General features: G+C 42.6%; 2 long non-coding RNA genes across 5 annotated transcripts; one reads left to right on the top strand and one right to left on the bottom strand.

Moving 5' to 3' along the window:
* The first annotated feature begins 16,872 nt into the window (after positions 1-16,872).
* On the top strand, positions 16,873-55,383 carry LOC122464981. 3 transcript variants are annotated; one of them, XR_006289458.1, is made up of 5 exons: positions 16,887-16,924; positions 21,620-21,739; positions 28,063-28,239; positions 52,819-52,892; positions 55,062-55,383. It is a non-coding gene; the product is annotated as an uncharacterized LOC122464981 (long non-coding RNA). The 3 variants fall into 3 exon arrangements; XR_006289459.1 differs by lacking the exon at positions 21,620-21,739 and having other exon boundaries at positions 16,873-16,924; XR_006289460.1 differs by lacking the exons at positions 16,887-16,924; positions 21,620-21,739 and adding an exon at positions 23,946-24,009.
* A 4,154-nt stretch (positions 55,384-59,537) lies between these two features.
* On the bottom strand, positions 59,538-150,199 carry LOC122464982. Of its 2 annotated transcripts, none has more exons than XR_006289461.1 (3): positions 149,873-150,199; positions 92,831-92,879; positions 59,538-61,679 (listed from the first exon to the last, which is right to left on the bottom strand). It is a non-coding gene; the product is annotated as an uncharacterized LOC122464982 (long non-coding RNA). The 2 variants fall into 2 exon arrangements; XR_006289462.1 differs by lacking the exon at positions 59,538-61,679 and adding an exon at positions 86,538-86,575.
* Positions 150,200-254,662: the final 104,463 nt, after the last annotated feature.

Here is a 254,662-nt window from a genome sequence, read left to right as displayed (position 1 = left end):
CCCTAGTATTATCTAGGAGGTGAACTCATGGAGTAGCTCTAACATTAATTTTATGTCTAGTATATTGGTCACAGTGATTGTAATAATCAGACTTCGTACCTGACACAACAAAGATCTCCCAGTGAGGTGGGTACTAATGAATTCTCAGTCACTCCTTCCTCACAGTCAGTTTCACTTTGATTTTTCAAGAAGTTCTGTCAGTCGTATGCCTTCAAGAGGTGGCACAGCATTAGCACCATTAATGGGAAAGCAGTGTTGGGAAAAGTATCATGAGTTTTCTTCCTGAATTTGGTGACAGAAAACTCTTTGCCAGCTACTCAGGGTTGCCCTGGCAGCCTTTCTGAAGAGTCCTCACTTATTCACCTTAAGCAAGATGGAAAAATATTCAGTGGGTGACTCTGAAAGTGAAATATTACACACAAGAAATAAATAGTGGCTGACCCAGAGATGGTAACATTCAATTGATCTGCTATGTGGAAGACCTGGTTTTCAAGGTGAAAAAAAGAAAGAAACACCAAACCAAACCAAAACAGGGCTTATGCCCTTTTTCTTTCTTTCTTTCTTTCTTTCTTTCTTTCCCCCCTGCTTATTGTTTTAAGAATTCAGGTCCTATCTAGCCCCAAAGATACTCTGATAACCTTTCCCTAGCTCTCTAGTTAACACCACAAGAATGAAGAAGAGACAGCGATTTTTAGTTTGGTTAATGTAGTGAGGGGGCGTGATCTCCCTCCCTGATGGACCGGGAGAGAACTGCAACCGCCCTCTGGTGGGCAGAACCAGGATATGCATGGCCGCCCTGCCAGAAGCAGAGGGGCGGGACAGGAACCGGAAAAGGCAGGCCCTCCAGCTCAGTTGGAGCAGAGCTGCCGGAGGAGCAGGAAAGCCTCCTCCCCCACTGCAGAGAGCTAATCCCCCCTAGACTGCTGCATTGCTCTACCTGAGTGTAGGCCAGAGCCCTTACTGGAACCGATTGCTGGCCTGCCCTGATTGAGGGCCCTTGGCGGACATATAGGCTGCCTACTGCTCTGCCTGACTGCAGGCCAGAGCCATTAACAGGTTATGCTCCTGCCCTGATTGAGGGCACGGCACCTATAGACTCATTGTTACTCCCCACCCTGACTGTGGACCAGAAGCACTAACTGTGCTGCCCTGCTCTGGCTGAGAGCCAGGGCTCACAGACCCAATTGTTCCCCATCCTAGACTGCAGGCTTGGACCAATTAATCATTAACTGTCAGCTAATTCCCCCCCAACCCCCCGAAATGGAGTTGCTCTAGGAGCATTGCATAGAATCATAGAATATCAGAGTTGGAAGGGACCTCAGGAGGTCATCTAATCCAACCCCCTGCTCAAAGCAGGACCAATCCCCAATTAAGTGAGAGGGTGTGGTCTCCCTCCCTGAGGGTTGGGAGAGGACTGCGACCGCCTTACAGTTAATTTTTCTTTGTTGTTTTTTTTTTATTTTATGTATGTATTCAATGCATAATTAAAGTTTTGGATACAGGGGAGTCTTTGTTAAAGATCCAGTGCCCTCACCCCTTCTTTTAACGTGCAAAAGTTTACAATAAACATCCGAGATAGCTCCCAGAGAGCCCCCAACCAAATCAGGGAAGACTGGGCTTTGTAGTACTGATTTTTTTTTAAGGCAACAAAAATTGTAGAGAAACCTATTCAGCCCTTCTTTGTCACAACATAAAAAAATAGACACGGTCATGAGTTCAATTTAAAAAGAAAACCTTTGCAGGTCACCTTTAAGAGTGACTTTAAGGCATCTGCTTCCAAGGCCAGTGCAAATCACCAGGTATCTCTCTGAAACTGTCCTTACCAATCATCTTGAACAAGCTAAGAAAAGCTCACACATGTGCTCTCTCTGTGGGAAGGAAAATGCATAGTATTCCACTTAAGAAGGAACAATCAGCTTGACACATACAAAATGGGAAATGACGCCTAGGAAGGAGTACTGCAGAAAGAGATCCAAGGGTCATACTGGATGACAAGCTAAATATGAGTCAAGAGTGTAACACTGTAGCAAAAAAAGCAAACATCATTCTGGGATGTATTAGCAGGAGTGTTGGAAGCAAAAACGAGAAGTAATTCTTCTGGTATACTCCACACTGATTTGGCCTCAACTGGAGTATTGCGTCCAGTTCAGGAAAGATGTGGACAGATTGCAGAAAGTCCAAAGAAGAGCAACAAAAATGATTAAAAGTCTAGAAAACATGACCTATGAGGGAAGAGTGAAAAAAATTGGGTTTGTTTAGTCTGGAGAAGAGAAGACTGAGAGGGGACATAACAGTTTTCAAGTACATAAAAGGTTGTTGCAAGGAGGAGGGAGAAAAATTCTTCTCCGTAACCTCTGAGGATTGGACCAGAAGCAATGGGATTAAATCCCACAAGGGTGGTTTAGGTTGGACATTAGGGAAAGCTTCCTAACTGTCAGGGTGGTTAAGCACTAGCATAAATTGCCGAGGGAGGTTGTGGGGTGTCCATTATTGGAGATTTTCAAGAGCAGGTTAGACAAACACCTGTCAGGAATGGTCTAGCTAATACTTAATCCTGCCATGACTGCAGGTGACTGGAGTAGATGACCTCTTGAGGTCCCTTCCAGTCCTACAATTCTATGATTCTATGAAAACACCATAGTGGCAACAAAGGGAAGCATGATAATAATTATTAATGTGAAAATCTGACAATTCAGAGCTGACATCATTAGGCAGTAACACTTGCCCCAAATGCAGTACATATATAACTCTTCATACTTTACTGTGTAGTCTTGGGAATACATGAGTAATGTCTGTATTACAGTACATTTCTCTGACTTCAGTGAGTTGTGCTTGAATATTCTCATTAAGCCAAGTCTAATGCTTTTCTAGCACACCTGCTAATTGCAGAAATAACTAATAGACTAATAAATAATGTAAAAGTCTAAATGAAATTTAGTACCTTATCAAAAGGAAACCATTTAATCTAAACCGACACGTTCCTGCGAAATGTTCAGTTTTTGACTAAACTGCATTTTCCAATGGAAAACTGTTTGGTCAAAAATTTTTAATTGGCGCTAAAAATCAATGTTGACTCTGAATTTCTGAATGCTGTAGCCTCTCCCTTGAGCTGTGGCTCAAGGCTCTTCTGGGTGTTTGTTACTTGGAGTGACTTCTGTCCCCTCTTTACACGGGGTGGGTCTTGGGCTCTTTTTTCCCCTCAGTGTGCCCAAGATACCAGGGGTGCTATCCCCTAAGAAAATGAATAATGCTACTAATGGAGAAGTAGTATAAAACCCAGTACACAAGAAACAAGTACATCAACACAAATCCCAGCAAAGAAATGGCACACCCAAAATAACTATATAATAAAGGTGGTCTTTACTGGGAATAGGAAGGATGATCTGGGGAAAGAAAGGGTTAGAGTTAACTAAGTACTATATACTAAGAAATCAACCAATTCCCCATCTCCCAATATTCACATTTCTTCCCAACCCCAGCTCCCTCCCTGGCTACTTCCCAGGCAGAGGGCACACTGAGGGTGAGGCCAGAGATGAGAGTGCTGCAGCACTGTGAACATTGGCCAGTTTACACAAAAAGGGATGACCCCTTACTGTGCCTTTGCCCTAGGTGGATCAGGGTCCTCTTCTGGCTCCTACCAGGCCTGCTGGTTCCTTGGTCTGGAGTCCTGTGGAGGTCTTGGCTGGTTCCCAGTAGCTGGCACTGGGTCAGATCTCTTCCACTTGGGATGTTGATCTGTGGAGGTCTGGGATTGCCTGAGCCATTCAACTTTCCCACAGCACTCCGAAGATTCCCTTTGTGGGCAGGGAGGGGAAGGTAATCAGAAACTCCCTGAGCTGTTCTGCTTCTCTCTCAGCTCCCAGACTCAAAGCTCAAAACAGTATGAAACTAAAAACTCATCTCTTTGTCTCTGAGTCAGACTGTGCCCTCCCACTGGGGGCGGGGCTGAGCAGCTTTGCATCATCAATGGCCCAGTGCCCTGTTTGTCCAGACCACCCCATGCAGAAACCTCCCTATTGTCCTCAGCAGAAGTTTCTAGTCCATTCTGTCCCCACATGTGACTCCAAGCATGCTTGGAAATGGTCCCAGAGGGCCCAGGTAGCTATTACAGATGTAGTCCCATGGGTAGCACTCCCCAGAGGCTCAGGCTGGCACTTTAGGAGTTGGCAAACTCCAAGTGGGTGGTTACATGGTTTAACTTTAAATTGCTTTAAAATCCATGTTAATTAAACTGGTGCAAAATCCTGAGTGGACGTTGTTTGAGGTCAGCTAAAGCATTATAAACCTGGTTTCAGTTTGAGCAAGGTTTTTTTTCAACAGGATAACTAAATCATTTTAAAGTCACACCTTTGCGTCGACTGAGGAAGCTTTCCATATAGACAAGGCCTCTGTTACCTACTGTTTGTTTTTAGATAAAACCAATCTTCTTGCAAGGTCTTGACCTTTAAGGACATTGATGTGCACTTTTAACCTTAACTCCAGCTTATTGAAGCATTTTTGATTGGGGAATATCTCTGTTATGGGTTTTCAGGGATTTTCTACAATGTACCTAGCAGTACACAAAACATTTTTGTATGATGAGGCCTAGTGGCTTTTTCGGGGGCGGGGGGGGGGGGACAGGGGGTCAAGGGAAAGCAGCTTAATGCCATGCAAGTAGAATCCCAGCCCTTAGAAATGGAGAAAGACTGATTAGATCATCTCGTTTGGCTCCTTTCAAGTGAAGAAGTGTTTCCTCTATTTCCCATGTTTTAAAATTACAATTATTAACCTTTTTTTGTATTGCATTAGTGTCTACTGGCCCCTCTCATGAACCTCCTTGTGCTAGGCCCTGTATGCATACAACAAAAACACAGTCCTTGCCCCAATGAGTTTACTATCTAAGATGTGGCTTTAATTTAATTTTAGGAGTTTTTCCTTTTTGAATCGATTCCTGAAAGTACTTAGTTTTATTTATTTCTCTTCCACCTGCTTCTTTTTATTTGCATTAAGAGAAAATGGTTGTGACTGAGGGTTTGGTTCATGGGAACTTTCCCCTTTATCTGTCATAGGCCCTGATCCTGCAAGCTCATCTGCATTGTCAGGTACGTGAACCCAATGGACCTCTATTGATTTGAGAAGGGGTCCACCCATGATAAGCAGATTGAGGGCTCCGCGCCCTAAACAGGCCACAAAACTTGTCCTTTTGACCTTTTTTTTCATTTAAGTTAAACTAAGATTATATATGCATTTTTACGTGATTTTAGACTGGTGAGGCAGGCTCTCGCCTACCCTGTTTTAAAGTTCTGTGGGTATCTGTGTGGTACGCACGTGAGCATGAGTGAGTGAGAAAAAGAGAAGAAGATGTGACCGAAATAAAGAATATTCCCTGTGGGAAAAATTAGACATGTCTCTTCACATAATAAAATGATGTTGTTTCTGGGCACCAGCCCTGGGAGCATCAGCTGTCTCTCTTTAATAGGAAGTGAGCATATTCCTAAAAAGTCAGTGCATGTTTTAAACTTTCATTCCTCTTCCATAGGTCACTGAACTCTTTGTAGCCTTTCCCGCGAAACAGACAATAATAAACCAACAGGCTTTTAGAAAAAGCCACAGGCGCCTCGTGACTAACCTGCTCCACGGTTTCTGTGTCTTCCCACAGAAACACAGAGAGATCTCTGGAAATGGCCCTCCTGTAGCACTGCCGCTTCAGACACTACGGTAGAAAGCATTGTTTTCATTTATCCATAGATGTACATAATGGTTTTCAAATCATTGCCATTTATTTCAATGTTTATCCAGGCTCTGGTTGCTTTAAATGGAGTGGGGCTATTCTGAGGCATGAAGACTGAGGAAGAAACTCTCACTCCCTATTAATTGGCATCGAATGGGCTTTGTGCAGGAGGCCTATGTGGAGACTGGGAAGTGCAGGCTCCCTCCTCCTGCTGAGCAGTTTGATACTCTGGAGCCGGCACTACCATGAATGATATCCCATAGCTAAAGGGATGCTCATCAAAACACAGGAATAGCCAGCACTCTGCCTAACTGTAAAAACTCAACTGTGGTGACAGCAAAGTTACTGTGCGGACACAAACCAGTGTTACCTGTAACCATTTAATGAAATCATGCCTGTAACCAGTCAGGCAAAATCATGGTTGTAGGTGCAATGTGGACAGATCCTTAGCTATTAATTATTTGAGTTACGGTAACATTTAGAGCCCTAGCCGAGATCAGGGCCCAGTGTGCTATGTACATATCTATATAGTAAGAGGCAGTCCATTTTCCAAGCACTTAGAATCTAAATAGACAAGAGGGAAGGAGAGAGGATGAAAACATGCAAGCAGAGTCAGCCCAGTGATGGCTGGCAAATATCTTGTCAATGCCACTTAAATTTTTTTTTTCAGTTCTTATTTTTTGTTTTGGAAATGTAACGTGGGGTTGGAAGGAAGATGAGGGAGACAAGCTGGAGGGAATGAGTTAATAGATGCAAAGGAGTGGACAAAACACACGTGGTGGGTGTGAGGTGCGATTGCAAGGGCAGAAAACAGGAGCTATGGAGAGGAAAACAGTGGGAGGAAGAAGAAAGAAGGAATGAGGAGGAGCATAGGGGCCTAGAGGAGAGAGCTGGGAGCCAAGGGACTGTGAAGGAAAGTGCGGGAGGAGGTCAAAGCAAACAGCCAATCAGTGAACAGAACATAATCAACCAAGTCTATGGTGAAAAAGGTCAGTCTGACCTCACCCTTTCCAGAGCTATCCAGGGAGCAGGGGGGCCTGGGTGGGCCTCCCACCTGTGCCCTTGTGCTGTTTTTGCTCCAACTGCCTCTGCTGGGGGAATTTCTGTATTCTCCAAGGCTGTTTCTGCCCCAGTACTAATACTTCTACCTCCTGCTTGGTGCCATGTGGCTGGGGGAAGGGGGCAGCATGGTGCCTGCTGCCCCCTTCCCCATCTGGTCTGGGTCCAGCTGGGGGACAGAGGAGGGCAGGGGAGTCTTTAGTGAGCAACTGCATACACTGGTGTATTAGGTCAAGTTAATATGGGATAATCGCATGTAGAGGAAAATACAGCTGTGCTTGTGCATTAACCCTCAGGGACATGCTTGTTTACCCTTAAAGCTCTCTTGCATGAGGACTGAATACTATATTGTTCATTCTGGAATCACACAAAGTGGCTTATTTAGAATTCTGCACACTATTTTAAGCTAAGCACTATCATTTGCATAGATTACCAAATGTTTTGTCAGGTGACATTTGCAGTGAACTGTTTACCTTCACTTCATTCTATGTTGCCATTCTTCCCCCTTTCCTGAATCCTGTCAATGGGCCTGATTCATTGTTGCCCAGCTCCTTGTTCAGTCATTTACATCAGTGCAAAGTAAGTATGAAAAGTTTAGGCTCATAGATGAAGAGACCATGTGATCATCTAGTGATCACTGCACGGGCCATAGAATTTCACCAAGTGATTCCAGCATCAAGCCCATAACTTCTAACTGAACTGTTTTAGAAAGACATCCAGTCTTGATTTAATGGAAAAATAGGAGGAAAGCAGTACAAAGCGAGTATGGTTGCTTTACGCTGGTATACTTGACTAGGTGCAGAGTAATGGTGAATCAGGCCCAATAATTTCCTTGAAGATGCAGGCAGCAGAATGGGGCAGAGAACCTATCCCTAAGTATTGATTGTAACCTTTTGGAAATAACATGTCTGGCAGGCTGAAAAGGTTGTACACCACTGGCCTACGTCATGACTTTAAGATGTAGCCAGTAATGATGGGATGGCAAGAAGGGATGCTGTGCCACGTACAGCAACCCCTCAGGACATTGCAGGCAGGCCCCGGGAATCACACATGGCTGCTGTGGTACTTTTTTACAGGGTACAGCACTTGTCCCACCGTGCCATCCAATTGTGCTGGCCAATGGGAAGTGAATGGGGCTGCAGTTCTACTTTACTCCTGCCCCTCTCCACCTTCTCTAGGGAGTGCAACCATGCTTCTGGCACTGAAGTTTCCCAGGAGTATAAGAAAAAAGAGGTACAAGGGGCTGAAAGCTTCACTGTGCACTCTCAGCACCTGCACAGGACTTCAAAAAAAATCTCCCATATTTGCTTCCAAACCCAAATATATCCTAGGGGAATTTCAAGCATATGAAATGGGACTGCACGCAGAGTACTTTAAAATAAACCACAGCTTACACATGGCAGTACATTTGGTTAGCTAAATTCAGGAGTCCAGTCTGGCCTTACACTACCCTGAATGTGAATTTGTGTATTTAAATAATTGGCTTCCTCACAAGCTCAATAACTCTACTTCTGTGTTCCTGTTTAGGCCTTCGCCACTTCTGGCTGTCGTTTAGGCATGTTATAGTTTTTCTGTGCAACCTGTTGAAAATATTAAAGGACATGCAAATTGATGCTCAGCTAAGCCCACAGTAGCCTGTTCTAGCAGGGCAACGTGGCATGCCGTTTTGAAAACTTTTCCTACACAGCTTACGTTTGTTTTCAGTTTAAGATGATTCAGACTCTCCTGCAAAGGGACTCACTTCTCTTAATTAAATGGCTGATGTGTCCCTGTTTGAAGGACACCTATATCATGTTTCTGATTCATGAAAATAATCTGAGTGTCCTCCAATTTTTCTGGGATGACAGATTTTGGCTGTTCACCTTTCTGTTCATGGAGCTCTTAATGGGTTCTCTGGGATTTAAAAAATGTTATCAGATTTCTTAGTCACTGGCAGGGTACTGAGGACATTTTTCTAGAAGAACTGATTGCAAAATTAGCAGCCACTTTATTCCTGTCCGTTTCCTTCAGAAAGCTCTCTAACATAGAAGCTTTGGGTGTCGCCACTGGTGAGAAGCTCCTTTCTCTTTAGTGATAAAAACAACACCAGTCTGAGCTGCGATGTCTTGGATGACTATCAATCTCCAAAAGGAGCAGTTGATAAATACCAAAGTGAATGAATGAGAGAGAGGAGAGAGGAAAAAAAGAAAGAGAGAGAGAGAGAGAATTTAGTCAGAGGACATTTTTTCTTATAGTGTTTATTTTTAAGGGAAACTACAGTGAGTAACTATCTGAGGTAATGAAGTGAGAATTTGAATGTAAATAATAATGTATACATATGAAAAAGGCAGTGCAACTCATATAGTAATATATATGATTAATTTAGGAAGGGCAAATGTTCAAGTTCCTGCAGTCATGTCAAGTCAGCCACACTGCACTGATGGACTATTTCTTATTTATATTTTTCTTGTCAAGGGACAAATGGTATCTACTCTTTGCACAAGGGAGGAAGGGCACAAGTCTTCTCCTTCCCAACCCCCCTCATGCAGAGAGACAGAGTACAACTGCAGTTCTTGGACTTCTCTGAACACAAACACTGTCCGTAGCTTGAGCCACTGACTCACCCTGCTGTGCTGCAGGAAGGAGATTTGGTCTGCTAAACCAATCAGTGCCTCAAGATCCACACAGGGGTTTTGGGACCCCTGCAGAGGCCCAATGCCTCTAAAAAGCTCCCACAGCAGCACAGCTCCCGCCTAGGCTGTCCAAAACAGCAGTTGCTTCCCTCTCTCCCTTGAAAAAAAATGTCTGGGGAAGGTGTTCATTGTGCAGAGGGGCCATCAACAAAATCGTAGGTCAGTGTTGTTGTAGATCTCTCAGTTCCTGTGAAGGTAGAGGAAATGGTGCTATGGAGAGCGGTAACTCCTGCCTCCTGACCTTTGAGGCACTACTCGTGTGGCATATCTGTGCTGGCTGTTTCCTGGTCTAAAAACTGACATGAACTTGTAAACAAGGGGACAGACCCGATTGCAGGATTTGAAAGACTGACACCTACTAGAGCCCTGTGTTGGTGTTGGGGGTGATCTCTTGTAAGTTTTTAGCATACATACAGGTTTTTATTGTTCTTTATTAGGGCTGTCAAGTGATTAAAAGAATTAATTGCAATTAATAGTGCGATTAATCACACTGTTAATAGTAGAATACCATTTATGTAAATATTTTTGGATGTTTTCTACATTTTCAAATATATTGATTTCAATTACAATAGTGTACAGTGCTCGCTTTATATTTACTTTTTATTACAAGTATTTGCACTGTAAAAAAACAAAAGAAATAGTATTTTTCAAGTCACCTAATACAAGTACTGTAGTGCAATCTCTTTATCATGAAAGTTGAGCTTACAAATTTAGAATTATGTACAAAAAGACCTGCATTCAAAAATAAAACAATGGAAAATTTTAGAGCCTGCAAGTGCACTCAGTCCTACTTCTTGTTCAGCCAATCAGACAAACACGTTTGTCTACATTTGAAGGAGATAATGCTGCCCCCTTCATGTTTACAATGTCTCCTGAAAGTGAGAACAGGTGTTGGCATGGCACTGTTGTAGCCGGCGTCATAAGATATTTATGTGCTAACGATTCATATGTCCCTTCATGCTTCAACCACCATTCCAGAGGATGTGCATCAATGCTGATCATGGGTTCTGCTCAATAACAATCCAAAGTAGAGCAGAACGACACACATTCATTTTCATCATCTGAGACAGATGCCATCAGCAGAAGGTTGATTTTCTTTTTTGGTGGTTTGGGTTCTGTAGTTTCTCTTTTAAAACTTCTCTTTTAAGACTTTTTTAAGACTTCTGAAACCATGCTCAACACCTCATCCTGATCAGATTTTGGAAGGCACTTCAGACTCTTAAACCTTGGGTCGAATGCTGTAGCTATCTTTAGAAATCTCACATTGGTACCTTCTTTGCGTTTTGTCAAATCTGCTGTGAAAGTGTTCTTAAAATGAACAACGTGCTGGGTCATCATCCAAGATTGCTATAACATGAAATGTATGGCAGAATGCAGGCGAAACAGAGCAGGGGACATACAATTCTCCCCCTAAGGAGTTCAGTCACCAATTTAATTAATGCATTCTTCTTTTAACAAGCGTCATTAGCATGGAAGCACGTCCTCTGGAATGGTGGCCGAAGCATGAAGGGCATACGAATGTTTAGCATATCTGGCGCATAAATGCCTTGCAATGCCAGCTACAAAAGTGCCGTGCAAATGCCTGTCCTCACTTTCTGGTGACATTGTAAATAAGAAGAGGCCAGCACTAGCTCCTGTAAATGTAAACAAACTTGTTTGTCTTAGCGATTGGCTAAACAAGAAGTCAGACTGAGTGGACTTGTAGGCTCTGAAGTTTTACATTGTTTTGGTTCTGAGTGCAGTTATGTAACAAAAAAAAATCTATATTTGTAAGTTGCACTTTCATGACAAGGAGATTGCACTACGGTACTTGTCTGAGGTGAAATGAAAAATACTAGTTTTCATTTTTACAGTGAAAATATTTGTAATCAAAAATAATATATGCTTTGATTTCAGCTACAACACAGAATACAATATATATGAAAATATAGAAAAACATCCAAAATATTTAATAAATTTCAATTGGTATTCTATTGTTTAACAGTGTGATTAAAACTGAGATTAATAGCGATTAATTTTTTTGAGTTAATCGTGTGAGTTAACTGAGATTAATCAACAGCCCTATTCTTTATATCTTTTCTCTGTAATGCTTTTTATCTGAAGAATAAATGCAGTTTGCTTTGCAAAGTCTGGAGAGTAACTCTTATACACTGTTTTAGCCTCTGGAGAGAGGTTAGCCATAGGTGTTGGACCCTGGTCAGACCTGCTGGTGAAACCACTGTTAGGTGCAAAGGACTGTATGCCTAAACCCCTGGTCTGGAGGTAGAGAGACATGGGTCTCTGCCCAAGAGAAGTGAGGGGTCGGAGCTAGAAACCTTAAGAGGGTGCCCTTAAGGAAGACTGGGAGAGGGCAAAAGTACAGTTAACCCTGAAACTGTGACAATATGGTGGCAGCATGTGTGGGTTCTATGACAGTTGGGAATTGCCTCTTCTCACACACATGTGCTCATATAAATATTTATATAATCTATATTTTATTACGGAAACATGTGTGGAGATATATTTCAGACCAGAATTCTCTCATTCCTTAACTGCCTCATGAGACTCTGAAAAGTGATGGTTTCCTGTTTACTTGTTAATTTTTCCTTATAAAATTATATCCAAATGTTATGAGTAAAAGTGAAGGACCTATTCCTGCTCTTAGTTGCAGTGGTGTAACTCTGGAGTCACTTCATTGAAGTTTATGGAGTTTTCCATTTTTTATATTAGTGAAACTGAGAACAGAATTTAGTTCTTAATTTTTACTATCACTTGGACATAATTTTAACAAAGAAAATGTGAGACTTTATTCATTAACCCCCCCATCCCCAAAAAACAACAAAACCCCACTTCATCTGAATAGTAATTTGCCACTGATCTTTATTCAAGATTTTAAAATCATAATCTTTATGCTGTTGTCTTGTTCTTGATATTTTCAAATACTCTATTAAGAGCAAATAGAGCTGTTGCTTCAATGCTATCACAGCTGCATTAAAATAATAGAACAGACACTGAGCCGAGCTGAATAGTGGAGACAAACAATCAGGGCTACTTCAGTGTGGTGAAACTTGAAAGGATGTATTTATCTTGACATCCCCTGTCCTCCACCATGTTCCAGCCTGATTTTAGGAAGATCTATTTGACTTACTCAGTAAGCTCCTCCAGCCTTTGCTGAGATCGGAAAACAAAACAAAACTTAACATGTGGGCGTTTCCATTCCATTCTTTCTTGGTCCTTAGAAAGAACCAGGTCTATAATGTCTGACCTTGCTTTAATTCATGCAAAACTCGCACTGGAAATTCCAATTTTTTGCCATTGGAACAGGCACAAGTTTGACACTGGAGGAGCCTCTAGCCATTCCCAGACATTATTTATGGCCCGAGTTCAGAAGGATATGAGCCAGCTCTTTAGCTATTTGTACCATTTATCTTCCCCTTCCCCCATCCAATCTGAACTTTTTCCACTGTTCTGAGAAATAAACTTTTATAGCATTCTGCAACGCAGTCTCTTTACTCAACTCTCTAATAAGTATTTTCTTCCCAATGTGATGTGACAGTGGAACCTGTAAGGGCTTTCAAATACATTTTCAGTGACCAGGCTTGGGATCCACAGCTTTTGTTTCCTTTCTATATACACGGTGACTTGAGATTGTAAGGTATAGACAGCTGGAACCTGTGTGTTGGCACAGTCTTGTATCCCTGCCTCACATGCAGAGCTTAGCTAGCTATTCCCCCTTTGTCTTTTACAACAACCAGAAAAATGATTGGGTTTGATCAATGGTTTCCCCTAAACTAATTATTTGATTAATAAAACCTTTTTTCCCCTTTGCTTCTCATGTCTTCCGAAAGCTTTTTAGCTTCATGGAACTGAAGATCAGCCTAATTTTACCTTGTTTTGCCAAGAGTTTCAATTCTATGGCATACCTTTATCTTTAGGGATCGGGGGAAGTAGTTCAACCACTTTTATTTAATTGTAACCACTCTGGAGGCTTTGGGACTTTTACTTGGTTTGTTGGAGCCTGTTTACTCTTTTTTATTCTATGAATACCTGGTATGATGTATTTAGACAATTGGAATGGGAAGCAGGGAGTTGTACTGGGAAGTCTGAGTAACATGTCTAGCTAATGTTCCTCACCTTATTATTACAAGTCAGCTACAGTGCTTTGCTAATTTGTTTAAACCCTTTATTTGACATGAACCATACTACACTCCCTGATGAATAGGATGTCTTCCATAGCTCCAGCTGGAAATCCTCTTCTATCTTTGGCCAATACCACATCTTCAGCAACGTGACATGTCTAGTTAAGATAAGAGAGTTTGAGGAGTTGAATCTATTTTGCAGTGATACTTGGACACCAATAATCAGTTCAGGTAATGGTGGTATCTATTGTTTACAGACTACATATCTCATCCTGTGGCTGACTCTGCTTCCTGCACAGCAGTCTAACCAAATCAGTTCAAGTCATGAATCAAACTCAGGAGTCCCATCTCACAGTGCAGATCGTGACAGTTTTTCCAGGATTCCAGTCAACAGAATAATAATGGCAAATTTTCCATGTACTTTGTTAATATTATAGTGAAACCCTTTAATATGATGGGACTACCTTTTTAGGAATTAATTTAGTTGTACCAAGTCCTTCCATTCCAGAAGGTCTCTTATATTTTCTTAAACATTATCAAAGGGCCAAATACCTGGGGAAATATGAATGGAAGTGGGAAAAGTTTACTACTGTACCTGAGCGAAAAATGGTATAGGCTGACAGTAATTAATGCAGGGTGCAGTGGTGGAATGCACCAAAGACACAATAGAAAACTATATATTTGATCAAACTTGAAAGCCAGGAGCATAGTGGAAAAACAATGGAATCCCTCCCAATCTGGGTATCAAGATAATTGAGGTTGGGACATGAAATTAGAATTAGCTTTTCAAGTGAAAGCTAACTACGGTCAGATGGCTTTTGGGTCTGAGTTTCCATTATCCCAAAAGAGACCCCCTTGACTTCATTTACAATTCTATTAGTATTCATTATATATATTGCTCTGTATTTTGTTTGTTTTGATTTTTTCCCAAAAAGTGTCTATACAAGCTCTAGGCTCTTTATAAACATGGAAATTAAACAAAATGAACAGATAGTGCAGAAACTTGCTCATACTCCTCAAAGCCAACCCAATTTCTTAAATTACAATTGTTTTCATTTAATCAACCCACCATTAATAACAGCCTCCCTTCTCAGACTATTCTATATCCCTCATCCCACTCTTTGCAAAAGGCCCATGAAAATAGATGAGGTTTTCATTATATCCTGTAAGTCAGCAAATCCAGGCTCAATTGGAACAACAGAAGTGTGTTCCAGAGAAGAGGATGCCTCATGGAAAACAACGTGCTACCAGCCCTGTGCATGTAAAGCCAGTTTACAGTCAGTATGAATACATCCACTGATCGCAACTGTTGTGACAGCACAAGGGGAGAGAAACAGCTTCTTGGGTAGGCAGCTCCTGAGCCATTTAGGATTCTGTAAGTCAAAACGAACATCTTAAATTACACCCAGAAATTAATGAGAAGCCAGTGCCTTTTATTGCTCAAGAAGCAAGAAAATTCCCAGTATGCTGGTTAGAGGATCTAAAATGATGATCAAAATTTAAATATATGGTGACAAAGTGTGTTTATTTCTTTAGAAAGCTTCCCATACACAAGAAAAAAATCTGTAGGCAAAGGAGGGAAAGGACTGGCTTGTGTAAATACAGTAAGCACCCTGCACTTGCTAGTTAACTTTTACTCATCTCTTGCGTGTAGGATTCCAATTCTTCTCTCAGTTACAGTGGTGTAAATGTGGAATAACTTTGTTGAAATGTGTGTAACTGAGAACCAGAAGTTGGGCCCTGGTCTGGGAGTCCAGCATTTACCTGACTTCCCAACCAATGTGACTCATAAATTGGAGGAAGTATTTCCTGCCTGCTCTGGGGCCTGATCCAAAATCCACTGAGGTAACTGAAACGACTTCCATTTAATTTGATGGGCTCTGAATCAGACCCTGGTCAGTAGACCTGAGAAAATAGCCCCTCTGCAGATACTTTCAATCCACCCATTTGCTTGTCTACCAGCTGTTCCTTAAAAGGAAGAGTTACTTCCAATTATCATTTTTCCTGATTTATATCCACACCCCAAATCAAGGAAAAGAGAACTTACAGATAGATCATACAGCTGAATGTATAAACAGGAAAAAACAAGAAAGAAGGAAAGTGCAAAAACTGACCTGGTGTTTGCTGGTAAGTTCAGAATTTGTGGAAAGGAAGACAAAAACAGTTGTAAGATTTTGGCATTCTGTAGTTAAATCGTATTATAAAACAAAGACTGAAAAAACCCTCTTCCCTCACCCACCCCAGAACTAAAAGAAATTCATAGGGATGTTTAACCTATAAAAAAAAATCTCTTTTTATTCAAGGTATACATCATTTAGCAAAACATGAGCAATCTTTCAGCACAAATGACACCACAAACTAGCAATGAGCAACCTATATTAGAGAGTTCTAAGCAGCACCTGTGCTCACAATCAAGGATTTTCCTTTTCGGTCTCATTTTAAAATTAGCAAGCCCTGACCTATAAACAGATGTTATGGAAATAATGAGTGATTCTTTCAATGAAGTGAGAACACACTGTAGGTGGGATAAACTGCACCATCATCAAGGTTCTGAGTCATGTGGCAGTAGGCCTGTATGCAAGAGATAGTAAATCAACAACCTAAAAGTCAATCTGTATTTGGAGAGAGACACAAAAAGCTAAAGCTTGTCTGTTTAGAGCACTGAGAGTATATTTTAATTTACTAATTGTTTGAGAGCCTTCGACACTACTGGCTTTTTAACTTGACAATGGTAAAGTTATAGAGGACGTGAAATCAAATTTTTTACTAAGAAATAATCTTGAGTCCTGAGGGTAAAATAAAACTGGCAAAGGTACCATTTCTAATGCTAATGAGGAAGCTTGATCTTTGAGATGATAAGATTATGGAAAGGCATTTTTAATGATGCATTTGAAATTATTTTATTTATCACTGAAAAGTGACTGGAATGTATTAGTTACCAAAAGCAGCAGAATCAGCCCTGCAAAGTAATCACGTGACAAAAGTACAAGGAACAAATTTAAGTATCTGGAGTTTCACAGTATGTCTGTGAATACAATTCTGAATCCATAACTCATATGCACCTGCTTTTTTTGCACAATGCCTGTTCGCACCAACCAGTTTCATTTGCTCTGCCATAGGTAGAAGGCTGATGCAGTTAATTCTGCAATCCCTTCTGTAAAAGACAAACAGGTGTTATAATGTAACGGGATCTGAGGCAAATTAGGAAGGAGTTCTATCGGGACTACAGGATTGGGCAGTGCACATTCCCTAGATGCAAGCACTGCATTTTAAATTAACACAGGATTGCTTTCAACAAGTTCTCAGGCTCTTTTTTTATTGGGAGCTCAGGTGACAGGAGGGGAGCTACTTGCTGCGAAGAAAAGGTAAGCTGTGATCTGTAGGACAGAGTACTGAGGGGAGTATTCTATGAAAGGGAAAAGGAATCAGGCATTTCAGGTGCTCAGATACCATGATGAAATGGAGTGATATAAGAACACAGACAGATCTTAATATAATGAAGTAATGTATACAGCCTCTTCCCACCCTCTGCCCCCATAGAAATGAGCATTATCTGGAGTGGCCTGTTGAAACTCTTAAATGAACAGCACTTTTGCATGTATATAAATAATAATAATGAGAAGGAGGTTGTTTTTTTCTGTTGCATGTCACACAAGATGTGTGTTCTCAATAGCCCTTTGCGAATGCCCTCTGATTGGCATTATTGAGCACTGTTAACAGAGTCAGTAATAGATTGTGAATGAAGCTGAGTGAATAATTCATAACTTACTTGTTGAATTTTTACTCTTTTTCTATTTCATAAGCAGATCACAAAATGCTCTAATTAATGCATTAAAGTTATTCATTAATTTCTTATTTTCCCCCAATATGAATAGCATGCCAAGGTTTGTTGCAAATATTCAAACATCAAAATTTGCACTGTGTTGGTTGTCATAGGACATCGCTTCTGTTTCCTGAATGGATACTTTATGGAACTAATCAACACAATGCAAATGGATAAATAGACTGGAGTTATGTTTTCAAAGATATGCAGGTGCAGAACTCTGTGACCTTCCACAGACAGATGGGAGAGGTAAAAGGGCATGCTTTCCCCTGATACTCAGAGATAGATAGGCCAAGAAAGTCATATAGCCCCTGGTGCTCTCCTTTTCCAAGGCTCCAAACTTACTCTAGAACCCTCCTTTATGGGAGAAGGGGGTATTTTGGACAGTGGTCAGCAGAAGAAAACTCTGGCAGTGTGGTTCTAGCCACGGAGTGGGGAAAAGTTACAGAGGGCCTCAAACTCAGGACAGAGGAATGGAATGTCCATGTAGATGTCCCTGGCCTTCACTATTTTCATCTTCCCTTACCCTATAGATCTTGCAGGAGCCACAGGGTTGGGGCACCATGGTTGCAGAGTAGACAACTTCTCTTTTCTGTGCATTCTCTTTCTCTCTGGAAAAGATCCATAAGGAGAATCTCCCCTCTCATCAACTTTTCCTCCTCCAACGCCTCTCCTATGAGTTTTCCAGCATTAGGAGTTGATGAGTCCCTTAATTTTATCCCATCCAAGTTTCCCTCCATCCTTGGAGTTTCCATCTTTTGAACATTTGTAGGCAGTTATCATGATCCCTCCTTAGTCATCTTTCAGATATCTTTCAAATAATGTATTAACTTTTCTTCACATAAAAGGACCCCTTCATCTCTATTGTCAGTTTGGTTGCTCTTCTCTAAACTTCTCCCCAGTTAGCCAATATCTTTTTGGTAATGAGATGCCCAGAATTCCATACCATATTGTAGAGGTAGTTGCCCCAAAGCCTATCTACGACTCAAAAATCAATGCCCATTGAAGTTCGTAGAAGTCTTTCTATTGACTTCAATGGTGTTGCACCAGGCCTACAGAGGTGGACATGTTATCTCCTTGTTCTGTGACATATGATGCCTTTGTATGCAGTCAGAAATTACATTAACTGTTTTGACTGCCATCTCTCACTGATTGTCACTGCTAGGGCTCTCTCAGTATTGCTGCTTCCCTAGTTTCTCCTTTACGCTGTGTATCTTCGTTCCTCCCCAGATGGTATTAGTTTGCATTATTCCAAAATGAATCTCCTTTTATTTCACCCATGTTTCTAATCCCTTACATATTTTTGTCCTACTTGCTCTTTGTAACACCCCCTAATTGGTATCACCTGTGCATTTCATTTAACAGCTGTCTACTCCCAGATCACTACAGAATAGAGGTGGATGGAATTTGGACAAACTATTTGGACAAATAGTTTATTCACCAAAAATATCAGTGGTTTGGGTCAACAGGAGGCCTCCCTGAGAACCTCCACTTACCCTAGATGTAGGAGACCCGTATGCAATTCCTGCCCCTGCCGGATGTGGAGAAGGGGTTTGAATTTGGGTCTTCCACACTAAAGACCAGTGCCTTGACTACTGGACTATGGGGTATTCTGGGACAGGTCTCTCTCAATCTCTCCTGTTGAAGGTTTTCTCCTGTTTATAAATAATGAGTCACTGGAGCAGGGACTTGAACTTGTCTCCCACACCTTATGTGAGTGCTCTAATCGCCAGGCTATACGGTCACTCTCACTCTCATTCGCTTGTCTCAATGACTTTTCATTGTCATTATGGATGACTGTGAGTTGCTGCTACAAATTAAACTGACCAAAGAGCTGCCACCATTCACTGTGGTATCTATCAAACTGTCTGGTGTGGCTCACGAACATGAGTACCAACCTCAGGGTAAACTGTTACAAACCCAGGCACAAACCCCAAACTGGTTGTGAATTCTATACTTAGATTTCACCAACCAAGATACAAGTGTGAACTCCTCAGGCACTACATGAGCCTTAACATGGAGTCACAGACAGTCCCTTTGGGTACTCCAGTCTATCTTGCCACATAGGCAAGCTTGCCTTGGTGATAGATGGTCCCTTACACCAAGAATGACACCAATGTTCAGATAACTGCCAATCCCAAAGGACCAGTCACTTGCCCCAGGTCAATTGCACATCAGATCTCAACCCAAAGACAACACTTGCAGCCAATACTATAATAAACTAACCAAAGATTCATTAACTAAGGAAAAGAAATGAAAGTTATTTACAAGGTTAAAGCAGGTAAACATACACACACAAATGAGTCACAGTCTTAGGTTTCAAAAAGCAATAGCAGTTGCCATAACGTGCAGGCTCTATATGTCCTTTAGGGCTAACCCTGGCCAAACCCTGGGGAACTCCTGCTTATACTTAGAAATCTTCAACCTTGAGAGTTCAAGCAGCACAGAGCATCCCAATTCCTTCTGGTCAGGGATTTTTATTCCCTTCCCACAGAGTTCAACCTGATGGGCTGAGTCCTTGTGAACGTCTCCTCTTCATGGGTGTGGGGAGAGCAATCAACAGGAGTCTTTGTCCTTTCATGTTTCACAGTTGCTTATTTGGTTTCAATGGGACTTTTTTGTGTTGAAGACCTAACACTTTCTGTAGTAAGCTATTTTATATTATTTACTACTTTTTTTTTTACTGTTTGATGAGTTAAACAGTTACAGAGGCTTACAATGCGAACTTAATATAACCTTATAACATGGGGATAGGGTGACGAGATAGCAAGCGTGAAAAATTGGGACTTTTTTTTGCGGGTGTGGGTGGGTTAATATTTGCCTATATAAGACAAAGCCGCTAATATCGGGATGGTCCCAATAATATTGGGACATCTGGTCACCCTACCTGGAGTACAGGTGTTAAGTGAGATTAATAATACTCCTGAAAGTATTTCCTAAAGTCTAATCACTACACACATTTTTATAAATCTAATACCTATTTTAATAATAACACACAGGCGAGCCAGACTCGTTTCCAGCTGTGCATTTGTCAGTGTTCAGGGAGGCCTAGGGCCCTTGGCATGAGCTGGCACTTGGTCTGCCAGTGTCACAATACCCTTCTATGTTCCTCCCCAAAGGAACATTGATACATTGCTGTTTATTCTCTTTTGGCCAGTATTGAATTCACATGGAATTATGAGGCAGATCCTAGCTGGGGTGAACTGCTCCATTGACTTAAGTGGAGCTATGCCAGTTTACATCACCTGAGTACCTGGCCCTGTGATCTAAGCTAATTTAAATAACACACTGGCAAAATTAATAACGAGGAAAGTGCATAATGGCCAGTGGTTTGTCTGGTTATACTGACATGCCACAGAACCACAGATGTATCTGTCAGTCTGTCTGCCAATCGAGGATTGTCCCTTACACAGTATTGGAAAGCAATAAGAACTGTATGACTGCCCTTTCATGCAGTATTACAGAAGAACTGTGAGCAATCTATTTGGCAAGCTTGCTCCTCAGGTTATATCCAGTCACGACCCCATTACTGGGGTTGGATGGTGTGGCTTCCTGGTACCACAGAGAGTCTGGGTTTGTGGGGGCACTAAACATGACTTACCACTATTATTTATTTATTTTATTTTATTACAGGTAGAACTATTGAGTGCAGAATATCCAAAGTAGTATGTTGAAAAGGGACTCCTAGGTGCTGCTGAGTAATTTGACCTATTGTTCAATATGATAACCATGCTCAGTTTTCAGATTCATGTACACTAAAGCCATCAGTCCATAGACTTATGGCAGTTCTAATGTTCCAGTTACTGCAGTATCTAGGACCCTGTCATTTTTAAGAGGTTTATGTTGCCCTAACAGGAAACTCTGTATGACAAGAGTCGTGTGTGTGTGTTGAGAACATACTTTTGTCATTTGTGTTCAAGTAAATGTCAACATAATTGAAATCCCATAATCAATGTCCTGGCCTTTTTACAAGTCTCCCTTTTTATACATAATGCTTCCTGTTCTACCTCCTATTCCTGCCCTGGATATCGCTAACAGTTTCCTGTGACTTTTGTTTTTTCTCCATTTCTTCCTTTCAGCTCAGCCTATACTCTTAGCAGTGGTAAGCAGACCCTATTGGCAAATGTTTTCCCTTTGAGATAATGTTCTTCCTCTCATATGTTCACATACAAATGCCGTGTATCTGCTACTTGAATACTAACTGCCAGTTTTCTCATTTATTGCAACTGTGATGTAGTGACTACCACCCCAACCCCTGAATTATCGATAGTAAAATATATCTGTAAGAATAACAGGAGATACTGTGATAAACTTCTCGGACCTTTCTATATTTCTTCTGATTCTGTTTCTTTTGAAGGTAAGCAGTTGAGTAAATTAACAAAAAGTATTTTACTTAAATATAAGCAACTCTTAACTGTGACCCAAATGACAGAGGTGATAACTTCTCCATCCCTAGTCCAAACACTAGAGATTTACTTGTGCTTTTAGGGCACAGCCTTACATTTGGGTTAGGGCGAAGCTACGCTGCCTAGGGGAAGCATTCAGTGAGCTGGAATGCCTACTTGAGAGCTTTGTACATAAGGAATCAATTGTGACCTGCTACTACTCCCTTTTTTTGGATTCAGCATAATTCCTGTCCACTTCCTGTGAATGTTAAGTCACAACCTATGACTTTGTGCAGGGCCCCAACACATCCCTATCTCCCCTTGTGGCACTGTATGTCCTAGGAGAATATGGAGGAAACAATTCCTTTCTGTGCTACCCTGAGGATGGGACTGTAATAGTTTTTGTCCCTTACCAGGGCCATGAAAAGGGTGGAAAGAAAATTGGTACCTCTCATTGACCCCTACTGAGCACACTAGAAGGGGTGAAGCACAACCTGGCCCTAACTGCTTCTCTACATGTCTTCTTCCTTCATGAGATGGGAAGAAATGCATATAATAGTTATTCGAATAGGATAAATAACTTGTTACAAGTTACTCCATGAATTTTGCATCAATTTCTGTTCAGGAATGTGAATAGATCTGAAATCTAGGAGTGGGCCATTTGAGTTTCTCTCCTCTCCCACTCCTGGATCCACTCAGGTCTGACTTCTGATCACTCCACTCCACTGAAAATACACAAACTAAGCTTCAGAAACTTGTATGTGGCAAAACATTGGGCTTCTACTCTGCCTTCCTCCTCCTTTACTTCTCCATCCTTTGATACTGTTGATCACTGTTACTCCCTTGTATTCTTGTCCTCCATGGACTTTCATCTCCCTTCTGAATTCTCCTGTCTTGGCTTTTTTAGTGTGTCCTTTGATGGCCCTTTTCCACTTCTCACCTCAATTCTCTGCAAGTCTGACAGGACTCTGTCCTTTATCTCGTCTCTTCCCCCTCTACACCTTGTCCCTTTCACATCTTCAGATATCGCCTTTTTTTTTTTTTTTATTTATAACACACACACCAATTTTCTTCATGTTTCTCATGCTGAATATCTAACAGCTTGCCTTCAATGGCTCCACCACCAGCTCAAGCTAAACTGAGACATGACTCAACTGCTATAGTTCCACTTGCATTTCCTCCCATCTGTACGGCCTTTGGCAACACCACCATCCTCACTGTCATGCAGGCTCGCAGCCACTGGGTCACCTTCAACTCTACTACCCTTCCCTCTGGACATGAAGGCTGTCTCCAAAACTTGCTGCTGCTTCCTCCCTTTCATTTTGAAAACCAGCCTTTTCTCCCTGGCTTAGTCATCTCCCATCTTGCTGCCATCGCCTCCTTCTCTGGGATCTCTGACACCACACTGCTTCCTTCCACTTCATCCAAAATATAGCTGCTAAAAGCATCTCCCTTGCCTGCTTATCAGGCAGCGCCACGCCTCTTTGAATCCCTTCACTGCTTTTCCCTTGCTCACTGCATCAAGTTTAAATTTCTCATCCTCCTCTCAAAGCTGTTGCACAGCCCTGTGCCAGTCCTCATCTCACATTCAATTTCTTACCATACGGCTTTCGCTCCACATGTAACTTCAGCTCTCTCAAGTTCATACTTTTCACACTGCATGGAATGGATTTCCCATCACATGCCAGGTTCCTTCCCTCTCATTGCTCAGATCCTTTCTAAAAGACTTGTTTCTTCTATAGTGCTCACAAACATTAACCCACATCAAATGTCTTGTGTATCCCAATGTTATATTATCAGAGGAGAAAGTAAGATTAGAGAACCAAAACCAAAGAACTCTGTAACAGGGTCCTCTGCCCGCCCCTCTTCCTGGGGCCCGATGACTGCCCCAGTAAAACTCAGAGAGGCTTCCTGTTATACAGCACCCATAGCTTTATTTACACACACACTTCTCCCACCACCAGAGTTGAGCTATTTACAAGGCTTACAGGGTTAGTTCCCTCTTTGACTAGCAGTCAGCCTGGAGACTGCCTATTCTCCTGGCAGCCCCCCCTTCATACTGGCTCCTAGCCCTTATAACTGCTGGCTTGTCAGGCCCACAGGTGGAGCCAATCCCCAGGCCAGGCATCATGCCTATTATACCAGCCCCAATCTATTTGTCTTGATTGGAGCTGGCTGAGCAGGGGCTAATTAAGTGCTTTTGCAGCAGCACCCTGCTACAAACTGTATACAATTGCTTTCTGTGAGTTTCCTAGAATGTGGGTTTCCTTATCTGTGTCTATCTTTTGGATGATGATTTACCAAAGGTTGGGACTGTCTTTATACTGGTGTTCTGTACAATGCCAAGTGTCTTTTTTGCTGCTCATCAATGATTATTTATTATTTTTCAACAAGAGATATTTGAACAGTTGAAAGTTTAATCAGGGACTGCAAAGAAGCCTATGTAAAGATGCAGGAAGTACAGGGGATGGCATATATTTTGATTTGAGAACCAAGTCTTAGGGGAGGGATGGCTCAGTGGTTTGAGCATTGGCCTGCTAAACCCAGGGTTGTGAGCTCAATCCTTAAGGGGGCTGTTTTGGGATCTGGGGCAAAAATTGGGGATTGGTTCTGCTTTGAGAAGGGGGTTGGACTAGATGATCTCCTTCCAACCCCGATATTCTGTGATTCTATGAAATCTTACTTACATAATGGAATCAAGTTGGCCTGGGTGTGAGCTCAGTCACATAGATTGAAAACAAGCTGTAAAGAAAGGTGAGTGATAAACAGCAATGTGTTGTGTTGGGAAAGTATCTGGAGGTCTCTTCTTATTTATTATTTTCATTAGTGAGCTGGAAGAAGAATGGGTAAAAAACATGTTATTGGCATCCCCAGATAATACTAAACTGGGAGGTGCTGTGACTGGACAACAATGAGGCCAGAGAAATAATAAGGAACAAGGAGAGGTTAGAAATATGAGCAGGAAATAACAAAATTAGATTCAATTTGGAAAAATGCAGTCGGAATGCTCCAGGGGAAAATTAACTTAAACAGATATACAGTGTGAAGGAGAAACCTGGAAAGCAGTAATGCCAAAAGAGACCCAGGGGTTTAGAGGACAGCACATTGGATATGAATTTGCAATGTGATCTAGCTGTAAAGAAGCCAATGTGATTAGAGACTGTATAAACAGAGTTACCGCGTCTCAGAATAGGGAAGTGATGATCCTGGGATACTGACTTCAGTTCTGTGCCCTTCATTGCCAAAAAGATGTATGCAAACTGGAGAGAGTTCTGAGAGGAACAACGAAACTGAGGGATTGATTTGTGAGGAAGAATTAAGAAAGCTGAATATGTAAGGTTTTGTGAATTTGAGTGACAAAGGTGGGCAAGATAAACTTCTACAAGCATTTGAAGCATGTACAAACGAAGGAGGGTGTTGTTCCATTACTGTGGAACAGAACTAGGAGCAATAGGCTAAGATTAGGAAAGGGAAAATATAGATGAAACATTAGGAAAACCTTCCTGACAGTAAATTCTACTATATGGAAGTGTGGAATTGTCTGCTAATAGAAGTGGTGAAATCCCTATCTCTGTAGACACACACAACTAGATGGGACAAAGCATTAGCAAATGCATCTTTGGGAGAAAACTTTCAGTGGCTTGGCATCGACTGCCTGGCCTAATAGGGCTTTTCTTATTCTATTTCTGGTTATTCTGATGCCAGTTCTATGCTTAACTGATGGTATTTCTCATGCCCCAGGTCGCATGCACCTTCTCAGAGCCACATGAAGTTCCACTATTTTTGCTAAGTCCAAGTCCCAGTATCCAGCCAGGTCCACCAATATTGGGCTGATAGCTCTTCCAGTCTGTTAATGCTACTCTTGAATCAACAGTCAGGATCACTAACTAGTAATATAGTACTCTTTCCCATTCAAGAGCACAGGAAATGAGTTCAGATATTGAAGTTGTCCCTCATTTGGTAGCATGATGCTATCCCATTGGGGCAACCCATATAGTAGAAAGTCTTTCTGTTCTAAGCAGCCTTGTGTAAAGGGTATGGTCCTCAGTTCCTTGGAAGTTGGAAGAACTTTGATATAGGTCTGAAACAGAAAATATCTGAAATGTTGCAGGATTTGCTTTTTTTTCTCTCCTGAAGTTGTTGTTGTCTTCTTGCTCATAAGAGTGCTGGATTAATCTGTAACCTCCCAGAATATCCAACAGAATGTATATAGAAAGATGAGGTCAAACTGCATGCTTAGTATTGATAAAGGCACTGTGAGGACTGCTTTTCCAATGGCTGTGTAACTGGACATAAGCAGAGCACTTGAAATAGCTTCTTGGCCCAAATGAATTCTAATCGATTTTGGAACTCAGAAGAATTGCAGCAGATCTTTGATTGGGCTCATTTAAAGTAAAAGAAGAAAGTTAGGGCAACATGAAATTCTGAATATACTTTATGACTCATCATTGTAACGCCATTTAGTGGACAATGCTGTTACAACTGTATGTCATAGGATGGCTGCAGTGAATAAAGTTATAATTCTTTCATCTTCTCAACAAAAACCTTTCTTTTAATAGTTTTTACATCATCACGGGGTACATGGCAGAAACAAATGGATCCAAAAGGAAAGACAAATGAGACTTCTGTGGGTTTAGAGCACACTTGAATACTGAAAGCTTGTTAAAACTGAATTATTCAAGCTATGTTATACAATGAAGATAACCTTAATTTTGCCTCCATTTGCCACAGTAAGAGGAAATTCTACAGCTGAAAGTTCTCTGCTATGTACACTCTTCGGTAGGCCTTGCCATTCGCAGCTGCAGCTCTGGGGAGCAGAGAGAAAGGCGACCTCTCTATAGGAGATAACTTGCTGATTTAACTATATGACACACATGGGAAGAAAAAACTATTCTTCCTTCTCAAGCTTTCTGAGGCAAAAAAATGATCTGGCAGTCTCCATTGTATTAAATGGCACGATACCAAGCAGACATTGTATTACCATATCTGAATAATTCAGAGTCAGATGTGAAAAAGCAGGAAAAAGGATTTTTTTATCAGGTGGTTAAAAACAGAGGTGGGAGGACAGGGTAAAAGAAAAAATATTCATGAATATTTCCTCACGTTTTAAAACAAATTTACTTTGTTTTCCCCTCCTGTGTTTTTCTGCCAGAGTATTTGCCAAAAGCAAATTTACTGGCAGGAACGTTCACAGATGCAATAAATTGATATAAATATTGCAGTTTTAGAAATTAAATGCTGAATCTATGATTGAGAATTCAGAGTGGGAAACTAAGACTCCATGCTCCCTGACTTGAGGGAGCATGCAAACATACCATGTGACCTATCTTTCCAATGAGAGCAGGTCAAATAGTTGCAAGGTTTTCTTCACAAACAAGACTAGGAATTATTTGGCAATGATACTGGATAAACTCAAAAAAAACTAGTAATCCCATGTACACTTCACAAAGAGTTCATTAAACTTCTTTCACAAATTTGTTACCAAGTATTTACCCAACTCTAATTTAAGCACCAGTCGGATGTGGTGAATATGACAATGTGGGCCTGATGTCTATGAGGCTGTCATTAAATCAGGATGAAAGGCAAATTGGAGTTGTAGAATCAGAAGTGTTTGAGCCAGATCTCATTCAGTCTCCCAAGAGATTACTTTTGGAAGAGAGGCTTCTGGATGTGGAAGAAATAACTGCCTATTAAAGCTAACACGTGCTTATCTGACTTCTCTCCTTGTGGACATAAAGATTCCAAGAGGATTAACTGTCCAGATAACTGGAAGTTTGAGAATTCTGTATTTTAATGTAAATGCTGCATCTTGTATGGTAGATTTAAGATGATGATCAAATTAAATGGAGAAATCACTGTTCATTGTAAGTTTAGTGCTTTAAAGTATACACTGGTAGCAGAATTTTTGAAAGCAGACTAAGCTTTGCGTCCCAAAATGAGACCCAATTTGTCACACCTGCTAATGGTGACTAGTATCTTATTATGGGAATAAACACATTGAAGTAATGAAACTACATGTATGGTAGCACTTAACATGACAATGGGGTGGCAGAATCAGTTCCTTAACAAGGCTTTGGATGGACGTGTGTGTGTGTGTGTGTGTATATATATATATATATATATATATATATATATATATATATATATATACATACATACACACAGGACAAGTAAGTCTGTTCAGAAACTGGTGCAGGTGGTTCATTTGATTAATGTGTTACTTTATCACAAAATATAACCTAAACAAAAAAGTCGAGGGTACTTAACTAATTGAATATCCAATTTCATATTTCAGGCACAAAAGACTGAGTGAAGGGAAGACAGTTTGGCACTTCTCTATTTTCAATGACCTGCAGAGGCAATTCATCTGCATTACATAGTTTTGCTTGTTGTAGTGATTGGAAAGCTGCACTGATGATATGGACTAATGGCAGTAAGAGAACCAAGCCAGCTCCAAGGAGAAAAGTTAAAGGTACAGTAACACTTTTAGGTTTTCCATTACTTTAGGATTTCCATTAGTGACAACAAGACTCAAAAGATGTAGCGGTTCTTATGAGGTCAGTGAAAATAGCACAGTGATTAAAGGTGTGTGGAGTCAACAGACAAGTAAGACCAGTAGGGGAGCGTAAAATTGGATGGCGTTTATGTGTGGTCATACCTGATTTTTTCCTTCACTATGCCAGTTTCTTAATGTTGCTTGTAGGCCAAGTGGTGCTATGGGCTCCTCCATTCTGACTTAACTGGACAAAATGGCAGCATGGCAGTGCCAGTGTTCTTGCACTACTTGACCGTGTTTTCTGAACAGTGATGTGTCATACTTCACTGCATGCTCCTGTGCTGTACACAAAAGATCAACAACCTGGTTTAAAGAAACAAAGAAGAATGCTAATCCCTTTAAAAAAGGTGTGTGTGTGAGGGGGGGTGTTTCTAAAAAAAATATGTATTCTTTTATGACAAAATGTAAAATAAAGTCGATACATAAGTTGTATCTGAGAACAATTAGAATAAAAAAAATCAATATAAATTTTCCTCAGTCAGAAAAGTTCACACACCAGCCAGTTAGCATGGCAACAAAACCTCAGCCCAGGCTACCCTGTCTAAAGGCCCACACCTTTTGCTTAACCCAGAATCCATAATTATAATTTTTATTTTGATTATTGTTAGAACCCCTTCCAGTTAGTCCCCCCCTAGCTGGAAGTTGACAAATTTATGCACTTTCTATCTAAATGTTGAATGGGTGGAGCGGAGTGAATTCCAGAACCTCCTCTCCCACAGTGGTGGGAAGCAGGAAGATCAATCTCATGTGTCTCTGGTGCTTTCAACTGTCGTGGAAGGATTTGGTTTAAATATATGAACCACAGCATTAGCTTTCCCAAAATGAAAAATATGCAGTTAGAAAATGTGCGATGAAGCAACACACCAGTGTACACTGGTTTGGTGCCCAGCGTCTGATATCCTGGCCCTCATTCTTCATTGTGGTCATCAGGCTAGAAAATATAATTTCTTCCATCAGTTAAATATTGACCTTATGTCAGGGGTGGCCAACCTGAGCCTGAGAAGGAGCCAGAATTTACCAGTGTAATTGCCACAGTAATACATCAGCAGCCCTCCACTCCCAGCACCTCCTGTGCCAATCGGCAGGGCTGCCGGTGGGCCTCCCCCCCCATCCCCATCAGCTGCTTCATGATGTGCAGGAGGCTCCGGGTGGGGGGGGAGGAGCGAGGGCATGGCAGGCTCAGGGGAGGGGGCAGGAAGAGGTGGAGTGGGGTCAGGGCCTGTGGCAGAGCCAGGGGTTGAGCAGTGCGCACTCCACGGCATATTGGAAAGCTGGCACCTGTAGCTCCAGCCCCGGAGTCGGTGCCTATACAAGGAGCCACATGTGGCTCTGGAGCCACAGGTTGGCCACCCCTTCTTTAGGTGATATTTTCAGGATAAAATACTATGCCTGTGGGACTCTCATCAGTGGAAAGCAAAAATGCACATCCAAGGAGAGAGTGTGGATCTTAATGAATACATTGTAAATGCTTTCTTATTGATTTTCTTATTTATTTTTATATCTATATCCTATTGATATGCCCAATGTAGAAAAACTAGTATTTCTTCAGGCTACTTAAATTTGCACTTTTGATTTATACATTTAGAACCAGATGCTGCAAAATGCTGACCAGTCCCTTAACTCCCAATAAAATCTGTGGGAGTTAAGGGCATTCATTACCTCCCAGCAGATGCTTAACACCTCACTGGGACAGACCTTTAAAGATGTTATATATTAAAAATGCACACCCCTATCAGAAACTGGGCTTATCCAAGGTCAGGAGAGAATTATGGGAGCTGATGGAATTGCTTGACAAAATTATGAAGATCATATCAAACATGTTTCTTTCTGTCCCATTGTTTTCCATTCTGTACTTACAAAATCACTGTGAAAACATGTAATCTAAATTGGCTCTTGCATACTATATCAGTCAATGAGTCATTAACAAAATAAAAGTTATTGTTTTCAGTTTTCATTACCTTGTTTAAATATTAAATGTGCTGTAAGTATACCATATATTTTATTTTCTTGGGATTTTTATTAATATTTAGCTCTGTATTTTTCCTTTTGCCTTATCCCACCTGAATTTGAAAATGTTCTTATTCTGCATACAGTGAAAATGGGACTTGTGCTTCTAAGTCTACAATCTCGGTCTGTAGTTCCTCTCCAGTCTGACTTCTGCCCCTTGCACTCAACTGAAACCACTCTTGCCAAAGTCTCTAATAGCCTCTTCGTAGCCAAAGCTTACAACCAGTACTCCATCCTCATCCTTGTTGATCTATCAGCTGCCTTTGATGTAGTTGATTATGTTCTTCTTGAAATTTTGTCCTATCTCACTTCTCCTTTTACCTCTCTAATTGCTCCTTCAGTGTGTCCTTCAGAAGATCCACCTCATGTGCCTTCCAACTTTCTGTGGGAGTTCCCTAGGGTTTTGCCTTTTGTCCCCTTCTCTCTGCCTCCTGCACCTTATCTCTGTGTAATCTCATCCACAAATACGAATTCAGCTACCCTCTCTATGCTGACAGCTCATAGATCTACCTCTTGACTCCAGACCTGTCTCCTTCTGTCCCTACTAAAATCTTGTCCTGTCTCTCTGACATCTCCTCTTGTATGTCCAGCTGTCAGCTCAAGATCCGCATGGCAAAACAGAGCTCCTAACCTCCCTTCCATCCAAGCCTTCCCTGCTGACTCCTTTCCTGATCACTGTAGACAACAGCATCATCTTGTCTGTCACTCAGGCCATTAACTTTGCCTCAGCTACGTTTGGACTTCCCAAGGTTCTTGTGTCTGGGCTATATCTAAATCCTGCTGATTCTTTCTGAATAACATCTCTAAGATACAAGCTTTCCTATCCATCCACACAGCTAAAACTCTCGTCCATGCTCTAGCTTCTTGATTACCTCAATGTCCTTCTCTTTGGCATTGACAAATGCAATCTTGCCCTACTCATATCCATTCAGAATGCTGCTGTAAAGATCATGTTTCTAGCCTGTCACTTTGACCTTGTCAACCACCCTCTCTTTGGATCCTTCCACTGGCTTCCATGTCTCTTCTGCATCAAATAAATATGCTGCTTGTTTTCACTTTTAAGGCCCTTCACAGACAATTCCCACCCTAGCTATCTTCTTTCAGTTGCTATCAAGCAGTGGATGCTCACCTCTGATTGCCCCACAAAGCCAGCCTCCATCATCCACTTGTTAAACTTTCAAATAAGCACCTTCGTGCTTTCTCCCATGCTGCCCCTCACACCATAAACATTGGCAAGGCTACCTCATTATCCACCTTCAACTCTCCTTTGCCACAATTGCTACTTAAAAATTGACAGTGATTGGGCTGCTGGTGTGCTGATACTACTGAGTATCATGATGATCAGTGTTGTTTCATTGTTTACTTGTACTCCACCATCGTGTCTGTATCCATCTGTTGTCCTATATTTAGGTGATAAGCTCCTTGGGGCAGGGACCATCTTTTTGTTCTGTAATTGTGCACACCTAGTGCAATGGGGTCTTGATCCATAACTAGGACTTCTAGATGCTATGGTAATACGAATAATAATATTAATAAAATAAAGCCCACTCTTCATGTTTAATTACACAAGCACTTTCAAGGCTTTGTTCTAAAGAATTTAGGCAATTTTTTTGTTGAAACTAATTCCTTCAAGAGAAAGGGCATTGGATAAAGTGTTCTTAAGAAGGACTCTTTGGGTCTTGAATTCACTTTTCCTCTTCAAGTGGGAGTTTTGCCTGGGAAAGGCTAAAGATTTCTTCTTTTGACCCTTAACTGTGATCTATTGATTGAAAGATTTGGTGAATACCTTATACTAGTAGCACAATAAAAACAGAGCTAGGAAAGGGGACATATATATTAGGTTATTGTTGTTGGGTTGTTTTTCTTTCTTCTTTTTTTTTTTTTTTTTAAAGGAAAGCATTTTTCTAGTGTAGGAAAATGAATTAACTTGACACAAATGGATGACTCAAAACCTATCGGCCCATAAGATCTGATTTTATCCACAAACTTTGCTCTTTTTTTCTGAGTAATTGAGTAAAACTGCAGAAATTCATCTATATGGAAAACTGTGGGACTAGAATAATAGCAGAATAATATGAAAACTATATTATTTTAAGGGTCTTATTGCTTGAGTGTTTATGATTGTTTGTCTAATTTACTTTTTCTCTCGCTTGTTACTCTCTATAGTGCATCATATTGACTGCAGCAGTAATTTTGGTTGCTTGCAACATGGAGAGAACTGATGTACATACTAACTAAGCCTCCCTATTGGTAAACTCAGCCAAAAAGCTGTCCCTGAACCTAAACAGATGTTTCTATTGTTTAGACCAATGAGAAATTTATGGAGTGCGTATTTATCTTTCAAAGGAGAATGCTAAGAGTTCATTCAAGCTCAGAATCCAATCTTTCCTGGATTTAGACTGCATAGTTAGATTAGAGCAAAACTTGGTAATCATATGAAATAATTCTGCAGATTTCATAGAAGAGAATCTTTTCCCCATTTGGAAGGCAAGGACTTGGAAACTATACTGACTCACTGGTCACTTGCTAAAGAATCAGACTGACAAAAAATGCTTTAGACACAAGTTCAGTTGTAGACAACAGGATTGAATTTGACCTAATTATGTCATTGTCAACTGATTTATATTGCCAGACAGATTACTTTCATTTACTGATAAATCTTTTTTAAAAAGACATAAATCTGCAGCCAGTTAGGAACAAATCAGTATGTTGCACCTGTAATTAAAATATTGTATTTATTTTTTAAACTGAATTAATAGTTCTGAAAGGGTCTATTCATGTGCTGAGTACATGTAGCCTAGGCAGCATCAATGCAGCCTTCCTTATACCACCTATGTACTTCAGTCAGTAACCTGTCCAGACACAAAAGTATCTGTTAGTGTCAGTTGTCATGTGCTAAATGTCAGCCTCGATGCCATATTTATTTTCTTTGTACCTTTTCCATGCAGTCACTTATGCCAGGAATGATCTCCCAATCCTGTTTCAATAAGCCACCATAATCTCCTCAATCACATCTCTTTGAAAGTTCTCTTACGTGTCTGTGAGTAGTGAGTTCTTAATGTAAGAAAGACAATTGTGATGGTGGGTTTTGTGATATAGATACTTATCTGCGTGTTGAGGGGTTTGATGTCTGAGCCAAGCAGCATTATCTAGTGGCAAGAGTCTACAGTTGGCAGGGGAACCTTAGCCCTCCCTGCTCCACTGGGTTCCAATCCAGGGCTCTGCGACTGGCTGGTCAGATATGAAGCCTTGGGGATGGACACCACCAAGTCTGCTCCCTGAATCACTTCCTGTCACATTCTCAGCCCCCTCCAAAGTCACAACAGGGGTAGGGTAAGAATTCATGGGGCGTGGATGGGTTCTTACTGACAGTGATCCAGAAGCTCTTCTCCTTCAGTCATGACCCTCCTCTCCACGTGGGTCTTCAGTGGCTCTGCAGCAGGGTCTGATCCAGGCAGTATGGAGCTCCTGCAGCCTCTCTGCAGGAGCTACCAGTACAGGACTACTTCCTTGTGCTATCTGTCCTGACTGAGCTAGGCAATTTCCTTTTGAGCTCTGTGTCCATTGTGAACATGCCCAGCAGGTGCAGCTGAGCAGGGCCTTCTGAGTCCAGAGCTGTTTGTTAACCCTTTGTTCCCCGGTATGGGACCTGTACACTCCATCCCACAACCTCCCCCTCAGGCTAAGACCCAGGGACAGGTCTTCTTTCTGCCTCTCTTCTCTATCCATAGGATGAAATTCAATAAGGACAAATGCAAAGTACTCCACTTAGGAAGGAACAATCAGTTGCACACATACAAAATGAGAAATGACTGCCTAGGAAGGAGTACTGCAGAAAGTGATCTGGGCCTGGGGGTCATAGTGGATCACAAGCTAAATATGAGTCAACCATATAACACTTGCAAAAACAGCAAACATCATTCTTATATGTATTAGCAGGAGTGTTGTAAGCAAGACACAAGAAGTAATTCTTCTGCTGTACTCCATTCTGATTAGGCCTTAACTAGAGTATTGTGTCCAGTTCTGGGTGCCACTTTTCAGGAAAGATGTGGACAAATTGGAGAAAGTCCAGAGAAGAACAACAAAAATGATTAAAGCTCTAGAAAACATGACCTATGAGAGAAGATTGAAAAAAATAGGGTTTGTTTGACCTAGAGAAGAGAAGCGGAGGGGGGACATGATGATAGTTTTCAAGTACATAAAAGGTTGTTACAAGGAGGAGGGAGAAGAATTATTCTCCTTAACCTCTGAGGATAGGACTAGAATTAATGGGCTTAAATTGCAGCAAGGGCAGTTTAGGTTGGACATTAGGAAAAGCTTCCTAACTGTCAGAGTGGTTAAGCACTGGCATAAATTGCCTAGGGAGGTTGTGGGATCTCCATCGTCGGAGATTTTTAAGAGCCAGTTAGACAAACACCTGCCAGGGATGGTGTAGATAATACTTAGTCCTGCCATGAGTGCTGGGGACTGGACTAGGTGATGTCTCCAGGTCCCTTCCAGTCCTGTGATTCTATGATACCCAGAAAAGAAATTATCATTCTTGTGTGCCTTTCCTGGGAGGTGGAATACCTGGAAGTCATAGGGTTGTAGGGAAAGGTACCATCTCATGATCCAGGCATTAGTGTCTTTTGTGGAGTTTAGCCTTCAGAAAGCTTATGCTCAAATAAATTGGTTAGTCTCTAAGGTGCCACAAGTACTCCTTTTCTTTTTGCAAATACAGACTAACACAGCTGTTACTCTGAAATCTAGCCTCCAGAAGGGAGTGTGGTCTGTGATGAGTAGGAAGGAGTTCCCTAGGAGATAATACCAAAGTGCCTCTATGGCCTATTTCACTACCAGGGGATCCTTCTCTATTGCTGAGTAGTTCACCTCCCGAGGAAACAGATTTCTATTTATATATAGGATCGGATGTTCTTTGCCCGCAAGCTCTTTGGACAGCACAGACCCAAGTTCCACTTCTTAGGCTTCTGTTTGCAGAATGAATTGCTTTCTAAAGTTGGGTGGAGGAGAACTGGCCCCTGGGTTGGCCAGTCCTTAAAGGTTTTGAAGGCCCTGCTGCAGGCCTCTATCCACTGCACTTCCTTGGGACTGGTGCCTTTCACCAGGTTGGTAAGGGGGACAGCTATTGTGGTGAAGTTGGGCATGAACTGCCTGTAATAGCTGGCCAAGCCTAGGAAATGTTGTACCTGCTTTTGGTTGATGGTATTGGGCAATCTGTCAGCATCTGGACTTTGTCCACCAGGAGGTGCAGCCAGCCCTACCCCACAGTGCAGAAGAGATATATCACTTCTCTCTGTCCTAGGAGGCATGTGACCAGGTTTACTGTAAGTCTTGCCTTCTCAAGGATCCATCAGCTGCTGAAAGGTGGTTGCCATTCTGTGGAGGCTGAATGCCATAGTCACAAATCGGTATAGTCCAAATGGGATAAGGAAGGCCATCTTTTCCTGGGACTTGGCTGTCAGGGGGATCTGCCCCCTTGCTTTTGGGACTAGGCTGATTTCCACTGGTGGGTCGGGGGGGATCTTTGCTCCACCATTTCAGGACCTCCCCAAAATATTTCCGGTCTTGCCCTAACATCACAGCGTAGGTCAGGATGGCTAATAACCCTACCTGGCAAGTCTCAATGTGCTCCCTTACCCTCAATGGAAGTTCTGTCATGGGGTAGGGTCATACATCCCTCTCATAGGAACTGGAGGTAGAGGGGAGTGCCTGATGTGTTGGGAGACTCTACTACATTTTCTTGTGTGGTTGTTTGGCTGCATCTGGAGTTTACCAGGACTGTGATCTCTGATTCGTTGACCCCCTACTGGGATTAGCATCTTGGCCGTCTTCATCTGCAAGCACTGGAGCAGGCCATCCATGCCTGTCCGTAGCTGCAGTCCACAAAAAGGCACTCCTGCCTAAAGTGTTCTTTCTGTCCACACTCAAAACCATTCCCCCTCAGGGTCATAGTTGGTTGTTCCTCCTCTGGGGTTGTGGGAGTTCCTGGCGGCACACACCTTCCTTCTTGGGGACCTCGCACTTTCTCTGCTCCACCTTGTTGGCTGAGCTCCAGCCCTTGGGTGGGGGTGACGTGAAGAGGAGTGACTGGTTCAGCAATGCTTGGCCTCTCCTACTAGCCTGGCCTCTACTAAAGATTGGTGTCTGGAGTTTGGGTGCCCTGATCCTAGGTGTCAGAGAGACTGGGCCCTCTGCTGCCACAAAATTCTCCATCAGGGTTATGGTCTCTGCCAGTTGATGGTGCTTCACCCATTCTCTTGCTCCAGCCAGGAGAATCTGGATGAACTGCTCCAGCACAGCAACCTCTGCTACTTAAACTCCGGGCTGCTTCTCGGGGTCTAGCCAGTGGCAACACCGTTCTTTCAGGCATTGTACCACCACCAAGGGCTGGGCTCCTCATGGATACTTTTGCTTCCTGAATCATTGGCAGAGTGTCTTGGGGTTGAGGTCCATGTAGCCCAAAAAGGCTGGTTTTTACTTTAACATACTCCAGTGCCTCTATGGGATCTAGGCCCCTGTAGGCAGCTTAGGTGAGTCCCGTTAAATATGGAATGGTGAGGGTGGCCAGTGTTCCGGCAGCCAGCACACTGTGTTCGCCACCTGCTCAAAGTGTGCGAGAAGGCTTCTGGGTCAACCCCAGGACCCATTTTCTCATGCCTGATGGGCAGGCCAAGTGTGGGGGGTGGGATATGTTACCTGAGGATTCTGGTGCCAAGGCATTAGATGCCCTCTGGGGCTGCAGGAATGTCACTAAGTGCTGGATTAGCTGTTCATGTTGCTTCTGGTGCTGTGCTGCTGGCTCTCGAAGTAGCTGCTGGGCAGCTGTCTATTGCAGTAGCTGACCCTGTTGCTGAGCCACCTGCTGCTGTTGGCTCTTTACCATCAGTTTAAGCAGGTTTTCTGCATCCGTGGTGTCCCTTGGGTCAGTTTGCCGGTACGCCTGCTGTCCTCCGAATGGGACTGGGTCTCTGCCTGTGCTCTCCACCAGTTGTTGGCAGGTTTGATGGCTGAGCTCAGCAGTGCCGCTCAGCTGCAAGAGTCTGTGGCTACGCTGCCCAGCAGTGAGAATCTATGAATCTGTGAGGGAGTTCAATGTCTGAGCCCCAGCAGCGTTGCCTAGTGGCAATTGTCTACAGCTGGCGGTAGGGGAACCCAGGCCCTCCCTGCTCCATTGGATTACATCCCAGGGCCCCATGACTGGCCGGTCAGATATGCAGCCTGGAAGGCGGATGCCACCAAGCCTGCTCCCTGGGTCACTTCCTAATGTGTTCTCAGGCCTCTCCAGTGTCATGGTGGGGAAGGGGATTCCCATCGACAGTGATTTGGAGGCTCTTCTCTTTCAATCCCAGCCCCCTATTCCCAATCTCCACAGGGGCCTTCGGTGGCTCTGCAGCAGGGTCTGGTCCAGGCAGCGTGGAGCTCTTGCATCCCTCTGCAGGAGCTACCAGCACAGGACTGCTCCCTTGTCCTGTCCACCCTGACTAAGCTGGGCTGCTCCCTTTTGAGCTCTGCTCTATTTTGGGCATACCCAGCAGGTGTGGCTAGGCAGGGCCTTCTGGGCCCATACCCTTGGTTCCCCTGTGTGGGCCTATACACCCCATCATTCTATGAAAACAGCGTGACAGATAGAGTGAGCTTTTACATGATGGTAGAATGAATAGCTTCGTCAAACAGCATCCATCATAAAGAATGTCAACATCTACATCCGTAGTAATTTCATATAAGAGAAATAAAGTCACTGGAGTAGAACGATTCCATAATAAAAATGTCACCTGCTTAGCAAACAAATAGCCAAGGTTTGCTGCTATATGGGGTGAACCTTTTTGTGCTTTATCTTCTAGTGAAGGGAGAAAATTAACATGTCACAGAGTAATATTCCATTAAAATGATCTCTACATTGTATTGTAGAAAAGTATATGAGATAGAGATGATGTTTTAACCAGAAAGAACTGAATAAAGATAAATATTTAAGAGGATTGTTGGGGCAGATGGAAATGGCATTAATTTCAGTAGCCAAAGAAATGGAATTATTGCAAGATTTATAATTTAATAGACAGCACTGCCATTTTAATTCCTCCTTTCCAGAGACACTCAGTCATATCAATAATGCCTTACATTCTGACATGGTAAAAAGAGATGGATGCTAGAATTTCTATTAGGTAGAATTGGAGTCAGACTAACCTCAAATTGAACCTGAAGAGGCTCTGGCCAGAGTCCAAGGGTCATCCTAACCTCCTCAGATTAAAATGTGCCCCAAAGATAAAATCAAACAATCCTCGTCGTATGCCCTGTCTGTAATTAACCTGGGTGAGGTCTTTAGATGCCATGGGGTCCAAATATCTTTGCCAACCAAGAGCCCTCATCAGGGAGTTAGTATTCTATAGATTATTGATTCTCAGGATTTCAAGAAAGGAGTTCTCTCAGCTGAGGGTCCTTGGTCCAAAGTCCTAAATTGGGTAGTATTCCAATAGCATTCTTAGGCAAGGGTCTTCCTGAAAGTAACAGCTATTTGGATGAATGCCAGATAGAGGGCTGTGTACCAAACATGTTGGTCATTCGATTACAGACCTAAAAGTTGCAATTCTTCAACAAAAAAAAACTTCAAAAACAGATTCCAATGAGAGACTGCTGATTTGGAATTAATTTACAAACTGGATACAATTAATTTAGGCTTGAATAGAGACTGGGAGTGGATGGGTCATTACACAAAGTAAAACTATTTCCCCTTGTTTATTTCCCCCCTCCATCCCCCATTGTTCCTCAGACATTCTTGTCAACTGCTGGAAATGGCCCATCTTGATTATCACTACAAAAGGTTTTCCCCCCGCTCTCCTGCTGGTAACAGCTCATCTTAAGAGATCACTCTCCTTACAGTGTGTATGGTAACACCTATTGTTTCATGTTCTCTTTGTATATAAATCTCCCCACTGTATTTTCCACTGAATGCATCCGATGAAGTGAGCTGTAGCTCATGAAAGCTTATGCTCAAATAAATTTGTTAGTCTCTAAGGTGCCACAAGTCCTCCTTTTCTTTCTTCTGACAGTGGCCAGCACCAGATGCTTCAGAGGGAATGAACAGAACAAGGTAATTATCAAGTGATCGATTCCCTATTGTCTAGTCCCAGTCTGGCAGTCAGAGATTTAGGGACACCCAGAGCATGGGATTGTATCCATGACCATCTTGGCTAATAGCCCTTGATGGACCTATCCTCCATGAACTTATTGAATTATTTTTTGAACCCGCTTATACTTTTGACCATTACAACATCCCTTAGCAATGAGTTCCACAGGTTACCTCTGCATTCAGAGAAGTACTTCCTTATGTTTAATTTGTTTTAAACCTGCTGCCTATTAATTTTATGGGGTGACCACTGATTCTTCTGTTATGTTAAGAGGTAAATAATGCTTCCCTATTTACTTTCTCCACATCATTCATGATTTTATAGATCTCTATCATGTCTCCCCTTAGTCTTTGCTTTCCTAAAATGAAAAGATCCAGTGTTTTTAATCTCTTCTCATATGGAAGTTGTTCCATACCCCTAATCATTTTTGTTGCCTAATCTCTACTTTTTCCATTTCTAATATATCTTTTTTGAGATGAGGCAACTAGAATTATATGCAGTATTCAAGGTGTGAGTGTCCCGTGGATTTATATAGTGCCATTATGATATTTTCTGTAGTATTATCTATCCCTTGCCTAATATTCTGTTAGCTTTTTTTGACTGCCACTGCACTCTGAGCATATATTTTTTTCAGAGAACTAGTCATAATGACACCTAGATCTTTCTTGAGTAGTAACAGCTAATTTAGACCCCATCATTCTGTATGTATAGTTAGATTATGTTTTCCAATCTGCATTGCTTTGCATTTATCAACATTGAATTTCATCTGCCATTTTGTTGCTTAGTCACCCAATCTCTTTGTAATTCTTCACAGTCTGCTTTAGACTTAACTATCTTGAGTAATTTTGTATTGTCTGCAAACTTTGCTGTATACCCCTTTTTCCAGATTATATATGAATATGTTGAACAGCATAGGTCCCAGAAATCTACAGAATTCTAGTAGATTTGTGAGGCATGACTTCCCATTGCAAAAAAGCCTTGTTGATGCTTCCTTAACATATTGTGTTCATTTATGTATCTGATAATTCTGTTCTCTACTATAGTTTCAACCAATTTGCCTGATAGTGAAGTTAGGCTTACTGGCCTGTAATAGCCAAGATCGCCTCTGGAGCCTTTTTAAAAAAAAATGGCATTACATTAGCAATCCTCTAGTCATCTGGTACAGAGGGTGATTTACGTGATAAGCTACATACCAGTTAGTAGTTGTGTACTGTCATACCTGAGTTCCCTCCGAACTCTTTGGTGAATACCGTCTGGTCCTGGTAACTTATTACTGCTTAATTTATCAGTTGTGCCAAAAACCTCCTCTATTGACACTTTAATCTGGGACAGTTCCTCAGATTTGTCATCTAAATAGAATGGCTCAGGTGTGGGAATCTCCCTCACATCCTCTGCAGTGAAGACTGGTGCAAAAAATTAATTTAGCTTCTCCACACTGGCCTTGTGTTCCTTGCGTATTCTTTTAACATGTGGATCATCTAGTGACCTCACTGATTGTTTGGCAGGCTTCCTGCTTCTGATGTACTTAAAAAAAAAAAAAACATTGCTGTTAGTTTTTGTGTCTTTTGCTAGTTCCTCTTCAAATTCTTTTTTGGCCTGCTTAATTATACTTTTACACTTGACTTGCCAGAGTTTATGCTCCTTTCTGTTTTCCTGAGTAGAATTTGGCTTCCAATTTTTAAAGGATGTATTTTTGTGCCTAACCACCTCTTTCTCTCTGGTTAGCCATGGTGGCATTTTGGGGGTGTTTTTACTGTTTTTTTTAAATTTGGGATTGTACATTTAGTTTGAGCCTCCATTATGGTGTGATTAAAAATTTTCCATGTGCTTGTAGGCATTTCACTCTTGTGACTGTTCCTTTTAATTTCTGTTTAACTAGCTTCCCCATTTTTGTGTAGTTCCCCCTTTAGAAGTTAAATGCTACTGTGGTGGGCTTCTTTGGTATTCCCCCCCCCCCCCACAAGGATGTTAAATTTAATTATATTAAGGTTGCTATTACTGAGTGGTTCAGCTATATTCACCTCTTGGACCAGATCTTGTGCTCCACTTAGGACTAAATCAAGCATTGCCTCTCTCCTTGTGGGTTCCAGAACTAACTGCTCCAAGAAGCAGTCATTTTGGGGGTCTAGAAATTTTATCGCTGCATCACATCCGGAGATGACATGCACTCAGTTAATATGGCGATAGCTGAAATCCTCCATTGTTATTGAGTTTTCTGTAGCCTCTGTAATGTCCCTAAGCATTTCACAGTCACCATCACCATCCTGGTCAGATGGTCAGTAGTATGTTCCTACTGCTATACTCTTATTATTCAATAAGTTAGTCCATGAAAACACTGTGAATCTCAACAGTTTTATATCTGGCCACCCTAATGTTTAACTGTATCTATTTCAGTTTGTGTGTGTGATTCCATTGGCAGTTCTGTTGACCCTTGGACCTTATCTACACTACAAAACACACACACACCAAAAAGAAAAAAAAACATGTTCTTAACTCAAGTTCGCTAACTTGAGGTAAAATCCTAGTGAAGACAAGGGTTTGTAGTTTTCACGTGAGTTAGCATGTTGCGTTAAAGATTTATGAGCAAGCCTGGACTTTTACGTGAGCTGCTAATTTGTGGGAAAACTACAAACCCTTGTCTTCACTAAAATTTTACTTTGAGTTAGTTAATTCGAGTTTCAAACACCTCTTTTATGTAGTGAAGATCAAGGCTTGCAAAGACCTACTGTGGGAGGCTGTGGAATAGGAACCACATGGCATAAATTCTGCTGTCTCTGGGCTCACTTCCCCAAATTGTACTGTTGACGCATCTCCCATGATGCTGCTATGTGATACCAGTGCCCGCAACCCACCCAACCACAGAACCTCAGCACCTCCCTTCTCTAGTCAACTATAGACTGCAAACAAACTATGGAGAAGATGTAATTTAAATAAACACTACTCCTTCATCTCTCACCCAGTAATCTAATATGATGCAGTGGGAATGACAGAGAACTGCATTTATGATGGGAACACCCCTTTTAATTCTATAGTTTGGCACATTAATAAAAATAGTTTAAATGTCATTATTTGAAAAACCTGATATGCTAGAATTGTAACACTGTTTGACAGAGTCTTGAGCTCCGGTGAAGAACAGCCCTTTAAATCTTGTAATCCTACTGCCATTTACTTGGTGGGCTGTATTAGCTGATAGAATCATGGCCAGATGAGGGTCTCTTTATTTGACCTTAAGTTTCCTGTTACCACGTACAGCTTTAACTCATGAAGCCAACAATTCCTTTGGCTGCCCTCCATGAGCTTCTGGGCCTTATTCTGTTTTCAGTTACAATAGAGTAAATTCAGAGTAATTCTACTAAATTCAGAATATGTTCTCTCCCAACTTTCCTTTCGGGATCTTAGGCCTAATTCTGCCTTCCTATAGTTTAGGGGGATTTCTCAGTTGCCTTGGCTGGGACTGTTGCTAATGTCGAACTGTTGTGACTGCATCTTCCTTACAGTACTCTTTTCTTCCATGAAATGCCATAGCTCCTGTCCCTATCTTGCACTTTTCTCTGCTGCCTGTGGTGCTTTGCAATGACAGCAGTGGGAAACTGATGTGGCTAATTCTTACGTGTTTGCAGTTGAAGGTATGTCTACCCAGCAAACAAATCCCTGCAACAGCGAGTCTCAGAGCCTGGGTCAACTGACTCAGGCTCCAAGGGCTTGCACCATGGAGCTAAAACCAGCAGTGCAAATGTTGACATTTGGGCTGCAGCCGGGGCTCTGAGACCCTCCCCCGTTTCTGGGTTTTGGAGTTTGGCTCCAGCATGAGTCTGTATGTCTAGGCAAATATTTTTAGCCCCACAGAGTGAGACCCACAAGCCTGAGTCAGTTGACCCAGGCTCTGAGGCATGTCTACGCTGCAGTTAGACACCTGCAGCTGGCCCATGCCAACTGACTCAGGCTTGTGGGGCTGTTTAATTGTGGTATAGATGTTCTGGCTTGGGCTGCAAGCTCTGGGAGCCTCCCACCTTGCAGGACCTAGAGCCCAGGCTCAAGCCCAAACCCAAATGTCCACACTGCATTTACAACCCCTCAGCCTGAGCGCCATGAGTTTGGCATGGGCCATCCGCGGGCTTTAAATTGCAGTGTAGATATATCCTGAGACTTGCTGCTGCGGATCTGCTTTTGCTGTGTAGATTGCTGACATACCCTTAGTCTCTTGGATGGATTTGGGTACTTTTATTCTTCTTAACTGCATGCAGGGCACTTTAGAAGACAAGTTTGTTTTGGCTCCTTCCCAGTTAGAACTGGGTAAATGGCACAAAAGCATTACTGCGAATATTTGTTCAAATATTTAAGTGAATGTGCTTTCCCACCCGTTTTGTGTTTACTCTCCACAAGCGTTTGTGCAGTTGAGACTTAAAGAAGCCAATGTTTAAGGAAATGAATGTTAACTATTTTTATATTAGCATATGTGAGTATGTGTGTGCTGCTAGTGCCAGTCAGTCAAATAACAATACCACCTGACTTAATCTCAGCTAACCAAAACATCTTGACTGCCAAATATTGACTACTCACAGAAAACCCTCAGGGATCGATTCATTGTTAAACACTTGCACAAAATTTAATAATTTTTTTTGGAAAAATAGATCTGGGTAAGGGTTAGGGCTGTCAATTAATTGCAGTTAACTCACACGATTAATTTAAATTTATCACGATTAAAAAGATTACTTGTGATTAATTGCAGTTTTAATCGCACTGTTAAGCAATAGAATATCAATTGACATTTATTAAATATTTTAGATGTTTTTACATTTTCAAATATATTGATTTTAATTACAACACCGAATACAAAGCAAAACATTTTGCACCATAAAAATGATAAAACAAAAAGTATTTTTCAGTTCACCTCATACAAGTACTGTAGTGCAATCTCCTTGTCATGAAAGTGCAACTTACAAATGTAGATTTTTTTTTTTGTTAGATAACTGCACTCAGGAACAAAACAATGTAAAAATTTGGAGCCAACAAGTCCACTCAGTCCTACTTCTTGTTCAGCCAATCATTAAGACAAACAAGTTTGTTTACATTTATGGGAGATAATACTGCCCACTTCTTATTTATGTCACCTGAAAGTGAGAACAGATGTTTGCATGGCATTTTTGTAACCGGCATTGCACGGTATTTATCTGCCAAATATGCTAAACATTCATATGCCCCTTCATGCGTTGGCCACCATTCCAGAGGACATGCTTCCATGCTGATGATGCTCATTAAAAAAATGTGTTAATTAAATTTGTGACTGAACTCCTTGGGGGAGAATTGCGTGTCTCCTGTTCTGTGTTTTACCTGCATTCTGCCATATATTTCACGTTATAGCAGTCTCAGATGATGACCCAGCATGTTGTTCATTTTAACACTTTCACTGAAGATTTGACAAAAAGCAAAGAAGGTACCAATGTGAGATTTCTAAAGATAGCTACAGCACTCGACCCAAGGTTTAAGAATCTGAAGTGTCTTCCAAAATCTGATCAGGACGGGGGGTGGAGCATGCTTTCAGAAGTCTTAGAAGAGCAACACTCTAATGCGAAAACTACAGAACCCAAACCACCAAAAAAGAAAATCAATCTTCTGCTCATGGCATCTGACTCAGATGATGAAAATGAACATGTGTTGGTCTGCACTGCTTGGATCGTTATCGAGCAGAACTTGTCATCAGCATGGATGCATGTCCTCTGGAATGGTGATTGAAGCATGACATATGAATCTTAGGCGCATCTGGCATGTAAACATTGTGCAACACCGACTACAACAGTGTCATACGAACACCTGTTCTCACTTTCAGGTGACATTGTAAACAAGAAGTGGGCAGCATTATCTCCTGCAAATGAAAACAGACTTGTTTGTCTGAGTGATTGGCTGAACAAGAAGTAGAACTGAGTGGACTTGTAGGCTCTAAAGTTTTCCATTGTTTTATTTTTGAATGCAGTTATTTTTTGTACATAATTCTACATTTGTAAGTTCAACTTTCACGATAACGAGATTGCACTACAGTACTTGTATTAAGTGAATTGAAAAATACAATTTCTTTTATTTTTACAGTGCAATATTTATAATAAAAATAAATATAAAGTGAGCACTGTACACTTTGTATTCTGTGTTGTAATTGAGATCAATATATTTGAAAATGTGGAAAACATCCAAAAATATTTATATAAATAGTATTCTATTATTGTTTAACAGCACGATTAATCATGATTATTTTTTTTAACCATGCGATTAATCACGATTACTTTTTTTAATGCTTGACAGCTCTAGTAAGGATCCATCATTTTGTGGTTATTCCATGAGGAGAAAATTTGTTTAACTTTACCCCCAGTGATTGAGTTGGGATTACGTTGTTTAGAATCATAGGGTTAGAAGGGACTGCCAGGGTCATCTAGTCTAACCCCCTGCCAAGATGCAGGCTTTGTTGTGTCTAAACCATCAAAGACAGATGGCTATCCAGCCTCCTTTTGAAAACCTTGCACAATCTCCCTCAGCAGTCTGTTCTATTGTCCTACTGTTCTTACAGTTAGGAAGTTTTCCCTGAGACTTAATCTGAAGCTCATATGCTGTAGTTTGAACCATTGCCTCTTGTCCTGTCCTCTGTGGCAAGAGAGATTTTTTTCCATCTTTCTTGTGGCAGCCTTTCAATTATCTGAAGACTGCTATTGTATCCTCCCTTAATCTTTTCTTTTCCAAACTAAACACACCCAGTTCCTTCAGCCTTTGCTCCTATAGCTTGTATTCCATCCCGTTGATCATCTTTGTCACTCGCCTCTGGATGCTTTCTAGTTTCTCTACATCCTTTCTATACATTGGTGACCAAAATTGGACACAGTACTCTAGCTGAGGCCTAACCAGTACCGAGTAAAGTGGTGCTATCCCCTCCTGTGACTTGCATGCTATGCCTCTGTTAATACAACTGAAAATTGCTTTTGCTCGTTTTGCAACAGCGTTACATTGCTGACTCATGTGGAGGCTGTGATCCACCACAACTCCCAAATCCTTCTTAGCAGTCCTGCTGCCAAGCCAGTTTTCCCCCATTCTGTATTTGTGCATTTGGTTTTTCTTCCCTAAGTGTAGCACCTTGCATTTGTCTTTTTGTTGAGTTTCATTTTGTTGTCTAAAGCCCAGTTCTCCAATTTGTCAAGATCCCTCTGAATTTCAGCTCTCTCCTCCAAAGTATTGGCAACCCCCCCAGCTTTGGGGCAGCTGCAAATTTGAGCAGTATGCTCTCTATACTGACACCAGGTCATTAATAAAGATGTTAAACAAACCAGGCCCAGAGCAGACCCCTGTAGAGCCCCACTTGACACCTCCCTCCAATCCAAAGACATTCCATTAATAATTACTCTTTGTTTGCGGTTGTTTTACCAATTATGCATCCACTTAATGGTAGCTCTGTCTAACTTGCATTTCTCCAGTTTACTAATCAGAATGTCATGTGGGACTGTGTCAAAAGCCCTGCTGAAGTCCAGGTATGTCCACTGCATTCCCCCTATCCACCAAATCAGATACCCTGATAAAGAAGGAAATCAAGCTGTTTTGGCATGATTTGTTCTTGGTGAATCCATGCTGGCTGCTACTGATTACCCCTTCATCCTCTAGGTATTTGCAAATTGAATATTTTATACAATGTTTTAAACGCACACATTTCTGAAAAGTAGTGTTCTATATTTTTTACTCAGGATTATTTTACAAAAGCCTGTAGTTATGGGGACCTCTGAGTTGGTGGGAGATGAAAAGTATGTGGGGGGGGGGGGGGGGAGGCCAGGTTTGTAAGTATAATTGTGCACCCATGCCCTGTAGGAATGAGTTCACCATATGGAGGATGAGTAAAAGGAGGAAGGCGTTCTACATGCACTGTTAACAGTGTATGATAACACCCATTTTTTCATGTTCTTGTGTGTATATAAATCTCCTCACTGTATTTTCCACTGAATGCATCCGATGAAGTGAGCTGTAGCTCATGAAAGCTTATGCACAAATAAATTGGTTAGTTTCTAAGGTGCCACAAGTACTCCTGTTCTTTTTGTTAACAGTTGACAGGCTTCCAAAGAAATGATCAGTTCAAGGCAGTGCTGCTGGAATTGACCATGATAATAGAATGGAATTCTGTTCCTGAGTTACGGTAGAGGCTATTCCACTGCTCTAAAATCACCTGCCTGGCTCTAAAGGGCTGGAGATGAGGCTCAGATCAAAGTAGATAGCTGCTGTGCTATCCCCTGCGGGCTCCTGGCTTGTGGAGAGTTGAGCTCGCACATATATCCTGGATGTCAAGATGAGACCTGTTTTACTGCTGAGTTAGGTTGATGGAGCAGAGATCATGACATCTGTGGGTTGTGTCCCAGGCTAGAGATAAGGTCCATGTCCAAAGGCCCTCTTTTTGTTTTCAGAAAATGAATTTTCATCAAAATCAAAATGTTTTGCAGGAATATGTTGGTTTTGACAGCATTCTACAGTAAAATGTCTAAATCATTTTGACTTTGTTTCAGTTCCGTAAAGTTGAAAGTTTTTTTTATATACTAAATATTACACTATATGAATACAATTTAAATTATTTAATATTATCAATATTTTATTGTATTATGTTTTGACATCATTGAAAGGATGTAACGTTATAAAACCAAAATGTTCTGATGGAACCAAGTCCAAATTTTTCAGAATTTACCTTCTGCAGGAAATTTAGTCTCTTTTCCTTCCAATTCACAATGAAAACAAATTTCAGAATGTTGGCATTTCCCACAGAATGGAAACAGCTCTAGTAGTAAGCCACCTTCTAGGTCAGGGGAATGGTTGAGATCCAAATACATGTGGTGCTGACATCTACCCTTGGGGTTAATGTGTCAAAGTTAATGTCAACATTAGCAAGGTAACAAAATATTAATTTTGATAGAACAATAGTTGGTTGTTTGATATTCACTCACCCCAAAAGAGTGAGTATTGAAACCTTCACTTCAGGTTGGCCCTTGCTTTGGTTATATGCAACGAGAGGCTCAGTCTAATACTTCCAGTATGTAACTTTTAGGGATTGCTCCATCAGCTGCAAGTGTCAAAAACCCAATGATGGTTGTTATTGCTCTAATTCAGAATGAATTACTTAAGTACGGTAGCAGAGAATTACTTAGGGTACAGTAGCCACTTGATTCTCACTATAAGTGGTCCCCAAATGAATGACTTCATAGGGATCCCAAGCTTTTCTTGAAGCAGCCCTTATTTCTTATTCTGAAAGCTGAGGAAGGATATAAAAGGCCAGTGGTTTTTATCAACTAGTTTATGTATTTTTCTGAAAAATTTATTAATTGGATCAATGTTTTTTTCTTTTACAAAAATGTTTTTGTTATTTAGAGCACGTTCTCACAAACATTTCGCACATTCTGGGTAATACATAATAGTTTTCTGAAAATAATTGATCATTATTTTAAACAGGCAGAAAAACTAAACTTAATTTTGGTCTCCAATTTGGAATTAATTAATTACTTTAAACCCTGTGGGCTTTTTCACCACTGCTTGGGAATATCTTCCCACTCTCTCACAAGCAGGAAGTTTTAGAAACTAGGCTTAGAGTTCATTTTAAGGAACTGGAGAGATAAATGTGTTTTTATTGATCCCCCGGTGCTCTGAGTCATAATGTTTAAACATAGTCATTGCCAAAAAAATAAAAGAAACAAAAAAACTTTCCTTCTTCAGTGCTTTCTAGTCTTATTGCAAACCAGTCCAGGCAGGGCCCATGGAACTAGAAGTTACAGTGCCTCACACAGTGATAATGGTTGCCATGCTGGACTCTGTTCAAACACATAGGTCAAATGAACATTACAAGAGCAAGAGAAAACAAACTGTTCTAGCTGAAATAAAAACAGGGGTGAAGGAATGTTGGGGCAGGATGCTTATCAGTGTCACATTTTTAAGTCTCAGTAGTGCAGTTGTCTTTTTATCGGTTTTTATAGAAAGTACAGTACACAATGTATACATTCTTTCTTCGGCCGAAAATAGTGTCCTTCACATTTTCTTTTTTGTCCCATGAAGCATGAGATACTGTACATAATATCGTAATTTAATAATAATATGTCTCTTCCTGTTAAATTAGAGTGGGGAATAGTCTCATGAGGGAAGTGATGAAAGTCCTATCTGTTAAGACATTTAAAACTAGACAGGACAAAGCAACGAAGAACACATTGTAAGGAACAATCCTTCTCTTACACGCAGATGATCTAGGTGATTTACTGAGACCCCTTAATGTCTATCATTTTCTTTTATTAGGTTGTTTTGCGGTCTTGGGCTGACACACTAATTCACAGACGTGCTTAGCTGTTCTTTGGACTCTTACCTGTTTAGTTTTTAATGAGTAAAATGCTTCTCTGGGGGGGAGGGATAGCTCAGTGGTTTGAGCATTGGCCTGCTAAACCCAGGGTTGTGAGTTCAATCCTTGAGGGGGCCATTGTGGGATCTGGGGCAAAAATTGGGGATTGGTCTGGCTTTGAGCAAGGGGGTTGGACTAGATGACCTCCTGAGGTCCCTTCCAACCCTGATATTCTATGATTCTTTGGGAAAGTGGGTATATAGGTGAAACATTTCCAACTTAGGCTGGTTAGTTAGGCTTCTGATGTCGGTTGAAATCATTGGGAAAAGAAGTTGTTCAGCAATGCAAATCGTGTCCCCTCCGTTTAGGGGGTAAAATTTGCAGACACATCTAAGTCAATGGGACTTAGGGTGTGTCTCAACTGCAATTAGGCACCCGTGGCTAGCCTGTGCCAGCTGGCTCGGGCTAAGGGGCTGCTTTAATTGTGGTGTAGACCAGCCGTTCTCAAACTTTAGCAACCCAAGGACCCCCATTTTGATTTAAAACATTTTGTGGACCCCCAAGGCCCCTGCTCAGCACCAGGTCCCACCCCCACTCCACCTTTTTCTCCTAAGGCCCCACCCCTGCCCCTCTTTTTTCCCCACGTCTTTCCACCTCCTCCCTTAGTGTGCCTGTGCCCACTCCTCCCCCTCCCTCCCAGTGTCTCCTGCAGGCCGGGGAACAGCTGTTCCCCAGCATGCATGAGGCACTGAGAGGGAGGGGGAGGAGTTGATCAGCAGGGATGGCGGCCCTGGATGTGATTCCACCCCCACCCCCACCCCCAAGCGTGCCCCATCCTTGCTCTTCCCCAACCCCCCCAGCACCTCCTGCATGCAGCTGAACAGCTGTTCCCCAGTGTGCAGGAGGTGCTGGGAGGGAAGGGGAGGAGTTGATCGGCGGGGCCCGCTGACCCCCTGGAGTAGCCTCAAAGCCCCCGAGGGCTCCATGGACCCTAGTTTGAGAAATACTGGTGTAACTGTTTGGGCTCAGCTGGAGCCTGGGCTCTAGGACTCTGTAAAGGGGGAAGGTCCCAGAGTCCGGGCTCCAACCTGAACTCAAATGTCAACTCAGCAGTTACACTGCCCCTTAGCCTGAGCCCCGTGAGCCCGAGTCAGCTGACATGGGCCAACCGTGTGTTTTTAATTGCAGTGTAGACATACACTTTGGCATTTTTGACATTTTTACCCTGAGTGCCTAATTTTTGCCCATAGACTAGATTAAATCACAAATTCTGACTTTTCTAGGTTCATTTGTCAAGACTGTAGAAAGACAGGCTTTCAGTTTTAGAAGATTTTCTTAAAATGTTGTTTAGCCTTTCATTTATGAGTAAACAGACAATTCCTTGCCGGCGCTCAGTAAATGAAAAGATTTGGAAGTCTTGGGGAAAGCCTGCAGCTAAAGAAGCACCCAAAAGACTGAGGCACGCTGGAGAAAAAGGATGGGCTGGGAGAAAGAATAAAGACCCCTTTTGTCTTATTCCTGGAGCGAAAGATTTGTATACATGAAACTCTGCTCCTACATCACTTAGGTGTGAAGGCCGACTCTCTCTGTCAGTATCAGTGCTTGTGCTGTCTCGTTTATATTTGTAACTGAGAACATAACTGAAGGAACGGCAGGGCTCTGGAGGGAGTTGCTGGTGGTTAGTGGGGTATTTTGAAAACTGTTAAAATGAACAGTGTCGCTCCAGTGTCGCTGGAGCGGCTATGATGAGAATGCTCAATCAGGGCAAACTGCAAAGAGTAGGGCAGGCAATCCCCCAAACTGGTGGTTTATTTTAATAATTAGATTCACCAAGCCAGTAAGAAAACAGCTTCTATAATATTTTTCTTGTTATTAATAAGCTAAAATACAGTCTCCTTTAAGCAATCCAGCCTTTGTCTCCCACCCAGTCAAGTCTACATGGTGAGGGTTATTTAAAGCCTTATTCACCATATATAAAGTTCTGCCAATCCCAAGAGATGGGACACATTCCCACAAGGTCCATGAATATTTCAGATCTTACCCAAATACACACTTACAGCCAATTCTTATTCACTAATGTAAGATTTATTGAAAAAAGAAAAGTTACTGTGCTTAAAAGATCATTATACATAAGGATATGAATAAAAGTCTTAGGTCAGTTTCATAGTAGAGATGGTGAGGCTGCTAATTTGTAAAATCCTTCCAGAATCAGTTCAGTAGGCTATAGTTCAATAGGCAGTTCATGTATAGAGTTTGTTCAAATCTTTCCTGAGAATTTACCGGGATAACCCAGGGTAGATCTGGAGACCTCAGTCTTGCTACTTGAATGTCCCCTGACAAAGTTGAAGCAGATCTGAGATTAAAACAAGATCAGACCTGAAGCTTCCTGTATAGTTCTCTAACAGCAAGTGATCACAGAGGGCATTCCTTGGATGAAGACTAGGTAATATACCTTGTTGCTCTGAAGTAAATCCCTATTTCCTAGGCACACTCTGGTAACTAATTGCCTTCATTAGTATAAGACAATTAACCATTCAACAATAGGTAGTTTACTACAAACTTCAAAGAGAAATAAAGATAATTATATTATTATATCACAAGTTTCATCTAAATGTTAATATCCCCTTTTGATCTCTGAATCAATAGACTTTATAGTAATGAAACATTAAACACAGGAACTGAAGTTGTGCAGGAGGTCAGACTAGATGATCAAAATGGTCCCTTCTGACCTTAATATCTATGAGTCTATGAAGTTTAGCATCTACAAGTTAATTGTTAATCTTCTAGCAAGATATAGGTAAAGACAGACAAATACCATTAGTATTTACTTTTAATTCTCTAACAGTACAGGTTTACACTTCAAGAACTCTAGTAATTTAACATCTACAAGGAATGGCCCTGTTTACCATGTCAATACTTTTCTAATATGTCCTTAAAAGCTGATTTGGGGTCACTTAGCCTGCTGGTTGCTTAACTCTCGCTGGCTTAGTGTCACACTACCACTTTACATTCTGAAGGGTTTCCTGGTTCTGCTCGCAGGGAAGGAGCTCTCACATAAGAATCTGAAGTGGGTCCTCAGCAGTCAACGGGCAAAAGAGCCAATCTGGAGCAAGGTGGGTTGAGTTGTGCCTTTGCCTTAAGTAGCAGCTTGCTATGTCTTTCTTTGTACGTGGCGGTTAGATTTTTGGGTTCTAAGAAATGATGTTGCAACCTTTCAGGAAGAGTAGTTGTTTCTAACTCTCTCTGTGTATGCTGTGAACATAACTTATTTCTTTATTTAAAAAAAAATAACATTTTGCTGGATTTTTTTAGATTACAAATTAGCCTGGGAAGAGAAGCTGGTTAAAGTGTGCCTTTTGCTTTTTACACAACATATGCAATCTGAAAGAAGCACATGGGCACAGTGGGTCCAAATAACTGTGTTTGCCAACTATATGCAGGGCCTCACTACATATACACACTGCTACTGACGCAGGTTTCTTGTGGCTTCTGAAACATAAAAGATAGCAGGGCCACTGGGGAGCTCACTAAAATCTAAAGGGATGCTACCCAAATCCTATACATTACAAAGTAAGTTAGTGCTTTAATAAGACATGCTTTAAAATCCATATAACATCCTTAATGCCATTTTAAATGCTGCCCTATACATAACAATATAGAGGAACAACTATTGTGGCAAAGTACATCATTGACCTAAGACTCTGCATCACTAAAGCACACTGTAGCTCAGGCCATGACTCTGTATGCTACCTTTTTTTGATTTAGTCTCCTGCAATTTCTATAGAAGGCACTTATATCACATAAGATACTTATTTTTGGATTACAGAGGGATCTATGTCAGTTTTTTTCATTCATATCCGTTTCCTCGAGATATGGTGAGACTAAAGTTTGACCACGCCGTACATCCTTGCAGGGTTCCTGGACAACTTATTGTCCTCTACAGGACACAAAATCCACTGTACTGCTACCAGCATAAAATAACTGAAAAATCTCCCACTGCTCCATCCTGCTTGGGCTGCGCTTTGTGCAGAACACACTTCCTTTCACTTGCAGCTTCAGCCCCATAGCTGAGCTTCATATACCCCTGTGGTCAGTTGCCATATTGACAGTTTAGCAGAGGAGCTGCAGAACAACAGAATCAGGAATGGCCTGCAGACTCATGGGCAACGTTGTTGTTCTAAATCCTCTTATTTAAGAAGTTTTCATGAGCCGTGCTGGCTGGGCGGGTGGTATCCTGTGGTCCCAGGTTTCTTGAAATGACTGGATTACAGATGCATTGGACATTTGGAGAATATATGAAATCCGGGTTTCTCTGGCAGCTCATTTCTTGTACCTAGGGAGTTTTTAAAATGTATGTAATGCTGATGAAATTTAGGATGGTTCCCTATTGTATATTCAACTAGTGCCGTGTCAAGCCTGGTTTTAAATGTTCCATCACTTCTCTTGGCAGACAATTCCACAGCACGTAGACATTGCTGTCAGAAACATTCTGCTTCAGATTGCTTCTCCTGATAACTAGTTAAACTTTTTCCATAATTTCACTTAGGTCACCAAGCAATTGCTGGATGGTAACACCTTTAGCTCATTCCATTCTAGATCAGTTTTACTCCTGCAGTGAAAGTTTGGTGTCCTGTTAATAATCATCCCGAGCACTCTAGTCTCATTTTCTTTATTAGTAGAGATGGGCCTGAGCTGCAAACCCTGGAACCAGATCCAAATATGGATTTGAACTGTGAACTCCCTGAAATACAGGGAAATTCAGATCCATTCTGAAATACAGGGAGATTCAGATCCAGAGACTCTCCAGCCCATTATGACAATATAGGTCAGCTGTAAAATGTGGAGTTAGATCCAGGTTTGGGTTCAGAAACAACATACAGACACATACACATACACACTCACTCTCCCTCTTTCCTCCTTCCCTCCCTCAAACATTTGGGGATTTCAAATCCAGAGAGTTCATTAATCTAAGTGCAGAACCCTACAGTTTAAAAATGGTCTTCATTCAACATATTATTTTAAGACAGATTCCCAGTTTTCACCACAAGCTAATTAAAGCCAGGACTATTGGAAAAGTCAGCAACTAATAAAATATTAGATATTATAAGATTTATGTTACATTTCAGTTGACATCCCTTCTTTGCCCCCAGCCAATTCTGAAAGGGTTCCTTTTAAGTTTTTTGAAGCAATTAAAATTGCTCTTGGATTCCTCCACTAGCTCTGACTGGCCTACAAAAATTAATCTCACTCCTAGCATATTATAAACTGTCTGTCTGATCTAGTCCAGGGAACATGGATCAGAGGGTGACTACAAAGGAGAGGGATGTTCAGAAGGAAAATAAAGGAAGAGGAAGAATAATGGAAGAAAGAAAAGGCAGAAGGTGGAAGACCATGAGATGTAGCTAAGAGGAATAAATAAGAGCTTGTTACTCAGCTCTGACAAATCCTTCAGTTGAATGCTGGTGGAATTTTTTGAAAGCCTGGCATTGCTGTAGGTTTTCATGTCTGGTTTCACCAGGATGGCCAGATTATGGAGCTAATCACACAGCAATCATTAACCCTGATTTTTTATTTTTGTTTATAAATGTGGCCTTGTTTCATTGTTTCCTGCCAAACAGAGTAATGATTTTTGCAGATTTCTAACTTTTCAGTCTATAACCAGAACTATTCTGATTTTATATACTGCTGGTGACTACTGAACCATCCGCCCTATGGGATGGGAGTAGAACCTGATGTACCTGGAAAAAGCGGAGGTTAGTGCATTCCGTAGTGCTGTGAAACTTTTCCAGTACAAAGTAAACCCAGAAAACATGGGGGATTTTCATGTCCCCTTTAAGTGCAAAGAGGCATAGCATAGAACTCACACCTGAGGAGCAGAGGGCTAAAATGGCTTTGAGACACCTTTGTGCCCTCCTCATTCTAGGCCGTGCTGGGGGCTGGTGGGCCTCAGTATAATTTAAACAGCCCTGAGGCCTTAATTAGGGCAGCCTCCCCAGACTGCTGAATGAGCCAGAGCACTGGCCAGGAACCTTAGTCATGTTGCTGCACTCCATTCCACTCCTAGCCCTGCCCTTGGCTCTTCCCCTACTCTGAGGCTTGTGGGGGTCTTCTGAAGAAAGCCTTCCACATGTCTCTGTAATACCTGTGCTGCCTCCCTGGGGCAGATTCTGGATATTAGAGCCCTTTACGTTGCTCTGGTCCTTTTACCCAGCATAAAGGGGCCAGAGCAGGCTGAGGCTCTCACTCCATCCCTTTCTGTGAGGCACCTCGCTCAGCTTTGGGCTTGACAAATAATGATACTGGGTGGTGGCAGATCTGTTTTCATTCTGTAGGTTGTGATCCATAGGGTTACCAACATTCTAATTTCACAAAACCGAACACCCTTGCCGTGCCCCGAGGTCCCGCCCCTGCCCTGAGGCACCTGCCCCGCCCTCAGTTGCTTGTTCTCCCCCACCCTCACTTTCACTTGGCTGGGGCAGGGGGTTGGGGTGCGGGAGGGAATGAGGACTCTGGCTGGGGGCTGCAGCCTCCAATGGTGGGGCCAGAAATGAGGGGTTCAGGGTGCAAGAGGGGGCTCTGGGCTGGGGCAGGGAGTTGAGATGCAGGAGGGGGTGTGGGGTCTGGTTGGGGTTGTGGGGTTGGGGATGAGGGGTTTGGGGTACAGGAGGTGGCTCCAAGCTGGGGCCAAGGGGTTTGGAGTGTGGGCAGGGGCTCAGGGCATGAGGTCTGGGAGTGAGTTTGGGTGCGGAAGGGGGTTCAGGGCTGGGGTAGGGGATTGGAGTGCAGGAAGGCATGCAGGCTCCGGGAGGGAGTTAGGGTGTGGGAGAAATTTCTGACCTGGAGCAGAGGGTTGGGGTGGGGTCTGGGAGGGAGTTAGAATGCAAGAGAGGGTTCCGACCTGGGGTGGGGGTTCGGGCTCTGGTTGGGTAGCACTTACCTCAGGTGGCTCCCGGTTGGCGGTGCAATGGGGCTAGGGCAGGTTTCCTGCTTTCCCTGGCTCTGTGACGCTCCTGGAAGCGGCCAGCTTGTCCAGCCCCTAGGCGGAGGCACGGCCAGGCGGCTCTGCATGCTGTCTCTACCTGCAGGCATCGCTGTTTCCACCTGCAGGTTCCCAGCCAATGGGAGCTGCAGATCCAGCACTGGGGGCAGGGGAAGCATGCAATGCTTTCCTGATCATCCCTGCGCTTAGGGCACGGGAGGACAAACTATGGCCTGTGGGCCGGATCCGGCCCATGGAATTGCCAGCCCCAGGGCACAGCAGGGCTAAGGCAGGCTCCCGGCCTGTCCTGTCCCCACACAGCTCCCGGAAGCGGCCGGCACCATGCTCCCGCGACCCCTGTGGAAGGGGGGGGGGGGGGCAGAGGGCTCCGTGCACTGCCCTCTCCTTTGGGCTCCGCCCCCTGGAGCTCCCATTGACTGGGAACATGGAACCATGGCCAATGGGAGCTTTGGGAGTGGTGCCCGCAGGTGAGGGCAGCGTGCAGTGGAGCCGCCTCCCCCACCCCACCCCCAGGAGCCACTGCTGGACATACTGGCCACTTCCAGGAGTGGCACAGGGCTAGGGCAGGCAGGGAGCCTGCCTTCGTCCTGCTGCACGCCACTGCCATCCTGGAGCTGCTTGAGGTAAGTGGCACCGGCCTGGAGCCCACACTCCGAACCCCTTCTTCACCCCAAGCTCCTGTCCTGAGCCCCTTCCCGCATACCGCATCCCCTCCCACACCCCAAATCCCTCCCCTAGCCCTACATTCATGGCCCTGCATACAATTTCCCCACCCAGATGTGGCCCCCGGGCCAAAAAGTTGCCTCCCCCCCCCGACTTAGGGCTGTAGGGACATGCTGGCTGCTTCCAGGAGCTGTGTGGAGCCAGGGCAGGCAGGAAGCCTGCCTTAGCCCCTCTGCACTGCCAGCCAGCCTTTTAATGGCCCAGTCAGTGGTGCTGACCAGAGTTGTCAGGGTCCCTTTTCGACTGGCCATTCTGGTCAAAAACTGGATGCCTGGCAACCCGAGTGAACCCCCTAGTAACTGCAGCACTCGTCCAGCCTTCAGGCTGCTGGGGACGCTTGCTTAAAGAGAGTTGCTTGAAACTAGAGAGAACAGTTCTAGTTGTTGGTAAATCTAAGTGATTCACACTGCAACTTATCCCAAGCAGACAAGTGACTGGACAAATGGTGTGGGACAGCATGCCTATGATCTACCAAAGACAACGTGGGATCTGTGGATCCAGACTGCTCATCTTGGTGATGTGCAAACTGTTACGGTGCTTAAAGCATGCCAGGTTGCAGACCCAGGATATAACAATTCAGAGCAGCAGCTGGGTCAATGAGGGGCACGCATTTTAGTACTATGTGCAGGAAAAATATTGATAGGTTGCTTTCCCCAGCTGCCCCGCTCCTAGGGTAGAGCAGCCAGTTAGAACTGCTACAGGAAGCAGGCAGAGAGATCTCTCCCCATCTCATGAGAGACCCACACCATTCCCAAAGGTGGGGAGGAAGAAAGAGGGAGAAGAAAGAGCCCAGTTGTTCAGGACAGCTCAGCTCCCTTCTCCTCCTCCACTTCCCCTCCAGTGAGTAATGGGATAGCACCTCTCCTCCTCCCCACTACCTGGCAACGCCCAGCCTGGGAAGGGGAGAGGGATCCCACGGCAGCCACCCCAGGCCTGGAACAGGTGGGTGAAGATGTTAGGAGCTGCAGGGAAAGCAGAGGTTAAGCTGGAGGGGACCAAACAGATGGGGGGACAGAGTTGATTTGCGGACTGGGGGATGGGCGGATATGGGAGTGATGAGACCCCCTTACTTTTTCAGGGCACTTTAAGCACTGACTGTCACAGAGGTGTTCTTAATACAGTGGGCTTGGGATCCAAACCAAGCTGCACCCTGAGCAGCACGAGTGACTTAGGAAGTATGTACATACCCTGTCATTTTCACTTTCATGAAATTTCACCAAAAGAAAAATTTTCACAAATATTTACAGAATAAAAATATCAAATCTGAACTTCACCTAGCTCCGTATTCATTACTAGAATGTAAATATAAATAAGGGATGTACATTTTGAAATAGATTTAGTGATTTTACTTTCTGGAGCAGCCCCATTTGAATTTATATTGCAAATAAATTATCCAACAAAACAACCAATTCTTATTTCTACAAAATGTATTAATCCTTTATAAGAATTCACCCACTAGGTTGGACAACAATTTTCATCTGATCAGTTGTTCTTGGACAGTTGACTATTCATTAGTAGAGGTGGGTTGGGAATATGGACAATTTTTTTGTTGTTGTTGAAACTGAAATTTTGCAGAAATGTATCAGGTTCAGTGAAATGTTGTTAAGAATGGTTTCTTATGTCCACAATAGAATTTCTGGTCAAAATCAGAATGAGAGAGACCTGGTGATTAAGGTATTTACCTGAGATGTGGGAGATCTACATTCAAATCCTTGGCAGGTTTCAGAGTGGTTGCCGTGTTTGTCTATATCAGCAAAAACAACGAGGAGTCCTTGTGGCACCTTAGAGACTAACAAATTTATTTGCACATAAGCTTTCATGGGCTAAAACCCACTTCATCAGATGCATGGAGTGAAAAATACAGTAAGCAGAATATATATTATAGCACATGAAAAGATGGGAGTTGTCTTATCAAATGGGGGGTCAGTGCTAATGAGCCAATTCAATTAAGGTGGAAGTGACCTATTCTTAACAGTTGACAAGAAGGGGTGAATACTACACTGTCACTACAAAAAGTAATTTTCCATCTGCTGATACTCACACCTTCTTGTCAACTTTTGGAAATGGGCCACCTTGATTGCATTGGCCTCGTTAGCACTACAAAAGTAATATTTCCTCCCTTGGTATTCACCCCTTCTTGTCAACTGTTGAGAATATTAGAAAACTTAAGTAGCATTATTTTAAGGTAAGATCAGGTGAAGACCAAGTATCCCTTGAACCAAGAGTTGATTTGGGGCTTCAGTAAATAAAGCCTTCTAGTGTCCTGGACTAGGAGAAAAGATTTTAAAAACGGAGTTAGCTAACATGACTTGAAACACTATTTAACACCCAGTTCAACAAGCACCCAGACATAAAGAAGAGTTCTGTGTAAGCTCAGAAGCTTGTCTTTCACCAACAGAAGTTGGTACAATAAAACATTACCTCATCCACCTTGTCTACCTTGTATAAACACACACCAAGCTAGTTGGTAGCATTGTAGCTGGGGCTCCCCTAGGTTACAAAACAATTGGCTCACATGACAACCTTGTCGGCGATCCCTCAGGGTCAAGGATGATCTCTTTCACAGATTTTATTTTCCATGGGTCCTTTGGTGACTGAGGAGCCCAATTCTTGAGCCACAGGCTCATTGGCAGACGTTGCAGGTGGTGTTAGAAGACAGCGTTAGGCCATGATTGCTGCATGACAGTTGTCTTTCCTTTCTTTTGTGGTGTTTTTCTGTGACTAGGGCAAGGCAATTTTCCTCAAAAGCAGATGTTCCTTCTCTGACAAGTCTTAGCCACTTATCCTTATCCTGGGCTGCTGTCTCCCAGTATGTGGTGTCGACGCCACGTCTCTTGATGTTTATCTTGAGGGCGTCTTTAAAGCGTTTCTTTTGGCCTCCCCATTTCCTTTCTCCTTTGGTGAGTTGGGCATACAACAGTTGTTTTGGTAAGTGTATATCAGGCATGTGCACTCAGTGCCCGTCCCACCTCATCTGGTGCTGGATAACCTAATGGCCCCAGGAAACATGAAATCATTGTGTAAGCACAGGTCTTATTCTATGGCAGATGGGCCTCCTTACTGGACAAATCTCTAGAATCAGAGGGTTACAGGCTGGAAGAAAATTCTAAAATTAGATTTAGCTCAAGTTCTGTAAACACTCTTGCATGTTCTCCCTCTGAAGCACCTGGCATTGGCCACTGTCGGAAGACAGGATACTGGGCTAGATGGACCATTTGTTCTCACCAAGTATGGCTGTTCTTTTAATCTATTAGGCGCTTTTTTTCCAAACTGGAAAGGTAGGGTTTTATCGTCTGGTCCTTACATCCTGATTTTTGCAACAATTCCCTGATAGATATATAATCTAAAGAGGAACTGCCACTGGTTCACTGTCTGTGGTCTCCCTGCCCTGAGGTCAATGTCTAGCTTCCCCAGCACTATAGGAAAGTCTATCAGGAAGTTCAGGATTGAGTGAAACCATGGTGTGGAAGGTCAGTGGGGTAGAGTCAGATGGCAACATTCTGACTAATCCTTCATCACCTTCTGCAGTTGTGGGTAATAGGAGAAGGGTGCTTTCTGCTCTAGCATAATGTCCAAATTTTCATGTCTGGATTGGAAACCAATTATGATCAGATTTCCTTTAGCTGGGTGAAGTAAGACTCTACATTGTACACCTGTACATCAGGCTGACAGTAACCATACATCTTTCTGGAAGCCAGAAGGGCAGACTGAGCAGCAGACAATGTCCAAATATTGATTGCACCACCTTGTCAAATTACATAAACAATTTTATAATCAAGTCAGTAGTTGAGAAAAAGCAACAGAGTATATGATAGAATTTTAAACTGTGTATCAGCAGCCATTTGCTAAATCATGTGTGAAGGGAGGAGGGATTCTCCCACTATTTAGGACCTCCAGGCTTGGTTACTACAACACATTGTGTCTAGGAATGAGACTGCTAACCTTACAACAACTTACAACCTTGGGTTCAGAACACAGGAGCTTGTCTGCTGAACAGCACAGGCTGCTAGGAGCACATCATGCCAATGCCCTGCTCTCTATAGTTGGCTCTCTGTTGAAAACCGAGTTCAGCTGAAGTTTTTCGTACTCCTCTTCAAAGCCCTAGAATGGAGTGTCCCAAGTGACCTGAGGAATTGGCTCACTCTGTGTGGTCATGACTTTCCACATCATCTGTATTCTGTTGGAACAATAAAATGTCAACATCAGCAGTGAGGCTTGTGAGTCAGGAGGCAGAACTTTCTCATCAGCTAGTCCACATATCTGGAACTCAGCCCTGAATGTGATCAGAATACCCAGGAACCTCCGCGCTGTCATAACAAAATGCAACACACCTCTTTGACCTAGTTTACCTATAATAACCAAAACCTACACAAGTAAACAAACTAAACAATTTCCACTAACCAAGCATAAGTGTGTGTGTGAGAGTGAGAGCGAGCGAGCTTTACATTCACTCTAAGAGTGGGATTTTCAAAAGTGCTCAGTATTGTGCTAAATCTGCTCCCTTAGGAGTTAACATTGAATCCAATGGGGGAATAGTCAGGCCAGTGCTGAAGATCCCACCCTGAGTCCATAAGGTGCTGAAATACCATAGTGATTAGCATGATATTCACATTTAGCTGGGTTCCATAAGGCCAAATATTGATGAACAATGGGTGAAACATATTAGGTCTTACACTCCCATCCTCTACCAAGTTTAACTTTTTGGTGCGGGATATTTTCCAACAATTAGTGGGGAAATGATACAGCATTCTTCCCCAAGGTAAGAGTTCCTCAGTCATATAAGTGAATGACATTTCATAGAGTTCACTAAAGTGAAACTGTGTTCCATAAAACAAAAGTAGACATAATATTTTTATATGTTTAAGCCCACTGATGTATATAGTATCTTACCATAAACAATGCCGTATGTATAATTAAGGAGCCATTGAAGTTCATAATACATACCACCTCCTCCTCAACCTCCACACATTTAAATTAGTTTTAGGAAATGCATAAGCATTTATAGCCATGAACAATATGCCACAGTTCAAAGTTTGAGTAGTTTGGGGAAAGCTGGTGGGTGTTTATAGCAATAAAAACAACATTTTACAATTGACTAGAACTTTTAATTTTCAGAGAGCTCAAAACCTCATATCTATTTGTATATATAGGGATTGCTTCACCTGTCATGGAAGCACAGCCAATTCTTGGAGGGTAGGCGTGGCAGTCTGTATCCCTGTGTTCATCCCTTTCACAGCAGTATGATACATGTTGAACAAAGTATGCCTTATGAGGTATCATCTGAAAACTCATAATTTGCTGACCATTATTGTCCTAGTAAAATGTGCCTGGCAATATTGTATGTAAAGTTATAAGATTCTACTGAATGATATTACTAAGACATGTTCAAAGTCTGGGGAACAGTCATAAACCAGTTCCCCAGAGACAAAGGCTAGCTGACGCCTCAGCCAGGTATCAATGAAATGAAATCATCACCTGGTTAAGTGGCCATTCTGAGGCAGGAAAGAGGGTGTGGGTGAAAAATCTACATCTTGACAAAGAAACAGCTTGGGATTCCCATCCACACAGACTATCTCCTGAATCTCAGCTGGAGATGATTCTCAAAGGGGAGAAAACTATAAGAAGTGAGAGCAGACACCCCAAATAATCTCACTCTTTCTCTCTACCCATGGCATCGACAACACTTGAAGAACAAAGGACATAACGTTGGACTGGGGTCAGGATCCTGACTGAAACAAATTCAGCTAGTAAGACTGCTGAAAAATGTGGTGAGAGAGACCTTTGCTTTTAATTCACGGAGCTTGTTAAGTTAGGCGTTCATTGAGTTTTACCTTTATTTTCTTGTAACCAATTATGAATTTTATGCCTCATTACTTGTAGTCACTTAAAGTCTATCCTTCTGTAGTCAATAAACTTGTTTTATTGTTTTATTTAAACTACTGTGCTTGGATTGGAGTTTTTGGGAAACTCCATTTGGGATAAGAGGATTTGTGCATATCATTTTCTATTAATAAAATGACAGACTTTATGAACTTGAATGTCCAGGAGAGAGCTGTATGTACAATATGTACATTTCTGGGGAAAGTCTGGGACTGGGAACTTGTTGGTATTACTCTGCAGTGTAATTCAAGAGTGGCTGGCTATAGCACTCATACAAAATAACTGGGAGTAACTTACATGCTGAAGGCTGTGTGTGAGCAGATGAGGAGTAGTTGCAAAGCAATGCAAGAGGCATCCCAGGTTGGAGAATTGAGGGGACACAGCTGTTCATCAATCCAGATTACCCAGAAAATAATGTCACAGTGGAACCATGGCAGGTGTGTAGTCGTGCATACTAATTTTTTAGGCCAGGAAGTGAAAAATATCATATTAAAGGGATTTAAAATGGTTGAAAGTAGTCATCTCAGACTGGGTTTTCCCCAAGAGACTAGGGCTGGCAGAGCAACCCTCTCAAAAGGTGTCTGACACCACTGCTGGTACACTGGGCCTGTAGTATTTCGGAAGGAAGAGTGGCATCTACTGTACTACCACCATTTTCTATGAATGCTTACTTAGTTGTCTTCTGTCTATGTAAGATCAGGCCTGACCCATCTTAGCTTGTGAGATCTGACTAGATAATGACAGTTGGTTGTGTGGCTGTTGTATTCTGCATGTAAATTTTAAAGATGTTCTGATATGCAGTGTCCACATTATTAACTTTTTAAAAATAACTTTTAAGAGACTGAACAACTTGGTGTTATTTTCCAGAAAATACGTGTTGCAATAGCTTACTTCCAGTTGATGCAATTACCAGCCATCAGTGCAATCCAGAGTAATGTGCATAATGAGAGAAAAGACAACGTACATTTTTCTGAATGATTAAAAATATTCTATAAATGTAAAGATCAGGCACCTGGCAATATTTTCCAACCATGAGTAATAAAAAGCACAACATTAGACCAAATTCTACAGTTGTTCTTCTCATGACTTCAGTGGAGCTATGCCTGAGTATGGATAGTAGGACTGGCCTATTTATGTGACTATTCTCAGGACATCCATGTATTTACTTGCATCCAGATTTCTACTGAAAATATGGAGCACATTTTTTGGCCTTATTTAGTGACAGAGTTATATGCTTTGGACTATAAATCCAAACTTGGGTAGTTATTAGACTCTGAGGGTACAGAGCAAAAGCCCAGCATCCATAAATGAGCACTATTATTATGCCTCATACATTAATTTTTGTATGTTCTAATTTTTTATATTGTTTTTAAAGTATTAGCAAAAGCACAGGCAACAGCACTGAAGCCCAAATGTTCGAAAACTGATCCAAAGAAATTCATGCAACATCAACTGTTACTTGACTAGTAAGATGTATGGGGAAGCTCTGAAAGAACACAAACAAGTGAAATTTGCCTAATGTTTCCCACAGACTGAAAGGTTGACTTTTGATAAAATCCTTCTGCTAATTGCTTAATTTCTAAGTACCTCAAACTGAGCTAGATGCCTTTCAGAAACAAATACAGATGTAGTTCCTACCCTAAGGAACATACATTCTAAATCTGACAGGACAGAACTAGTGATAGTCAGCATTTAAAAAGTTGGAAGGAGTAAGGGGAAAGGAAGGACAAGGGTTACAATAATATCAAGCGGCTATGCAGTAAGGCATACACATCTTGATTATAATAAATGAAAAGCTTAGGAATTTCCTACTGTCTCATTGTCTGTAGCACGACTGAACAATATGGGAAAGGATAGAACTTGATATTGGTATATATTCTCATTCTGCATATTAAAATAGTAGGCAGGAGCAGAATTCATTTGGCTATCCTGTAGTAGTAGTAATGGAAGATTTATGTGGTATGCTGGAACAGATTTTATTATGTCTGTTTAATGCAAATCAAATGTTTGAAGAACGCTTTATTTCAGCATCAGCACCTCAACTGTTTATCCATCACTTTTTTACAGAACTGCAAAAATAAGTAAATGACTGCAGGTGGGAGGGAAGTAAAATGAATGTTTATAGTGTAGATGAGCAGTATAGTTTAAGGTATGTCAATAGCCCAATAGTTTTGCAATGACAGGTATAATCATCACACAGTGCTTAGGATCCTTCCTCCCCAGCTCTTCATCATGGTTTTTAGTTATACGAATTCTGGGATAGGAAATTAAAAGCAATTTTTTCATATATTCATACCAATCTTACATAAGAATGCAGTTAAACCAGATATAGAACCTGGTAAAGCAATATTTACTCGCATAAAACTGCTATTGACTGGGGCCCTTAATTACAAATTTTGGGCCAAAGTTGCTTCCATTGATGTCAATGGGAGATTTGCCATCAAAGACAATGAAGACAGGTTCAGGCCCTTGAATGAAAGGCAAAACTACTTGTTGTGACAGGGTCAGGCCAGATGGCTATAGGAGAGTGATCCTATTGGGGTCCAGGAGGTCCACTGCTAAAGGATCCCCCGCCCCCCCCAGCCTAAGAGGGGGATCCACAGGACCTGGAAGCCAAATGATTATGGGGGACAACTAATGAAATAACTGGGACAGGAGTGTGGTCAAAGAATCAAACGAAGGGAAACAGACGGGGACACCGAGCAGAGAGCCCCGGACATCGCCCACTGCTCCTCAAAGGCGTCAAGGGAGTCAGTGGATGCTGCCCAGAGGAACTCTGCCCGGATATGTGAATGGACGGAGGATTGGAAATAAGCCCCACAATCACAGGGTACTCCATCAGCCAACCTCCTCACCCTGGTTTTATAGATGGCCATTTTACCCAGGGCCAGGAGGAGGTTCACCAGGAAGTCCCGTGACTTTGTGGGGCCAAGGATAAGGAGTGCATAAATAAGGAGGTGAGGGGAAAAGTGGAACCAAAAACGTAATAAAATATTTGTGAGGAGCCGGAATAGGGGCTGCAGCCTGGCACACTCCAGATATATGTGTACCAGGGTTTCCCTCACGCTGAAAAAGGGGCAGGCGTCTGGGATGGAGATGAACCGCGCCAAGAACACGTCCGTGCTCCCGGCTCCGTGAAGAAGCCACCAACTGATATCCCCAGTGGGCCTCAAGACCAAGGTGGAATATAGGCTGGCCCACCGGGGCTCCTCACCCTCCAAAGGTGGCAGGAGGTCCCGCCATTTTGTATCAGGGCGGGACACGAGGGTGAGGGTGTGAAGGGTGTGGAGCATGAGCGTGAATAGATGTTTCCTTGGCGCAGTTTGGAAGCAGACTGGCTGCATCTTGTTCAGCCAGCTCACAGTGAAGGGCGAAATGTCTAATAGGAGCCGTAATATGGGCTGCAGCCTGGCACGCTCTAAGCAAAAGAGGCAGGTGTCCAGGATGGGGTAAACTGTGCCAAGTACACGCCCATGCTAACGGCCCTGTGAAGGAGCCGCCAACTTATATCCCTGGTGGGCCTCAGGACCAGGGTGGAGTATAGGCTGGCCCACCGGGGCTCGTCACTCTCTAGAGGTGGCAGGAGGTCCCATCAATTTGTGTCGGGGCAGGACGCGAGGGTGAGGATGTGAAGGGGGTGGAGCACGAGTGTGTATAGATGTTACCTTGGCGCAGTCTGAAAGCGGACCAGCTGCAGATCGTGCAGCCAGCTCACAGTGAAGGGGCGGGGGGGGGGGGGTTGGTCAGGTCCACGGGGCAGGGTCCTGATGAAAAGGTCCAGAGGGCCTGGGGTGCAGGGTGGGCGGGGCATGCCCTCATGCAGGACCTGGTTGAGGTAAATGCGAGCAGCAAAGCGGCCCTCACCTCCTGAAGTACGCTCCAGGGAATACGAGGCCTGGAGAGCCCCATGCACTGAGCGAGCATCAGGGGATCCAGCCAGTCTCCTTGATCGTAGTCCAGGAGGTCTCCGACTCTTGTGACTTCTGCTAGGACCAACCTCTGGCACACCGAGGGGGACTCTGCCACCTGCACACAGAGCTGGAGGTTGTCTAGCAGGGACTCCACCAGGAGATCTGCCCCCACGGTGGCCACCATGGACCTAGTCGCTGAGAACAGTTTCCAGGTCCGGAGGAGGTCCTGATAGAAGACCGGCAGCCCAGAGAGGTCTTGCGGAAGACCTCTTGGATGGAGATAAAGGAGCAGCCAGTCATATCGGAGCCCTCAGAAGCAGCGTAGGAAGGCGTGCGCCAGTATGCTCCACGCCAGACTACCTGCACCGTAAAGGAGCCTCTGCAGGGCCTGGAGGCGGAAGACATGGAGCTGAGTGTGTAGACACTTCAGGCCCTGCCCTCCCTCCTCCAGGGGTAGATGGAGAACCCCCGCAGAGACCCAGTGCAGTGCTGACCAGAAGAACTCCAGAATTGATGGCCGGAGATTGGCTAGGAAACCCGGGGCTGGGACCAGGGTGTTGAGCCGGTACCAGAGCATGGACAGGACTAGCTGATTAAGCACCAGCGCTCTCCCTCAAAGGGAGAGGCACCGGAGTAGTCATGTCCATTTCCGGAGCCGCTCTATCACCCCGCCCTCTAAATCATTCCAGTACTCTGGCGGAGATGGATGCATGGCAGAAAGGTAAACGCTGAGATAGAGCAGAGGACCCACGCTCCACTGGATGGCCTGAAGGGCAGGTGGGAGGGAGCTCGCCTTCCACCCATCCCCGACCTCCAGGCCAGAGCTCTTGACCCAGTTGACCCGGATGGAGGAGGCTGCTGAATAGATGGCCTGGCAAGCCTCCACCCATGCCAAGTTGCCCAGGTCCTGGACCACGAGGAGCACATCGTCGGCATATACCGACAGGACCAGCCGCATCTCCGGCTCCCGCAGCACCAACCCCGTCAACCTCCTGCGGAGGAGACAGAGGAAGGGCTCAATCACCAGAGCATACAGCTGGCTGGAGAGGGGGTACCCCTGCCATACTCCTTGCCCGAAGCTGACTGGTTCGGTCAGGGTCCAGTTGAGCCTGACCAGACACTATGGAGGCATACAGCACCCAGAGAAAACCCACAAACTGGGGTCCGAAGCCAAATGCTTGCAGAGTGCTCAGGAGATACCTGTGGTCCACCCTGTTGAACGCCTTCTCCTGATACAAGGACAGGAGGGCGAATGACAGACTATCCCTACACCCGAGTTCCAAGAGGTCCCGGACCAGATACAGGTTGTCAAAGATGGTGCGGCCCGGGACAGTGTAGGTCTGGTCTGGGTGGACCACGTCCACCAGCACGGACCCTAGCCACAGCGAGATGGCTTTCGCTATGACTTTGTAGTCCATGCTGAGGAGCGAGACGGGATGCCAATTTCGTAAATCGCGGAGGTCCCCCTTCTTCGGCAATAAGGGGAGCATGGCTCGCCTACATGAAAGGGGGAGGACCCCGTTCTGCAAAGACTCGGCCCAGATGGTCACTAGGTCTGGGCCAAAGATGTCCCAGAACACGCGGTAGATCTCCACGGTCAGCCCATCCATGCCCGGAGTTTTATTGGTGGGCATGCGGCGGAGGGCTTCTGAGAACTTGGCCAGAGTGAGAGGCAGCTCTAGCAGGTCTCGGTCGCCCACGCTGACCATAGGGAGTTGGCCCCAGAGCACTCTGCAAGCGTTAGGATCGGTGGGATCCAGGGAGAAAGGGCTTGCGTAGAAGGCTCTAGCCCTCCCGCACATCTCCGCTGGATCCGTGAGGGGGGTGCCGTCCTCTGCCAGAAGGCAGGTGACGTGCTTCTTGGCCCCCCTCCTTTTCTCCAGGGCGTAGAAGAAGCAGAAACTGCGATCCATCTCCCGAAGGAGACGGATGCGGGATTGAACAAAGGCGCCCCGGGCTCAATGGTCTTTGAGGGCCTGGAGTTCCTCCCTCTTCTCCCAGCATGCTCTGCAGAGGGATGGATCCTCGGGCCTGGTGGCCAGACGCCTCTCCAGCTCTATCACCACATCCCTCCGTCGGCTGATGCCCCAGGTGTAGTCACGGCAGAAGAGCCAGGTGCGCACCTTCCCCAGGTCCCACCACCGCTGCACCGAGGGAAAAGCATGCCGCTGCCCTCGCCAGGCCAGCCAGAACTCCTGGAAGGATGCCACGAAGCCCACATCCTCCAGCAAGCTGTTGTTGAAATGCCAATAGGCTGGCCCCAGCCTCTCCACACAGAGAGAGGCTGTCACAGTGGCTAAATGATGATCAGAGATCATCACCTCCGGCCGGATGCTGGAAGAGTGGGCCCGTGAAAAGTGGAAAGGTGATAAATAAATGCAGGCTAACCAGGAGTTGTGTAACCAATGGGCCTCCACCCAGACAAAGGTGAACATCGAGATGTTGTCCGGGTGGTGGTCACGCCAGATGTCCGCTAGGGAGTAATGTTAGACTATCTCCCGGAGGACGTCTGCAGCGGCCGGGCACTGCTCGGTCCCCAAGCGGTCCCGCTCCTCTAGGGTGGTGTTAAAGTCCCTGCCCAGAACCAGGCACTCGCGAGGATCCAAGGTGCCGAGGAAGGCGGATGCCTGCTGATAGAATTGCAGCCGCTCTGGGCCCAATGTCAGGGCATAGACGTTAATGAGGTTGACCACAAGCCCCTCCCTATGGACCTGGAGGTGCAGCAGACATCTTCAAGGAACTTCTGCAGCTCTTCTTGCAGCATATGGGGGGTCGGGGTCACTGGCCCCCGGCTATCCTCCGGAGGGACCTCTAACACAGCCCCGTGGCCCACCGAGATGGGCAGGCAAGGGGCAGACCCCCTAGCGTGGCACCCAATGGGCCGGCGCCATGTGGCCCGCCTCAGATTTTGGCTCAATGCGGGGTGGCGGAGGGAAGATAGCAGCCCCTAGTGGGTTGGGACAGGGAAACACAAAGGCCGCTCCCTGGCAGTCATCTGCTGGAAAAGGGAAGGAGACAGCCCCAGGGGCGGCAATAACATCGCGGGAGGTGGAGGGAATAGGGATAGAGCCAGCATCAGGGGCAGGGCCAGGGGCAGGGACAGAAGCAAGATTTTGGGTTCCAGAAGCTGAACAACTGGGCAGTGGCACCTCCCAGTCAGGCTCAGGGGTTCGGGGGATGGGAAGGGGGCTCTCAGCGATGCCGGGCGCAGGCTTTATGGTGAGTTTGGCAGCCACGGGATCAGGAGATGGACTATCTTCTGTAGGGCCTCCGCCCGCGAAGGAAGTCGATTGCTCCACACCAACGAGGGATGTCCCTGGTGGCTCGGGTCCCGGCCGCGTGGCACTGGCTGTCGCCTGAACAGGCTCGGTGGCCGTCAGCGGGGTGCCTTCTGGGGCCGGGTTGATGGAGGAGTCCAGGGGCTCCTCAGAGGTGGGAGCAGAAGCAACGGTTAGGGGGAAGGAGCATGGGAAAAGAGGGGCTGGAGTGAGGTCGCCCAGATCGAGGCCCGCTGGCATAGGGTCATCCTGCCCTGGGTGACCGGGGTCAGACCTAGGGCCTAGATCTCCTCGTATATGGAGGGGAGATTGCTTTCCACCACCCCGGGGTTCTCCCCGCTGGCACCTGACACGACGGTCGCCTCAGGGCTCATAGAGGCTTCAGATGGTACCAGGGCAGAAGGGGCTCCCTCGGGGGCCTTGGAAGGGAGGGATTCCTGTGGAGGGGAGATACTGCCTTCTGGTGCTGCCACATTTTCCCCAGCCGGCACTGGTGGATGGAATACAACTGTGGGCAAAGCGGAAGGCTCGGCATCAGTGCCCCCCTTCCTGGTCTTCAGGGGGGCCTCCGCATCGGATGGGAGAAGTGGAGCTCGAGCCTTCCGCTTGCCCCGCTTCCCTTGTACTAGGGCCCAGCCCTCCATGGCATCATCCAGGGGCTGGCTAGCAGGGGTTGTGTGCGGGGGCAGAGGCGATGGCTCAGGGACTCGGGGGGGGGGTAATGGTGGGGCTGCATGACGGAGGGAAAATTCTCCCTGGGGCGGGCCCTCTCCCATGCCCAGCGGTGTCCCTGCCGCACCCTCCTCCACAAGCCCTGCCAGATTGCAAGCAGCGGGGGTGGGCTCTCCCGCTCATCTAGGTGTAGTGGGGGAGGTGCCCCTTGGGCCCGAGCAGGAGCAGTGGTAGACTGGGAAGGAGGAGGGATGGCTTCGGGGTCCGGGCAGCTAGGGGCACTGGTGATGACAGGGTGGGTGCCCTGCCGGGGCTCGGGGGTCCCGGATGCCCCTCCTTGTCGGGCCAAGGGGCAGTCCCTCCGGATGTGCCCCATCACAGGGCAGAGGTAGCACTGGGCCTCCCCCATAGAATAATGCACCCGGTAATGGGCCCCGTGGTAGGAGACCAGGAATGACCCCTCCGAGCCTCTCCGCCACGCGCCGCTGGCGGTAGTTGAAGCTGCACCTGCCGGCGGAACGAGAGGACGTGATGGAGGGCGGGGTCTTTGCAGCCCAACGGGAGAGGGCTCACAACAGAGATGGGTTTCCCCAGGGTAGAGAGGGCGAGTAACAGGGTGGCATTGGGAAGAAAGGCAGGGACGGAGGTCAGGACTAGTCAGACTCCCAGGTCCTATAGAGGCTCTAGGGGGATGAACACTCCCTCCCCCCCCCCCCCACCGCCAGGCCCTTCTCCACCGCCTCCTCTGTGGCAGCCTCCAATGCTAAGAAGAAGACGACCTTGCCATACATTTTGGAGGCCGCCACGATGGCCATAAGCCCCACCACCCTCGCCAACACCCGCATGTAGGTCTCCACATGGGGCGAGGTGGGCACCAGGAGGCAACGGATGCCATGCTTCCTGGTCAAGATGGGGAAGGGGCCCCGGCCGCTATAAATGGTAGAGGTGGCGGTGGGTGGGAGCGATGACATAGCGGCAGGCGGGGGGGCTGCCGCCACCTGGGCGTATGCCCTGGGGGCCGGGGGAGGGGCACCCGCAGAGCTGGTGGAGGGAACAGCAGGGAGGGATGCCGCGGCCGGTGGTGGGGCCGCGGCAGTGGGGGCAGCCCCTGCCATGAAGGGCTTGGTCCTTTTAGCAGCGCCCTTCCCCTTCTTCTTACCCTGGCCCTTCCCGCCGGCTTGGGGGCTTCCCCAGCGTCGGAAGGGGCACGGGACATGGCAGCAGTGGAGGTGCCCCAGTAGGGGCAGTAGCAGGTGGTTCAGGTTCAGCTGCGGCAGCGGCAGTAGAGGCTTGGGGGGGGCAACAAGGCAGCAGGGTCTTCTGGAGGGGCCCCACCCACCTTGTCCTCCGCCATAATGAGCAGGCAGGGAGGGGGAGACACCAGAAAGAAGAGGGGAAAGGGGAAGCAGGTCGACCACTCCTCCCCGCTAGGCTACAGGCAGGGGAGGAGGGCACCAAAAGGGGTGGCTGGACAGGGGGCAATCAAGGGCTAGGGGCCGGTCACTGACACGGGTTGGAAGTCCGGCTCCTCTAGCTGCACAGGGAGAGGGCGGAATACAACAACATGGGGGGGGGTGCAGTGAAAAGGGGTCAAACTAAAATGGGGAGGGGCACAAGTGCATGGGAGGGGGCATGGATGCACTGAGCAAGGGGTTAATCAGGGAAGGCGGGAACCGCAGTGGGAGGGAGACAAGCTGGTTGGGAATGGGGCAGAGAAACCAAGGGGCTAGCTTCAGAGGCTGGGGCCGGGCAGACAAACAAAGGCTGCAGGGGGAAAAGGGCGGGGCAAGCAAACAAACTGAAACTAGTAAAGGGGGCTGGGGCAAAGGGGGCTCAAAAGGCTGCAAGGGGCAAATGGGGCAGGTAGCAAGGGCTAAAGCTGTAGGGTGGACAGTCCAAGGGGGGCACGTCTGCCCACGTGCACTTGCACAGAAGAGTCAGTGTGGGCTGGCTGCTGCTTCTGGCCCAAATGGTGGAAACAGGGCATGGCAAGCCAAGCAAGCAGCTGAGTCCAGAGGCAGGAGCTGAGGCAGATGGTAAACAGCCAGTGGGGGTAGTGGAGGGGGCAGCGGTGGCGGTGGGGGTTGGGAGGGGACAGATGGATCAGGGGGCAGGCTCCACACCACTCCCCCCTGTGTCCCCACAAACACAGTGAAGACCCCCACCACAAGAGCACAGTTCGAAAGTTACTCAGTCTGTGATGGCCCCCCCCACGGTGGTCTGCAAAGTCTTTAGGTGCTCCCCCACTGGTAGATGGTCCTCTTCTTCTCCTCCTTGGGGATGCAGCAGCTCCTCAGCAGCACACACAGCAGCAGCTCCAGGCAGCAGTCCAGTAGCCAGGCAGGAAGGACCCCTCACCGGTGGTGGTGGTGATGATGGTGATGGTGTCTACAGCAGCAACGGCTAGGACTGGGGTCCCTCACTCTCCCACTCTGGGGAGTGGGCCAGCAGTCCCCCCCCCCCAAGGGGCTGTAGTTGGAGCAGTAGCAGCACCCGATGGTGTGGGGGGGTCCAGCAGCTGGCCAGCAACCAGGTAGCAGAGAAGGGGTGGTGTCTGGCCTAGCCAGGGGAGCAGCTGGAGCAGCAACGGCAGCAGCGAGAGCCCAGGGCCTAGCAGCAGGAGCAGGAGCAGCAGCCCTCTCTCTCCTTCTCCCTCCAGGCCAGAGGGCTACAGGAGAGTGATCCTATTGGGATCCGGGAAGTGGGCGGGCGAAGCCCATCCACTGCTAAAGGATCCCCCCAGCCTAAGAGGGGGATCCACAGGACCTGGATACCAAATAAATCTGGGGGACAACTAATGAAATAACAGGGACAGGAGTGTGGTCAAAGGATCAAACAAAGGGAACCGGCTGGGGATACCAAGCAGAGAACCCCGGACAGCGCCCACTGCTCCTCAAAGGCTTCAAGGGAGTCAGTGGATGCTGCCCAGAGGAACTCTGCCCGGATACGTGAATGGACCGAGGATTGGAAATAGGCCCCACAGTCACAGGAGACTCCATCGGCCAACCTCCTCACTCTGGTTTTATAGATGGCCATTTTAGCCAGGGCCAGGAGGAGGTTGACCAGGAGATCCCGTGACTTTGTGGGGCCACGGATAGGGAGTGCATAAATAAGAAGGTGAGGGGAAAAGTGGAACCAAAAACGTAATAAAATATTTGTGAGGAGCTGGAATAGGGGCTGCAGCCTGGCACACTCCAGATATATGTGTGCCAGGGTTTCCCTCGTGCTGCAAAAGGGGCAGGTGTCTGGGATGGAGGTGAACCGCGCCAAGAACACGTCTGTGCTCCCGGCTCCGTGGAGGAGCCGCCAACGGATATCCCCGGCGGGCCTTAGGATCAAAGTGGAATATAGGCTGGCCCACCGGGGCTCCTCACCCTCCAAAGGTGGCAGGAGGTCCCGCCATTTTGTATCAGGGCGGGACACGAGGGTGAGGGTGTGAAGGGTGTGGAGCACGAGCGTGAATAGATGTTTCCTTGGCGCAGTTTGGAAGCAGACTGGCTGCATCTCATTCAGCCAGCTCACAGTGAAGGGCTGAGGGGGTCGGTTGCGTCCACGGGGCAGGGGCCCAATGAAAAGGTCTGGCGGGCCTGGGGTAGAGGGTGGGCGGGGCACGCCCTTGTGCAGGACCCGGTCGAGATAAACCCAAGCAGTGGGCAGCAAAGCGGCCTTCACTTCCTGAAGTACGCGCCGGGGAGTACGAGGTCTGGAGAGCCCCATGCGCTGAGCGAGCGTCAGGGGATCCAGCCAGTCTCCCCGGTCATAGTCCAGGAGGTCTCCGACTCTTGTGACTTCTGCCTGGACCAACCTCTGGCGCACCGAGCAGGACTCCGCCACCTGCACGCAGAGCTGGGTGTTGTGTAGCAGGGGCTCCGCGAGGAGATTCACCCCCTCTCTGGCCACCACGGACCTGGTCATTGAAAACAGTTTCCAGGTCCGGAGGAGGTCCTGGTAGAAGACTGGCAGCCCGGAGAGGTCTCTCGGAAGACCTCTCGGCTGGAGATAAAGGAGCTGCCGGTCGTATCGAGCCCTCGGAAGCGGCGCAGGAAGGCGTGCGCCAGTATGCTCCACGCCGGACTACCTGCACCATAAAGGAGCCTCTGCAGGGCCTGGAGGCGGAAGACGTGGACCTGAGTGTGCAGACATTTCAGGCCCTGCCCTCCCTCCTCCAGGGATAGATGGAGAACCCCTGCAGGGACCCAGTGCAGTCCTGACCAGAAGAACTCCAGAACCGATATCCAGAGGTTGGCCAGGAAACCCGGGGCCGGGACCAGGGTGTTGAGCCGGTACCAGAGCATGGACAGGACTAGTTGATTAAGCACCAGTGCTCTCCCTCGAAGGGAGAGGCACTGGAGTAGTCCTGTCCATTTCCGGACCTCATTTCAGTCAGTGCAGTGTGTGCAAGGAGCAGAGAGTGAGAGAATGTGCTGCTGGAGGACTGAGGAGTACAAACGCTATCTGGCATTAGGAGGAAGGTCCTGTGGTGAGGATACAGAAGGTGTTGGGAGGAGGTCATGGGGAAGTAGCCCAGGGAGTTGTAGCTGTCACACAGGTGTTACACAAAACACTATAGACAGCTGTGATCCACAGGGCCCTGGGCTGGAGCGTGGAGTAGAGGGCAGGCCCGAATTCCCTCCATTCCCCCAACTCCCTATTGGATACAGGAGGAGTTGACCTGGACTGTGGGTCCCACCAGAGGGGACGGTCCCTGGCCTGCCCCCTGACCCATTAGGTGGACCAGCAGAGACTGTGGGGATTGTTCTCCTTTCTTTTCCCCATGCTGGCCAGTGATGAGGTTAGCTGAGCGAATGGCAGGTTTGAGCCACTAGCAAAAGTGGCCAAACTCAGGGCTGCCATGAATCTCTGAGGCAAGCAAATCTGCCAGTAAGCACAGGACCCACCAAGAGGAGGAACTTTGTCACTGTGTGTATGTATTGCTTGTCATTTAGCTCCAGAACAGGTTTGTGCTCCAGTGTTTGGCGGCCAAAACCTTGGGAAAAAAATGTAGCTCAACTTGCCCAACTGGTCAGCGTGGAGCTATGTGTTCTAAGGAAACGTATTGGATTTTGACACTATTTGCGCCCTGTGATGCTGCCAATGCAAACGTGGCAGTAGCATAGGACTGACTTTTTTTTTTTAAAGGAAAAATGGGTTCAGTGTTCATTAACGTAGGTTAAAAAAATGAATGAAAAAGGGCTGCTTTTGCTTCCTTTCTTGCAGAAATTTTGCAACTGTTGAATGTTTGTTTCAGAGGCACTGGGGCTGAAGTGGACTTTTTGTCTGGGTAAGGACTGCAGGGTCAAGTCCATAGCTTTTAAATGTGTTCATATACTATATACTCCAGTGCTCATTTTATCCCTAAGAATTCCTTCTTTACAAAGTAACCTCCTGTGTCTAAGAAGTGCTGAGGTCTGCTTCTCTCATTGACATGCATAATAATGAGTGCTCAGCATTCTCACCCTCAGGAAAAAGCACAAATAATGTATGTTACATGGCCAGAATACTTTGCAGTGTGAAAAACAGAGAGGGCAATAAATGAGACAAAACTTTAGATTACGCTGCTATTGCGTCTATAAACTCCCAAAGCTCTTAATGAAAGCTGGTTGGGAAAAAATGAACATCATTGGTGACAAATTTTTGTGGAAATTTATAATTTTTAAATTATTACCTATTCTAATTTTAATATGTTATTTCAACAGACAAGCAAATTGTGACTTTGTGATGAAGCAGAGAGGCACACTGGCAGCAAGAGGGTTAAGGAGAGCCTGTGGACCCAGTAACCTGCCCTGCTACACTAGCAGCCAATGTCAGGCATGAAGAGGGGAATTAAAAGGAAGAGACTTGGACTAACTGAGGACTGACCAGGAAGGAAAGTCGAGCTTTGCTACACCCTTTATGAGGGAAGTCTTGTTCCAGCCAAGAGCCTAAGGCAGCTTGCTATCTGGACGAGCCGTTTGGTGGATGGGATGACTAGGTCCAGGAAGAAGAACAACATGGAGACAAGCCTGGAGCAGGAGGGTAGAGTCCTGCTGACCAGTCATTGGATGATCCTGATTTTTAGTTCACGGTTTTCATTTTTGTATTGGACAGGGTAGGACAGTTCAGTGAGGGGCAATGCTTCAACCGTCAGGGATCTAAGGCAGCAGAGTCCTGCCCTGATAGGCCACAACGGGGCTGTGCCTAGACAACCCGATTACAGTCTTATAAGAGTGCTCCCTGTACCTTTGGAGAGGGCATTGTTTTGCACTGCTTGCACTTTTTCCCATCATACTTGAATAATTTGCATTTTCTATAGTATATATGGAAAACTGAAAATGTTTTATAAAGACACAGACTTTCCCTGGAGCACAGATGAACAATATTTGAGTTTTGCAATTACAGCAACTTAAAGTTACTTAGTTGCTTGTTAGAGAGACCTTAGGTGTAGGGAATATTTGCAAAGAACACAAAGCACTGTCAATTTAAAGAAATATTTAGTCTCTTAAAACGTGCTCAATTTTGGATTTTGAATACCTTTCCCCACCCAAATTCCAAATATGGAGTTTTTGGCTTTATTCATTAACAAGATAACTACTAGCCACAACTCTGGTTCAGATTCCAAATATCAATGAAGTTAGAGAGTGTTGAGTTCAAGAGTTTTAATCTGGGACTCTGTCTACTAAAAGTCAGTTCATACTTATTAAAATCTATGTGAAAAGAAAAGACCAATGGCTTAATGTTTTCCTGGGATTAATAGAAGAAACTGAAAATGGTTTATAGAAAGATGTTCCCTGAAGAGTGGATTTAAGCTTAATGGAAATATGGATATTTTTTTCTGTAAAGAGGAGAAGCAACCAGAAATAAAATTGGCAAAGGTGGTTGATTTGAACTGTCTGAGTGAATGAATTCACATCAGTCCATAAATTCAGTCTCTCACACTTTACTAAGATATCAAAATTATTTTAATCATATTTGTGGTATCCAACTTAAAGGCTTCCATCTGGTTTACCAGCAAAATAGAAAATGACTGTCCTTGCCCATATTCCTCATGATTAGCAGGGTTTGAAATTACCCTACCTTTTAATTTAAGGGACACCTTAAATTACCTGACACCAGTCCCAGTGTTGTGCTGTATAGGTATCTGTTTGTTGTTACAAAATATCTTTGTAAAATAATGGCACATTTTCATCAATGATCTGGAAGCAAGTACAAAATTGCTGCTGCTAAAATTTGTAGATGACCAAGTTTGGTAGAGTGGTAAATAATGATGAAGACAGGGCAGTCATTCAGAACAAGCTATATCACTTAGTAAGCTGAGCCCATTTGAACAAAATGTAGTTTAAGTCAGCCAAATGCAGAGTTATCTATCTAAGGAAGCAATGCAGGTCATATCTACAGAATGGGGGACTGTGCCTTGGAAAGCAGTGACTCTGAAAGGATGTAGGGATCAGAGTGGACAAGCAATTGAACATGAGTTCCCAGTGTAGCTCTGTAGCAAAAAAAGGCTAATGTGATGCTTGGATGTTATGCCAGGGGCTGTACTCACCACTGGACAGTGCCACCTCCTAGCAGTTCTGAGGATTAGCTCAACCAGGTCAACACCCCTTCCTGAGCTACACTCTGCACCACAGTGTCTCTTAGGCCATCTGCAGCCCCTCTCCCACTCTAGGAGCTGCTGCCACTTCTCTGTGACTCTGCCCTCTAGCCAGGTCACTCCCCAGGTAGTAAAATCCTTCCACACAAATGGTCTCAAGCAGTCTTTTCAGGCACTGCCTGATGGTGCTACTTCTCCAGTGACCAGTGGTGGAAGCCAGGTCCACCCACTATTCCCAGTTCCAATCCAGGGACTCTATATCTGACAAATGTGGTCTGCTTTTCCTCCCACTCTGTTGCTTCTTCCATGGAGTCCTTCCTACAGCTTCCGGTCCCACCCCCTGGGTGTAGAAGCTCAAACTCTGACCTCTCAGGAAGTAACTACAGAAACCTGTGGCCTCAAATACACCTCCCTTCTCCTAGGAAGTGACTGCAGACTACTTGCCTGCAGCCCCTCTCTAGTCTCAGCTTCCAGGCTTTATAAACCCAGCCTAGCTTCTCCCCGAGCTGGACTTCATCAGCCAATTAGGTCTTTGCATGTCCTGGCTTTCCTCCAGGTGCAGCCTATAGGTTAATTGGCCTAATCTACCCCTTCAGGCCTTGTGTGGGGTGGACACCCCATCACAGATGTATAAACAGGGAGTAGTAAGTAGCACTAAGGAGGTGAAGCTACCTCTTTTACACTGCATTGGTGAGACTGATACTGGAATACTGTGAACAGTTCTGGTGTTATCATTTTAAAAAAGGATGTTGAAAAATTGGAGGGGTGCAGAGAAGAGCCACTAAAATGATTTGGCGGCTGGAGAAAATGCCTTACAGTAAGAGACTTAAAGAGCTCAGTTTGTTCAGCTTATCAAAATGAAGATAGAGATGTGACTTGATTACAGTGTATAAGTACCTTCACGGGGAGAAAATACCAGGTACCAAAGGGCTCTTATCTAGTGGACAAAGGCATAATGATTGGAACCAGATGCTAAACAAATTCATGTTAGAAATTAGGCACATATTTTCGACGGTGAGGGAGATTAACTATTGGAACAAACCACCAAGGGAAGAGGTGGATTCTCCATTTCTGTTGTCTTTAAATCAAGACTGGATGCCTTTCTGGAAATTATACCACAGCCAGACACAAATTACTAGGTTCATACATGGGTGACTGGGTGAAATGTAATGGTTTTAATGATCTTGTAGTTCCTTCTGGGCTTAAACTCTCTGAATCTATGAATTTTCGGCACTTTGGGTCATTAAGAGTGACATATGTTATCTTGCTATTCAGGCTGATCATTTGATTGCTCTCTTCCACAAGAATGGCAGGTCCTCTTTATCTTCGTGCCCATTTCTATGTGTCAGCAGCAAGTTTTTCCCCACATTCAGAAAGGCATGCGTAGCTCTAGTGCCTGCACAGCTTTATGGGCATACTGACCAACGTTTTCAAATTAATGTCAGGGAGATTTGTGGTGATGACTGGGTCAAATATGAATGAATTGTGTTGTGACCTGGGTTGCAGTTCCACTCGGGTTTGGCCCACCAAAAGTGGTTGGACCATCACTTGGGTGCCTCCCTGGCTCTGTGGCCTATACTGTTGCATATAAGTGGCTAACACACATGATTGTGGATAATGCAGTTGATTTTTTTATTTTAACATAAATGGAAGTTTTTTGTTATTTTTATGTGGCAGATAACATTGTTAAATCAGGAGTCAGGAGTGTTTTGGTTGTACATGGAGGTCCTCCTGACATCCTGGGAGACTTGGTCAGTAAGCTTACAGTATCAGTCACAAAGGTACCAACAACAGAGCATCTAGACAGAGGATCTTTCAGTGATAAATCAGCAGTTTCCAAAATATGATTCACAGTTGAATAGTGATCCACTCTGCCTTTGCATGTAGTCTGTGCACAGCTGAGCAGTTGTCTCCACCCCCTTGATTCCACTGCAGGCTGGATGCCAACAGAAGGAAGACTAGAGACCACTGTTCTATAAAAAGAGCCTTTTCCTTCTGACTTGGCACTTGTAGGCCTAACTGCAGTCAGTTGCAGGTCCAGGGACACCAGTCAGAGGGAGCTACCAAGGGCTGGGGGGAAAATATCTGGGATCCAGGCCTTGTACCCAGTCCAAGGAGGTACTTTAGGAATCCAGGCTGACAGCCATCAAGGGATGTAAGTAGCTGTGAAACTGAGGCAGGGAATGTAGTGTCGGTTGAAGGAGGGACCAAGGCCTGCATACAGCCGCACAGAGCTAGGAGAGGAAGGAAGCTTGGAAGAGTGTGACTAGGAAGAGGGATCTGGATAAGTTAAAGGGGCCATGAGTGGGTTGTGGGGTTGGAAAATGGATTTGGATGAGAGAGTGGCAGGTTGAAACAAAATTGGTTTGGTAGTGGGAGGGAGAGACGAGTCCGTCAGTGTAACAAGTCCACTCTTCCCAACTGCCTGTGTCTTGCCCCCAGTATTTCCTTCTCCACCAGGCACACAGATTAAGATTTTATGTACATTCAAGGAATTACTACAGCTGCTAGAGGGACATTATCAGCTTGAGCAACAGAGTATGATTTGGGGAGGAGGAGGTGTTACGTAACATTGCTCTGGTAAGACTTGCCTACTATGGAAAATTTTGAGAACCTCTGTGATAGACGAATGATAGCTATACTAGGTGAGAGATCGGGTTGTAGTAAAAATTTGTGGTGTGGTGGAACAGATAGATGGGATGGGTCACAGAATCCTAGAAATTAGAGCTAGAGTAGACCAAGTAGGTCATCTGTTCATCCTCCACGCCAGTTCAAGCATTTTGTTCTAATGCTTTTTATCCAGCCTAATTTTAAATGACCTGAGTGATGTCACTTGAATTGATTCTCCTGGGATAGTATTCTGCAATCAAATAGAACATACTGTGAGGGAGCTCTATTGCCTAAAAATTCCTCTCTTTAATTTCCTCCCATTACGCCTAGTTATGTCCCCTTAAACAATTCCTCTCCCTCTTTCATGCTCATATTCCTTAGTCAAGCTGTACATAGGTTGCCCTTTTAATCTTTTCTCATAAATCAGCCCTTCAGGCCACCTAATAATTTTTGTTGCTCTTTCCAGTAAGTCTACAGCTCTCTGGTACTAACACAGGAAGAGAAACGGCTCTGTGACATGTTATCTCTGCAAACGTACCTTAAAATTGCACTAGTCATTTTGATGCAAATCCTATTACAAACTCATACCTAAAGAACTCAGGCATCTCAGCTCACCACTGTCCCTATTTTCTCCCTCTTGTTGAACAGGCAAAGGGCATCATGGGACTTGAGGCAGAAGGTCCTGCAATATGGCATTGTGGGTTTCCATATTCACTGAGTCATTGATCTGCTTTTCAGATTTTCTCAGTATGGAAGTAAAAAAAAATATTTTTTAACCTTCTTATTCATAACTTCCAGCTCAACAAACTTACCCTAGGCTCTGACTGTCAGGCTGGGTTCTTTCCATTTCACACATCACTAGTAATAAGGGTTCAGTTGCCAAATAACAGATGAAAGGTGGGAAAATTAGTTTTACATTTTATCAATTCCGTATTTAATCCCTTTCCCCTTTGATATAACTTCTGACTCCATATTGCAAGACTTATTTTTGGTCTCTTGACTTGGAAGTCAATTGGGATCTTTCAACAACACTAAAATTTACTATAATAATTAAGGGAGCACATTGAACTCCATTTACTCTACTTTGGTTTAAAGCACCAATGTTGCAGATGAAGCTTTAAAATAATGTAAAGTAAAAAGAGGTCAATGTGCTCCCTTCTCCTTTTTCTTTTATAGTAAATTTTTATACGACAAGACAACACATCTCGGGGCTTCAACAACCAAAGATTCAACAGCCAAGGATTCATCAGTTATTATTAGAGTAGCTCTTGCCTTGCTCAGCCTCTCCTTTACAGCAGGCATGGCAGTTCTTTATATCAACAGGCCCTGTAGATGAGGAAAACCCTGCTGGTACTGGCCTTCTCCCCTCTTCGACACCTTCTAATCCAGCTGCACCCACATCCTGGTGTAAGGGGGAAGGGACAGTGTGCCAAGTGCAGGCTGGAGGAATACCAGGGGGAAGTAGAGCCAAGTTCCTCTACTCCTGATCCTGGAGCTTACACCAGTGACAGAAGCTTGTCTCTCTTACTAACAGAAAGTGGTCCAATAAAAAATATTACCTCACCCACCTTTCTCACCAGTGACAAAAGTAAGAGTAGGATTCTTGATGCTCTAACTTTCACTAGGGCTGGAATGCCAAGAACCAGGGGACTGCAGCTGGCTCTCTCTGGTTGCCACTCTCTGTTTGGACATAATGGAGAATCTAAGGGTATGTCTACACTATGAAATTAGATTGATATTTTAGAAGTTGATTTTTATAAATCAATTTTATACAGTCGATTGCATATGTCCACACTACGCGCATTAAGTCTGTGGAATGTGTCCTCACTACCGTGGCTAGCATCAACTTACGGAGCGGTGCACTGTGGGTAGCTATCCCACAGTTCCCGCAGTCTCCGCTGCCCCTTGGAATTCTGGGTTAACCTCCCAATGCCTGATGGGTCAAAAACATTGTTGCAGGTGGTTTTGGGTACATGTCATAAGTCACCCCTCCCTCTGTGAAAGCAATGGCAGACAATTGTTTTGTGCCTTTTTTCCGTGCGGATGCCATACTGCTTTTAGCAGACAGTGCAGTAGGACTGCTAACTGTCATCATCCATCGCTTCCGCTGCAACTCTGCTCTCCTGCTCTCATGAATCCACCTCGCAGGTCCTCTTGTTGTTCTCTATAAATATCTATTCTGTGGCATCTGTCGTCAGCCACCGCTTCCGCTGCAACTCTGCTCTCCTGCAGATGCCATACCACAGCAAGCATGGAGCCCACTCAGATCACCGTGGCAGTTATGAGCATTGTAAACACCTTGCGCATTTATCCTGCAATATATGCAGAACCAGAACCTGCAAAAGCAGGCGAGGAGGCAATGGCAGTGCGGTGACGAGAGTGATGAGGACATGGACACAGACTTCTCTCAAAGTACGGGCCCTGGCAATTTGCACATCCTGGTGGCAATGGGGCAGGCTCATGCCGTGGAATGCTGATTCTGGGCCTGGGAAACAAGCACAGACTGGTGGGGCTGCATACTGTTGCGGGTCTGGGATGATTCCCAGTGGCTGCAAAACTTTCGCATGTATAAGGGCACTTTCATGGAACTTTGTGACTTGCTTTCCCCTGCCCTGAAGCACAAGAATACCAAGATGAGAGCAGCCCTCACAGTTCACAAGTGAGTGACAGTAGTCCTCTGGAAGCTTGCAACGCCAGACAGCTACCAGTCAGTTGGGAATCAATTTGGAGTGGGCAAATCTACTGTGGGGGCTGCTGTGATCCAAGTAGCCAACGCAATCACTGAGCTGCTGCTATCAAGGGTAGTGACTCTGGGAAATGTGCAGGTCCTAGTGGATGGCTTTGCTGCAATGGGATTACCGAACTGTGATGGGGCGCTAGATGGAACGCATATCCCTATCTTGGGACCAGATCACCAAGGTAGCCAGTACGTAAAAGAGCAAGGGATACTTTTCAATGGTGCTGCAAGAACTGGTGGATCACAAGAGACGTTTCACCAACATCAACGTGGGATGGCCAGGAAAGGTACATTATGCTCGCACCTTCAGGAACTCTGGTCTGTTTGAACAGCTGTAGGAAGAGACTGACTTCCCAGACCAGAAAATAACTGTTGGGGATGTTGAAATGCCTATAGTTATCCTTGGGGACCCAGCCTACCCCTTAATGCCAGGGCTCATGAAGCCATACACAGGCACCCTGGACAAGTAGTAAGGAGCTGTTCAACTATAGGCTGAGCAAGTGCAGAATGGTGGTAGAATGTGCATTTGGACATTTAAAAGTGCGCTGGCGCAGTTTACTGACTCGGTTAGACCTCAGCGAAACCAATATTTCCATTGTTATTGCTGCTTGCTGTATGCTCCACAATATCTGTGATAGTAAGGGGGAGATGTTTATGGTGGGGTGGGAGGTTGAGGCAAATCGTCTGGCCGCTGATTATGCGCAGCTGGACACCAGGGCGATTAGAAGAGCACAGCAGGACACGCTGCACATTTGAGAAGCTTTGAAAACCAGTTTCATGACTGGCCAGGCTATGGTGTGACAGTTCTCTTTGTTTCTCCTTGATGAAAACCCGCCCCCTTGGTTCACTCTACTTTCCTGTAAGCCAACCGCCCTCCCCGCTTCGATCACCACTTGCAGAGGCAATAAAGTCGTTGTTTCAAAATCATGCATTCTTTATTAATTGATCACACAAATAGGGGGATAACTGTCAAAGTAGCCCAGGAGGGGTAGGGAAGGAGGGAAGCACCGGGTGGGGTGGTGGATGAAGGGAGCAGGGAAGAACAAGGCCACACTGCACTTCAAAACTTATTGAATGCCAGCATTCTGTTGTTTGTGCAGTCCTCTGGGGTGGAGTGGCTGGGTGCCCGGAGCCCCCCCCCCAGCCCCGTCCGCGTTCTTGGGCATCGGGGTGAGGAGGATATGGAACTTGGCGAGGAGGGCGGGTGGTTACACTGGGGCTGCAGTGGTAGTCTGTGCTCCTGCTGCCTTTCCTGCAGCTCCACCAGACGCCACAGCATATCAGTTTGATCCCCCAGTAGCCTCAGCATTGCATTCTGCCTCCTCTCATCATGCTGTTGCCACCTCTCCTTTTGCTCCTGCAACCTCTCATCTTGCTCGTCCCTCCTGTCCTCGCGTTCATTTTCTGCTTTCCTGGACTCTGCCATTGTTTGCCTCCATGCATTCTGCTGAGCTCTTTCAGTGCTGGAGGACTGCATGAGCTCAGAGAACATTTCATCGCGAGTGCATTTTTTTTCTGCCTTCTTATCTGTGCTAGCCTCTGGGACGGTGGTGATAGGGGGAGTGTTGAAACATTTGCAGCTGTGGAAGGAAAGAAAGGGAGAGTAGTATTTAAAAAGGCACATTTTAGAGAACAATGCCTAGACTCTCTTTCATGGTGAGCCAAGCTGTTAACATTACATAGCACATGTGCTTTCGGTACAAGGTCGCATTTGCCTCTTATATTGAGGGCCTGCTGGTTTGCTGTGAGAGATCACACATGCAGGGCTGGGCAACAAAATTCGGCTTGCAGGCAGCCATGGTAAGCCACAGTCTTTCAGCTTCTTCAACCTTCATAACATGTGGGAATGGTTTCAAACAACAGCACCCTCCTTTCCCATACCAAGCACCCATTTGGTTGGCCATTTAAAAGGAGGGGCTGCGGTTTTTGGGTTAACGTGCAGCACAAACCCAACTAACCCCCCCCACACACACACACCCAATTCTCTGGGATGATCATTTCACCCCTCCTCCCACTGTGTGACCAGTATCAGGGAAGATCCCTGCCAGCCAAACGCAAACAGCTCAGCGTGAACACCCCCCCACCATGTGGCTAAAAGCGGGGATGGTTTCTTTTCAGCTATAGGCAAACAGCCCAGCAGGAACGGCCACCTCTGAATGTCCCCTTAATAATGTCCCTGGAGGATTTCTGCTCCATCCCCAGACACGTTAATAGACTTTTCCAGTAGCTGTACTGGCTGCGAATGCATCCGAACTCCTCAGGGCAAATTAATCATTAAACACTCTTGCTTTTAAACCATGTATTATATTTACAAAGGTACACTTACCAGAGGTCCCTTTTCCGGCTTTGTGGTCCGGGAGCCCGCCTTGGGAGGGTTGGGAGGGTATTGGCTCCAGGGTAATAAACCGTTCCTGGCTGTTGGGGAGAACAGTTTCTCCATTTGCCTGTTGTGCACTATCCTCCTCATCATCATCTTCCTGATCCCCAAAATCCTCATCCCTGTTGCGTGAGACTCCCCCTTTGCAGGTGTCCATGGACAGGGGTGGGGTAGTGGTAGGGGCTCCCCCTAGAATTGCATGCAGCTCATCATAGAAGCGGCATGTCTGGGGCTCTGACCCGGAGCGGCCGTTTGCCTCTTTGGTTTTTTGGTAGGCTTGCCTAAGCTCCTTAATTTCTATGTGGCTCTGCTGCGGGTCCCTGTTTTAGCCTCTGTCCATCATGCCCTTGGACATTTTTTTCAATATATTGGCATTTCATTTTTTGGAACGGAGTTTTGATAGCATGGATTCCTCTCCCCATACAGCGATCAGATCCAGTACTTCCCATTCAGTCCATGCTGGAGCTCTTTTGCGATTCTGGGACTGCATGGTCACCTGTGCTGATGAGCTCGCCACGCTGGCCACACAGGAAATGAAATTCAAAAGTTCCTGGGGCTTTTCCTGTGTACCTGGCTAGTGCATCTGAGTTGAAAGTGCTGTCCAGAGCAGTCACAATGGAGCACTCTGGGATAGCTCCTGGAGGCCAATACCATCAAATTGCGTCCACACTACCCCAAATTCAACCCAGCGAGGTTGATTTCAGTACTAATCCCCTCATCGGGGAGGAGTACAGAAATCTATTTTAAGAGCCCTTTAAGTTGACAAAAGTGTCTGTCATGTGGACGGGTGCAGGGTTAAATCGATCTAATGCTGCTAAATTTGACCTAAACTCGTAGTGTAGACCAGGGCTAAGACTGCATAGGTGTCATTCAGGTTGCAGAACCCTTATTACTAGTGATGTGTGAAATGGAAAGAACCCAACCTGACAGTCAGAACCCAGGGTGAGTTTGTGGGGTTGGAAGTTATGAATAAGAAGGTTAAAAAAAATTTTTTTTACTTCCATACTGAGAAAATCTGAAAAGCAGATCAGTGACTCAGTGAATATGGAAACCCACAATGCCATATTGCAGGACCGCCTGCCTCAAGTCCCATGATGCCCTTTGCATGTTCAATGAGAGGGAGAAAATAGGGCAAATGGTGAGCTGAGATGCCTGAGTTTTTAGGTATGAGTTTGTAATAGGATTTGCGTCAAAATGACTAGTGCAATTTTAGAGTATATTTGCAGAGATAACACATCACAGAGCAATTTCTTTCCCTGTGTTAGTACCAGAGAGCTGTAGACTTACTGGGAAGAGCAACAAAAATTATTAGGTGGTCTGAAGGACTGATTTATGAGAAAAGATTAAAAGGGCAACCTATGTACAGCTTGACTAAGCAATATGAGCACTCTCTGTTTGGACACAGTGGAGAATCTAAGACTGCATAGGTGTCATTCAGCCTGCAGAGTTGTAGTTTTCTAATTTGTGTTGACTGTGAAATCAAACAAATTTGAGAATAAGCTGCTCAGAGGACAATCATATTGTTAGGAGAGGGGGGATCTCAGTGTTTCTCTTCCTTTTTAAATTCTGACAATGAAGGTTTGAGTGGCTTGTATGGATAGGAGACGGAATGCTGGGGAGATACTAGCAAACAAAGGGGGCATGTTTTTGATTTAAAGCTAAAGTAACAAATGCTAAAAATGGTAAGGAGGTGGAAATGCACAGCTGGGAGACAGATGAGTTGTAGGATGAGAGGAAGAGACATTGCTAAAATACATTTTTAAAGTTACATTTTTTCCAGTATATAAAGTTAATTTGGAGTGGAATATGAAGCATCATGTGGGCAGCTAAGTCAACAGAGTAATTTTTCTGGCATAATTTCATCATTGAGTAAAAGAGGGTTAATTAAAAAAAAATCTTACTATATATTGCATTACATATAAAGTGGGAACATTTACTAATAGATAAATTAATTGTCTGTGTATGTGATTTATATTAGAAGTGGAACGAAGACTATGAAACAAAATTTTGAAGCAATTGTCTGTTGCATAACAGCTGGTGAGTAGCCTTAGGTCCAAGTCCTTCACCAGGATCAAGTGGAAATAAAGGTCTGCCTACTCTGACCTCATTGTAGGATCGAAGATTTAGCTTCCCTGATCCTGCAGAGAAGGCTATTTGAAAGTGATAAGTGGCTGTGCAGTTTCTGCTGTGTTTGAGGTGAAAATGTAGTGAAGGTTATACGGATATGTAATAAGATACAGCAACTGTATGTAAATCACTGTCCTCTGTGTACTTAAATGTCTCTGAATTCTGTCCTTGGATATGTGAAGACATCTCTCCTAGAAGTCAATAGAAGCTGTGCATGTGAACCCATAGGCAAAATATCATTTTTAAATTATATTTTAATGTGTATCTTGTATTTATTCACTGCTGAAAGATCTGTAACTATTTTTTTAAAATTTTAACTAAAAAAACTCTGCTTTTTGCTTCGGTTTAATAACAGTAATAGTGTTATTATGTTAAATATATGCCAGTGTTACCATGACAAAGCAAATAACTTTGTAAATTGGGTACCGATCTTTTAAAAAGATATATAAAATTGTCTTGTCTTTTTATAGTAAAGCATTCTACACATTAGAAACTACATAAGTTAAACGTTCAGATTTTTCAGCATTAATACACATGTAAAATGTACTTAGAAAAATGTCTATATGTATTTTGTTGTACTCACATTGTTAGAGTGCTTATCGAAGACCTCTCAGAAAGTCTACTTATTCCTACTTTGTTTTTAAAATACTGACAGACTAAGAAATATGTAAAGTGTGATGCAAACCAACAAAAGCCAGGAAATTAAAATTCTTAAAGCTGACCCCTAGGGCCAATCTTATGTCACCGTTAGGAGAAAAATGTCATCTTGAGATGAAGTAACGACAGGGTAAAACCTTTGCTTTAAGTTATTCGTAGCCAACCTTGTTTCATGGGTAAACATGCCTTTAAAAATGACAAACAACACATCAAGGGATAGCTAAGAAAATCACCTAAGGTAACTTTCTTTGGGATTTCTTATTGCATCTAGTCTTTTTATTTTTGCCTTCTACATTACAAACTCCCCAGGACAGAGACTGTATTGATAGCTGTGTCTTGTGCATTATCAAGTCCATGTTTTGTGCTTAGTACTAGTAGTAGTAGTAATAATAATAATTAATAATGTGGTCTCACAGAAATCTATATCAAGGCCATGATTCTGTAAAGACATGCTACAGTGATTTCTTGGGAGTAAGGAGACGCACAGCAGGGTTTTCACTACCTATAAAGCTCACTAATGAGCAATCCTGCGGCCTGGTACAAAGCCCACTGAGGGAGTCCTTTGATTCTTTGGATCAGGTCCAAATCGAAATTATAACACTGCTCCTGCTCTCATAGAAGTATTTTACAAGTTTTTTCACTGATTTCAGTGGGCACAGGGTTAGGCCCTGCTTTTGGTTTGTATGAGATCAGTAATCATCAGTTGATGCCTGAGCTACTCTTTTAGTACATCTATAGTAAAATGATCTTAGAAGTTCAGATTAAGTTCAAACGGTAACTCAGTGCCCTGTACCAAAATGAAAATAATGCTTAAAATAGCAAGCCTGATTCTGCACATCATATACTTAAAGCTGACTGGATAAATAAGCTTTGAGTTCAAATGTAGTGTGTGTTACTCTCTTACTCTTTAGCCTGAGGTCCAACCTAACAATTATTAAAGAACTCAAGGATTTCATAATGAAGCTGAAAGAGAAAATAAAAGTATTACCCGAGGAAATAATATATTGTGGTCTAGCTGGCCAGGAGAAAGCATGTGCTTCTGTCTGTCTCATGAGGGAAGCAATGCAGAATGACACAAGTCTCTACCTTACTGCCCTGACACCTCCTCGTTTACCGTTGAGCTGGTTTGTTTGTTTTTTTTTTGGCACAGGTTTCCCTTGTTAAGATGCCTGAGGCCAAAAGCTCAAACTATTTGGTTAAGAAAATAATAATAGCCTGAAGGGAAAAAAAAAGCAATCCTCAGAACTGATGCTATCAGTGGCTTTGCATGTACATTAAACATTGACAAGATCATTTCAAAGAATTAGTGAGGATTTCCAGTGACAAGTAGCTGGGGTTTATTCCTTTGTTGTGATATCTCAGCTTCAGAGATGACAGTGCTCCTTCTAACCTACGTACAGGAAGTGTGGGCATCTCCAAATATAGGAGCACCCAACAACATGAGCACAAATGAAACTGATATTCATCTAGATAACTCACTGTAAGAGGAACAAAAAAATGGTTCCATCAGCAAGCATAAGCTGAACCTTTCCACAGCTAGTGAATTATTATTATAATATCATTGTTATGCTAAAAAAAAAAACCTTCAGAGGGTCTGTATAGTTGCCAGAAATGTTGGTGCAGTGCCAAGTGAGATCCTGTGGGAGAGATTTTAGGAGCTTGTGTTAGCAGAAGCTTAAAGAATTGTTACCAGTGGCTGGGATTATTATTTTCAGTTCTCAAGCGTGACTTTGTGGGAACTGGCTCTGTAGTCTAGTGAGAGATCAGAGCTTGGGACCCTAGCCTGTGCTTGGGACTTATTGTCCTAATTTTGAGATTGCATTGGAAAGGGCAGCCTTTCAGTTGCATCCCCATTAATGCATTCCAAATTTTCCAAATTTTCTACCCTAAAGATTCTGGTGTACTCTGCCGCATACAGATACAGTGCCTGCAGCTCTTGATTTGAATGTGCAGTCACACACACAAACAGTGATCCTTGTGAGTTTGAGTAATTGAACTTATGTGGTCACTCCCTACCTAGAGAGGAAAGTGCCCAGTGACAAACCCTCCCACATCCCCCGAGTTAAAAACATCTAATTCACCTCCCTAAAAAACCACGAAATGCCTCCTAGGTCCTTCAGGAGACAAGGCCTTCAATCTCCCGCAACGGCCCAAGCCCTCCTGACCTCTCAGTGAGCTACCGACCCTTCCATCTCCTCTGCAGAGATCTTCCCAGTGGCAGTCCCCAGTGACAATATCTGTGGATGTGTTTGGCTTTGTTTACAGAGAGCCCACGGACAATTTTCCTCCTATTCAAACAGGTTCCAGGAGTAACAACAGAAGTTGCCAGTTCAACTGTATCAAATCTTAAAGTTTTTGTGACTACTTACTCTATAGCCAAGAAAACTCCTATAGCTCCTCTCTACTCAACTTCTTGCATGCCTAATTCCAAAGTGACGCAGATCTTGCCGAACTGACACAAATTAATACATCTGTCACATTTTTGTGAAGCTGCAGGAGTACCCTTGACTATTTTGACAACCTTAGCATGTGCCACTTCTATGACACAGTCAAGGTGTTCCTGGTGGCTGCTTGCAGAAATATTTATATAATCTAGACAAATATTGACTCAGGAATTTAAGTATGGGGTGTGCAGGTTGTGGTTAAAAGTCCTTTTATAACATCCACTCCGGTTTTCCCCCAAAGTTTCACTCTACTGTTTATCAGGTCACATTCCTGGTGGCCCTCACCAAGACACACCTTGAAGCTAAGGACTGTGGCAGGGGAAACATTTCTGTTCAACTTACGCAAACTGATACTGGGCTCAAACCACATGTTCATCATTCACAAAATAAACTCAGTTTTATTCATAGTCTTTCTTCCAAGAAATAGTTCTATGATTTGTTTTTGAAAGATCTTTCATATGATGATGGTGGCACATTTTGGTTGCCCTCTAGGATCATCAGTATTTCTAAATCCGGAAAACTGGACATCTATCTTCACCATCTTATTTCAGAGCTCACTTACTCAGAGAAATGACAGCCTCATGGACTGAGAGAGATTGCATGGTCCAGTAGAGAGAGAGAATTGTATTCAGTTCAGGCAATCTAGGTTCTACCTCTGCCTCTTTCATTGACCTGCTTTGGAAAAGAGCATTTCACTCTGCCTCAGTTTCCCTCTCTTTAAAATGAGGAAAATCACACTTATCCTCCTGGTAAAGTGCTTTGACAACTAAGGATGAAAAATGCCAAGTATTACTTCTATAGTTCCATCTTCTAGATACATTGGTAAGACAGCAAATTGTTCATAATTGCACTGCTTCACAAAATGATTTTATTTTTTTTTGAAGTGTAATCCTCACCTGATGCTACATGCTGCTGGAAAGTTTTCCTCAGTTTCTTTTAAAGACAATTATTCCATTATTATTCCATTCATAATCTCCATCTCTGTTTGGGACACTACTAACAAAATTCCATTATAGGATCTGTAGGCCTACATATGCTGCTGACTATTAAAATGTCTTTACTCACCAGAAAATGATCTATCTTCTAGTTGACAGGTCCACAAATCTGGTCCTCTCTGCCAAAATGGAGATATAATTGCAGTAACGATATAAGAACTTGAGGTTTCTTAGATCTGAAGTAGGATATTGTATTCCCAGACCTGAAGAAGGGCTTTGTGTAAGCTTGAAAGCTTGTCTATTTCACAAAAGTTGGTCCAGTAAAAGATATTACCTAACTCACCTTGTCTTTGTATAAACCAAAACATTTATCCCTATTCTATTACAATAATTAATCCATATCTCATAGCTTGGCTAGCCCTTTAAGCCTTGCTTGTGATGGCACCCCGAACCCCACCTATCCAGACTGTCTGGGAATGAGATGTCTTGGGTCAATTATCAGACTTACCTGCGAGGGAGTCAGGTTATTTCCATAAGGGGCTGGGAGAGCTCAGTTGGGAAGAAAAGCACTAGGAATGAGGTTGTCTCCTGTGACAGGCCTTAAAGGGAGGGTGGCAGGACAGGAGGAGGCAAAATCCAGACAAACGGCCTGGAGGTACACCTAGGAATTAGGATCCAGTTGACAGAGAACCAGACTGAGGAAAAGACTCCAGGGATAAAACCCTGAGGATCAGAACCAGCTCTCCAGGGAGAAAGTCTGAAGGGTCAGCACTCTACTTGAGAGCAGGGCAGAAAGATTTTAGGTTCCTTTGGGACTACTGTTCACTCTCAGTGCCCCAGTGGGGTGTGCTGAGAGAGATGGACCACAACAGGGTGCTGCAGAGGCCAACCCTGCCAGATCACAATAAAAATAAAGTATACTTCAGCTTTTCACTGGTTGGGCTTTTCCATGAGCAGGACTTAACCCCATGCTGGTGTAGTAGCTCATAAGTCTCCTTCTGTCCCTAAAGTTACAATTCTGTTCATCTTAGATTTTTATACTGATATATCAGTCATCACCACAGTGATAGACCCAATGTAGGATCTGTAGACCTGAGTACTTCAAGAAATGCTTTTTTCCTTGTAACTAAGCAATTTTCCTATTACATGCATCAACAGTCCACATATTTCATTTGTCAGCGTCTTATTTTCTTTAAGGAAATGTTTGTTGAATAAATGAACATGCTGTCTGTTTTCTTTGGAAATTTTGCTTGCTTGCATACCTTTCCTGTATTTTGATGAGTTTTTTAATTTGGATGGTCATAGCTGTGTTTGTACAACTGGCATTTGATGCCTTTGTTTATTGCAAAAGATTGGAGGGATCTTGTTAAAAGGTGATCCCTGTGCCTTGAAGCTCTAGAGGGTAAGGAGCTTTCTGCTCCCATCTGTTGGTGATCAGGGGAAGAACAGCCACAGAGCTGTTTTATCTGAATAGCCCAGTATTCCACATAGATAGATGTTCCTGAGGGTAAATTGTTCTCTGCTCCCATCTGTTGGTGAACAGGGGAACTATGGCTATAGAGAGCTTCATTTCCATGTGCTTTGTACCCAGAATTCATCTGGTGACACTTTGGAAGTCACCATAACTGTATACAATTTCAGAATTGGGTAGTGGAATTGAACTAGAAGGGGGACAAAGAGGAGAAGGGTTTGTACCTTGTAGCAAGAAGAGGCTCCCTCTTGGCAGGGGTTTTGAATAGTACTGTTTTTTTACTCCACTTAGGATCCTATGCTGTTGGGAGTATTCTTTGGGAGAGGATGCAGATGTGGCTCCTTGATGGAATGAAATGCAGAAAGGTTTCTCATTGAAGCTATAAAGCACAGTAGCAGAACTGGGTGAACTCTGGAGGGGCCTGTCCTACTCATTCACTAAATAAGTTGAAATACTATAGGTGGATTAGGTGATGGATCCTCAGGACAGGACCAGGCAGCACTTCCCAAGGGACTGCTAGAAGGTACCTCAGGACTCTAGGACTATGTTGCTCACTGATGCCAAACAGTGGGTGGGGTTTAGTGGATGAGGAAGGGGGAAGTAATATGGTGAAGAGATATTTGCCTGTTGGATGTTGTGATGGGGCTTAATCCCCATCATCTGTAAGGCACAGGAGAGAGCCTAATTATTATGCTTCGTACCTGGAAGGTGATTAACTGATTGCCTTCTGGCCAGAGGACTAGGAGCTAGGCTGTATAAGGAGCAGAGAGCACTCAGTTGGAGGGGGAGATGCAGGAAAGAAGAGCTAGGGAGAGTTCCTGTCTCATGGGAAGAGACTGGAGGAAGACCTGTGGTCTTGGGACAGGCTATGGCCAGGAAGCAGAGCTACAGGAGGAGGGTTAATTCCTGTTGTGGGCCCCTAGAGCAGAGAGGAGCCCTGAGCCAGGGTCTATGAGTAACAGGGAATGAGGTAGAAGTCCAAGAGAAGTGAAGGACTTATTGTTTAGAATTGAGCCCAGGAGCAGCGAACGACCTTTTTGTTTAAAGATGAACCCCTGAAAGGAACTGAACTGTTATGTGACTTGGCCGGAGATCTGAACCACAGAGGACCCAGTAAGGCAGTCCAGAGAAGGGACTGACTGGGAATGGTCATCATGGTCAAGGAAGTGACCACCAGAGGGAGCACAAGAGGCAAAGTCCCCTGCAATGCTGTGTCTGGGCATGACAGGGTGCATTTGGTAAGGTAAGGTTGTGCATTTACAGATGTTCACACTGGTAGATGGCAAACAGAGTTAACAGACTCCTGCCAAAGTTACTGTGGAGGAGGGTTTATTTATCATCCGTATATCTAGATTGTTGCTGTGTTGTCACAGATTGATGCTGTTTGTTCCATTTTCCTCCAACTGAGTGTTCCTTGTTTCATAGACACTTTTAGTGCTTGCACATGGGTAAGTATTGCCTATTAATGGAGCTCAGAGAAAGTACTTGGTGATCCTAGAAATTCTGGGTAGAGTCTTGAACTGGTGGTGTTTGTTAGTTTTAAGAGGGACACCTCACTATTTGAACCCAGCTTATGTTGCTGCTGACAATACCTGGCAGAAGGGTTACACTATGTAACCTATTTATCTTTGGAAACCTTGTGCATGCCTTGGAAGAAGCATAATGCAAGCCAGATAGCTGGGAGTGAATGAGGATAAGAAAGTCAGTTCTGTCTTCGTCATGAGAGAAACTTGTAGACAGTTAACACTCATCACTGACTCATGAAGAAGTACAGTGAATGGTGTTAAAAACTGCATTTGTCACCGACAGTAGCTGAACTTACCACAGTTCTTGTGAAATTTCCCTTTCTAAGTATAAGGAAGAACTGCAAGTTTCAGGATAAAGATAAATTTGATATTGTAAACAAGTAATTCCAGTATTAGAAACCATATCTGGTGTCTGCTTCTTCATTTATGGTTTATGATATCTCACTTTCTGCTAATTGTAATTCGAGTGTATTATGAGGAAGCTTCCCTTCTGTCAAAATTAATGTTGTTCCTTCTAATTCAAGTCTATTTACTATTGCTGGTTTAAAGAATCAATTGAGTGCTGAACTTCCTTTAGGATTTGTCTGAGTTATGTTATTTTCACAGTTCCGTCTCAGATCGTGGCAAATTTTCTAAATCCTTCAAATAATAGGAAAGATTATTGTAGAAATGCAAGCAAGTAGAAGTCTTGATCCAGCAAAGCACTTTTGCTCAACTTTTAAACAAACATTTATTCCCTTTGACTTCAGTGAGACTACTCATGGTTAAAGTTAAGCATGTGCTTAAGTACTTTGAAGGATTGGGGCCTAAGTTCATAAAGACTAATTGATGTAAGGGTGTGTGTGGAATTGTTTGTCTCATGCTTTTTTAAATAATGCCATAAATGTAATGATCAGAAGCAGTTATGGCCTATGTTCTTTTCAAAAAGTTTTAGTATACAGATATTAAAAGATCTTTTTTCAAATACCCACTCCATTGTTGCTAACTGCATATCAGTAAGCTTACAAATATCTTGTTAAAAGTTGTTGACAGCTCTGGGAAGCTACATATCATAAAATGACAATGAAACAATTTATTCCAGAAGAGATCCCTAAAATTTGTCTTATAAAATCACGAATAAATAAGTTGTTGTGTGTCATACATTAGAGGGAAAACAATATTAAGTCAGTCAAAAGTCACTTAGTCATCCCAAATATGAAACCCTTAGTATTTCTTAATATTTCCATTGTCTGGATTCACAGTTAAAGCTAAAACTCTAATAAAGGGGAGCGGGCAACTACCTCAAACAAGTGGCACATCAGGAAGACATCTGTTTCCATGAAGAGGATGGACAAAGTTTAGCTAACAAGAGAAGTCAAAGCTGTTTCCCTGTGATGAGGATGATCTAGGATGGGAGTGGGATGTGGATCAGGCAGTGCTGTCAATGTGAACCAGAGATTTGGGAAATGCTAAACTGGGGAAAGTTTGTGTGGGAGAGGGAGGAAATTGTGATTGACTAGGTCTCCAGAAAACAGCATGGGGAAGTTAGTTGTCTTTCAGCAGGAAGAGAGATTGAGGTTGTGGTAGTTCTCCTGTGAAAGGGCTGAGAATAATCCTGAGAGCAAAATGTTGACAGGTGCTTTCATAAAATACAGTGGGGTGGGGGTGGGTTTGCTTAATGTGGTGGCAGGTTAGGGTTGTGCATGGATCTTGCCCAACTGGGAGTTTGAAAAAGAATTGCAAATCATCTATCATATCCATTTTATCTAGATTTCTAAAGGCAGCAGGAAAGATGGTGATAAAAGGTGCAAAAGTCACTTTGTGTAGTTTCTTTAGATAAGTGAGGACCACTAATATTTTGTAGGGATCCTTTTTTACTTGTGCAAAGGCTAAAGTCAGCTGGGTCTTTTCTTCACATTGTGTAAAAGGCATGAGTTCTCACAGCTATTTCTTACCAATGTGCAATAGACATTACAAAAATAAGAGTATTATGAGGAATGCCTTATACTGCAGGAAAAATGAAGTGCTCCAAACATAGTGTGGTCTCAAGATTCAATTAAAAGAAGTAAGGATGGCTAGAAAAGTAAATTCAAGCCATAGATGTGAAAAATCCCCTTCCACCACATCATACAATCCCATCTTTCTGTCTCGGAAAAATGACACAAAGCATGAACTAATCTGGCAATTTTCAAAGTAAAGAAGATACCACTTCTATGAATGCCACCAGTCACAGAGGAAGAAAGAGACTGAGCTGTCTGGTTATGTTTATATAAGTTTTGTGTTTCTTACCAAGTTTCCAGTTATTGTGGAACTCTCAGCACCTGCCAAATAAGTGTTCAGGGTGTCACATTCACTTTATTTCACAAATGTCAAATGCTTCAGAGCACAGAGCCTTGGATAAATCCAATGCTTTTCACTCCAATTTGCAGAAATTTAACCTTTATAGATCCAACCTGACATGAAAATATTACAGACACCAGTGAACATAAAAGGTGTTGTTTTGTTTTTTCTAATGGCAAAATAAGCTTTTTTTGTACCAAAAATGTACGTGTATTGTGCTTGGAATGTATGTGACAGCCATCATCTCTTGGGATTGGTGAACCAGTTCAGCTGTAGGAGGAGCTGGCCAAACTGCCTCCCAAAACTCAAACCAACTCTTAGATCAGTATAACAGGGTTTTTTTCCTTGTTACAGTGAAACTTAGTTTTAATGCCAGTGTGACAATAAAAGATGCTTTTCAAACTCACAGATAGTGTTCCATTTCAGGGAGGAATCTCTCACGTCCAGCGCTGTCAGCACACTTACTGCAAATCAGTGTTTATAGACTGGTCTTGTTTTTTGTGATTATTCTGTTTTTCAGTTTGAATATATATTGGGACCCTCCTATTGTCATCTTTTGATAAGCCTAGGAGCAAATACAGCTACCATATCCATGAGCCACGTAGCAAAGACTTTTATTTGATTTTTGATATTAATTCCACGTCATTCTTGACCAAAGTAAACAAGACAGGAACACCTCCAACAGCATCATTTGTCCTGCTTTGAGCAGGGGGTTGGACTAGATGACCTCCTGAGGTCCCTTCCAACCCTGATATTCTATGATTCTATGATTCATCAGGTTGAGATAAGGGGGATCTGTTGTTGTTTGTAACCATGAGTTTAGCACGCATGATGATTAACTATGTTAGGTTTAACCTCTTCATCTGAGTCCTGACAATCAAAGAATGTGGTGTCTGATTCTGCTGGATTTACAGAAGCTGAGAAATAAAAAATCAAGTCTCATTTATCATCCATCAGCTGGCATGGGTGGATGTGCATATTGAGAAGATGTCTTCCCTCTTTTACAATCTAAACAAATCTATCTAAATCTAAAACAATATAATGGGCTTCACAGAAAAATAAAACACAGACTATCAAAATGTATATCAAGAAAGCATCTGCCAAAACAAAACCAATAAAGCTCTAATGGACGCCTTGTGACAGCACTGATTCTGCAGGGAGGAAATGTGCCTGAGCTTTCTATGACAAAACAGCATAATAGATTCCCATGGATACACACTGATTTGGCCGTAGATATTGCACAAATCATTCTGAGCCTAAGGAACTTGCATCTACAACAACCAAACAAAAGAAAATATTTATTTAAAAAAACTGAGGATCTTCACTCCAGTGCTGTTGTAACCCCTTGGGGTTTAGAGAGCATGGCCCCTTTAAATCTTTTTCCTACTGGGGAGGGGGAGCAGTGAGAGAAAGGAGGGAAACTTGGGGGTGGGGCTCTGGAGCCCAGGGAGAGAAGGGCTGCAGCAGGCAGGCCCTGGACAAAGTGAAGGAGAGAGAACCTGCCTGAAGCCTGGGAAGGACAGGGCGGCCGATCGGGGACACCCCAGGACGGGAGCCAGGAGGAGCACGGAGCCAGGGAGGAATTGCCCGAGAAGGACAGGCCGGAGCTGGACCCAGTATCACTGCTGCCCAGAGCTGCATGGGGCTGTGAGTACTGGGGCTTGGGACTCTGCACTTGGAATAAGGAGGGAGGCTGCTAGTTAGTTAAGTGGGGAGGTTGTCGCTCTGTGTGGCTTTGCAGAGAGCAGCAGAAGAGGGCACCAGAGGGGTTTTTGGGGAAAGTTCACTGCCGCCGAACCCGACCGGGAGCACCCAAGACTCAGCACTGGACTGGACTTTGCTCAGGCCTCCTGAACTCTGTGTGCAGACAGATTGCTCAGTGTCTGCCCTTTCAGACTGTGCTACCGCTGGGCCCGTGGGGCCTTGGTTTGGATGCAACCCTGTTCTACTGCTCCCCCTACATTTCCCCTTGTTGTTTTTGCTCCTCTCATCCCTCTGTAAATAAATATCTCCCTTTGTTATATCCATTGTACTTTTCCTGTGCGTGTGTGTGTTCACTCTGTGGGGTTTGGAACAGGTGCCCCTGGGGTGTAAGGGATTTTTCCTGCTGCATTCCTCCGCGTGCTGTCTCTTGGCCAGAGCTGCCTGCAGAGCAGACTCCATCTTGGCCACGAGGGCGCTAAAGTTACACTTGGTGGCCCGTACGGGGACTTTGCAGTACAAACACGTGCACACACACATACCTACGCTGCGCATCCTGGGCTTTCCTTCACAGAGCAAAGAAACTCCTGAGTGACTTTCATCCTAGTTTAAAAAAAAAAACATGGAGAGGGGATTACTAGAAGACCTGTGCCAAGGGGCACGAGTCCCAGTAACCAAAGCTGTGCTGGTGGTGGGGTTCCCAGAAGAGATGGAACCAAATGAAATTGAGGAGAGCCTAGATGCAGCTGAAATACTGGGGAGAGTGAAGGTCCACACCCGTATTTACAACCGTGAAGTGAAGGGCATGGTAGCACTATGTACTCACTCCAAGGAAGCTGATCTTGATAAAGTGCCCAAAGAGGTGCAAGTAGGAGGTATCCCCTGGACAATTCTGGGGGCAAAGCAGTTCCCTACTAGTGTGCCTGTGTCACTTGAGGTGGATTCTTTAGCGCAGAAATTGCAAGCTCTGATGGCGGGTGAGAAGCGGACAAGAGAGGAATTAATTTTGGCATTAGGAGGGGCTCCAACACCCGCAGCAGCCAGCCTGGCGGGGATGGGCCAAAGGGCTGGAAACGCTCTCAAAGACGCATTGAAGCTGGGATGTGAAAGTGCTCCATACAAGCGGCTACGTTCTTTCTCGGAGGTGTCACCTGTACCCTCGGGGGAGGATGATTACGAGACCTGGTGGGATTTTACGGTGCCACTTGTCCAAGAGTGGGAATGCTCTGATGCTGAGAAGCGGAAACATGTGCTTGAAAGTCTGAGGGGACCTGCCATGCGAATTGTCCAAGCCCTGAAAGACTCCCAACCAGCTGCCCCAGTGCAAGACTATTTAACCGCTCTTGAGAGTGTCTACGATGCTACTGATAGCAGTGAAGACCTGTATTATCGTTTCTGCCATACCTATCAGGAGCCCCACGAATGATTGTCGAATTTCATCAGGAGACTGGAGGATTTGCTACAACAGGTATTGCGGAAGGAGGGCATCCCCACCAAGCGCAATGATTCTGCTAGGTTGGACCAGATCCTTTGGGGCACCTGACAAGATGGGTTGATGTTGTGGTGACTGCAGCTGAGGGAGTGGGCCCCAAACCCAGCCCCGTTCCACAAGCTCATTTGAGAGATACGTGAAGAGGAGGAGCGATTGTTGCAAGTGGATGCAGTGGTGCAGCCAAAAAAGGCAGGGAGTCACGCCACCACATGTTAGAGGCCTGCCACGATCGAATGGGGCATTTAGGAGTCAAGCGATTGGAGGCCCTAGTTAAGGCAAGATTCTATTGGCCCCGGATGGGGCATGACATCGTCCACCATGTTCGCACCTGCACCAGATGTATCCAACGAAAGACTCCGCCTAAGCAGGTGGCCCCTCTTGTCAACATCACAAGTTCTGCAGCAGTGGAGCTTGTCTTTATGGACTTTTTATCATTCGAGCCTGACCGCGGGGGTACTGCAAATATCTTGGTGGTCACTGACCATTTTACTCGTTATGCCCAGGCTTATCCCACCAAAGATCAAAAAGCTTTCACGGTTGCCAAAATCCTGTGGGAAAAGTTCTTTGTGCACTGTGGGTTGCCCGCCAGACTACACTCTGATCAGGGATGGGATTTTGAAAGTCGGTTAATAAAAGAACTTTGTAAGATCATGGGGATCAAGAAATCACACACCACCCTTTATCATCCACAAGGGGATCCGCTGCCAGAACGATTCAACTGCACACTACTGCACGTGCTGGGAACTCTGGAGCCCCAGCAGAAAAAATACTGGAGCCAGCACATGGAGCATTTGGTACATGCGTATAACTGCACTCGGCACGATGCAACTGGGTTCACACCATACATGCTAATGTTCGGTTGAGAAGCCCGGTTGCTGGTTGATCTCTGTTTTGGAGTGTCTTCAGATGGGGCACTCCCAGAAACATACTTGGGGTATGTGACTCGCCTAAGAGATCAACTGGAGGAGGCATATAGGATAGCAAAGCAAGCAGCTGGTCACCAGAATCAAAAGAATAAAACCCGATGTGATCAGCAAGTGAGGCAACAGGCGATTCAGGTTGGTGACCCAGTTTTGGCCTGAAATCTCGGACTACAGGAAAAACACAAAATTGCAGATTGTTGGGAGTCACACCCATACATTATAGAGAAAAAACTTGGGGATCTACCAGTGTATTGTATCTGTCCTGAGGGCAGTCATGGCCCCACCAGAACTCTCCACCGGAATCATCTGTTAGCTATAGGACAAATATTTTTTCCCCATAAGGATGTTTCCACAGATTCTGAGCCTCCCGGCCCCGCGAGTCGGACACAGTCCCAATGACAGAAATATACCTGTCCTCTGCAAATGCCCAGCTCCTTTGAGCGTGAGGATGAAATGGGGTTTGGCAATCATCCAGTTTGGAATGCCCCAAACCTAATGGATCCTCTAGTTGTCGCACAAAGAGATGATGATGAAGGGGAAGAACCCACACTGAGCACTTCCGAGGCCCCACTGATGCTGTGGGGACTTCCCAAGAACATGATGAGGAAGGTTTGGTGCAGGAAGAGAAAGCTGTACTGCAAACAGCCACTTTAAACCCAGATGCCCTCAAATTCGTGCCTCAAGGCCCTATCATCTTGCCTCCATGGTTGGTGGTGTCACCTCAGCCAGCGTAGACGTTACTCTAGGGAAGGGAAGGGAAGGGAAGCCCAGGTGTGTGCTGATGTATGGCTGTTTAGGGGAATCCAGTGACCTACAGATCTCTAGGGTGCCACGAGGGGTGAGTTGCCTCATGGGAAACCTATTCCACCCCTCGGGGTCCTGTGGGATGGATAATGGAAATGCTCCTGATGAATGGGGGCCCTGGGTTTCCTGTTGGGGATCCATGGTGTAGAGTTGCTCACCTTGATGGGGACATCAAGGATTATTAATTTTGGGGGCGGAGGAGAGTGTAACCCCTTGTGGTTTAGAGAGCATGGCCCCTTTAAATCTTTTTCCTAAGGGGGGAGGGGGAGCAGTGAGAGAAAGGAGGGAAACTTGGGGGTGGGGCTCTGGAGCCCAGGGAGAGAAGGGCTGCAGCAGGCAGGCCCTGGACAAAGTGAAGGAGAGAGAACCTGCCTGAAGCTTGGGAAGGACAGGGCGGCCGATCGGGGACACCCCAGGACGGGAGCCAGGAGGAGCATGGTGCCAGTGAGGAATTTCCTGAGAAGGACAGGCCGGAGCTGGACCCACTATCACTGCTGCCCAGAGCTGGAAGGGGCTGTGAGTACTGGGGCTTGGGACTCTGCACGGGGAATAAGGAGGGAGGCTGCAAGTTAAGTGGGGAGGTTGTCGCTCTGTGTGGCTTTGCAGAGGGCAGCAGAAGAGGGCACCGGAGGGGTTTTGGGGGAAAGTTCACTGCCGCCGAAGCCGACCAGGAGCACCCAAGACTCAGCACTGGACTGGACCTTTGCTCAGGCCTCCTGAACTCTGTGTGCAGACAGATTGCTCAGTGTCTGCCCTTTCAGACTGTGCTACCGCTGGGCCCGTGGGGCCTTGGTTTGGATGCAACCCTGTTCTACTGCTCCCCCTACATTTCCCCTTGTTGTTTTTGCTCCTCTCATCCCTCTGTAAATAAATATCTCCCTTTGTTATATCCATTGTACTTTTCCTGTGCGTGTGTGTGTTCACCCTGTGGGGTTTGGAACAGGTGCCCCTGGGGTGTAAGGGATTTTTCCTGCTGCATTCCTGCGCACGCCGTCTCTTGGCCGGAGCTGCCTGCAGAGCATACTCCATCTTGGCCACGAGGGCGCTAAAGTTACATTGTATTAAGCTCAACACAAAGCTGGTATATATTCTGGAAAGGGGTATGAAAAGTGGGTATGTGAGTTAGGATACAAGAGTAAGAGGCAGAGAAGTAGATTTGTGAGTTGCTGAGTAGGGCTGGCTGGAGAACAAGAATTCTGTTTTGTAAAAATGTTTGAGTTTTTGAAACTTGTTTTCATTCTGCATCAGCATGAAACAGAACATGAATTCTTATTTGGAAATTGTAGTTCTGTGTATAACCTGGCAATAGTGGGCATGCAGATTGGCTGGTGCTGTGATGACATTCTCACACTCATATTATAGCCTTCTAGAAGGGAGCAATTATGAGTGACAGGCATGCAGTAACATGAAGTTGCAGGAATCACAGGGTTAAAGGGGCCCGTGGGAGGCAAAGAGTTCCATTTGAGTATATTCACAGGGAATGATAGGGAGAACCATACTGGAGCTCCAAGCTTGGCACAAAAGAATCGGATACTTCTGCATGGATGGTTCAGCTCTTCTGCAGATCAGCGGGGATCATGGGCGGGTCCTGCAGCCTGATCCATAGGAAGCAAGCCCTGTGGGGAAATTGTCTCAGAAGGGCCACAGAGAGGTGTTATAATATCATTGTGCAGTAAAATGAATGTATTTCATTATAAAAACCTATTAAACAGATGCCGAATGATTGCACCTCTAGCAATGGTTATTATTTATATTCATATTAGTATTTTAACCCTGCTTCCAAAAAGTATATATCTTAAAAGTATCTATACCTGCTTGCTCTAAAGCACTATATTTGTTGTTTCTTGAGGGAGAGATTTATGGTCGTCAAAAACGTTATAGATCTATTAAACATCCTCCATTTGGGAGGGTATTCTGATTTAGATGGATTCATTCCAAATGTCACCTGGGAAATGTGTACCTCCCAACATGCTGAAAATTTCTGCTAATTTGTAGCAGTCATAATTCATGAGTAGTTGCTATAAGAAGGATATTGTTGCTTCACGTTCTGAGAAATTAGGGTTATAAACAGGGAATTCAAAAATATGAAACATTAACGACAGTTTCTCAAAGATCAAAAAAAAAAAGCAGACAAATAAAATAAAGGGTATCATTATGGAATTCCTCCAATGGGACAATTAGAGAAAACATTCAGCTCCTCAGACGCAATGGTAATAACTGAGAATGTAGACCTGTTAATGTAAGGTGTGTTGTTGGTTTCCTTTACACTCGTGTAAATCCAGAGCATCTCTTATTTTGATAGAATTATTATAGGGTGGCAGTGTGGTCCAGTGGCTAGGGCAAAGAACTGGGATATAAGAGACTTGTGTATGACCTTGGAGAAGTCACTTCACCCTTCCATGCTTCAGTTTTCCCATCTGTAAAATAATTGTACTGATGGATAATGTAAAATGCATTGAGGTCTTTGTATAAAAAGTGCTATGTAAGAGCCACATCTTTATAACTCCTTCAGGGTGATGTCATTTATTATGCCAGTACCATGCCAGGTTGCTTAACATGTATTCTGCACAGTAGACACACACTCTCAAGCTCATTTAGGTGAATGGCCTATGTCAGAGTGATCAAGTCTCTTCCTCTTGATAAATTTAAAAATGTGTTTAAATATGTAGAGGTTTTTTTTTACACATATTAGACCTAGGGGGGAAAAAAAACCAACCCTTTTCATCTGACATGTTTGTGAAAAGATGTTTTTGTGTGTGGACTGGGTGAAAACACTATAATTTCTCTTGGCTGGGAAACAGCCTGAGCAGAAATATTTGTAATATTTGCTTTAATCTACACTTGGCAAGAGTATGACAAAAGAAAATTAAAATTTCCTTCTTAGGCTGGGAACCCATTACGACAAGCTGCTGTACACCAGTACAGTACAGCAGCTTGTCATAATGGGTTCCCAGCCTAAGAAGGAAATTTTGCTGAACATTTACAGCAGGGCTGCACAATCACGGAACTCTTCAGTTTGCAATGCAGCTTGTGACCTGAATCCTGCAGATTTGGTTTGCAAATGTTGAAAATAAACCAATCCCAGCAGGTTCTCTTGGAAATTCCTTGGTCATTACTGCTGAAATCTGACCCTACTTATTGTACTATGTTTTGGCAGAATTAATGGACCTGGCCCAGTGTTAGTGTCTAGATCTGCTGCTGATACAGCTGCTTGCTGACTGTTTATAATAGTTATCTTGTACACTAAACTAGGGGTGGGTTAAATGAAGTGGTGTGTTGAAACACTATCATCCTCCTCTGTTCCTCCCCCAAAATATAAATGTAGGAGTCTGGAATTTCCTCATGGCTGTCTCTTTGGAAGTTCCACCTTAAAACTCTTTCAGCAAAATCCCTGGAGACAAATGCTCCGCCATTTTTTATATTCCTTAACAGCATTCTCTGCAAAGTGGGACTCTGAAATGCCTTAGAAAAAGATTTGTATAGTGCACAAAAAAAGGTTGCACTACAATATTGCTTATGTGGTGTCTTGCATATGTTGTATTATATTGCATACTACTGACCAGTCTGTTCCCTCACCATCTAAAGCAAAATCACCATGAAGGTGATGTTCTCCCTAAGGCTGTCATTCCCTCCTGAGAGAGAATACTCTGAGTTCTTAGTTTCTTCTTCACTTCTCTGGCAATGGAGGGGTTATGATCGACTCTTTGACCCTCCCAAAGTTCAAGCAGGTTTAGCCCCAGGCCCCTGGATCTCCTGAGATCTTTGTAGAACTCATATAAACTGCCAGAAGCAAGAACCATCCACAGGAAGGCTCTTTTGCCTCATTACAGTGTTGGGGCATCCATGCCCTGTATCTGACTTCACCTCCTCTTTTCAGTCTCCCAGTCTACCTTCTTGCATATACGTGAGACCAGCACCTGGGAGTAAGTAGGCAGGAATCCTGAGGCTTCCTGTCCTCTTAGGGGAGGGAGAAGAACAGGAACATGCAGAGTTGGGAAGGGGAATTAAGGTCCCTTTCTCCTATATCAAATGTATTGTTTTGTCTTTTGCACAGGTGCATTCTGTTACCTTGCAAAGTTGTCCTTTTTGCTTCAGCTTTCTCCTCTATAAAATGGGGGTAATACTTACTGTGCCTACCTCACAAGGATTAATGAGGTAATATTTGTAAAATGCTTGGAAGATTTAAAAAAAAAAAATCTGTGAACCTGTGAAACCTAAATGTTGTCTATGGGTTCAGTGGAGATAGGAGCTTGAGAGATCTCATTTGAACATCCAAATGATGTTTGGGTTTCAAGGTTCACTTGTTTCATCTTGTTTGTGCTAGGACACCAAAAAAAAAAAAAAAGGAACCAACACGTGCCTCTCGTCACCCTGACCACTTTGCATATACATTAAGGCTGCTCCCCCCCCCTTTGTTAATTTTCTTTTTAGAGTGTAAGCTCCTAGGACGAGGAATTCTTCCTTTGTGTTTGTTTGGCACTTAGAACACTGAGGGTCTTGATCCTGGCTTGGGCCTCTGGTGCTACTACAATACGAAGAATTAATATTAATGCCCTCCATTTTCAAAAGTGACTAGTGATTGTAAGGTATCAGTGTTTGATACCCAACTTGGGGCATCATAAATTATCCTGATTTTTAAAATGGTGGGTCTTTTCTAAAAATGGACTCATTTACATTGTCTCAAGTTGGGCACCCAAAAACTGAGACTTCCCAAATTACTAGTCACTCTGAAAATGTAGGTTCATAATAGTAAAGCACATTTTCCCTTTAGGACCAATTTAGCATTAGAGTGCATGAATGGACTTTTAAAACGAAAGTATTTCAGAAATATGCCTGCCAAATGCCATGCATTAGGAAAGATATGCAGACATAATGTCAAACAAATTCAGGTGTTTTTCCATGGGTTTTAAAAAACAATATTGCTTACTAGCTAGGGAATGATCAGACTGGGTTATATGTGATCCTCACAGGCCCCTTGTTTATCTCTCCTCCTCTCTCTTGGAGTGTTCTTTAGCTGGAAGTGCTCCATGCTGGTAAGACTTCCAAACTCAGGTCTCCAAGCATGTGTCTATACAGCCATTAAACTCCCATGGTTGGTTCTTGTCAGCTGACTCAGGTTCCTGGGGCTTGGGCTGTTTAACTGCTGTGTAGATGCTCAGGCTGGAGCCTAGGTCTCTGGGACCTTCTCCCCTCATGGGGTCCTGAAGCCTGGGCTCCAGCACAAGCCTGAGCTTTTACACAGCAATTTTTAGCCCCATAAGCCCGAGTCAGCTGATGCAGGTAAGCTGTGGCCATGCCGTGGGTCTTTTATTCCAGTGTAGACGTACCCCAAGAGTTTCCTCAGAAATGATATTATCAGTCAACTGGAAGCTAAGATGGTGGCACTTGGCATTTATGACAGGGTTCCACATGTGCTGGCCAAGTCCTCTTCATTATATGGTAACAAATAAGGTATCTGGACTCTAATATGGCATGACCTCCTATGTGACAGACAGTTACATAAATAGGAAGAAATGCTAATAGACACCTATGCGATGAGTCCTTGCAATAAACCAGACTGCTAAAAATGGCCACAGAATGATTTGGCTCACACCATGGCTAAACTGTAGTCAGGACAGAATGCATGCCTGACATCTGGGTTATAGAAATCCAACAGAGAGCAAGCCATTATGAAGCAGGCAATATGATATTCTGTCCTGGCTGCCCCCAACTTGATTATGACTAACAACCCCTCCTTGACATTACAGTATACTTTATAGATAAACTGGGGAAATAGCAAGTAAGACTGTTAAGCCAAAGAAAGAAAAGGAAAATAGAAATAGAGGTTGGTAGTGACATTCTTGTGATTATTATTATTTTGTTCTCCTTGTAGCATCCGGCAGTTTTCCTTTTCCAACTCAAGAGTCACCTTCCAAAGTATCTGCTTTCTACATTGCTGGTTTAAATACAGATCCTGAAATACATCAGTAAGCCCATGGAATTTCTCTTTCTGTTAAGTGCATTAGATAATTTGGGAGAGGCTTGCAAGTAATGAATGGCATGGCTTGGAAAAAAATAGTTGTCTGATTTAGAATGTAGAGTTTGTTGAGTCTTTAGTGCTAAACCAAAATGTATGTCTGTCAAAATGTCAGCGCTGATGGCTGATTGGTAGTTTTCTTAACTAAATGTTAAAGAGAGAATTAGAAAATTATGTACAGAAGTGGACTGGGCTCAGTAAATTTTCCTGTCATCTTGAATATGAATGTATTTGAAAATTCTCAGACGTGCACGAGGAAAGTAAATGTACAGAAGACTGCACTCAACAACAAATACCCTAAAAGATTGCTGCATTTTGACAGTTATAGACAGAGCTGATAGTGCTGCCTATTATTAAAGTTTCCTGACACTTGCCTTTGTAAGATCCAATTCCTAGTTGGTTATAACTTTGCAAAATTTTAACCATTTGGGTTTAAATTTTCCATACTGAATGTCTGCCTATGGCTTTTGTTTTCCCAGATAAAATGGTTAAACCGTTTCCAAGAACAAGACTTGGGAAAAATACATTGTTTTGCCCATGTTAAAAAATTCTGTCAACCTCTTCTTTGAAAACGTCTAGAGTCAAAGTGCTTTGGAGCAGGGACGTGAAATTTGGCAAGGGGAATGGCTTCTGTGTGAAGGATTTGCCCTTTACTATTCCTGAGACTGGGACAAGAAGCCTGGGAAGGTGGCAACAGAAAGAAAGAAGGGAGGAAGACTGAGATTGGATGAGGGCCCAGGGAGGGAGACCCAGACTGGGAGATAGTGAGGGAGAGACAGATTGAATGAGGAAGGAGTAACTGGGACTGGCTGGGCAAACAAATTGAGACTCAGCATTGGAAGGAGGACAGACTGGTAGTGTAGGACAATTGGAACTTGCACAGTGAGCTCTGAGAGGGAAACTAGGACTGGCTGGGTAAGGAGAGTCGGACTGAGATGAAGAGCATGGTGTGGGGAAGAGACAGGATTGGGACAGGGACAGATAGAGGGGACAGGGCAGAAGAGGTCACAATTGGGTGGGTGGGAGAGGGAAATCAGTCAGAAGAATCTGTACCTTCTAGAGTATACTCCCCTTTGGAACCTAGAATGGAACCCAGGATTCCTGAATCTCACCATTCTCTGCTGTCAGCAAGTGTCTGGGAAAGTGTCCCATCCCCTTCTAGTGCTGATGCACACAGAAGATGACAACCTAGTATAGCTGTCAGTTACTCTTTTAGATCAAGTGGCTGGGGGTCTGCATGGTAGATCTAAGGGATACACCCCTTCTGATTAGCCATGTGAGTGTCAATATCAAGCCACGTGATAGAATTTCTGTTTTTTCAGTTTGCTTTTTAAACTCATAGGAAATCTCTCTCTCACACACACTAAATCTCTCCCTCTCTCCTCCCATTCATTAGAAGAGCATTATTAGGGTTGGAAAATCAAGCACTGAAATGACGGAATTAAGACTCCCATCTATGGATGAATTAGGGTTGTTTAGTAAAGGAGACTGTTGTCTGTAGGAGTCCTGCCTCATTGTTGCAGAAATTGGAAGGTGTGTAGTGAATGAGGCAGAGGATGGCAGAAACAGACGAGGCAGTCTCACGGTTAAGGCAGTTGAATGCTGCCTGACAATTGGACTCTATCCCTGCCTGGGCCACATTGTTCCTATGGGATGTTAGTTAAGTTGCTTTCAACCATACATTTCACAGGTGATCACTCACGGCATTTCCCTCATTTTCTGGTTGCCTAGCTGGATATCCTGGTATCTGATTTACAGAATGCTGAGCACTCACAGCTGCAACTGAAGTCAATAGGAGCTGTGCTTGTGTATATACTGTGCTATATAATCCTAATACTCTTTAAAAAATCAGGCCCTGCGTTTCTCAAGTCGGGTGCCCAAAATTAGGTATAACTTTTTATCTTAATGCTCTCCAGCTGTGTGAAATGAGGATAGTACCACCCTGTCATCTCCGAGGGGTGTTATGAAGATAAAGTCATGGATGTTTGTGAAGCACCCAGACACTGTAGTGATAAGCACCACAGAAGACCAAGAAGAAATGAACAATTCTGTCTTCAGTGCAGGGTTTGAATAGTGTGCAGTAGCTAAGATCTGGGCCACCCATTGAACAAGGAGGATAACACAAAATATTGAATAGCTGCTTACTAAGTAAGCAACCACCATTCTGTGCACTGGATGAGGCCAGGACTGGGTGGGTGGAGGAGGAAGGGCTCCATGGGGGGTGGGAAGTACATGTTCAAGTGATTAAAGACTGCATCATAATACAGCTGCACAATGTAGTCTGTGACAGCGTGCTAGCTGTAGCACCTGGTCACTGAAGTTGCTGTAGCAGAGAGAAGGCTGCAGTCTGCAGGATTAATTGGAAGCAATTAACCAGTTTCTGTTGGTTTACTGAGAGGTGGGTGGTAATTGCTGGGGGCTAATGAGACAATTGGTTCAGTAACTGGGTAGCTATATATCTGGGATTCAGGGGGCACTCCAGAGGTGAGCTAGGGAGAAAAGAGAAGCAGTGCAGAAGTCTCCTACTGTTGTATAGTCTTGGTATGCTCTGTTGTGTTTAAACTGAAGATTAAATACACAGGGGGTGAAAGGGAAACTGGGTATGTTTGTGACTGAGTGCATTTTTAACTCCCTCTCCTCACTTTTCCAACTAAAGTGAGGTAAAAGTGATATACCATTAAAGATTGTCTGAAACAAAAAAGGCAGCAAGTGAGGAAAAATATATCTTAAAAAGTTGTTTGCAGGAGTTGGAATCCATGATGAGAATACCATGGATATTTGGTAACAATGGAAAAGAAAGTGACACTTTTGACAAGGGGAACAAAGCAGCTGGACTCTCCATCAAATCTTTCCTCTTTGACACAGCAAAAGCATTTATTTGTCTAGCAGTTAAATTCTGCACAAGACTTGACAGAAAAACTGTTGGCTGTCTCTCTAAACCATCTTCAAAACACTTGACATGGTAATTCAGAAATGTTTATGAAAATTACAAATATAACAAATCAAACTCAGGCAACTCTGTGCATAAGCAGATCATTATGGGTAATAATGGCTGTGAAATTCATGTCTTTTTTTTATCATTTATTGGTTTATGCTTCAGAGCATAAGCCCGTTTCTAGGTATTAGTGGTTAGAAGAGAGCTTTTCCTGAGACAGGCTATCCCATGCCTACCTATCACACTGAGTTGAGGGTATAGTGGTGGTTGCTTTTGTTCTTCTCTTTGTGCTTGCCTCTGAAACATCTGGTCTGATCCAGTATGGCAGTTCCTATGATACCACCTATTATGTGCTAGACACTTTGCAGACAGAAGAAGGAACAGCCCCTGTCCCCAAGAAATCACAAGGTGAAGATACACACACACACGCACACACATACACCCCAGTATACAGAGGTTAGGGGGAAACAGGGTGGTGTGCCATCTGTGTTTGCAGTGTATGCATTGCATGCCCCAGAACTGGCTGTGCCCATGGTGTGAGATCATGCCTCACAGAGGATGATATTTTGCATACAAGAGTAGAATTGTATTCCTGACTAAAAATGACATGGCACACCACCGGGGACCCAACATATACGTTATATGTGGATCTCATCTTTCCTTAACTTTTGGGATTTGCATATCTGAGGAGGGGAAGGTTTTTCAGACCATATGTCACTACTCTATCTATTTATTTTATTTATTTATTTTATAAAGCAAGGTTCTCTTGAATGAAGATTAGCCTTCAGATGGACATCCCTGTGGAATTTTACTTCTTTGTAAAATCTTATAGCATAATATGGGATAAAATACTGTTGTGTTCAGATAAATAATTTATCAGCTTTTGCTCCTTGGTGAACTCAGTGCTGTTGAAGAGAGAGATTTTAAATCTTTTCATGTATTTGTGTTCAGAGATCTCTTGTATTAGGTTCTGCTGCATGTGCATCATAAGATTTTCTGTTGTCTGCAAGTGTCATGTCAGAAACTGGTTGTTCAGTTACAAACTAGGCTCAGCAATAGCAGATTGTATCCTTAACTGCTTCATACCGTAGCTATTTGTGGCTACTGTGCATCTTGTATACAAATAAGAGTCAGTCATTCCTGTGTTTACCTCCATGTCTTGTGAAGTTCAGAGAATTAATAGAAATTCTGGCTTGTTACTCCACATTTCCGCAGTAATGTTTTGACTCTCAAACCTTCTGATCTCTGGTGTTGCAAACTTACTCAAACAGTGGAATTTACTTTGATAATTAAATATTGGCACATGGGTACAGAAAATGAGATTCACAATATTTAAATGCTTGTCAGTACCCTTACAAGTTTGTAAAATTCCAGGATTTTTTCTTTATAGTTTTAGAGAAAAGCTATTGATGGAAGCAACCCAAGACATAGGTTGCACAGACATGGTTAGACGTGCTCACCATTTAGGACAAACCTAACTTTTTCAAGAGACCTAAGCGGCACAGTCATAGTTTGAGTTTTAATTCCATTTGTGCTGAGAGAAGTCTCCATTAGGAGCGTAAAAGTGCCAGTATTTCATTCAATAAAATGGAAAAGTTAAACACTGTACTCCCATGTAATATTACTTATAAACTGACCACTGCTTCCCTCCAGCAAAGCACACAGTGTAAAAACAAATATAGGTACTCTGTGCTCTTAAAATACCAATATATATACCCCGCAGAGATAGGTAAGGAGTTTGAGTCTTGCTTCTGTTGCTTCTAGGCTGACATAGGCTTGGAAGAGCTCATAGGCAGCATGTTCCATACTTGAAGAAAGATAGTGGCAAAACACCTCAGATTGCGTAACTAACTTTGTGGTGATTAGGGGCCAGAGATTAAAGTCCTCCTCAGCCATAGGAGGTATAGCCTATGAATAGTTGTTTGTTATGTGGATAGCTGTTTTATCTAATCTTGCCATGGATATTATTGAGAGGGCAACAAGGAAATACTCTTGCATGCAAGGATACTTGATTTTTTGGCTTTGAAGATTATTAATTTGTTCCTTATTGACGGAGATTACTTTCAGTTTCTTTCTTACTCACAGACTCACAGCCTAAACTGATGTTCATTTCTGAACTTACATCTTCCTCTTGTACTCTTTTCTCACTCTGATGGGGACACACACGCACACAAAGGAAGTTGCTGACTTTTGCCTAACTTTAGGAAAGAATGAAGAGCTGCAGTTGGCTCATTATTGTGCTCTGAAAGCAAGATCTATGGAAGCAACTCTTTATAGTGTGTCAAGTCTGTGTCTGCTTTGGGAGAATACCTCAAGAGCAAGTTGTGAAATTCCAAGAGAGTAGTTCACATGGGAGATCAAGGTGGATGGGATGTGACATGCTAACTAGACATGTTGTTTTAAACCTGATCCCATGAGCATAGACTTGTTTGCTGCTTCGTCTCACAAAGTTCTGATTTTCAGTGCCAGTAAGGGGTTGGTTGAAGGCAGGATACATTCCTTGTAACTTTTTGATAGACAAATTAAATTGGAGGAGTATGACCAGTAATAAGTCTAACAGATAGTGTGTAAACACTAGCAGTCAGATGTGCCTTTCGGTTTGAAAAAGATATGTTTAGTTCAGCCTGCATCCTGAATTCATGGCGTTTTGCCCAGAGAGTGAAATCTAGCCCAACAATAAATCACTAGAATTTTTTCAGTTTGACTGTATTAAAGCTATAGCCTGAAAAAACAAGGACCACCAACTAAGCTGTTTCAGCACCATGTATCTCCAGTAACTATATCACTTGTATCGTTAAAACATCAACTGTTACTGATCTGAGTACATTGTTTAGCAATATAGGATTGTGCTGTGCATCACCCAACAATCTGTGCTTAATTTTCAGAAATGCCCTATCTAGTTTCCCTGGTTAATGTTTTGCCAAAGCAGTATTGGAACTATATTTAGTTGTTGTCACATGTTGCAAAGCTTCTAATCTTGGTCTGAAAATTCTAACCACCGTTTCTAGGTAACTTTTTTTTTTAAAAAAAATTAAGAGATAAGGCCTCATTGAAATTTGCTCTAAACCGAAAGATTTGAGCAGTTTAAAGGGCAACTAATTATATTGCTAAAGTTTTCCACCGTTTGAGCCCAGTGCTGCTGGACTTGACATGTTTTCTGGCATTTCTGGATCTTCAGACATGTTTTGCTTTTACTGCTTGTAACAATATTTAAAATCCTGCGTGGTTTGTTTTCTTAGTGTGGAAAATAGAACAAAATGACAGTCTTCAAAGAATTCAAGTGAATTCTTTGTGCATATTAGCATATGTCCAGTCTTTTTCCCCCCCTAAAAAAATGGTGAAAAGGTTCCTGGAAAATATCCAACTACTGACAGGCATTGCTGGAAGTAACTATTTGAGTTCAGAAAATCAGGGTTCTAGTTATAGGCATTGTAGTATTCATAGGAAGGGTAAGTAGGCTGAGTCTTAAGGATAAAAGATATGGGTGCAATTCCTCCTGGCTCAACCACAGACTTCCTGTTAATCTGTCCTGTGCCTCAGTTCCCCATCTGCAAAATGGGGGCAACATTTCCCTACTTCACAATGGTGGTGTTCTAGGTTAAGATCCATTAATGATTGTGAAGCGCTCAGATACTAGGGTGATAAGGGCCATATTAGTATCTAAGTAAATAAAATAATGAAATTGTATAGTCAAAAATGAATCCTTTTGTTCACAGACAGAGGGAGAGAATGCTGTGCATCATGGGATATGTAGCTTGGCTTCAGAGAGCTGGGCCCATCAGAGTGAATGGGGGCATGAAAGACCTGGAATGAGAACTCCCAGGAGGCACCAAGGCAGATCATAAAGACTTAGTTTTATTTTGATCAATATTAATATCTATTTCATTAAGATTTTCCTGATGGAAATGTAAATGGAAATCAATCTCGTCCCACAGAAAACTTCAATTTTGACAGTGGGAATGTGGGGATTTTTGTTCAATTTTTTTTATCAACCATCATTTTAGGAAGTAACGTGTCAAAACAGGAAGGGAAAAAAGAAGGTAAAATACATACCTGTCTTGATTTGAATATTTGTGTCACAAGATCTGAAGCACTCAGAATGAGGTGCTGACCACAGTTGTTGGAGACAGGAAATTGGACGAGGTGAACCTCAGGGTTGATCCAGTTTGGCAACTCCTATGTTCCTACACGTGACAGGGTGTACCTGGCCTTTGCAGCTCCCTATAGGAGACCCTGTGATCTTACTACACCCTACCCCAGGAAGCTGCAAGGTGGGAGGAATTCCCACATTGCAGTTTCCCAGATCCCCATGCCAAGGAAGGTGAATCCTCCAGGACTGCCTAGAGAGGCCTCAATGGGGCAGCCATCCTGGAAATTACAGAGATCTGGTCCTTGAAGAGGTGGTAACAGCCAGTTAGAGCCCAGCAGGCTCAGATAAAAGTTGCTGCAGGTCCTAGCAGGGCAGTCCCTGGCTGGGGCCAGAGGAGTGGGGAAGCATGTTCCTCTTTGGCCAAAGGAGTCGGAGGAATAGCCAGGGTTTCTCTCTGGCTGCGGTTGCATAGCTGGGTTCGTAGGGAGAGAAGGACCTGAGGACTTTGGCCCTGAGCTAAGCATGAAGATAAACAGGCTGGATGAGAAGAGGCTCAGAGAAGCAACAGCAACAAGTTTAATTGAGGGGTATATGATTGGAGTATATAGGGTCCCTGGACTGGAACCCCGAGTAGTGGGTGGGCCTGGGTTCACCCAACAGCCAAGAGTGTAAATGCCAAAAAGGAGGACAGGGCTCATTTGGAATCCCGATTCAGGGACTGAATTTAAATGGCCCAGAGCTATAGAGAGCAGAGAGACCATTTATTTGTTGGACTCTTGTCTACCGTGCAAGGGGTTCACTTTGACTGTGTGACCTGGGGGGCTGAGCCACTGAAGACCCACTAAGTGAGGTAGACAAACTGTCAGGGCTTCAGGTGCAGGAAACAGACTGCAATACCATGCACATCCATAAGGAGGCGGTCAATAAATGAGTGTCCCTTGTCACACTATGGTTAGCAGAAGCATATAGAAGAAGGGTATGCAAGCACTGGGAAATAAGCATGTGAGGGTAACCTTAAATATTGCTTAAAAGTTACCTTTGTTTTGCTGAGGCAAAGGAACCAAAAAGTTAAAATATGCAGTGTGTTAGCAAAGAATGAAGCTGAAAGAAAGTTTAAGTTGAACAAGTGGAACTTTATTAAACCCTGTGCACTGCTCTGTCCATGTGGCTGTTTTGCTTCCAGCCTAATTCCCCCATCATCCCAGGTTTCACTGGTGTCCCGTCTATAACAGTTCCTCTGGGAAATGGGGTCTCTGACTCTAGTGCCACTGATCATGATAAATCTTCCCTGTTTTACAAACATTTCAGTATAAACATTAAAACCAAAAAATTAATTCCCAGAACCCCATACCATCTTCCTTTTGCCAGGGGTTTGCTAGCACATAGCTGAGTTGGAGTCTTACCTTTACCATAGCTGGTTATGTAGTCTTTGAGATAGTTTGGTCTTTTAAATGGACAACCACAGTAGGAGTAACCTGTCTCTGTGTCCCTGTCACCTGTCTCTCAGTGTAGCAAGCTATTCTCTGTGAAGTCTCCTCCCATCCTGTGGCGTTGTGCTATGGCTGATTTCTCCATTCTGTGATAATCTTTGTGGGCCCTCTTGTCTACTGGATCCTAAGTGCCTCCTGTTCCATTGGATCTCTTATCCCTTTTATGTAGTCACCTCATATGACCTGGGCGCCACTGCTCCTCATGACTCGTTGAATCCACTCCTCCTAGTGTCTCTCTAATGTCTGGAAAACTTCAAAAACAGACTCCAACGAGAGACTGCTGAATTGGAATTAATTTGCAAACTGGATACAATTAACTTAGGCTTAAATACAGACTGGGAGTGGATGGGTCATTACACAAAGTAAAACTATTTCCCCATGTTTATTCCCCCTCCCCCACCCCCCACTGTTCCTCAGATGTTTTTCTCAACTGCTGGAAATGGCTCACCTTGATTATCACTACAAAAGGTTCCCCCCCTCCCCCCGCTCTCCTGCTGGTAATAGCTCACCTTAAGTGATCACTCTCGTTACAGTGTGTATGGTAACACCCATTGTTTCATGTTCTCTGTGTATATAAATCTCCCTACTGTATTTTCCACTGCATGCATCCTATGAAGTGAGCTGTAGCTCACAAAAGCTTATGCTCAAATAAATTTATCTAAGGTGCCATAAGTACTCCTTTTCTTTTTACTATGAGTATGGAACCCTGTCCACCTGCTCTCCTTTGCTGTTGTCTCACAGCATGTACTTCTGAGGGTGTTGTGTCTCCTTGGGCTTTCATCCTTTCTCTTGAAGATTCTGCTGCATGCCCTGTATCTAAGCACCTGTCTAATATGAGCTCACCTCTGTGGAACAGCCACTTCCATAGGTGATGGAACTAGGGGTGCTGGGGGTGCTGCTGCACCCACTGGCTTGAAGTAGTTTCCATTATATACAGGGTTTACAGTTTGGTTCAATGGCTCTTAGCACCCCCCTACATAAATTGTTCCAGCACCACTGGGTGACCATCCATCCACCAGATCTAGGTGGGCTAGGCTAGGTTTGTGTCAGCAAAATCTAGGCCTCTGGGGGCTTCAAACAAAGATCCATGGCTCATGCTATCAGCTGCTGCACTGCAGACAACTCTCAGCTCAGATGCTACCACCATGTTTTGTTCACAGAGTGATGCTGACTGCAGCTTACGGGGAACAAGTAGAAGTTGATTACACCCGGCACTACTCACTCTGTCCATGTTGCTTCCAGCCTAACTCCCTGCACTCTCTGTTCCGCTGGTGTGCCATCAATCACAGTCCTGCCAGAGAATATGGGTACTCTGACTCTAGCTCCACTGATCACAATACAGAGACAATTGAAGGCAGGGAGAAAATTACATTTTTCTGGTTGTATGGGGGAAAGGGGAAACACCTAAGAAAGCAGCTACATAGAAGGGTGGGAGTCAGTGAAAAAGCATGAAAAATGGCCGTTTCTGTTAGGAAAAGCAAGATAAAGGAAAAGCAGGAAGATCACAGAATAACATTGCAATGGTGGCAGCAACACTATTCAATTTCCTTCCAAGACCCATTGGCCTTTTCTGGAATTTGTACTAAAGCCACAGACTTATCTTAAGGGATGAGCAATGTGAGGCCCTAAGATAGACGAGTGCCTCAGCTTGCTCACTCAGGGAGTACTTCCATTGGCTTTTGGAAGTAAGGAATTTCACATCAGGTATGTAGTAATATCTCAGACAATAATGTGTCAGAGCTTTCAGAGATACAGAGGTAGTTCAGCAGCTGTTAACTGCAGCCTGTTGACTCTGCTTTGTCTAATCTTGTAAATTGACTGTTTCACTGTAAATTAACCACAGCAGTGTCAAACAGAGAATAATTTATATCCAGATCATCAGACCATCATCAGCTGTAAACTATATGGCCACAGGGAGCACAATGATGGGTATTGCAAGTTGATGGTTTTTTGTGATTTGCTAGTTCAATATTGTTTCCATGGTATGGTAACATCTGTGGTAACACCCATGCTGTGGTAATATCATTAAAGTTAATATTGTATGTTAGAAGGGTAATAAAAATGTCTTATATTAATGGTGTGTGAAAGTACCAAAAAAGTGTAATTGTCTGAAAAAATATTTGCAATGCCGGGGCTCAAGATATGATAGCTTTTTGTGAAATGTTAGTTCAGTGACTACTGTCACATCAAAATGAGGATGGAGAATTTGATTCAGATCGTCAGCTCCATTCAGAGCTCCAGAGGTGAAGGACTGGGACAAAGGTGGCTTTAAATTATCATTGCCACTCCCCCAATCTCTGGGCCGCTGAGAGCTGGGTTAGTCCCTTGCTCAAGTTAGAGCAGTTTTGGTCACACTGCATCCTGCCTCCAATGTGGGGACATATGGGTGGAGTTTGCTACAAAGGGATTATGCCAGGCAGGGAATCTTCTATACCAATTGCCTTCAGGCTCAGTCACTATGAAATGTCCCGTTTCTTCACTTGTGTCTATGAATTTTTTAAAAACCGCACATGAAGGAGAAAGATGCCCCTTCCTGCTTCTCCACGTGGGCACCAATGATACTGCCAAGAATGACCTTGAGCGGATCACTGCGGACTACGTGGCTCTGGGAAGAAGGATAAAGGAGTTGGAGGCGCAAGTGGTGTTCTCGTCCATCCTCCCCGTGGAAGGAAAAGGCCTGGGTAGGGACCATCGAATCGTGGAAGTCAACGAATGGCTACGCAGGTGGTGTCGGAGAGAAGGCTTTGGATTCTTTGACCATGGGATGGTGTTCCATGAAGGAGGAGTGCTGGGCAGAGACGGGCTCCATCTTACGAAGAGAGGGAAGAGCATCTTTGCCAGCAGGCTGGCTAACCTAGTGAGGAGGGCTTTAAACTAGGTTCACCGGGGGAAGGAGACCAAAGCTCTGAGGTAAGTGGGAAAGCAGGATACCGGGAGGAAGCACAGGCAGGAATGTCTGTGAGGGGAGGGCTCCTGCCTCATACTGGGAATGAGGGGCGATCAACAGGTTATCTCAAGTGCTTATATACAAATGCACAAAGCCTTGGAAACAAGCAGGGAGAACTGGAGGTCCTGGTGATGTCAAGGAACTATGACGTGATTGGAATAACAGAGACTTGGTGGGATAACTCACATGACTGGAGTACAGTCATGGATGGTTATAAACTGTTCAGGAAGGACAGGCAGGGCAGAAAAGGTGGGGGAGTAGCACTGTATGTAAGGGAGCAGTATGACTGCTCAGAGCTCCGGTACGAAACTGTGGAAAAACCTGAGTGTCTCTGGATTAAGTTTAGAAGTGTGTGCAACAAGAGTGATGTAGTGGTGGGAGTCTGCTATAGACCACCGGACCAGGGGGATGAGGTGGATGAGGCTTTCTTCCGGCAACTCATGGAAGCTACTAGATCTCATGCCCTGATTCTCATGGGTGACTTTAATTTTCCTGATATCTGCTGGGAGAGCAATACAGCGGTGCATAGACAATCCAGGAAGTTTTTGGAAAGCATAGGGGACAATTTCCTGGCGCAAGTGCTAGGGGAGCCAACTAGGGGGGGCGCTTTTCTTGACCTGCTTCTCACAAACCGGGTAGAATTAGTGGGGGAAGCAAAAGTGGATGGGAATCTGGGAGGCAGTGACCATGAGTTGGTTGAGTTCAGGATCCTGACGCAGGGAAGAAAGGTAAGCAGCAGGATACGGACCCTGGACTTCAGGAAAGCAGACTTCGACTCCCTCAGGGAACAGATGGCCAGGATCCCCTGGGGGACTAACATGAAGGGGAAGGGAGTCCAGGAGAGCTGGCTGTATTTCAAGGAATCCCGCTTGAGGTTACAGAGACAAACCATCCCGATGAGTCGAAAGAATAGTAAATATGGCAGGCGACCAGCTTGGCTTAATGGTGAAATCCTAGCGCATCTTAAACATAAAAAAGAAGCTTACAAGAAGTGGAAGGTTGGACATATGACCAGGGAAGAGTATAAAAATATTGCTCGGGCATGTAGGAAAGATATCAGGAGGGCCAAATCGCACCTGGAGCTGCAGCTAGCAAGAGATGTCAAGAGTAACAAGAAGGGTTTCTTCAGGTATGTTGGCAACAAGAAGAAAGCCAAGGAAAGTGTGGGCCCCTTACTGAATGAGGGAGGCAACCTAGTGACAGAGGATGTGGAAAAAGCTAATGTACTCAATGCTTTTTTTGCCTCTGTTTTCACTAACAAGGTCAGCTCCCAGACTGCTGCGCTGGGCATCACAAAATGGGGAAGAGATGGCCAGCCCTCTGTGGAGATAGAGGTGGTTAGGGACTATTTAGAAAAGCTGGACGTGCACAAGTTGCATCCGAGAGTGCTGAAGGAATTGGCGGCTGTGATTGCAGAGCCCTTGGCCATTATCTTTGAAAACTCGTGGCGAACGGGGGAAGTCCCGGATGACTGGAAAAAGGCTAATGTAGTGCCAATCTTTAAAAAAGGGAAGAAGGAGGATCCTGGGAACTACAAGCCAGTCAGCCTCACCTCAGTCCCTGGAAAAATCATGGAGCAGGTCCTCAAAGAATCAATCCTGAAGCACTTACATGAGAGGAAAGTGATCAGGAACAGTCAGCATGGATTCACCAAGGGAAGGTCATGCCTGACTAATCTAATCGCCTTTTATGATGAGATTACTGGTTCTGTGGATGAAGGGAAAGCAATGGATGTATTGTTTCTTGACTTTAGCAAAGCTTTTGACACGGTCTCCCACAGTATTCTTGCCAGCAAGTTAAGGAAGTATGGGCTGGATGAATGCACTATAAGATGGATAGAAAGCTGGCTAGATTGTCGGGCTCAACGGGTAGTGATCAATGGCTCCGTGTCTAGTTGGCAGCCGGTGTCAAGTGGAGTGCCCCAGGGGTCGGTCCTGGGGCCGGTTTTGTTCAATATCTTCATAAATGATCTGGAGGATGGTGTGGATTGCACTCTCAGCAAATTTGCGGATGATACTAAACTGGGAGGAGTGGTAGATACGCTGGAGGGGAGGGATAGGATACAGAAGGACCTAGACAAATTGGAGGATTGGGCCAAAAGAAATCTGATGAGGTTCAATAAGGATAAGTGCAGGGCCCTGCACTTAGGATGGAAGAATCCAATGCACCGCTACAGACTAGGGACCGAATGGCTAGGCAGCAGTTCTGCGGAAAAGGACCTAGGGGTGACAGTGGACGAGAAGCTGGATATGAATCAGCAGTGTGCCCTTGTTGCCAAGAAGGCCAATGGCATTTTGGGATGCATAAGTAGGGGCATAGCGAGCAGATCGAGGGACGTGATCGTTCCCCTCTATTCGACACTGGTGAGGCCTCATCTGGAGTACTGTGTCCAGTTTTGGGCCCCACACTACAAGAAGGACGTGGATAAATTGGAGAGAGTCCAGCGAAGGGCAACAAAAATGATTAGGGGTCTAGAGTACATGACTTATGAGGAGAGGCTGAGGGAGCTGGGATTGTTTAGTCTGCAGAAGAGAAGAATGAGGGGGGATTTGATAGCTGCTTTCAACTACCTGAAAGGGGGTTCCAAAGAGGATGGCTCTAGACTGTTCTCAATGGTAGCAGATGACAGAACGAGGAGTAATGGTCTCAAGTTGCAATGGGGGAGGTTTAGATTGGATATTAGGAAAAACTTTTTCACTAAGAGGGTGGTGAAACACTGGAATGCGTTACCTAGGGAGGTGGTAGAATCTCCTTCCTTAGAGGTTTTTAAGGTCAGACTTGACAAAGCCCTGGCTGGGATGATTTAACTGGGAATTGGTCCTGCTTCGAGCAGGGGGTTGGACTAGATGACCTTCTGGGGTCCCTTCCAACCCTGATATTCTATGATTCTATGTACAAAGCCCTCCATCCTTTGGAATATTTTTCCAAAATTAGACCAAATTGTGAAAAGTTCTAAATTTTCAATATTCAAATTTTATTGCAAATTTCCCAGAGCTTTAGGTGATGTTAACAAAGTGTTATAAAGCACCCAACAATATTGTTGTTTTCTGTTTGGCCTGACCCTGCAAAGGGATCTGTTTGGGTGGAACCATATGCTCCTGTAGAGTCTCCCTGCAGTGCAGTTTTAAGAGCCTGAACAAGTGAAAGTAACTGGATAAGACCCTATTAGGCAAAAGGAAACTAAACCGGCAAAAAGATCTGGCCACATGGGAGATCTGGGCCTTAACTACTTAGTTTTAGTACTTGCTGGTATCATTGAGATACAGGGGAGCACAACCCATATTTCCATCAATGGACTGTCCCTCTTCAGATCATGTTTCTCATCTCTCTTCACTTTTTCTTTATAATACAGTCAGAATAAATTCAGTTAATTCAACATCATGCCCCTACACGTTGCCCTTTACCACAGTTACACTTTGCCCCTCCCCCTTCAGATGGAAATATACCCACATTCAATAACATATGGTTGAGTTTTTCAAAGTTGACTAGGGGAATTTAGCCACACAGCTCCTATTAATTACTGGGTTGTGTGGCTAGATCCTCCAGACGGCTCTGCAGTTCTCAGCCATATACTTTTGTACATTTGCGGACACTGCTTCTCCTCCTCCTTGGCATTACAGCATTGAAGATATGCTCTCAGGATCAAATTTTCAAATATGCTTCCAAACATGCACCGCCAGTGTTTTCACATGTACCTATAGTGTGTGAGCATCCCTTTTGTACTTCAGAAAGGGATATGCATGTGTAATCACTGTGCAAACCAAATGTTTACGTGGCTCAACAGCTTTTTGTGTTTGCATTTCTATATTCAGAAGTATGTTTCGCATAAAAATGAATCAACACACAACTTTTGCAGTACAATATATGTTCCCAGCTTTTCCTCCAAGAGCTTCTCTCACAATTCACTGCAATTGCTTTTTTTCTGAATAAATCTGTTTACAAGTAGCTGCTGAGAATTTCACAAAATAGCATAGATTCCTCAAATGACATGAAAAACTATCCGAACTAGTTAATGAGGAGTGTCTCTGACTACTACAGGGTGTGATGCAATGTGAATACTTTTTAGGGTTCTAATCCATGAAGTTGTTTGTTCAGAAAAATAGTTTGCTACTGGATAGACTGATTGCTCTTTCAATACTGTAAATCAAACATACCCTGAGGCCTCAAGATGAGAAAAATAAATATTTACAAAAAGTGGCTGTATTCCTTAGACTGGTTCCTCTGAGACTTTTCATTTTCCTGTTTTTATTCTCTATAAAAACATAGAAGCAGAATGCAGTGGTACTGGTGTGACATACAGGGGCACAATCCAGACTAGTGGGGGGCTGTGTCACCTTACCTTGCAACCTTGGGTGTCTTACAATAGAATCATAGATGATTAGGGTTGGAAGAGACCTCTGGACATAATCTAGTCCAACCCCCTGCTCAAAGCAGGGCCAACACCAACTAAATCATCCTAGCCAGGGCTTTGTCAAGCCGGGCCTTAAAAACCTCTAAGGATGGAGATTCCACCACCTCCGTAGGTAACCCATTCCAGTGCTTCACCACCCTCCTAGTGAATTAGTGTTTCCTATTATCTGACCTAGACCTCCCCGCGCTGCAACTTGAGACCATTGCTCCTTGTTCTGTCATCTGCCACCACTGAGAACAGCCGTGCTCCATCCTCTTTGGAACCCCCCTTCAGGTAGTTGAAGGCTGCTATCAAATCCCCCCTCACTCTTCTCTTCTGCAGACTAAATAACCCCAGTTCCTCAGCCTCTCCTCATAAGTCATGTGCCCCAGGCCCCTAATCATTTTCATTGCCCTCCCAGCGCTTCATGCCCCCCCGCCACCTAACAGCTGTTTGGCGGCACTTAGGACTTTCCAGGAGGGAGCGGGAGAAGCAGGGAAGTGGCACACTCTGGGGAGGAGGTGGAGAAGAGGCAGGGAATGGGGTGGGAAGGGGCAGGGACTTTGGGGAAGGGGTGGGGCGGGGCGAGGGCGGTGCAGGAACGGGGGTGGGGGTCGAGCACCCACCGGGCAGAGGGGAAGTCGGTGCCTATGCCTGAGGGAGTCAAAGTCTGCTTTTCTGAAGTCCAGGGTCTGTATTCTGCTGCTCTCCTTTTTTCCTTTTGTCAGGATCCTGAATTCGACCATCTCATGGTTACTGCTGCCCAGGTTGCCACCCACTTCTACTTCTCCTACCAATTCTTCCCTGTTTGTGAGCAGCAGGTCAAGAGGAGCACGGCCCCTAGTTGGTTCCTTCAGCACTTGCACTGGGAAGTTGTCCGTAACACTGTCCAAAAACTTCCTGGATTGTCTGTGCACTGCTGTATTGCTCTCCGAGCAGATGTCAGGGTGACTGAAGTCCCCCATAAGAACCAGGGCCTGTGATCTGGAAACTTCTGTTAGTTGCCTGAAGAAAGCCTTGTTTACCTCATCTTCCTGGTCTGGTGGTCTATAGCAGACACCCAACATGACATCACCCTTGTTGCTCTTGCCTCTAAACTTTACCCAAAGACACTCAACAGGCTTTTCTCTAGTTTCATACTGGAGCTCTGAGCAATCATACTGCTCCCTTACATACAGTGCAACTCTTCCACCTTTTCTCCCCCACCTGTCCTTCCTGAACAGTTTATACCCATCCATGACAGTGCTCTAATCATGTGAGTTATCCCACCAAGTCTCTGTTATTTCAATCACATCATAGTTCCTTGACTGTGCCAGGACTTCCAGTTCTTCCTGCTTGTTTCCAAGGCTTCTTGCATTCATGTGCAGGCACCTAAGATAACTAGCCAATTGGCCCACTTTCTCAGTATGAATCAGGAGGCCTGCCCTGTTGCACCCTCCTCCTTGTGTTTCCTTCTGGTATCCCACTTCCCCACTTACCTCAGGGCTTGATCTGCATCCTCCGGTGAACCTAGCTTAAATCCCTCCTCACTAGGTTAGCAAGCCTGCCTGCGAAGATGCTCTTCCCTCTCTTCGTTAGGTGGATCCCTTCTCTTCCTAGCAATCCTTCTTCTTGGAACAACATCCCATGGTCAAAGAATCCAAAGCCCTCTCTCTGACACCACCTGCGTAACCATGTATTTACTTCCACAATTCGATGGCCTTTTCCTTCAACAGTGAGGATGGATGAGAACAGGACCTGTGCCTCAAACTCCTTTATCCTTCTTCCCAGAGCCACATAGTTTGCAGTGACCTGCTCAAGGTCATTCTTGGCAGTATCATTGGTGCCCATGTGGAGAAGTAGGAATGGGTAGCGGTCCGAGGGCTTGATCAGTCTCAGCAGACACTCTGTCACATCCTGAATTCTAGCTCCAGGCAAGCAGGACACCTTTCAAACAAACAAACACATGGTCAAACAGTCCCTGCAACTAGCATCAGTCAAACAAATGGTCACAGCAGTCAGACACTCAGATATTCACCCACCAGCTCACAACACAGCTCCCCTAATGCAACGCTCACAACACAGCCCCCCAGTGTAACACTCACCTTAGCTCCTCTCGGGCAATTCCCAGGCAAACTACCTCTGTTTGCTTCTCTTCTGTTCGCAGCTGCAGCTGTTCGCAGCAATTCCTTGCAGTCGGAGCTCCCACCTGGGCTGCTCACAAGCAGCCTTTCAAAATGTAAGCCTGAGTGTCTGTAAATGAAGCCTGCCAGCTACATCTTAGCTCTCATCAGACTTGTTTATACTGCAGGGTGTGGCCCCATCACATCCCCAGTCCAGTATCTTTCCCCAGAAATGTATGTCCTGTACTGCCCAGCCCTCTCTAGGACAGTACAGTATATTAAGTCCATTATTTCTTTAAGGGAATAATATGTCAGTTTATTATTTTAAATAGTTACCCAAACACTCCAATTTAAACACACTGGATCAGACAAAACAGTAAAACAAGTTTATTAACTACAAAGGAGTAGATTTTAAGTGTGTACAAGTAATGAGGCATAAAAGTTAGAAATGGTTACACAATAAATGAAGATAAAATGCTTACTATTGTATAAATTAACAGACTATATTCGATTCAAGCAAAGTTTCTCACCACGTGCTCCAGCAGATTACTGCCCCTAGAATCCAATGACTATTTTCCTTTGTTGTCTTAGGTGCGATGCCAGAGACAGTCAGGGACAGAGAGGAGGGGTGTCTTGGTGTCTGCCCCTTCTTTTTATCATCCTGCTTCCCACTTTTGAGAAGTATTTCCAGCTGGGAGCAACGTGACAGGCAGCCTAGTGAAGAAAGAAAACTCCATGCTGTTTGTTTGCTAAGACTTGGTCTGCACTACAAACTGATTTCAATATAACGATGTCGCCCAGGACTGTGGAAAATGCACACCCCTGAGCAATATAATTATACTGACTGAACTCCCAGTGTAGACAGTGCTATATCGACAGGAGGGCTTCTCCCATTGACATAGCTACAGCCTCTTGGGGAGGTGGATTATTTATACTAATGGGAGAAGCTCTCCTGTTGACTTACGTAAAGTCTGCAGTAAGCGCTATAGCAGCACTGCTGCAGTGCTGTAAGTGTTGACAAGCCCTCAAAAGTAGATTTTTGTCCCTGCCCCCTTCCTTGCCAAAGAATGGCCATTTAGCAGGTAATGGTCCATCAGCCGTGTGGACACCTGACTCAGGCATCAGTGTGCCCTTTGTCTCTGAGGAACTGATTTAGCCATTCCCTAGACTTATCTGGGAACCGTACTTCAGTCACGATTTCAGTTTATGTTCATAACTTTACATATAATGTTGCTATGTGCATTTTCCCATGATATTACTGATCACCAAGCTATGAGTTTTTAAATGATACCTCACAAGGCATAGTTTGTACAAACATTATTGCAATAGTTGAACACAGGTATATTCTGTCACACCTCCCCCCTTAGAAAGGTACAATAAGGTTAGCCACTGGCTGACCTGGAGGCAGTAGGTCAGGGTCCTCTTTCTTGAACAGGGCACCTGCCACTGTGCCTTCTTTTCCTTTCATATGCACAATTTCCATGTCAAATTCCTGGAGTATAAGACTCCAGAGCAGAAGCTTGGAATTTGAGCCTTTAGTTTTGATCGGTCAATACCCTGAACTTTCTATTAAAAAGATAAGGCCTTAATTGCTTGACTGCCCTTATAGCAAAACATTCTTTTTCTATGGCAGAATAATTCTGTTAAGTGGGTGTTAATTTCTTGCTAAGGAAAGCAATGATGTGTTCTTGTTGTTTTCCCCTTTTTGTATCAGCACAGCCCCTAATCCAGTATCTGATTCATCTGTATGCAGTTCAAACATTTTGTCAAAATCTGGTCTGGCTAGAACAGGCTTTTCAAACTTTTCTTTACCTTGTCAAGAGGGTTTGATATGTCTTTGCCCATGCAATTTTGTTAGGCGTAATCTTTTTACATAGATGGGCGATTGCAACTACATCACTGAACTCACACACAGACCTTATATAATAGTTTACCAGACCTGTGAAAGATTGGACCTGTTTTTTGGTTTGGGGTACAGGCCAATTTACAATTACTTCAACTTTCAAGGGATCAGGGGCTATATGACCTGCTCCTACCCAGTGTCCCAAACAAGCTGCTCCAATTTTACACTGGAAGGCTTTTATGGTTAGGTATTCCTCGTTGAGCTATAACATTACCTAGGGAGGTGGTAGAATCTCCTTCCTTAGAGGTTTTTAAGGTCAGGCTTGACAAAGCCCTGGCTGGGATGATTTAACTGGGAATTGGTCCTGCTTCGAGCAGGGGGTTGGACTAGATGACCTTCTGGGGTCCCTTCCAACCCTGATATTCTATTATCACAATTTTGAAGTGTGTTTTGTGATCAGCCCACGTGTTGCTAAACACCATTATATCATGAACATATGGCTTTGCAAAGTTCTGCAAACCATTTAACACTTGGTTGACCAACCTCTGAAAAGTGGCTCCTGCATCCATTAACCAAAATGGTAACATTTTGAACTCAGAGACCTATATCAGTGATGAAAGCAGACTTTTTTTCTGAACATCCTTACATAAAGGAATTTGCCAATAACCTATTGTTAAATTAAAAAAAGCTGAGATATTTAGCTCTCTTTAAAATGTCCAACATATCATCAGTTCTAGGCATGGGATACATATGTGTACTTTGAAAGCACTGAGTTTTCTATAATCAACACAAAACCTTGCAGTGTTCCCTTTCTTAGGGACCAAGACCACAGGTGATGCCCAAGACCTGTCAGACTCTTTAATTACTCCCAGGTCTAACATACTTTGCATTTATGTTCAAATTTGTTCCTGCACCTTGCCAGGGTTTGCTGGGAGGTGGCTGTGGGCCTTCAGTAATAATCTGATGTGTCAGCAAGTGTGTCTTCCCTGGCTTGTTAGAAAAAAACCTCTTTGTATTTTTGCAATACTGATAACACCCCTGCCCTTTCATCTAGTGTTAACACACTGCAGATATCAATGCTTTCCAGAGATGAGTCAGTTTGGCATTCACCTGTTAAATCAATGAGGTGGTGTGCCTAAGTTTTCCCCTTTACAGAAGATCACATTTACAATGGCTTCCCTACTATGATAGGTTTTAAGTCTGTTCATATGTACGAGCTGCAGGACAGCATTACCATGAGGCTTCATTTACCTCTAAAGGTCCTTCCCAAGAATTCTGCATTTTTTTTTTCACGAGGTGTAATACCAACACCAAGTTTTCTATTTCAAAAGAGCATTTACAAGTATGTACAGCATACGGCACCTTTTGTTTGGACTGACTCTTTTGAGGTTAGCTTAAACAATACCCATCATGTCTTTTAACTCTTTTCTGAACCTTTTTTTACATATTTAGTTACTGTCTCTCCCTCTGCCTTAGTGTCCCATCCCAGGAGTGTCTGAGATCTAGGAGTCCCCTCACTTTCCTTCTGGGTAGGAGATCAAATGGGGAGAACCTGGTTCATTCTTGGGGTACGTCCATGTAAGCAAAGAGCAAATAGGGCAGCAACTCATGCCAGTCTTCAACCATCTTATTTGCATACATTCTCAGCATAGATTTTAGGTTCCCATTGAATCTTTCCACCAAGCATTTGTCTCTGGAAGATATGGGGTAGCATTTATTTGTTTCACCCCACAGAACTTCCATAACTCACTGAGTAGCTGAGACATGAAATTTGACCTATGGACGGATAAATTATCTTCAGGGAAACTCACTTGGCTAAAGATAGTAAAAAGGGATCTTGCCACAGATTCTGCCTCAATGTTAGTCAGAACTACTGCTTCAGGATAGTTAGTGACAAAATCCACCACCATCAAGATATATTTCTTCCCCCTTCGGATAGGATGTGGCATAGGAGCTACAATGTCCATTGCTACCATCTGAAATGCCTCTTACGTTACAGGCAAGGGGTTTAGGGGAACTTTCTGGGGTCCTGCAGATCTCTCTCTCTCTCAACATTTACAAACCTGTAATAGTTCCTCACATCATTCTGTATTCCTGGCCAGTAGACATTTTTCTTAACCTCTCATAGGCTCTCTGTGGCCCCAAGTGACCAGCAAAAGGACAGTCATGTGCTAGCAATATTAATTCCCCAGTGCTGGGTAAGCACAACTAACTGCTCATAAGGGTGCCCAGGGCATTTTTTCCCCCCATAGGAGCCTCCCTATACAATCTCCCATCTTCTTCGAAAAACTTCTTCCCATTTTCCCTTCCTCCGGCTCCCTCTAGGACACACCCTGTTATGCTTCCTAGAGTGGGATCTGTCTTTTTTTCCTCTTCAGAATGCTGTCAGTTGATATCTGGGACAGCTTCTTCAGTCACAACGGTCCTCTCTTTCCCCCTGGCCCCAAGGACATGTTGCTTTTCTCTGCCATTGAGGACCTAGCCTCAGCCCCTCCCACACCTGGAAACACAATTTTCTTCTGCTGCAGAAGAGTTAGAGAGACTTTACTCTCAGCAATTTCTGGGACTGTACCACTCCCCTCTAGGATCCCAGCACAATATTCCCTTTTGCTACAGGTTACCACTTTAATAGCTTTAGTCATATGCAAAATATCATTCTTAGTAAACATTTCAATGGGGATACTATCCAGCACCCCTACTGTCAAGTCACCTTCTAAACTATCCCATTCCACATACACCTTGGCAAAAGCTACAGGGATATTATGTCCTCCCACTGACAGAAGTCCCACTTCTTGGTTAGGTAACACGTCAGTCTTTGGGACCACACTTCCCTTGACCAGAGAGATCTCGGTTCCAGTGTGTCTCTACTGTACATACTCCTTGTTATTTACTCCGGCAACTTTAATAAATTCTACATTGACCCCCTGAAGGTCAGCCCTCACAAAACTCATCAGCTAACCTGGAGGTATCTCTGGAGCTTCTGCATTAAGGACAGCTGCATTAATATGGGTTATAAAGGGCTTATTTCTTTGAGCTTAGGACATTGATTTCTCAGGTGCTGGGTGGAGTTACATTGGAAGCACCTTTTTGGACCCTCTTCCTGCACAGGAAGTTTGTAATGGGGATTTCCAGGAGGGGAATGATTCTTGGCGGGGGATGAGTGCCTGGGCTCCCAACTGCCCTCCTTCTGTGGGGTAAAATTGGATTGCCCCCTTTACACTGGTTTTGAATCCCTCCTTTTGTGGCCTCTACTCATTAGACATTTGGGCTTGCACAAAGGAATCAGCTAGGGTGGCCGTTGCTTTCACAAAATCTAAAGATTTATCCCATAAAATATTTCTAACCTCTTAGGAAATATTCTTGAGCAAGAGATCAAAAAGTTGGTTAAAATCCTCAGGCTCCTTCCCCTTTACATATTTTCTCATTAGGTCACACATTTTATAGGCATATTTGCTATGTCAGCACTTTTCTTGAAATTTCTAAATTTCAACCTATACACTTCAGGAGTGATTTGAAACCTTTGCAAAACGGCTTTTTAAAATTCAGAATATTTCAAAGCTTCCTCAATCTGGATTTCATTAAATACATTTAAAGCTTTACCAGAGTGTTTTGCAATCAATATGGGGACTTTCTTGTCTTCAGGAATATTATGAACCTCTTATAGCATTTCAAAAGTGGTGAGGTATTCTTCAGTGAAGTCTTTCCTTGTGAGCAGGGCACAGTTTGTCCAAGATGAGGGTTCCTTAAATGGAGGGCGAGATTGCTGACTCTGGGATCTGTCCATGTTTTGCCATCGTATGCAAATTATACTTCCTCTGCTTCTCCTTTTCTAGGGCCTCTTTCAGCTTCATGGCTCATTTCTGGGTAGCTGCTTCTCTCTTTCCTCTTTCTACTTCTCAACTTCCAGGGCTCATTGGAGAGCAGCTGTTTTTTCCCCCTTCAGCTCCATAGCTCATAGGTGGGCAGCTTCCCGATCTTTGATTCTCATCTCTGCTTGCAACTTTTGGTGTTCATGTTCTTTTTCTCTTTCTTCTTTCTCCATTCTGGGCAGTTCTAGCTTTGCATTTGTTTCTCTGGCACTCATATTTATACTTTCCTGTTTCTCAAAAAGAAAAGCAGTACTTGTGGCACCTTAGAGACTAACCAATTTATTTGAGCATGAGCTTTCGTGAGCTACAGCTCACTTCATCGGTCCGATGAAGTGAGCTGTAGCTCACGAAAGCTCATGCTCAAATAAATTGGTTAGTCTCTAAGGTGCCACAAGTACTCCTTTTCTTTTTGCGAATACAGACTAACACGGCTGTTACTCTGTTTCCTGTTTCTATTTCCCTTAGCCGAAATAAGCAAAGAGAAAACACCAAACTGTAACCTCTTTGACTGTTTCCAGCCACCACACTTAAGGCTCACTTAAAATTGCTATACCAGGGCTCAAAGCGTAAATGTCCTTCAAAAGAATGAGGATAAACCCTGTGCATAAACCCTGGCTTGCTGCTCCACTGTGACATACCAAGGCACAATCCAGACTAGTGGATGACTGTGTCATCCCTGCCCTGCAATTTTGGGTGCCTTACTATGCCTTGCTGTAGTAGCAGTATAGCCAAGGCTAGTGAGAGCCAGGGTCTGACTTGCATTCTGTTGGGCTGTTTGCGAGCGGCCTAGCTGGGAGCTACTACAGCAAGGCATTCTGAGGGACCCAAGATTGCAGGGTAGGGGTGACACAGCCCCTCAGTAGTCTGGATTGTGCCCCGGTATGTCACAGCCGGATATAAAGAAGGGAGAGTAAAAGGGACTAATAGGGCTCGTGAGTTAACAGAGGCTATAAACAAGGACATGATACTCTTTAAAAAGTGCCTTAACTCATCTGAATGCATGATTGCTTTGAACTCAACTGTCAGTCATCAAAGGTAACCAAAATTAACGTAATACAGAAGGGACAAATATGCAGCTTACCATACTTTGTAATAGTATACGTAAACAATTATCCTATTCAAGCAGAGCCAACTCCTAAAGTTCTTAATCATCTTTATTCCTTACTCATGAAAATTCTTATGGCCCTAAGGTATGTTACATTCTGTTTTCAGGTATCAGTGCTGATCACACAATTTAAAATCCAGCTGTAGACTTCTCTCCATATTTAGCATAGTTTCAGAAGGTATGGTAGGGTTTTTTTGTATTAGGAAAATTAACAAGTAAATGCATACTAGCCTGGCATCTGTTTCCTAACATGAGAGCATTTTTATCCATTATTGAATTCTCTCTCTTCTAGCTAGAGAATCCTGAATGAATATGTATCATAAAGAGAAAAAATTGAGAGGAATATTTTAACAATCTTTGAGTTCAGCAACATTGTTAGGTGTGGGAGATACTAGATACTTTGCCAGTAAATATATTTGAATACCAAAAGTAATACGTACAGAACTTGTACTTGTATAGAAGAACTTAAATCAGATAATTCCATGTGAGCTTTTAAACCTCCGACGACTTTTTTCTGTTTTGTTTCTTCCACTGTGTTGTGTTTTTTTTGTCTTTTGTTTCTTCCACTGTGTCCATTAAATTCTAAAAATTCCAATGTGAATGAGAAAAATATGTAAAGGTAGGTATTTGGGAACCCTGACAATGAAACTGAATGAATTGCCAGCATGTTGTAGATCACAGAAAAAGACACAAAAAGAGAGAAGGGAGAGGGTTAATTCACTCCAAAGAGCATTTTGTATGTGTTGCACATTCAGAGAGAGAGCGAGTGTGTGTGTGTGTGTGTGTGTGTGAGAGAGAGAGAGAGAGAAAACACAAACCATTCCCAGAGAGTAATTATTAGTGGTTCACTGTTAAATTGGAAGGGCATATCAAGTGTGATCCCACAGGGATCACTTCTAGATCTGGCTCTGTTCAATATCTTTATGAATGATTTAGACAATGTCGTAAAGAGTACACTTGCAAAGTTTGAGGGTAAGACCAAGTTGGGAGGGGTTGCAAGTGCTTTGGAGAATAGGATTAAAATTCAAAATGATCTGGGCAAACTGGAGAAATGGTCTGAAGTAAATAGGATGAAATGCAATAAGGATAAATGCAAAGTACTCCACCTAAGAAGGAACAATCAGCTGCACACATATAAATGTGAAATGACTGCCTAGGAAGGAGTACTAAGGAAAGGGATCTGGGGGTCATAGTGGATCACAAGCTAAATATGAGTCAACAATGTAATGCTGTTGCAAAAAAGAAATCATCATTCTGGGATGTATTAGCAGGAGTGTTTGTAAGCAAGACACAAGTATTTTTTCACTCTACTCCACATTGATTAGACCTCAACTGGAGTATTGTGTACAGTTCTGGGCGCCGCATTTCAGGAAAGAGGTGGAAAAATTGAAGAAAGTCCAGAGAAGAGCAACAAACATGATTAAAGGTTTAGAAAACATGATCTATGAAGGTCGATTGAAAAAGAAATGTGGGTTTGTTTAGTCTGGAAAAGAGAAGACTGAGACAGGACATGATAACAATTTTCAAGTACGTAAAAAGTTGTTACAAGGAGTAGGGAGGGAAAATTTTTCTCCTTAACCTCTGAGGATAGGACAAGAAGCAATGGGCTTAAATTGCAGCAAGGGAGGTTTAGGTTGGACATTAGGAAAAACTTTCTAATGTTTCTAATGTCAGGCTGGTTAAGCACTGGAATAAATTGCCTAGGGAGGTTGTGGAATCATTGGAGATTTTAAAGAGCAGGTCAGACAAACACCTGTCAGGGATGATCTAGATAATACTTAGTCCTGCCATGAGTGCAGGGGATTGGACTAGATCACCTCTCAGGAGCCCTTCCAGTCCTACGGTTGTATGATTTGAAGGTTTTCAAAAAAATCCTATCCAAAATCAGAATGAGAATATGCTTTCAAGTCAATTCTGCACTGTGACCGTTTCACAGGGCATGCAAGCCCAGAAAGACAATAGAAATATTAAGCCATGTTAATCTCTATCATGGTATAGGTGCCAGTGCAGAGATGAAAGGGAAGTGTCTTGTTCTCCCCTTGTACAAGGATATGGGCGCCAGCGTGGCCCCGGGCGCATGCTTGGCAGTACCCTAAAGTTTCACCCCTGCTTTGGTGGCCCCTGTGGGGCTTTGTTGTGGTGAAGAATCACAGTGTGCAATTCTGCCCTGGCCATGATCCCTCCAGCCTCTACTCTACGTATGGTCTGCCACAGATCCCGGTGCACTTTTTGATGGGAAGGTGGCAGAAATGCCTCCTGCACAGGGGATATGCTCCAGGATAGGGAACATATGATTGTCCTTTAGCCCATTTATACAGGTGTGTCTGGTATAAAGGGGCCTTAGGGCTCCATTGTGTTCTTGCTGCGCTGAGGGACTAGGCTACTGACTGACATACAGAGGGACTTGACAATCAATATCATGCATGATCTGGAGCAGTGCACAAAGAGGTGGTTGGGCTGCCTAGAGAAATGATGGATTGTGTCCGTGGCTCTGTGCCACTGGCTCAAAACCTCCAGCAGGAGGAGATGCAGAAGGTCCCTCCCACAGGCTGTAGTAGTGGCTGCATTGCAGTTACAAAGACAAATTGAATTTCTATCTGCATAGTGGGCAGAAGAATTACAGTGACCTACTTTGTGTACTTTACTTTAAAATGAAATCTGTGCATTAAAGTGTAGTTGTATTCTGTAAATTCTGTGCAAATAGCATCCTGGAGTCCCATCTTCATTGTACCTCTGTTATTTCTAGCTCAGACTTACACAGTTTAAAAGCTAAAAGTGTGTGTGTGGGAGGGTCAGTCCTGCAAACTTTTCCTTCAGTCCTGCAAACTCCCTCTGGGATCTGAAAGTCAAGCTGGCTTTCCTTTTCACTCATCATCACCAGTAATAAAGATTCTGCAGGCAATACCCTGCTCACCTGTGTAACCACACTGAGTTCAGTTAGGTAGCCCAAGTATAACTGAGACTCTCTACTAGGGTTGTATAAGTGTAACTGAAGGCATAATTTGGAGGTTAGGTAACAATTTTTGATTAATGATGCTTCAGCCAAAATACCGTCCTATTCCCCCCGTCTCTCCGTTGTCTTGGCCTTGCAGGTGTGAAAACAAACAAACAAATCTGCCACAGATGTTAAACAGATATAACTGAAGCAGAGCTGGGCAAATATGGCTAACTGTGTTCAAACATTCATGCCAGTTCCAGTCAGTAATCTGGTTCCACCACATTCATGCCCCTTATTATTTCCTATCTGCAAACATTCATGATAATAGATTCTTGTTCACCCAGATGTTTGGGGAATGGCTGGTCTTTCTGCAAATAGCCATATTCACAAAAGGCCAAGGGTATTCATCCATGAACAGGGAGATTTGCTATTCATTATTTGCAATTCATCCTTTTTAGTATTTGTTCTCTTCTTTGCAAAGTTGCAGTCATTCAAACAGGGAGGAGAAACAAACCATGTGACAGAGGGGGCCAATCAGAAACCACGAATAGCTGTGTACTAAATAGTCAAAGTGAACAGTTCATGACACTACCTAGGCTGCAATTTGTTGGCATAACTATTTAGTGAATGCTTGTGAATACTAAATACCGAATCAAGATAGGTCTGCAAACTATTCATGAATGGGGAAAAGGGCTGAATTTGTCATATAAAATATTTGGAACAAATAATTTGGCTCTGTTTTTAAATACACACTGGAAGCAAATCTGTTGAATAAGATGATGGCATTTTTAATAGTCACTTTCCAGTACCACGAACAGGAATAAAACTGGGATGTTAAAAGAGATTTAAAATAGCTCCTGATCATATATATTGCTTGGGTGATAGGTGTTCAGAGGGAACATAACTACAAAAAGGAAAAGAGAAATATATCATTGGAATTTGTATAAGCATTCAGTGGGATTGTTGAGGGCCCCTGAGTGGGGTGCTGGATGGTGAAAATAGCCTCCCTTCTGCCCTACCCCATCACAATTGCGCTCACCCTACTCTCCTAAACATAGGGACTACACAGTGCACAGGCGCTGGCTTCCCCCACTCAGCCCCAGGCTCCATCTCTTCCCGCCTCCTTTCCATGAGCGCGCCCCATCCCATCTCCCCCTCTCCCTCCCAGCTCCTCCTGTTCCATGGCATTCAGGGAGGGAGGGGGAGGAGTTGATTGGCAGGGGCCACTGGTGGGCAGAAGTGGGGGGGAAGAAGGGAAGCTTGGCTGTTGGTGGGTGCTAAGTACCTGCTAATTTTTTTTCCATGGGTGCTCCAGCACAGGCCAGCTTTGAAGGGAAGTGCATACTGCACCCCTGAAGGGATAGGGCAGTGGGCACAGCCCTTCTAATCCCTGGGGTGTTCTATGGAACACATTTTTGTGGTTCTTCGTCAGAACGTGGAGCACTGGGAAACAAAGTCCAGTATATGGTGAGCAGAAATAAACAGTGGCACTGTGGGACAGATTCTGTCCTGTGTCATGATCCATCTTGTACAGAATGGGGTGGGGGGCCCTCAGGCTGCTGACTATGATTCCTGGATTTTCAAGCTTCCTTGAGTCAGGTTAGAGCAGCTTTCTTTGATTACAGCAGTTGGATATGGTCACCAAAGAGCCATACGTAAGCTGTGAATTGGTAGAGTTGTGCCCTTTCCCACCCCCCAGCGATGCCCCTTCCTCCTCTTAAACATTATTTACCTCGGTCCCTCCTATTCTTTGCCTGTGGCACATAATAGTCTAGTCTCTTGGGGGCAGTAATGCTTTGGTCTAATTTTGGTTGTTGGGTTTAATGTGCAGGTGCTAGTTGGTGACAGTGGGCTGTGAGATTCAAAATGTCAGACTAGATGACCTGGTGGTCCCTTCTGGCCCTAAACTCTATGAATTTTGCTGGGGTGGGTGAGGGCATCTGGCACAGGAGTTGGCTGTAACAGTCGACCTTCTCCCTAGCAAGGGATTCTCAACTAGGCAGCTGTGGCCAAAATTCAAACCCTTTGCACTACCCAGGTGGGCACATAATCTGGTCCTGCATTTTTAACAATGATGAAGTTTCCATATTCATGAGATAAAGTTGCAAGCTTTGAATTTGGGATGTGAAAAATCCAATGGTAGTAATTTCATCTTTATAAGTGAGATAGACTCTCTTCTTTCAAATATCTAAGTTAGAAAGTTGTATCTCTGTGGATGACCCAAAATAATTATGCACAAAGACAAGTGTAACTTGAATCAGATGTAATTCTATGTACTTCAGATGCAATATCCTCTGGATTTCAGTTCTGCAGAAATATTTAAATCATACCGCAGGCTGTTAGTAAGAGTGAAGTGGCCTGTAATAAAAAACTTGACTATTCAGATAAGGGGCAAAATCCTGAGAGGTGCTGAGTACCAACTACTCCCACTGAAATGCGGTGGGGACTGCAGATTTTCAGGATTTGGGCCAACAGTTCAAAATAAGAAACAGGTAAGGGGATTGGGCTCAAAAGAAGTGCTTTAAGAGATTTACAGTGCTGGAAGTAAAGAAATATTGAATCAGTAGAGGATGAAACATTTATGCTTATTTTTCATTTGAAAAGGTGTTGATATGCTGTGCAAAATCCCTTGCAGTACTTCATGGTTTCATTTCAAGAGCAGTAGGAGGATCTATATTTATTAAAATTAATGAGGAAAAATCACTGTCGCATTCTGAGGAATAACTCTCTCTAGGCGGGGTGTGTGTGTGTGTTGTGTGTGTGTACGTACGTAGGGGTAAGGCCCTACTTAATTTGCGATACTGCGGAAATTGCGGATCCTGCAATATTAGGTTTCCATCACAATTCTGATGCTGAATTCAGGTGTGTATATATATGGTACATTTTAACAGTCATTCCCGCCCTGCGGTGACCAGCTTTCCCAAATTACCGCAATTAATAAAGGTCCGTTATTACTTTTCTGCAATTTTCCATCTCTTGTTCACAGCTCAGCTGCAATTATTTGACAGTCACCCTACAATTCAGGTAGGGCTTGTGTGTGTACACTCCATTGAACTTGAATATCTATACCAAATCACTCTCTTTTGGCTAGAATAAGAATGGCTAGACTGTGTGACATAGGCCCTATACTGCTGACATCTGACATAAAATCTTTAGCTCAAGCAGTAGTGCTTTTGGAGCTGGAGGGTGGGAGTTCTACCCCCATTGCCACTATGAAGTTCCAAATAGCTATGGCATGCAGCATAGAGACAATTGTGAAGTTTCCAAATAGCCATGAAGTTGCTATAAAAGGGCACAATTCTGATTGGGCTCTCTGGGTGCTACCACAGTATAAATGTTAACGAAAACAATAGAATAATGACAATGGAACATTCCTACTACTTGCACACATTCCTGTATAACAAGAGCTATTCCTGGCAGTCTAACTGTCAATACTGTGTTGGAGTTTTCAGAACCCAAGTCTCTCTATCACTAGTTTTTTGAGGGAATTAATGTGCAGTATATAATAGGGAGCACAATCTATTTATGTCTTCTAGACTACTTTCTCCTCTGGTGAAGGCTTTTCATTCTCCATTTTATGCCATTTCTTAGCTCTTCTTTGTGGTTCATTAAGTATGAATGATTATTTATTTATAAAACAGCACCCCATGGCTATGATCAGAACCCCACTGGGCCAAGCTGTCTACAAACTTATTGTAAGAGAGAGTCCCCGTCCCAAAGAGTCTACAGTCTAAATGAGACAAAGCAATTAGGTTGGGGAAAATTAAGTATTTCCATTTTTTACAATATGGGGAACTGAGGGACAGAGAGAGAAAGAGTTGCCCAAGGTCACACAAGAAATCCATGGCAGAGCTGGGAAATGAACCTTAATTTCCAGAGTCCCAGTTCAGTACCTGAACCATAACCAGAAAACCACCCTTACTCTCAAGATACTCTCTAGACACTGAAACAACAAGGAGTCCGGTGGCACCTTAAAGACTAACAGATATATTTGAGCATAAGCTTTCATGGGTAAAAACCTCAACAGTAATAAAAATATATAACTCCTATTATCTGTCCATATATGGCCTGTGGAATAAGAACTAGGGATCATTGCTATTCCCTTCACCTACTCAGGGCTGGCCTTAAGGAAAATGGTGACCTGGACAAACTTGTATTTTGGCGCTCCTGGCCCTCGCTGCCTCACCTCCCCCCCATTGCCCCTGGTCCCTGCTGCCTCCCACTGCATTGCCCCAAGCTCCCTTTCATGGCCTTGCACCCCAGGTCCCACTGCTTGCCTCTTGACCATAGCACCCCCCTGACCATGGCACCCTGGTGGTCGCCCGCCCCTAAGGCTGGCCCTGCAGCTACTCAGTTATATCTTTTTTGCCGGCTTATAAGATGTACACTGCCCTCAGACTTGATTTCAGTGTGGGGAATACTGGGATTCAAAAACTAGGATTGAGAGGTTTGTTGTTTTGTTTTTTTCCGTTTCTTAACAAACTTTTTGTGTTCTGTTAATAGCTGTTACTAGCATCATGAGATTCTAAGACCTGATCCAGGATCAGTGAGCATGGAAGAAAAGTTTAGCCATGAGTTCTTCACCTAACAATGAACACTACCCTCTTGCATCCCAGCAGCCCCGACTTCCATCACCGCCACCCACCTGAGAGAGAGTGGGGAAGAAGTTGGAAAGCAGATCCCTGCTTGCAGTAGGGAGGAGGCATGTTGGCTGTGGACTGGACTGGTAGTATTGCATCTTGGCCTTTGACCCAGCCATTCTGCCCCACTTAAACTTAGTCACAGCCACTGCACCTGGACTGACAGTGAGGAATCATAGTGAAAAATAAGTGATTAATCTTATTTTATCATTTATTTTTCCCAACTGATTTCAGCTTTTGATAACAATTACTAGGAAGCATCAACTGAGATTTCTGTTAAGAGTCCGATGTTTTATGAAACAGCTATTCTGCTCTAAGCTCACTGACCCTGAATAGATTGATTATGTGTGAACCTGTCCCACAAGTGAGGAGTGTTCTAAGATTCCATAAGCATGGTTTAGGCTAAACCATGGTTTAAAATTGGCTCGTAGCACAACAAGTCCAAAAATAGATAAAATACATTTATTCAAGCTTTAGCTGAAATTAACATGCCAAAACCAACTCTGCTGAATGAGCACAGCAATAACTGTATTTCATTTGTTACTAGTAATGTTATCCTATCTCTGGGTAATTAATTTCTGGTTTATGAAAAAATAAAAAACCCTCAAATATTAGCCTTGCATAAAAGGGCTAGTATCAACACAGTTATTCAACTGCCACGTGCTCAGAGCTAAGTATCCTGAAAAAGGCACTGTCAAGGTAAAAATTCCATTAAAAAAATTCTTTAACTTACCTGTGATACAAATAACGTAGCTTAGATCTGTTAAACTTTCCACTTTTAATTTACTTTGCTCCATTTCCAGGTAAACTTACTATTTAATTTTTGTACTTTATTCAGCTTGGATAATGAAACTTATTTACATGGAGACTTAGTGTGCAGCAAGCCAGGGTGTGAATCCACAGCACACAAGCTTCTGCACGCTAAGGCATGCACTGCATGCAACCATCATGAGGGTGCATCTACATTGCATGCTTCTTTTGGTGGTGTGTAAAGTACATATACGCGTAGCCTCCCTAACATGGGTATAAATTGCAGGGGGTGGGAATGACTTAGGTGAGTAAAGATGCTCCTGAAGTGTGTGGATATATCTGCAAGTATTTACCCTACGCAGCTCTCTACTTGCCCAAGTCTTGCCTCCCCGCCTGCAATTTTTAGCAGTGTAGTGTCCCACTGTCTCCCCGTTACTGGAGCCTTTCCCTGAGGCAGGAAAAGACTGGCTGCTCCCTGCTATTGGAACCTTCCCATCCACAAGGAAAGACTCCTGCAGTGGGGGGGGGGGGGAGGAGAGGAGCAGAAGCCTCCCTTCTGCCAGTGCCTTTCACTGACACATGTAGCTACACACCGCATTGCAGATGCAGCAGGCTTTTCACTGCGGCATGTAGCTACATGTACACTCCATGCTGCGACCACCACTGGCATGTAGTGTAGATGTAGCCTACGTGGCTGTGTGGACCCTGCAGTAAAAGGTTTCCAGATGTGCTTTGACATGCTGTAAGTAGTAGATCAAGGTGCACTACAGAACTGTTAGTGCACAGCAGCAAGGTTTACGGGGCTACTTGGTGTTCTATAGATTCACATCCCGGTTTGGTTTGCACTAAGTCTCCATATAGACAAGCCTTAAGCTTCAGGTCTGAAAAATCTAAGGTGAAATCCCAGCCCCATTAAAGTCAGTCTTAAAACTCCCATTTGATTTAAGTGGAACCAGAATTTCTCCCCTTCTTGACGGGCTTCCTTCAAATCTCAGTGAGGGGGGGACACTTTTATGCTTCCAAGGTAGTTTGAGTACTTAATTCTATTCTGTACTCTAAAAGGTCTTATACTGTTCTCATCATCATAGTAACAGAGTGCCTGAGTACCAGGCAGGTTACTGGGTAAGTGTCTTTCAGATGAGACCTGAAAATACAATGTATTATCTCTGAAAGATCATGTGACGGGGTATATAAATTCCGCACCGAAGATAAAGGACTGAAAGAGCTGCTCTGGGCAGGGCTGGGCCCACCTCTCTGGCCCTGTCAGTCATGTTGGATGTAACAAGAGTTTAAAAACAGGAAATTCCAGTCCAGACAGTTGCTGGGCAGTTGTGGGAGAGAGCAGAGAACAACTCTGCTGTTCCCAAGAGGGACTCTAGAAAGCTTTAGGGCAGCTGCCCTCAAGAAGCTCACACACTGATCCTAGAAGAAGACAACAGACTCCAGTATAGCGGCTGGGCAGGATAGCTTTGGCAAGCTCCAAGGTGATCCATTTCGTGGTCAGTACCGCTAGCCTTAACCCCTCCCAGGGTGAGGGAATATAGGACTATACTGAAAGGACTTGGGGAGTGGGAGCCAGGAGTGCCATCCCATTCAAATGCAGTCAGATTATTCAGCTTAATTTGGTATATCTGAGACACCTGTTCATGCAGATGGGGTGCCCAATGGGTTTTGCAGTGCCCAGGAAGCACCCACCAGTAACCTGAGAACTGTTCCAGGCCAGGAATGTTCTCCAGGCACTTTTCATCAGAGTGGGGATTGCCCAAATACCATTCTTAAACCCACCTGAAAATCACGAGTGAGGGAGAATCTGGTGCCAGGTTGGCAAGATATTTAAGCATGTGCCTAAATTGAAGACTACTCCTGCGCTGAAAATTAGGCATGTGCTTAGATACAATATAGGCCAGATTCATCAAGGTATTAGTATACTAATAACACTATTAAAAATGAAGTTTGGGTATATATTTAGTCTGATTTGTTTAACGTCCCTTTAGTTCTCGTGCACTAGCACAATGCGGACTGCAAGTGGAGATTAAATCCCAAAATACTTTTTGTATTGAATTTTAAGAAAGAATATTCCTATTCATATTGGGCTTTTAAAAAGATTTTATAAAATTTATTAATAAAACTTACTGTAAGCTACACTATTTGAGCATCCCCGCTGGCAAAGATTCTTCTTGGGTTCACTTTTGTTATGCGGTATTGTCATAAATATAAAGGGAAAGGTAAATCCATTTAAAATCCCTCCTGGCCAGAGGAAAAATCCTCTCACCTGTAAAGGGTTAAGAAGCTAAAGGTAACCTCGCTGGCACCTGACCAAAATGACCAATGAGGAAACAAGATACTTTCAAAAGCTGGGAGGAGGGAGAAAAACAAAGGGTCTGTGTCTGTCTGTGTGATGCTTTTGCCGGAGACAGAACAGGAATGGAGTCTTAGAACTTTTAGTAAGTAATCTAGCTAGGTATGTGTTAGATTATGATTTCTTTAAATGGTTGAGAAAATAGCTGTGCTGAATAGAATGAATATTCCTGTCTGTGTGTCTTTTTTGTAACTTAAGGTTTTGCCTAGAGGGATTCTCTATGTTTTGAATCTAATTACCCTGTAAGGTATTCACCATCCTGATTTTACAGAGATGATTCTTTTCTTTTTACTTCTGTTAAAAGTCTTCTTGTAAGGAAACTGAATGCTTTTTCATTGTTCTAAGATCCAAGGGTTTGGGTCTGTGGTCACCTATGCAAATTGGTGAGAATTTTTACCAAACCTTCCCAGGAAGTGGGGTGCAAGGGTTGGGAGCATTTTGGGGGGAAAGACGTGTCCAAACTCTGTTTTTTCAGGAACCCAGATAAAGTTTGATGGTGGCAGTGGAAATCCAAGGGCAAAGGGTAAAATTAATTTGTGCCTTGGGGAAGTTTTAACCTAAGCTGGTAAAAGTAAGCTTAGGAGGTTTTCATGCAGGTCCCCACATCTATACCCTAGAGTTCAGAGTGGGGAAGGAACCTTGACAGGTGTAGATGCTATTAAAGGGAGCAAATTCTGATGTTGGTGATGCATGTAAAAACTGCACGAAATTCAATGAAGTCAGTCTGATAGAGAGTAGAATTTGGCCCAGGTTTTTTGTGGGCCTGGAGACAAACATTTTAGCTCTGTTTTCTTGTTTTTTGTTTTTTTTTGTTTTTTGTATACTGTTCATACACTACATTCTTGGACAACATGCACACTGAAACAAAATAAGGTGTATCTTTTTTAAAATCAGCCATCACAAACTAGCACCCTAGGGATCTCATGTCTTTGCCAGTGGTATGTACCACACAACTACTATTCTCTAAATAGTATTTCTGTTAGCAATTCTGGCTGTAGACATTCCACAGACAGATATCTTGTAATCTAATTCACTTCAATTAGTCCAGACAAAAGCTCTCTCACTTTATGTAGTTAGACCCCAGTAACTCCTGCCTGTGCTCTGTCAGCACATATGGTAATTCATTTCTCATATAATGAAACTGCAATTTGTAGCTTTTTATCAACAGGTTGTCTCAGGGAACCACAAAATCCTTTCTCACTCTTTCTTAATTTTTAATGTCCTTACCACACAAGCAATTTAGCTTAATAAAAGAAGGTAAAGTGAGCGGGACTGGAAAATTATACACCTCTTCTTACCACTAATCAGATAATTATATTTTTTAGAAATCTTAGAATTTCAGAACAAACACAGAACTGTGCTTTAGGGGTCAGATTCTGTCACCCTTACTGTGTTGAATAACACCTTACTCCATGAATAATTGAATCCACTGGGACTAACGTGTAGGGGAAGATGGTACTAACAGTAAGTAAGGATATCAGTAGCTGCCTTAATGTTATGAGGGAACTGTGGGGCCTAAACAACAAGTCCTACCAGGATTGTTTAGATGTAATGTTTGTGTTATGTAGTAATTGATGGTCTCCAAGAGCCATGACTGTGAATTCATAATATGGTAGGTACTGTACAATGAAATGCGATAAATATTTTTTTCTGATCTTCTAAGCTAGAGACTTATCCCCTTAACACTACAGCTGCATAGGAAAAACTCTCTGATCTACTTTAACTGAAATATATATTTCCCTAGTCTTTTGCAGAAACACGTACAAATATTTACAAGGTATTTTTCATGCAGTTAGTTGGGTTACATGAAACAGATCTGTCTTGTGCAAGAAATTGATACCCAATACCTAACCATCTCCACTGGGCAAAGAGTCAGTGCAGAAGATATGTTAATCCTTATGTAGACTTTACATACATTCAGGGTCAACTATGTTCGCTGTGTCCTATAGAGTGATGTGATGTGCTTCAGAATCTGTCATGATGGCTCTTGTGGTGCCTCCTTTGAAGCACTGCTGAAGTCAGGAAAAAAGGATTCTGAGATGCATTTGAGAACTGAGAATGATCAATGCAGGCAAGTGAGCAGGAAACAGAGATGCCCCTTCCAAAGGGCAACCAGCACCGGAGGGTGGGTTTGGAGAGTCTGATGGTGGGCAGGCAACACAAGAAAAGTCTAGAGTGATATTAAGGTTGAGGGATTAGGTGGACACTAGGTCCTTTCTTCAGCTAGGTTGTCAGCAACTGAACCTAAATGGTGGAAAGGCCGATATGCACAGATGGCAAGCAATACTCCTCTATGTCTGAAAGTTTCCCATTATTATACCGGGACGTCTTCCAGATAGATATAATCACCATTACTATCACTCTAGATAACATGACCTAATGGACTGAGCACAGGCTGAAAGCAAACAATACTTGAATTCTAACCTGTGCCATCTACTTACTGCATCATCTGGGGCAAGTTACTTAATCTCTGTGTATCAGTTCCTCCAGGAGCGAAATAGTTACCTACCACAGAGGAGTGCTGTGAGGTATAATTACTGAGTGTTCAGACAGCATATTGAATATGCAAAATACTCCATAAAGTCCAATTGTGTAACCCTTCCTCACACCATTGGAGTAAATGGACTACTTGTGTGAATAAGTGTTCACCAAAGTAAGACCAAAAGGTACACTGTCATTATCTCCACGACCTATATCTTTTACCATGGAAATGTCTATATATTGATAACCCTTACAGTAAACTACCAATAGTCAAAGTTAAACAGAAGTGTTTTTCTGTAGAATACTAAGGTCTGCCCCTTCTAGGGTAAAATATCCTGGAAGAAATTTTAGAAGCACAATAGATAACGCTTCAACGTCTAGCCATGCTACCCCTAGAGAGGATAAATGAGTTGTGCAAATACATTCCACTGGTGACCTGGTGATAAATTCCACTTATACCAAGTTCATAAGAAAGTCAGCTTGTTTTTTTAATGTTTTAAGATTGATATTCTGATCGAGAATGTATGCAGAGGTCACACATCCAGAGTTAATTAACAAGTTGAAATGTTTTTATTTTGTGAAGACTTCCAAGATGCTCATAATTCACAAAATATGAGAACAAACATGCTGTTTAAAGGGCAAATCCATTTCAACAATATTAACCTCCTGATACTCATTTCCCTGATATTTCTGCAGGTTAGAACTGGAGCTGACTTCTGCAGGTTCGAGTGGAACATTTGATTGTAGGGACAAATTCTGTTACCTGTTACACTGGCATAAATCCAAAGTAATCCCATTAACTTTAATAGCAGAATCTAGCCCATTGTCTTGTACTGACTTTCAGCATTATGTTTGCTGGACTTCCCAGCAATTTCAGAGCTGCAATATCAACTGCAAGGTTGGGAGAACTGAGGCATTTAGAAACCACTCAAAACACTGGGCCAGATTCTGTCCTCTGACTTTGGCCCCTCTGTGTTTCCCAAGAGGTGAAAAGGAGATGAGAATCATCCTAGCACAAAGGTGTCAGAGCTGTCTCCGATGCCAGCTTCCCATGGTATCGAGGGAGTACGTTGAATGGAGGAAAGGACATGTGGGCACAGTGTCGAGCACAGGCCTCCTCTGCCCATTCTCAGTGGGTATAAAGCCCTTTAGGGTACATAGCTAGTGATCCAAATTTAATCTGCTTCCCTCCTCAGACTCTCCCAGCTGCCCCGGACAGCTGTCTGCTTGACAGAATCTGAGCCATTGTTTCTAGATTTGGAACAGAATTGAAAAATTGAGGTTTGAATTCCTTTTGGTCATTGAAAATGCAAGTTTGAGGCCACTGAATATTTTTTCAGACCTTACCTTTTTCACTGGTATTCTTATAAATAGAGTAGGAATTACTTCCAAGCAGGGATCCTTATTCTTTGCATAACTCATGCTGCTTCTAACTTAAGGGAAAACTTTTTTTTTCTCTTGGAAAAACATTTTGTGGAAGATGACAATAACTTATGAAACCCAACATTAAAAAAACCACTTCAATCCTTCCATGAAATCCTTAAACATTAGTGTGCTCTTGCATCTAAAACAATCAAATTCTTCTGCAGTGGATAAACTCTGTATTTGGTAGAGCACACTTGTCATTTCTTGCCTTTCATTAATGTCATATCAGATTTTGCACTATCAATTAAGTTTCTTCACTTAGGGCTGTGGTGCACTGAAGTTACCTTGATTATTTTGTCATAATTTTCTCTCCAAGACTCATTCAATTGTGAATAGAATTTCCTGGTCATTTTATCCAAGTGGATAAAACAGAATTTCAATACACAATTTAGTTTCGTTGGGCCTGATTCTGATCTCAGATTCTCTAGTGTTAATCAAGAATAACTGCTAGAATCTATAGAGTTATACCTGTGTAAATGAGATCAGAATCAGGTTTATCAAGCCTTCTTTTCATCATGAGAATAGATGTAAGGAGCCTGGAGGCTTTGTAAGAAGAACCTTGACTAGATAAACCATTAGCTGTGAGCAAGATATCCTACTGTGACAGAGCGAGCAGCATTCTTTCCCAAGGACTTCTTTCTAGAATCTGAAAAAATCAGTGCTTGCTCTTATCAACCCAGTTATTACATTACATACGTTAGATGACCTGTACATTCCCCATTCCAAGTAATTTTTTACTGGTCTGCAGCCAAATGAGTATGCAACTGATATATATATTTCATTTTCAGCAGAGGACAGTCACTAGCTTTTGACTTTTCAGGAGTAACAGAAATGTTTGATACTGAGCATTTGGGAAAGAGAACCTTTATACTGTTCCACAGATCTCTGCACTTGAAGGCATGTCAATTCCTGACATATGATGTTTTAATATCATGCAGATTATTTTCTTTGACACATGTCAATTAGCAGCAGTACTATCAAATTTCAATACCAAATCCTTATGTCAGAATGATACTCTCACTCTTATCGTTTTGTGCTTTAACTCATCCCAGATTTACTTCATCTGTGAGAAGGCAATTCAACTGAAATGATTAGGGCTGGATTTCAGATACCCCAACAAATGTCCTTTTAGCCTGTAATGTCATGTGGAGGTGGGGATGACCTACATTTCCACGTACCGCCTGTTTTCATCCTGCTGTTGCAATGCCAATCTGTGCATGTCTCATTGTGGAGCAGAGAGATGGTGAGGGTGCCTATTTCAGAGCTCCGAAGAGATGAAGAATAATTTTTAAAAGGGAACTATGCTCCTCTCAGACTCTGGAGGAAACACAACAGCTCTCTTAAGAGCTGATTTTTTTTCCACTTACAACTAACTTTAAATTGTTAAACTGAAAAGCAAGAACATTTTATTTTAAAGTTCCCTGTGTGAGTTAGAACAGTTATCTCAGAAAACAAAGTGCTGAGCTTTATATATACATAATTACCTACATCAGCTGTAATTGCCGCTGGGCATTAACAATAAAACTAAATTTAGTATTAGAGATATTAACACTTACACTGTCTGATGTAGGAGGAGGAGCAGGGTCTTTAACTCCAAACAATATTCTGGCACTTGCTTCTAGTTGGCCATCTGTTCTTTATTGTCTGTCCTTCTTCTGTCATCTGCTCCATAACATTATGACCCCACCTACTCAGATTCAAGAAGGCAAAAGGTCTGTCAGTCAAGGCTAGTGTATAAGCACCACTTCCTTTCTAGATATCTCTGCCCTCTGAACTGGAAATATGTAATGATATTCATAGCTCAGATGTTGGCTCTAATTCAGTCTTTTCTCCAACCTCTTCTTTTTTGTCCAGCTCCTCTTCATAAGAAGGAAGGAAGAAAAAAAAACAATTAGGAGAGACTAAGAAATATGGATGATGAAAAAGGAGGGGAGGAGCAGAGACAGCATGGAAAATTCCTTTTATGGACATCTCCAGCTTGCAACTACAAGGGGGTGTCTGATGAGACAGGAGATGAGCCTCCTTGGAGCCACAGGGAAATTCTGTCCTAGTTACCTTACCTTCCTCTCAGGCTTCTCTCAGCTGAGAGGTGCTCCGAATCAACTCCCCCCCACCCACCCTCCTGTAGGGCTGGAGGCTCAGCTCCTTCTCCCAGAATGAGATTTGGCTTCTCTGCCTGCCTGCCAGCCAGCCAGCCACCATGGCAACAATTCTTTCTCCCTCTGATTCATCACTTTGCCCTACAAGTCTCTCTGGGTGGACTGGTGCTTGTCTGTTAGTTTTGACTGATAGAGGACTACACTAAACACAAGAATCAGTGAGTAAATTGTCCTTAACGTCAGTGACCTGTAGAATATATTGTATTGCCAAAATTAAACAGGAAAGAGGAGGAAGCACTTCCCAAAGTGTGTGTCAGGCTGTACAGCATGCTGCTATCAGAGTCCTCCAGAGATGGAAGGGAAAGAGCAAGCACAAGCAGTGTTTTGTCTTCTAGTGCAGCTAGTATCAACAGTAGGAATAAGCAAAAGTAATGAGCCAGATTTTTGTAATCAAATCTGTACATTATCTAGAGTCCTCACCAGACATATTTTAGTTCATCAGTGAACAAATGAAGGAATGCTACTAAGTAAAGCCAGAATAACTGGGTTCCTTATAGTTGTCTTGAAGAATATAAGCAAAGTCTTCTGTATGCTCGGTCTAAATGATCTGTTGTGTTGCACGAGTTCTGAAGAACAGGACACCTGCACCATTGATTTGTGCAGCACTATAAATATGTTGTTTAAGTAAGAAATCAAGGGAAAATTTCTTGTCAGATTCCATCTTAATGTTGTTTCTGACAAACATTGGTATAAGACTGTAAGAAAGGATAAGCCCCACCTCTAAGTAGAGTAACATGGGAAAGGCACAGAGTGGATGATGGGCCTAGCTATAATTTTCTTCTTTCTTTTCTTCTTTTCCTTTTTCCTTTATGCACAAATAGCTTATCCTCTGTTGTGTTTGGCTGACCCATTCAGAAGACATCTGTCACCTGTATGTTGGCCAAGAAATATCCTGAGTTGCTCAAATCATTCAGCCCTAGCCTTCCAGGACATATCTTTTTTTTTTTTTTAATGAAGCTTTTTTTCAGAACTGTTTTTCTATCTTGCCAATCATGTGTGACCAACATTTTATTTTATTCCCCTCCAGTCACCAGTCCTGAAGCTATAGCAAGCCAATCTTTAAACTCTTGAACTACACTGCTGTGATGTCATGCTGAGTGTAATATTCCCTTACCAGTGTTTAAGCCATCTGCTAATGAGAAAATATGAACACTGTCAGAAACGTCTCTAACCAAATTTGAGTGACCGTGTGTCTCATTTCTCCTGTTTTTTTATTTTCTCTGCTTACTACCTTGTAACTAGGGCTGTCAAGCAATTAAAAAAATTAATCGCGATTAATCGCGCTGTTAAACAATAATAGAATGCCATTTATTTAAATATTTTTTGATATTTTCTACATTTTCAAATATATTGATTTCAATTATAACACAGAATACAAAGTGTACAGTGCTCACTTTATATTTCTTTTTTATTATAAATATTTGCATGGTAAAAACAAGAAATAGTATTTTTCAATTCACCTAATACAAGTACTGTATTGCAATCTGTGTCTAGAAAGTTTAACTTACAACTGAAGAATTATGTACAAAAAATAAATGCATTCAAAAATAAAACAAGGGAAAACTTTAGAGCCTATGAGTCCACTCAGTCCTACTTCTTGTTCAGCAAGTCACTCAGACAAACAAGTTTGTAAACAAGAAGCAGGCATCATTATCTCCTGCAAATGTAAACAATGTCACCTGAAAGTGAGAACAGGTGTTCACGTGGCACTGTTGTAGCCAGCGTCACAAGATATTTACGTGCCAGATGTGCCACAGATTCATATATCCCTTCATGCTTCACCCACCATTACAGACAATATGCATCCATGCTGATGATGGGTTTTGATCGATAACAATCCAAAGCACTGTGGACCGACGCATGTTCATTTTCATCATCTGAGTCAGATGCCACCAGCAGAAGGTTGATTTTCTTCTTTGGTGGTTCAGGTTCTGTAGTTTCTACAATGGAGTATTGCTCTTTTAAGACTTCTGAAAGCATGTGTCAAGGTTCCTTCCCCACTCTAGGGTACAGATATGGGGACCTGCATGAAAGACCCCCTAAGCTTATTCTTACCAGATTAGGTTAAAAACTTCCCCAAGGTACAAACTTTGCCTTGTTCTTGAACAGTATGCTGCCACCACCAAGCGTTTTAAACAAAGAACAAGGAAAGAGACCACTTGGAGATGCCTTCCCCTAAAATATCCCCCCCAAGCCCTACACCCCCTTTCCTGGGGAAGGCTTGATGATAATCCTCACCAATTGGTACAGGTGAACACAGACCCAAACCCTTGGATCTTAAGAACAATGAAAAATCAATCAGGTTCTTAAAAGAAGAATTTTAATTAAAGAAAAGGTAATAGAATCACCTCTGTAAAATCAGGATGGTAAATACCTTACAGGGTAATCATATTCAAAACATAGAGAATCCCTCTAGGCAAAACCTTAAGTTACAAAAAACCACAAAAACAGAAATATACATTCCCTCCAGCGCAGCTTATTTTACAAGCCATTAAACAAAAGAAAATCGAATGCATTTTCTAGCTAGATTACTTACTAACTTTACAGGAGTTGCAAGGCTTGCATTCCTGATCTGTTCCTGACAAAAGCAGCACACAGACAGACCAAACCCTTTGTCTCCCACCCCTCCAGATTTGAAAGAATCTTGTCCCCTCATTGGCCATTTTGGGTCAGGTGCCAGCGGGATTACCTTAGCTTCTTAACCCTTGTGACAAAGCTCTGTCCTTGCCTCTGTCGGTCCCGCGTTTCCTGGCGGATTTCGCTACCCTCAGAGGCTCACTGTGACCTTCCATGTAACCCTTCTCCCTTTAGAGACAAGGGTCACAGTCTACTGAGCCATTTTTATCATAAGCCAGCAAGGGAAGTGAGGAGAAGTTATCCTTCCTTGCACAGTCTCTGTTGTCTCCCAGTCTCAGTGATTAATCAGGGGCAAAGGTGGGGGGGAGCCCGGGCCCACCCTCTACTCTGGGCTCCAGCCCACGGACCCTAATAGTATCAGCTATGGTAGCTGACCTTTTAGAAACATGACATGTACAATTCCCTGGGCTACTTCCCCAACAGCAGCCCTGGTTTCCTCAAGCTCCACTTCACCCTTACCTCAGGGCCTCCTTCCTTGTGCCTGATATGGTGTGTACTACTCAGTCTCTCCAACAGCACAACTTCCTCCCACAGCTCCTGACATGCACACCCACCTGACTAACTGGGAGGCTTTTAACTAGTTTCAGCCACCCCTGCTTGGCTTCAGGTGTCCCATTCAACCTAGCATTCTCCCTGCCTTCTGGAAAGTTCTTAATTGGCCCTAGGTGTCTTAATTGACCTGGAGCAGCTGCCATTTCACTTATCCTGGTACCAGGGATTTGTTTAGCCTGGAGCTAATATCTCCCACTACTTTTCTATAGCCATCTGGCCTTGCCCCGTCACACCCTTTACAGGTGAAAGGATTTTGCCTCTGGCCAGGAGGCATTTTATAGCACTGTATACAGAAAGGTGGCTACCCTTCCCTTTATATTTATGACAGCTTGCGCCATACCTCGTCCCTCTCTGATTTTGGAAGGCACTTCAGATTTTTTAAATCTTGGGTTGAGTGTTGGAGCTATCTTTAGAAATCTCACATTGGTACCTTCTTTGTGTTTTCTCAAATCCGTGGTGAAGGTGTTCTTAAAACGAACAACGTGCTGGGTCATCATCCAAGACGGCTATAATATGAAATATATGGCAGAATGTGGGTAAAACAGAGCAGGACACACAATTCTCCCCCAAGGAGCTCAGTCACAAATTTAATTAATGCATTATTTTTTAAAGAGTGTCATCAGCATGGAAGCATGTCCTCTGGAGTGGTGGCTGAAGCATGAAGGGGCATATGAATGTTTAGCATATCTGGCACACAAATACCTTGCAATGCCAGCTACAAAATTGCCACGCGAATGCCAGTTCTCGCTTTCAAGTGACATTGTAAATAAGGAGCAGGCAGATTATCTCCTGTAAATGAAAACAAACTTGTTTGTCTTAGCAATTGGCTGAATAAGAAGTGGGACTGAGTGGACTTGTAGGCTCTAAAGTTTTATATTGTTTTGTTGTGCAGTTATATAACAAAAAAAATCTATATTTGTAAATTGCACTTTCACGATAAAGAGGGTGCACTATAGTACTTGCATGAGGTGAATTGAAAAATACTATTTCTGTTTATCATTTTTACAGTGCAGATATTTGTAATAAAAATAATATAAAGTGAGCACTGTGCACTTTGTATTCTGTGGTGTAATTGAAATCAATATATTTGAAAATGTAGAAAAATATCCAAAAATATTTAATAAATTTCAATTGCTATTCTATGGTTTAACAGTGTGACTAAAACTATGATCAATCGCGATTAATTTTTTTGAGTTAATCGCGTGAGTTAACTATGATTAATCAACAGCCCTACTAGTAACTAATAAAACTGCCCATTGTATAAGGGTGGCTTAGGTTTTTTTTCCAGATAATCCATTGGAATGGATTCTGTGCTAGCTTCAGCTCATCCACAGTCTTTGTAGCATGACAGATATTTAACATATGCTTGTGCCTCTGAATACCATCTTGCATTCTTACCATTAAATAGATGGAATAATGGATCTCTTATTGGAATTGATGGTGCTAGAGGAATATGGAAAAATGTGATGTTTATTACCTTCTACTGTCAAAGTCCTCTTTAACTTACACCTGGGTTTACAAGATTTGACTATAGGGCATGCTACTTAGGGCATGTTTATACTTACCTCCGGAGTGATCGATCCAGTGGAGATCAATATATCGCGTCTAGTGAAGACGCAATAAATCGACCGCCAAGTGATCTCCTGTCAACTCTGGTATTCCACTGGAGTGAGAAGCGTAGGGAGTGCCTGCAGTCGACCTATCGCAGTGAAGATACTGCCATAAGTAGCTCTAAGTACGTTGACTTCAGCACGCTGTTTTAGTAGCTGAAGTTGCATAACTTAGATCAACTTAGCTCGCCCCCTCCCCTGCAGTGTTTACCAGGCCTTAGCCATGTCATGCTTCAACATATGAGGAAACAGTTGCATTTCCACTTTCTGTTCATATTGGTGGATGTTCCGAAATGAGTGGACAAACCCTTTGGGGATACAGTTCTTCAACCCTAGTATTTAGACATACAGGAGTACATACGCTGGTAAATACCCTAAGAAACAGTGTATGCAGTAGTCCTCTTTACCCCTTTCCCATGAGTAACGAGGATTCACTTTTTTCTCTATAAGCATTCCTATAAATACTTTGCTTTCTCTTTATCCCTAGTAAAATATCCTCTTTCTTCTTTAACTCTTTAGTTCATCCTACGTACAGTAATTAAAATGGTGTGAAATGATCAGTCTTTGCTTTGCAAAAATGTTCACTGCAAAGATGATTTTGCAAATTTTAAAGGTGTTATTTTTCCCCATTAAATAGGTGTGGGTATGTGGGGAAGAGAGGGGATAGTAATGATGGGGGTGGGGTATGGATATGTATGTGCATTTCATTTTGGAAATTTTTCATTTATTATTGCAAATTCACCTCTGAGATAGCTGGCACCTTTGTCCCAGAATAACAACTGTTTTTCTGTCAGCCAAATTCTATGTTTCTTAATCAAGCAAAACTCACAATGAAGTCAGGATCAGAAATCATCAAAAGTTTAATTTTGTGTTTGTATCACCTGACAAAACAGTCAATAAACTGACAGCCCTCAATCTTAGTCTTAATTCTAATAAGACACTTCAGGTGAAATGCTGGCCACAGAGAAGTAATTGAGTTTTTTTTATTGCCTTTGATAGGGCCAGGGATTCTCCCTTTGTCTTGCCTTATGCAGCACCAGAGAGACGGGGTAACATCTGAAAGGTACCAAGATCACGTTAGGTAAATAGTATGATCCCCTGAGTTGTCTTTGATGCTGAGGGTTTGTGTTGAACATGTAAAAGACTCTCAAACCTTTCACAACATCAAAGGTATTTTTGCAATGGATAAAAGATATTTGAAATTCACCCATGCAAAGCAGAAGGGCTTTAAAAAGAATTAATGAGTTTAAGCAAATATGTTGTAACTTAGAAATAATATTTATAGTTGAGCATTGACATCTGAATCAATGGCCGAGGGAATGCGCAATGTGCTAATGAAGGCTGTCTGGGCTCACAAAGCTGCAGAGGGTTATAAACAGAGGATCTTTGGTTACACAGAGAAACACTTTTTCCCTGGCCATATCTTGGTAGGTCAAGTTACATAGACTTCCAAGGAGAGAGGCTGAAAGACAAAGAGGTTAGGCCTAGCCAAGTATTAGTTAGGCCAAGTATTACAGTGTTTCCATCTGAATTTCGGTAGATTCGTTTATATTCTAGATAACTTCTGTTTTGATAGGATTAGACTGTGACCTTTGTGCCCCCATGTAAACTGGAGAAAGTGTGGAAGAGCTGCACTGACTTAGCCAGAATTCATCCTCAGGGCTCCAGAGCCATGCACAAGAGCATGGCAGCAATTGGGGAAGCTTAGCAAGGCTGCAGTCTGCTGTCCCCACTGGCCCCAGTCAGCTCTACTTACCGGTGTTGAAAGGCAATGCCCTGTTCTCAGTCTTTGCACATCCATGCAGGGGTTGGTTTCAATCTGTGTGGGCCCAGATGATTTTCTCTTTAGTTTGCTCCTAACTATTAGATTTGGTGATTTAGTGGGGACAAACACAGGCAGACATGAGAAAAGGTGCCTGAACTCTGCTGCTGAGATAGGGACAAGATAACAGTGTGATCATAAGCTCCAAGGTGAGGGAAATGCAGTGTCTGTCCTCAAAGGTGAGATGAGGACACTTGTGGACAAGGCAGGGACAAGGAGGGTGCAACATTTTTCAGGGCATAAGGTACGGTCTCAGCCACTGTTTGTAAATAAGTCTTACTTGTATTAGTGCTGGAGGAGTTTTCATGTGGAAGTCTGCTTTTCATGCTGTTCAGAAATGGAAAGTGGGATGTCTGCTAAAATCATAGATCAGTCACACCTGCAGAAACTGCTGTTCAATACAGCCAAAAAAACCCCCCAAAAACTCTACATTTTTCATTTCCACTAATCAAAATCCAGAGAGATGAAAATAATACCTTATTCATGCTACAGCTAGTGTATACTGAGAACTCTAAAGTTATGTTAGTGCTTGGCTTGTTCAGACATCAGATAAGTTTCCCTCGGTGATCTCGGTGATCTTGTCTGATGGGCTGAAAAAAGCCCCAAAGCTCTAAATTCACAGAAGGGTGCACACATTTAGTATGACTGGTAATTTGAGTTTACTTTGGCTTTCCCACAGAGAACTTTAAGTGACACAGGTAAGGGCTTGTAGATGGTAGCAGGATGACACAAGCTAAAATTATTCAGCAAAGAGCCAAAGATTTGTTTAAGTCTATTATAAAAATTGCGCACTTATAGGGGGGAAAAGTCAAAAAGTACTATGGATATTGAAGCATATGCAGGAAATAAATACTTTGAAATTTGTTCTTATTTTTATGGATTTTTTTTTCTGAAAACAAAAGTTGGAATCTATTTCTGCTGTTTTAATTAGTGGTGTCGCTTGTAGTAGCAATAGACTTCTTACTGAAAACCAGTCAGGACTTAGTGAACAAACACCCTATTTAGTAAATGTAATGTGGGAGGAAACGGAGTAAGGAGTGACCCTTGGCTCTTATGGAAGTGAGCTTGCTGAAGAGGAATCCTCCCACCTCCTCCTGGTAATTTGTGAAAGTGAGACAGCATTTTAAGCTCAGTTTGATTCAGTTCCAAGCAGAGGAAAAGGACAGAAAAGTCCTGTCTTCTGCGCTGGAACTGAAGGTGACTTTTAATTGCATTTTCTCTGTCACACTTAGACAATCTCTGTTTCGTTTTGCTCCTATCGTTTTGTTAATACCATTTTTAATAACCTTTTATTATTCTTTTGAAACAGAGTAAAAGGAGAGAATGTATGCACTCAGAGTAGGGCCCTGTAGGAGATGGGAAAATATGTGGATAACTTGTATACCTTAAAGATTCAAATGAATTTGCTTTCAAATACTTAAGATGACTTTACTCCATTCCCAAACAGGCTAAGACATTAGCCTTTTTATTCATTCATGTTACCTTTGTCTCATGGCTACTGTGAACTAAAGGGTTAGAACTGGGGTGATGAATGTAACTTTGTGAAGATTTAGTATGTTAGTCACAGATATCACTGTTAACTTAAGTCAGCAAATTAGGCCCTGATTCAGAAAAGTACTTGGGCATGTGCTTATGTGCATTATTGACTTGGGTAATGGAGTGGAGAATATGCTTATGCAATTTTCAGCTGAAACCAGGGTGGGCAGGATTGAAAGCACTTTGGAGGACAGGATGAGAATTCAAAACAACCTTGACAAATTGGAGAATTGATCTGACATCAACAAGATGAAATTCAGTAAAGATAAGTGCAAAGTACTTCACGTTGGAAGGAAAATTCAAATGTACATTTATAAAATGGGCCATAACTGGCTAGGGGGTGGTAGTACTGCTGAAAAGGGTCTGGGGCTTATCATGGATCACAAATTGAATATGAGTTAACAATGTGATGCAGTTGTGAAAAAGGTTAATATCATTCTGGGGTGTATTTACAGGAGTGTTGTATGTAAGATGCAGGAGATAATTGTCCCTCTATTCAGCACTGGTGATGCCTCAGCTACAGTACTGTGTCCAGTTCTGGGCATCACTCTTTAGGAAAGATGTGGATAAATTGGAGAAAATCCAGACAGGAGGGGAGTAAGAAAAATTATAAAAGGTCTAGAAAATCTAATCTATAAGAAAAGGTTAAAAACTGGGCATGTTTAGTCTGAGAAAAGATGCCTTAGTGGGGACTTGATAATCTTCAGATATGTTAAGGGCTGTTTATAAACAGGTTGGTGATCTATTGTTATCCTACCTTCAGTGGACATGGAGAAGAAGTAATGAGCTTAATCTGAAGCAAGGTAGATTTAGGCTAGATATTAGGAAAATATTTATAACTGTAAGGGTAGGTAAGGTCTGGAATACACTTTTAAGGGAGGTTGCGGATCCGAATCCCTGGAGGCTTTTAAGAACATGCTGGACAAACACCTGCCAGGGATGCCCTAGGTTTACTTGGTCCTCTCTCAGTGCAGGGGGCTGGACTTGATGATTTCTTGAGGTCCTTTCCAGCCCTACATTTCTGTGATTCTATGATTCCTGAATCGGGATCTTATATGGTCTGGACAAACTGGAGAAATGGTCTGAAGTAAATAGAATGAAATTCAATAAGGATAAATACAAAGTACTATACTTAGGAAGGAACTATCAGTTTCACACATACAAAACAGGAAATTACTGCCTAGGAAGGAGTACTGAGGAAAAGGATCTGGGGGTCATAGAGGATCACAAGCTAAAGGTGAGTCAACAGTGTAACACTATTGCAAAAAAAAGCAAATGTCCTTCTGGGATGTGTTAGCAGGAGTGTTGTAAGCATGACACAAGAAGTAATTCTTCCACTCTGTTCTGCGCTGATTAGGCCTCAACTGGAGTATTGTGTCTAGTTCTGGGTGCTACGTTTCAGGAAAGATGGGGACAAATTGGAAAAAATTCAGAGAAAAGCAACAAGAATGATTAAAGGTCTAGAAAACATGATCTATGAGGGAAGATTGAAAAAATTGGGTTTGTTTATTTGGGAGAAGAGAAGACTGAGGGGGCCATCATAACCGTTTTCAAGTATATAAAAGGTTGTTACAAGGAGGAGGGAGGTAAATTGTTCTCCTTAATCTCTGAGATAGGCCAAGAAGCAGTAGGCTTAAATTGCAGAAAGAACAGTTGAGGTTGGACATTAGGAAAAATTTCCTGTCAGGGTGGTTAAGCACTTCAGTAAATTGCCTAGGGAGGTTGTGGAATTTCTGTCATTGGAGATTTTAAAGAGCAGGTTAGACAATCACCTGTCAGGAATGGTCTAGATAATACTTAGCAATGTCATGCATGCAGGAGACTGGACTAGATGACCCCTTGAGGTCCTTTCCAGTTCCTTGATTCAATGGTATGCAACACAGATTTGCTATCTTTCCCTTCACAATTCCCCCCCGCCCCCCACCGCCGCTGCCACACCCACACATACCAGACCTTTTATTTTGGATCCTATAGAGGTAACAACCCAAATTCTTTGGAGAATGTTGAAGGTTCTTCACATAATGGCTTATGGAACTAGTTGTAAAGTGACAGCATATGGTACCATATAGCATTCATGCCAACACCTTTACTTTCCAAAATGTCTTACTGTAGTATAGTTAGACTGATGCCCATTTTTCTCACTACGAGCCACACTCACAGTTTGACCCTGAGTAATTTTCCCAGTATTCACCCAGCTCTGTCTTTGACACACAGGCTGTTAGAGGGTTCTGTGTTCTTCCAAGTGAAGAAAATACAGAATACACTTATGCAAAAACTACTATGTCGATTATGTCAATGACTGGAGTGGATGGAGATGGCTTGAACAAATGACTCCAGTCACAGACAATTTAGTAAAGTTGCAGGAATGTATTCCGCTCAGACCTCATTGTAAAAGGGAAAATTAAAGTCCAGTAAATTCAGTGACCACATTTAGTAGTTTACATATAATCTTACTGTCTGTGGGTGAAACATAGTACCCTGGGACTATATTAAAAATTAAGCAATATGATTTTGTCTATCTGTATTAGTGTATAATGTATAGAGTTTTTGTCTGCCTGTTCAAAGGTATTTTGTCTTCTCTGATGAGGATAAAAAATGGCTTTGTGAAAGGCAGCAGATTTGCCAGATGGCCTTTCTCCAGTTGTTGCTTTCTTTGATTTTCACTAAGAAGAATAAAACAACTTCTTCCAGCCACTTATATGTATAGGAAGTTATATTCCAGCATCTGGTAAATTACTAATCATAATTTAATGCTGAATGTTCTGAGGATACATTCCTTTTCACAGCTATAACTTATGTACTGAAGTACTTTTCTTCACCTCTGAAACGATAGCACACTAAATCATATCAGTGAGGAATTAATGATATTTCCTTTAAATAACCCCAAGTTTGATTTAAACAGGTTGCAGAACTATTAATAAGTGGCACCAAAGCACAGTGTCATGCTGTAGGTGGCTACACACTAGTGTTGAGACCAGCTAGACAGAGTGCGCTAGATTCCCAGTCCCAGTTCTATTTCCTTTGTGCCACCTAAGCAAAGGAGATGTACTCTGGCTGGCACCCATTAGGGGAATTCTCAACTAGGGTAAGGCCCCATAGGATGGACTCTAGGGTAGGGCTGGGGTTGGGAAAATCTGAGAATCATAAAGCTGTAACTGGATCCCTGAGAATCTCCCCTCCTCCCCCTCACCACCCCCACCTATGGCACCAAGCCCCCTGGTACAGGAACAAATAGAATCCAGTCATGCATTTGAGCAAATGTGCATGCTTTGGAAAAGGTTCATTCTCCTTTTTTTCTTTTCTTGTGAGGTGAAATTCTGTCAGGCCTTGTCTACGCGAACACTGTAAGTTGATCTAAGTTACACTAGTTAAGTGACGTAAGTTACAAAATTTAAATCAACGCACACTGATTTAAAGCAGTGTCTACACCATGCTATATCCATGGGAGATGCTCTCCCATCAACATAGCTTCTGCCTCTCGTTGAGGTGGAGTGCTGAAGTCGACGGGAAAGCACTCTCCCATTGGCTTAGTGTGTTTTCACCAGACCTGCTAAATCGACGCTGCTGCATCAATGACAGTGGCGCTGATTTAGCATGATAGTGAAGACAAGCCCTCAGAGTGAATGCAACTGGAAATGTAGAGACAGGCTGGATTTCAATCCTTCAATCCCATGCATAGCACACAAAGAATCTTGTTTATATTTGGAGTAAATTCCAAGTTCAAATGAATAGCTTCTGATTTTAGATTACCTTCAAAAGACAGTAGCAGGTTACATATAAAAGCTCTGGCACTTGATGTGTTTCATTAATTAAAGTTGTCTATAGTAGGCAAACCAATCATTAGGAGAAATCCCCCTTTTAATCATGTGAGTCTTTGACACTTTTCTATCTTTACTTAATCAGTATATTTTTTCTTAAACTTTAAATATCTGTTTTTCCCTGCCAATAGCACTTACGTGTCCATCATATATTGCTGAGCTGGGTTTTTTAGTTTAGAAAAGCTTACAAAAGAATGCGTTATTAATTAGACTTTAGGCATTCCTTTCTTTCTACTGCTCTCTCTCACACCCACCCACACATGTGCACACACAGTGGGTGAAGGAAAAACAAGCAGTGGTACTCTTCCAACTTTTCCCACAAATTAAGCTCTTCCCTCTTGAGACACTGCTCACATGTTCATGCATTGGAATGCCCAATTTTCACACTTCTGTTTTCAGGAGCTTATAGCATACAATATGACTTTAACACAACTGGGAATTTGATAGGTGGCCTTTTCTCTTCAATAGAAGTTGTTTTCCATACTTTTTATTGACAAATCCAAAGTTTTTTTCAAAAACTAGAAGTCAAAAGAACTCCTGATAAAATGAGGGTGCTGTCAGAGATAGACACTAATCCTAATACAGCTGAATTCATTAGTCTTGACCTAATGGAATGACAATTCCAGGGGCGAAAAAAATTGCAGCGCCAATCCCACCCACTACTGACACTTTTTGATTATATTCAGTAGGATTTATACTTTTGGAAGGGCTCGGCCAAACTTTTGGGCGCTATAGAAATGAATGCTGTGAAATGTAATCAAAATGTGCATAGAAAATGCTTGGTGTATGACGTCTCCAAGAAAATCAGCTTTTTCAGAACAGCTATTAATCTACACAGGGCAGCTCCATAACAGGCATTCGTATCTGCACTCTAATGTACTATGCGAAGAAAAGAGTGATCTTGAAAAAAAGAAAGGCATCTGAGGTTACTCCTAGACTTGCACCAAAATCCACTGTGAATACATGCAAGCCTCTTGGTGGGGACCAGCAGTGGTCCCAATGAATGAAATTTAAACTTTAAAACAAAATCTCAAAGACAACTCCAATCTTACAGTTAAACAAAGGCAGCAGAAAACAGTAAACCGTAACACATTACACAAAATGAGGCATTAACATAGGCTACCTGAAACCAGGGGGAATGTACTAAGAGCAGCGTAGCTGTGCCTCCATTGTTGCTACCTATGTTACCACGGCTACACTGCTATTTATGTTTGTGCACGGTAGATGAGGGCTAGCACAGATATGTACACACGAGCAGGGGAATCACACCCCTAGCCCATAGTGCAGACGCAGCCTAACGGACTTCCTTAATTTTCCCTGAAATGCCAAGGCATTGAAGGATGTTGTACACGTTTCTACCTTAACTGGGGTATAACCTTGATCCGTTTTGTTTACTCCATAAAGTGTAGTTATTGTAATTATGTTTTGTATGTGATTTTGTTGTGTGCTAACTGGCCGCAAATCTTGGGTTCAGCCAACCTGCACTCAGAGCAAGACCCAAACAGGGGAAAAGGTGGTTTAATGATGCCATCTCGGTGGCTCCTTGATCCTAATGCTGACTACTAGCTTAACTTAGAGCAGCTTTAGAAGCTTTTCAGAACTGTCGGTTAACTGAAGAATCAGTTATTTGTCCAAGCTTCTCTTACCTGTATCTGGTTGTTTGTGGCCCTAGGAGGCTGTTCCAGCAGCTAGGAATATGTGGTATATGGATAACTGTATGAAAATTGTAAACTCTGACTTTAAGTTTCAAGGTGTTTCCTGGCACTGCTTGCAGGTGAGTGTGCTCTGTAAGGAAGCCTGTGATCTGGACCTTGCAGCAGTCAGTCTGCAGAGAGGAAACCTAAAGTCAGGTGGGGTGAGATGTACCTTGCTGTTTAGGGAGCAGCCTGCGCTCTCTCTCTCTCTCTCTCTCTCTCTCTCTCTCTCTCTCATATTTTTGGATTCTTGTGTGTATTGTTCTGAATTCTGCAAAACAAAGTAGTGTTACTTTGCAAAGTTCCAGCAAGACTATTTGGTTTTTATCTAATTTCTTTGTTTGTATGCCATGAACATAACAATACAGGAGCACAAAGGTACTTAAGCTATGCCCCCTGTCCTTGGACACACTCCCTTTGTTGTAGTGTTGCAAGAGGGGTTGGCATACAGCTAACGTTCCATGGGGAATCCCCAGAGAGGCTGTACCAGTTTTGTGGTGACGAAGTGGCACAAAGGGGCAATTGGGTAGGTGAGAATCTGTCTCACTGTATTGAAGAACCATTATACAGTATAATATACAGGAAAGTCAATAGTACTTCCAAGGAAAACTGAACTCTTATTTATTTCCCAGCAGTAGAGTGATGCATAGGTCAATGAGCCATTGCTTCTTTAGTTTCACTGTCCTTTTTTTCTGGGGCAAACAAGTAGGAAATATAGATTTCTTTTTCTATTTTAAATTACAGCAACAGAACTCTCAGATATAAATAGAAGCTTTAGAGCTATGGGACAAACCCTCACCCATCAAAGGTTTGCCTTCCTTGAGATTTTCCCATCTGTGATCTCTCTACTTTGAAATATTTCCTTCTGATGTTTTTTGCAAAGTTATGGTCCTCATCCTGCAAAAGGTGCAGTAGAATGTAGCTGCTTAGAGCCTGAGAATTCCTGGCAAACTCAGATATGTTTTTTTAATCCATGTTTTTGAAAAAAAACGTAAAATTGTTTAGACATTTTACAATGTATTACCTAATTTTATAACAACTTAGATCATTTGGGAAAGACTGTAAATTGATGACAACGCCTAAACAGGAGCTCAATAAACAGAATGGTTGTTTCTGGGTTTTCAGAGCTAAAACTGAAAAATTAGGAGTTTTATTCATGTCTGGGTAGAATCATTTAAGCTATCTTTCCCCCAGACTCTCGATTCAGTTGTATTTAGGCTCTCTTTTTTCCATTCCACACACATAGTGTATAGCAATGCCTCATAAATGCCATCTGTCCCTTTCATAGGTATACTAGAATGCTTTCTTGATGGTGGCAAATTAATCGAATTCGTTTTAGAGACACACACTTTTGTTGTGGTGTGGAGTGGGTCGATGATGCAGCAGGTTATTGCGCCAAATGTTCACCTGGATATCTAGGGAGATGACAAGGGTAATGGAATTGAAGTCTTCATCCTGGTACACATTCCTCTTCACAAAACTTGGATTGAGCTGACAGCCTCTGCTTAGAACAGGCCTGGTGCTGAAAATAGCAGAGGCTTTATTATAGTATATTGGGAGAGTCCTGTGAGAAAGTTTGTCCATTCCAGTCCTGATTCTATTAGATGGCTAACTTTTCTGAAGTCTCCAGAATGCTGGCCCAGTGCCTGACAAAATATAACCCAACCCCCTTTTTTACTTGAAGCTGAATCAGTAGTGAGGCAGCTTACCTGCAAGAAGCAAGAATTGTTCCTTAATAGTTCAAAGCGGGTCATGATTCATCTAAGAGAATAGAGATGGACGAATAACTGATTCTTCAGTTAACTGACAGTTCTGAAAAATCAGAAAACAAAAAAAATTGAAAGTCAAATTTTGTTTTAGGCATTTTTAATAAAAAGCAAAGGAAATGAAAGGTGAGATTCACAAAACATCAGTTGTGGTGGTGATGACTATTTAAATATTTTTCCTCCTCCAGTGTTTTGGTGAATGAATCTAACCTGAAAAGTGGAAATGAGGCCTTTGGTTAATATTGAAATAAACCATTTTGACATTTCTAAAATGTTTCCTTTTTTTCATTTTGCCTGAAACAGTTGTCTGAAAATAATATGAAATCATGAAATGTTTCAGGTAGGACTGTCAATTAATTGCAAGTGATTAATGCAAAACAAATAAACTAGAATGAAAAATAGGTGCAATTAATTGCAGTTTTAATCACACTGTTAAACAATATAATACTAACTTAAATTTATTTTAAATATTTTTAGATGTTTTTCATGTATTGATTTCAATTACCACATGGAATACAAAGTGTACAGTGCTTTATATTATTTTTTATTACAAATATCTGCACTGTAAAAAAAAACTTTAGAGCCTACAAGTCCACTGAGTCCTACTTCTTCTTCAGCTAATCACTAAGACAAACAAGTTTGTTTACTTTCATGGGAGATAGTGCTGCCTGCTTCTTATTTACAATGTTACGTGAAAGTGAGAACAGGTGTTCACATGGCATTGTTTTAGCTGGCATTGCAAGTTGTTTACGTGCCAGATATGCTAAATATCCGTATGCCCCTTCATGCTTTAACCACCATTCCAGAGGACTTGCTTCCACACTGAATTTAAATTTGTATTCTGTTATTGTTTAACAGTGCATTTAACACGGTCATTAATTGCAACTATTTTTTTTAATCTCGCAATTAATTGCTATTTTAAAAATTGTTTGACAGCCCTAATTTCAATGGTCCCAAATCTGCATTTTTCAGTAAAAAAGCTTTGGCTACAAATTTTCACCCAGCTCCGCTAAATATACAGACATGGTTATAGTTCATCGGTTCCTGTCTAGGTATTATATAAGGGTGTGCTACTGTTTTCTTTTTGGAAGCATATTATTTTTCCTTTCTAAAAATATATCTATAGTAATCACTTTAACTTGTGCTCATCTGTCATTTATTATACTATCCATAGGTCTATTGCATTTAAAATACCACACACTGACTTCTTTCAAGTACTTGCAACAATTTCGCATGAAATATCAACATTGCAACAATCTTGATTTAGGATGGCTTTATCTTCAAAGCCTTGTCCTCGTTTGAAGAATTGCAAGACCCTAAGGAATTCTTGCAGCACTTAAACATCTACTACTCACATCACAATTGTACAATTTGCTTTCCATTTCTGCTTGTAAATGGAAAGATTATTGAAATAATTCTTAGCGGCTTTTTTTTAAGTGATGTGTGAGGTCTGGCTAAACTCTGTTTTTCTGTTCCCTTTTATCAAGTCTTTTTTCAAACTGAGTCTAATACAGAACCGAATTCTGAGTTAAGTGGGGCAGCATGAGGGTTACTCGGGGCAGGATTTGATCCAAAATCTGCTTTTCTTTTTTTTTTAAGTGTGGGGAAGAGACCTGTCAGACAAATCACAATTTACAGAGCTGATGATGTGCTCTGTAGTAGGGACTGAGTGGGTTAGGACAATCTGAATGTATAATCCAAATTTACTCCAACTGCATATAGGGCCAGCTGTTAAATTGTTAATAATTGACATTGCTCCATAGACTTCAATACCACTATGCCGGTTTACATCAGCTGAGGATCTGGCACTGTGGGTTAACTTTCAAGTTATTTCTATGCTTACTGACCTGAAAGAAAACACAAATCACCAATAAAATATTTTTTGCATTTGATTTAGTATAGAAAATTGGGGTGGGAACTAACTAAAAATTAAAAAAAAAACCATACTTATTCTTAGGAATTCCTTTTCTCCCTCTTCCTTTTGCAACATGTTTTCATTTAAGAGCTTCCCTTTTACTTAGAAAGTCCTTGCCAAAAATTCTGTTGGTAATAATTTAGTGCGTGTTCTTTTTTTATTAAATGTTAATTGTACAAAGTTACTGCCCTTGGTCACAGAAAAGCACTCACGTACTGTAGGAAAGGAAGAGTAGAAAACAGAGGGTGAGATCCTGAAGTCAATGGAACCAAGATTTCCACCTTTCTCTTTATTCTGTCTTGGTATAGCTATTGAAGCACTGCAGCTGCAGGTAGCCATATGTCTCTGATCACCTTCTCCTGGTCAAAGGAAGGATTTTAGTCTTATTGATTTCCACTCCTATTCCTAGTGGGGTATATTTTCAGTTTAACTCTCAGGAACACTGAAATAGCAAAGACCCAAAGTGATCAATCCCAAATCTAAAGAGGCAGCAGTATTAGGAAAGATAGGAAGAATGGTGGAGGGGGAAACTGAACACTGTGATGAGGATTCTCTTTAACCAAGAATTTTAAACATACTCTTGAATAGGTTGTAGGCCTTGTCCCAAGGCAAGTTGTTCCAGACAGTATTTGGGCTGGACTTCATAATACCACTAGTGGTTCAGCCTGGTTGAAATTCTGATCCATCCTACTCAAAATTAAGTTCAAATTCCACGGTAGGGAGAAACTGAGCCAATGTCCCAAGATAAACCAGAATAACCCCCTTGAGTATTTCTGATTGAGAGACAATAATGATGGGTGCCATGGAAAACCCTGGGAAAGGTAGATTGGTCAAAGTTCTACCTCCCCAGCTCTTTATTAATCACGCTTTCTCAAACACTGGGTTCTTTTAGCAAATATTCACCCCTTTGTTGTTTAGATCAAATTAAGGTATTTTCAAATTGACCAGAAACAATCTTGATAAAGGAAAATATCTTTTCCTTTTCAATTCATTTTCACCAGTACTAAAAACGTTCTCAGGTCACTTCAATTAGAGGATTTTTGAATCTTATAACAGAGTCTTTCTGATGTTAGACTTTTCACCAAACTGAGATAGGATACCGAGAGCCGTTCAGAAAATGGAATTTCCATCCTGTCCATCTGTACAAGGGACTGAGGAATTTCTGATATTTTAAAATTTGTTTTTGTTCAAAATGTTTTTATAGAATGGAAATTCTGAAAAATTCTGATTGGGAAACATTAAGATGTTTTATTTCAATAATGTTACATATTATAATAGAAAATATTATATAACATTTTACTACTATGGAAGTTGAAATGAGAACATTGAAATGATTAGTTCAGATATTTTTCTGTCAAATATCATTGAAATAATCATGTTTCTCCAAAAGGCTTTGATTTTGATGTAACTGCATATTCTGACAGAAATTTGTTCAGCTGAAAAGTTTGCAACCAGCTCTAGTGATGCCACAGTTCCTACTGTAATTCTGTCTAATAGTACTTTGAGATGCAATTAAACAAGAAGGGGAGAGACATAATCCAGTGCCACATCAGTAGTTAATGTCTAATAAAAACATCTAAACTAGTGTACTTTAAGCAGGAATTTAATGTGGGTTATGCACTACCATGTACCAGGTGCTGTTGCCCAATATATACTAAAGATATATCGTTTAGATATGCCACTCACACTGTTACATTTAAATGTCTGGAAACAAAGAGGTTATTAAAAAAAATTATTATTTGCATTGCTCAATGATACTGGAAAGGGGTAACAGTTAAGGGAGGAGAGAGCACTCTGTGAAGCAAATGAAGGCTTGAGCATTCTTCATAATTGGTTGGCTTCGAAGTTTTTTGAGGAGTTAGCAAATGTTGTCAGCCAGTATTTCAGATCATTCCTTTTGCCCCTGTGCTTTAGTGATTATTGGGAAAAGGCTGCATATTGCAGTTCATCTCATGTAATCATCTGCTGGTACCTATGACCTTAGAAAGTGGAATGGGGACAAGGGAAGGAAGGAGGTAATTCTTGTGATTACAGTTTTATCACATGTTTATCATATGGAAATACATTTCATTTAATTCCTCTTGGCTGGGGTTTATTTAACCCATACTGTTCTGTTAACACAGGGGTTCTCAAACTGGGTGTCGGGACCGCTCAGGGTGTCGCAAGGTTCTTACATGGGAGGGTCACGAGCTGTCAGCCTCCACCCCAAACCCTGCTTTGCTTCCAGCATTTATAATGGTGTTAAATATATCAAAAAGCATTCTAACTGATGATGGGCACACTTAGTCACCAGTAAAAAAGTTTGAGAATCACTGTGTTAATGTCTAACAGAAAATCACCAGTGTGCTTATTTGTCTTTCTAGCACTGCATGCTTCAAAGGAATCTCTGTCATTGATAAAGAAAGAAGAGGTTGGGGAATGAGGGTGGATTGGGTTAAATAATTTTTATTCTCATATTTTAAATCCAAAGAATGAAATGAAATAAATATTTGCATTCAATTGACAGTTTCGGCAAAGCACACAATGACAGTGTCTATATTGTGTCATTCAGTTCTGGAGCCCAGTTCTGAGAAGTTATGGAAGTGATAACATGGCCTGCTGAACACATGGATCCTACTAAATGAATCTGGTTGAGGGCCAGATTGTTTTTCCTGCTAACATTTTCCTGTCTCTTTTCAATTAACATAAAGTACCAGCTCCCCACATACTCTGTACCTTCTTCTTACTCCCTCATGGTAACTTTTTTTCCCTGTTACACCCCCTTCTATACCCTTGGCAAGTTTATCTTGCTCATTTTGTACCCCCAATCAATGCCATGTCTGCAAACGTGTCACTATTTTACCACTCTCAGTTGTTTTCAGATCAGCTTAGAACACTCTGGGCCTTATTCTCATCTGACTCTATTGATGTATTTCTGTTGACTTTACTGGAGTCACTTCTGACTTATGTTGCTGTAAATAATATCACAATCATGCTCAGAAAGCCTGCCATATGTTCTCACTCTGCCATTTTTCTGGCTAATAAAAACTTTTGGGAAAGTTTCCCTTAAAAACTTCAGTTTTGCTTTAGATAAACAGATACGGTTGCCTGTTCTTCCCATAGAGAATACCTAGGGAATAGGGCAAATGGTGAAGTAACATTCTTTAGTTCCTTGAGGCAGTTGACAAGTTTCTAAGTGTGACCACTATGCTTAGCTTTTTCCAATGACAAGAGCCTAATTCTACTCTGTTTACTTATTCCTTAATGAATTCTAGATTTCAGTTTAGTCGTACAAACACACATCTCATAATTTTACCACGCATGCCTTTGTTAATTTCTGTGACCCTCTTGTTCTACTCCTGATGGTGGTTCTTCTGTAGGGCAAACTCTGCACTGATGATATACTGCCTTGATGGATGTATAGGGCTCAGTCACACCTGGCAGGCATGAGCCTGCCCTGGGGGCTATAAAGCCTCACTGTCCCAGCAAGGATAAGAATGCTTCTCACACTTCTCAGGTGTATGGGGGCAGTGCCTACTACTAATCTCCATAAGGGTGTAGTATGCATGACCCTCCATAGCTTTCAAGCTGTGCTGGATGGGGGGAAGGCAGGCACTACCTCCTCACCCCTTTTGGGATGCCTGCTACAGTGCTTAGTTTGTGCCAGGGTTTGCCAGGGCTGAGCCATGGCACCTCTAGATTTGGCAGTTCATAGCCCCAGCACCTCTGGGCTTGCCACATCAGTTATGAAAGAAAAAATTGCTAGAGCCCCAGCAATGATACTGGAAATGAGAGAACATTTGTTGTGCTCGGTTCAGTGCAGGGTCCATAGTTCCTATAACTGGCTAGAACTCAAGGAAGAGAGGGCGTTCATCTCCTTATCACCTCCCCTCAAGTCCAGGCAGCTGTGCAAAGAACAGTCACAATCTGGTCCTTAGTTTCTCATGGGAAGTTAATTATAAGGATCCCATTCTCTTCTTTGAAATCAATGGAGTTCTGCTATTGACTTCAGTAGGTTCAGGATTGGGCCTTTAATAAATTGTGACCAGTGACTTCAAGGATGCATCCGATGAAGTGAGCTGTAGCTCACGAAAGCTTATGCTCAAATAAATTGGTTAGTCTCTAAGGTGCCACAAGGACTCCTTTTCTTTTTGCGAATACAGACTAACACGGCTGCTATTCTGAAACTATTTTGCCACTCTCGCTTGTTTTCAGATCAGCTTAGAACACTCTGGGCCTGATTTTCATCTGACTCTATTGATGTTTCTCTGTTGACTTTACTAGAGTCACTCCTGACTTATGTTGCTGTAAATAATATCCTCTTGGCTACTCCCAGGCACCCTTCAGCACGTGTGTTCCAGCGGGCTGCTTGTCTCCTGTGTGTGTGTGTGAGTAATACCTGAACACTCCTGATAGAAAAATTGCTGGGAGGCCTGAAGAGCTGCTATGTTAGAGCAAAGGGGACAGCAACATGCCCTGCTTTTTAGGTTAACATTAAGATTAGTTCTGCAATTTCGCTGCACCTACTTAATGATAGCTTTCATACTGTGTAGTGTTTGGCTTGGACAAACTTCGGTTTGCTCTTCTCTGTGTTAAGAAGAAGACAACTGGTGAATCCTGAGTTCACCTAAAACAACATTTCTGATTTTTACTGAAAAATACTTGAAGTTGCTAAGGTCAGAAGAAGTAACTGGTACATCTGCATGGATAGCAGGTGAGGTAACATTCTCATACCCAGCCAAAGGGCTTCCGTAATATGGGTTTGATAAAGCCGTAGCAAGAAAGTATGAGTGCCGTTGAGACAAAAGCATTGCTGTAGGCATCTGCCTTTTTAAAAAGTGAAGCCATATCGTCTGCAAAGTGACTGTACAAATGGCAATGTCCAGTTCCACATCTGTTTCTCAAAGACCGTCAATGTACATTGTGCTCATTTTACAAGTAAAACGATAGCTTTTCTAACTGACAGCCTTTCAAGCTCACCCTGGGATTTGAAAGTCCATCCCATGTTCTTTCTGGCTCACACCTCACCACCAGTAATGAAGATTCTGCAACTGGAATTTAGCTAACAATTCTGTTGGTGATGTGTGAGCCAGAAAAGAATCCAGTTCCCTTTTCCCAAGCTGTGCTGGTTTTCTATTGCCAACGAGATAAAAATAATATAAACCTATGCAATGAAAGCAAGAAGATGGGGCTTTGTATACACATTGGAAACAGGGTATTTTTAGTAAGGAGGTGCCATTTATGTGGTCCATTTTCTGGCCATAACTGTATTTTAAAAAGCCTAACAGTAGCTCCTAAGCAATAATGCAAGATAACGTGACAACTGTACCAAATAATATTTAAGCTTTTGTTGCTGCTTTCTCCAAACTTGGGTCAGATCAGTTATTTATCATAGGCACACTAATGAAAATAGCACTACAGACATTTTCCCAGTTTTCCTTATTCCAGGTTTTAAGACTGTGTTTTCATAATGGCAAAGAACTGCAATATATGTAAGACATTTCCTGCTGAATTACTGGATGTTTAATTGTCGATCATTTAAAGCTACCACTTTCTTTGAGTTCACCACCAAGTGCCCACAAGCAACTAATACACATCATTCAGCAATATTCCTTTGAGATGCAAGATGGAAAACTGATGACAAATGCAGGGTTAAATATAGAAAAGGGAACCCATAGAGAGTAAATTTTTTTTTAATGTTTGCAGACAATGCACATGCTTTTTGAGATTAACCATTGGAAACTGCTCCGGCAAAGTGAATCCTGTCATGCTAAATCAAGCCTGAACAAAGTTCATTTTTACTATGTAAAAAAGTTTAGACTGGGCTCAAACAAAACCTAGAATTTTACCTTCTTCCCTCCAGGATTGCAGAGTTACAGAGCTGGCAATGAGTATACACTGTAATTTCATTAGAGCTGTGTCATGCATGGATAGGAGTCCTAGAGAGAAACTATTTCATATGTTTATTTAAACTTTTTAGAAACAATCTACAAGATGGAAGGAAAAGCATGTCAGCAGATAGATTGCAAAAATGTAGAGGACTCTGAGAAGCTGAAAAATGCAGAGATGGGCAGGAAAGAAAAGTCCTGTTTCTGGGTGGGGATTCAAACTTGCATCCCTTATATCCCACGTGAGTGCGCTAATCACTGGGCTAAAGTGGGTGGTGGCAGGGAGTGGGTTAGTAGTGCCATCTCTTCCCCTTCCTGCTCTGGTGGGTTTGTAAATGGCTGAAACTATTTGTGTCAAATTAATAAATAGTTTGGGGTTGATCAAAACAGTTGTTTGTTCAATAAACTGTTAGTCTGAAAATTTCACCCAGCTGTAGTCTAATTCTACTCCTGTTAAGATCATTAGCAAAGTCCCATTGACTTCAGTGGGACAAGTTCAGGCCTTAGGTGAAATGCATAGGCAAAGCAAGCTGGGAATTGGAATACAAACTGAATCTGCACAATAAAGGTATAGCTGGAGCTGGCAGAAAGAGAGATTGGAAGCAGCTGCAGTAAAAGTGAATTATTAGCATGAATGTTTATGTTTGTATACATGCACAAATGAAAGCATATGTTTTAGTGTACTTTTTCTGATTTTGCTAGCTGTTTTTCCTTTGTTTTCTCTATTCATGTTATTCACTGTTCAAGTTGTTTCCACTTGGACAGTCTTGCAGAATTTAAGTTTTAATATGTATGATCTCATTCAATTAGCATATGTAAATTTTTATTAAATCTTCTAGTTTAATAAACATGTAAGCAGTGTCAGGATGAACTCCACCCTGACATCTGATGGTGAGGTGTGGCAAGTTGTGGAAAAGAACTTCAGGGGCCGATCTCACCCACCCCGCCTAGAATGAGGCCATAGCTGCCCAAATGGTCACTTTGGCTGCTGTGGGATCCCCAGTGTCTGTTATTGGGGCAGGAAGAATAAATTTTTATTACCCTGATTATGGGAACTGTGCTTGGAACTGTACTTGACCTTTTGTTATGATGGAGGGACTCACCATCAACTAAGTAGCACTCGCTAGGCAAGGGTCATGGGTTCCAAAACTCTGTGAATTGAGAGAGGCTGGGGACAAGTATTAATACCTGGTGGCATGGGCCCTTTGGTGAGGGCCTTACATGCTAATTGCACTTCCCCCTCTCTCCACTGTGGAATATCAGAGCTAATTTTGATTCTGTTAGGAGTCTAGTTACAGGCTGCTGAGCTCACTTTGGGCTAATTGTGTACCAGCATTGAGGCTCCCCTACTACAAGCTGAATTCACCAAAGAGCTGAACTGACTAAGAGCTGAAATCACTGAGTGTTGTGTTAAGTAGTGGGGGAGCCTGAAGATATATTGTGGAGCAGTTTGCAGGATGGCTGGAGTGCCTTGTGGACAGGCTGGTGGAGCAGTTCATGGGATGGCGGGAGCTGCTTGTGGGATGCGGAGCGGAGTGGAGCAGTTCGTGGGACGGCGGGAGCTGCTTGTGGGCCGCAGAGCGGAGCCGAGCAAAGCAGTTTGTGGGGCGGCTGGTGGAGTGGAGTGGAATGGAGCGGAGCGGAGCGAAGGCCTGTGGAGCTGTGGGGCGGTCAGCTTCAGATCATGTAAGGTGCCCCTTACCTCTTTCCCTCCCCCCCCCATCTCCACCCAGGTTGGGTGGGAAAGGTCTGCAGATAAACTTTTGAACTTTCCCTGACCAGGGACAGAGACTTTTGGGTCATTGGACTTTTGGGACTTTGGGTGATTTGGGGTTGCTGGACTCAAGAACCAAAGGGAAAGGACATGCCCCAAATTTGCTCGGGGTGGGTTTTTGCTCATGGGTTGTGAATACTGTTGGTGGTGTTTCCCCAACATAATGCCACATTGTTTCTCTCTGTTATTAAAAGGCTTTTTGCTACACTCAGACTATGTGCTTGCGAGAGGAGGAAGTATTGCCTCTTGGAGGCGCCCAGTGGTTTGCATTGTGTTATTGGAATGGATCCCCTAGATATTGAACCCGGCCCTTGTTGCTGCCAACTCTGACGGGCAGAAGGGTTACAAACATATTAGTGAGACTATGGAAAGGGGAGGCAGCATGCTCTGGCAGCATTTCTCAGACTGGGATTTGCGGACCGGGAGTGAGGGGGAGGACTGGGATCCGTGCTGTGAGGGAGAGGGAGGAGTTGGGAAGGGGCGCACTCAGGGGAGGAGGCGGAATTGTGTCCGGGGCCACTGGCCCTGCTGATCAACTCCTCCCTCTCCTTCTGAGTGACTCCTGCATGCTGCAGAACAGCTGTTCCCCAGTGTGCAGGAGACACTGGGAGAGAGGGGGAGGTCGGGGGATGTGGGTACTTGTGGGAGGGGCGGGAAGAGGAGGGGCAGGGACGGGAAAAGGTGGGGTGGGGCCTTGGGGGAAGGGGTGGAGTGGGGGTGGGGCTAGGGCTGAGCACGGAGTTTTGGAGGTCCACGGCAAAATTTTAAATCAAAATGGGGGTCCTTGAGTTACTAAAGTTTGAGAACCGTTGCTAAGGGATAAAGTCCAGACATCTGGGTACTTTTTCACAGGCCTATTGTGTGACTTTAGGTAAATCACCTCACCTCTCTGTATCTTGGTCACCCCATCTGTAAAGCTGAGATGAAGATACCTACCTTCCTTTTTAACATGTCTTAAGAGATTTTTGAATGAAGAGTACTATGTGAGAACTAAGTAATTTATGGCAATTAAATAAAAGTCTTGTCACCAGTTTGTCCATATGTGAAAAGCTCATAGCAGGGATTCAGATAGGAAAAGTGATTTATTTTTTGTTTTTTATTAACTTTCACTACAACCTCTTATCATATGAATTAGGCTTTTAAGTATACAGGGTACAAAACAGTAAGCAAAGGGGAACATGAATGATAAGACCTACAATTTTATACTTGTTTATCAAAATTGCATTGGAAGGTGAACAATTATTAACTTATCCCATTTAATATGGAGGGAAGTACCAACCAGTAAAAAAAAAAAAAAAAAAAGGAACCTGGAAACGTCACTGTCACGTAAGAGTTGTCATCTCTCAAAATCCTATTATGACAAACTAAAATGAGCTCCTAGAGTAGTTTGACCCTGCCCCACTAATGTTCCACTTGCAGAATTGAGGGGTAGCTTGATGAAAGGTTGGAATACTAGTGATGTTTCTGGGTGGTTATAGGGATTAGAGAGCTCTCTGGCGCCTGGGAAAGCGTAGTAATCCTGTCAAATATTCTTGATAGGTAACTCTCTGGAGGAATACCACCGGAGACATATATAACCCAGAAAATGAATGAATTAACTAAATAAAATAAAATAGGATGTTTTGCTGCCCGGACAAAGAATGTTACAGTTAGACTAATGCAGTTCTTCAAGAATGATGGGAAAGCGAATGACTGTTATATTAATTGACTAACTTTGGCAATTGATCCCACTGATTATAACACATATGGAAACAAAACACAACAGTAAAGAAAGGTTCATTATAAGCAGGAATTACTTCAGGGAACTGGTCACCATTGCTTTTTTAGTGAAGACTGAAGCAAAATAGCTATTAAACACTTCAGATTTCTTGGTGTCATCAGTTATCAGCTCTCCTTCCCCACTAAGTAGAGGTCCTATATTTTCCTTCATCTTTCTTTTGCTCCCAATATATTTAAAGTATCTCTTCTTATCATGGGTGGTGCATATAAGAGGCTTGGGGAGGCTAAGTCCCCAGAAAAGGCTGGCCATGCAGAGGACAAGAAATGCTGGATGTGGGTGTGCCAGCCTTTGGAGCGCCTCCAGTGGAAGCTCCTTAGACGTGAGGGAGCCACCGGCACCCAGACTGTGGTTCCGCCCTCACTCTTCCTCTTCCCCTGTGGCCCCACCATCACTCGCCCTGAAGGCAGGAAAAAAGTGATGGGGCCATGGCTCCGTGGTCTCCCCCTGTTCTGGCACCCCTTAGCTGAGTTGCTCCATACAGCCTCTCACTGACTGATCCAGCTGTGGGACTCCTCCTTCTGATGTGCATGCTGATGCTGGAGCAACTCAGCTAAGGGCTGCCAGAATAGGGGGAACCAGGGGCCATGGCTCCATCACTCTTAAAAGTGGGAAGACTATGCCCTTCCATATTTTCCTGCCTTAAGGGAGAGCTATGGGGGTAGAGGGAGGAGAGGAGCCATTGGCGGGCAAGGGGGGTATCTTGGGGAAAGAGGCCCAGCAGGGTCAGGGCCTTGGGGTTGGGCGGGGGGGGGAGTAGGACCATGGCCTGGGAACCAGTAGCTCCCCTCACTTCTAGGGAACTTCCAGCACTCGCATAAGCCTCCCCAAATGAGAGTCATGCACTGCCTATGCTTCTTATTACCTTTTATGTCCTTGCTAAGTATACCTCATTTTGTGCCTTAGCAATTCTGATTTTCTCCCTACATCCTTCTGTTATTCTTTTGTATCCCTCCTTAGTTCATGTTTCCACTTTTTGTAGGATTCCTGTTTGATTTTTTGGTCTTTAAAGGGTTCATGATGGAGCCATATTGACCTCCTACTATTCTTCCTTTATTTCCTTCTTATCAGGGTAGTTTGCAGTTCTCCGTTTAATATTATCTCCTTGAGAAACTGCCCTCTGTCCGGGATACCTTTCCTTAGATTTTCTTCCTAGGGACCTTACCTACTGGTTCTGAGTTTGTCTGAGTTCTTTTTTTTAAGTCTACTGTCCTTATTCAGCTTCTCTCCTTACTTTCTTTCCTTAGAACCACGAAGTCATCATTTTATGATCACTTTCTCCCAAATTGCCTTTTACCTTCAGATTCACTACCAATTGGTTAGAATAGAGTCTAAAATGGCTAGCCCCTGATTACTTCCTGAAACAAAAAATTGTCCCCAATATCTTCTAAGATTGGAAATGTTTTTTGCCATAGCACTTTTCCAACAGCTGTCCAGATAGCTTAAGTCCCCCATTACTACCAGGTCTTATGTTTTGGATATTTATTTGTTGTAGAAATGCCTTGCCCACCTCCTCTTCCTGATTTAGTGGTCTCTAATTGACCCCTATCTTGACGTCACCCCTATTTTTTGCCCCTTTTATCTTTACCCGGAGCCTTTCAACTGGTCTGTCTCTGACCCTTTTCTGGACCTCAGAACTAGTATATACCTTCTGATACCTATTGAAACACTTCTTTTCTTTTTATCCTATCTGTTCTTCCTGAACAAGATATACTGGTCTATACCAATAATCCAGTCATGAGATTTATCCCACCAAGTCTCTGGGACGCTAATTAAGTCATAATTTATCTTATGTACTAATACTTCCAGTTCTTCCTGTTATTCCTCGTATTCCTTGCATTTGTATATAAATATCTAAGATTTCCCCCACTGATTTCCCTCTTCTTGCTCCTATGACCCTACTGTAATTTTGCAGGCCCCCCCCCACCCCATCTGTGCCATCATCTAGCCTTCTCTTAAGGTTACATTTTTGTACATACATGTGAGCTTTTGTCACTTGCCCCCTTTGAGCCTAGCTGAAAGCTCTCCTCACTAGATTGGTGAGGCGGTACGCAAAGATGCTCTCCCCGTTCTTGAACAGGAAAACCCTTCTCACCAGAACTCCTTCCCGGAACAGCATTCCCAGCAAGTCAAGACCAGGGCCTGAGTGGAAACCTCCAGAGTCAGGGTGTCTGTCTAGTGGGAGCCTCCACAGGTGCAGAGCTAATAATGGCGTTGGTGCCATACAATTTCTTCCTACTGCAAGTTCTTCCTTTCAAAGTATCTGCAAGTTAAGGAAAGGAAAAACAAAAGACACAACCCTACCTCCCTACCTTAGTCAGTTTGCTAACTCGCTTAATCTCCCAGCTGCCTTCATTTTACCAGCTCCTCAAAGCCTGCAGGCTCTTTAAAGTCTGAGTCCCACACACAGCTGGAATGTGTGATTCCACCACCTCTCACTCAGTTGCTTCTAGTCACTTGCCTATCCAATCAGAAACTGTACTGACTTCAAAGAGCCCTGCCTGAAAGCAGGTGCTAATTCACCTAACTGCGCAGCAAGCTAGCCCAAATAGTGAGCAACCAAGCCTAGATTACACAACACAGCAACCAGCCCAAAATCCTACCAAACTCAATGGCAAGTTCTCAGCACAGAACGTGCTCCTCTTTTTCCCGCACCCATCCCCAGAGTTAATCAATACCAATAAAACAGAGGCCCACAGATACTCACAAACTGGCTAACTCCCTTAGTCTCCCAGCAGTGCAGACGACTTCTGGAAAGTTTGTAGTAGGGATATCCCAGGGATTAGTGCTAGGTGCCTAACAAAGATAATAAATTGAGTAGAAAACAACATGAGATTCAAGTGGGAAATATGCAAACTAATACAGCTGGGAAAAATAAGTTAAATACAGATATTCGTTGATATGAAGAAACCCAGAAAACAATAATGTGCATAGACTTTAAGGCCAGAAGGGACCATTGTGATCATCTAGTCTGACCTCCTGCACATTGCGGGCCACAGATCCTCACCCACCCACTCCTGTAATGGACCCATAACCTCTGGCTGAGTTACTGAAGTCCTCAAATCATAATTTAAAGACTTCAAGTTACAGATGTTGGGATTTTGTGGTTCCCAATAATAACCAGAAGAGTCAGATGCCGGGCAGAGTCAAGGGTCTTCGATACTTTAGTCAATTCAATTCAACAAGACTTTATTCAATGTGCACAATGGGAGAGCCCCTGGTACAAAAATCAACCAGAGTCCCTCCAGCAAGGAGCCCCTCCTATTGCTATTTTATAGCACATGGCAGTTACAAAACAAGTTACATACCACAAACCTCTAGCCAATCATATTTAACCTTTCCATATATGGATTTGTTCATCACATGCTTATACTTATACTTCTCCACTCCACATGTTGAGCTCACCCCCCTCCCCTTGGCCTTTTCTAGAATGTTCCTAAGGTGGTGAGCAAACCCTTCTATCCACTGAATCACTGTAATTGCCCTACCACTTCTTTCGTAATATCTTCTAATAGGCTTAACACAACAGGAAGAATGAGATGTTTAAGCAAGGCTTGCCTGCCAAAGTTAATCGCCCAAATCCACACCAGGTAGTGGAGTCCTTTCTCAATGTTATAGCATCCATTAAATTAAACATTACATGCACCATTAGTCAGGTCCCAACATTTGAGATAAGGCTTGTCCTGACTCCAGGTTTCCCATACACAAAACCCATCCTCCCAGGATGGAACATTGGTCCCAGGGGACAGCTATATAATTATCTCCGGCCCTTATTACATACCCACACTTCTTGATGCTTAGGTGTCTGTGACATGAGAATGGGAGTGGGTGGATGGGATGAGCCTCCAATTCAGGAGCCCAACCCACAGGAATTAACACCCCTCCAAGGATGGAATAACCATCCCAACATGCCCCTGTTATCGATAGGGACCACTCCCCTGCCATCATCCAAGGTGAAGACGTTCAGTCTTTGAGAACTGCAGCTCTCACCCAACAGGGCACCTGTGACATGAGCAAGTCTCCTATCAGGGCTACAACTTTCATGCTGAACACCATGCCAGCATGATAACACAATTCTTCCACATGCCTAGACCAATGCTTGCTCGTACATTTTAGTAGTTTTTAATAGATGGCGGAGTACGACAGTGAGAACCTGACTAACTGTGTTGCTGAGTTAAGGTGATATCTAACTTGATTAGACACGAGCCCTACTCTCACCACAATAAACTGTCATCCCTGCTACTAACAAATTTTCAACCCAGTCCCTATTATTAGATTTGATAGCTTGAGTAATGGCATTTACAACTGATCGAGTGGCTCCTCCCAAAGTGATTATATCAATAAAACACTGAACGCCACACTGCAGCATTGTTAAGATGAGACCTCTAAAAGAACTCTCAAGTCTCAGAAACCACTCAAAACAATTAATAGACCACAAAAAATTCCTACATCAGTTTTAAACTTCAAATATCAAATGAAAACACTTAACAATATTGAGAATGGCTCTCCAGGAGTCCATACGGTAAACAGGGATTATTGTGCCCCATGTTGAGTCTCACCCTTGTATACTTTTACTCGTGACAGGTGCACCCAAACTGGAATTCCATTGACCTGGGCTGCTGAAGGAGTTACCAAGAGAACCATGTGAGGTCCAATCCAGGCTGGTTCAAAGGTTCATTTTCTATAGGCTTTCACCAACACCTGATCACCGGGCTGCATCTCACACGTGCCCTCTTCACTGGCCTTTGGGTCTGGTTCAGTTCGGGGGTCCTCGTGAGACACACAGATAATAATTTGCAATATTCAGCAAGCTGGTCACCCACGACATAAAATCCCCCCTCCCATGCATAGATTTCCTGGAGTTCTCATCGCCTGCCCTGTCAGCATTCAAAAGGAGATAAGGAATGTGGATTAGTAGGACTGGCTCTCATAGACATGAGAACCACTTGTAGGTTGGTGACCCAGTCTTTCCCTGTAAAATGGGTACCTTGGTCACTATCAATGAAGCATGGAAGTCCTCATCAGGGAATTATTTTGGTCATCAGTATTTTAGCTACATCAGACGCAGTGGCCTTGGCCACAGGGAAAGCTTCTACTCACTTAGTAAAGTGATCCACGATCACCAGAACATATTCTTTCCTGATGCACCTTGGGCAGGGGCCCAATGAAATCTATTTGTAACTGTGTGAAGGGCTATGTTGGTCTTGGCTGATGTTGCATTCTCACTTTCACTGTGGGAGCAGAATTACACTGAGCACGTTAGACACCTCCTCACATAATCATGCACGTTTGCAATAAGCTTAGGATCCGACATCCAGTGGATCACCCTCCATGCTCCAGCAAGTCCCAACTAGTGATACACTTGTATCATAGTTCCCGTCAGCACATATGGGATCACTAATGTGTTCCCTGGACCTCTCCAAGTGTTATCATCACACAGTTTGCCCCCATTATCCATCCATAACTGCTTCTCTGCCCTTGGTGCAGCGTGTTGGATGTCCTGTAATTCAAACAAGTTTGGGGTTTTTATGAGAGGCTGTGTTGCAGCAATCAATTGCGTCTCTTTACCTTCCACTGCTGCTTGCTTAGCTAGTTCGTCTGCCCTTCGGTTCCCCTGGCTATAAGGGTCTGTCCCTTTTGTGTGGGCCCTCACTTTTATCACTGCTACTTTGGTAGGTTTCTGCAGGGCTGCATGAAGTTTCTGCACTATCCCCCCATTTTGTATTGGGTATCCTGTACTCATCAGGAATCCCCGATTTACCCACAAGTTAATATAATCATGTACAACCCCAAACGCATATCTAGAATCAGTGTATATGTTTACAGCATGACCTTTCACAGCTTCACATGCTGCAACTAACGCCTGTAGTTCTGCTACTTGTGCAGATGCCCCAGGTAAACTGCCATGCACCACCAGATGCCCATCCTGAGTACAAATGGCCCATCCTGTGTGTCGCTTGCCGTCCACATAGAAGGAAGAACCATCCCAGTATTGGCAAGGGGCACCAGGTATTTCAGTTTCTTTTACCAATGGAAGGTCCATGGGCTCTTCCTCCAGGCAACAATGATGCGGGTGTCTCTCATCTGGGGTAGGCATGAGGGTGGCAGGGTTTAGTGATGACGCTCATTGTAGATGTACCAAAGGCATTAGCAAGCTCGTTTCCCATCGAGTCCATCTTGCCCCATAGACTGCCGAAGATTTCTTTCCTGATAAAATAGCAAGGACAGTGAGGCACAACAATATTTACATCCTGCGCACCAATAAGTGAGGCCTGACTTAGGGCCATAGAAGCTCCTTCAACTGCCTGGAGGCATGGTGGCATTGCTTGAGCAACAGCATCTAGTTTAGAAGAGTAGTGTGCTACTGGGCGCTGTTTGTCCCCATGTTTTTGCAATAACACTGCTGCCATATGTCCCTCACTGACATGCGTGTACAGTGTAAAAAGGCATTAATGGATTAGGAAGTCCCAACCCTGGGGCAGTACTTAGCCTCTGTTTCAGTGTGGTAAATACCTGTTCACATTCAAATGTCCATTCAGTTGCATCATGTGGTCCACCAGCACCCTTCAGTAGATTATTAAGGGACTGGACAATCCTTGAATAATTTGGGATTTGAGTTTGTCAGAAATTGAATAGCCCCAACACTTTCCTAACTTCCCTGACCGTAATTGGTCATGGGCATGCATTAATAGCCTCAATGCGGTCAACAGTTAAATGCTTGTACCCTTTGGATATTAGAGACCCCAGATACGATACTTCCTCCTTTGCGATCTGAGCCTTTCTAGCATTACATTTTACCCCACTGTCTGCCAAGTGCTGCAGGATCACTTCGAAGTCTTTCATGTGCGTTTGGCGATCTGGTGAGGAGATAAGAAGATCATCAACATATTGTACAGCACAAGAAGCCATGTCTGGCAGCTTTGCCAGCACATCAGCTAATGCTCTATGAAACAAAATAGGTGAGTTATGAAAATCCTGGCTTAGGCGAGTAAAGATATATTGCTTCCCTTTAATAGTAAATGCAAACCAAAATTGACTGTCAGGGTGCACAGGAACAGACCAAAAGCCATTGCTAATGTCCAAGGCTGAAAACACTATGTGATCATTAGGTACAGTAGAAGGAATAGTAGTAGGGTCAGTGACTAGGGGGGTGAGCCTGTCTGCATGCATGTTAATATGTCGAAGATAATCAGTGGTAAGCCACCACCATCCATCTGTCTTCTTAACAGGCCAGACAGGTGAATTACATTTTGACTGTATTTCTTTTACAGCTCCTCTCTTTATCAACTCTTTGACTGTACTTTCTACTGCTGTCAGGGCCTCTGGCTTAATTGGATAGGGACATGCGGGAGGGGGAGGATTTCCTGTAATCACCACTGGTGGGACATTCATCAAACCACAGTCGAGTTTATTGGCTGCCCACACTCCCTCTGGTCCTGGCAGCTCAAGAAGCACCTGTACAACGCGCACACACTCACCTGGAGAAGAATCAGAGGCACTTTAGTACTAGACTTTTGAGATGGTATTTGCAACGAAGGTGACTCACCCAAATTTAAATGACACCCCAATTTTCGTAACATATCAATTTCCATTATTGTACCTTTGGCTTGTTTTGGCGATAATAAAATCGCCCCATCCAAAAATGTTCTTCTGTCGTGATTAAAAGGGGCTTTGCCAGATATGCTTCCATACTTGCTCCTCCGAACCCTGTTAAAGTAGTAAATTTAGAAGTCAAAGGTAATCTTGGAATATCAGTGATGGATACTGAAGGTCCCGTATCTATAAGGATTTTACACGACATGCCCCCCAACCCGAGCATTTAGATACGGACGTGCAGATGAGCCATATTGGCTTGCTGCAGTGGGGGCCGAAACCCCCTAATCAGAGGATTTTTATTAATTGGTCCCAAGACATAGTCTCAAGAGGGTCTTTACCCTTGTTACTAGGGCAAATTCTTGGACCAACGCCCTGTCTGGTCACATTTCATACACCAATCAGCTCTTCCATCTCCTTTCTTATAACATTCCTTTTTGTTATGGCCCAACATTCCACAGTTTCTACAGTTATCACCTCCTACATTTGCTGCTTTAACTGTAGCAACAAAGCTATCTTCCAAACTCATGTTCTGTTTTCCTTTTCCTTTCTGTCCTCGGGTTTGCATTCTGTGCACCTTTTCTCCTGTACCCTGTTCCTGATTGTGTTTGCTAATGTTTGAAGCCCATGTTAATAATTCAGCATAACCCAGAGGCTGAAAGCCAGTTTTCAGGGCTGCCTTATACAGGCCACATACCCCGTCAAGTACCCGCTCAGCATCTTCACGAGTAACATTCTGTTGCCCCCATACTGTTGATATAACTCAAACTTGTCTTCCACATATTTTTCAAATGGCTCATTTGTATGCTGTTTTCAGTTAGCATATAATGAGTACAAATTAGTACCTGGCCCCAAAGCAACCATTACAGCCTGTTGGAAATTCCGCACTGCGGTTTCCAATCCGCTGAGGAGGCAAAAATAGCAGTTGCCCATACAGAGTTATTAAAACAACCAGCAATCCTACTCCAGGCTGTGCCAGGACATTTTGCTTTTACCATTGTGAAAACGTCAAAAGCATGTAAGCCTCCCACAACTATCCACTCCTGTACCTTTTCCCAGAAGGGTAGGTTTGGGTTATTAAGCTGCAAAGATGGCAATTCTTTTAACATGCTCCGCAAGTCAGATGGACTCATAGGAGCGTGCTCTAGGCGACTAACAGTAGCAGGGTCCCCTTCTCCTTGATTAGGATTAGGGACAGTGTGCACTGTCATCGGAGCCATGAAACTAGACTGATATCCCCATGTTCCACATGTAGGGTCCAAAGGTGCTAGGGACAAGATCTCTTTCCCTGCAAGTCTGCTTCTTTATACTTTTTTGCTTCTGGTTGCAGTTTTTCTACCTCTGCTTCTAACTCTCCCATCCTTCCTTTTAGCATATCACACTTTCTAACCAGCTGTTCATAATCAACAATTAAACACATACCAGCCATTTTGTCCTTCTCTTTGCTGTTTTTTAACCCCATACACCAACAGGCAACATAATATGGATGTTTAATCGTGTAATCATCATGTGTTGGATATCCTTGTTTCAATGCCTTGTCATACTGAGACAGGGCAGATTTTACAGCCAGGAGCCTTACATCTACACTGAGGACATCAAGTATCAGAGGGGTAGCCATGTTAGTCTGGATCTGTAAAAACGGCAAAGAGTCCTGGGGTACCTTATAGACTAAAGTATTGGAGCATAAGCTTTCGTGGGTGAATACCCACTTTGTCGGATGCACGTAGTGGAAATTTCCAGAGGCAGGTATAAATATGCAAGCAAGAATCAGGCTAGGGATAACGAGGTTAGTTCAGTCAGGGAGGATGAGGCCCTCTTCTAGCAGTTGAGGTGTGAACACCCAGGGAGGAGAAACTGCTTTTGTAGTTGGGTAGCCATTCACAGTCTTTGTTTAATCCTGAGCTAATTGTGTCAAATTTGCAAATGAACTGAAGCTCAGCAGTTTCTCTTTGAAGTCTGGTCCTGAAGTTTTTTTGCTGCAGGATGGCTACCTTTAAATTGGCTATTGTGTGTCCAGGGAGGTTGAAGTGTTCTCCTACAGGTTTTTGTTTATTGCCATTCCTAATATCTGATTTGTGTCCATTTATCCTTTTACGTAGGGACTATCCAATTTGGCCGGTGTATATAGCAGGGGGCATTGCTGGCACATGATGGCGTATATTACATTGGTGGACGTGCAGGTGAATGAACCGGTGATGGTGTGGCTGATCTGGTTAGGTCCTGTGATGGTGTCGCTGGGGTAGATATGTGGGCAGAGTTGGCATCAAGGTTTGTTGCATGGATTGGTTCCTGAGTTAGAGTTACTATGGTGTGGTGTGTAGTTGCTGGTGAGAATATGCTTCAGGTTGGCGGGTTGTCTGTAGGCAAGGACTGGCCTGCCTCCCAAGGCCTGTGAAAGTGAGGGATTATTGTCCAGGATGGGTTGTAGATCAGTGATGATGCGCTGGAAAGGTTTTACCTGAGGATTGTATGTGATGGCCAGTGGAGTTCTGTTGGTTTCTTTCTTGGGCTTGTCTTGCAGCAGGAGGCTTCTGGGTACACGTCTGGCTCTGTTGATCTGTTTCCTTATTTCCTCGTGGGAGTATCGTAGTTTTGAGAATGCTTGGTGAAGATCTTGTAGGTGTTGGTCTCTGTCTGAGGGGTTGGAGCAAATGCTGTTGTACTTCAGCACTTGGCTGTAGACAATGGATCGTGTGGTGTGTCCGGGATGGAAGCTGGAGGCATGAAGGTAGGCATAGCAGTTGATAGGTTTTCGGTATAGGGTGGTGTTAACGTGACCGTCACTTATTTGCAGCATGGTGTCTAGGAAGGGGACCTCCCATGTAGATTGGTCCAGGCTGAGGCTGATGATGAGGTGGAGGCTATTGAAATTGTGGTGGAATTCTTCCAGGGTTTCCTTCCCATGGGTCCAGATGATGAAGATGTCATCAATGTAGCATAGGTAGAGAAGGGGCATGAGTGGACGAGAGCTGAGGAATCGTTGTTCCAGGTCAGCCATAAAAATGTTGGCATATTGTGGGGCCATGCGGGTGCCCATAGCAGTGCCACTGGTCTGGAGGCATATATTGTCACCAAATTTGAAATACTTGTGTGTGAGGATAAAGTCACAGAGCTCAGCAACCAGTTGTGCTGTGGCATCATCAGGGATACTGTTCCTGACAGCTTGGGGAAGACTGAGGACATTGTCTTCCTCTGATAAATATTGTGGTTTATGCACAAAATCAGTGTTGCCCACCTGTAATGTGGGGTGGTCATCCTTCTTTATTTCAGTCATACAGCCAAAATATCTCAACAAGAAAACTAATAAACATACTGCTACAATAGTTATAAAAGCACTAATTATACACTCTTCATATTGTGGATCACTATATCCCTTCATCTTTCCATTTTTTTTCCTTTTTTTATCCTAAATATCCTCTAATCTCCAAAATTTTAAATACAATTCAGTTTACAGACTAATAACAATTTATTCAGATCAGACACCCCAGACTGAAATGCCCAATTAGCAGATTGATCCGTTTTCCAATTTATTTGATCTGCACAATTACACTTTACAATTAGGAGATCTGATCCAGCCAACACATTAACTAGAGGTACTTATGGCTATACCCTCCCCTACACTAATTGTTGGTCCTTATGGCCTGTTTGATTTTCCACTTCAACAACACTTAGTCAGAGGAACTTACAGCTTAACCAGCCCCCACACTAAGTACAATGTCTTAAGACTGTGACTTAAATGTTTCAGAACTGCAAGAAACCCCTTGAATTCCCCAATACCAAGACTTGCTTACTACAAAAGGTATGAGAGTCACCAGTCAGGTCAGAGACACACAACCATATAAAAAATGAATAAACTCACCCTCTAATTTGATTGTAGGTTGTGATCCTGAAGGATATTTCTCACCCTGCTCGCTGCACCAAGAAACTGTTGGGTTCCCAATAATAAGCAAATGAGTCAGATACCCGGCAGAATCAAGGGTCTTCGATACTTTATTCAATTCAATTCAACAAGACTTTATTCAGTGTGCACCAAGGGAAAGCCCCTGGTACAAAAATCAGCCAGAGTCCCTCCAGCAAGGAGTCCCTCCCATTGCTATTTTATAGCACATGGCAGTTGCATAACAAGTTACATACCACAAACCTCTAGCCAATCATATTTAACCTTTCCATATATGGATTTGTTTATCACATGCTTATACTTCTCCACAGCACATGTTGCGCTCACCCCCCTCCTCTTGGCCTTTTCTAGAATGTTCCTAGGGTGGTGAGCCACAGCATGCTTCTTTACACATACATACCTTCTAAATCACATTTTGTTTAAAATGAACAGAAGCATACCCTTCACAGAGAATCCACTATTTACGCTAATGCTGAAAGAGACCTTTAAGGTTAGACAGAAAATTAGCAAAATTAAGTAGGAGTTTGAGATGGGGCAGGAAAAATATTGGGCTACAAATACATCATGTCATGGAGAACAGAAGCAATGGTCACTTTTTATATTGTTGTCATGTGACTGTACCTGGAATATTCCATTCATTCCTGGGCACCATTTTACCAGAAAGATATTGACAAACTGGAGAGTTTAATTTTGCATTGGAAGGGAGGTAGACTAGACAACCTAATGGGTCCTTTCCAGTTTAAATTTCCATAATTCTGTAACTGAAAGCATTAATTTTGTTCCTGAGATTTGGGTGGATACTTGAGGACTTGGTGGGTTATGCTACAAATAGAGGCTTGATTTGTGGGATGGGTACAGTTTTGCCAAAAACTTGGAATATACCTAAGAGAATTTATTCCTGAGCTAAAGTTAAGTACAGAACTTGGCTGCGGTCAATGCTCCTAGGCTGAGGAACAGCCACAGGGACTCCGTGTGCTTCCCTCACTCTGCCCAAGTGCTGTCTCTGCAGCTCCCATTGGCTGGGGACCATGGCCAAAGGGAGCTGCGGGGGCGGCGCCTCTGGGCAAAGGCAGTGTGCAGAACTGCCTGGCCATGCCTCTGCCTAGGAGCAGCAGGTACATGTTGCTGCTTGCGGGGAGCCACCCAAGGTGAGTGCCACCCAGATCCGGCTCCCCGCACCCCCTCCTGTGCCCAAACTCCCTCCCTCTTAGTTAACCAGAATTTTTGACGTACTAGCACCCCCCATTCCCCCAACATGCCGGATAACAAAGCTTTTACTGTATCTAACTAGTCAATTATGACAAATTTATAAATATATTTCATGAGATGCTGAATTTCCTTTTGCTCATATTGCACATATAGTGTTTCAACACAGCACTAATAACCTATTTTTCACATTTAGGACCTTAATTCTGTTTTTTGTATTTAGGCTCAGACTTATGTTGAGCAGTGCCTTACTCCACAAATAGTCTTGTAGTTTTCAGTGCTACTATTCATGGGGTAAGTTGCTATTCAATGTGAATAAAAGGTGTCAGAATCTAGCTTTAAAGTTATTATTTAACTTTTAGGCCTATAGCGCACTATAATATAGCAACATAATGAGCAAACCTTATAAGGCTGACTCTAGTACCATTTGTAAACTACTTTTAACAGATTGTATGGAAAGCATTTACAATTAGATCTGCCTCTTTCACCAGAATCACCCCTCTTTTGCCTCCCAATCCCACCTGCTTCCAAAGAATCTGAAATTACCATACAGGTTTTTCTGCCAGAACAGATATTTGATTTGAGATTTTCTTTTTTGTGTCCTGCCATATCTAAACCTTGATTTTGTCTAAATCTTTTTCAGAAGTCTCTAGCATGACCCTACAGGAGAGGAAAAAAGGCTAGAATTACAGTACCCAGCTATCTTTGTTATGAAGTGGAAATATTTATTATTCATTTTCCAAAGGACTCATACTTGTTGTCATAATTTTTTATTCCCTTAATTTTCCAAATGTGCTTATTTGGAAGATACACAAGATCATCAGTTTTTATCACTGATTATTTTTCTCTTGAAGGGAGTTAGTTCTACTTAGTATCAGGAGGATGTGGGAGAAGGACTCTCAATCTTTCCCAGGAATAATTTATTTTAATGTTCAGAATTTCTCATGAGATAAACATTAAGTCAGCTAAATATATATTACACACAATAAACTACAATTGAAGATCATTATTAAGGTTAAAAAGTCAAGTACTCAAGAACAAGGCTATGCCAGGATTAAGGCTGCCTGTGCAACCTTATGATAGTCTTTAATTACATGATCACATTATAATTTTTTTGCCTCATTCAGTGCACAGGCTTGACCTACTCTGGGGATGAATCAGGTTGTGTAGTAAAGGAGATTGTTGTGTGTAGGACACCTGTCCCATTTTTGCAGAAGTTGGAAGGTGCGTGGTGAATGAAGCAGAGAACTGCTGGAAGAAAAATGGTGGTCTCATGATTAAGGCAGTTGAAGGCTGCCCTGGAGAACTGGATGCTATCCCAGCCTGTGCCACAGAGTTCCTGTGTGATGCTGGGGAAATCACTTAAACCAAACTTTTCCCAGGTAGTCACTGAGGGTAAGGTCCGTCAATACCAGATGGACTATTGTGGGACATTAAAGAGGACAAAAGACTCGGTTGTTCTGCTCCTCTTGCCACCTCCCCCCGGAAGATGAGTCTTGCAAGTGAATTCCTCTCATCTACTGAGTTTGCAGCTCAGAGCACATGGCAGGCAGGGAATAAAAACACCAAATAGAAGGAACTGATTATCTGTATGCTGCTTGGGCTCTGGAAGAGAAGATTCACTATGCATAAGCAAAAGATCCCCAGTGGTTAGCCTAGAGGTTATATAGAGATTGCTTATTATAGAAGCTTCTGTTACTTTTGAAACTCAAGATTGTAACTCAGTTGTGTATACAAGTTCATCTGCTTTAATGTTGTAAATAACTTATTTCCTTTTCCTATTTAATAAATCATTATATAATTAGGTTTTTACTTATGCTCTGGAGTCACTGCAGGCAGCTTGACACTGGCATTTCCTAATTTTTGTGTGTGTTTGACTTTGCAACTTTCAAAATGTTCTTCTAATGTGGTTTTTGTAAGTAGTTTCCTAGAATTTTAAAAAAGCCACCTGAAAAAACAGAAATTCCATCACAAGACATGATAGTGACACCAGCATGGATGAAACCTGAACATCCACTGCACAGACCTCTGCCATTTGAGCTAATGGAGTAACTGATAGCTGTAGGTGGTTGTCATCATTGACGTGCACCAGAGCTAGAGGGCAGTGGATTTCACAGATATTTGCTGACAGCAAAGAACTGTAGAGACTTGGGGATCTTGGATTCCATTCCAGGCTCTGGAGGGGAGTGTGCTTTAGTGCGCACGGACTTCAACAGATTAGTAGGAAAACGTAGTGGCATTAAAATTTTCTATGGGAAAATGTAGAGTTTTGATTCAGTATTTAGGTTTTTCTGACTAGAAAATGAAAAATTCTGCTTAGATTTGTTTTGAAAAATCCAAGGGACAACTCCATTTTTTTTTCAGTCAAAAAATGTAGAGAGGGTGATTCCTGTGAAGTTTTTCACAGGAAAAATTTTGGTTTCTCCGCTCAGCTCTACGATTGACATATATTGCTGCTACTTCTTTTTTCTTCTTTTTGACACAGATTATAACAATCTACAGTAACATAACTGTTAACAACTGAGGGGGTGGTATTTTCTTATGACCATTACAGCATAATCACAGAGAGGTTGTATTCAAACATCAAACTACTTGTGTGTGATAGTTTGTGTAGAGCTGGGCAAATAACTGAATTTTTGGTTCTCCAGCAGTTCCAAAAAGTAGCTGTAGTACTAAATAAAATTGGTTGACGTTCAACTGAATCTCAAAACTCAGAAAAATTTTGGCAAATTGAAAAAGTCAACAAAAATTTATTTCAGGTTGAATGAAATGTTGTGTTCTACCTGAAATGAACTGTCCATAGTTGTGCTTGTATTTATGTCCCTGCACAAGACATTTGACAACGTAAACAACATATTAATTTGTAGATGGGAAATAAAAACCATTTTAGATCTTATTAAAGTGCATTGATTCTTTTACATACTTCATGAACTCCTTTAATAATAAAATGCGTCAGTGGTGGAAGATATACAAAAGTTTCCAAAGTATTTTTAATCTCCTTTTCTTAATGACTCTGTTACAAATGAAAAGGTCTTCATGTAGTACAAAACTGGAATCTTTGTTTGAACCTTCTCTAATTGATACAACAGGTTTCCATAGGGGCTCAGGTTAACATGACCCAAGAAGGTTCAAGCTGTAATTTAATTTGTGCATGAATTAAATGGTTATCACTGAAAGATCATTACAATTCTAACTATAAAAAGAAACATTTTATTCTGAAGGGAGCAAGGGGAGAGAGAATATAAAATTGCAGCCTTAGCTGTGGCATTCTTACAGAGATGGCCCTGAATCAGATTTGGGCTTGTTTCCAAAATCCACTTGGGGATTGTGACTCAGAACCACAATTCCTCCCCTGCCCCCTCCTTTTTAGGGGGAGTGAGTGAATCACTTCACACTTTTACATGGAGCAGATTGCTGTGCACTTGACCAGTTACTCTGGGTAGCAGGTTGGGGGTGGTGCAGGAAAGGAGGATTCCTCCCATTTCCTGCATTTATTTTCCCCTGCCTCACCCACTTACTTGCGCTGGGGAGTGTCAGGGGAGTAGCACCTGCTGTGGCTCGTGCCAGAACCTGAGCAGCCCTTACTTGGCAAAGGAAGGAGGTAATGCTGTAGCTTTATCTTGTATGGTTGAGGGAGACTGTAACCGTTTAGCCCAGGTGCTTTATTTATCTTCACCAATGTGGCCACCACAGAGGAGTGTATCTCTGTCTTATGGTTCTGCACTGCTGTCTGTCACTTGTAGTAGTATCGAGCATCTTTTTTATACTGAACATTGATTTGCCAGGTTTAGATGGCAGCATAAAAGCAAAATATATTTCACCTGCTACTCCTTCCATTTTAATTGGATAAAAACAGATGGGGCTGAAAATTTCAAGAGCAAGCAATAAAAATGTACATTGTGTATGTATGTTAATTGATTGACTCGTACATTTACTGAATACTGTACAGCTAAACCTAGTGGATAGTCATATACAGCACCTTGTTTCATGTTCCTTACATGTGTAGCCCCCGTCCTGTCCTCTGGGCCAATATGAGGTTGTTCAAGATAGGAGTAATTGATAGCTGTAGGTGGTTGTCATCTTGTGTTTTTGTCTTGTGTTTTTTTTACACAATTTTGGGAAACTGGTCCTGAGGTTCCTCTCTGTGCTCTGCGTTGTGTGTCAGTGTGTCACCTCAGACCAGACCCACTCAGATGAACCACCAGAAACAAGGTTTTATTTTGTAAAGAAACATGGAACAAGATTACAGTACAGCAACTTCCTCTCTGCTTGCCTGCTACCAGCTTCCAGCTCAGTCAGTGCTGAGACCTCCCGCTGGGAGGGCAGAGGGGACCTCCCGGCAGGAACCAGGAAGTTCTTCCAACATGCCACAGTTTGTAGTCCACAACTTGTAGTTCCCATGGCTGCTGCTGTAGCACACTGGACTTGGGGCTACACATGGGTATATGAAACTAGTGTGGTCATGTACAGTGGCTTATATTCTGTCTGGAAAATTGTACCCCATTGCATACTTGCCTGTTCCTTTTGGGAAATGATTCTCATAGTCACAGAATTACAGTTTAGAGGAAAGTGTTGCAGTTGCGATAAACCCCATTTATCTGAGGGGCTTCGGAATAACTTTATAAATTCAAAATGTTGTAAATAATAGGCAAAGTCAGGGTTGGCAACAAAACTGAATTTGACAACCTGAAATTTCAGATGCTTAGACTTTACTTGTATTATCTGGCTGTCTCAGGCATGTAAGAATTGCTGTGGCATGTATTAACAACTCTGGAACAAATCCTCCTCATAAAAATATCATAGGCCTGTTTCTGCCTCTCCTTTGCACTGGTTTTACTCTGGTGTAACTTCATTAACTTAAATGGCATTATTCCTGATTTGCCTTAATTTAAGTCAGAATTGAATCAGGTCCCATGTGGGTTTTTTGTTTCCTACAAATTGAAAAATTAAATTTATTAATAAAGTTTGAGAGGCAAAGATCCTGAAGAACAGACTTTACCAGGCAAAAAATGAAAAGTATCCAAAGTGCAATCCTATCTATACTTTTGTAGTGTATGCTCAGGTCAACACAAATATTACAAAAGGAAAAAATCCATTTGCTATATAGGGATGGGTAAAACCCTAACTTTCTTATCTGACAGGTTTCAGAGTAACAGCCATGTTAGTCTGTATTTGCAAAAAGAAAAGGAGTACTTGTGGCACCTTAGAGACTAACCAATTTATTTGAGCATAAGCTTTCGTGAGCTGTGAGTTGTAGCTCACGAAAGCTTATGCTCAAATAAATTGGTTAGTCTCTAAGGTGCCACAAGTTCTCCTTTTCTTATCTGAATGCCTCCAGGGGGTTGGCTGAATTCTGTATATACCTGCAAGACCATATCTCTTCTGTCTGTCTGTATATCTACCCGTTTACCTATGGAGATCCCATCCCTGTAATTGCGGAGCCCTGTTGCAATTGTGATGAACTGAAGCATCTAAACTAACATTTATTTTTAAAAAGGCAGCTGGTTGCAGGACTTTCTGGGGGAGAAGACCTTGGTTCTGGTGCTCACTTCCCCCCTTGGTTCTCTGGAGTCAGATTTGGTGGCCCTAAAGCCACGCTGCAAGACTCATCTAGGATTTTCCTTGTGTCCTCTGACGAGGGTTTGACTGTGGGGCAGACATTACAAGAAAAGGAGTACTGGTGGCACCTTAGAGACTAACAAATTTATTTGAGCATGAGCTTTCGTGAGCTACAGCTCACTTCATCGGATGCATACTGTGGAAATTGCAGAAGACATTATTATATACACAGACACCATGAAACAATACCTCCTCCCACCCCACTCTCCTGCTGGTAATAGCTTATCTAAAGTGATCATCAAGATGGGCCATCTTGATCATTAGTCTCTAAGGTGCCACCAGTACTCCTTTTCTTTTTGCGAATACAGACTAACACGGCTATTACTCTGAAACCTGACATTACAAGAAGTTTATTTGAGGTTGAGAAGGTCTTTATCTGGGAATTTCTTTGGGAGTGTTTAAAACTGATCTTTGTGTATTAAATCCTCATGTGCTTGCAGACCTTATGATAGTCATAATGTATAAATGTTAATAAATAATGCATGTAATGGATATGAATATGTATATGAGCTGATTAATGACAATGGATTGGTAAACATATGTTTTCTGAAAATTTCATGGCCAGCTTACGTTGATGCCATTGAATAAAGGGAACTGGGTAGAATGGTAAGTACAGTAATACTGAATCTACTACATATCTCCAGGCTCCTAATAAAGATGTATATTCTGGCTGTTCATGGAATGGGTTGGCATGTAACATTAGTGGTGGCTGGATATTGAATTAAATCTACAAAATTCTCAATTTGTTTTCTTGATAAATGATTTACAGTTGTTTCATAAACTAATATTATTCTGAAGATAAGTAGCTACTGGCATTGCAGTTTGAATGAAGTATGCATGTCTTGTACCCTTGGAGAAGTTCAGGTCTGAATGAGTTATATAACCAAAGTGTTTCTACAGTTAGTGGATGTTAAACATTTCATATGTATAAATTTTTTATGAAAAAAAGTGAGAGAGAAACATATAACTTAAAAGTGGAAGTGCTGAGACCACATGAGAGACAACTCTCTAGTAATTCCAGCCTTCGAGGCAGAAATCTTTCATGACACACTGTTCTCATAAAATGTGCATCCCAGTTTTTGTAGCCCAAAGATGTTGGGATAATCATCTAACTTTTGGTTACTTGAACTATCTGGAGCAATGTTTTGAGGTTTGCCCATACCCATACCTATTCATTATAAAGCAACGGGATGTTTCCAACTGGAGACAATTTTATAATAGACTCTCAGTGGGTCATGTTCTGTTATTAGGTACAATGATACAACCCTACTGAAGTCAGTGGAGTGGCACCAGTCTAAGTGAGCAGAATTTGGACCACTCTGTTCTTATACGCAGAATAAACATGCTGAACCCAACTCTGTTCTCAGTAAACTTCAATGGGATTGTGCCAGTGTAAATGAGAATAAATTTTGGCCCACTGCATGATATTTATCAAATGTCACCTATTAAATATGAAGTATTTATATGAATATATATCTGTCAAGGTTCCTTCCCCACTCTGAACTCTAGGGTACAGATGTGGGGACCTGCATGAAAGACCCCCTAAGCTTATTCTTACCAGCTTAGGTTAAAAACTTCCCCAAGGTACAAACTTTGCTTTGTCTTTGAACCGTATGCTGCCACCACCAAGCGTTTTAAACAAAGAACGGGGAAAGAGACCACTTAGAGACTTCTTCCCCCAAAATATCCCCCCAAGCCCTACACAATTGGTGAGGATTGATAACAATCCTCACCAATTTGTACAGGTGAACACAGACCCAAACCCTTGGATCTTAAGAACAATGAAAAATCAATCAGGTTCTTAAAAGAAGAATTTTAATTAAAGAAAAGTTAAAAGAATCACCTCTGTAAAAGCAGAATGGTAAATACCTTACAGGGTAATCAGATTCAAAACATAGAGAATCCCTCTAGGCAAAACCTTAAGTTACAAAAAACCACAAAAACAGGAATATACATTCCCTCCAGCACAGCTTATTTTACCAGCTATTAAACAAAAGAAAATTGAATTCATTTTCTAGCTAGATTACTTACTAACTTTACAGGAGTTGTAAGGCTGCATTCCTGATCTGTTCCCGGCAAAAGCATCACACAGACAGATGAACCCTTTGTTCCCCTGCCCCTCCAGATTTGAAAGTATCTTGTCCCCTCATTGGTCATTTTGGATCAGGTGCCAGCGAGGTTATTTTAGCTTCTTAACCCTTTACAAGTGAAAGGGTTTTGCTTCTGGCCAGGAGGGATTTTATAGCACTGTATACAGAAAGGTGGTTACCCTTCCCTTTATATTTATGACAATATCCATCACTATTGAGAAAGATGTGGTCAAAAGTTAGCAAAGGATTACTCAAGATGAGTGTCACTGAAGCTGTCTATGTAGTCAGTTTAAATATAGCCCCATCTCCTTAAACAATGGAACAAATAATCCAGATGTTATAAATGCATCATGTCTTTGGCACATGAACAACCTAGATAAATTACATTGCTGAAAAGAATGAAATATTGTGCAATCATCATGGGCAGTTCCTTTCTCCCCATTCCAGCATTGGTCTGGCTAATTCACATGCCTAAAACCCAATATTTGTTTGTCAGATATGCACAGCTTTATAGTTTGTGAGCTGCTGGTAATCCAACTGTACAATGTGCTTCATTCCAGCTGTTTTACTTAGACTGGTAGGGACAGTATCTTCTTTCTTGGTGCACTGTTTGTTTTTCTCCCCTCAGTATAAAATTCTCTGTCAACTGTGCTGAAATTGATGACCCATGAACATGAACATCTATTTTTTGAAGAGAGTTCATTCTTTTACTAGGTGAGCTGTTCCCATGATCACCTTTAGTAGAGATTCAACAGAAGGATACAATAGATCCTCATGAAAGATGGCTTAGACAGCAAAATTTAGATATAACCATAATGCACACAGCAAAGAAGATCCATTATTATGAGCTCATGAAATCTAAACAAGTCATTTCAACTGTCAGATTTCTGTCACTGCTAAATTTTTGAATGATTGACAGACTTTTAAAGTGTTTCATAAGGCAATGTGTGCTAAATAATGAGTGCTTTGAGAGGCCTGTAGTAGGTATATATTTTAAATAGCAGAATTTCAAGGACCTTCTGAAGGTTTCTCCAGTTCATATCCACTAGAAATACAAAGAAAATCTATTAATTGCAATGTAACTTTCCTCAACTGAACCCCAGGTAGCTGCATCTCTCAGTTAACTGAGATTCAGTAATGCTCCTCTTCAGTTAATAAAGCTAGGCAGAAGCCTGGCAGCTCTTCAGCCATTCGGTTGGTTTGGAAACCAGTGTGAGACCATTCCACAGTTGGCTGGCACTCCTTTCTGATTTGAAACCCATAAGGTTTCAGATGTTCTCCAAGACCTTTTCAAAAATTGATTTGTATTGTAACTACGACTAGTATTATTTATATTGACAAAATGGAATAATGTCTGTAACCAAAAAAAAAAAAATCCCAAAACCATACGTGCTTCAGGAATCATTAAGTATTATTGTTTGCACTACTAATACCAAAATGAGAGTTCCACTCTTGGAGAATGGAAGAAAGGGGAACATTTACACAAATGACTTTTCTTCAGTGCTATTGGTGATCTTTTGTTTGAAGAAAGTTTTTCCACTCACGTGCCTTTTGTTTTGCATAACCCATGATTTGAAATTCTCCTCCTTTGTTCATGATCTCAACCTGTCAACATGGATGTGACTGTATTGTCAGAAAATCAGAGGCTTGTATGCAGGAGGAGGGACAGCCTTGTGGTTAAAGCACACTGGACTAGGACACAGGAAATCTGGATCCAATTCCTGGTCTGCCACAAGTTTCCTGTGTGACCATAGGGAAGTCAATTTCTTTGTGCCTCACTGAGTCATTTGTAAAATGAGGCTACTACTTCGCTATCTTATAAGAGTGTTTTTGATGAGGGTATATTCATTAATGCTGATTACGCCCTGTGATAATGAAGGCCATATAGATATTAGAAGGATAGATGAATACTTCACAAAGTGAACCAATATAAATGTGTGGTAGGCAGTATTTTGAAGTCATCCAACATGGGTTGTAAAATTGTTCCATCTGCAAGATAACAAAATATATTAAAGATCATTTGAGATATTACTTTACAGATGGTAAGTGGATGAGTTTTACAAACCATGCTGATTGGCTTTAAAAATATTTATCATTGGCTTATATTATTTTGGCAATTTTGTTTCCTACAGTAAAAGACAACCATTGTGAGGGCACCACTATTTTTCTAGTAATGAGGTCATTTGAATACCTTTCTAATAGATCCTTAGGTATTATAATTAAACATTTACTTTCTAAGCTGGGGTGGGCAAACTTTTTGGCCCAAGGGCCACATCTGCGTGGGCAAATTGTATGTAAGGTCATGAATGTAGGGCTAAGGCTGGAGCAGGGGGTTGAGGTGCGGAAGGGAGTGCGGGGTGTGGAAGAGGGTGTGGAGTGTGGGAGAGGGCTCAGGGTTGGGGTGCAGGGTGTGGTACAGGGCTCAGGGCAGGGAGTTGGGGTGCAGGAAGGGGTGTGGAGTGCGGGATGGGGTCAGGGCAGGGGGTTGGGGTGTGGGGTGCAGGAGGGGTTTGGGCTGAGGACTCCAGCACGGCGCCACTTACCTTGAGTGGCTTGGGGGTGGCAGCAGCGCGCAACGGGACTAAGGCAGGCTCCCTGCCTGCCCTGGCCCCATGCCACTCCTGGAAGTGGCCAGTATGTCCGTCAGTGGCTCCTGGGGGTGGTGTGGGGCAGGCGGCTCCCCCACGTGCTGCCTTTGCCTGTGGGTACCACCCCCAAAGCTCCCATTGGCTGTGGTTCCCCATTCCTGGCCAATGGGAGCTGCGGTGGGCGGTGCCTACAGGTGAGTGCAGCACACAGAGCCCTTTGCTCCTCCCCCCCAGGGGCCGCAGGCACCTGGTGCCAGCCACTTCTGGGAGTGGTGTGGGGCCAGGGCAGGCAGGGAGCCTGCCTGAGCCCCACTGCGCCACGGGGCTGGCAATCCCGCAGGCCGGACTGAAAGCCCTGACGGGCTGGATCTGGCCCACGGGCCATAGTTTACCCTCTCCTGTTCTAAGCCATACCTCTAGAAAGGTTCCAGAAATTGTTATGTTGTTGTTGTCATCTTTACCACTAACATTGCTATGAAAATACCAGGAAGCTCATTATAATTTGAGCGGCATTGGTATGAAAAAAAAAAGGATATTCACATGAGACACCATTGTTTTCATCTGAAAATCTGATTGCTACATCAGATGATACGACATACCAACAAATACACTTGCACTTTTCTCTCTTTTTCTTTTTACGTGAAGGGCATTAAATAGAAAATCTCTGTTAATACACATTAAAATTGATATCTTATTTGCACCCAACTTGGAAATTAAAAGTTGCAATCCCCTCAGCAATTGCAACCATATTTCAATAGCAAATCGTCAGAACTACTAGTAGATAATGAAGGGTGAAATCCTGGCCCCACTGAAGTCTATAGCAAAATCTCCATTGTCTTCATTTGGACTGACATTTCATCTGAAGTGCTTAGAGGATTGGTACTGGATTCCGAACAGATGTTGATTCTATTGGTAAGAGGCCATCTCTGAAAAACTGTGAAATCTCGAGATTTTTGTTGTCCATATTTGAGTTATGCATTGATCAAAAGTGGAAATGTCAACTGGAAGCCACATGAAACAGTGTTGTTATGCTGGAGGATATTGGTGGCTGCTAGCAAGTGAGTTTTGACCTATGGGCTGTCACAAACCTCATTGAACCTGCTAGCCACCTTTCGTTCAGGTTAAATGAGGGAGCAATTAAATGCCCTTTTGTTTAATGATAGCTGAAACAATAGAAGCCCCTGCACAAGATGCTAGACCAAATCAGAAGGCGTGAGTAAGAAATGCAAATGCAGGGACTACAGCATTGATTGGTGGATCTGTGTGTGCCTGTATGTGTGAGAGCAGAAAGCACCAGAAAGCCAGGAAAAAAACCAGGCAAGCACTGGTGGGTATGGTCCCGGGAGGAAGCCAAAAGAGAGAGCTTCTTTTTGGGCAGAGTATTAGCTGGCTTGGATTTGTGAGTAAGGAATCTGCCTCCTGCTGTTTGTTCCTACTGTGTTCAGGAAACTGGATGTTGGGTACATTGGGTTCTTTGTAAATATACAGCATTAAACCAAGAAATACCTGTCTCGTATCTTCAATTTTTCCTAATGGAAACAACAGAGCAAGGCCCTGAAAACTGGGTAAGTGCTTGTACTAAGGGGTAACAGCATTATATTATCCAAAGAGAAGACTATTTAGTAAATGTTGGGGGCCCAGTTAACACCATCATCTGCGGGTTATCAGAAGGTTCTCTGGTTGTCTGTGCTTTGTAAATTATATCTTCTGACATACCTTAGACTTAAAAAAAATATTGAATGTTAGTGTTAGCTAATGCAGTGTTGATCCCAGGGTATTAGAGAGACAAGGTGGGTGAGGTGATATCTTTTATTGGATCAACTTCTATTGGTGAGAGAGACACGCTTTTGAGCTTACACAGTGGTGTTCTTCACATCTCAAGCTCAAAAGCTTGTCTCTCTCACCAACAGAAATTGGTCCAATAAAAGGTAGTGTTCGCTAATAGCATTAGATTTACAGCCGTGGATCTTTTTGTTTATCTAAAGTGAAGTAGCAGTCCTGTTTTCATGTTCTCCATGCCCATTCAGTTTTTGGCCTCCCTGAGACAGGCAACATCATTCATTCCAATTATAATGATGGGTTTTGGCATGTGGACACCTACCCACTACAAACTGGACTGAGAACAGCAACTCATTTCACTATGACAACCAAACATCTGTCGAATGGTCACAACATATTTTCATTCATTAGTGACCTGGGGCCAGATTTGAACTGGTGATCAAGAATTAAAAACCTTCACATTCCATTACCAATCTCCCCTCCTTAGCCATTTGGACTCCAACACTCTTAACACATACTGGCAGAGTTGTGAAATACAGAGTTTAATCCACATTGATAAATAATGTTTTTGCTTGAATTATCCAGCATGAGTGAGTCACATATGGAATTATTTAAAATTAATTGAAAATCGACCTTGTGGAATATGCAAGTCAATCTGGAAATGGACCTTAATGGCTACATATGGTTTTCAATCCACGGCAGTTCCTCCATTGATGTCAATGAACATTGCCTGCACAGATCAAGGGAAGAATATGGATCAATCCTACACAGTGCTGAGCACCCCTATAAGGAATCGAATGACTTTAATAGGAGCTGAGGGCACTCAGCACCTTACAGGAGTGTTCAGCACTTTGTAGGATTAAGCTCTATGTAATGAAAAAATATATTTGTCTTAGAACTCTCATCTGACAATGGATCACTCTTCCATTTGACTTATGTGGTAGATATTTTTGCCCTGCACAGAGCATTCTTCTGACACCATACACCAGTATGCTGGAGGAAGGAGGAAAGGCATTCCCAACTCTCCCATGGGCAGACGCAGAGTAATAGTATTAGGAGTCAGCAGGCCTCCACTGCTGGTTTTTAAATTTTGTGTTATGTGTAAGTATAGATGTCAGTCCTTATCTGAAATGACTGTTGGTGCCACATCCAGGCACTCTGAGTCAGTTTGACAGTAAATTGTCTGCAACAGCCATTCAACTGAGCAGAGGAAGCTTCCAGGGCTGCAGCTTTGGTAAGGTTTTTATTTTTACCTCAGAAATGCAAGGGCTTTAAAGTGAATTGTTATATTTTAAAGCGCATCTGATCCCTCATTTAAAAAATAAGAAAAAAACATTTGGTAAACCTTCGGTTTTAGAAATGTGTGATTGTGAGTGTGCACACCAAGGACAGAGTATGTTGTGCTTCGTATATTTATGTTTTTCTTCACTCAAAGGGGCAGAAATAGTCTGTTTTTACAAGAGCTATGTTTCTGCTCTTAGCCAAACTCTAGAATCGCTTAATTGTATGTGCAAAAATAAAAGGAGTACTTGTGGCACCTTAGAGACTAACAAATTTATTTGAGCATAAGCTTTCGTGAGCTATAGCTCACTTGCTGTAGCTCACGAAAGCTTATGCTCATATAAATTTGTTAGTCTCTACGGTGCCACAAGTACTCCTTTTCTTTTTGCGGATACAGACTAACACGGCTGCTACTCTGAAACCTTAATTGTATGTGTTCATCATTTCCTATGATAACCGCATTATCCTTTTTGTGATATCATTTGTATACCATCAGAAGTATGCAAGGCACTTCGGGTGGAGAATTATTTGCTTGAGAAGATGAACTCCTTAAAAACACTGATATTGTTTTTGTGCAGATCTCCCAAGTAATAAACAGGAAGGAAATTAAAAATACAGCATACCAAAATATGATCTATCACTGATTTTTTCCTAAATAAAATGTTATTCAAAGTTCTCCATGAGTCATCATCACTTTTATAATAGACTATTAAACCCTAACAATGCACATTAAAAACATTATACAACTGCTGCAAAAATACTTACCAAAGATGCGGATCTTGGAAACTTCCTTTACGATATTGATTGGCTCCTACAGACAGTTTACTGGCTAGCTGACTCTGAGCTGCTGGCTGTGGCAGCTGCATTCTTTTTCATGTAAAGGTTTTATGCTTTTCACAGATGCCCACTTAAGTCTCTGTGGCTCCCTTCTCTTCATGATGTCCATTCTTTGAGGTTCCTTTGGGTGCTGCATACAGACGTCAAACTCTTTTCTTCAGCTTTGTCTCTTCAAAAAGAGACATTTTCTTGGTTTACTCTTGGATGACTCTGTGAAGCAGCAAGAAGGCACTTTGCTGAAAACATTCATGCACCTATTTACTGGAGGTTAAAAAATGTTCAGAGGCTTCCAGAGAGTCGAATATTTACAACAGTGTCCCATTGTATTCAAGATCTGAGGGTTTCCCCCGTAAAAGATGAGAAAACCCTCTGCATTTCACAGAAATAGCAAACTAAGAAATAGTAAAAGGAAAAGGAGGACTTGTGGCACCTTAGAGACTAACAAATTTATTTGTTAGTCTCTAAGCTACCACAAGTCCTCCTTTTCTTTTTGCGGATACAGACTAACACAGCTGCTACTCTGAAACCTAAGAAATAGTAGCAAGCTCTATTTTTTAGCACACCGATGTGGGAAAAGGCTATGCAACAGCTTCTATCTGCTCTGTGGCCGTCTGTGGATCTAGGTGATATAGGCATTCCCAGGCAGGCATATTACACTTGCATCTGACCAGCTTCTCAATAGTTCACCAAAGTGGGGAGGTTGTGTGTTCTCTTTCCGAAAGATAAGACCTAGCTGATCATCATGGTTATTGCAAGATGTTTGTGCAGGAAATATTTTCAGATATGTAGAATATTATGTTCCAAAACTGTTGGAGATGAACCATCTCAGCTAGGGCAGGATAGGTCTCAGAGCTAACTCAATCAAGAGTTGAGGACAATCAACACCTCTTAACCCCTGCATTTACAGCCTGGACCAGATGCAGGCCTGAGCATTTACAAAGACAAAAGAACACCAAGAAAAGACTCTCAATATGGGACCCTCAGGGCTGAGCTGAAGTTAGTGAAATGCCCTGATTATGAAAAGAGACAAAAAATCTGGGAATGTATAAGGAAAGAAGAAAGGGTACAAGATGATGTCCATTATGGAGGTGACAGCCTGCCAGCATGGAAGGTGGATCCCAGCGCTCTGTACTGGACAAGTACTGTACGGTCTGACCAGTGGGTGAGAAATACCTTATTAGACTGGAAAGGAACTTGTTAAGTATAAGTCCTAGATTACTTTTTATATTTTTATTTTATCTGTAACCTGGTGTTTCCAATCCTTTTACTTGCATCTCTTTTGGATCTTTTTCCTTAGCTCTGCTAAATAAACCTATATTTGATTTTACATAGACATGACCAAGTGCCTTGCACTAAAGGGTGTTGAATGAAGGGAGGCTGGTGAACTAGGGTGCACTGCTTCCACTGAGACAGAGGATCGATGTACGTCGATTGGTGTCCAGAAGACAAGGGAATGAGCACCCAACTGTAACAAGGTGAGGTATATGCTAACTGCTAGCTTGCAGAAGCAAAGAGAGGGGCTCTCAGAGCCTGGAGTGGAAGGTCTGTGGTGCTAGCAGCAGCGTTGTTGACTGACGAGACTCTCTCATGCAGTAAGCTGCTGACAGAGATTCACAACCTGACCCTGAGAGATGCTAGGCACATCGACTTAACGATTTTGGTGGGAATTGTGGCTGCTCAGCATATCTAAGAATTCGGCCTTATTAGAGAAATCAAAAATTTATGTTTCATTTTACAAATTTCTTACTGCACAACTAGAAAAACCTGAACAATTATCACTTTAATTGTGATGATTTTTTTTGTTATGATTTTTATTTCTGAAGTCTGTGCTGTTGTGCCTTTATTTTTGTCTCTAGTACATGCTACCACAAAGAGTACAGTCGAAGGCCCAGATCCTACACCAGGAAAGTCAATGGGAACTTTGCCACTGACTGCAGTGAGCATAGAATCAAGTCCTAAAAGCCCAATCCTACTGCCACTGCTTTGCCTTTGACTGCAATAGATGTAATGCAATTCCCAATGAAATTACAATGCAAACTTAGTTGAACTGCATGAAATATTTGTGAATTAATGTTTGCAGTTTCCCTATGGAGTGCTATTGTGTTAGGTTTTTCATTGCTGTTGTTTTTAGTTGCCTCTTTAGTGACATTTGGAGTTTGTGAAGAGGTCTAAGACAAAAAAATTTTTTGCTCATAAAACTAGAGGAAAAGTCTTTGTCCATTAGTTTCATTTTATAGGCAAAACTTTCACATGGATGCAGTGGACATGGGCGCAAAAGGTATTTGTATTCATGGATGGTACAAATATATTTATTTTTGTGATGCAAACAGCCATATGCACATATGAATCTGGCAGTGACACCCCTTAATATCTGATTGTCATGTATAAATGCCCATCTGAGCAAATAATCACAGGTTTTCATGTGCATATCTGTGGCACCTGTGTTTCAAAATCAGAACCTATGTAATACTGTGCAGTTCTTAAGCATCTTCCATCTCAGAAGTGCTCAACAAATACAGATTTCCCCTATGCATGGTGCAGCCGCTGTACACCACTGAAGTCCACATATAACCTATGCTGAGGGCTTAAGTGGTACACAGAGCTTTTGAGAAGGCCCTCTGGACTGTTGTAAATATCAGCCATTATCAACTAAATTTGACTATGTCCCTTTTTGACAGGTAACTACTTTTATCCCATTTTATCAGCTGGGAAAACTGAGCCATACGCTGGAATGAGAAGATGAATTTTAATTTGGTCACCAATAAGTGTGTGTTAAAGATTGGGAAAGAGTCATGGTCTCCTGACTTCCAGTTTTAACACCAGTATGAGGTCTCCTCTTTCCTGCCATATATGGTATGCAGACTACAGTACATATTGCATGCAGCATTCAGATACAGCCAAGAGAGAGATGCTGCGTACAGATCCAAGTTAGAATATATGTCATGGTTTGTCGTCTCGTGGACTGCACCTTTACATTTTGATAAGTTTGCAGGAGGAAGATGCAGTTTGGGGGGTTAGTTGTAGGGTGACCAGATGTCCTGATTTTGTAGGGACTGTCCCAATATTTGGGGCTTTGTCTTATATAGATGCCTATTACCTTCCTACCTACCTACATTCTTTGTTGCCCAGCCTCTAGTGCTTGAGATGTTCTGTGTGGGTAACCATGTGGCTACTGCAGAATCCCTACTGTGTACATTGCAGTGAGAGAGGTGAGATGAAATTCTGGCCTCATTTAAGTCAATGACCAGGATTTGACCCAGAATCTCCCAGGTACAGGGTGCTAGAATATATAAAGTTTAACTATATCCTAGCTGCCAGGCTATTGGCTATTCTGGGGTGGGTCTCTCTCAATCTTGCCTGTTGAAGCTATTCCACTTTGTATAAATAATTAAGTGTTCACTAGGCCAGAGAGAGAAAGGGAACAACTTTAGAGCCTGGTGATCAGAGCTCTTACTTAGGAGTTGGTGAACACAGAGAGGACCATGAGCGATGGAGAGAGATCCTCCTCATAATAGCCAGTCGCCAGGTCATATCACATCTGAGTGTCCAACCACTGGGATGTGAGGTATCAGATGACAACCTCCTCCTCCATTCTGTGAACGGTGCTAAGTCCTTTTGTGAGTCTAGCCCAAATAGCAAAACGTTTTGTTTTGATCTTTCCAATTTTTTTCTTTATTTATTTTCTTTTATTGATCAAAAACAATTTGCCAAAATCAGCACAGATTGGTAAAATGTTTTGATTGACACCACTCTTTTTTTGGTTTTTGGGATGGAAAAAAGTTTCAGACAAAAAATTATGCTCTGCTTAATAATGATTAAGGCTATGTTTTAGTCACAGGTATTTTTAGTAAAAGTCATGGACAGGTCACAGGCAGTAAACAAAAATTCACGGCCCGTGAACTGTCTTTTACTTTTACTATATAATCCTAAGTAAAACTTGGGCTGGGGGGCTGCGGGTGCTCGGCGGGGGGGAGAGATAAGGCAAGTGGTGCCCCAGGTGCTGGGGGTGGTGGCCCAGGACCCCCGCTGGTGCTGGGGAAAGGCGGGTGATGGTGCGTGGCCTGGGACCCCCACTGGTGCTGGGGGGGAGGGGAAGGAGGCGGCAATGGTCCATGGCCCAGGATGCCCTCTGGTGCTGGGAGGGAAGAGAGTTGGTGGGGCTGGCAGGCTCCCTACCCAGCTCCGACAGCATGTCCGTGCAGCTCCTAGTGGGAGGGGCAGCATGGGGCTCCATAAGCTGCTCCCGCCACAAGTGCCAGCTCCGCAGCTCCCATTGGCTGGGAACCACAGCCTGTGGGGGCTGCGGGCAAGAGCAGCGTGCGGAATCCCCCTGGCCACTCCACCCTGGAGCTGCAGGGACATGCCAGTTGGAGCTGGGGTGCCCTCCCGGTAGGCACCACCTTGCACCCCAACCCCCCTGCCCCAGCCCTGAGCCCCCTCCCACACTCCCAAACTGCTGATGCTGGCCGCTGAAGAGGTCACAGAAAATCACGGAATCCGTGACCTCTGTGACGGACACGCAGCCTTAATAATGATCCTTAACAAGACCTCAAGGCTAGGCACTACCTTGACAATGAGAGGGCAGATGCCTTCAGTAGAGAGCCAGCTTCTCAAACTGTTTCCCTTTCCCAGCATCACGTCTCTCTCAGCTAGCTTGAACTTGAACTAACAGCTTTTTGTGCATAGATTTATTTTTGTCAGGCCCTGACACATTTGCTTGGTGGTGCTCACTGTGCCTGTTGATGGAGATAAGTCTGTATATACGTATGGCCGGGGTGGCTGTTAGCATCTTTTTACCATTAGAGACTATATCTCATAATATCCACTAAAGATGAAGAGATGCTATTCCTCAGTGTTTTTAAGTAACAGGAGAAGTTACTCATCCTGACTGCCTGGGATCTGGCTGAAATGATTCAGTGAAGCCAGTTCAGGTACTCCACCCTCCACTCCTGCTAAGTCTGATATGTGAATCAGCAACAACTTGTGATCAATCATGCCAAAGGCTACTATAATAATATAGCCATAGCCATATCTCCTCTGTCCATAAGGAGATTGTCCATCAGTGCTGTTTGTAGATCACATCTCAGTCTAATACCTGATTGTGAGGCATCTAAAATGTTCTTGGAGATCATGCCTTGGTAGAGTTTTCCAGTCATCATCTTTTAGGGAAAGGGATGTTGGAGTTGGGGGAATCGTTGGTGAGATCATTGATATTAAGTGAAAGGTTCACATGAAATGGCTGGAGTATTGTATACTTCAGAATGACGGATGAGATAGCCTTTCTAAGGGAGGTTTTCACTTCCCTTACATGTTGCTTACATCCCTTAGAGCTTTTAATGATTCAATTTCTGTGATTGGGTCAAACAAAGAGGTAGAATGATTATCTTCTCTACTCTGGTTCTCTTCATCCCAGCACAGCTATCTCATAGTCAGGTAATTACTGCCTTACAGCTGGAGATATTAAATAATTTTATTTTAAATTTACATCTTCCTGTGTTCAGGTCTTCCTGCAGTTTATTATTGGTAAACTATATTGTTTGCAACTTAAGTGTGCTGGTAAGTTGCAGTATATATGGAAAGTTTTTTTTCTCATTAGACACATTAACATCTGTTTGTCTTTTTTTGGAAAATACATATCTTAAATAACAAAGTACTATATATCTGTTTGTGTCCAATGTCATAAACAACCATGTTTTAGAGTCCATTCTTGGTACACTGCCTGCATTTTAAATTACACTTTCCATGAGAACTCGTCTTGTCAAGACTGGTGCCAAAACTTCTTTTAAAAATAAAATAAAATAAAATAAAATTGGCATTAACTTACCCCCTTTATTTTTGACAAGGCAAATTTCCTAAAAAAGGAAAAATGCAAAGTATAGGCACTGTACCAATATTGCACACTGAAAGCATTTTTGCAATTAAGCTTTAGCTTGTGGCAAAACTCTCCAGCTGGCATTGCCATTTACTTGACATTAACACTGAAAGGAACCACCATCTCTTTGTGTTTCTAGGTGCACTTCTATGTTATCTCTGCACTTGTGTGGAGTTGCAATATTGGAGTGATACACATTTTTGGACATCTCGTGTAATATGCTGGACATTACACCATGAGAACAAGATAAACTTTCAGGCACTTTTCAATTGTAGATACTGGGGAATTAAACAGAAACAGGGAAAACGAGAAGCTGCAGAAAGCCATGAAAAATAACATGCTCTTGATTGCTTTACCATAGAACAAACTCTTGGCCTCATTCTTCTCTAACATCAGTTTTTATAAGGAACAACTCTGCTAAAGTCAGGTTAGTAACACTGGTGTAACATCAGAATCATGCTCTGTATACTTCCTTTGAGACTTACATGGTCCTACATTTTGTTGTAATAGCTAAGCCCCTCACAATCTTTAATACATTTGTCCTCACTGTGTAGTAGGGAAGAAGTAGGCACAGAGAACCTAAATGACTTGCCCAGGATCCCACAAGAAGTCTGTGGCAAAGAAGGGAATTCAACACGAGCCTCCCAAATTCAAGGCAAGTGTCCTCATCACTGGAATATCCTTCCTCTCCTGAAGCTTAAAGCCATCTTCCACACAACCCTCAGGCCATGTTAATTTTATATCATTGTACTTTTTAATCAAAATCTCATGTGGTACTAGGTCAAACACCTTACAAAAGTCTAAGAATATTACATCACTGTTATTTTTATCATCCAAAACTTGTAATCTCATAATGAAAGCAAACTAACTTGATATTTTCTTTTGATGAGATTACACGTTTGGTTGGTAAAGGTAATAGTGTTGAAATAATATAGACTTCTGTAAGGCATGGCATTTTGATTAAAAACTACAATGATATAAAATTAACTTGGCACACATTAAATGGAATAAAAGCTGCCTGCCTTTGATATCTCTCGAAGTAATTGTAAATAGTGAATCATCATCAATTGGGTGAGTTTTTAATGGGGTCCTGCAGGAATCAATTCTTGGAAGAAAGAATTGGAAGAAAATGCAACATTATCAGTGATAAAATTTGCAGGTGGCACAAGTTGGGGGAGTGGTAACTAATGAACAGCAATCTGATACAGAGCAATCTGGGTCAGCTGGTAAACTGGGAGCAAGCAAACAAGATGTGTTTTAATATAGCTTAATGTAAATGTATGCTTCTAGGAACAAAGAATGTAGGCCATACTTGAAGGTTGGGGGACTCTATCCTGGGAAACAGTGATTCTGAAAAAGATTTCAGAGTCAAGGTGGATAATCCACTGAATGTGCGTTCCCAGTACAAAGCCATGGACAGAAGGACTAATGCAGTCCTTGAATGCATAAACAAGGGAGTCCTAAGAGGGAGTAGAGAGGTTATTTTAGCTCTGTATTTGGTGCTGCTGGAACTGGAATACTGTGTCCAGTTCTGATATTCAGAATTCAAGAAGGATGTTGATAAATTGGAGAGGGATCAGAGAAGAGCCATGAGAATGATTAAAAGACTAGAAAACGTGCCTTATGGTGATAGACTTAACGAGCTCAATCTATTTAATTTAACAAAGCAAAGGTTAGGCGGTGATTTGATTAGTCTGTAAGTATCTATGAGGGGAACAAATATTTAATAATGGGCTCTTCAATTGAACAGACAAAGGTATAAAACAATCCAATGGCTGGAAACTGAAGCTAGACAAATTCACAGAGGAAATAAGGCATAATTTTTTAATAGTGAGAGTTATTAACCATTGGAACAATTTGTAATTTATCGTGGTAAATTTTTCATCACTGACCATTTTTAAATCCAGATTGGATGTTTTCTAAAATATATGCTAGAGGAATTTGGGGTGGGGGGGAAGTTCTATGGCCTGTGTTGTACTCGAGGTCCAATTAACTGATCGCTATGGTCCCTTCTAGCCTTGGACTCTGTGAATCTATTAATCTCTCCCCTCCCTAGTCCTTTTCCATTGACACTTTTGGCCAGACCAGAGATTCTGTCCCTGTATTTGGATTAGTATAATCACATTAATTTAATAATAATAATACCTAGCTCTTACAGCATTTTTCATCTGTAGATCTCAAATTGCTCTACAAAGGAATTCGGTATCATTCTACCCATTTTACAGATGGGGAATAGAACTCAGTTCACCTCAGTCCAAATCTAGTGCTGTGTCTACTAGACCACACAGCTTCTCCTTCAGCAGTTTAATGCTGTTTCAAAAGCAGGGTAAAAGAAAGTTTGTTTTTTTTTTAATTTGATTCTTCCTTCCATGTACTGTCTCCAGTGATGTACCAAGTTCCTCTCTCTTTCAGACGGTGTTATCTTTCTGGCTGATAGCAAATGCCTATTTTACAACAAGAATGTTTAATGCTTGTCAACAAAACAAATAGTTTCTGTCTGCCTTCAGCCTCTATTTGTGCTTATTGGTTTGTCAGGCTAGTCAGGGTAAACTCCATCTTTTAGAAAGTGTGACATTAGGTTAAGTGATTTTTCCTCATGTTATCAATTATAACTATAAGAAAATATAGTTGTCCTTCATATAAAGAGTATGAACTGCTCTCTCAATGAAAAAAAAGTCTTGGATCTTAGAAATGAACCTCAACTTCACAGTGTTACAGAAATATATTTATTTAGTAAGAAGCACAAAGAGTTGGAAGACAGATGACATAGGCGAGGTCCTTTTCTCTTCAGTTAGGATTAAACAAAAGAGGGTTGCTGTTCTTTAGTTCATAAAAGAATTCTGAAACATACTAATATAATTAAAGATACAGTACTGGGCCAAATTCTGTTGTCAGTTATAACAGTGCCACTCCATTAAGTTCAATTTGATTTTTACCAGAAGAGATTTTCAGTAATGTAGTGCCAAGTACAAATGGGAAATACATTTTCCCCATTTCTGAAAATTCTCTCCGCACATTTTCAATGGTGTTGTGACAAAAGCATCTGCAGCTTAAAACTTTGCATCTAAATAGCCTTAATGAGGGGAAGTGCCTTTGATAGATGGGGAGGTTTAAAATGTTATACGCCTTCAAAAAGCCAGTTCTCAGCAAGCTCAGCAGGCATCTGCTGAGAATTTAGCCTCCTAAGTGGAGTTCCTGTCCTTTTGTGACATCGCTAAGGGATAAGAAAAGCTGTACTTTCCCTTTGCCAGGCTTGACCGGCACAATGGTCATTGGTCTGTGGCATCTACCCAGGAAGAAGATACATTTAGACAGGATGAAAAGTGTGTGTATGTGTGTACACACTATCTTAGGAACAGGTTGGAGTCATCACCTGCTTACTGTGTAGTTACCATGAACCTAGTCAAAGTGTACATTTCTTCAGAATATGTTGCAATTTACTTGATTTAACAGGCCCAGCCTCCCTTAGTATGTCACCATACTGTGCATTAGAAGATGGAAATAAGCTTTCTTTAAAAAAAAAAAAAAAAAAAAAGGCCCGCAAACCAACTATTCTGTTGTAATGCTGCACCTCTGTCACTGTTAATATGGACCTGGGGCTCTGCAAGAGCACAAGTGTCCACTTGTGTGGAGCCAATTGTAGGAAAACGTTCCATAGTATGTCCTCATCTTGAGAGATCCAAACACAACAGTGAATGTAAGTGACCTGGGGAGAAAGAGAATTTTCACTTTTAAAACTATGAAAATGTGTGGGTTTTTTATCTGTATATTTAGTAAAAATGAATGATCTTTCAGTGGGGAATTAGCACTGATGAGCTTCTGTGATGCAAGAAGGGATATAGGGCAAGAGGAAAGGATGTTCTTTTGGCTCACGGGAGGAGGGAGTCTGTTCTCAGTATAAGCAGCAGCCCAGAAGGTATGAAGATAACCGGGAGGATAAAATGGTGGCAGAAGTTAGATGCATCAAAACTTTCATCTTATCTGCCCTTTACAATCAGCATGAGTTTGCATTTTGAGCAGGAAATCTTGTAAGAGCTAATGTCCTCATGAGGCTTCTGGCGCATCCAGCGAAGAGGAATTTCTTATTTAAACACTACAGAGAGGATTTGGTTTGAGTTTGGGTCTAAAATTGGCAGATGGTTCAGATATTTCTCATTTTACCTGACCTCATTCACGCATGCCTAGCCGCTGCCTATGGACGGTAAGAATCCCAGGCTGAGTCTCTGCAGTATTTTCATCTACATTTGGATGCAGACACTGGATATGCAACTACTGGTGTGTGGGTTTTGGAGGGGAGACACTGTCTGGTTACTTAAATCCTCTGTAATGTCAGGTCCATGGTACCAATAACCAAGGAAGATTGCATTTTGTAGTGACCATTTGTCATAGGTAGTATGTCTCACTGCAAGATAATTCTTCTTGAGTTTTCTGCAGATCTCATGGGATCTCCCTTGAAATATCTGTAATGTGTAATACATCTTTCATACCCTTTTCTGACGTGGTTTCATTGCTTTCTCTCTCGTGGGATCCAGTTTGTCACTTTTTAAAATGTTTTATTCGATTGTATCTGTAATATACAAACTCCCCTTAAGGGTGGTTCTGAATCTGGGGTTTGTACTAGGCCCTATAAAACACTTTCAAAAACATTACTATGCTGGTTATGTCTTTCTTCATTTACCAAGTCAGCCATTTGCTATTTGATGACATCAAGCCATTAATTTTTTTCCTGATTGAAGATTTTCCCATTGCCTTTGAAGAAGGTCCCCCATGACTCATAAACCCAGAGAGCAGCTTTTCTTAAAATGATGATTAAAAGCTCTTGCTGCTCACTGCAGCACTGGTGGCACAAGGAAGGTAATTTCGAGCTCTTGCAATTCCTATTAGCTCTATTATCATTAGCTACTTTCTCATCAACTGTGTCTCCAGTGTTCATTGTCTCCTTAGTTGAAAGCCAACCTTATTTAGCTCTGTAATTTTTCTATTTGTTAAAATGTTATAAAGTGACTGTTACTAGCTCTGTCCTAGTTCAGTCAGAGCCTGACAGATGCTATGCAGGTGCACTAGTGGGAGGAAAAAGGGCACAATTCCCCCCTCGTCCTACAGCCCCTGTGGAGATCTCCACAATTAGCCAAGTTAGGAGATTGTGCAAAGGGAGGGAGGTGAAATATTTTCAGCCAGAGAGAATAATTAGGCATATTCTAAAGCAACATACTTAAACCGCACTGGCTGGCTGTTGTCTTCTCCTTCACAGTGGTAGAATCCAGCCTCACTCCCAATTTTCAAAATCATTTGAACAGAAAGTGTGAATTTATACTAACATTAGAAGTGTAATTTTAACTGACTCTAACTTTTCTGCTTGCTTACTTTGTGCGTTTTACGGCATTTTTGACAACGATCATTTTCACTCTCCCCTGTTGCCAGTTGGAGGTCTCTTATGCGGAAATAAGGGAGACATTTTTTTTTAAAGTAAAGAAATAGTAATATTACCATTGTAAAAGTGATGGGGTTATGGCGTAGCTGTAGAACCTGAAAATACATTAATCTTACATTTTAATTGACTAGATTTCAAGTTAACAGTGCCCCTTTAAAGTTAGAAATGCATGTTTTATCTTGCTCTTCACATACACAATTCTGGTAGAGAATCTGCTATCTAAATGTATGGTCAGAAGCAAAATGATAATGTAATTACATTTTGTAAGTGTCTGTTCACATCTCCAGCATATCATTCATGCATGACTGAGCTGTGACACTGAGTCATTTATTTTAATACACTGAGACTTCATTTTTGTTTTTATCAGATAACAGCACTGATTTTTGTCGGAGAACAGCTGGAGAAAGTATTTAATCTGCAGGCACAATGAGCCTCAGATATTTTGGGACACCCCCCGGGCCAGTTTCATTGAGTTATATTGCCTGACTTGAAGATACAGGACATATATTTTAGATTTGCAAGAGCATCAAGTCCCAAGCTGTGGGCACCATTGCCAATTATTTAATAGCACGGATCAAAATATAAGCAGAAATTGACCAGCAACCTCCCTCATGTACAGCAATTTTTGTTAGCCCAGAAAAAATAAAAAGCCCCTGCCTTCCCCAAATATTGTCTTTCAAGCATCAGTCTCTCCGCAACGGTCCCATGAAAAGACGGGCTTTGCAGTATACCATGAGCATCAACAAACTTGTACATTGCCCAAGTCACTGTAAATCCTTAACACATAATAATCTCACTGTTGCTGGTGGAAGGAACTCTGAAGTCAGTGAACATTTAGGACACAGTTACAGATGCAGTTCAAAGTGTTTTGGGGAGCAGATTGTGTCCTCTGGACACAGCTTGGAAGGGCACCTCTCAGCTCCATGCAGAAGACTGCTCGTGAGTGTACCACCATTCCCCCGTGCCTCTGAGGAGGCTTCTCCATGAAGTTTGGCTTCCACATGGGAAGCAGGATAAAAGAAGAGGCAAGAGAAAAGGAGTAGTTGGGCATGGGTCATACTTATCTTCACCCTCCTATCCTCACAGCATTTACAGGTTTTCTACTCAGATAACCCTGGCCTCCTGCAGATTCTGGGGGAACCATTAAGTTTGAGGGTAGGCCCCGGGCCTTTTCTGAAGGAAGGCAAGCCCCATCACTGGAGAATCCTTGAGGAAATTTCCATGCAAATGCCGCCTCACACAGTTTACAGAACCATGGAGGGGAGATATTGTCTAGCTTTTTTTTTTTTATTTAATTTATGCGGTCCTATACAAAAAAGGTATACTCAGAGCCAAATTATGTTCTTGGTTATAGCCTATAAATCCAAAGTAACTTGCAGTTTTACACTAGGGTAATAACTTAGAATTTCGTCTTTTAAATCAGTCCAAAAGGGAAATTATCTACAAGGTCTTTTTTTCAGTCTTGACTTTTCTTCTCCTACAGGGCTTATGAAGGCTGCAGATGAGCAGAAATAGAATCAAATGTGGATTGGAAGGTTCCTCGGGGGTTTATTTGCTTTCATTTTAGGATTTATGGAAACCCATTACTCTAGTCTGTCATCCTTTAATATGGTTGGCTTTAGTGGTCTTAAATTGATGACTCAATGTTGATTGGACTCTGAGGTGGTAAAAGATCAATACACCTGGGTCTTTTTCTGTGTCAGACTATGCCCTCCATCGTTTCTTGTGATTTATTTCTCTCATAGCTGTCACCGCACTAAACCTTTTGCATTAGGTTGGTCTGTTTTATTACGTGTCTGCTTGGGCAGCTAACTGAGAACTTTGCTCAAGGAAGAGAAATAAAACAAAAGAATCTGTTCTGCACAAGGATTCAGTTGGTATTGAACTGTCTTGAGCTGTGGCCAAGTGCTTGAGAACAAATCATTTAAACAATGTTAAAAATATCCTGGAAGTTGAAACTTCAGTCTGCATGAACAGAATGTTTTACAGGGACCTATGTGCATCTTTTCTGTGACATGCCAGCAAAAATGTCATGCTGAAAGCTGGTAGTTGCTTGGTTAAAGCAGATTGGTGGGCCTTTGCCAAGAAGATTAAAAAGTTTCATCCTTCAATATGGTTGGTGCCTCTGGGCTGTCAGTATATAAAGTTAAGCACTTGTGTAAGTCTTTGCAGGATTGGGACATTAGGGCTGGTCTGTACTGGAAAAGTTTTACCAGTCCAGCTATGTCAGTTAGGATATTCGGAACCAAAATAAGCTATACCGATGTATCCACTTTTATACTGGTACAACTGCTTCCATGCTAGAGGGTTGGGTTTTTTTGCCACTTAAACTATACCGGTATGGTGAAAGCAGCAAAACTTTCGAATGTAGACAAGGTCTTAGACCGAAAGCCCTTTGGGGCAGGGACTCTCTTGCTGTATATTTGAACCTAGCCCAGTGGAGTCCTAGCCTGGTTATGGCCTACGGTGCTGCTGTACTATAAATGTTAAATAACATTTTAAGTTGCTAAAATGGGAAATTTAAGGACAAATCTAAGAACTACTTTTGTAAAAAAAAAAAAAAAAAAGTGCTAAAGACCACGCGCACTGCAAGAATAGTTATCAGGTTAAAAACTTACTTTTTTAGCAGAGTATGAAAAAAGCAACAGCCCATCACACTTCTCCCACTATAGGTGATGGGAGTCTTCTATTGGCTTCAGTGGGTGCAGAATTTGGTCCAGTGATGAATAATCTGGTAAACATTAACAGATTGCAGCTTTGTCAGCACCCTAAGATTAAAATTAGAGATGATCCAAATTGGTTTGGAAAAGTTTGAATAGCTTGAAACTTTGATGGAGGGGAAAAATTACTAGTATAAGAGACATTATAATGGCTTGTGCCAGTCATCCTAAAATTAAGTGGATAAGGCTACCCTTCCAAACTGGCTCCAGATGAGTTTCTCTTCCCTTGCCCCAGTAATTACTTTATAATACAGGTTATGCTTCTCTCCAGCTATAACAACTTGCTAAGAAAGCTTTTAAGAGCTGTTGACACCATAGGGAGAACTCTGGAAAGCATTCTATTTAGAACAGTTTTGCAGATACGGTATTACACAATTTCTGTCTCGTCCCTCTACCACCCCCTGCCCTTTTCGATTTTCTTTATTTACAAGAGATGTTTCCATGAAAACATGATCATTACTGCTTGGGTGTTCATCTTTTTCTTCTGCTTCTTCCCCATTTAAAGTAATATTTTTCTGCCTGTGACATCAGAATAATTTCAGTAGCAACTCTTAATTATGTCAGCAGCTGCAGCCATGTATCAGGCTTATCTTCATAGGCCTGGTCTGCACACGACTTTTGTATGGGAATAACTATTTCAGTTCGGAGTATGAATATTTACCAGAAAAGTTATACTGATCCAATCCCTAGTGTGGCTACAGCCATATCAGTATAAATGTTCCTTATACTAGAATATTTTATATCCCCCTTCCCGTACAGGCATAAGTGATATTTGGTAGGCCTTATATACCACTAGGAGATTATATTGTTTTAACTGCACCAGAATAGTTAGAGGTACAACATTTGTGTGTAGACAAGCCCTAATTAGAGGTTTTACAGGTTCTTCTGTTATCTGTATTTTTCTGATTCCACCTTAGCTCGCAACAGAAACTTGTTCAGGAGGCTTTGTGTCTTCTCCATGACACTTTTTTTTTCCTTCTCAGAAGGCAGCTTTTTGGAAGATGAAAATTTTCCTAGCTGGAAGAAAGACTACTAAAAAAGGGATCAAGGGATTGGCAATATGATACTGAGCCTTTATTTGAATCCAGCTCAGATCTCTAATATCCCAGGAGAGAGAGAATGCTCTGAATCTGTCCCTGCTTCACTTTTTCTTTGTGGCTGTAGCCACACTAGGGATTGCATCAGTATAACTTTTCTGGTAAATATTCATACTCCTAACTGAAATAGTTATTCCCATACAAAAGTCATGTGCAGACCAGGCCTATGAAGAGGTATTATAAGTCTCCAGGGCTGTAACTCTTACATTGGTTGCAAGCACCTAACTTCACTTTAAAGAAAAAAAAATACGTAAAACTCTGGATGTCTGCATCTGAAGACAGTAGCAAACCCCTTTTCTCTAGATTCTCATTTGTGACTTCCCCAGCTCCTGTTTTCTTTCTTTGGGCCCCATTTAGTGTTCACAATAAGCTTCTTGAGTGATTCATGTCTAGATATGCTTCCAGCTGATCTGTCTGGGACAGAATTGTTCGTATAATTTCAAGTACCTGCCTTCACTGCCTTGGGCCTGAATGTTTCGAACTAACTTGTCTCCTGTGATGTGTGCACTGGCTGATAGGAAGGGAAAGAATCATGTGAGTGAAAAATGTGACCTCTTTTGTGGTAGTGAAAGTTCACAAAATATAGCATATTGTGAGTAATCCATTCTTTCTTTGCCAGAGGTAATGGAACAGTCATGTTTGCCTACAGAGAAATTTAAATCCTTCCATAAAGAATGACCATTGTCACTGATTGAAAAAACAAAAAAAAAACCAAGAAGAAAAAAAATGTAAGATCTCTAGGACAAATGAATCCCAATCACTACTGAGGGTTACTTAATGCTTTTGTGAGTGGTTCCTTTTCTCCACTTTATTGATGAGCCTCATGCTGGGCTCGAGGTCATCACTGCTGCTGACCTTCCATTTATGCAGAAGTTTTATCCAGCAGTGCATCTGGGACTACTCCAAACCCACTTGCTAAACTCACTGCAGGTTAGAGCTGATAATTGGAATGAATTGGAGCTGGAAGTGGCTGGCACAGGCAGCTGAGCTCTTACTCTTCTGAATGGCATGATGGCCTGAAAAGATTAAGAATCATTGATTATTCTAAAACTACCTGAATAGAACATGGTCACTGAGGAAATCTTATTATCTCTGAGAATGCCAAAGATTTTAAATGGAGAGGTCTTCAAGCTTCAGAGTTTGAAACTGGATTGAAATTTTCTCAAAGTTGGTGGAGAAGGAACCTGGACCTGGAGCTTCTGTTTAATTCATTATGATCTTGCTGCAAAGTTTTGACCTGGGTCTAAACATCCACAAAGTTTGGTGGATTTGGTGTAGCCTCTTCTCTGGTACTAAAAAGAGTTACAAACAAAATCTTCTCCCATGACTAAGGCATTCCATATAAATGCTCGGCTGTTTATCAGGTTTGTGAGTGGCAACTCCACTATAGAGTACTGTAAATTTTCTTAGCCTTTGGGAATGTACCCAAATACAAATATGCAACAAAGTAGCTTGTATGCATTTCCCCTCAAATAAAAACTATCAATTTACAAAGCTCACCTAGAATGTTGCTTATCACTGGTCAGTCACTTTCCATAATAAATACTTTGAAAATACTACACTAATGTGTTGCTTATTAGTACCAGGGGGAAAAAGATGTATACTAAAGTTCTAGGATTTGCAATTAGTGTTTTACAATAAATTAGACATTTGTCTAGTGGCATCATGGAGTAAACTCATAATTACTGCTATTTTTTAATTTGCATGATTAAATTAAAATCAGTCATACTGTTCCATTTACATTGTTAAATTCAGCAAAGACTTCCTGCCATGGTGTATACTACAGTTATACGTGCAGAAGAATTCATTCTGCTAAAACTTCCAACATTGTAGCCAAAGCAAGAGAGGATCCAAGAGAGGAAGCCTGTTTGGCTTTAAAACATAAATGCTTTTTAAAATTTGTCTAGAATAAACACAGTATACTATTCTCAAAAATAAAATGGTTTTATATTTAATATTATAAGAATATATTTAAAATATCTAAAACATAAAATCCAGGTAATTCTTGTGTTAGGTGGACAAATCCATTTGAAATATTTCCTCTTCCCATTATAAACTCTTTATGTGCTGTATATAGAATGATATACACAAAAACTACATTGAAAGAATGTTAAGGTTGCAAAGTCAAGCACTCAAAAGTTAGGAAATGCCAGAATTAAGGTTGCCTGTGCAACCTTAATTCAGTCCTTTTGTGCATATGCTTTATGGTATGCTCTTGAACATGATTTTTTCCACAAGACCCATGCCTCATTCAGTGCATAGGATGGATGTTGCTCACTGAATTGGTAGCTATCCAGTACTTCTGTTTATCTTCATAATTTATTGTATGATCCCATGGCTTATTTTACTGCACACCATACAAACCCTGCCCTGGATATAGTGTGTATATAAGAGGACAGGGGAACGAGGGATTTGGTTTAAATGACTTGCCCAGCAGCATATAAACTCTCTGTAGAAGGAAAGAATATAGATCTTTGGGGCACCATTCAACTGCCTAAACCATGAGACTGTCCTTTCTATTCCTACAATTCCCTGCCTCAGTCACTGCACACCTCACACCCGCTGCAACGAATCAGACAGGGATCCTCATTCACTACACAACCCTGATTTATTCCCTGTCCTCCATCCATCCATCCAGTGCTCTGAAAAAGGCAGGGGTCCTGTGGGAAAAATACTATGTGATCATGTAATTACAGACTGTATTGATACTTCATTTTTACCCCCTGACTGCTGGCATCCTGACAATAATTCACCACTTCTGCTTAGAAAATTACAGCAATTTCATGTAGTTCTTCTGCTACTCTGGTTAACTCAGCTAGACCCTTAATCCTCCAGCCATTTCACCTCAATAATATCAAACATGGAGATGTGAGAATGCTACTGGCACGACTCCCATTGAGGAGTTGGGGGGAATGTGATACACTGCTCCCCACTCCCCCCTTTTCTAAGTCCACATAGGAAGAAACAAGAAGAGAAAGTTATGCCAGACCCTCCTATCTTCTTTCCAAATAACAGTTTCTAAAAGTTCTTGAAAAGGACAAAAGCTACAGAAATAAAGTAAAATAAGTGTGTGGGGCCAAATCTTCAGTGTGCCTCCAAAACTCACATATGTAACAGCAAGTTGCAGCCATTCGCACAAATCTGAAATGGATTTGATTTGGTGAGAGGTGTCTGTAAGGTATCAGATTGAGCCCCTTCTAAAGGGAAGGGAAAAGAGAAAAGGAAATGGATAAGAATTGCTACTTAAATCTTAAAAATTGAACTCTTCTCTTTCTCCCTCTGTACTGATTACAGAGACCCAGGCCTCCTTAGCTGGGGTGAATTGGAGATTATTTTTATTTCCTGTTTACACAGACTTGATGTCCTTACTATACACTAATGGCCACCCTGAATAGTGGCTCTAAATGTTCACAACTTACAGCACACCCCTATCACTTATAGTAAGCAAACTTCAAAACATTTAATTCTTTATTTACTAGAACATAAGACTAGCCATACTGGGTCAGACCAAAGGTCCATTTAGCCCAATATCTTGCTTTCCGACAGTGCCAGTGCCAGGTGCCACAGAGGGAATGAACAGAGCAGGTAATCATCAAGTGATCCATCCTGACCCCCATTCCCAGCTTCGGGCAAGCAGAGGCTAGGGACACCATCTCTGCCCATCCTGGCTAATAGCCATTGAAAACTAAAGCTTAATTGATTTTCATTAGTTCTTGCTGTCTTCAAATAATTATTAAAAGCAGCCACGTTTTGGTATGACTAAAAACTTGTGGCTAGCCACCTATCTAAATTCTCCTATCCTCCTTCAGTTTTAGTATAATAATCTGAAATATGACTATACACATTCTGTCATTACACCAGAACTGTATGACTCCTTTCCCATCACCTCCCCCATGCCTTATTTGACTATAGGTTTGACAGTCAACAAGAATTACATTTTGTAAACATTTGCAAAAATCCACTTCAAACCCCCTTGTCCTCCTGTCCCATACACACTTAGGTTGACTTCACATGGGCATACTGCCTAATTGACCTAAATGGGAATGCATTCACATAGAATCATTTGCAGGATCAGGTGCCTTTATGCAGAAAGTGTCAATGAAATGTTGTAGATTTCCAGTAAATGAGCTCATTCTTCCGAATGCTGACTTCCTCATTATGGCAGACCAGCAAATAGCACTGAAAAAAAAATCAAATCTGTGTTATAAAATAATAGCTGCAATAAGTATATTCCATTAGTCACTATTACACAGACACGTATGATATAGGTATAGGTAAGTGTTAATGTAAAAAAACAGTGTAACCAACTCTGTGAGCTTACCTAACAGGAAAAATAGGCTCAGATCCTAAACCGGCACAAATTGCCAGAACTCCACTGATTTCAGTGGAGCTACACCAATTTATGCTAGGTGAAGATCTGGGCTAATTGCTAAGCAGCTAAGGGAATGTGTATCACAATCTCAGTAGTAAAATGAAAGACAGCAGACTCTGAGGTAGGGTGGCAGTCGAATCTGGCAGCAGGAAAACATCAAAAGTCAGGACAGATTCTAAGGAAGCGTTGCCTAAGATTATACCAACTCCTTTTCTGAAGTACAATCCAAATAAATTGTAAATGGGTGATAAATTTTGATCACCAGATTTTTTTTTAAAAGTCTCACACTAATGTTTATATAAACACAGATGATAATTGCCTCTGCTGTCAGCTATGTAAAGACTATGTGAGTTTGTTTTTGTGCCCTTAACTGTATTTGATATGGCTGTCCAATGACACACAGAAATGATTAATGTGCTTGTAAAAGCAAGTAACGTCAGCTTTACATTCAAGAACCTGGACTTACATGCATAACTGGGGAAATACCTTTCTGCTACTTTTTCAGCAGCTACGCTTCTACCTTCCTGCTACAGAACTTGCTATAGTTTTCTTTTGTGTCAGCATGCACTTAAGTGCATTCAGATGGCACTGAAGCATATTCCTCTCAGAAAAATTTTGTCATCTTTATTCATAATTGAGTTTTCTCACCAGATTATGAAAAATGGATCGGGATTTCTCTCTTTCCAAACAAGACCCTCCGAAACTGTTCCAAAGTACCCCCAAAGACAGGGCTCAGTTACAAACTGTTTTATACACCTGTCCAAGGGAGAAAGGTGGCATAAGGGAGTTACCCTTGTACAGGCCACTTGCATCACAGTGGGGAGAACAGTCTTATGGTAACAGGTTTCAGAGTGGTAGCCGTGTTAGTCTGTATTAGCAAAAACAACAAGGAGTCTTTATGGTGTTGCTGCTCCCTATCTATGCAGATGGGGGTAGTGGGTGAAGCAGTACCTCTGCCCTTCAGTTCTACCTTGTGCACCAGCCAGCACAATGTAGGTGTTGTGCTGGGGAAATGAGAGAGGAACTCAGAACCAGATTGTGACTGAGAATCACAGTCTGGCTCCTCATACAACACAACTTGTTGACCCTTGCTCGGGGCTCATGGCAAAGCCACAATTGAAACCATACTAAGCACAGTTCTGCTCCACTTATATTAGGAGACCATTGAAATAGAGCAGTTAATTTCTGTAAGTTTCTTGAGTGGCCACTGAAGGCAGGTTTCACTGAGCACAAGATGCTCAGAAGGTTTTCTGTGCTGAGAAGTTTAGCAATATTACAAAACCTGCCTCCAAACTCTATGTACAAGCAAAAAACCCTCTTAGTTGTTAACTACTATACCAACGTCTAGCAAAAAAAAAAAAAGTTTCCGGGTGGAAGAGGGAGAAATTATCTACATGCTGCATAAGAGGGAGCTGTGGTCTGGAGCAATTTGGGTCAGGTAAGGTCAGACACCAAAATAGTACATACTTGATACCTGGAAAATCTAAGAGAATTACTACAGGAAACTGATAGCCAATGAAGGCTCTCTGAGTAGCAATAACTTGCTGTTGGCAATTATCTGTATCTTAGTGGGGCAAAAATTAAAACATTTCTCCGTGTGTGCTCATGTATGTGTGTGTGCGTGCGCACACACACACACACACACACGTAATCATATCTTCCTCTAGTGGCTGACCCAACAACTATATCATCCTGCTACTTACAACTCAAATGGTAAAGGTCCCAGGTACAATACCTGCTGATCACCTTTGTGTATGTGGCCAATGTGTGTTAAAAAAGGAAACCCCAAACGAGACTCTAACTTCTGTGGTAAGTTTGTCTAAATATGTAATGCATTGCCTTAGGGTGTTATCATGTCTCCCTCTAGTGACTGTCCCAGTTACTATAGAAGTATACTTTTTTGATGCCAGCAAATGAAGATAGTCCTTTGGCCCAAGTGGTAGAGGTCTTGTGTTTTTGGTGCTGGAAGTCCCAGGTTCAATTTGTACTGATGACCATGGTGTCCATTTGTATGTGTGCATGGTTCATAAGAATGTTGGTAGAGCTTTTCAGTTGGTGGATTTCATCTTAGACTACAAGAGGGTTGGAGAAGTTTGAGGAATGTTTTCAAATGTCTTGGCCCCTCAAAACAGATTCTGCCTTATTGGTGGTAGTGTAGGACTTTGTATTAACCGCCCACCATACTCCTGATTTTAAAATTGCTTATGTTTCCCTCTTCGCAGTCCCTGCCAGAGGGGACACGTCAGTTAATAAGGAAGTGTGTACTGAAGGCAGGGACAAAGATTGACTGGTTCATGCTGCTCTCTGGCTATTCCCAGCTGGTCCATGGTCTCTTGGAAACCATAGCAAACTGAAGCAAGGTAGAGTAGACTCAAAGCTATTCCTACCTGGGTTGAGGAAGAGAATCAGGGAACTGGAATTGATTGTTAGTTCTTCTCATTTTCTTCTCTCCTGGGATGCCAAGAGTGGCTCTGAGGAGGAAGGTAGCCATCATTTCCTCCCCTTGGCTCAAGCAGAGCCAGTCATTCTCCTGTTCTGCTCTCCCTGTAACGATGAGCTGGTTTGGATTCCTCGGTTTAAAAATCTCAGGGTGTGGCTCAAGGAGAATATTTTCAGTTCATAATCAAACATATTTTCTTCTTAATGCAATCACCCTCCAGGACATGCTGAAGGCAGGGTTGCAGCATGCAGCTCTATGGAGATGCCAGGCAGTGCTGCAGCCCACAGGGCAGCCTGGGGAGGCTGCCATAACTTGAAGTCTGAGGGCTGTGTAAGTTATGTCAAGGGACTCTCCAGGCCCTGGAGCTGCCCAGCACTGGGAGGGTACAAAGGTGGCTTGCAGCAACTTTAGCCTCACCCCTCCTTTGTCTTTGGTTGTGAGTTCTTTGGGGTGCAGCACAGAATCTCACCTCTAACTGTAGATGCCCTACACTAGTGTAAAATGTGACTTGCACCCTTATGACTACCACGATTTCAAATGGGGGTAAAGATACTATCTTTAGGCGTGGCGTGGAGAAGGGTGAACTTCATGATTCATGAACATCTGTTAACAGAAAAATCTTACTTAAATGACTGCAGTTTTGGTGAGTAATGTTTCTCAGTGGTTTTATTAAACAAAAGAATGGGACTTTCAGTGCTGTGAAAAAGATAAGGCTAGGGCACAAACTGACCTTTTCCTATCAGTTATTTTAAAGAAGAGATAGCTAATTTGAAAATGAGGGTATTATCATAGCTGCATAAAGCATTCAAAGTCTTTGAAGCCTTGCCTGGTTTTATATAGATAGCTGAAGAAGGTTTTTTAATGGGTGGGGGCCTTTTATCGTTTGCCAGTTAATGTTGCTTTTCTACATTACTTTCATGTGTTCTCGTATAGTCTCCCAGCTCAGAGGTTACTGTTAATTGTTACAAAGAGTTATTAGGCCCATATAATGTGTTGGGCTAGCACTGGTAGCTGGTATTTTAGGACGATGGAGGTTTTGAATATGACATGGACTGAATTGGTGACATAAGAATTGAATTTCTTTGCACAGAGGTCTGACAATTATTGTTTTCCTTCTGTTCTCCATTTGAGCGTGTAGACATGGCATGCATGGAAAGCCACACAATTACAGTTTGAATAATCACAGATACTTCTGTAATGGGTGCCTTGGAAATGCATGTGACAAAAATATGGCAAGAATTAGTTAAACTGACCACTTTTCTCATTTCATTCAAGAAGTGGAACACACAACATCAATTCTAAATTTCTTGCAGTCCTTCCACGATTGACATAAAGAGATAAACCAAGAAACAAAATTAGCTAAAAGCAAAGGGCCTAACTAATTGGGTACAATTCCATTAAAGATAGTGCAGTTGAACTCACTTACACCAACTCTGGAGTTAGCCTAAAAATGTAGAACATCTGGATCTTGTGCTATCAATTTGAGGATGACATAATTGACTGATGTGATCTGTGATTACAATAGGAAAGAGTTTGTTCTTATTTAAAGTAAAATGTATTGAGATCCTAACTGATGACAAATTCAGACGTGATGTGTGCAGGCCCATTGAAGCAGTGGAGTTGCACCTGTTTATACTTTGCCTATATTTTAAGTTGCACCAGTTTAACTTTATTTTGATTGAAAACCTAATTTAGTTAAATTGGTACAAAACCCTGTGTGAATGTTCTAAATTTAAATTGTAACATGGTTTACAGAATCATAGAATTATAGGATGGAGGGCTGAAAAGGACCTTGAGAGACCATCAAGTCCAGCCCCCAACATGGAGGCAGGATGAAATAAACCTAGACTGTCCCTGACAGGTGTTTTGTCCAACCTGTTTTTAAAAAAAACCCTTCAATGATGGGGATTCCACAGCCTCCCTTGGAAGGCTATTCCAGAGCTTAACTCTATCCTTATGGTTAGAAAGATTTTTCCTAATATCTAACCTAAATCTCACTTGCTGAAGATTAAATCATTACTTGTTGTCCAACCTTTGGTAGACATGGAGAACAATTAATCACCATCCTCTTTATGATAGTCCTTAACATATCTGAATACTTAGCAAGTCCCCCTCCAGCCTTCTTTTCTCAAGACTAAACATGCCCAGTTTTTTAATCTTTTCTCACAGGTCAGGTTTTCTAAACATTTTATGATTTTTGTTGCTCACCTCTGGACTCTCTCCAGTTTGTCTACCTTTTTCCTGATGTGTGGCACCCAGAATGGGACATGGTACTCCAGTTGGGCCTTCACCCAGTGTAGACTAGAGCAGAGAATTAACCTCCAGCAGATTACATACAATGCTTCCGTTAATACATCCCAAAATATTAGCCTTTTTTGCAAATGCATCACATTGTTGATTTATATTCAAGTTGTCATCCACTATAACCCCCACATCCTTTTCAGCAGTGCTATCACCTTGGAATGGCAATATACAAAAACCTTTAGGAGAACACTTCAACCTCCCTGGACACACAATAGCCGATTTAAAGTAGCCATCCTGCAGCAAAAAAAACTTCAGGACCAGATTTCAAAGAGAAACTGCTGAGCTTCAGTTCATTTGTAAATTTGACACCATCAGCTCAGGATTAAACAAAGACTGTGAATGGCTAGCCAACTACAAAAGGAGCTTCTCCTCCCTTGGTGTTCACACCTCAACTGCTAGAAGAGGGCCTCATCCTCCCTGATTGAGCTAACCTCGTTATCCCTAGCCTGATTCTTGCTTGCATATTTATATCTGCCTCTGGAAATTTCCACTATATGCATCCGACGAAGTGGGTATTCACCCACGAAAGCTTATGCTCCAATACATCTGTTAGTCTATAAGGTGCCACAGGACTCTTTGCCGCTTTTACAGATCCAGACTAACACGGCTACCCCTCTGATACTTATCACCTAGCCAGTTATTCCCAATGTTATAGTTATGTATTTAATTTTTCTCTCAAGTGTAGTACTTTGCACTCGTCTTCATGGAACTTCATTTTGTTGAATTCAGGCCAATTTTCCAATTTATCAAAGGTCATTTAGAATTCTAATCCTGTCTTCCAAAGTTATTACAGCCCCTCCCATCTTGGTGTCATCTGCAAATGTTATAAGCATACGCTCCATTATCAAAGTTGTTAATGAAAATACTGAATAGTATTGGACCCAGGACTGACCCCGATATGTCCTCCCAGTTTGATAATGAACCATTCTCTTTGAGTATGGACTTTCAACCAGTTGTACACCCACCTTATAGTAACTTCATCTAGACCAGTGGTTCTCAAACTAGGGCCGCCGCATGTTCAGGGAAAGCCCCTGGCAGGCCAGGCTAGTTTGTTTACCTGCCGTGTCCGCAGGTTCGGCCGATCGTGACTCCCACTGGCCGTGATTCACTGCTCCAGGCCAATGGGGGCTGCAGGAAGGGTGGCCAGCACATCCCTTGGCCCGTGCCACTTCCCGTAGCCCCCACTGGCCTGGAGCGGCGAACCGCGGCCAGTGGGAGCCGCAATTGGCCAAACCTGCAGACACGGCAGGTAAACAAACCGGCCCGGCCTGCCAGGGGCTTTCCCTGAACAAGCGGCGGCCCTAGTTTGAGAACCACTGATCTAGACCATATTTCCCTAGTTTCCTTATGAGAATATCATGTGGGACTGTGTCAAAAGCCTTACTAAACTCTAGATATTTATCTAGATATGATGTAGTTGGGGATTGGTCCTGCTTTGAGCAGGGGATTGGACTAGATGACCTCCTGAGGTCCCTTCCAACCCTGATATTCTATGATTCTGTGATATATAATGCGTATTGCTTCCCCTTATCCATTAGGCCAATGGGTATTGACTTAGATTAACCTGAGCTAAAATAAATCAATATTAACCAGTTTTAGATCAAATCTAGAATGGCCATACTGAGTTTTGCTGCCGTTTAACTTTATCAGTTTAAAGTCACACCTTGAGTAACATTTGGTGCAACTTTGAATATCGAAAGGGTCTAAGTCCGAATTTGTCTGTAAGCATAAACTCATTTTGGTTTAATGAAGGCCAACCATATATTTTTCAATCCCTCATCCTCTCCAGTTCTAGTAGCGGTATGGGGTTATATTGTTTTCCACGTTTCCAGACCACTCCTTATACCTCATACATCTAAAAATGAATTAGCATATTAACTGAAGATATTGTGCCAGATCCTCTGTTGTTGAAGAGAGATTCCATTGACTGCAGTAGTTATGCCCATTAACCCTAGCTAAGTATTTCACCCACAAGATTTTGTTCTTAAATTAGGTACAGATGCTGCACAAACAAAGATTTTCAGGTAAAAGAGACAATTAGAAGTATACATTTTCACTGAGAGCTCCAGATAAATGGCTGTTAGCCTGACCTCTTTTGTGGATAGTTGTAAATCTCTAGTCCTGGGGTGTGGAGACTGTGACAGATTCCCCCTGGGTGCCACCTGGAACTGGGGTATCACTGAGCTCTCTGACTGACCAGCTTGGGCTCCCTCTCAGCACTGTGCTGTGGTGACAAGCTGTAAACTGCTCCCAGTCCTACACTCCCACCAGCATTCACACAGGCAGGGACACCCAGCTGCAGTTGCATGCAGGCTGCAGCCAACCACTGCATGAACCAACTATCGAGAGGCTACAGCCTAAATAACCCCCAGCTTTCCAGCCTAAGACCCCAGAGCTGTACTGTCCTGCCCTGGTCAAAACCCCGACCCGTATGAATTTATTACCCAGTTTGCCTCTCCCTCAATGTGGAGAGGAATATGCAACAAACTTGTGTTAACCAAGATGAGATTTTTCCCAGACTCTTCACTTAAAGGCACATGGTTTAGATAAAGCAAAAAACAAGTTTATTAACTACAAAAGATAGATTTTAACTGATTATAAGTGATAGCAAACAGATCAAAGCAGATTATCTAGTAAATAAACAAAACCACAAACTAAGCCTAAAATACTAGATAGATTGGATATGAATTAGTAATTTCTCACCCTGGCTGATGATACAAGCAGTCCACCAGGTTTCCATACACAGGCTAGAAATCCCTTTAGTCTGGGACCAACACTTCCCCCAGTTCAGTCTTTGTTTCTCTGGTGTTTCCAGGAGTGTCCTTGTGTGGAGAGTGAGGCCCATAGATGATGTCACACCCCACCTTATATATTGCATATGGCAGGAACTCTTTGTTCCAAAACAGTTCCCACCCCAGTTTGTGGAAAAATACAGGTACGCAAAATGGAGTTCAGTATAATGTGGCCTGGTCACACGCCCTTGCTGACTCATAGCAGCCATTACTTACAGGCCAGCCGAAACATTTACAGGAAGGCTAAACTTTTTCACAGTCCATTGTCTTTTCTGATGAGCTATTCGCACTGTCTAGCTTCTTCATTTTTGTATCAGAGAGGCTGGCTGTGGGTGTTTTCCAGAGTAAGCACATTTGAAATAAAGATACAGTCAGTATTCATAACTTCAGATACAAAGATGATACATGCCCACAAATAGGATAATCATATCCAGCAAATCATAACTTTTCCCATGACACCTTCCATCACTCATCTTATATAAAGTGCATGATAATTATGTCATAATCATATCATAATCATACCACTGAAGAACATGGGGTGTAGTGTCACAGAGACTACTCTCCTGCCTGTGTTACCTTCTGTTAAACAAAGGCAACCTGGAAAGCCAACCACTCAGAGCAGCATCAGAGAATCTGTTTGAAGATGAAGGGTTTGCTTTTCTTGTACAAGCAGAGAAAAATGTACATCATAGCCCCAAACACAATGATAAACAAGCCACCTTAAAGCAGTTGTTCTGATGCAAGTGTTGTAGAATGCCTTTGAAACAGAAGGTCCTGCTCCAGTTGCCATCAGTGAGAATTCCATGAATATACGAGTGTATGGACAGAGCTTTTATATCTATCAGTCCCTTTTCTGGTTGAATATCATAAACGTGTTAATGCTGAGGGGAATATCTTTTACCACAGTATGGAAATCTGTAGACTGATTAAACCAAAACAGTTCTTTGGGTTTATGTGGCCCAGAATAATTAGATACAGGGGGACTTTTTTTTTATTATTGTCACCACAAGAACTATACAAACTATCAAATTCCTTTCAGCTCCATTAACTCTTAAAAGTGCTGTATCTACTTTGAACCCTGTGAATATGCACCAAAGTATCGTGTATATAGTTTGTAATCTTACTACCATATATCAAAAACTGCTTTCACAAATACTCTTAAGAGCTATTTCCCCATTCTGTGTAGGGAAGATATAATACCATGTTGTTGATGTGGAAATAATGCCAATATCAAGAAAACCCCTAATTTCTTTCCATCAAAGACCACAAAGCAGCTAAATCCTGCTAGAGAAGCAGATAGGGAAAGGGATCTATTACAGGCAAACACTGGGTAGAGATCTTTATTAAATCATGGAAGATAGTTGAGTTTTGGTTTCCAGGTGCCTGAGTTTTTCCAAAACTGTCTTCCTTAATAATGTAAGATTTTAAATGGTCCTAGATTAGTTTTGAAATTAATTCCTTGCTGAAATGAATGAGAAGTTAAATAGTAAGAAACATAAACTTCTTATAACTATTACATTATTTTAGTAGAGAATCCTATTTTATCTTGCAAGAGGATATTGTACTGCATAACTAGGGAAGCCATTCCAAAATGATTGAATCCCTGGTCAATGAGAAAAGGAGTACTTGTGGCACCTAGAGAGATGCATCCGATGAAGTGAGCTGTAGCTCACTAAAGCTTATGCTCAGATAAATTGGTTAGTCTCTAAGGTGCCACAAGTACTCCTTTTCTTTTTGCGAATACAGACTAACACGGCTGTTACTCTGAAAACTGGTCAATGAGAGCAAACCATACTGCATTTTAACCCTATAGAAGAGCCCACACAGAACCTTCCACTCTATATTATGTACCCAATGACAGAGATAATAAAACCAAAACCATCTGAACCTAACCTCTATGTAGAGGATGTGGCAGGATATGGTTGTGTCTCTGCAGAATCACTTTATCAAATTCGTAATGATCTGTGAAATGAAAAAGCCCTGCTTGCTGCATGAAAATTGAAGACAGTGCTGTGCAGCCCCTGCTGTGCTGCACTGAAAAAATAACATCCCACAACAACAAAAGGGAGGAACTGACAGATACTGAATAATAATAACAATAAATTATTAGTATGGTAGTGCCCACTATGTGCTAAGAACTTTCCAACCACTCAAGAATCAAAGTCCCCGCTCCGAGGAGCCTACAACTTAAATTGAAGTCTAGTGTTTATCATTAAAATAAACAAGCAAATAAAACCCTGTTAGTGGCATCTCCAAGATGTGCGGACAGCTAAACTGAGTGAGCAGGCACCATCTTATCACTGCAGCCCTGATCCTTCCTCCCCCCCCCCCACCTGTTTGTTACTATTGTGGTTTTGTATCAAACCATATTAAGATTAGAAAATCCTCAGGGGGAAAGGCCTCCTTTTTCGTTCTGTACTGAAAAATACCAGCACACATTTGTTTAAAGTATTAAAATGATGGTTGTTGAATGACGTAGTTCTGCAGAAGCAAAGTCTTATTGGACACACTACACTTTTCTAGTTCTTATTCTAGCTAGCATCTACAATGAAATAATTAGAACAAGCATAGGCTATGGAACATACTTACATTCATTAGAATGCTTTCAAGATCATGAAAAAACAACAAGGAGTCTTTGTAGCACTTTAGAGACTAACATTTATTTGGGCATAAGCTTTCATGGGCTAAAACCCACTTCATCAGATGGATGGAGTGGAACATACAGTAGGGAGGTATAAATACACAGCATATGAAAAGATGGAGTTGCCTTACCAAGTCGGGGGGTCAGTGCTAACTTTAACCTATTGTCGATATATCAGGTTGGTGACATCTGCTGTCTCCATTGGAGAGGTTCTATATAGTTTTCTACCAGGGAACATAATGCACAAGTCAGACTATCAAGAGACAAAGGTTTTGTATTGTAGATTACCAGGACTGTTAAATAAATTAAAAACTTTAAAGAGAACTGACAGCATGAATGAAGAAAAACATTTTTGAGCTAGTGATTCAGAATGCTGTGGCAGGTTTAGTCAGCTGGAGTCTTCTGCCTGCCTATTCTGAGAGGCCAAATGGTAGGATGTTACAATAAGCATAATAGTCAACGTGTGAAGTGACAAATACAGGAACATTACCAGGCTAGTGTCAACAGGGAAAGGAAACCATTTCAGGCTGGAGATCTTTTTCATATGGTGAAAAAAAAAAAAGGTGGTCTGTCACTGTCTGATTCAGGGCTAATTCAAAAGTTTAAGTAAGAATTTAAAAATGATTAACTTCTTTGGTAGTAATATGGTGTTCACCATTTGAGTTGGAAGGTGGAAGGAGTGGCTGACAAGCTGAGTGATTTTATTTTATTTTATTTTTTTCCAAGGAGGGGCTCTCATTTTTACTGGAATAGAACTGAACATTCAGCGGCTTTGAGACATCCAGCTTTGGATACCATAAATACTGAAGTAACAGACACATGATGGCTTGGGTCTGAAGCCAGTGGAAATTTAAAGGCTAGACATAATGTTGGCCAGTGCTGTGCTTATAAGACTATATTATCTCGCTTGACTGAGGGCACATTTGAGTTGTGTTTGGGGAAAAAATATTTAAACCTTGAAAAGTCAAAGATGGAGAATCCTGAGCAGGTGCCATTCTAGTGCTGCATACTGTATCTCCACAGTTGTTTGGCTTCTATGTTGAATAGGCTTTTAAATAGGTATGTATTGAAGTAATGGCATTTCAACAAGCTGTAGTTGCTCATATGGAGTACATGAGAAGCAAATACTTTTCTGTGACCCTACAATAGAGCAATGTCAATATTTTAGAAAACAGTTCCGTAGTTAATATCCCACTGTGCAAAACACCTAGTTTTGATTTTTCCTTGGTACATGTTTAAAAAAAAAAAAAGGGAAAATGAACCCATTTAACATGCATTACAGCGATCTTGTCTATTGGAATGTGTGATGATTTCATCCGGATGATTGGACACCAATCAAATCAGGCCACATTCTACCGAGCTCTTCCAGAGGGGCAAAGTGCTGGGAGGTGGCAGTCTAATCCTGTGGGAACGGCTCAGCTGGAAGACTGAGGCCAGTCCTGGGCATCACAGTTTAAAAATTGGAGATAGACCAGAGGAGAGCAATGATCAGAGGTTTGCAAAGCACGGTGAGGAACATTTGGAATAATTGGGCTTGTTCAGTCTGGAGGAGAGATGGCTGAGGGGCGGCACAAGAACAGCCGTCCGAGACGTGAGAGGTTGTTAAAAAGAGTAAGGGCTAGGGAGAACTGCAGCCCTTGCAGTCAAAGAGCATGGGGACTGCTCCTTCCCTACTCCTCTACGCTTCACAGCACCCCAAAGGGGACAGTGAGGAGCTGGGGCCATGACTCTGCCTCCCGCACCGGGGAGGGTAGCAATCTGCTCCCCATTAAGGACTGCAGTAGTGAGTGCACTGCCCTTGTGTGTTCAGAAGCTCCAGGAAGCATTCTGTTCCCCAGATGCCTTCCAGTGCTCCCCCTTGGGATGGTGCGGCTCCCCACGGCTCCTTGCCATGTGCTGTCCTTCCAAGGCACAATGCATCCCACAGTTCTCCTTCAATGAAAAGATCCCTATAAACTACATTTTGTTTGAATTGTAGGTTTGAATGCAACACATATGCTTTCAATTTTTATAAAAATGTATTGGCATATTTCTTGTATTTTACTTGCTCATGGCTCTCTCCAAGGCAAAGCTTTCTTTTTTCAGAAGGAAAGCTGCTCAAATCATCATTTTCTTTACCCTGCCATAGTTTTATTTTGTTCTTATATCTTGTCCGCCTGTTTCTTTATTTTCTTCTAAATTTCACTTTCTTATGCAGTAGCTCTGATCTTGCTGTATCTCATTGCCTGAACATGCAGCTGCTTTGCCTCTCTGAGCTTTTCACACTTATCACTTAGAATATACTGTTTCAGTGCTCTTTTATTGCTTGTCTTTTCTGCATAACTGATGAGCCTGGCGTTGATTCTTGGAGTTTGACTGATCATTCTCTTGGGGCAGGAGAGGATAAGTTTGCCAGTCCGTTGAGCTCAGAGCATTTGCCCCATAGAATCTGCTGCTCTCCCACAGCCATCCAGACTCTGGAGCACAGAGTCCTATGTATCTGTACACTTCTCCCTCCTCACTCTGCCCCAGGCCCTCCTTGAATTCCCTTTGCCCCTTTCTTTCTGCTGCCACTGATCCCCATCCTGGGCTGAGGAGAATTGGGGTGGAGAGTGTCCACAATACGGGGCGGGGGGAGGGGGGATGAGGGGAGAGGAAGAAAAAGGAATTAGTCGGTCATTGACAAGAGTTATCTAAATTCTTCAGAGCTTGTTGTCTCAGTTACTTCTACATACACATCCATAATCTTAATGAGAGTTTTGTGGGAACATTTAGGGGAGAACAGACTCCATTTTGCAGCAATTTACATTTTAATTAAACTATTTAAAGGAACACATTGTGGACATGCAGGACTTGTTTGTTCAAATATTTGCAGAACATTTTATATGGCAAGGTGTTACTTTTTAAGGCCTTTAGTCTGAGCCAGATCAGCTGTGTTATATTTTTTAGGTCTTTTGCAATTTATAGTCATCTTAGGGCTTGAACTAGAGTTTGTTGATGTCAGTGCTGCCATGTGTGCACTAAGGTTTTTCTTAAAATTTGCCTCGCTTGCACTATTACCGGTAGAGCTCTGCTGGTAGTAGCAATGATAGGAATTCCACTGTTCAAAGACAATTGTCTGCACAAAATGCCTGCATCAATATAACTAAATGAGTCTCCTGATTTGGTGAAACTAATGCACAAACTTGTTTCTGTACACCAGCTCTCTCTTTCTAAAAAAGGTTGCATAACAATGGTTAAAATGCCGGGGGCTCTCTGTATTGGGGCAGCTGCCCCACTCCAGTAAAACAGGGGTTAAAAGCAGCCAAGCTAGGCTGATTGGGCAAGCAGCCACAGCTGTGGCCAGCTCCAATAGGGCCCAGCTGCCCCAGTTAGGGGACTAGCGGCCAAGGTACCCAAGGTGGAGCAGAGCTGGGAAGGGCAAAGGGAGTTGGTGAGCTCCAGCCTAGTAAAACCCCAGGCTGCAGGCCTTGTTGAAGGCCTACAGAGGTACTAGGGCTGCAGAGATACAGCCTGGGAATAGGCAAAGGCAGCAGGTCCTAACCCCTTGCCAATGAGGAATGGCCATTACAGACTGTAGTCTGCCCCAGTGAATGGGGGCTAGATGATGACTGGCAGTAGCCGCTGAGGCAAAGTGGGTTTAGAGGGTTGGAGGTTCCCCTGGGAGGGGAGACCCAGAGAGTGGGGGTATTGCTGGGGCAGTACCCTGAGATAAAGGACACCGGGGTCTGGGAGGGATATGGGGCCAGAGGCAGGCGAGACACTGGCCTGCAGAGGGCACTCCATAAGCTGGAAAAAAGAGCTAATTCCCAGACGACCAGCAGGAGGCACCGCACCAGTGAGTCATCGCTTCGCTACATTCTTCTACATTAGATCCCCAATTGTTGCTTCCAATAATGGACATTTTTAAGAAAAAGTTCAGTGTAGACACAAGCTCATCAAGTTTTTCCATTGACTTAAATGGGAGTGGAACTGGGCCCTTAAATAATATCTTAGCACAAATGGAAATATGTCATTTCAAGGCAGCATGCTGATTCTCAGTTAAATTGTGCTGGCAGGAAAATTACTTTTCTTCCAAAAATTGTTTTGAAGATGGAGGTTGTACAAAGCATTAAAACAAATAACGGCTACTAGAGGCTAAGTCTGAATCGCTTCGGAGACAGCCGCTTTTGAGATGGGTCCCGACAATGACCTGCAATCTGACTATTTCCAAACTTCAGAGTTTCAGAATCAGAAACTGGAATCAAATTTTGTTTGAAATTTGGTCACAAAAGTAGATCCTAGTATCCAAATCCAAACATGTCCAGACTTGGGAGAAACCTGGATCCAGATCTCATTTTTGTAGCTTGGAACCATACCTAATAGATCAGGGAAATAGCCTGACATGAACAAAAGGTCACACAGTGCAAAACTATAGTTGCTAAACACCAGTTCAGATTTGTTAACTGCTGTTCTTGGAATGGGCTTGAGGGAAACATCAGTATTTGAATCTAGGTGTGCAATTAATCCACTGACTAGACAAAGTCCCTGAAATGCACTGCTCTGTAATTCTTCCTTGGGCAATTGTTTGGGCTCCTCTGGGCTGATTAAAGGCCTGATCCTGCATAAAACTAACTAGCAAGCACTTTGGTTACTACTATAAATAGTTCAATTGAAGTCAGCAGGGACCATTCAAGGCACAGTACTTGTTAACACAACTGGGGCCTAAGCCATTTATAACTAGGGCCCTGCCAAATTCACGGTCCATTTTGTTCAATTTCACAAGCACAGGATTTTAAAAATTCTAAAATTTCATGATTTCATCTTTTTAAACCTGAAATTTCAGTGTTGTAATTGTAGGAGTCCTGATCCTAAAAGGAGTTGTGGTTGTGGGGGCAGAGTCCCATGTTATTTTAGGGGGGGTTGCGGTACTGCTACCCTTATTTCTGCAATGCTGCTGGTGGCAGTGCTGCCTTCAGAGTTCGCCAGCTGGAGAGCGGCGGCTGCTGGCCAGAAGCCAAGCTCTGAAGGCAGAGCTGCTGCCAGCAGCAGTGCAGAAGTAAGGATGGCCTGGTATGGTATTGCCACCCTTAGTTCTGTGCTACTGCCTGCAGAGCTGGGCCCTCAGTAAGCAGCTGCCCCTCTCTGGCTGGCCAGCTGTGAAGGCAGCAGGACAGAAGTAAGGGTGGCAATACCACACCCCCTCTAAAATAACCTTATGACTCCCCTGCAACTCCCTTTTGGGTCAGGATCCCCAATTTGAGAAACTCTGGTCTCCCCCATGAAATCTGTATCGTATAGGATAAAAGCACAGAAAAGACCAGATTTCATGGGCGGGAGACCAGATTTCATGGCCATGAATTTGGTAGGGCCCTATTTATAACATATGATACTTATCAGGATGTTTTTACTATAGTGCTGGTGCGATACATAGTATATAACTGCCATCAATCACTTTCCCTCTTTATATTTGAAAATGGAAAGCAAGACAGCAGTGACAATGTTTCAGAAGTATAATACTTGTTATTTATATCTTAAAACTGAAGGACAAGAAAACAAGGCCCTGAAGAGCTTTCCATCTAAATAGATGAAATCCAGGTAAAGCAGAGGGATGGGTTGTAACATAAAAGTAGTGTGTCTGAGCAGTAATGTTTGGAACAAAATACGCTAAAAGAAATAAAATATATAGAAGTTTTGCACATAGCTTCAAGGGGGAAATTGTGGCTACTCACCCAGAAATATTAAGGAAAATATTAATTTTGATTTCAAATGGAAATCCCTAACAGTGAAAGTATAAAGAGTTTTCTTTCAGGTTAGCCCATAACAATAGCAGCTTTATCCAGCAAGCCAAAGAAATATAGCAAACTTGCAAAAATGGGAAGATTCTAAACTCATGAAAACATACTCTGGGATGGAGTCAGAGAATGGAGACAGTCTTCACTTAAACATTTTTTCCCCCAACGGCAATAAAGTAAGCAATTCATGAATCACTTAAAAGCTGGCAAAAATGAATGAGTTTAGTCCAGCAATGATGAGCTCATTCCCTGCCATACCAGCATCTGATCTTTTCAGCAGCTGCCCTCCTGGATAGGCCCAGCTCCTCTGCTGGGATATGCATGAACCACGCATGATTCCTGGTGCCCAAGCAGGCAGTGCAGGGTAGTAGGGTAACCTGTCTATATCCCAGGATGTAGTACTCTATTTAGAACAGTAAAGTGGGAGACTTGGAGGTGGGTTTAACAACCTGCATGAAACTTTGAGAGAGGTGCACCGATTGCAGAAGAGGAGAGTTTGGTGGACGAAACAGGAAGCCAGTGTGTGTGCACGTGGCTGGAATGCTAGCTGAAATTGCAGCTCCCTCTGTAAATAGGTCTCTCAAAACAGAGCCAATTCAGTCTTAAAAAACATAGAGCCATTTCATGTTATTATTCATCAAATGGTACATGAAGTAGTGGGGACAGGGTGTGTCCAAATTCCACCTTGGAATTTTGTGTAGGCCTACAAAACTGTTACTCCCCACATCCTCAGTTGTAACTAATTTTTGTCTATCACCACACCACGTTAGTGTAAATCTTAATGGATTTCAATGAATCAAATGGAATGAATTTGAATGAATCAAATGGAACCATAGAGACTCTAGGGATAGAATTTCCATTCTTGAATTAAGACTATAGCAGTAAGAATATACTATTGATCAGCTAACCAAAATGGTGATGGTGATTCTGAAATGTTCAGGGAGATTAGAGAGGCTACAAAAATAGAAACCCCAATAATAAGGGGGGATTTCAACTATCCCTATATTGACTGGGTACATCACCTCAGGATGGGATGCAGAGATGACATTTTTAGACACCATTGACAGCTTCTTGAAGCGGCTCATCCTGGAACCCACAACTGGAGAGGCAATTCTTGCTTTAAACCTAAATGGAGCATAAGATCTGGTTCAAGAGGTGAATAAGGTTGCTATTACCAAGCAGCGCAGCTATAATGTAATTAAATTTAACATCCTGGTATTGAAGAAAAACAAAGAAACCCACCACAGTTGCATTTAACTTAAAGGGGAAACTACAAAATAATGAGGAAGCTAGTTAAATGGAAATTAAGAGGAACAGTCACAAGAGTGAAATGCCTGCAAACTGCATGGAAACTTTTTCAAAACACCATAAGAGGCCCAAACTAAATGCACATACCAGATTTTAAAAAACAGTTGGAGGACACCCCCACCCCCCACAAAAAATAACAACCAACCAGTTGGAGGACCAAAAAAATGGCATAGTGGTTAAGCAGAGTAAAAGAGGCAGTTAGAGACAAAAAGACATCCTTTAAAACTTAGAAGTCCGATGCTACTGATGAAAATAGAAAGGAGCGGAGCATAAACTCTGGCAAGTCAAGTTAAAAGTATAATTATGCATGCCAAAAAAGAATTTGAAGAGCAACTAGCTAAAGACAACACTAACAGCATTTTTTTAAATTACAAGAGAAGCAGGAAGCCTGCCAAACAATCAGTGGGGCCACTGCGGGGCTAAAGGAGCACTCATGGAAGAAAAGGGCCATTGATAAGAAGCTAAATTAATTCTTGACATCAATCTTCATTGAAGAGTATGGACTTTCAGAATATCTTTGATAAGGTCCCACACCAAAAGCTCTTAAGCAAAGAAAGCAGTGATGGGAGAAGGAAGGTCCTCTCATCAGTAACTGGTCAGAAGATTGGAAACAGAGGTTAGGAATAATTAGTCAGTTTTAACAATGGAAAGTAAATAGCAGGACCCCCCAAGGATCTGTATTGTGGTGTTCAACATATTCATAAATGATCTGGAAAAGGGGGTGAACAGTGAGATGAAAGTTTACCTTGAAGAATTTTGAATTAAGTCCAAAGCTGATTGTGAAGAGTTAAAAAAAAAAAAAAGCAATCTTACAAAACTGTGATTGGGCAACAACATGGCAGATGAAATTCAGTGTTGGTAAATGCAAAGATTGCACATTCGAAAACATAATCCCAAGTATACGTACAAATTGATCTAAGCCAGCTGTTACTACTCAAGAAAGATCTTGGAACCATCATGGCTATTTCTCTGAAAACATCTGCTCAATAGGTAGAGGCAATCAAAAAAGCTAACAATTCTAGGAACTATTGGGAATGGGATAGATAATATGACAGAAAATATCCTAATGCACTATATAAATCCATAGTATGCCAACACCTTGAATACTGCATACAGTTTTGGTTGTCTCATCTCAGAAAAAAATATTAGAATTGGACAAGGTACAGAGAAGGTAAACAAAAGTGTTTAGGGGTAAGGAACAGCTTCCATGTGCAGAGAGAGATTGAAAAGACTGTCTCTGTTCAGCTCAGAAAAGAGATGAGTAAGGGGGGCGGATTTCATAAAGATCTATAAAATCATGAATGGTTTGGAGAAAATCACTAGGGAAGTGTTATTTACCCTTCACATAATAGAAGAACAAGGGATTGCCCAATGACCATTAATAGCCAGCAGGTTTAAAACAAGCAAAAGGAAATATTTCTTCACATAACGCAGTGTCAACAGGTGGAACTCACTGCCAAGGGATGTTGTGATGGCCAAAAGTGAACTAGGCTCAAAAAAGAATTAGATAAGTTCATGGAGGATAGGTCCATCAATGGCTATTAGTCAAGATGGTCAGCAATGCAACCTTCATGCTCCGTATGTCCCTAAATGTCCGACTGCAAGAAGCTGGGACTGGACGACAGTATAGATCACTTGATAATTGTACCGTTCTGTTCATTGCCTCTGAAATATCTAGCACTGGCCACTGTTGGAAGACAGGATACTGGACTAGGTAGGCCATTGGTCTGACCCTCTTTGCTGTTCTTATACACAGGGCTGGTGGGGATTTTAGAGAAGATGGAGATGTTTAAATGGGAACCCTCAACTTCACTTTATGTAGAATATTGCAGTGAAGTGGAATTGTCAGGTTAGCAACAGCTTCCCGTTACATACGTGGAAACCAATTGCTTTTATTTACTTTACTTATTCTGATTTAAATATAACAGTGCTCTAACACTTATTTGATATTACAACATAACCCCAGCAGCATTAAAATAATCAGATAGGAACTCTGCTAGCCAGCCACCTAAGAAAACCAAATTAAAAAACCCAATAACCTCCTTTCCAACCCCTTCATCATTGTTGATGAGGCCTATGCATTTGTGATAGACGTTTACAAGTGTTGTCCTAGGATATTTTTTTCAAATAAGCTTGGAATTTGAAGTTGTCAGGTCTCCAAGCACTGGAACGCAGTGTAACCAGCAGGCACAATGTTAACTCTTAGAGAGAGCTGAGTGAAATTATTTTCCAGCAAAAAAATACAGATGTAAGTTGACTGAATCATTTCACAAATTCATGTCAATTTTACTGAATTATTTTGGTTAAACAAATAAAATTTCAATTTTGTCAATTTTTTTGACTTTTTTAAATGAAATGTTTCAATTTTGGTTTGAATTTTTGTGCATTTGTGGGGGTGTTTTAAAATCTCAAAACAGATATTTTTTTTGAGTGTTTGGTTCACCAAAATTTGTTTTGGGTCAACGCAAAATTTTTTTTTTTTTTTATTTCAGAACTGGCAGCAAACCAAAAATCTATTATTCACACAGCTCTATTTATAGAATGCTTTTCAGTCCTTAAACAACAAATCATCAAAACTTCCTGGGAGGTAGGTAAGTATTATTCTTAATTTACAGATGAGGAAACATAAGGCAAAATGGTTAACTAAATGGCAGAAGATTAAGGCCATAGGAGTCAGCAGCTGAACCTGGATTAGAGAATGGGTGATTCTTGCTTTCAAACCCATGCTTTCAGTCTCTAGATCAAGTTACCTTTCATGCTATCAATCTGTCCTCCCCTTGTAGCCAGAAAGAATGGGCTAAATTCAAAGACTAGAAACAAAAATAATAAGTAGAACAATGTTTCATTAGCTTGTCCTGTACACATTGAACAAAAGGCTTACCATACATCACCATCATGGTGATGAAGGGGATTACAGTAGGCTTCACAGAAAAGTAAAGAAATGGTATGTGAAGGGAAAGTTATAATTCACAAATGTGACTTTTAGCAGAATCAGAAGAAAGATCTGACTGTTGGTTTCCTTTCTGTAAAGGCTCTTTATTAAAAAAGAGAAGAAAATCTATTTAGAGAGAAGAAATTGATTAAGCTCGCCATAGGCATGATGTGTAACTATGCATTAGAGAGTGAAAATAAGGATATGGGGAAATTGTGAAAGTTCTAATGAGGAGGTACAATTAATTAACATTTTAGTACAAATATTGATTGGAATTTTCATTAAAGACTGGAAAAGTAAAAACAAGAAAGTCTGCATTTCAGTCTCTCCACATGAAGAGTTTTGTTTGCACTCTGCATACTAATAAAGCATACATTGCATGTAAGCCTGATGTGGTATTCTTTTTTAAAATGATGTTTGCTTCATACTTCTCCAATAACAATATGCAATATGGTTAATGTGTGAAATACCATGGAAACAATACAAATGTATGAAATCAATTAAAGCATAAAAGGAAAGTACATCAAATTACATTTTGGTACATAAGCGTATTGTTATTTCTGGCCAATCAATACTTTGAAATTTCAACTACAAACGCACAAAGGATGAAAGCTGAAATGTGGAGTATTGCTTTTTGCAAAATATCTTCAGAATTATATATTACTGGAAAGCGTGCATGAAAAGGCATTTTACTGCAGCTATATATTCATATTTGAATTCTTTTGAAAATCTGATCATAAACAAATCATTTTAATGTTACAAGTTGGCATTTTATAACAGTATTTTACATTGTCATAAGCAGTAACAAATGAATATCAAAGGATAGCTCTGCAAATGTAATATATTCAGAATTGACAGTAGTTGGGAATGCTTGTCAGCTGTAGTGACTGGGGACAAAATACTTTCAATCAGTGATCAAAGGAATGTAAAGTCTAAGGGCTTACCACTGCAAATAACTTTACTCCTATGAGCAGTCCCATTAACTCTGTGCTACAAGAAAAAGAGAGAGAAGTACATGTTGCAGTCTTTTGTTGAACGGAATCTTAGAGCTTCATTCCAGTACAAACTGATTCTGAATCATATATTGGCCCCCAACCCTGCAAGTGACTCCATGCAGATAGACCCCAGTGTCTCACCGCAGTGTCATTTGCGGCATTGAGGGTTTTGTATGTGTGATAGAAGGGTCTTATCCTGCAAACATAATGACCGTAGTGATTTTACTCAGACTTTACTTGTTTCTTGAGTGGGACTCCTTGGGTGAGTAAAGATGCTCAGTCTGGATCAGGCCTTTATACTGGCATTTTCATGATAGAGGTGCAAGTTTCAGCTCTGTAGTTAAGAATGAGTTAAGTTTTTCACTTAAAGGAGGGATTCAACTATTTAAATACAGTATACCCTCCCTGAACTACATCCCTTAATCTTTGAGCACAGAATGAAATTTCTGAGAACTTACAAGTACGTTCATTAGAGTTAATTAGTTGTAAAATGGGTCCTTAAATAATATTTAGCACCTTGTGCCAGACTGTGACCTTAGTCTACATTTTTCAGTTATTAAGATCATTATCAACTTCATGTGGAGTTAAATCTCAGGCATAGGTTACATTTGGGGGTGGGGGAGAAGGAGTAATGGTAATTTTTGACACTCATAATTGAAAGTTTCTAATGTTCTACTTCAGAGAATTCCATGGAGAACTTTCCCACTGGCTTTTATCTTTTGTAAGTCTCAATGAGCAACAGGCTGCCCTCATTTAAGATGTCCTTTTCAAAATGACTGCCATCTCCTATTATTTACAACAGGAATAAGGTCATATGCTCCTGCCTCCGACTGCTCTTCACCATATTTTTCTGCACTTCCTGACAGCATAAGAGGTTGTCACAACTTGTGTCTGGGAGGTGGCCATTTTGGAAGAAGGCATCTTACATGAGGGCAGCCTAAAGCGTAAGTTCTATTAAGAACAATAGGTGATGGCAGCCATTTTGGAAGAGGAAAGTTGTTTGTTGAATTCTCTGAAGCAGAATATTCTTCAGCCTCTGCTGAAAAAGATACTTTAAGAGTAAGAGGGACGTGAAGATGCTCTCTGAATGCAGGAGAACATGGGAAGTGGAACTCAAGGGAGGTGCGGGGGAGCATGAAGGGCAGGAGGGAGAAAGAAAGAAACTGGGATGTATGCTCTGGCTGCTTTGTGCTGCTCTGATGATGCAAAGCTATTGTAGCCCAAGTTTAGATGGCTACTATGGTCTGGCTGTTCTGTACTGCTCCAGAGCAGCATAAAATATCCAAAGCCTAGTAGTGAATCTGGCCTTAAAAATTAAAATTGAAAAAAAAACTGTTTAAGGTGGATACTAAATATCTTCAGATTAGAACTATCACATCATAACATTCTTTTGGGGTTTCTTGATTAATGTTCATATATGAAATGTTAAACAAAACAACCAAGGGAATTACTAAATTGCGATGGAGTTAAGGCTGAGAGTACAGCTAATGCACCTAAACAACCTTACTACTGTTCTGTAGTGACACCTTGAGAAAAAGCAAAGAAAAAATCTAAGTGGAATAACAATCAATTTGGTGCCCAAACTCTGCATGTCTAGCCTTAATGTGTTAAGCTTAATTTAACTGAATTTCCTGGGTAGATAAAGCTTGATTTTGGTATAAACTTTGTGACGGGATCCCCAGAGGACAACCTGGAACTGTGGGACTGCTGTGCCCCTTTAACTCTCCAGCCTGGGTTGTCTCTCACAAAGCTATGCCATTGAGAAGCAGCTAACCCCTCCAGGTGCTGTGATCACTCAGCCATCAACATGTGGAGCCCCACACCCAGGTAAATTGCAGGAATGCTCTCTGAGCCACTCAAAATGATACAGAGAGGGGCACCAGTGAATCACCCCAACCCTCAGCCTTGCATGTCAGAAATATACCATCTTACACTGCTCAATAATTCCTTGGGCAGTGCAAGCTCATTAATTAGCTACTCCAATAAAGAGTAGTGGATGTGCAACAGCCCTTGTTAACCTGAGCTGAGATTCCCCAAGCACTTAAACCCAAAACCACACTGTTTTAGGTAAAATATAAAAACAGATTAACTACAGAAAGATAGATTTGAAGTGATTATAAGTAGCAGGCACAGAGATCAAACTTGGTTATCTATATTCTAACTTTAACAGACTTAGCAGAATTTGAATCAAACAAACGTTCTCACTCTAATAGATGTTACAGGCAGTTTTAAATTCTCAATAATCAAACTGAACTCCCTTCCAGCCTGGCACCAATTTCCCCAGTTCAAAGTCTGTCTTCCAGACAATCTTCCAGGTGTTGGGATGGGGGAGGAGATAGCCAAGTGATGTCTCTGTCCCTCTTTTATAATTTCTTCCATATTCTAGAAACATCCTCGCTGTGACATGGGTTAGGCCACCCCATAAGTGCCTTCTCTGAGAAGCCTCTGGAATAGTGGATTCTTCTTGATGGGCAATTAACACCTGTCTGGCCTGTGATGGCTGCTCCTTTGTTGCAACTGAAAAGCCAGCTATGAGTGTTCCCAACCTCTCAACATATTTCAGTAACACATATATCAATACTTCATAAATTCACATACAGGGGTAGTACATACAATCCACCAGGAAATTAATGTTCAGCAGATCAAGACTTTTAAAATGATACCTCACAAGGCGTGTTTTGTACAAAACACATCATAGTCATGTGACTAGTGAATATGGGGGCTGTAGAGTTCTACTCTGATGTACAGTGTGTCACAAATTTGTAATTTTATCCTAATCTACTGTTTATATATAAAATTCTCAAACTTGACTCCATTTTAACAGTTTTTTGTCTGGGAACATTAATGTAGGATCCGGAGTCTCATTGTGTATTAGAACGTGGCCTTACAAACAATTCTGCTGAGCTAAAAGATGGTAAAATCTGTTCCTTCTTTCATATATAATGCATAGGCACACATACAGCTTAGCAAGAAATACAAATGTTTTATAAAATATTTACAAAATTGCATGCATATTCTTTAGTCATGGATTTCAAATAGTCTTTCATGAACAAAACTGTTATTTTGTACAAGGGAATATCTCCTTTCAAAATCAGTGGTGCGAATATTTAAGCTGTAGTTGAGTAATCTCATCAGTTAGAAATTGTTCAGTGCTTAATAGTCCTAGAATATTTGAAGTTTGGCATTGCAAAAAGAAAAACCCGTCTAGCCAAAATGAGTTGTAACAGAAATGAGCTGTAATAATAATAATAATACTTAAGAAAAAAATGTTACCCAACAGGACAAACTATTAAGGCTGAACTGAGGTAAAAATGAAAATGATTATGTGCCCCAAAGTGTGTGTGCCTCAGTGCTCAAATAAAGTGACATGCTCTTGTTTAAATAATCTTATATTGTAGTTTGACATGATACTACAAACAAAATAGCTGAGAGAGGCTGGGAGAGGATAAACAGGGGTCACAGCAATGAAATTACACTGTTAGCAGCAAAACTAGTGCACAGCATGGTGGAGCAGAATTTTTTTTAGTAGCTGAAATAAAATCTGTTCACTCATTTTTTAGGTATCACATCAAAGGTGGGTCATGGGAGAGGGGGACAATGACCTGGGTACAAGTTCAGGGACAGCATACAGAACTGTGTGAAAAAACTGGAGACCAGAATGAGAGGACACAAACAGGGCATAGATCCTGGCATCACTGGGAGAGTGGGGAGGGCAGGACACTACGTGGTAAAGACAAGGTCAGATAAGTTGGGAAGGGCCAAGTTCTGCAAGGCCTTGAAGGTGTGGAAAAGAAGTTTGAATATGAAGAGGTAAGAAGGCTGAGGAAGATTCTGAGGGCCAGCAGGAGAGTTTTAGTAGTGTGGACTGAGCAAAAATGTCCGATCTCAGAAGTGTGAAGGAAAGATTTGGACATCTCCTAGATGGAGCAAAGATATCTCCCACATAGTGGGCTGAATAACAGGGAGTATAGTGGTGTTGTCAACAGAATGGCATGATGACAGGATGATTTCAGAGGGAAAAATAAGGAGTCTGGCTCTGACCATATTAACTTGAAATTAATGATGAAATGTCTAGGATGGGATATCAGAGAGACAGATTACAATGAGGATTTGGAAGGAAAGAGATGGACCATGTCTGGATACGTAGATTCCTGAGTCATCAACACAAGACTGGTTGTGACAGGCTGCAGAACCTGCAATTGGAGGGATCTTAGTCAGAGCACAAGCTTCTCGCTCCTCCACACTTTATATAAGGAGTGAGTAGGTTATGCTGAGTTTCTCTCATTTTGTGGCTCCAAAGCCCTCTAGGCTTGATCACTAGCACTGTGGAACAACTTCCCTTTCCTTCTCCCTTACCTGCCTCCTACAAGTGGTGAGACATAAGTACATGGGAGATAGCTTAGCAGAAAGGTGGTGGGTGGGAATTATTATTCTTTTCTGGCTTTTGCCTCCCAGTTCCCTTATATTATGCTCCTGTGGCAGTCCCTGCCTGGCACCATTTTCTGCTGCAGCCCTACCTAGCAGCTAACGAACACCTTAAACTGGCCCCCACACAGAGGAGCTCCTGCCTTCCCCCCCCCCATGGGGTCTTCAAAGAGTCCCATTCCCTCCCACAGAGTTGCTTTCTCTGATTGGCCTCTGCCACTCCTCCACCCATAAAGGTAAATGTCTGCCCTCTGTCAGGACTTTCTCAGAGTCCCTACCTCCCACCAGCTCCTCCCTGTCCTGACTGTTGTTTCCTCGGCTCCCTTGATTTCAAGGTGTTTCCTCTCAACCCCTTTACAGAGCTGCTCCACAGGCTCTGAACAGGGTTTCCTCTACCCCACTCCGAAAGAGCCGATTCTGTTCCAGACTGGTGCTTCCTTTGCTCCCACTCTCCCCAATCTTCCTGGCACCAGCTGCCCTTGGAGATTTCTTCTAGGCTCTCTCACCCCTAGTAGCATGTGCTGCCCCCAGGCAGTGGCTTCCTTCTTCATTCTGGTGCTACCCTGCCATTTATCATTGTGTGTTGCTTTCTTTCCCCAGAGAGCTTGTCCCTGCATACTCTCTCCACCTCCCCCGACACTTGTCTCTGCTGCCCTTCTCTCAAGCTCCCCACAAAGACAGTCTCAAGATAGATACATACATAAAGAAAGAATGAAGAATTGTAATTAAAAGATGGGGGAGGGGAGGCGATGAATCATTTGTAGGGGACATTGGATAGAGAATTAAACCCATGAGAGCAGATGTGATCAACTAAAGAAAGGGGTTGGATAGAGAAATGGATGAGTCAAGGGCAGGGCTCTGTGGCACCCACACCAAGAGTGGGAGAGGGAAGGAGCAAGACCCACCAAAACAGATGCTGAAGGAGTGCCCAGAGAGGTGGTAGGTGAAGCAAGAGAGGATAGTGTCACCAAAGCTAAGGGGAGACAACATGTCAACCAGGAAGATGTACTCCGTGACAAAAGCAATAGATATGCTGACATGATTACAGCAAGAGAGAACAACCTAGCATTGGGATGAGGCAGAATGAAAACAGGATAGAACATAGGGAATAAAAGCTACACCATTTCAATAACTGAGGGTGAGAACATGCCAGAAGAAGAAACTAATTGAGCTGGAGTAGTAATTAAATGGAACATTTTATTAAAATAAAAGGGAAGAATCCTGTATTCTCCTGCACAGGCAGGGAGATACACCAATTATATAATGCATCCTTTCGATCTCTGTCTTCTGTGAATCAGTTTAATTTAGCTTTTTACAACTTCCTGTGTGGAGAGATGGAATTGGGAACCCAGATTTGTTGTAGGATAAGCCAGGCTGAACTCCATATTAGACACAGCATGATTTATTTGTGGTAATGCAAGGATACAGAATTAAAAGCTCTTTCTTTGCCAGTCCAGAAGCTCAGAGATGTATGCGTAGTGAGCTGGAGAATTCCATTGCCTCAGGACATTGGAGAAGTGCTCAGGAAACCTCCTGGTCAAGTGTCATTGATCCAAAAATGAAAGTGTTTTCATTGTAAGCCAAGAAACTAGTGTGTGCTGCTTGGTTTGACATCAAGTGTCAACCACAGCAGCTCCCACTCCCCCCAGGCTGATGTTAAAAATAGTTGTCATGTTAATGTAGATCATCAACTGTGTTCAGTATGTTTTGTAAGAAAGCATGAATCAGCCCTTTGCTCTAACAGGGGTGAACCATGTTTTGCTGAACTTGGTTGACCTTGTACACTCCAGTGAGACAACTGAGTGCAGGAGTTTGGTGGGTAGTAATGAGGAGTCATGGTGGACTTACTGTGTTGAAACATGGCTGGAATTTTAAAAATGCAGGGAAAAAAATTAGTATCAAAGCATCAACGGGGAGCTGAAGGTCAGAGTGAAAATTACACTGGTTGATTGCTGGAGAGGAACAAATGTAGGTGATATGTCAGAAGACAGAAAGGGCCTCTGATGTGGTCTGACAGTAGAATATGGTTGAACTAATTTCATACATACTCACACGTAGTTACCCAGGTGCACCCTTTGCAACATGCAGTATGGGATGCAATTGACTAAGCAGAACCAGAGAGACAGTTTATCAAAGTAATGGACTAGACAGGCAAATCATCCACTTTATTTTTCTGCCATGCAGTGTCATTTACATTAGAATGAAGAATGGAGGCCAGTTTTCATTTTCAGCCTGATCTGACAGCTAGAAAATGCACATTGGATTTTTACGTGATGTTCTGCAGCTTTGCCACCAGGCAGTGAGCGCTCTGAAATGGGTTTCTGGCTGTTTTAGACAGCCAAACAATAGGATTTTTCTGGCTGTGACTTGATTTGTAGGTTGAATTTTACCATCATGATCAACTTCATTCATATGCACAACTGGGAAAGAATGAGATGTGGAAGAAGCACAACAGAATACCAATCCAAAATATTCTGAACCAGTGATTCTGTTCCATTTTTCTTGCATTTCAATATGAGAGAAAAAAAAGAAGGTCTTTTGGGCAATGCTAATTAGATAAGAAGAGTCACTTGTGGTATACAAGTTAAAACTGATGACCCTTATGTTGCCCCAGTCTTTGTTATATCTCCTTAGGAATTAAAGTACTGGTATGAGCAGGTGGGGAAGAGACTAATTGCAACCTAAACACACTTTTAATCTGCTCAGTTTATATAGTATGAAAAGTTTTTGCAACAGTCAATCAAGGACATTTGTGGAAGGCTCATTCTGCAAAGCTCCTCTTTCTCTGCAAGGCTTAGGGCCCAGTCCGTTTCCCACAGAGTTAATGGAAAGACTCCTTGTTTAAATGGGAGTTGTATATGAACCTTAGTGGGAATTCTGCTTTGTGCAAGATCCTCCACTTTGCAAGTCAGAGCCTCTGTTGACTCTTAACAGCTCCTTTGAGGAAATACTAAATCAGTATGAGAGCAGCTCCTTTGAATTTATATTTTGGCTCTCATCTGAGGAGGTGAATGCACTGCACAACAATTAAAAATCAAATTGGGATTCCATTGACTTTTATACAATACGTGTCCATGGAAACTTATCAGGGCCACAGGATCAGACTTTGTGCCATTTCTCTCATAAAGTATTGAGATATGTCAATCTGAGATCTGGTCATAAAATGGAAAACAGAAATGCTGAAAATATTGGCTTGGAAAGAAAAACATTTCTATGAGGTAAAAAACCTTTAGATAATGTTGAAACATAAATTTAATATCTGATATTAAACTATACTATAAGCTTTAAAATGCAATCAACATGATAGTCAAAAGGGAAATGTTTTTACTTTATAAAATGAAAGGTCTTGGCATTATTGAAATGAGAAAATCAAAATAATTTGGACAGATGACATTTTTCCCCAAAAAATTCCATTGAACTGGACACATTCCTGCAAAAACTTTGCTTTCTATGGACTGCATTGTCCAATTTAAAACTATTCCATCTAGGATTCCTTGACTCACTGTAGTCAATAAGTTGTATGTACCAGGCTAGAACCATTTAAAATTATAGAATACTATCATTAAATTTTCAATAAAAATCTGTACCTGAATGTATGCTTCTCCAACCCCATTTCTACTCTTTAATTACCTGTCTACAAGACATGTGCCATGGTATAGACTGTGCAGCACCATTGCCATATGTAAAAATCAAAGTAGATATTCACCATTTCCACAGACAAACATAGGGTACCAAATACTGTAAGTTAAGGAATGTTTGTTGAATTGATGATTGAAGTGCATGATAGAACATTAATTCAACACTATCTAAGGACCATCAATCATTCCTACTGCACAAAAGAAAAGATTTGATATGTTCAGCCAACGATCCAAACCATTAAAGCTGTGAGAATTAAATCTTCCCCTAACCCATATGACGGTCTATTCCGGATAATCCTAAACATGATACTCAGTATGTGCACTTTTTTGTGACAGAGGAGGAAGTAGAGATTGGACATCGGGCTCAATTGTGGCTTTCATACTGAGGGAGGATCAGAGTCTCACCATCTGTGTGGGAGCTCCAAGAGGGAAATTGCTTCACTCCTGGAGCTTCCAGCTATGCAGGAGGATGCAGCCACCACTCTATTACTTAACCACTATTTCCCAATATTTTCCACTAGTATTCTGCTGTGTTTTCTACATCTCATACTTTCCCAGTTCTGCAGGTGAATGAAGTTGACTATTTCATACTCTCCCTAAATGTCCAGCCAACTCAGCTGGCCAGTGCAGTTGGGGGAGAGGCCAGAGCCATAGAACCTCACCCATTAATTCCTGAATCCAACTCACAATAATTTAATAGAAGCTCTGCACTTGTGGGTTTAGTTGTATCCCTTTAGTCATCCTCTCCTCTCCCGTCCTCATTTTCTCCCTCTACAGTATACACTCATGTTTAAGCCAACATGCTATCTGTCAAGGTGCCAGGCTCATCACTGCAATATTTGCAGGAAATAAATGTGACCTCTATGAAATGTATTTTTACATTCAAATTATGGGTAGGGAAGTTTATATTGCAGCCTACTGCACTATAAATACTATACAGTAGGAATTATCCAGAGCTTATCTGAACTTTCTTGGTAGGGAAATTGTGCTGTCAGATTAGGTTTTCTCCAGAAAATTCAGCAGGTGCTTCCTTAATTTAGCCAAGAAGAAATACCCCAGAATTGTGAATGGGCATGTGAAAATATTTAGGGTAAAATTTTCAAAAATGCCTGAGAAACTTAAGTGACTAAGTACTTAAGGCCCAGATTTTAAAAGATATTTGGGGATTGCTGTGCTCAGTCTTTCAACACCTAAGTCCCATTTTCAAAAGTGAATAAGGCACTTGGGAGGCCTAAATCCCATGAGTCAATGGGATTTAGGCTCCTAAAGACCTAAATCTCTTTTGGAAATGGGACTTAGGCATTGCAACTTTTAGTGCAGAAACACCTAAATACCTTTAAAAATCTGGTCCTAAATTGCTTTTGAAGATGGATTTAGGGCCAGATTTTTAAAGAGATTTTCAAATAGGATTTTCCAAAGCATATATGTGCCTAGCACCCATTGACATCAGTGGGAGTTAAGTGCCTAGATGCTTTTGAAAATTCCAGTAGGTGCCTAAGTACCTTTAAAAATCTAGGCCGGGGGCTACTTAGGCACTTCTAAAAATTTTACTCTTACCATAAATGTTTTAGAATCTCCAGAAAGGTTTGAGTTTGTTTTGAACTTTGGGCAAAAGTTTGGATCTATTTCCTCTAATCCAGCTTGCCCTTCCATACTTAATGCCAAAGCTGTTTAAGACCTTGATCCTGCAATCTGATCCATTCAGATGAGCCCTTATGCTTTCAGTGAATCCCACTGAAGTCAGGAAGGCCTGGGCACAAGCAGCCTACCCTGAGAAGAATGCAAGATCGGACCCTAAAGCCGGATAG

This window comes from Chelonia mydas, chromosome 3 (genome assembly GCF_015237465.2).
Source record: "Chelonia mydas isolate rCheMyd1 chromosome 3, rCheMyd1.pri.v2, whole genome shotgun sequence".
In the NCBI taxonomy this organism is placed as follows: Eukaryota; Metazoa; Chordata; order Testudines; family Cheloniidae; genus Chelonia; species Chelonia mydas.
Note: the sequence above shows the minus strand (reverse complement) of the source record. Positions and strands in the feature narration are given on the sequence as shown.